Below are 288,358 nucleotides of genomic sequence, written 5' to 3'. Positions count from 1 at the left end.
GGGTTGCCAATGCTGCTGAATGAGAAAGGAATCTTGCAGCCTCAACTTTACCTGTGGTATATGGTGAGCACATTTTAAGGAGTATCAGCACAGCATTTAACTAGAAGATAGGCCCCAGATAGCTGTGAAAGATAGTCAGTCCACTTCTAGGATAAAAGGCATGTTTTACCTAATTTTAAATCAATCTTCCTGTGGAGAGAAAAAAAAAAAGATATATGTGAGTCCTTAAAAATTAACATATAAAACGCCAGGCCAGCAGGCTCTCTCGTGATGCAAGGAAATGGATCTGTTATCATTTCTCGAACCTTTTTAGTTCCAGGGACAGAATACCTTGTCCGGCTTTTCTCTGGCTGCTTTCCCTACAAGTGGTGCTTGCTGTCGTACTCCCGCAGCCCACAGAAACACTAATTGCATTCATTATGGCCTCCACTGAACTCCAAACAAGCACATTTTAAAAATATATATTATTGTTCAAGACAAATCACCGCGCTTGCCCTGTTTGAATTGAACACACACACTAAAACCCACACGGAGAGGAGATCTGAGTCCCCAGGGCTCCGTGCTGAGAGGGCTGGGGGAGGAGCTGTCACAAGAAGGCTCTCAGAGAAAAGAGATGGAATTCAAAGCAGCACCAGTTCCCCTGGGGTCTGTTGTAATCAGGAGACAAATGGTCTATACTGAGTAGCCTGCTGCATTCATTCTGCTGCGAGAGGCTGCCAAGCCGAGCTTTCCTATGCTTTTGTGGAAATCCAGTATGAGTCCTTTTCCCTTTTCAGTTGCTTTTACAACAAGAAGAATAAAAAGTGCACTGCTGACAAACACTGCTTTGGGCATTTGACATTGGTCTTTGATCTAGTTACTCAGACAGTTCAAAATGAACAAATTAGGTGTTTACAACAAAAGACATTTCATTTCAGCCCGTTCAAGTGCCAACCAGGCTGGACAGCCTTCTCAGGCAGAGCTGGGAAATATTCCACTGCCAGACCACAGGGCCGCCATTGGGAGTGCATTGCCCACACCAATTAATAAATTATGATACTGCCTTTTTTAATTAAAGAGAAAGAGAACGAAAGAAAGAAAACACAGGGTTCGGGTCAACAAAGTGAAATCTAAGCCATCTGGAGTTTGGGGAGGGATATTACAGACCATTCAAGCTGGTGACCCACAGGGGTACTCTTCACTCTTGGCGGGACAGCCACACAAAGAGCATCATTTTCATTCCTGCCTAAGGACCATGGCTCCCGTCCAGCCTCCCCACCACATAGAAAAGGGCCGAGTCTTGATTCTATTATGCAAATTCAGCTTTTCGAAATATTCTCCCATTGTTCTCGAAGACAGGAGGAATATCCGGGTATCTCCATGTGACCTCAGTCCATAAAAGAGAATAAATTTGTTCTCTTGACTTTTTTTTTTTTCTACTTTACTCCTTTTAAGAAAAGTGCAGCTTAGGAAAGTGTTTCCTGCCTCCATTTCCCCTTTGTGGAGCAGAGCGGTTGCACCATGAATTGAGCTCGGCACCCGCCATCAAGGGAGGACTGGAAACAGCCGATGCCATTTTCACCCTGTTTCTCTGTTGGGAAAGGCTGACAAAAATCGTTTTAAGAACACTTGCATTGTTTAGAAACACAGACAGCCCCTCAGCAGGTGTCTCCAGTGGCAGTGGGCCGGAATTCTGGTGTGCAATGGGCCAAGTGTGTGCTGAGAAGCGGCCTGTTCGTCTCTCAGTAGTGTGGGAGGGCACAAACGGAGACAAAGTGAACTTAAAAAAAGAAGTCTGCTAAGAGTAGATCCAACTATTCCCTAGAATCGAAATGTCAGCCTTGAAAATACCATGTGAACCCAGCCTGTCTCATCTGTTACCACCCTCCCTTATAATTACCAGGAAGTAGTTATTTATCTGTTGTGTTCAGCTACTCTGTCAGGACTCTTGAGTTTAATTATCAGACTTCACTGGAAATTCCATTTCCTCTGTTCCCTCTTTTTTTTTTTTTTTTTTTTCAGCATTAATCGCATTTATTCAGAATTCCTGTTAACTGTATCGGGACAGCTTCCTGGTAACCCTCTGTTTCTGCCCAGGAAGCATCTCTCCTGGTATCCCCGCCCAGAGGTGGTGTGGGGGCAGCTGTTCCACATTTTCAACCACCACAAGCATGACTCTTTGTTATTATCAAAGTTCACACCCTTATGTCCACCAGTTCAGTGGAAGAGAGATGCTTTGGAAAAGGTGTCCTGTGGCAGTTTCCTCTGAGTTTAAAGCCTTCCATCTTGCAGCAGAGCTTGGTGGCACATGCCTGTAACCCCAGCACTCCAGAGGCAGAGACGGATGCAGACAGATCTTCTTGAGTTGGACACAGCCTGGTCTGCAAAGTGAGCCCAAGGACAGCCAGGATATGTAAGTGCTGAGAGGTCAGACCAGGCAGAGCTGCAGAGTCTGACACAGTGGCCCACCTGGAAAGGACACTCTCCTACCTATTGAGCTGCTGCAGGCTGCAATGTGCTCCAGGTTTCCAGCTTTCGTGAGCTATCACCCATGCTGGGGTGGACTTTACTAATGAACCTATCTTGGAGTCACTTCTGCTGCTGTAGGGTAACCACTTGCCATATTCTTATAAATAGCCCCAGAAAAGCCCATTAGCTCACTAAGTTCTTGGTGTCTATACTTTGGCTTGTGGTCCAGGACAGGGCTTTCAACATCTGCCCAGAAAGCTGCAACTGATGTAGGAAATTCACTCCTCCTCCAATAAGATGCTGGGAACGAAGCAGACAGTAAGTTCCTACCAGCTCTTTACTTCTCACTGTCTCGGCAAGAGACCATTCCAGGAAAGAACCTGATAGTGGGTATAACTCTGCAGTCATAATATTATAAACTTCAAAATATCTATCTATCTATCTACCTGTCTATCCATCCATCCATCTATCTATGTATCTATGTATCTATATCTATCTATCTATTTCTTGTAAATGTATATGTTGTGTGTGTGTGTGTGTGTGTGTGTGTGTGTGTGTGTGTGCGCGCGCGCGCGCACGCGTGCGCTCATGCCTGCTTCCCTGTATGGTAAGGCATGCTTGCAGTACTCCCAGAGCCTAGAAAAGGGCATTAGATCTTCTGGAGCTGGAGTTACCTATGTTGGCAACAGCCTGAGATGAGTACTTGGGACTGAACCCAGGTCCTCTGGGAGAACAGCAAGTGCTCCTAATGGCTGAGCAACCTCTTAAGCTCCAACCAGTACAACTTTCATTGTTGGAGATAAAGATCCTTCTGGGAAAAGACTGATTCTGAGTGTGACTCTTGCACTTGAATCTATAATACTTGATTGGGCAGCTGGCTAAAGCTGGTGTCTGGACACACTTGACTTTATGATAGAAAAGAATATGATGCAGACACTGAGAGCCCTATGCTGTCATCAGTTCTCTGCTAATGACTCTGGCTCCAAGGAGCGAAACATACCCTTAGGACTCAATTTTACTGCTATCTACTAAGACTTGGAGTCATCCTAGAGAAACTGAGTTAAAAGGTGAATTATCACATGGCAGCAGGTTTCGTTGAACTCGGTAGCTGGACTCAACAGTAATTGAAAGTTGCTCCAGCTGACTGCTTGTCCTCTGAAGTTTGCCACCCTCCATCCTACAAGGTCAACAGCCACCAAATGAGTACAGACTTTAAATGCCAGCTCTACCTCTATGGTGGTTATGTTTCTCATTGCTGTAACCAAATACAATGTGCAGCTTAAAGAGAATGTTTATTTTGGCTCACGGTTTGAGAAAGCATGGAAGCATCAGTAGGAAGCAGTGGGTCACATGGCATCAGGAGGCAGGGATGTGACAGGAAGAAGGCTGGAGTCTACAATCTCAAGGCCTGCCCCTAGAGATCCTCTTCCCCCAGCATGCCTTGCTTTCCTAAAGTTTTTGCAGCCTTCCTGAACAGTGTCTCCAACTGAGGACCAAGTGTTCAGACATATATGCCTATAAAGGACATTTAACTTTCAAACCACCACAGCCATGTGCCACTTTTGGAGCAAGCTATCCAATATCTCAAAGCCCTATGTGCCCTGGACATTGGGATTCTTGAAGATTCAGCCTCATGGAGATGCTGGGAAGGTGATGTGTTGTTTTTTTTTTCAACACTTAGAGTATAGGACTCACAGTAAGCCTATGTGTTATTCATGTGTATGCCTGTTTAATGTTCTCTCTCCTCTCTGGTTCATAGTTTCTACTGTATTGATTTGATTTACTCAGAGACTCAGAGTGAGCTTTCAATAATACAAACATATTGACAATGTGTAGTGGGACATTACAACACTTCAAAAGAACTAGCTCATTGATAAATATTTAGACCAGACATCCTAGGCTCAGCTTCTGCTGATGGGAGCACTAATTTGCTTGCAGCAGAACATCTCCACTAGTAAACATCTTAAATGGATGGAGTTTTGTGTATTTTGCAAGATTTTAAATCCTAAGGACATGTTGTCTGTGTTAGTTTTCAGCAGCTGCCATAAAAATAACCATTCTCTTGGCTTCAATAACCAAAATTTATTTTCTCACAGTTCTGGTCATGAGACATCTGAAACCAAAGCCATCCCCTCTGCAGAGGCTTGAGGGAAGAGTCTGTGCTTTGTCTCTTCCAGCTGCTGCTGGCTTGTGGCACCCTGCGGCTTGTGGTGCCTCATGCCACTCTGTTTCCAAGGTCACCTGCTTCCTTCTCAGTTAGAATCTTCTGTCTTATCTATGAGAATTCAGTCTTATAAGCATTGGTCCTTGGATCCAAGGCTCACTTGGATGATCCAGGACAAGCTCTTCCTTCCATCCATCCTCAGTACTTCCTTTGCCAGACAAAGTAATATCTACAAGGATTAGCAGGTAGACACATGTGTTGAGATTTTTTTTTTTTTAAATTTTCTATCCTGCCATCTTTTCTATCACCAACAATATGGTAGAAGAGCTTGTAAACGTTGCCTGACTTGTTGTAACCAAATATAAGTGATTATATGCATAGATTGATGCGTGTTTTTGCTAAACTTTGTTTATAATCACACACACACACACACACACACACACACACACACACACACACACAAACAAGCAAAAAGCCCACATCTTTGTTTACATGCTTGCTTTGTAACAAAATCACATTTCCTGGAGTGAAGAGGCACAAATAATGCAGGATGAAGAGAACTGCAATGTCCTCTTCCGTGTTGGAGGCACCGGCTTTCATTGTTCTTCCAGGAAGAAGATGGCGTGCAATGGAAGACAAGACTGAGTTTTCCTAAGTCCACACAGGAAGAGGAAAGGACCACATGAGACTGTGGAAGCCAAGGAACATGAGTGGAGTAGAGACAGAAGAGACCCCTGTCTTCCTGTGTTATTGTCACCGATTTGCCCTTCCCTGAGTGTCATGGCTTTGGAAAAATCTCAAAGCATCTTTTACCGTGAATTCAAATTATCTCATGATGTTATGAAATACCAGCAAATCAGCAGGAGGCACAAGGGAGGCCAAAGTCAAAGAAACAGCGGCACCCAGTATAAGGATATATGAGATCCCCTCCATGAAGAACCCCTGAGAAACCTGCAGGGGATTATGGGAGTTAACATTTGCATAAATATTTCCTTATCCAAAAAAGTAACTATTATTGACCAAAAAAAGCTGACAAAGGATGGAAGTAACATTGAGAATCCGTTTGTATTGCTTTTCTATTGCCAATGTAAAATATCCTCAGAAACGTAGGGGTACAAAGCAATACCCATTTGTTAGTTTAGCGCTCATATCTCAGCTGAAATTTGAAATAGATATACTAAAAATCTGTGTTCTGTTATTATGATGATGAAGATGCTGGGTAAATCCTCTTCCAGGCTCATCCAGTGTTAGCAGCAAGACTGGGGTCCCCGTTGCCTTGTTGGCTATTGGATTGAGTTTCTCATAGCTGCCCAGGTCCCTGTCTCAGTATCTCTGAACCCCTAGGTCTTCAGCAGTCATTTATCCTTCTCGTGCTTCTATTGAATTTACCTTCTCCTTTTAAAGCAAGGACATTGGGCACAAGTAGGTCATTTAAGATCATTTCCCTGTGTTGATGCATCTAATTAATCAACTTGACTATATCTAGGGAGTCCCTATCACCTCTCTGAGAGGGAAGCAGAAGACTGGATTCTAGCCTAATGTCTCCTGCCAGTTTATTTGCTGATGATCACAAGTGACCAGCACCCAGCTTCTAGCGAGTATACAACAGGAACCCCAAGTAGATGCTATGCTAACTCTCCTCACTTCAAACTTGGGTAACTCTGCTTTTCTGGTAGTAAAAGGCTACAGACTATTATCAAATCCACAGTGCAAAATGTATCTTGTGGGTTTTCTGTGACTAGCCAGTTATTTCTAGCCCCACCACTGGGGTCAGAGCAGTGGGATGTTGTCAACCTACATTTGGGCCGTGCTTTCAAAATAGATGACATTGTGAGGATATGACATGATAAGCATACCAACTAGTTTCCTTCACGAAATCACTGAAGAAGCATGTAATAGAGACATTAAAAATAAAGGATCATGCTATGTGAGTCTAGGCTTTATCAACTAACAATCCTGTTAGACAAATGGTTACATGTGGAGTTTAAATGTCGCCAAGTAGCCAGTGAGCTCTTGGCTTCCAGCATGACTGAAGTACAATGCATTTAAAAAAAAAAAAAAAAAAAACAGTCATGAATTCCTTCTGCACTATTCAACTTCTTGCCCAATTCCTACTGGATTAGTAAAGTGTGTCATTCCTGACAAAGGGAACTGAAAAGGAGGGTATTTTTGGCTTACAGTTCCGTGGGACGCAGTCCACCATAACAGGGTGGTATAGCAACTAGATTAGGGGGCAGCCAGTCACACTGCATTCGTAGTCAGAAAGCAAAGACTTATGAATGTTATTAAGTCCAGGACCATAGCCCATGGAATGGTGTCCCTACATTCTGAGTGGCTTCCTCTCACCTCAATTAACCTACTCTAGAAATTCAGAGATGCCCAGAGGGGTTTTTTTTCTATGTTAATTCCAAACCCAGTCAGATTAACCACTGATATCAGCTCACACAGTTGTCTCAGTGCCTAGGGTCAGGCTACATATTTCTGAATGACTACAAATTAGCAACCTTTGTAAGAGTCCCATATTGAAAACTTTGCCTCCAATCTGTAGGCTTTCATACAAAGCATAAGAAGACTTGGATATCTAATCCTAGCATTTGTGTGAGCCATGTTAACAGGATTTCCTTGGGCCTTGAAATGCAAACTGGTGCAGTATTCTTATTATTAATTGTTGAAAATGATTTTTTAAAAAAAGGACCCTGTCTTAATGTCTGGCTTTGTCTTTCTCAATTACTCTGTGTTCCTGTAGCCAAATCTAACTGGGGTAAGTCACATTCTTCAAAGACTAAGGAAGGGAATATGTCCTGGAGTTTTCCTGAAAGGTAATGGTTTTTGAAGGTGAAATTTCAGGACTCACAACACCAAAAAGGGACATGACATGTTTTAGAACTTATACCACAGAACTTGAAATAAACTGATTTTTATTCATTCGAGTATTTATTGTTACCTACTGAATGCCATCTTTATTTGCTAGGGATAAAATGATGAACAGAGCAGTCCTTGATTTCATAAAGTTAACATTCTAGCATGAGACAGACAATAAACAAATAAATGAAAGGACTGTGACAAATGATTACGCATGCAGGTGAAGGAAGAGAGTGTGACAGGAAGTGTGTTTTTACACAAGGTAAGGCTTCAGATACGTGGGATGGATCATGCAGGGTGGGAAAAGTGAGCCCCGGGCAGACTTTGAGGGCAAGGATCAAACCACTAGAATATGAATGTGTTTGACACACTCAAGAAATGTCAAGGAAACCAGGATATCTCCAAGGGTGTGACATATAAGTGTAATAACAGAATTTGAAGGAACAGCCAAGGTGGGCTCTTAAATAGTTTTGGTAGTGATTTTGAAGGAGTTTATTCTCACTATTAAATGAGCCCAGTGGATTTTTTATGGCTTGTAACTAAAAAATACACAGCTATACAAATTCTTAAAATGCTTTCATTTTCAGATTCAAGTACAGGCCCAGTAGCAACTATTTTATTAAGGTTCAAAATAAAGCAATATTGAGCTCTTAGCAGACATGTGTGAAGGCTTTGGAAATACATATGCAGATATTACAGTCCCAGCCTAGTAGTAAAGAAGGAGAAACCAAGAACGATCTACATTAAAACAAAATGTCAAAGTAAAAGAATGAGAAGGACAGTGTCTAATACTTAAGTAGCAACTATAATTACTCTTTGGGTGAGGGCCTAAGTAAAAGTGATTGAAGATGTGGCATCAGAGTTGGACTGTGAGCAATTAAAATTGTGACAATAAAGAAAAAGAAAGCACTGTTGATGGGGTTGCTTGCTGCCAATGGTAATAGTTTAAGGTTAATGTGGAGCAGGGAACACGGCGGTAAACAAAACAATCTCTGTAGCTGTAGGTCCATCTTAACACTGATGCTGGGGATTGAACCTAAGACCTCACACTCAGCACCAAGCTCTCTGCCAATGAGAGATACTTCTTTCCCTGCACACTCATCTTGAATCCTTCTACCATGTAATGTGTACCGCTGGACAATCTATTGAAAGCAAGCAATGGAACCTTCTGTGAACCTCAGTTTACACTCTTGTGCTACTGCATTACGAAACAGATATGTGTAAAGTGTAGCCAGCTTTATGTTGGTGCCTCCTTCAAGAAGTCATAGTGTGTGGCAAGAGCAGAATAATGTTCGCTGGGTTTCTATCCAGTTATCAGCAGATTAGTATTTTCTCGTTGATGGAGAAGGTAGGTTGTCTTTTCTAGAATGATTTACACTTTTACAAACAGGGTGACCTTTCAACTCTCTTGACATGAAGAACAAAGCCTAAGCTTCCCAAGATAGGTGTTTACTTTGTACAGATTATATTTGTGCCTAGCTATTTCTGATGGAGTCTAAGTGACAGACTTAATGAAGACATGGGTCTTGGAACTTCACCCTGACCTTAGGCACAGATTAAACCCTCAGCTGTGGCTAAGGATCAGGCAAATGGACCACGAAAAAGGCAGACCTCATGGCTGGATTTTGTGCATCCCTCATTAGTTAACCACTAGAAGGATAACTCAAAGGCATATCCTAAAAGCCCTGAAATGGTCGTTGCAAATTGATCTATCTTCTTATTCTTATGCCTATAGTAAAGGACTGAAGTTGAAATTTTAAAAACTTCATTATATTTTGCATGCATGTGCATATGTGTGTGGTGTGTATGTGTGTGTTTATGTGTGGTATGTGTGTGTGTCTGTGTGTATGTGTGTCACAGATCAAAAGGCAACTAAGGAAGTTGGTTCACTCTTTGCACCATTTGGATCTCAGAAATTGAGCTCAGGTTAGCCACACACAACTTTACCCATTATAACATTTCATTCCATCCCGAGTTTAAATTTTTGAAAAGATTTATTTATTTATTATGCATACAGTATTCTCTTCCCATAGGTGTGCCTGCTTGCCAGAAGAGGCACTGTCCCATTAGACAGTTATGAGCCACCATGTGGTTGCTGGGAGTTGAACTCAGGACCACTGGAAGAACAGACAGTGCTCTCAACCTCTGAGCCATCTCTCCAGCCCCCTGAGTTTAAATTCTAAATGCTAGCCTCTAGGAAATATTTTGTCATGTGTCTTGCCTGATAAAAACCTCATATTTGTATGGTAACCTACATGATGATTCACAAAAAAACTTTTCAACTGACCTAATGGTGGATGATAAAATATAGACCTTGAGAAACTTAAACAAAAAGTAATGTGATAAAGGAGCAAGGAAGTGGAAGGCATTGTGGGAAAGGACCAATAGCTTGCTTTGGCTGTGGTAAAGCCCAGCCTGGCACGAGAACACAGGGCAAAGTCAATGTACAGTGATCACTCGTCGCGTTCTCCATCTAGTCCCCCACCCCGCTTTGCCTAGCCACCACTTTAGATGTTCTGGCCAATGCAGAAATGCAGCCAGCTTGCCCTGTGCCAGAAATGTATCTAAATGACAAGGCAACACTTGTCAGAGAAGGCCAGCCCACTGGATGGTAAACTAAATCCGCCTTGCCTCCAGCTGTTTTGCTCTGTTTAGATAGTCCTCTGTGTGTCTTGTTCTGTACACATCTGAGGAAGGCTGGGAACAAACTGGTGGGAGTCTAGCCATTGAGAGAGGTGAAGGGATGACACTTTAAAGGCAAACACTGAGACTTCTCAGTCAGAGAAAGCCACAGCTGCTACAGATGCTGGCATAATGGATGACACAGGGAGCAAGGAGCAGAGGGGAATGTCAGTTCAAGAGGAGAGGTTGCCAACAGGGAAAACAATCCACTCAAGATGAAAACTGAGGTGCCCAGACAGTGAGGGGGTGGGGTGGGGCTGAGTCCTCTCAGCAAGAAGGCTGGCTGAAGGAAAATCTTCGTACCAAGCAAAAAAAGTGTTCTAAGAGAGAAAGTGAGGGATGTAGAACACGTCTGCATCAAGACCAAAGAGACATCACAGCAGTGATGCCTAGAAAAGTGTAACCCACAAGCATCTCTCTCTGAGCAAGCTGTGTTCATCTCCTTTGGAAGCTAAAGGAGCTGGCTTCATGTTAGATGACCTTAAGTGACCTCTGCTTGGGCGCCTTTGATTCAAGAAGTCTTTGCCAACCCCTGTGGTTTTCACATCATTACTAATGACAGGAACAAGTACCAAAACATTTTGACCAGCTGACCAAAGCGTTTGAGAGTTTAAAAATATAGTTTAGTCGACTGCAAATGCCATTTAGGTGTCAGCTATCCTGGAGGACTTTTTGACCTGTATCTAGAAGGCACCATGAAAACAGAAACAGACTCTAAATGTGCCTAACTCAGTATCAGCAAATCCTGTGAAACTGCAAATGAAAACCTAACTCAAAGTCAGCATGAAGTTTTAAGAACAGTGGGCCTTAGATCTGGTGAGATTTCAAAGGGAGCTGGGCAATCACAGCCTTACATGGCCTTTGAAGCCAAAGGAACACTGGGAAATCAGAGGAATCTCTTGCTCAGTGAGCTCAAAGCAAGTCCATTGCTTCCTATTACATAGAGAACTTACAGAAACCCCCAACCTGCCCTGGTTATTCAAACACCATTCACACTATGTACTGTGCCCCATCCTGGGTACCACAGCAGAAGACACAATACCCATGGTCTTTATAAGTACCACTGCAATTTCAAAGGACTGCACTCTGTATCCTAAGATGGGTGGTGGTACTTTAGGCTGTCAATTATGATCTTTTTAATCACTGAGGACTCTAATAAATAGGAACCAGAACATAGTCATGTAGGAAGCCACCTATATATTTGATGAAGGCAAAAATTAGGTTGTAGAATTACTTTAAAGGAAAATATGAGGATTGTGTTGAGGCAGGAATCCTCTTAGATAAAAATGACTCTTCCTCAAATAACAAAATCACCTGTATTGAGTTTGTTTCTCTTTTTCTTCCACCACTACCACCATCACAGATGACATTATAACACAATCTAAACAGAGAGGAAAAAACGAGAGAGGGGGGAAAAGTAACTTGGTTGTTACTTTGGATAAAGTATTTATGGTGCTAGGGAATGTGGGAGGCTTGTAGGGGGCTCTCCAATTTCTTGCTTTTGCTTTTTATTTCCTCCTTCATACTCTCTATAATTTAATTGTTAGGACTATATGAGCCGTAACGTCTACTTAAGTTCAACCCTAGTCTGCTGCTTTCCCCTGACTAGTCCTGACGCCTCACTTCATCCTTTTGCGCCTTTGTTCTAATGCTGAGAAATAGCGATGACAACATAAAACTCACAGTCGCTCTGAGGCCCTGAGCACAAGTGTCATTGAGTGCTGGAGGCTTGGCCTTTACTCCTTACACACCCTAATATGCATTCTTCTTCTACGGCTTAACATTTGTGATCACCATATCCCTCCCTCACCTTCCTATAAATACTTTATAAAATGGATTTATAAAGCTGGGAAAGAAAATAAGTACTTATCATCCATGTGCTCTTGTTAAAGTTCCCAGAACTTTCTAAACTCAAGTCTCCCTACTCAGAGACTACAGATGTCAATAGCTTTCTTCTTACTGGCATGTGCTAAGGAGTGAGAGACAGCTTCCATTTCCCGCCTCCAAATACTCTCTAAGCTTCTAAGTACTACCCTAGATAGCTTCCATTTGTCAATCAGCTCAATGGTGTCTGACCTGGCTCGGAAGATAGAAGACTGCAGCAAGACTTGCAGAGTATGGTCCAAGTATTTGCTTGCTCCTTTCTCTCTGGGGCCTCATGGAAGTGAGTGGCACCAGTTTCCTGAAAGCTATAGCTCTCGTTAGGGAGCTATAGCTCTCCTCTGAACTTTCCTGGTGTCTTCCCTCACAGTGCTCTATGTTTGGCAGTGATGAAGGCACAAACTAGTCCCAACTCCCTGCTCCTCATGACTAGTTTAAATAAAATAACCTTGTTCACACCTTTGTGAATAGTTTCATTATGAAGTTCCCCCGGGCTATGCCCATTTGAGTGTGCCACCTGGTTTTGTTTTGTCTTTGCTGTTTTTCCTAGGATCCTGGTTGCTATAACACGTGAAGTCTGTGACATGCTTGGCTTCTTAAAAGTCATGACTGAATATTTTAGAAATTGTAAGTCTCCCTGGCCAGCACATAATAAACATCGATGTCTCTGTTATGCTTAAAGTCGGTTGACCTTGGATGCTTCTTTTCCTTCTACCAATGTTTCCCATGACTGAGAGCCTTGCTCTTCAAGCGCCTTAGGGAAGCAGAGGAGTGTGTGTTCCTTCATTACAAAACCACAGTGATGGCAGCTCCTCAGGAGGCAGCCGCTTGCCTCGCTGAGACTGTTCAAATATGTCAGCTGCTTCCTATGCCCAGTTTGGCACTGATGCTCAGAGTGAGGTAAGAGCTACGAAGACAGAATATTTCATTTACAGTGGTTTCCCTTCTCTAAAACCCCCTTAACGCCCACACAGCCACATGGCAGTGTGAGGACCTTCAGTCTCTTTCTGCTCTTGGCCCTTGTCTGCATTTCGAACGCTGATTGACCACCGCCTCCCATGGTTGGCTGTGGAACAGCCAGAAGAGATTTGCAACTGTGTGCAGTCAGGGAATCTCTCTAGGGAGCTGGGGCAATTCTTTGCAGAAAAGTCTGACCTGTAAGATTTTGGTCCACCAAGCAGGTAGATGGATTCACTTGGAAGAATCTTATAAACATTGTCTAAAATGCCACCTTACAGTCAAAGGGTAAGGATATTTTATGTTTAAAAAAAAAAAAAAAAACTCAGTACAACACTACCCAATTTATTGGGCTGAGATTTGCTGTATATACTTCAAAACATGCACTCTGTCATTAATAAGAAAAATACTACTGTATACTGATGTAGGTAGGGCCTGATGTTAGGCAAAGGCAGAATCCACACGTCTGCGTCTGAACACTTGTTCATTGGCATTCTCGTCTGGTTTGTTCTGCTGTCACTTCCCACAGCAAAGACTCCTTTACACCCTGTTAAATAGAAAGCACATCATCCTGTATGGGCCTGATGATTGTGCATCTTATTCTCTGTCAAATCAACAAACAGAATTTATTTTATTTTTATTCTTCTGAGAGTTTAATTTAATTACATCCCCCCCCCCCCCCGTTTCCCTTCCCTCCTTTCAAGCTCTCCCACGTACTCCTCCTCACTGCTTTCCTTAAAAGTCATGGCCTTTTTTTTTTTTTTCATTGTGACTTATGCATATATGTATTTGTATATGCATGTATATTCCTAATATATACCTGTTGAGTTTGTATTATGTTACTTGTGTGTATGTTTTCAGGGCTGACTGTTTGGTACTGGGCAACAAATTAGTGTGCACTTCCCCAGGAGGGCCACTCTCCTACTCACAGCTTTACTCCATTGCCCGAAGCATTTTGTATAGGATTGAGGTCTCAAAGGTTTTCCCTGTCCAATTTCAAATGTTCATTGATGTCATCCTTGTTCAGCTCACAGTTGGGCAGTCATAACAAAAATATATCTTAAAAAATAAAAATAAAAAAAAATGGCTGCAGAAGGAGGATACTTTTTTTTTTTTTTTCACAAAATGTCCTGCAAATTCTGTCTGTGCTCTCTCTCTCTCTGTTCACTATGTAGCCTTCCACATCGATATTGGGGTTGAGTGCCATCTTCTTCATCAGAAGGTGGCTAGCAGGGTCATAGGTCATAGGTCAAAGAGCAACGCACCTACAAAGTCAGTTTAGAGACTGGCAAATGGAGTTGCTCAATAAAGAGTTGCTCCAACAAATTTGATTTTGCTGTCTTTCTCTCAATGTGCTGCCGGAGGAGCATTCAAAAGAAGACAGTGGTAAACCGGAACTTGGCCAGTTAGAAATCAACTTTCTCCCTCCTTCACTGTTGTCTCCTATGCTTTCTTAGTCCAGGATAATAGCTCATCCCTTTTTATTTATGATGAGGAAGAACCTAGTATACTCAGCCAATTTAACACCTCCACAGTGAGCCAGTTTTCACCAATGCAGGAGAGACTGCATCATGTTCCACTTCAAGACTCAACCTGTCCTTGCACTGTGTGCTCCCGGAGTGTCTCTGCCTCTTCCCTCAAAAGAATCTGAAAGAGATGGAGTCGGGATCAGCAGGTATAAGTGTGGAAGGAGGGGACTTTATGGTTTTATGGGGGGAGTGAGACTAGAAAACTTTAACGAGTATTTTTCTATTTCATTTTGTAATGTAGATAAATCTACAACCAAAATGAAGAGATGCACATGGGCATACTTTGTCAGGCAACAGGTCTAGTTACCATGCAGCCAGCCTGCTGGTTCCCCCCAAGCTCGCATTTGTTGGATGAGTGTGGGCAGGTGATTAAATTCTTCCTACTTTCTTCATCTGAGATAGGTGTATAAGGAAATAAGTCTGACCTCTTAAGGCTACAGATGAAACTTAATGAGCTAATGTAAGCAAAAGACCTTGGAACATACATTAAAGAACATGTATGTGCTTGCTATAATTTCCCAAACTTCTCCACCAAGCCATTTTCAGAGTTATCTCTCATTTGGATTCTCTGTCAAAATTGAGCTTAACTTCTCTCATGGTAACTATGGGCTAGAACAGAATGTGTCTACATTATACTGACAGGCATTTCCCCCTTATTTGTTTATTCACACCCTGGTCATAGCCCATCTCTCTTCTCTTCCCAGTCCCATCCTTCCTTTATCCTCCCTCCTCCCTCCCCTATCCATCAGAAAAGGAGATCCCCCTACCCACCCTAGTTGTAGCCCCATCCCTCTTCTCTTCCCAGTCCCATCCTTCCTCCATCCTCCCTTCTCTCTCCCCTATTCATCAGAAAAGGGGATCCTCCTACCCACCCATCCCAGCTCATGAAGTCACATCAGAGCTGAGCATGTCTTCTTCCCCAGTGGCCTGGCAAAGGGCAAGTGGTTCACAAGCAGGCAAGAGAGTCCATGTCAGAGAGAGCCCCCCCCTCCCCTTTACTAGAGGACCATGTGAAGCCTGAGCTGCCCGTTGGCTACATCTATGTAGGGGTCCCAAGTGTAGTCCATGAACTGTCCTTGGTTGGTGCTTCAGTGTCCACAAAACCCTCTGGACCCTAGTTAGTAGGCTCTGTTGATCTTCTTATGGAGGCCTTGTCACCACTAGGTCCTTTTATCCTTCCCTACACATTCCCATATGCTTCACCCAATGTTTGGCTGTGAGTCTCAGCATCTGTTTTGAACTGTTGCCAGGTGGAGCCTCTAAGAGGACAAACTCTGCTAGGCTCTTGTCTGCAAGCATAATAGTGTCAGGGGTTGAGTTTCCCCCATGGGGTGGCTGTTCAGTTGGGCCAGGCATTCTTTGGCCAGTCCCTCAACCTCTCTACTATTTTTTTTTTCTATCTTTATCCCTGCACATCTTGTAGACAGGGGAAATTTTGGGTCAAAGTTTCTGTGGCGGGGGGGGGGGGGTTGGTGTTCCCCTCCCTCTACTAGGTAAGAGACTTGCTTAGTTAGGGAGAATCCTCTTCAGTCTCTATAGTCCCTGCTACTTAGAGTCTCAGCTAGAGTCCCCTCATGTCCTTCCAGGAGCCTACCCTGACTTGGGTCTCCAGCTTGTCACAGAGATGTCCCCACCCACAGTTTCAGAATCTTCACCACTGCCATTTCACACAGCCCATCTTGCTTCCATAGGCAGCTTTTGAAGGCTGCATACTGTACTGTTCAACACATGTCCTTAAAAGAACTGTTCCTCCCTCTTCTCTTCCTCTTATTCCTTTTTCACTCCCCTCCTTTTCTTTCCTTTTCCTCTTCTTCATCTGTTTTGGTCATTTTTAAGCTTAAAAACTAACATCAAGAGTCAAGGCTAAGGAAGAGATGCAATCATGTTCATCTTCAGTATTAAAAGCCTTAAATTGTTTGCTTAGATACCTGGTGGTAAGGGGGCTTTCATCTTCTAAACACTATACTACTTTAGAATTAACTTTCTGAGCTGGACATGGTAGTGCAATCCTGTAATACCAGCACTTAAAGTAGAGGCAAAGTGTCAGAGCATCAGTAAAAACCCAATAGGAGAGAACTCCAGCTCAAGAGAAGGGAGTCACAGGCCTGGGTGGAGACCTAGCATTCCAGTAGGGCTGAGTCAATCACCCTACCAAGTGACAATCCCTAGGAATGCAGAGTTACCTGAAGCCGTGCTAGAGATGGGTAGGAAAATTTATTCCTTGTGTTGCAGGAGTGAGGAGGCTTGTCCAAGAGGCTATGGAGACCACTCACATCAAACATTCACCAGTCACTTATGACCATAATTTACTGTTACTAGACACTTCAGAACATCAGTGTATGCTGGCTAAATTTAAATGGAAAAAAACCTGAATGGTGAGAAGCATTTTTCTGTGAAAGGTAACTAACCAGCCATCTGCTATTCCTAAAGCTCCACCAGCTTGTGAGACCCTGGCTGGTCTGCTCAACTCCTGGATGCAGGGCATCCCTGACACTTGACTCCACACAGCCTTCTCTTCCTGGCCAATCACTTCCAATTGTGAGGTCAAGCTACCACCAACGGGCTAATACACCATCGTCTCCCTCCAATAAGATAAAGGCTCAGCGAACTTCCCAGCCCAAGGCACTTGCTCGTCCAGTTTGAGTCTTTGCATACCTTTTTGCAAATGTAAAACATTTTCTTACAGAGTTCCTTTTGCTTTGTCTGTGTGTCTCTTTGTGCAACACCAACACTATTCTTTTCAAATAAAAGGATAAAAGGAGTTCAAGGATGGCCTTAATTACGCACAAGTGTTGGAGGCCAGCCTTAGGTACACAGGAGTCCAAGGCCTGCCTCAGTTACACAGGAATTCAAGGTCAGCCTTAGATACATAGGAGTTGAAGGTCAGCCTCAGTTATATAGGAATTTGAGGCTAACCTACATCATATGAGACTCAGGAAAGAAAAAAAATCACTACTTTTATAATTCCTTGGGTAATAAGTGCTGAGAAAGGTTTCAAACATTTATTTTCCTTAATGACTTTTGCATCATCATAGTTGTCAAAATAATAATCACTGTGCCCATGACCTCTCCAAAGAAATCCAACAGATTAAAGGAAGTGTAACTAATCAATCTTTTTTTTTTTTAATGAAAGTAAAGCAACACTACTGCATGAAGTTTTTCGAACTCTAATAGGCTTCTCAAAATAACCTCTGGTTAATCTTAAGGAGACCGAAATGCCTAAAAACCATAGCCCTTTCAAGGAAGCACAAAGTCCTATACAATTTGCTTTGTATTTACTTAAATAAAGTAAAAGGTAGCCATCCTACGCGCAGACTACTGTTAACCTTGCCTGAAAGAGAGTGATGATTTTTAGAGTTATGATTGTTAATGGCATTTGAATGCAGCCTGTGCAGGCCTTTAACTCCCCAGCGTACAGTAAGGTTCGGCCCTTTCCAGATGGGAAAATGATAAGGACCCTGGGAAGACAGCGGGTCATTCTTGGATGGCTGCCAGGAGCTCCGAGCCAGATGAATCATGAGGGGCTACAGTGCTTTAGCCAGCATTTTTCTGTTTTAATTTATCAAGCCAAAGCTTGTTGACGTGAAAGTGAATGAATTTGTTATACAGTGGGCTCTAAAAAGCTAGCTAAAGGGTTTTTAGTGTGAAAAGCGCTGCCTATAAATAACAAAGGAAATACAGGCGCCTTTCCTTCTGTTAGCACCTGCTCTGGTTGTTTGAGATGCATCTACAACGAAATCAAATCCTAGTATTCCGTCAACTGGAGGGGGTCAATTCTTTGAAATACGACAGCAGCTACAAAGTCTTCTGCAAATGCTTATCAAAGGGTTAATATTCTCTATTGGCTAGATCTGAATAAGGGGTCTAGGTTTACTGTATGCCTTGTCCTTTGTTGGTACAACAGTGTGTGCAGGCCTCCCTGGGTCCAGATCTGCCAGCCTTGATGGTCTCCTTGTGGGGATCCTGGACCCTCTGGATCCTTCTACATCCTCATTCTCCCATATCTCTCTCACTGGAGTCCAATAGCATCTGTCCTGATCCCCTGCTAGGTGAAAACTCTCAGAAGACATTCATGTTGGGCTAATATCCACTTATAAGTGAGTATATACCATGTGTGCCTTTCTGATTCTGAGTTGTCTCATTCAGGATGAACATTTCCAGTTCTATCCATTTGCCTGCACATTTCAAGATTTCCTTGTTTGTAATAGCTGAGTAGTATTCCATAGTGTAAATGTACCACAGCTTCTTTATCCATTCTTCAACTGAGGGACATCTAGGTTGTTTCCAGATTCTGGCTATTATGAATAAGGCTGCTATGAAGATAGTTGAGCAAAAGTCCTTTTTGTATAGTGGAGCATCATTCTTCACAGTTGTGGGGAGAGCAGGGACTGCCTCTGACATGAACTCTGGTGGCCCCTATTTGACCAATTCCCCTTGGTGGGGAGGCCTGGTGGCACTCAGGAGAAGGGGAAGCAGGCTACCAAGATGAGACCTGATAGGCTGTGATCATATGGTGTGGGAAGAGGTCCCCTTCTGTGACAGGTCTAGGAGAAGGGAGTAGGGTGAAAAAGGGAGTAGGGAATGGGAAGACACAAGTGAGGGGATGACAATCAGGATATAATTTGAAAAAAAATATAGGAAAAGAAATAAAACAAAATAAAGAAAAAAAAAGGTTAATCTTCAAACTAGCATTGTCAGTGTTTTGTTCTCAGAGGCCTTGCTTTTCTGTTTAGCAAATGTAATAAAGTAACTGACAGAAATGGCCAGTGTGACTGCTTACTGCTAGGACATGGCTCAGCAGACAGGAAAGGCCAGCACCAGATTTTGAAAAAAAAAAATGGCAAGTTGGACAATAAAACAAAAATTATATAAACGAGAAGCTAATACCCAAAAATGAAATACCTGCATTTGGCTAAAACAAATAGATTGGGCTTTATAGGGAAGACAAGATATCTACAAATTCCATGGTGAGTGAAATGGGAAAAACAAACAAAATCTACCTATTCTGAGAAAGATTTAGCATGTGTGTTCAGAGGTACACAGGGCCAAAGAGCCTCCTTTAATGAAACTCCCACTCAATACTGTGAGAGCTGTGGTCCTGATGTTAGAAGTCACCACATGCACTAGAAACAACTACTGTAGAGTGATGCTGCTTATCTTGTAAGAGTGAATGGCATGCACTGTGCGTACTTTCTGAGCTAAGTTTATCATATTTGGTGAATTTCCTCAGAGCTCCCATAGAGCTTGATTATTTCTTTGTGTCTATATTCAAAGAATATTTATCAAAAGCCTACCATGGGCAATGCATGGTAGAAAGTTCTGTCAGTCTTATAATTCAATAATATAAATGACACCACCAAGCATTCACCAATCTTTTCTATCAAAAAAGATTAGGGAGATAAATGTGTAATGAAGTACTTATGATGTAAATATATGACAGATATTTTTATCACAGGTACAAATCAAACGTAAACCAGGGCCTTTTACTATATCTTTCTTTCCATAATTTATAAAATCACTAAGATCTTTTGGTATTTGGTACATAAACTTAAGTGCCACTTAGTCTATTATTCATTTATTTCCTTTATTTAAAATAATAAAATTGCAAAATAGTATAGCCTTGTCCAATTTAAAGTGCATGTTTGCTATCCCATAATATGCATACTACATAAAAATCACAGCTTATATATATATATATATATATATATATATATATATATATATATATATATATATATGTTCTCATAAATATGGAAAGATATGTCCCAGTAGTCATCCTAAACAGAAAGTCTTCACTAACATGTTTTATAAGGAATGCATACAACACTATAAGGAAAAATTTTTCAGTCAGTTGGAAGATGTAAATAAAAGTCCTCAATGAATTGTGAAAGCCTGTTCTTACAAGTACAGACTTGATGCTGCCTGTGTTTCCCGTAAAAATAAAAGAAAAGCCTTTAAAGTCTACCAAGAAAAACAAAAAACGACATTATTAAATTAGCTTGGAAAAGGCTGATGAGTTGTCTGAGGTAATACAGCATGCCAACACTCTCATCAATTCCACCTTAACACTGGCCCAGGAATACATGGAAAATATCACTGGGAGGACAATTCAGAAATGGATTTAGATACATATGGCCATTACCATAAAGAGAGCACTTCAAGCCAGTGGGGATAAAGACAAAGTTTTCAATAAATCTGTGATAACTATGCAGCCCTTTGGAAAAAGTAATACCACATCTCCAAACACTACTCAGATAAAAATAAACTCCAGATGGATCAAAGACTTAAAGTAAACAATGAAGCCATAAAAGTATTCAGTGAGAATGTGCTTGAATTTATTTATAACCTGGAGATGGAGTTGGTCTTTCCATGCAGATACAATACGGGGAAGCCACAGCTTCGACAGTTTACTCTACTATGAAAAAAATGTCAGCACAGCTGAAAACCTTATGAGCAGAAAGATGTGGAACAACAACAAAAAGTGATCACTCCCTCCTAATTTCTTACTTTGGAAAAAGCTTTATGAATAAAATTTTTAATAGCAAACATACTCATTAAAAATAGACACACACACACACACACACACACACACACACACACACACACACACACATAGTAAGCCAGACATGATATGGCACATGCCTATAATCTTAGTGTTGGGGGGAAGCTGAGCCAGGAATATCAAGAGTTCAAAGTCAGCCTTACATAAATAGCAAGAATGTCTCAATAATAAGGATGATGATGATAATAATAATGAATAAAAGGGCATTTTATAAGAAAAATACATTTCCGGTTCTCATATGAAAAAGCCTTGACTTTCCTAATCTAGAAGCAAATTCTAATTAAAACAACAAAGAAAAGATTATATGTATGTCAGGCTATGTAATAACTGTAACACAAACTTGAAAAATGTAATAATATTGAAATATAATTTATGAGCAATCATTTAAATACCCATTGGTGAAATATTTGTTAAATGAATTATAGTATATCTAAATAATAAAATAATGTTTAGATAACCAAGGAAAGAATCAGAATTGACCCAGATATGCTAGAATATGACTAAAGTCTCAGCACTTGGGAAGCTGAAGGAACAGGCTATCCAAGGCCATATAGTGAACCCCAGGCTCAGAAAGAGAACACTGGGATAGATACAAATATTATGAAAATCTTATCACTTAGTCAATATATAAAAATTTTTCATATAAATAATTATAAAGGATGACATAGAGCACCAGTGTACTGGGTGATTTTGTGTGCCAACTTGACACAAGCTAGAGTCATTAGAGAGGAAAGGGCCTCAGTTGAGAAAATGCCTCCATGAGACCCAGCTGTAAGGCATTTTATCAATTAGTGGTCAGTGGGGAGGGGTCCAGCTTATGGTGCATGGTGCCATCCCTAGGCTGGTGGTCCTGAGTTCCATAAGAAAGGCTGAGCAAGCCATAGGGAGAAAGCCAATAAACAACACCCTTCCATGGCCTAGCTCCTGCCTCTAGGTTCCAGCCTTGCTTGAATTCCTGTCCTAATTTCCTCCAATGATGAACTGTGATCCAAAAGCGTAAGCCAAATAAACCCTTTTCCTCCCCAACCTGCTTTTTAGCCATGGTGTTTCATCACAGCATTATAAACCATAACTAAGACAACCAGGCACAGGGAAAGATGAGTATGGTGAGATTGCTTCTTCCACAAACATTTACAAAATCTGTGCCTTAAGGAATAAATAGATTTTTAACAACCATGATCAGAGGAGAAAATAGGATTGCATTTCTGTCTAAGAAATGGCACATTCAAGATGGAGATTTTGAAACTTTTAGATAGCCACACAAAAGTCATACTGCCCAATCATAGTGTCATTCCATTCATAACTTTTTGAGGGACCTCTGTAGTGTTTATTATAACAGCGATTCTAATTTACATTCCCACCAAAAGTGTACAGAAGTTCCCTGTTCTATACATTACTGCCAATGTTTATTAATTTTTTCTAAATACCATTTTTGAAGATATGTAGTAATATCTTATTGAAGTCTTAATTTTCATTTCACACGTGACTTTTTTTTTCATTACCTGAGAGAATAGAAGGATTGATATTGGATTTCAGAGTCACTGGGGCAAATTTTAAGGGAAAAAAAAAAACACTCTAGGCCTGAGCCAATCAGGGGACAGCAGGAAAGTAACTAAAATTCCCAGATGTTAAGCATTTTGAGGTCAGGCTTGACAAATCCCCTAGCAGCAGCTAATCAGCACAGGATAGGACATCCCAACAGAAACCATAGACCAGATGCTTCCCCCAACAAGGAAGAACAAAGAAAACAAAAACTCTCACAACTAAGCATTTTACAATACAATATCCCCTTTCTATCTTAACCAATAGATGCTTGCCAGGCTGGAATTCCCCTGCTCTGGGCATGCTGGGAGGGAAAGGAACCTACAAATTACCCTCAACCCAGAGCTCAGTGCTCTTCTCCTGTTACCACTGTGTTGGAGATGGTTGGGGGGCCCTGCTTGAGCTGCAAAAAAAGATCCTCTTGTACTTGCATTGGTCTTGTCTCCTGGTGGTCTTTCAGGGGTCTCATGAAATGGGCACAACATACCCACTAGGAATTTCTATCTTCTCTTTTAAGAAATGTCTGTTTGCCACCACACACCTGTAATCTCAGCACTCAGGGAAGCAAAGGCAGGTGGGTCTCTGAGTTTGAGGCCAGCCTGGTCTACAAAACAAGTCCAGGATATCCAAGTCTACAGAGAGGAACTGAGAAACCCTGCTTCAAAAAAACCAAAATATTAAAAATAATAATAATAAAAGAAAAGGAAATGTCTGTTTAGGAATTTGAGGTATGGCTCAGCTGGAAGAATGCCTGCCTGCCATGCAGAAGACCCTAAATTCCATCCCTAGCACTGAGAAAACCAAGCTTGGTGGCTCATGTCTATAACTCCAGTAGTCTGGAAATATAGGCAAGAGGACATAGAGCCCTGGGACATCATCACCTACACAGAAACTTTGAGACCAACCTGAACCACATGAAACCCAAAAGAAAAAGATAAGGAAAAAATTTCCACATAAAAATATGTAAAATATTTTTAAAACAAATGTTTTGCGATTGCTACTATATTCTTTCATTCATTTACTTTTTTGATTTTTGTGTATGCGTATGTGGTGTGTTTCTTTTGGGTTTGCATTTTTGTTTTTAAAAACTATTATTTTAATTTTTTAATGTTTTGGTTATTAGCCTCTTACAGATATATGGTCTCTAATATTCTGTCCCATTTTATTCTTCTTGCTGCTATATTTTGGAGTCATTATTGTTGTTGTTGTTTACTGTTTCAAAGGAGGAAGAAGAAGAGGGAACAGAAGGAATTAAATCTTGTTCTTGCACAGTAGAAAAAAATATCTTAAATTGCCTTATATTATCTACTACAAAGCAGAGTCCCACAGCTTTGGTGATTTAAATACAAAAAAAAAAAAGAAAAGAAAGAAAGAAATTAACCTGATTGAGTTTCAGTGGGTCAGGACTTTGGGAACAATTAGCTTGGTGAATCAATGTTCAGGACCTCTGAGTTATACCAAAATGTCAGCCATCATGGCAGAGGCAAGACTGGGCTACAATATAGGCTTTCGGAGGAGAAGGTTCACTTTCACAGCTGGCGAGCTGTTGCTGGACCCTGAAGGCAGTCCTTAGTCTCCTCAGCTGCCAACTTACTCCTCTCCATAAGGTCTCACGTGTCCTATAACCCAGAGGTAGTGTTGTCTAAGAGAATGGTCCACAGGACCATTCTGCTCTTATGAACAAGCCTTGGGGAATCTCCCCGGTGCCTCTCATGTGTTACATGTTACATGATGCAGCTCTTTCAGTGGGGAATGCCTGTGCCCTGTCAGAGTAGAGAAAAAGCCTGTGGAAACTTTCTCTGAACTCATGTTCAGAGATCACAGTGAATATAGGTAATGCCGTGTGTTACAGCACCAAATACATCAATGTAGAAATATACCCAAGTAGCAATTAGGAGTCTGTCCTTGTTGGGTTCCTATTGGTCTGATAGAACACTATGGCCAAAAGCTACTAGAGGAAAAGGGGCGGGGTGGGTAGTGGCTTATACTTTCACATCATAGTCCATCATTGGAGAGAGTCAGGACAGGAAACTCACGGCAAGAACTGCAGCAGGGGCAACGGAGGGCCACAGCTTACTGCGGTGCTCCTCATAGCTTTCTCATTGTGTTTCCTTATATTTGCCAGAACCATGTGCTCAGGAGTGCCATCGCACACTGTGGACTGTGCCTCCCATCAATGTTTAATCAAGACTATACCCTACAGGCCAATCTGGTGGAAACATTTTTCTCAACTAAGATTCTGTGTTCTCAAATGACTCTAGCTTTCTTTGGGTTGAATGAAAAACCAACCAGGACAGGATGTATACTTCACAACTGAATAATTCTTAAATAAATGGAAAAATAGATATGCTGCTGGAGAGTGTATGTTTGTGTCATCCCTAAACACATATGCTAAGGCCCTAGTCCCCAGTAGGACAGCATTAAGAGATGGGGCTTTGGGAGAAAATAATGTCCTGCAGGCGAGGCATCACAATGGACTTAGAACATCTTCTATAGGAAGAAGAGAGCTGTTCTTTCTGCCCTAGAAGAGAAGTGCTATGCACGTGCAGAAGAGGCCAACTTTGTCATCATCATAGCATCAATTCTGCCTTCAGGAATATTTTCAGAGGGGCTGAGAATTAAGGAATGTTTTGAGCAGCCATCTGTTATCTGATTTCCCCTTCACAAATGTAGTATTAGCTTTCGTGCTTTGCTTAGCATAAACACTCCATAAATGTTCCTTAATTTACCACTTGTAAAGCTTCTTGAATTCCTCAATAAGCTGTCTGCTGAAAAGTTGACTTAGTGGGGAAGACCTGTACAACCATGCTAAGAATATAACCCAGCCAGCTTTACCTTGGGGAAAAAAAGTTTCCCCATTGGACTGGAAAATGAGACCATTTAAAAGTGTTTCTAAAGACTTGGATGATGAAAATGACCAGGAAGAGGATGGTGATGGTAGCCTTCCAAGGCTGAGACTGTTCTTAATGTTTCCAAATGGAACCTTTAAAGATAGTAAAAATGGCAAATGATATGTTTTTAGTTTTTAATCACAATAAAAATGTTGGAAAGAGTGTACAGAAAGCAAAAGCCATATTTGGAGATATCTGGCAAAATGCCTTTTTAAAGATCATAATTTAAAAACATGAGCATACAAATGTGTGTTAGTCTGACATTCTTAATTTCTGACTATAACAAAGAAAATGTGAAAGAAAGTGAGGCAGAGTTTATTTCTCTCCCGCTTTCACCATCTGTTCACATCAGCCACAAAAACAAAAAAACAAAAAAAACCCAACCCTTATAAATCCATTAAATTGTCACATTATAATTCAATGCAGTGATAAGTCTTCAACATAATGTACACCATTGCAAAATGACCGTGGCAATGACATCACTGTAATGTTCATAATTACATGACAATTTGGATATTTGACCATTCAAAACATCAGTAAAATAAGTATTCCTAATTTTTTTTTCTCAGCCTCTGAATGCATCTATTCACTCTGTACTGAAGAATCTGAGGCTGTAAGAGCTGGATCAGGCAACTAGGAGCCAAGGCTCGGGTAGGGGGAGGTGCGCAGGGCTCTGAGGGCCAGCAGAGGGAAAGCTGCACCTCTCACTTTGTCGGTGAGGAGGAAGAGATGAATGCACACCGAGCCAGCCTAATTATGAGAGGGTGGAAGGGCATCAAAATCAATTTGCAGCATGATGTGCAAAGGTCATTATCAGCCTCAGATTCTCTCTGCCCGTTTAAAACACAATAAAAATAAAGCAAGGGCTTTAATAACTATGATTAGTGCAGAAAAAAAGCATATCATTGAGCCATCTGTTTAAATATTTGTGCTACCTTACTTTTACTCAAAACAGCATGAAAGATGAACGGTGAGAATTTTTTTTTCTATTTGTTTGCTTTTAAAATCCTGACATTTTCTCCGCTGGTAGCCGAGATTTATAACATAGATGAAAGCGCCTTCGGAATGACTGCCCTTTGAAATCAATAGCACTGCATTTGTAACGACTTTCTTTTTATTATAGAGCACTTCATTATTATTATTATTATAATTTTATGGGACAGTCTGGAACAGAATTCATCACTCACTTATTTGAAGCCTCTCACTTACTCAATGGCACAGATGGCCTAATCCAGGAGACTTAATTACCCTGTGTTAGGCGGCTTTAAAGCTGAGAAAATGCAAGCCATGGGGAGAAGGGAAGCAAGAGCCACTAAAAGAGGCATTTGAATCAGGAAAGACGTCTAGGAAAATCAGTGCATGGGGAAATTCAATTTTTCAATGCCCTGAATTATAAAAGCAGGTCCCTTCATTTTTTTTTTCTTTCTAAAAGTTAATATACTACAACCTTCCAGGGAAAAAGCTTTTGATATTTTTAACTGTCTATTTTGAAAAAGTTCATTTTATATTGACTTGGTGTGTACACCCAAGTACGGACACACACATACACATACACACACCATAAACACATGTTTAGGGAACTATATACGTACAACAATGATAATAAGTATCTTCAGAAACAGTCTTTGTCATTACTGAATGTATGGTGCTATTTTCCAGTCTCATTTTCTATTTTCAAATGCCAGTTGGAACTCACTAAACTGTTTTTAATAAATAGGTCTGAACCCTCAGTTTGAAAGACAAGTTCAGGAGGTTCTTCTGTGTTTTAAACGAAGCGTGTGTGTACTTACTGTACAATCTGCCACGGGATAAACATTTGATATTTATAACAGTTATTGTGAGAAAGGTCTTACATAGATACTTGTAACTTACTAGTTGAAAAAGAGCTCAGAAAACAGTCTGCCTACCAAATGACTTCTCTATTTTCCCCCATGTCTCTTGTTCTAGCCTGGATAGAGCTGCCTGATGCTGAACCCGGGGAGTTAATGCTTTTAGGGGGAGGGCACTATTGATGGACAGAGGAAGAACATAAATGCAACAGAGACACCCGAGCTCTCCCTCTCATCCTGACTAGCCAGTCCTTGTCCATACCAATCAACGTAGGCAGAGGAGTAGCTGTGTACATTCTGTTCTAAAAACTTACAGAGTTGTTAAACTGGAACTTCAAGGATAGAGAAGGAAGAGACTAATGTGAAGGGTCGCGGCGAGTGGAAGAGTATGTGGCTGTCCCTCATCCTTGATGGGCAAGCAGCCCTTGCCAAGCCTTCACCTTGCTCAAGTCTCAAGGAGACTTTGGGAAGTCTTGGTGTAACGGAAGACTTTCATCTTCAATTTGTTCAGGGGTGTGTGTGTGTGTGTGTGTGTGTGTGTGTGTTCCTAACCATAAAATTGTAAATTTCATGGGTGTTTGATTTATTTCAATTAAATAGAATGTAAAATCTAAGATTTTTAGACGGTTTTACTCCCTTCTCATAAGTGAATCACAAATCAAAATCAAGCAGCACACTAGTCAGCGTACTGCTTCTGACATTTCCCAGGGAGTTTCTTGTAGTTAGGACTCTGAGGCTGTTTCACTCAGCTGCTACTGGGTTCTTTTGGGTCTGCCCACTGCAGAAAGGTGCAATTTTCCTTTGTCTATTTCCTGTCTTGGGTTCTGGTCAGAATCTAAGAATGCTTTCTCTGGTACCTTGGGCTTCCTTGCTCTTTCTCTGAGTGGCCATGTGGCTGACTTCCATGTATGCTTAACTCAAATGACATGGTTTTGTTCCTTCTGTGTCGGCTTCATTCTCCTCCACACCACCAGGCAGCTGCTGAGATTTTGCTTGTCCTGTTTTGGTTTGTTTTAGTTTGGTTTGGTTTTTTGGTTTGTTTGGGTTTTTTGTAAACAAAACAAAACAACAAAATAAAAAACTCTAATAAACTTGTCTTCTTTAAATAAATTTGAATGTTACTTGACTTTCAAAAATGGAGAAAAACTTTGAAAATCCTAAAGGCACGCACTTTGATCAGGGGCCGGCACAGCAATGAATGGGCATCAACCTGAGACCCATGCAACAGTTAGGGAGATCAATAAACCAAACATGAGGACTATGAGGAAACGTAATAATAAAAAGGCAAGAGGAGATAACTTTTCTCTACTCACACTGGGGTCATCCCAGACAATACATTTAATAAACGCTTCTTTATTTTCCTATAGCCATACCCCTGTGTGATGTTTATTTTACATAACTTTCTAATAACAAGAAAGTAATAATAAAGATTATGAATCGGCCTAAGATGATGATGGAGCCTGGCAAAAGCATGCTACAGCTGAAGGTGTGTGAGCTCATTACCTGGCTGTGCAGCACTAACTGGAACAAATGAAATCACATGCGGCTGCACTCTGGACTCCTGTTCTGCCACACGCGGCCACACTGGAGCCCTAAGTCACCATTAGAGAGAGTCACAGGCATGGGAATCTTAGCATAAAGTCGAGTTATCAATGCTCAGCAAGCGTGAGGATAGTTAAACTTACTTATTAAATGCATTTATTTGTTTGGTGCATCCGTGTGCGCATGCCTGTGTGTATGTGAAACCTAGGTATTCCCTTCTGTCCCTCACTGCCTTATTCTCTCTCTTGAGACAGGGTTGCTCACTGAAGCTGCAGTTTGCTAATTTTTCTATCTAGGATGGTTAGTGGTTGACTGATCAGGAAGCCCAGTCCCGGTGATCCTCTAGCTTTCAAACACACACACACACACACACACACACACACACACACACACACACTTACATTTATAACCATGCAGGAGCATGCATGGCTTTTATGTAGGTACTCAGGGTCCAAATTTTCAGTCCTCATGCATGTGAGTGGTCTTACCCAGCCATTCCCCTAACGGACTCATTTCTAATGACGTAGTGCTATGATTGCTAAATGGTCAGGGGAGGAGCCATCTTGAAAAATACCTTAGCCCTTTCTTACCTGGCTGGCTCAAGGTAGGATTTTCCCAGGTTATTCTTCTGTTGGTAGGGACTCTGAGTTGTAAACAGTATAGAAACTAAAGTGAACCCTTGACTGTGCTAGCCATGTGCCATGTTTGGGCATTTGCCGACAAGATGCAGAGCTCACATGCAGCAGCAGCAGCAGAGAAGTTTGGATAAGTACGGGCTATCTTTGAGGTAAGAGCTGGTTTTAGGCACTGGACGTTAAAGATGAACACTTTGGGTTTGAATCATTGTACTTGTTTCTTATGATTGTAGATTATGCCTGAGCCCTGGCTTTTTCCTGTGAAAGCGAGAAATGCAGTATTTCTCAAAGTTTGGGTGAGATCAAATAAGATAGTGGAGAGAAAGTCCTAGAAGCACACCTATGATAATGTAAATGCAAAGTATTCTGTGACTTTTCATACCAATTTGCCTGCTTCTTGATAGAAAGACAAACATAGTTCCAGGTTGTTTAATGGTCATCTGCTTTTTGCATATGGAGAGACCCAGACACACCACACTGCAAATCCTTTAACCTTTCTGCTTTTAAAATTGTACAATCTTGGCCTCTTAAGTAAATGGCACAGTTACACATTCTATAAAAAGAATGCCCGCCCCAAACATTGTGCTTGCTCAGAACGGGGATTTGGGCAATAAAGCTCAGAGGAAGGGAGGAGGCCTCCTTCTGTCACATACCTAGGGGAGGGGAATAGGATGAAAGAGGGGGGAGGGGGAATGGGAAGATACAAGTGAGGTGATAACAATTGAGATGTAATCTCAATAAATTATTTAAATAAAAGAAAAGAAAGAAATGTGAAGATACAAACCTATCAGAGTGGCCCACTAGCACCATCACAGTGGAACTCTGGGTCCCTTTTGGGTTCTTACTCTTACAGACTTAAAATAATAAAATAAAATAAAAAGTGCAATGGGAAAGTCAGAGGCAACTTTATTGGCATTTGAGAAGGAAAAACAGAGCAGAGGTGGCAAGGTAGAAATCTCAGGAGCTGTTGCAATGGGGAGACAGAGAAAACATATTGCTTTCTGAGATGGATGTCCAAAATGTAGACCAGCTCAACGTTCTAAATGCCATGCCTTTACCCAAGTCTGAGACATGACTTGGCAGTCCAACACATATTCTATTCTTTTGACTAAAAATCATAGAGTAGGGTAAACTATAGTAATTAAAGGCAAATTAAAACTGGAGGTATGTATCAGCCATGGTTTACCAGAAGGAGACATCTTTCCTTTAATGGGCCTCAATAAAACCTGCTGCCTCTACCTTCTTTCCTTTGGTACAGTATTTTAAGTTTTAAGGAACTTGTGATGCTTCCTCCCTCCTATAGTTTACAATAGCCCCTCCACAATGACTTGCCAATGCTCAGGCTCAGTGACTCAGGTCTGCTCTCTATGGCACAGCCCCAGATGGCCTTCATCCAAGAATTCAAGTTGTACATCCTCCACGTCCAAAATGGCTGCCAGCCAGTTGGGCATTTTGCTGAGGGTTTTGCCTAGCACATGACACCTCAGCTCTCCTGTAGGCGGCCTCAACCTAGGATGTGGGCTTCTAATGGCACAACACAGGGTCCCAGAGGATGGAAAGCTAAAGCTGAAAATGGGCTTGGAAGCCTTAGAATATCGTTTCTTGTTCTAGAGTCCTCATTCTTTTGGTTAAAACTCCTATTGTTTGTTTATTTTGAGACAGGTTTTTTCTCTTTGTAGCCCAGGCTGTCCTTGAACATTCCCTAAAGTTCAGGCTGACCTCAAACTCAGGGAGCTCCACCTGCCTCTGTCTCCATAGTGCTGAGATTAAAGGCATGCTCCATCACCAACCAGGCAAACTACTGTTTTAAGATCAGATTCAAAGAGTCTTTTACTTGATAGGTGATACTGTATACAGATAAATGGGAGAATTCAGAGAAGACTAGGCAGTAGTTTGTCTCAAGACATTGATTCAGAAAAGGTGGGGTATCTTTGAGATCGATGGATACTCAACAGCCATCAAGGCTGCCCTGAGCCAATGGTTTCCAGGTTTTTGTCTCATGAAGAAAGAAATCCATGGACCAATGAGGTGAGGTTTATAAAGAAGTTCTATTTTAGATTGTTCATAGGTAAGATTTTAAGTAAAAAAAGAAAAGGCAGAACCTTATAGCAGGATTTGGGTTCTAGGAAATGGGGTACTCTGGAGTTGAGGGATACTTTTTATATTAAAAAGTAGCAAACTGGTTTAGAATCATACAGTGCTTTAAACTTCTGATATTTTCCCTAGAAGATAACACAGTCTGAAGTTGTAGAGATGTGTATTTGTATTTACCATAAACGCCATGCATGCTAATTGTTTTTTAAATTCTCAAAGATACCCAAAATATATAAGAAAATCTATGAAAAGGAATAAAGAATTTGAGCAGCTATAAATATAGGATACGATGCAATTATTGGGTGTGTGAACTTAAAACCTCTCTTACATAGGTAATATACAACTAAGAGTCTACAATAAGTCCAAAGAAAATTACAGAATTTTCCAAGGAACTGAAGAAATTTTGAGAAAACATTATTTATTTTTACCTTGTGGTCAAGCTATGTTTTCTAAATTTAATGTAATTCAGATACTAATCACAGCTGTTTGCGTGAGAATGGCCACCATAGGCTTCTATATTTGAGTGTTTGGTCCCCAGTTGGTAGATTTTCAGGAAGGATTAGGAGGTGTAGCCTTGTTGGTGAAGGTGTGGCACTAAGGGTGGGCTTTGAGGTTTTAGAAGTCTCTCTGCCTCCAACTTTGGCTCAAATGTAAGCCATGCCTGCCTCCCTGCCTGCTACCATGCTCCCTGTCTTGATGGTCATAGACTCTCCCTTGAAACAGTAAGCAAGCCACCATGGAAATGCTTTCCTTTTCTAAATTGCCATGGTCATGGTGTCTCTTTACAACAATAGAACAATAACATAGACAATGCTATGTTTTTGTTTTTTTTTTTAATCTATCGTTAACTGGGCATTTAGCTTTGAATTCTCCAAACCACCTCTTGGCGGTGAAGCTTTCCTGAGCTGTCTGCCTATCATCATGTGCTGCCTACTCATGCACCCCCTCCCCCAGGGCCCAGGCATCAATTTGTTCTCTGGGTGTGTCTGTTATCTGAGTGTTACAACTTGAAAGACCCTATTTTTTTCCAATACTGTACTTTTGAAATCAAGCTACATGTGAAGAAGCTGAGAAAGCATATAATTAATATTAAAGACACACACACCAACCCAGCTACTTATCTAGATCTAAGAGTGAGACTATACATGACTATAGCCCCCAAGACACTTGATGACTAATTCAAATGCAAACATAAGGCCAGCCCTGTGATCCTGAGTTGAAAAAAGCTATCTTATTTAGCCTGCCCAACAGTTAAGACAATGCGGCCAAACAAATGGGCAGTATATCTGTCCCAAAGTCTTGGGGCATCTTGTCACATACATCATATTTCTTACACAGGAATAGTTACTAGAAGTGGGTTTTAATGAAAGTTCTGAATCTTGTGTTATTACCATTCTCATCTGAGTGAGCCAGGTCCAGACACAGGGCAAGGACACTGTGAGCCAAATCCAACTGAGACACAGAGGTGTTTTCTCCCAACAAAATGTGGGCTGGCTTAGTGATGTGACTGGATCAATAGAATGTAGCAAACGTGGAACGTTGTAATTTTGAGCTCAAGCACTGGGAAATCTTACAATTTTTCTTTGTGTATTCTTGGAGTTGGCTTGCCATGAAGGATGTCTGAGACCACCTGCTAAGGAGAACACAGAAAAGAGTCTAGACGTTAGTCTGCACAAGAGCTCCAGCCAACTGCCAGACACTTAGGTATGACTATCTGGAACCAACCAACCACTAGCCATCTTGACAAAGACTCAAATGACCGCAGGAGCCTGGTCAACCCACTCCCTTAGTAAAGAGAAGTGATTGAGACTGTACTCTATGGACATTGTTATTTGAATGCAGTTATTGTTTATGAAGCACTAGAAAAACATACAATGATCAAGACTCTGATTGTGCTCTTAGATGCACCAGAGACAGGAATGTGCATTATAAAGGACATATACCAAGCATGCAGTGAAATGAGTGGTCACAGCCATGATTATGTACTCATTACTCATGAGCACATTAAAGTATGCCTTGGACAATGGACCCTAGATGAAGTAAGCAAAACACTAACCTTGTCAGTGAAAAGCTGTGGACTCTCTGGCAGTTGAGGACGTTATATAAAGAAATTGCTGCATTTGTTTCATATTTCTGCATGTATTTCCTTCAGAATGACTACAGATAAAGCAGCCTGATGATGTCTTTTCCATCTTCTATAGACAGTATTTATTTTCCAAAGGAAATTTTAAAAAATACCCCTTTGGATAAAATGAGTAAATACACTTCTGAAAATATGTCAATTGAGGCATATGTTTCTATATAGAGAATGTTAATAATTGTCAATGAATATGTATATATATAGTGTGTGTGTGTGTGTGTGTGTGTGTGTGTGTGTGTGTGTGTGTGTACACATATACTCAGGCACCTGTGCATGCTTATGGCCACATGTATGAGAGGTCAGAGGATAATGCTTGGTGGCTTCCTCTATTGATTTCTACCTTTGAGACATGTTCTCTCACTGAACCTAGAGTTCACCGACTGGACAAGGCTAGTGAGCCAGCAAGCCTCAGAGCTCCTTCTGTCTGTGACTCCTCAGCACTAGGAATACAAACCAGCATCCAGCATGCTCAGCTTTGAATGTGGCACTAGGAATCCCAGCTCAGGCTCTCATCTTTGCACACAAGCACTTTACCAAACACGGCATCTTCCCAGCCCCTATGCTAATCATACTAGTAACAAAATAATAATGACAAATTTGATTGAGGAACTGTACTTTGTACAAAACCAGCTTCTTTATAGCAGTGTTTTATGAAGTTTGTCTAAATAGTAAGCCTGTGGTTTCTTCCTTTCATAGACCTAAGGTGAGGTATCATAAGGTCACAGAAGGAGGAGACGCCAATCATCCAAGACAAACATAATTAAAATTTCAATGTAACATCACACAACTGTCAGTGAAAATCAAAAGTCAAAACTAGGATATTTCGAGTTTCATGCCATCCCAGCCACTGCTTTCTGTTAGCACACATGTGATTCAGGCTGGTCCATACCAGAGACCACTGCATGTGAGCATCTTCACTTCTCTTAACCATTCCTGCCTACACTCTTGCTCCTATTACTGCTCTTTTGGTTTTTCGGTCCATGACTTGAGAGTTTTTCTTTCCAACTTGTAAACTTGAGGGATTGAGTTCACTTGAGGGATATCATGTTTGAAGTCAGCAGATCATTGAGCACAATTAGATGCTTAGTTAGTGTTGGGAAAAGCACTTTCCCATTTGGGTAGACTGACGGGGCCAGTGTCCTCACAACAGGAGATGGTGTACAAACCCTTTTCCCTCCCCACCTGACCTCTCAGAGAAGCTGCCCTCTGTTTCCTATACTTTCTAGTCCTCGGCTGAGATAAGCCAACCCTGTGACACAGTAGCCTACTTCATGGGTGGGGATAGGTTAAGTCCAGTCACAGCCCCTGATTTCTCACTGTTGACTCGTGGATATTTATTTTTGAGATGATAGCTCACATATTGCAGGCTAAACTCAAACTCACTGCATAGCCGTAGAAATGCTCCACCATGGCCGGTTCTGGCTCATGGATTTTAATCGCCTCGAGTTGCAGCAGAAAAGTTCAAAGGCATTAACAGCACCTGTGTGCCTCTTGCCTTCCCTTCCCACCCCCAGGTCCTTTTCTTCTTGCTTTAGTGAAATAGCTTCAGAAGGAATAAAAAACACCTTTCACTAGAAAACCGTGTTTTCAGAACAATAATTTGTACTTTCTGTCATAATATAGTGGTGAGTAGAAATGTACCTTTGAAGCATGTTTTATTAACTTTCCCCCCACAGAGTTGCATCAAAAGACTCTATAAATAAATGATGTGCTCGGCCTAATTCCAACATGCATACCAATTATGCCTATTGGTTTCAAAACACGTAGTCAGTACTTTAAACAACCAGGATAATATCACAGACTAAAATATTCAACATTTCCATCTCAGGGTGCTGTCAGCATGCAGAGAATGGTTAGCATTGGAAATCAGTTTCACTGCTGGCACTTTGAGTGGCATGATGCATGCTTATGTCAAACCCAATTAACATTCTAACAGGATATTTCAAAGACACTGACCTAATCTTGGAGAACAATGCATTTATTTATTTCATGTTAAAATCTCCTACGTTTTGTGCAGGATTCTGGAAGCAGAGATATTTATTGCTACAATAACATTTCGGGTAGAAGCCTCTGAAGAAGTGCAAAGAAATACAATCAATTTAACATTCCAACTCTAAGCAACATATGTCATTACTGTGGACAAAGCGGGAAACCCTTCTAAAGCCATAAATCTGCAGAATTTTAAAATTATGTGAAGATCCTGTCTTCTCAGAAATAACACATGTCAAATCAGCCTGCAGCATGATCTTGTTTGGCATAGCTCTAAAAAGAATACTTGAAATTAAGTTGTGTCAGAGAGGAATTTCCGATTGGGTATGTATGTCTTCACCTACTTGTTTATTTATTTGTCTGTCAGACTGTCATCTACAAATATTAATATATAAATTATTAATGGAATAAAATCCATATCTAAATTTTCAAGATCTACAGTGTTTCGTATAGAGAGGCATATGTGTGTATATTATACTTTCTCCATTAATATACCAATAATGAATAATAAGCTAGTGAACACTGGCAAGTAGTTACCTATCCTGAATTACATCAGGAAATACTCAAGAAGATTACATTCTAGAATGTTTTGGTGTGTATATATGTTCATGTGTGTGCAGAGGCCAGGGGTCAGCCTCAGATGCCATCATTCAGGCATTGTCCATTGTTTGTGTGTTTGTTTATTTTGAGACAGCCTTTCACAGTGGCCTGGAATTTCCCCAATAGGAGAGGACACCTGGCTAGCAAGGGGATCTTCTTATACCCACCCCTCCAGCACCAGGATTACAAGCTACCACTCCCAGGCAAATCAAATCACATCCTTGTGGTTGCAAAGCAATTGCTTTACCGACTAAACTGTAACTCTAATTCCCAATTCAGGATTTTTAGGAAAAACACACTAAATTTAACTAGAATGATGTGAAGTTTGTATCAAATGTCAACTGTTAAAGGCTTTGTCAACAGGATGGTAGAACATCTGGCTGAAAAGAAATGAATGATGCTGTCAAATTTTCCATCTGTTTTCTCTATGCAGTACAAACGACCACATTGTCAGAAATACCGGGCTAGTTGGCATGGTATAGACACAGCATCTGACATTTAGCAGTTAGCATCTAGACTGACGAGCACTTTCCCTTCACATCTATAGCTCGGCAAATTGCACAGATATGGCCCAGACATACAAGATTATCTTTGCTTTCTTTCTAGTCTGTCATGTGTAGTTTGCTTTAGATTACTGTTAAAAACTATCCTCTGAAACTACTCAGTGTGAAGAAACAGATAAGGGAAAAGCCAGACGAAGGACAGTCCCAATCAGTTGCCTGGCAGAGTGCATGTGGATACCGGTCAAGAAGGAAACAGTGAAGCAGAGATGACATTCTGTTTCAACCTTGCTTTCCCAGCTGTGTCGGCATTTTGAAGCTGACTGTGACAGCCAAATTCTGTTTCAAGGAAATCATGTTTTTATGTCTCTTGGATATGTGTAGAAAGATTGTTTTAGAGAAGGCTTAAGTTGGAGTTCTTTGAGTCTTTCTCGATCTTTGTCAAGGTCTTGATGACCTTGAACATTTGCTTGCCTTAGACTCTTTGGAAATTGACCTCATGGGATAGGAGAATGTAATGTGATCACTGACAGCAGTTCACAACAGCAGCAACCAGCATGGCCTGAGACCCATCAAATACAAGCTGTAGTTGCTCTAAAAGAAGTTATTTTTTTAAGGAATCATTGGTAGAGGATAAAAATCTATAAGAAATGTGGGGGTAGAGGGCAGAGGTCAACATTGGGGGTAGAGGGCAGAGGTCAACACTGGGTTTCATCCTCTACTGCAACAGAAGATTCAGAACCTGTGAATCTTGACCTCTTTGGGGGGCATCAAACAACCCTTTCACAAGGGTCACATATCAGATACAACAGTAGCAAAATCGCAGCTATGAAGTAGCAATGAAATCATTTTATGGTTGGGTTCACCACAACATGAGGAACGGCATAGGGAAAGTTGAGAACCACTTCTCCACTGCCCCCCTCTTGGTTTTTTTTTTATGAGACATGATCTTCCACTAAACCTGTCTGTTGCAGCTAGACTGGCCAGTGAGCTCCCCGAAACCTTTCTGTTGTATATGCCACATTGGAGTTACAAACATATACCACCACACCCAGCATTTTACATAGGTGCTGAGAATACCAACTCAGATTACCAAGCTTACACAGCCCTTAGAAAGATTACCTTTAAAACCTAATGCCAAGATTTTTGACAAGTCTTTAAATCCACTTCTCTTGGCTGGGTGGGAATTTTGTTGTTGTTGTTATTATTCAGTTGTGGTATTTCTGATGAAAGCATTTGTTGCAATCAATCTAGTTTTGTTGGCAGCTTGACTATGTAGCATCATGTGGCTAAGTCCGATTGCGTTCTGTTTGGGTATGAGCAGGCCTCTCTCCAGAATAGAACTAAGGTCCAAGTTGGAAACGAGTGCAGGTGTCTTCAACTGTGCATTAAAAACAGAGAGGATCCAAGATACACAGCTCAAAATATTAGCTTGCATCTAACATGAACACAAAGCTGTTTGCCTGGCAAAACAGTAGCACCGAGCTGTGCAGAACCCACTCGAGCAAGAGACTTTATGGACGCAATCGCCTGGGGTACATTGGGCCACTATGTCCATAAAAATAATAATTAAGCTGCAGGATGTATTACATTCCCCAGTTTAGTGCCTGAATGAAGCTCAGAGCATTGATTAATATTTCTCTTTATGTCTTGTTTTTATCATTGAATACGGTACCTACAGGGCATTTATCACTTTTCATTTCTATTTTATTTTTATCACTACCTCCATTAAAAGGGAATCAAGAAAGCAATGGAGTTTCCCTTCAATAAAACAATAGGAAGGCCTATCTCCTAGATGTGTTTTTCAGATGGAAATCATCTAGGTTTAGTTGTGTTTTTATTTGAAGCTGATGACTTATGGTCATGCTGACTGATTTGCCATATAGTATGATGGAAGGAAATGTGAGCAACACAGTCTATGGCTGTATGCCTCGGGTTTGTTTGTTTTGTTTTAAGCAACGCTCACAACTCAGCCTCTATAGATCTCAGGGGGTCCATCCTCCCACCCACATCAGGATTGATAGCAACATCTCACCAATTTCTGGGACTGGAAGCCATCTCTACTGGATGATTCCTGTAGACAGCTGTGATGTCTGGCATTCTCAGCCCCTTTCTGTGTTCACAGTGATAAGAGCACTTTCACGCATCCCTTTAGCAATGGGCAACAACCAGAAGAAAAACCTAGAAAGCCTGGGATATCAAGAATTCTAGATAAAGTACTGAAAAGGGCTGGGGAAGAACTAAGGCCCCCTCTTTTTTTTTATTCCGTGATCATTATTTATAAATTTCCTGCATATCCATGTTGTACAATAAGATATGATTTATGTTAAGCAGTGACCTGCACTGTTTCTTAATTGTTTATTTGCTACTGTTGGCATTTTTATTTGTTCACTTTTTGAGAAAAGAGATCTGTCACACTATAGCCCAGGCTACCCTGGAACTCACTAGGGAATCCATGGCTTCACATTCATAGAAAACTCCTGCCTCGGGCTCCTGCTACAGGGATTACAGGCCTGAGCTAGCACAAATGGTTGGTATTCCTTGGGGATCTCCACGAACAAGAACAAGTCCAAGCCAAGTACAGGGTAAGGCAGCAAGAAGGTTGGGTGCAATTCTGAGAGGGAGAGTCACTGTCAGGACTGGAGCTGGTTTGCCTGCAATGAGGCCACCTGGAGCCTGTTGCGAGCAGGTTAGAACCCGCTGCAGGAGCCCTGAAGAGGAATTAGAAAGACTGGCAGGAGCCAAGTAATTATTTCAGACAAGACCCTGAAACAGAAAGCCTACCATAAGTCAGACGATTAGTGAGTGCAAGCCCACGTAGCACGGCAGCTGGAATCAAGAAATCCTGATTCATGCAGGAAGCCAGTTCCACTTAACAAGTGAACCTTCATTGTAGGAGAGCAATTCAGCCAGCCAAGGGAGGAGTTAAACAGCCAGACAGAGAACTTCTTGGAAAGGTCTTGGGAGAGAGACAAACATCATCAGCAACTCATTAGCAGTTTTCATAAAAAGACAAGAATGAAATTTGCTGGATCCCTAACACCTATTATCTAAGGAGGAAAGGGGAAAAAAGCAAACCAGATGTCCAAGACCCAGGGATGGCTAGCTCTATAATTTAACATTCCAACAACAGTTTCCCCTCCCTCCTGTCTTACCAGTCCCTCCTCTCACCTCTCCTCTTCCCTGCTGCTCCTCCATCTACTCCTTTGCTGTTTCTCTTCAAAAGAAGGACAGGCTTCTCATGGGCATCAGTCAAACATGGCATATCAAGTTGCATCAACACTAGGCACCTCTCCTCATATTGAGGCTGGATGAGGCAACCTAGTAGGGGGAAAGGGTCCCAACGCAGGGAAAAGAGTCAGAGACAGCCCCTGCTCCCACTGTTAGGGGTCTCAGAAGGAGATCAAGCTACGCAATTGTAACATTGTGCCGAGAACCTACGTCAGATCCAGCAGGCTCCCTGGCTGTCAGTTCAGACTCTGCGAGACCCTATAAACCCAAGTTGGTTGATTTTATGGGTTTTATTGTAGTATCCTTGACCCCTCTGGATCCTCCAATTCTTCCTCCCCTCTTCCACAGGATTCTCCAAGCTCTACCTAATTGTTGCCTCTGGGTCTCTACATCTGTTTCCATCAGTTGCTGGATGAAGCCTCTCTCATGACACTTGGGCTAAGCATCAATCTTACGAGCAAAGCCTAAGTCTCTGGGCTGTCGAGCCTCCAGGTCCTGGTCCTCCAGATAGTGTCAGGGGTGGGCTCCCTCTCATGGCATGGGTCTCAAGCTGGACTGAGTGATTGGCCACTCCCACACAATAATGTGCTACCTTTATCTAGTACATCTTGTAGGCAGGACAAATTGTAGGCCAAAGGTTTTGTGGCTGGATTGGTGTCCAAATGCCCTCCCTGAAGGTCTTACCTGGTTACAGGGGATGGCCAGTTCAGTCTCCATATCCCCTGTTGCTAGGAGTCTTGGAGGATAAGACTCCTAGAAGTTTTCAAATACCAACTGTATTTAGATTTCTCAAGGGTTGTGTCAAATACTATGGCAGAACAGCTATCCTATCAAATTCCAGATTATTCAGAAAAATTTGGAGAAGTATTGGTTTTCACTGACCCACTTTCCCAGTGTCTAAAGAACTCCTTTGCAAAATGTTTGCCCAAGAGTAGAGGTGATAGGGAGTGGCCACACCCTAAAATTTGGAAACCTGGAAGTCAACAGGCAGGGAGCGTGTTGGTCCACAAGTGAGTGGCTTTCTTGTTTGTTTAATATACTTGTCTATCCACTTGTATCATAAAGCCAGCACATCTTTTGTTCTTACTAAACCTGACTTTTGAGTTCACTCAGCCTATACAACACACACACCCAGAACATGGGTGTTACACAGATTGGAGAAGGAGGAATGCAGATTTCAAAACCCCAAGTTAATAGTGCTCACCTGCCATGCCTGGGAGACTCTGCAGTGTTATATCCTTATGCCAGGTGTAGATTAGGGTCCCTGAAGGATGATGACCATGTCCCCGGAAGATGCCTTATAGTGTTTGTTGATGATGTAACAAAAAAGCAGGAAAAATACCTCTGTGCTTAATACTTTGTCACTGTTGATGTATACACAGTGAATGAGCCAGAAAGAGAGAGAGAGAGAGAGAGAGAGAGAGAGAGAGAGAGAGAGAGAGAGAGAGAGAGAGAATAAACCCATTCTGTCTCTCTAGAAATCTAAACACTTGCTTTAAGACAGACTTCTCAAGTAGCAAAGTGAGCAGTAAAAAAAACAAAACAAAACAAAACAAAACAAAAAAACAGAATAGAAGTGGAAATGAACACGAAAGGTGCAATTTTCAGAGTGCACATCAGATCGCGTTTTGCATAAGAAATGAACTCCTTTGGCTTGTTTTGTAATTAGCTTAAGCCAGTGCATTCAGGGGCTAACAACACAGACTTACGGGAACTGAATTACCAAAAGGGTTCTGAGCGTGGCCTATAAATCACAGTCGATGCCATGATTAACACCCAGTGAGGCACTGGATCCTTTGGTGTGGAGACACCTTCACCAGAGAGTGGATTGGGAGGGGTGCCCCTCAAGCATTACACTTAGGCAGTCACATCTCTGGGGCCACAAAGCCTTGCTGAACTCGGGGAAGTAAGTTACATCACCCTGCTAAGAATTTAACATCTTGTCAGGCACCTCTGTGTGGACTACCACAAGGTACTCCCAGGTGTTCACCTTGCTGCCAGCTGATAGCCATTCTGGCACCTGCCCAATGCTAAGAAGCATATTATTAGAGAAGCCAAGTGTCATCCTGAAGGCTGAACAAGGAAGGATGTAAACTATGGGATAAAATAGAAGATTTGGCCATGAACTGGCGATTACACAGGTAGGTTTATGTAGGCCCCCTGACCAGGGCTTTAGACCTGTTACTGCTCTGGATTAAATTACGCTTTAAAGTCATATCTGTGGTCAGGATCTTTTGGGGTGCCTCAAGTCAATTTAAGCCATTCTTCTGTGAGGACAAGGAACAGGTAGGGAATGGTTACTATGCTGAGATGGGAAAAGCCATGGTGACATCAGACTGTTCTCTTCATCAGAAAGATGCTTACTGAAGCCTAAGGAGCCAGGTGCTGTACAATTGAGCAATAAGGCAATGTCTTGTGCTGGAGATCCTAAGGGTGCATTTTCCAGGCCTTGCCTCAGCCCTTCCAAGCTCTGTCCTCAGCTCCATGAGGCTTTTCAAGATCATCACTATTCTGAACAGACCCATTGAGCTCTCTGGCAGGACAGCAAGGAGTTAAAAAAACAAAACAAAACAAAACAAAACCCACCAGGACTTTTCTCCCAGCAGCCAGTCTACCTGTCTGTGAAAGATCACTACCTTGTCTTCAGGCCTCTGTTCTCTAGCTTTCTCTGGACCAAGATGGTACCAAGCCTTTGTGTGTATTCTGCAGCACCATTTGCCCTCTTTGGCTTCCTAGCCTTCTGTTTATACCTTGCTAAACTTCCTTTATTCCTAAACATCCTTGAACTACCCTAGTAAAAGTGTGAGACCTGTGATGATCCTGACCCAAATGAGATCCCAGTTGGGCTTTGGGGTAGATAACGTTATTACTGCACAGTTGATACCAGGTTGGCAAGAGCTTAGATCTGCAATGACCAAGGAAAACTGCAGCTTATCCTTGAGAGCTGTCTGAAGTCCCCCTTGGCAGTTAAGCATGCTCAAAGCTGCGGTTAGATTACTCCTGCTGTATCAGAAGCTCAGGCACCAGGGCATGTCCACACACATGTTCACTCATGGTCTCCTTCTTCAGACCACCATGATTTGAGAAGGGAGGAAGGAGCACCCTATCTTATGAAGATGCCATTCAACTCATTAATATTTAATTTGTTCTTTACAAATGCATGATGTAGGACCCACTGGGCTGGTTCCCTCTTTAGGACGGCCTATTCTGATCCCTCTTTGAGTGCATGAGTTGCTTTCCTTGCTTACACCATGGGACTCTACTGCATCATTTACTTCAAAAACACAGGAATCGAGAGAGTCCTGACCCCCATTGCTTATAACAAAATCGAGAACACAGGTGACCTAGAGTTGGGCTCTTTCCATGTGGAAGCCTATGTAACACACAGTTCTTCATACTTCTCATGAAGATGGGGTTGCAAAGTCTACTCTGAACATCTTAATTTCCTCTCAGGGAGATTGCAAAGATAAAAGAAAGTGAAAATAAAATAGCCTGAGAATCTGCATTCCTCTTGAGTGCTAAAGAGATTCTCTCTCTCTCTCTCTCTCTCTCTCTCTCTCTCTCTCTCTCTCTCTCTCTCTCTCTCTCTCTCACACACACACACACACACACACACACACACACACACACAACTGCCATCAGCAATGCCTGATGACACTTCCCCCAGACAGCTGACATGAATGAATACTTGATGTAGCAAGTACCCCGGACACAGATGCCATTTGATATGACCAGGAATGCTCTGGTCCATGGCGACATTCTATTCTCATTCTCCAGCTCAGCTCTAACTTATTCATGATTAAGGTATCTTCCAAGCAGCCTAATTATTTACTTGGCCACTTTGATACACTCACACACTGATCATAAGAATTAAGTAAACTATCTAGTACAAATGCAAGAATATTATGCAAAGTGAAAGCCAGTTGCTCTTCCTTCCAGCCACTTATCTTTTCCCATTTTCCGTACAGGCACATTCTGTATGGAATTGGTTCCACTCATTAAGCAAATGGAATTCAAAAATTGATATAAGCAGGGAAGTGTGGAGTTGCTCCTGGTACTGGCACAGTTAAAGTCCCAGTGTTCTGGTGTAGTAGAGTTGTATCTTTTCTGGAGTGACCCAGCTAAGACAAAATGGCTCAGAAGCCTCTGGAAGCTCCCACAGAGTTGAAAGTTTCAGTTGCTCTGCTCTATTCTGCCATTACTGTTGGTGATGGACCACCTCAGTGGGCTACTCAGAGCCTCCACAGGCAGCGCAATTTCCTTTTTTTGGAACCTCTATTGTCAGACAACATGCCTTCTGGGTATGTTGTTATCACTGTAGTCAAGTGATGTTTCTGGTGTCGTTCTTGACAGGCTTGGTTTTCTGAGACACTGCTCCAGGAGAAAACATGAAAAGCCTGACACTGCTCTACTCACTTTTCTATCCTGTGTGTTATATTTCAGAATAGTACAGATAGGAAAGTTATGCCTGGTTAAAAATGAAAACAGGGCAGGCTGAGAGGGGTGGTCATATCTGGAGCCCTCTGTAATCCAAACATCTGGAAGACAGAAGCAGGAGGGTAGAAGTCCTAGGCCAGCCTTAACTACTCAGTGAGGTTCAGGCCAGCCTAGTCCACATGAGATCCCATGTCAAAAAGCCAAATTAATTAATTAATCAATAAATAAAACATGGTGCCACTAAAGAAAGATCCACTGCCACACCAAATCCAGTCATTGCCAAACTTTCCAGCGAGGAACCGTCTAAAATTGGGTAGAATTTTACAAATTTTAAAAGAAAATGAAGCTTTGTGTCATCTGTTTTTCTCTCAATAGTATGCTTTAGACTTGCCAGATTTAACTCACCAGCAGTCAGATCTGTGAGGAAAACAGAAGTCCTTCATGTTACCTTAAACCATTTGAGATTTCAGTACTTTCTCTCACCCCACTCACCCTTGACTTTGGACAGGAACAAATGTAGAAGGGTCCAATCTTTTCTTGTGTCATCCACCCATCATTTGAACCACCCATGAAAAGTGAAGTCTTTTTTAATACATCTTACCTTAAGGTTGGTTTCATTCACTATTGGTTTCCTGCTTGTGTCACTTCACACACTGGTTGAAAGGTGTATATGAGTTTTTCTAGGTGGCAGAAAGATTAGGGACATCCTATCCTAATCTTCTCCCTATTGCTCACCCTTGTGTTGCTAGTTCCAGAATTTTCCAGACAGATTCCAAGTCCAGATTAATTTAGGATACCAAATATGGTCCAGTTCCACCAACACTCACTAGTGCTTTGTATCCATTTTTGTTTATGCTTTTTCGGCAGAGCTCTCTCTATGACATCTCCATCTTAGTTATGCTGTACCTTGTCCACATGGTCATCCATCTAGACCCTGATACTCTCTACACAACTTAGGAACCAGGTGAAAGCAAAGGTTTCCCTTTGCCTGGAGCTGGTACCATTAGGTTGATTGGAATGATACATAAACACAATGGAACATTCTTCCTTCTACACTCGACTATATTTCCTCATAAAAGTTCTCTAACTTCGAGAGGACAACTTTTTAAAACATTTATTTCTATATTCATTCTTAACTCCTGCTAAGGCCCTCCCCAACATGTATGCACTATATTATCTTTCAAATGCATGTATAAGTCAGGCAGAATAGTGCCAACTGCTTTACTGGCTACCCCAATCCTCATCATCATCTAGCTCACATTGTATCCGTGTGGGCCAGTGGATGTGTTCAAGCTGAGATGCAGGTTCATGAGTCTCAGAATCCTTCCATCTCCTGGATCTAATGTATCTGGGGTTCCCGCTAGATCTTCTGCGTTTATCTTGAGTTGAAGAAAGAAAATGTGTTTGAAGATTTGTACAGCTTTGATAGCCAAGCCTACAGCTGATAGGCTTCTGCTCAGATATTGTTCCATTAACCTCTTAATTGCCAGAAAGTATAAATGATGCCATATTCCCAAATGTCTAAAAGCAGAATGAAAGAGCAATAAACCCTATGAATTTAAGACTTTGCCTAGGCCACCATCTTCTCACAGCTCTATTGACTGAGCTCACTATAACTGATAGTTGTTACAATAATAGTGGGAATTCTAACTACACACGGTCAAGCAGTGAGCTTTCATTTCAGAAACTAAACATCTTCCATTTCACCTTGCTTTCTCATTGCTGTTGTTTTTACTTTTGTGGTAAAAGAGATCCAACCTAGGACCTAAGCAACCTAGTCAAGTACTTCTACAACTGAGCTACACCCCAAGCTCTAGTTGCCTTTTATCTAAAATCTAATCATTTTCCAGGAATATGAGTGTCTACTATGGTATAAGGCAATGATCAAAAAGAAACTATGATGGATACTTGTAATCCAAGTACTCAGGAGGCTGATGCAGGATATCCATGAGTTTAAAATCAGACTGGACAGCATGACAAGACACTATCAAAAAAGAAAGAAAGAAAGAGAGGGGGCAACAGGGAGGGAGGGTCCTAGATTGAAGTTAGGGGATACCTTTTTTTTGAAACTTTAATTACACCATTTCTCTCTTCCCTTTATTCCCTCCAAGGCCTCCCAAGTATCTCCCCATGATCTCTTTCAATTCATGGCCTCTTTTTCATTAATTATTGTTACATGCTTATACATCTGCATATATGTATGTATGTATATATTCTTAAATACAACCTGCTAGGTCTGTAGAATGTTATTTATATGTATGCTTTCGGGGCTGACTATCAGTTAGCCAATCAGTGTGCTTTGACTTGCAGAGGACTATTTGTCTCCCTCCCAGCATTCCCCAGCTGCCTATAGTTCTTTGCATGGGCTTGAGGTCACTTCAGCATGCCTATGGCTTATGTCTTTGTTCAGCTCATGTTTAGGTAGGCATCTTCTGACATCACAGGAAGACAGTGTCCCAGCCAGTAAGCTCCCTGACCCTCTGGCCACAGAACTGCTTCTGTACCTAGGGTAGGCTTTCAGAAGAAAGGGCAAAAGCAGTAGCCTGGATGTTTGGGTGGGTGGGTGGGTCTTTGGGAATAAATATGACCAACAACTCAAAAGAGGCTTCTTGTCCCATGTGTTGGGCTTTTTGTTAGGTGGTCTTTGGCTCTTCAAAGAAGCATTGTCAGCCCAGATGAGAAAACTTTATGTTTAAAAAATTACACACACACACACACACACACACACACACACACACACACACACACACACATTGTTTTTTACATTAATAGTTCATAGTATGATTTCTTATAACATTTTAAATGCCCTTACTGTTATTTTGCCTCACTCTTTCCTTTTTCTGTATTTATCTTCTTCTCCATTCCTAAGTAGAACTCTCCCTCTTTGTCACATTTTTCTGGTCAGGTCACTCGTATCCTGCTATCCTCCAGGCTTTTATCCCAGAAACGGCCTCCTTTCCTTTCCTGGTGTTTTCAGATACTCTAGGATATGAACTCACATCCTGAGGTGTAGAGCTAGGAATCTCCAATGAGAGGGAACATGTGGTGTTTGTTTCTCACAGCCTGGATCACCTCACTCAATATGATCTTTTCTAGTTATATCCATTTACCTGCAAAACTCATGAAAGTCCTAGGTTGAAGTCAGAGAGAACGATTTGAAGATAATTTTAAAATGGCTGCTAGAGAGTTAGGCCCATTAGCAGAGTGCTTTCTGCATATGCATGAGTACTTAAGTTCAGACCCTGCACCCTATAAAAACACAGATGCAACACGTACCATAATCTTACTGAAGCAAGCAGAAGGCTCTCTGAAGGCCTAATGACCAACCATCCCAGTCAGTCATCGATTTCCAGGTTCAGTGAAAGATCCTGTCTCTAAAGGAACAAATAAATACAAAAATAACCTAGAAAATGACTGAGGAACACATTGATCGTTGACTTCTGAACTTCACACATATGTAAACCCCGACCCAACCCCAACTCACTCCGACACTAATGTGCATGTATACACACTAAAAAATTAAAGCAATCGCCTAATTATAATATAATGTTAATGGCTTTAGAAACTCTTACCTTACACAAATATGAATATGAAAATGAGTGTCATTGAGGAAAAGTTAATATCCTGGTCTGGGAACACCACTGAGGCATTTGAAGGGAATACTGGTTTACATATTGACACAGAGTGGGCTTGAATGGCATGTGGCTGTGTAATGGCATGGAGCCATGTGTTCAGAAGGGCCCTCCCTCTTGAAGGCCTTAGTAGTTCTAAACACAGAACTCCACATTTCATTTTGTGCTGAGCTCCACAAACTGTAACCATGTGATCATACCCATAGATGATGGGATAAATCTGCATGATATGTGCCTTTAAAATCTACTGAGAAAAGCCTTTCGGATCCATTGAAGACCCTCTGAGTTCTCTGCAAGATGAAAACAGGGAATTACGTAGGTTCTCTGTTACCCACTTCTTTTCATCAGATGCTAAAATGTTAAAAAGCCACTAGGATACAAAATTCTTCACAACCTTGATACTGCAGTGAAAAGCCAGCTGCAGTGTGATGGCAGGAAGTACTCTGTTATTAACTTCAAGACCGTGAACAAAATGTAACTTCTTGAAACATCAGCTTATTGATCTGTCAGACTGAAATAATCATAAACTTATTTTATTGTATTAAATACTACCTGAAAATCCTCTTTGAAATTCTTTATGTAAATAAAGGGCAGTGTATCAGTTCATAAGTCTATTTTAAACAACTTCCTTTGTTTTAAATATATTTCTTTTAAAATGTAAGTGAACATGAAATTGAGATCATCTATATGGGTGTGAACAAAGAAACCACAGTGCATATTTTATGCCACACTTCTGGGCTATTAGCTGATTGTAGGCCTTACATGACAGGCATTATTAATAACATTGTGTTGTCAATTCAGTAGAAGTATTAAAATTAAATGAGCAAGATACCAGTCAGATGTGACTTTCCAGAATGTTAATTAAGTGGCATTGGGTACATGAAATGGTGAGAAACATCAGTGTTTCCCAGTACTCCAAGTTTAAGAAAGGAAAAGGAATTCTGGAGGAGTGCAGTCCAGGGTACTCAGGTGTCGTTGTAGGGTACACGAGGCCTCTCAGCAACTTTACTCTCAATTAATTTCAGGAACCTGGATCCTTTCTCACCTTTTCAAAGGAGGGTAGATTCCACTGGTCTCTTGCCTTTGCTATTGTTTCTTAAGCCACAATGGCAGAGTAAAGTAGAAGTTCCATTAAGAGAAAATGACCCTTTTTCTAGAGCACAGGACTCCTGGTTCGTCCTTGTGAGTCCTGTTAGTCTGGTCTTTCCTGTGTCACCAAGCTCTTCCTAAACCATGCAGCAGTTTCAAATCCCTTCCTTGTGGCGGGGAAGATGTGGAAAAAGGAATATGAAGAAGTGTGAAGAGAAAGGAAAATCTTCCAGAGAGCTGAATCCTATGTCGACTTTTCAGCAGACCTGTTCTGTGTCTGCGAGACCTGCAGTCTGAGGACCTGAAAGAATGCGGCAGACCACAGTCTAAAGCTGTAGACAGCCTCACTTCCATTTCAGGGTACACTTACACAAGGATGAAACAAAGAAAGCAGTGACCCAAAAGAGGATTGCCTGAGTTCAGAAAAACATTTAAATAAGTCAGGAAGCACTTTCTAAATATTAACAGAGCAGCCCTTTTCCAGAACTTTCTCAAGACAGACTGATTTAAACACGATTGCCTGGCATGCACTCTAGATTATATCTGGGAAAGCATGAAAGCGAGGCAGAATCCATGTCCAGATTCAGAGTACACTGGCCAGATTGGGTTCTATAGCTATGTTCTGACGTCCAACAAGAATAAACGTGTCTTGAAAATTGAATGTAAATATTGTCACAGGAAGCATGAAAATCATGTCCAAGAACAAGCCAGGGAACAAAATGCACCTGAGGTAAAAGGCCCTCTGCCTTTTTTTCCTGGAGCCTCTCTCACTGTTTACCAGGCTGTCACTCTTTTGACAGTGTTCCAACACCAGAAAATCCCATGCTCACAGATGAGCTCAGGACCTCTGTTCTCTCACTGCCCTATGATATGGTGGCTCAGTGTGCATGCATCGGATTTCCCATGCTTGAAGACAGGATGGTCACAAATAAATGCAAAAGCCTTTGGCTCTTTGTAGAAATTGGTGCATGGTCAACTTATTTAAATTTGGGGTTTAATTTTAAAATGTTCCCACTTTTTTTTCCTGTCTTCCTCCTTCATGCAATTGGTAGATCTGAGGTAGCATGTGGCTTATATTTGATTGTTGTTAACTTGGTATTAAAGGACCAGGAAAGGGCTCCTGGAAGGAAAGCTAAAATGGTGGCAATAGTAAAAACAACTAATTTTTTTTGAACTAGCATTGATAAAACCTATTGGGCTGAGTGGTATCACACTGATTATCTTGGGTCTTTTATCAACCTATTGATTTAGGTGCTATCTATTGAGATCATGATGACCCAATTTTTCTTTGAAAAATAGAAATCTTAGAAAGGCTAAGTGCCTTGTCTAAAGCTGTACAGTTTATGCCTGATAAGCGACAGGATCTGGTTACAGGACTCCTCTTTGCCTATCTACATCACTACAAGAAGACATAAAACAATGTTTAAAATCATGAGATTTGGCAATATCCACCTTCAGCTGTATCCAGGGCTATCAGGCAGATAGGCACTTGGACAATGTTCTGGTAACTTAGCCAGTCCTTTATCCCTGGGCTTGGTGCTTGTTTGCTTCCTTTGAAGTCAATGAAAACATCATTCATGGTGGATGGCGGTGCTACTAATTCTTCTTCCTTATACAGAATGGAATTCGGCTGTGGACGCAGCCCTGCAGATCTCTTGCAGGCATCCTTTCTCCCAGCTACTGTTTTACTATAGAATCCATTTGTGCCATCACAAGACAATGTGCAGCCCAAGCATTAAACATAAATTATACTTATTCACACTTTGTTCCCATTCTCAGCGTCTAATGGTCCCCCTTTCATAGAATTAACAAACTGCTACCCTCGTCTTTGTACTTGACTGCAATATGAAAGGACAGCTTTAAGCTGTTAAACTATTAGCATATAATAAACATGGTACAAGACAATACTAGTTAGCAAGCGTCTCTAGCTTTATCGTTGTTGCAAATATAATTCTCCATGATACTGTGATGCTGAAGGCAGGACCAGTGTCACCCTTATCACCTCTGCCACACTGAAGCCTCACATGAGCCCCTATAGGGAGCAGATGCTCACCACATGATGAGGGAAGAGTAAACACAGGACTTCATTCAGCTCCTAATTTCTCTCTCCGTAGACACCTTCCTTCTGAGATTGCATCATAGGCACTGGTAGAAGAAACTGTCGATTGTAATTGGCTTTTGTTTACAAGATCTCCTCACAAGGCCATTTTTTATCAATTGAAAACGTATCCAATCATGTTTCACCATCAGCCAACACCGCTGATCTGTGGGATTCAAGTCCGGTGTTGTGCCAGGGTTATAGGAGGTTCTGACCTGATGAAACATTGCCAGCTCTGCGGGGTTTTGTTCCTTTTGCCCAGACGTGGCTCCTGCCATGGTTCCAGTGACCAGCCAGCTGCCTTCACAGAGTCTGTAGAAAATGCACTGACTCTGTAGAAGGAAACGTGGGACTGATGATGCTAAAGAGAATCATTGGATTTTAATAACCCTGCTACTTATATTCACTCTTTCTCATCTCATGCCTTTTCTGCTTATTTCTTATAAACTTCAAGGTCAATTTAATTTTTCTACTTCATTACTTTGGTGCCAAACTCTAAGGTTCTCGGGAACTCTTTTTTTTCCAGCAGACACTGACAGGTGGCATACGTGCCAGGGAGGAAGAAAGGGTCACAGACCTTGCTTTTCTTTTCTCCTTGGCTTCTCCAGGCCTGTCTTGATTTCCTTACATCTTTAGCCTATTTTCAAGGCTCCTGTAATTCCCATGGCTCATGCGCTTGAACTCCACATTACACATTGTTAATGCCAAATGAATGTTTTTGCCATTCCTGTTGCCATGGATCTCTTACTGGGGCTGCGCACATTAGTAAGTCCAATGGTAGATTCTCATTTCTTTGAATGGCTTCACAATTTCATGCACCTACCATAAAAACAAGCAAATTGACACCCTGCCAGGAGTAGCCAGAGGAGATCTTAGAAGAGAGTTCATAATGACACTGTTGCCATATTGCATGCCTGTAAATAATTCATTAAGTCAACCACCCTTTTGTTTTAAGCAAACACAAGCAGATGCCTTTCTAAATTGGATGCAGACAACAGTCTTCAGGAAAACATTATTGTAATATGACACTTAAAAAGAATAACAGATTTGCTTTATTGATTTTTGCAGCAGTAATATACCATGATTACTTCTGCTACCCATTTTATCTCTCTCGTGGGCTTTGTCCTCTGCTCTTACTGTTTTATACTTACATGAATATGTGTGAAATTTCATTGTTAATATTAATAGTGTGGAAAAGTAATGGCATCAATTCATAACCTATGAAGCAAATCTGGGTGATTTTCCTCCAGGTCTGTGATGTTAGTTAGAGACACAGTCAGAACCACTATGACTTTAAAAAAAAAAAAAAACACTTTATTATTATTATTATTGTGATGTTTATGAACGTGTGTACATTTCTGGCCATAAATTTGTATGGATATCAGGAATATCAAACTTGCAGTAGTGAGTTCTCTTCTTCTATTATGGGTTCAGGAATAGCTGCACACTGACCACTGGAGCACCAGACCCAGATTGATGAAAGTTTATTGAACATTGAATGAAAACTCACCGGGCAGGGACATAATTTGGGCTGGAAGCCAGACTATGTCTCTGGTCTGTTTCTAAGGCAGGCTTTTTATACAAAAAAAATCACAACCAGGTAACCAGGTGTAAGAAGTGAGGAGGGGGGTAGCATTACATCATTTTGACTAGCTAAGCATAATCGATTTCCTTCAAGTGTATTGTTTCTAGATAGAAAGACAAAGCATTTTAAGTTGACTGGCTAAGATATAGGCTTGGGGACTTTTCAGTTCCCTGCTGTTATGGGAGGATGGAACATAGCAGGATGTTGTAGTCTTAACTCTAATAAAACATACATTTATCTTTAACTCAAGCAGAACATTCATTTATCACCTATCATTTTATTCTAGGCAGCAAGTATTGAACAATATATTGAATTGTATCCTGATCTCAGGCACATTTAGCCTGAGAACTTGAAGTTAATTTCACCTTATGATCAAAATGGAGTCTTGGAGGAAAAACGGCTTCTGGTATGCTAAAAGTGACAGCAGGTGTTAACAGAGGAGCTACAGTTATGCTAGGAACTAGAGTGGGTCTCAAAGGAAGGGATATAGAGTTTAAGCAGGTTAAGTCGGCTATAATACTTTCACCATGTACCAGGGACAGAACTCATGTTGTTTCAGGCTGGGCTAAGCCATTGTGCCAACTTCATGATGACTCTTCAATTTACAAGAATCTGTGTCACTGGATTATTTAAGAAACTGCAACAACATTCCAAAGATAAGACTCTCTTGTATTCAAAAGTTCATTAAGTTATTACCTTTGAAATCAAACACTGTATACTGTAAGAGTCAACTAAAATTTGAAGCCAAAATTCTTTCATATTTTCTAAATGCAAAATTTTTCTGTGATAACAGAAAATTCAACCTTGTAATTTACTGTATTTATTTATTAGTATCCCATATTATCCAAGAAATATTGTATTCAATCCACTCTATAAAATCCACTAAAATGTAAAGTCAGTATTCAGACTCAAATTGATGATTATAGTGGTTCACAGTCTTAGCTAGGTGTTAGAGTCACATGTTGGGGATTTAAAAAATTATGTACTCTTATTTTCAGAGTCTCAATGTAATTTCTCAATTGGGATCCAGATAATTTCTTCTGTAAAAACTGCCCATAAAACTTCTTTGTGCAGCACTTTGAGACTACTGAACTTCCCACCGACTAGACACTTTCCCTTTTTTGAGAATATTTATAACTGGAAAACTATAAAATTATGGAAATCTGGAACAGGAAACAAATATATATATATATATATTTCCAAAGAATTCGGATATTTAGTGATAAGTGTACATTCGGTATCCATTATTCCACAGAATTCTGACTTCGTGTCTATCCTATTATCCTAGGATTTACCAAAGTTGGAGTACACACACACACACACACACACACACACACACACACACTCACTCACACATGTGCTGTTGGGTCTAAGTCTAATCAAAATAGGTCAAGAGAGGGAGCGAAATCGGTCAAGTGCTCTAGGCAACAAGAGCCCAAGATTAGATGTGAGAAAAGAGAGAGAAGCAGTCTCAAGGAGGTTGAGAAATGTAAGGTCAGCTATAGGAGTAGAATCTGAACAAGATAGCAGTGGGCAGCTACCATGGTTGGTTTGAATGTCTATGTGCCATGGATTAGAAGCTCCTGAGTAAGGAGCCCCACCTGAAGAAATGTCTTGATTATAGTTGGAAGTCCCACCTTGATTTCAGGTAGCACAATCTGGTAGCATCCCTGATGAAAAGAACATGGCAGAAGGAAAATTACCTCACTTTTGCTGACTGGCCTTCCCTCTTACCCTCTGAAATAATTTGCCCAATGGCTGCCGCTGCTGCCTCTTTCCTAGAGAGAGGAGCCAGAGCTTGTAAGCTTTCATTGTAGATTGAGGCCTTTACAGAAAATAGCTCCTGGGGCCAGGCTGGGACTGCTGAGGCACATAGCCTTGTGTACTAAGCAACTACCCCTACCCTCTGCGAGAGAGAGGCACTGGGATCTACTCTGAGTGCTGAGTTATCCAGCCTTGATGAAAGAATACCTGGTTCTCAGTATTCAGATGTGATTCTAATGTTGCTATTTGAGAGCTGACTTAATACATTTTTTAATATTCATCCTACTGGTTCCATTCCTCTGGACACCTCTGACTAATACAGAATCCAAGGGAGAATTGATGAGGTAGGAAAGGAGCTAAGGAATTGGGAGAGAAAGTGGGTGATTAACAACTCTTGGCAGAGAGGACATCCCGAGGTTTCCAGTTAGCTTAGGTCCCATGGCCCGGTTTAGCTCTCATCCTCACACTGACTGTCCTTCAACCGCAGCCTCCCGGAGACGTTACAGCTGTATGCCTCTATTGATCTTCTGAACTGCACTGTAGAAACAAGTGGCTGTAGCAATGAACAAACCACCAGAAGCTCTAGAAGCTCTAGAAAAGAGCAGCTTAAAACCTCCAGTGCTAAAACATTAACAAGCAATTTTCACGCTGTTTGTCATTGCTTTGTCTTAGTTCAAAGCAAACCCAGAAAGCAGCGTGGGGACCTAAACTAAAAAGATAAAAAAAACAAAAAAAAACAACAACAACAACAATGAAAGAACATCCAGTTTGCTGTCCCTTCTGAGCTCAAAATTAATAAATGCTCATAGGTAAATGCTTTGCTGTAAATTTAGTTAGATATCTTCCTCCCTCAAACACTGATCAAAATTCTGGGCCACACTGATCAGGTTTCCAGTGAACTCAAAGTTAAAACCAACTACAATAGAAAGTAGTTAACTACTAACATTTCTCCCTTAGTTGGCTGGAGACACAGTTTTTAGTACATGGCTCACATCATCCTTCACAGAGCACAATTTTCACACCCACTTCAATTAAAACCCTCAACAATGTTGACTCAACTCACTGTGTTCAGCCAACTGTGAGTGGCCACGGTCCAGACAGATGCAGGTTGGCCAAATGACATGTTCTACCCTGAAAATGGTTACATGAGATTTTACCAGTGACAGAGCAAAGAAAGTCAAACATCGTGGCAATTGCCAAATGCATTGCTGGGAATGGCAGGTCAATGGGATACGGTGAGGCGGGGAATATTTCCCTATGGGTCTCAGATGCTCTGTAATAATTTGGCGTTTGGTTTAATTGTGTTTAGCAGTCTGTTAATGCATTCAAAAGATTTCATTTGGTAGTTAAAAAGGATGTTAGACCAAACACAGGGGTGGGCAGTGAGTGACTATTAATAGGGTTTAAAACAGCCTAAGATTAAGCTTAGATCTGCTACATTTAGATTTTCACAGTGCCCAGAATTTAATCTGTCATTCCATTTTGTAGACTGGACAACATTGGAATATCTTCTCCTCTAAGAACTTAAATTTACAATGGATAAAGACTAATTGTCATTTACAGTTCACTGATCTTTTCTCAGCCACCCTCTTTGCTCTTCCTTACAGGGCTTATACCTTTAAAGGTGCTTTTCAGCCTCTGGTCTCCATTTAGTTCTTTTTGCGTTAGGGAGGGGCAGCCCTAACCTGAGGTCACCTCACTGGAAGTGAGTTCTCCAGTTCTCTGGCAATAGCCTGTACAAAAACAGGTCAGAGGTTAGGTCAAATGACTGAGATTAGGCATGAACATTACAGTGATCACAGTACAAGCTGAGCATCTCTTCCTAGAATTAATGGTATGCTGCCTACATATGAGTGAAGGAGTTTAAAATGTGGATTGTCCTGGGCTATAAGCAGAGACAAGATAGTATACCTGGCTCAAGGCTGACAGTCGTGGGGTAAAGTGAACAAATGCTGATAGTCAAGGCAGATCTAACGGGAAATTGATGCCTAATAAAACCTCTGGGGACACCCCAGCAAAGGGAAATTCTAACCAGATGTTCTGATTATTGCGATTAGAGACGAGATTGGACCATTAGTGCAGGGTTTATTGGTTCCTGCGTGGGGGTTACAATGAGTGCCAGATGGCTCTCCTGACCCAGACAGCTAAGGAAGCATTGGCCTCTCCCTCTTTCCTATTCCAGCCATGAAAATGAAGCAGGTTAAAAAGAGGGATTTGAAAGATTTGTTGCTCCTCTTGTTTCAATGCTTTTGTGATGCTTCTGTTGAGTTAGTGAGGCTTACCCTTCTATAGACTCCGTGTATTTGTGTTCTTGATATCAGCTGAATAAAGTGGCAGAGAAAGATAATGAGATGGACACAGTGTATGTTCTGTGGATATGTACATTATTGCCCAAAGTCTTTCCATATATAAGATAATCTTTCTGTAATACATACAAGGGACTGTGAAGTATTGGTTGGTTCTTAGAGTGCTAAGTTTTCAAGAAAGAAATTTTTGCAAGCTGTATTAGTTACTTGTTTGTTGATGTAGTAAAATACCATGACCAAAGCTACATATGGAAGAAAGTTTATTTTTTGGCTAACAGTTCCAGAGGGCTATAGTCAGTAATGGCATGGATGGCAAGGCACAGGTTACAGAAACAGGAAGCTAGCTGATACATTTTATCCCCACAGAGGAAGTAAAGAGCACAAGCAGGAAGTAGGTGGAGGCTATAAACCCCCAAACTTACCCCCATGTACATACTTTCTTCAGCATGTGTAGAGGGATTTTAATCCAGTAATAAGGCCACTCTGGCTGTAATACAAACCTTTAGCACACACCTTTTAAAAAAAATATTTATTTTTTTCACTTTACAATCCAATTGTAGCCCCCTCCTTCCTCTCCTGCCAATCCTACGCTCCTTCCTTCTTTCCCCCTTCTCCTTCCCTATTCCTCAGAAAAGAGGAGCCCACCCACCCACCCACACCAGCTCATGAAGTCACGTTAGAGCTGAGCATGTCTTCTTTCCCTGTGGCCTGGCAAAGGGAAAGTGATCAAAAAGCAGGCAAGAGAGTCCATGTCAGAGACAGCTTCCTTCTCCCCTAACTAGAGGACCCACATGATGCCTGGCCTGCCCATAGGCTATATCTATATAGGGGGCCTAAATATAGTCCATGAATTGTCCTTGCTTGGTGCTTCAGTGTCCACAAACCCCTCTGGGCCCTGGTTAGTTGGCTCTATTGGTCTTCTTATGGGGCTCCTGTCACATCTAGGTCCTTTTATTCTTTCATACACATTCTCACAAGACTCCCTATGTCTCACCCAGTGTTTGGCTGTGAGTCTCAGCACCTGTTTTGAACTGCTGTTTGGTGGAGCCTCTAAGAGGACAACTCTGCTAGGCTCCTCTCTGCAAGCATAATAGTGTCAAGGGTTGGATTTTTCCCATGGGGTGTGGCTTGAGTTGGGCCAGGCATTAGTTGGCCATTCCCTCAGTCTCTGCACTATTTGTTCTATCTTTATCCCTGCAGGTCTTATAGACAGGGTCAATTTTGGGTTGAAGTTTTTATGGGTGGATTGGTGTTCTCTTCCCTCCACTAGGAATCTTATCTAGTCTTATCTAGTAAAGGATGTCCTCTTCAGTCTTCATTGCCTCTGCTACTAGGAGTCTCAGCTAGGGTCCCCCTCATAACCTTCCAGAAGCCTATCCTGACTTAGGTCTCTAGCTTGTCACTGAGATGCCCTTCTCACAGTTTTTTCTTTGCAGGCCTTCTGTCCTGCCTCCACTCTCCAAAGGTAAAGGCAGGCCAGTCAGAGAATGAGAAGGAACCAGAAGTTTAGATTTCTAGAATTACTTTGAAATCAAGCAGAGTAATTCAGTCAGAATCTGAGAGGAGCCAATTTGAATCAGTCAGCTAAGAAAGGAGTTTGAGTCAGAACAGCTGAGTTAAAGCACCCAGTCAGAGTTCAGAAAGTGCTAGAAAGGGTGAGCTTATTCAGCAGTAAGTCTCAGAGACTACAAACATTCTATATCTAGATTAGATTATGTGGAGGTTAGAAGCTTCCAGAAACAGGCCTAAGTTAGTAGACAGCAAGCTTCCACAACAACCATTACATCAGGAGAATAAAAGTTACTTTTACATGCATGCCTCCACTCCCTGGAGGTTCCATAACCTGTCCAGACAGTACCAACAAGTGGAAGTGCAAAAATACATGAGGGCCTGGAAACATTTCTTCTTCAAATCATATAGTGTCTTAGTTTCATTTCTGTTTCTATAGTAAAATATTTTCAAAAGGTATTTTGAAGCAATATGCTTCAAAAAAGGTTACTTGGCTTAGAGTTCCAGGAGGGCTAAGTCTATCAAGCAAGGGAAGATAGCAGGAAGCAGGAAAGGCATGGTGGCAGAGACAGAAGCTGGGTGATCACATTTTGTCCCCATACAGAAAGCAGAAAACAGGAAGTAGGGTGAGGACATAAAATATCAAGGCCCTAAGGCCAGGAGTTGAGATATACACCTTTAATTCCAGCACTTGGGAAGCAGAGGCGGGTAAGTTTCTATGAGTTCAAGGCCAGCCTGGTCTACAGAGTGAGTTCCAAGACAGTCAGAGCTATATAGTGAGACCCTGTTAAAATGATGAAGATGGTGTTGTTGTTGTTTGATGATGATGATGATGATGATGATGATGATGATACTCAAAGCCTGCCCCCAGTTACTTCCTCTAGCAAAGCTCCACCTCTTAACATTTCTATAACCTTCCCAAACAGTGGCACCAACAGGGGACCAAGTATTGAAACACATGAGCCTCTAGGACACAATTCTCATGTCAACCACTACATGTAGCATTAAATATCGTTATTTCATACCTTGCTAGCTTTAGTGATCAGTTTTCTATTGCTGTAACACAAAGTTGACTGAAAAGGAACTTTTCTGTTTCTTCCTCACCAAGGAACAACTGCCTGCTCTGCAATACAAAACCATACATAATTACTTCTTTCCAGTTATTTTGGAGGAATTCTCATAGTTTTTGCACAGTTTTTCCCCTGCAGAGTTTCATAGAAGTCAATCCTTGAACTATTCATGGGGACATTTGGAATTCCTTATCTATACCAGCAAGTTTTATTTAAACATATTCAGATATTTAGAGAAGTGTTTTTAAAACCCACAATTCATTTTATCCCTGGGTGTTAGTAATAGTCTAATCTCGATAGAGTTTGAAACAGTGTTGCTTATGTGAGACCTATGACACATTTTTGCAGAACAGGAAGAACTGCGTTTACATCTCCTTCTGAATGATTTATAGCAAGGACATCTCCAGGCTATGTTAAGCCAGAGTCAATCTTTATGAGAGAAGTGGAAAGAGCTCAGTAATGCTTTGGGTTTTTTTTTTTTTTCTAGAATTGCAAACTGATATTTTACATATAAGTTAGTTGAAGAAAACTGTTTATTTACACTAACAGAATAGGCCCAAGACCACAACTTCATTTTTAAAAAAAATCTGTTTCTAAACTGTTCAATAGGAACACAAATCATTTTCCATACAATTTATTAAGCCCTCCAAAAGGTTTAGAAATTGAAACTTCCTTAGTAAGTTTCAGAGGTCCATAGACTTTCATATAAACTTGACAGACTCTGGGTTTTTTAAAGGGTAACTTATGTACCTATATATAAAAACAGAGTGCTTGCTGCATCTGGTGACATCTAAGTGCTGAGAAGGAAAATCAGGAGGATCTGGAGTTCAAAGTCATCCTTAGCTACATAGAAAATGCAAGGCCAGCCTTAACTATAGGAGAACCTATCTGAATTAAACAAACAAACGAAACAAGATCATATCAAGATGCAAAGTCTTACATCTACTAAAGATACATTCAAAACAACATTATACACAGCAGTCAAAAAAGTAGAAATAACACAGGTGTCCAAAAATAGGAAGACTAATAAGCAAACTGCAATATAAACATGAGACCACACCAGAGTATTACTGTAACATAAAAAAGAACAAATGACCAATGCACCCAGGAATAAGAACAAAAAATAAGAACTGTTTTTGCTCCTGGAGGACCGAGGACAAGTAGTGTCTGGGGAAATTCTAGAATGGTGGTATCTTTGATACATTGCTAGGTTTGTGAGCTTTCTAGTACTGTACAGATATTTGAGATAACCAACCAGTACAGAGAAAAGATTTATTTTGACTGAGAGTTTCAAAGGTTTCAGTCCACGATGGGTTGGCCCAGTTGGATTTGGGCCTCTGGTAAGGCAGGGGATCATGGTGGAGTAGAATAGAGCCACTCATTTCAAGCCAGAGTGAGAAAGAAAAGGGAAGGGCTGACATGTATAACTAACAGGCTAAAGACCTCTCTCACTTAACCTTAACTTGTCAATTTCCATGACTTCTCAGCCTCCAAGCCTTTATCAGTGGGGCCTTTGGGAAAGACCAAATATCTAAACCCAGCACTATGAGTTCTTATAACCCAGAGGCATGCTTTTTTTAAAATCACTATTAGAATGTGTTTATTAATGGATTTATTAGAGGCATCACAGATTTGTTTTTCTTTTTTTTTAAACCTATATTTTTTAAATATTTTTTTCCTTTTTTATTATTAATTTATTCAAATTACATCTCAGTTGTTAGCCCATCCCTTGTATCTTCCCATTCCTCCCTCCCTCCTGCTTCCCCCCCTATTCCCCTCCCCTATGTCTGTGACTGAGGGGGACCTCTTCCCCCTATATATGCTCATAGGGTATCGAGTCTCTTCTTGATGACCTATTATCCTTCCTCTGAGTGCCACCAGGCATCCCCATCCAAGGGACATGGTCAAATATGGGGCACCAGAGTTTGTGTGAAAGTCAGATCTCCTTCTCCACTTAACGGTGGAGAATGTCCTGTCCATCGGCTAGTCTGGGTAGGGGTTCGAAGTTTACTGCCTATATTTTCCTTGGCTGGTGCCATAGTTTGAGGAGGACCCCAGGGCCCAGACCCGCCTGTAGTTTTCCAGGACCCTCTGGATCCTTCTATTTCCTCATTCTCCCAGGCTTCTCACACCTAAAGTCTCAATAGGATGTCCTCCTCTCTGGCCCACTTTCCTGGTAGGTAAAGTTTTCCATGGGGATGTACCCCTTGGACTAGTGTCTCGATATAAGTGAGTATATACTATTTAACTCTTTTTGCTTCTGGGTGAACTCACTCATTATGATAATTTCTAGTTCAATCCATTTGTCCACAAATTTCGGATATTCCCTGTTTTTAATAGCTGAGTAGTATTCCATAGTGTAAATGTACCACAGTTTCTTTATCCATTCTTCTACTGAGGGACACGTCGGCTGTTTCCATGTTCTGACCATTATGAATAAGGCAGCTATGAACATGGTTGAGCATATGTCCCTGTTGTGTGGTAGTGCATCTTCTGGGTATATTCCAAGGAGTGGAATAGCTGGGTCTTGAGGAAGCCCTATTCCCATTTTTCTGAGAAAGCAAGGCATGCTTTTTAAAACAGAGATGGGCATTGAAGATGTGCGCCTTTCAGGTTGTAGCCATTTTACATTCTAAGGATAATATTGTAAATGAACACTGATCTCCAGCATGCATGATGAAGTACTTAGGAGGAAATGTACTGACATCTGCAATGCAGTTTCAAATGCATCAGAAAAAGAGGATGGCTTGATGGATGTCTAGAGGGATGGTTAGACAGATGGGGAGAGGATAAAACAAGAAGAGTGAAATGTTACCGTAGAAGGGTGATGGGTACACAGATGTTCACTGTAGTAGTCTTTGCGCTTTGATGCATGTTTTAAGTTTTCATAATAAAAAAATGAGGAGAAATAGGAAAGATGAGTTGCTCTCAAGGGAAATATCTGTATAATGTAGAAATGATTTTCTGAGAAACCTTAGCCTCCTGGTGTCTTCTTTCATAATTGAACTACAAATGCAAATTCACAAAATAACATTTAAGTATTACCAGTTGCCTGAGAATAATTGAGCTGAATCCCATATCCTCAGGATGTTTAATGAACTAAAATGACCAGAAAGACTCTCTCAGTGTAATACAAATGCAATCTTAAAATTTATGATTTTTATTATTGCTATTTTAAGTTATAATTATTATTATCTGTGTATACATGTTGTGGGCATGCTTACCATTGCACATGTATGGAGATTAGAGTATAACTTGGGAAAATTGGTGGTTTTCTCCCTCTACCCTGGGAGTCCTGGGGTAAAGGAAGTCAAACATTATTCACTCATTTATTTATTTATTTAAAATTAGAAACCAAAAGGAAATGAAAGAATTTCTGGTCCAGAAACCAACTGGGTGCTCATAATAGACTTGCTGTTTGGATTTTAACCAAAATTGTGTTTGGTCTACAGGGGAAAGGGTCTTTTCTTCACTCTTCCTTTAGGAAATCCATTCAGAAATCTTACAGATGCTCTGTGTCAAGAGAAAAAGATGAGGCTTTTCAGCTATAGTAAAAATACTTTCATTGACTTACCTGAATCCTGATCTGTTTGCTCATGATTCCTTCAAACACTTCATTACTGACTGGCTGTTTAGACCCCTGGAGAATAGATGGCCACCTCGGTAATAGTCGTAGACCTCGGGAAGTGTAGGGCTTTATGTCTGGGGATGATGGCATGTAGAGGAATGTTTTTGCACATCTTGCAATAAGGATAACAGCTTGCAAGATACTGTGACTTGTCAATCAAATTCAGCACATCTTGCCCTTTCTACACATTCCTCTTCGCTTGGGTTTTTATGCTGCTGAATGAGTGTGGTCTTTTTATATCACCTTCCACAAAACAACATTAGTGCCTTGTTGCCTCTCAGCTTTCGCGTGGTCTTTCAGGGTCAAGAGCAGAGCTGGAAGGTTTCAGGAGGACACATGCTCTCTGTTATAGTGTCTTCTTGGTATGGTATTAACCGTCTGCTTGCTTCGCTGTGACTTCTCAGAGACTGCTCCTAACGTTGAGCTACACATCCATGAAGAGATAAGAAACTGGTTGGAAATGTACTGAAAATGTAGCAGGCTCTGCCACTACATCACTTTGTATTCATGACGACACAAGCACTCCGAGCCTCACTAATCTCATACCTCTTTCTTTCCTTCGCTTTCTGCGGTTTATATCGTCTCTTCTCTCATTCCCTTTCCCTTGACTTTTTTTTCCCTCAGAGCTGGGTAAAGCTGCTTGTACCTAGAGAGTCTCAGCAAGCCAGAGTTGTAGCCCACTTGCTGTTTGTGTGAGTGATGGTTTTGGGTTAATGCCTTTGGTGGAGTTCTGAAAGCAGTCAGGCTGCCAAAGATGAACGGTTTCAGCACATGCTCCATCTAGTTGCTTTTATTGTTAAACGTCAGCTTTTCTTCGAATGTCTTTTTCTGGTATGAAGACTGAGCGCTTCCATACAAATTAAGTGAAACAGCATGTCATCGCTCCAAACAACCTGTAATGTATCCAAGAAGAGGGAAAGGTTGTTTGTAACTGTCGCTGTCATTAAAGTCACGAACCTGGAGAATATAAACGAGCCACAGGTGGTACTCTGTCTTGTGCTGTCCTACACACTTAATTATAAATTAAACAGGACTGTCCCCATCTCACCCCGGCCACTCTTTCTTGAGAGGTCCTCATATACCTTAGGCTATGTAACAGGGATGTCCTTGAACATCTGACCTTCCAGCTTCTGGTTCAGGGATGGGTCGTGGCATATGTGATACTAAGGGTCAAATTCAGGGCTCCATGTATGCAACACAAGAACTCTACCAATTGAGCTACACCTGTGCCCAAGGAATTACTATTTATACATATTTGCATGGCTGCTGTGCTTTAGTTCTCTTCAACTCTAAGCCCTTGCATGGCATTTTTTTTGTGTGTGTATATTCAAATATTCATTTCCATTAGCCATCTGGGGTAAAGTGCTTTTCTCTACTGTATTACTTCATATACTGGGGGCTGAATTTTGCCTAATTGTCTTATGATCGGCTTATTTTTTCTGTGTTCATCGTGTGTGTTGCCTTTTTTGCTTGCTTTCACATTCCTATGCTTTCAAAACATAAATGTTGAGAATGAAAGGAGTCATTGAGATTGCTGTATAAAGCTCTTCTTTAGTGACTATGCCTTAGCTCGCTCTCTTAGCTTTGGACCTGAGCTCTCTCTCTGCTTGACTGTGTATAATTTCCTACCATTCCCATTCTTCAACCTGTGGCTTTAGTATGCAAGTAGGACAATTATTACTTCTCTATAGATGTGAGAGTTGAGAGATGAACATCCTAATGTTCAAGAATCTCTCGGGGAGTCTAAAAACATAACCTGGAACGTATGCTTTAAGACATCCTGGTGTTCCCCTCTTCTTCCTCCCTTTCTCTACCCCCTTTCCCTGCTCTGTCTCCATGTCCTCCCACCTCCCTATAAGAAAGCATCTGGCATTTGACCTCAGAGATCAGTGTCATGGGATTTGTCCATTTCAAGTGGTTACTGATTGAGATGCTCTACCAGACTTCCCACTCTGGAATCAGCAGGATTCCTCATTTGCATGAAACTCACCTAAGTATGTCATTTTCTAGTGACAGCAAGTGAATCATCTGCTACCTTTATGGCCGTTGTGATGAATAATAAGGGCTGGGCGTGTGAGACACTACCCTGGCATACAAGGACGCAGCCTTTCCTGCCTACCACACCTCTGTTTTTCAATGAGACCCTGTTAGACAGTCCTAAAGCGCTGTCGCATAGGACTATGGGTCACTGTCGAGTGGCATGCCGCACTGTACCTCCCAGGGTTTCACAGACAAGACACCAGCCATTTTCCAGCAGGTGTTTAAGGAATCCATTTGTGCCAAGGACCATACTAGACACTTGATATGCAAAAATGGATGAGGCGTCGACCTGCTGGGAGAAGGAGTTCATGGCTCCTTAGGAAGACAGAGGAGTCTTGCTAAGTCACATGAGAGTTTGGTAGGGGAGCTTCATCCAGCAAAGGACAGTGGGGATTTTGTAAAGATGACCCCTGACTCCTTCAACCGGAGCTCTTAAGCTTAAAATGGTGGTTAAGCTTCATCTCCGAGGATGAACTGGGGTTAACAGAAAAAGGACGGAAGAGAGATTTAAGTTGACAACATCATTAGCAATATCCCTGCACCCAGCTAGTAAGTTCTCTTTCTGTCCAGGGAACTTTACTGAATACAATTTTGTAACTTGTAAGCATGATTGTTTGACCCTGCAAACAAGATAGGAAGCTGCAATGGTGCCTTCTGCATTGGATGGAGAATCCAGCTAAAGTTCTCCACCTCCTGTTTTTGTACTCAGTGGGATAATGCCAACAGGTGTAACTAGTCATACCATCGATCATAAATTCATTCCCTGTAGTCAGTTTTGTTCACTCACAAAACAGTGTTATCATGGAGTAGGAATTCAAAGTTGAAAACAATGGAAAGAGAACCTACTGTCTCCTCCACACTTCTTTAGGTGCATCAGAGCTCAAAAATAACATTAACACATTGGAACTTATGATGTTCAACCTTTAGTTGCAATATGTTGTTTTACAACATAGTTGTGAATAACGAAAGGGAAATAGAGAAATGCTATGAAGAAAAAGTGGCATTATACATGAGGTGTTTGTTGTCAACACGCAGGATGTATCTACTAGCATTCTATGGACACAAGCTATTTGTTACATACATGCACGGGACAAGAACACCACCCTGTGAAATAACCATGTCTACTTGTACCTCTAGCTAATGAAGGAAGTATGTGCTTTATCCCACACTTATAAACTCCTGCCTCTTCGGTACATAAGACCTGTGCTTTTCCCTTTGAGTTCTTCACACTTGTAATACTTAATGCTTAGTTTCTATGTTATATCTGAGATTGTGTCACTCACCACTGCATTTCCTGTAGTTTATAGATCATCCAGAGATTCTCAGTAAATGCTTTCTGAAAGAATAGAGTGCAAATGTTAAGCCTACATGAAACAACTAGTGATCACTAGCATTATAGACATGTTACTTGTATAAAAAAGTAGTATTTGGTTGAAGATGTCCAATCATCCTATTGTATGGGAACATGTGCATTAGCAAATGTGGAAGGATTCAATGAAAGGAAAGAAAAGTATAGGAAGGACAAATAATGACTTTTAAAGCGTGGAAATCATCGCTAACACTTACCGGCTGCTTACCAAGTACCGGGTACTGCCTTCACCTTACTTTTTAAAAAAAAACATACAATAATTCATTTCAAGCTTATACCAACATTTATAGCATATTTCAATTTTGTGCTCAGTTACAGGAGATTTTAGTTTCATACCATTAAGTGGCTTGTAAACAAATGCAAGTTCAATGCGAACATGTACAGGAAGGCACACAGTCATACGTACAGCACTTACGTTCTTTGATATGACCCTATGTACCTTCCAAGTGAACATCTGGGGACTAGAGCAGATGTGATTGGTCAAAGCAAAGAGTACTCACGCAGGCCTGGGAGGACGTAAGTAAGAGTAGAGGCAGGGATACGGGATAAGACCAGCTCAAGGCAGAAGGTAGGGTTCCTGTTGATGAATAGCAGAAGTCTCATGGAGACAGTCCTGTGAGAGGTCGATGTAAACCTGAATAGTTCACCTGCTAAGTAAAGACTATGATTTTCAGCTGAGCTTCAACATCAATCCCACAGCGTGCAAATGTTCCTAGTTAAACCCATGTGTCTTGGCCTCAAGGGAAATCTTGATTTCCCACCTGCTCTCCCTCCCCCCTCCCCGTGACCCTCCCCCAACCCCCAAGAAAGAAGAGTTGTCCATCTCTGAAAAACTCCACTGTTCACTACCTGCCCATCATTTATTGTCCTTGTAATAGCCTTGACTTCCTTTGGGCCATCCATCAGGATCCGTGACTAAAGCATGTGACCAAGAAGGATAGTCAAATCTGTGATAGCTTCAGCATTTTCCCTGGGGATCTCTAGACAAAGGAAGGGTAAGGAAATGGATGTGAGGCCCAAGGCACTGCTAACCTAAGAATGAACCCAGAAAGAGGAATGGAGAACGGTGCTGAGAGTCATGGGCAGTGCTCAGTCTTGACGATACCACTGGCCTCTGGTTCTCACAATCTGAAGCCTCCCGGATCCTGGCCTTGCCACAGAGGTAACCAATTATGTTCTCATTAGGATTTAATCAATGGTGAGTAGAATTTCTAGTGTCTGTACTCTGATAATCAATCTCACATCGGAAGCATTGAGGAGACTACAGTCGCCGCTGCCTGCGTCTGGGAAGCAATTTTCAGGGAAGATCACCTGAACAGACATAGATGCACCCTGAAGGCATAAGGCACCACTCACAGGCTGCAAGCCAACAGAGTAGAAGTGGAAGAAGGCAATGCCCTTAGGTCAGACATGCTCTCCGCCCCCCTGTCCTCTTGCCCCTCCATCCCTCTCCAGGGTCTTCAGGATGGCCTGCTCTGTATCACCCTTCCTGACACAGTAGGTTGAAACCTTGATGGAAGCAAATGTTTCTCCCCTTAAATCATTTCCTAGGGTATTTTGTCACATTGTCACAAAAGTAAACAACACACTTGTAATTAAATTAAATAACACAATGCCCAATGCTAAGGAGTTCTCCTTAATTATAGGATAAAAAGCGTCATCGGAGCCACAAGTCACAATTCAAATCATGGTCTCATTTTATTCCTGGCTCTCTCTATTCAGGACCTTGTCACCAGGACAAAGACCAATGATTTTTCACAGTCCAGCTCAGAAGCCTCAAATCCCAAACCAGCGTCTTCTTTCCCAGGACTGCAGATGTCTTTGCAATCTGGTGCTTATAAAGGCTCGAGGATGGCAGAGGAATAGCTGTGTATCATCCCCGGGGCTTTCGCATCAAAAGACCCAGTGGAGGCCTCATCCTGCTCAAAATGACAAATTAAAATGAATCCCAGGGCTTTATTCCCTAAGAACATACGACATGTTTGCTTTTAGAACATTTCATTGCACTGTCTTCAGAACCAAACTCTCTAAAGAATGTTATTATACCTTAAGCTTCTTGACACATTTCCTAATAATTTGAAGCTTCTGACATTTATACAATAAAAGATTGCACTCCTGCAAAAAGAGGGGGGGGGGAGGAAATCAATGAATCTTTTTGGCAATCGTCCTGAATCTGCAGAGATTGCGTTCACTTCCCAGACATTGCTATTCCTTATCAAACACGAAGTCACACAGTATAATTAAGATAGTTGCAGAACCATATATTTCAGGCCTTCGCTGTCTGCTTTCAACTACCTTGGGAAGTTCAAAAATAATGGGGAAGCTACATCTTAACCAGAGCAATTATATTCGCTAAGCGGGAAGGGATGAGCAAGAGCTGTAGAAAAGAATAAAAATCTATCCTGAAATCAAGAACCTCTATATTCTTTCTGATAGACAAACCTTGCTGAGAGAGGGGGGTGGGGCTCAATACCAGTTACAACACCCAGGGGAATGGCAGCTATTATCCCCTATTGAGTTGGTACTTACCATACAGAGCCTGAACAATTCATACAGAAAAATAAACCATAACATCCTTGTTTATTATTACTTCAGCTGAGAGGTGGTGACATTAAACAGTTCTGCACTGCTGCTATAAATCAGCAGGCTGGGGATGCTCTCAGCATGAGACAAGGACTCCTTGGAAACCACTCTCATCAAAGCAACCAGCTGTCAGAATTCTTCAAATTAAACTGTTATTACAGTAGTATTCATTAGTCGGTTACTAGCTATTAAGATATTTTTATATCGGTACCATTGACATTGGCTGTTGCTTTTTTAATATGCGAGTTACATATAAACATGATTCAATGGTGCATGTAGGGATGGCAGATTCTATTAGAGCTTGGTGGCCCCTGTCTAAAGGCTGCTATGAAGGCTCTGTCTTAAATTCACACACATGAATTTTTCTGGAAAGCTGGACATGTGTTCTGGTGGATGGCATTGGGAGAGCGGTAGTAATAATAGATGTCAACACTAGTATTTGCCCAGAAAAGTGATAGCCTAACGTTAGAAATTATAACTCTGAGAGCTGTGACCAAGCCCCTGGTGACAGGGGTGTAGCCTTTTCCAATTTGATGGCTTGGATTTCCGCTCTGTCTAAGTTGCTGGCTGTGTGTTTAACTTTTTCATAAATCCAGAGTCAAACAAAGACTGGAAAATGAAAGTACAGGAAGAATGAATATACAAAGTTGGATAGAAAAAGATATGACAAGAATTAGGTTCTTATAAACTTGAACCCATGTGGGTTTGTGTTTTGGTTTGGTTTGGTTTGGGCATTTGAAAAAGACCTTAACCTTCAATTTAGTTTCTGAGTTGGTTTAGCCTAAATTATTTTATTTTAACTAGAAAAGGAAAAGTGTGGTAAAGAGTCATTAGCCTAGAAAGGTTGATACATTAGTAACAATCATACAAAAGCTCACTGGGGCTTAGAAACAACCCAACTCTCTGCATTCTTTTCATCAATCCCCATGTGCTGCCAAGAATGATGGGACCCAGTCTGAATCCTTCCTCTCACAGAAGACAGAAGTGAGTCCATGTGTTCTAGTTAACTGGCATGGCCTTACTTTTCCTTCCTTCTGTGTATTTGTGTATTCGTAAAATATCTCAAGATAGTCATCATTCTTATTGGACATATCAGCATTTCCTGGTCCTCACACTCATGAAGAAGTCATCACAGAGCTATGTACTACCTGTGTTAGGAAGTGTACCATTAGTTATTTTCTCTGAAGCCCCGAGGCTTCTGTGGTGGCCTAGAGTTCAGCATCCTGGAGGTGACTATAGCAGCTCCAAAGAGCCAACTCCTGATATCTCAGAAAATCTACAAACTATACTGACAATATGTGAATTAGTTTGTCACAGATTAGTGATACCACACACACACACTACAAAATAGCAGAAATTAAGGCTTGGGGTTGTTGCTGCTTTTTGGTTTTGTTTGTTTGTTTGTTGCTTTGATGAAACAACACATCTACATCTTTCTCTGGAGGCCCCCCAGACCCAGGAGAATGTATTTCCTTAATACACATTATCACACCCAATCCTATCAAATTCATTTCTACCATTGTGCAGAACATACAAGGCCTAAGATTCAACATACTCTCTGTGAGTAGACCTCCATGGAGACCTTCATCTCTCAAAGTGAGTCACAGAACCATGGGGCAGTGGAGTGAGGTCTGAGTCTCCTTCTACCTAAGGGGCACTTTGTATCATTTTTCCTAAAACGATACCAGGGGTGAATGTTGGACCCTGAGTGCTAAGAGGGAACAATGAACATAATCATTTGAAAAACTGACATCTCCACGATGCAAAATCACAAGGAGATGTGAGGGAGAAAAGAAGGCTGGTAGAAGAGAGCTGCTTTGGGCGAGAAGTTAAGGACTAAGTAAAGAACCACCCTCTCCCCCAAAAAAGCAAAAATCAGAGTTAAGAACAGAGGCACTGAGTGCAGTGTGTAGGGAAGGAAATAGAGAGAAGGATATGGGGTGAGGCAAAGAGTCCAGCAGGGCCTCGCTGTCTGTAGACTGAATCTGGACTTTGTTCTATATGAAGAAAGAAGCTAGTGAAGTATTTTCACACCTACACACATCTATACACACAGACTCCTAAATACAGACATACCTCTACATTCACACACCTACATACACTCATAGTCTTGTACACACACACCACCACACACACATGCAACCTACACACACACACACACACACACACACACACACTGTCAGAACTGCTTTGACTGTGAGATCAGATCTCACACTGGAGTGCCTCTGAAGATGATCATCTGAGAAACTACTTTTTCAACTCAGTGGTTCACTCCGGGGGGCGTGCTGATGTCACCCGAAAGACTTAAATGAAACCAAAAATCCATTCCTGGGTTTCTCAGATTCACTGTTTTGTGGAATCTATCCAGGTAATTCTAGCAGAGGGTTGTGGTTGGAAAGCATGCTTTCAATACATGGACACTTAAAAAAGATGAGAAGAACATTGATAAAGGACTCTACATGGAGACATAGACATAAGGCCTCCTCTCCTTCGAGCCTGTAGTGATGAAACACAGCACTATATTTTTCCCATGAAAGGTACAGGTGGTGACCTCATTGGGCTGAATAGAGAACACAAAGCTAAAGAAAGTATTTCAGGAAGCTAGACCTCAGGTGAGACCACATCTCAGAAAAACAGTCCAAGGCCAGTTCACGTGCCACATTATCGAGTGTTATTAAAAAGGCCTATGTTACTTCCTTGTACTTTAAAACACAAATGTAAGGCGAGAGCCCTTCCCTGCTAATTAAATACTAACTGCCCCTTAAGAGACCCAGAGGACAAGCAGAAGCATGTCTATGAACAGGGGCGAAAGTGGTTTTCCTTTTTGAGCAGCGAGGCTACATCACTATTAATTTTTTCCCGGACACAAAAACAATTAATAAAAAATTTAAATTTAATTTTAAAACTCTACAAAACCCAGAGTAGGAGAAATCAAGAAATGGAGGGGTAGCAATAAGCCTTGCTCTTCTGCTGTTTGAAGACTATCCTAAACGATCTCCCCCGCCACTGAAATAGGCAACACAGGCTGCTCAGAAGTTAGCAGCCACTCATTCCAGTGTAGAGTGCTTTTCTCCTCCAAAGACTTGCAAACACAAAGTGTGTGTGTGTGTGTGTGTGTGTGTGTCTGTGTGTGTGTGTGTGTATGTGAGAGAGAGAGAGAGAGAGAGAGAGAGAGAGAGAGAGAGAGAGAGAGAGAGAGATAGGTTCAAAACTTCATAGCCCATTCTCCCTGATACTTCTTCCCCAGACAGATGGAGAATGAAAGATTAAGATGTTATGGAGAAGCAAATCCCAGTTAAAAAGAAGCAAATTCCAGAAGACATACATTTTCCCCTTCCATTCTAGAGCAGAGATATTCTATCATTAGAGATTCCAGGGAAATTTTTGACAAGGAACTTGGAGAGAAACCAGCCTAATGATGGCTCCATGGAATAAACCAGCAGTGCCTAATGGTGTGCGAAAGAGGGAGGACCACATAAAAGCTAAGAGGAGAGAGCCAACCTAGAAAACTTGCACTGAACACAAATAGCAACAATCTCTCTTGGGAAGTAAATATGGCTTCCCTTCCTCCTTGTCACTTGAGAGACCATCTCAAACTGTCATTTTCAGGACACCCCTCCCCCACCCCCGCCTTCCTGTATCATTATTTTATTCAGAAACATGTTCTTTGTCTTACTATAAGGCAAAAGGACTTTGAAATGTCTTGTTTATTTATTTCTTTTTCAGGGTGAAAAACGATTTTGAGAGTACTGAGAAATACAGAGGTTCTTTTCCCATGAAGAAAACCATCTGTGGAACAGACCCTGGAAAAAGGAGTAATTTCTGCTGGATTGCAACGTTCTCAGATTATTTGTTTTGAGCCACTTAGGCTGCTAGCTAAACAATGATTTCATAGAGGATGCCACTTCCCCTTGTGAAATCTCTGTCCTCCCCCGAGGAGCACAGTGTCCTTCACAGAAGCTGAGAAAATCAAATTCTAATTCTTTACTCCAATAAGAAATTAAGTTCTTGCCAAACTCAGAACGACATATAGTGGCACCCAGAAGACTCTTCTCATGAATGTCTATATATGTCTCCCAAGCTATTTTTTTCTGATTTTTGTGTTTTGATTGAGCCCAAAGTGTGGGGATTTCCATTCATGGTGTCATGTGGACTCTAGTGAAGTTATGGATTTGGATGCATCTCCGGCTTCTGATTAGAGTGTCCAGCCATGAGGCAAGATGGGATATTTACATGGTGGCTGGGTCGTGAAGGCTCCACTATGAACTGGTACCCTGATCTTTGGAGCAGAAAGACTACAGCTTTGTTATGAAAACCAGTAACTCACACTCTATCTTCTCTCTGTCTGATGTCCTCTACCAGATTGTGGAGCAGCAAGGAGGCGTGTGGCAGATGCCAGTCCCTCAGTAGTTGATTTCCCAGGATCTACAGTGATGACAGACTTTGTTGTAAAGTACCCAGCCTTTGGTACTCTGCTATAGCAGTAAAAGACAGACTAAGACACTCTGTCTTCCTGAAATCCAAGTCACTGTGAAGACAGAAAACATTCCAGAATTGCTAGTGGATTCCTAAAGCCTATCTCAGTGAGCACTGGCCTTTTCCACTGCTTTGAGTCTCAAAAAGCTAAATGCAAAGCACTAAGTATGTGCTGAATGATGATATGATCTCAGGGGCAGGCAAGCCAATTATCTATTAAGGTGTCTGTCTGGTTCCTGATGGCTTTTTGTTTTCTCTGACATAAAGGATACTTTGGACTTTTCTGCACTCTTAAAAAAAAATGCCTGGACACTGAAAATGACCCTTGCTTCATTGCCAGGAAGCCCTGGGAAATAAGGTCCCTTCTCAGGGCTGTGAGCGATGTCAATGAAAAAGGGTAGATTGTTAAAAGAGAAACCCGAAACAAACCAGTGGACTCCTTGTGCACTCCTTCCAAATAAGGCTTGCCTCTCAGATCAAACATCAGGGCTGTGTTGGGTCCTCCTAGAATTATGCTTTCTTGCTGGAATTAAAGGAATTGATGTCTTCCAGAAATCCAATCTGTGACATGAAAGTGTGAACGCCATGGAATGGCTGCATTCCCTCTGTTTTCATTTTCTTCCATGAAGCAAGAGAAGTGGGACCCTGTAAAAAGAGCTCCAAGGGAAAGGACAAAACAGTGTGAGGATGATTACGGACACTCTGGTAGCTTTCCACAATGACCCTTGCAGCACATGACTCTTAGCTCTGTTGGTGATCAGTTTACTGTTCCAGACTAAAATGAAAGCAGCTCTTCTCTTTAAATATGCTTAGACCTCTGCTAAAGTTGAAATAATAATCTCAAGATTAGCATGAAAGGCATTTTGAACTTTTGCTCTTCCTGATTGTGGGCAGGTCACATTCACCACATTTCAACTGCTATTTTAATTTCCTAAAGGGTCAAATTCTTTTCCCCGTCACTTTCAGCAGCTCTGACATCTTCAAGGGTCGATACTTCATTATGTAAAAGTTTTGAACCTTCTTGTCCTGTCTTTCCTCTCCTACAATTGTCTTGACCCCACTCTTCTCTATATAGCAAGTGGAGGTCAAGGATACAGAACTTAAGGCAGCCAATGTGGTTCCTCGGAAAGAGATTTTGGCAAAGGATTTGATGGTAAGTGAGGAAAGTACTGGGAATTCCTGGCTTTAGAATTTTCCATGGAATGTTTTTTTTTTCCTTTCTCTGCTTTTGCCAGCCCCAATCCAAACTTCAGACTGAAATATGCCTGTGTTATGAATCAGCATCTGGACACAACACAGCCTGCGTGTTCAGTCTGGTTGTAAAGATGTCTGGAGTCACAGAGCATCTGGCAGAAGACAGCGGTGTGATGCTTGTGTAAATTATGGGTGCCGTCAGTTTTATTCTTCTATCCAGTGCTTGTAAAAGAAGAATAAGAATTAAAAAAAAAGAATAAGAAGAGGAGGAGGAGGAGGAGGAAGAGGGAGAAGAAGAAGAAGAAAAGAAGAAGAAGAAGAAGAAGAAGAAGAAGAAGAAGAAGAAGAAGAAGAAGAAGAAGAAGAAGAAGAAGAAGGTTTTGCACATTGTGGATACTAATTCTGTATTACAATCAACAATCATATGGAGAGCCTTTGCAAGCATGCACCTGCATCCTAGAGTCTTTTAAAACTTTCCAGATGATGCTGACCTTGGCCCTTTATTAAAAGGCAATAAATACCTTTTAAAACATTTTAGAAGATGCTGATGCATGGGATTTTCCACATTTTTTGTTACCTCTTGCCTATCCAATTTTAAAAGAATCTTCCCCAATCCATCAATGCTTTTGACACACATTGAGTGATTCTATGAGCAAAACTTTAAAGGCCCACCCCATGGAATTTCTTTTTAACTTCCTAAGTGGTGCCTTCATTTTTATAGACAAAATTAGTACTCATTCTCATCAAATATACAAATTTCTGGTAGAAGTGTAAAGTTACATACTATGGCATAAGCAAAAGGGTAGCTTATGAGTTGGCAATGTGGGTCCTGAGAATAGCTTCCATATTAAACCAAGGTCTCACAATCTAATTTGGTTAGGTGTAGGGTTGGCTTAGATGACCACAAAAGTCCCTTTTGGGCCTCAGCCTGTGTGTGATGACCTGACAGTGACTAGCAGAACAGCAAGTGGGAAGATCACCTCTACTAATTCCCAGTAGACTGCAGCTGTGGAGCCAGGAACAGCCAGGAGCTAACCATCCCCTCTGGCATCTGCACAGGCAAAGGATGCTTCCATCACACAACCTGTTATGTGGGTACCAGTCCTTGGACTGTCAGCTTCCCATCAACTTCAGTCCTTTAAGATTCATGACCCCTAAAGGTTATTAGTTGCCTGATTGACTGACTGATGATGACTGACACATGAATGCAATTAACTCTTTAGTCTCACTAGCTGGAAAATGAGAGCCATATGTTTCTAATCTACAAATGTGTTGCCTCTTGCTTCTCTCCCTACAGTAAAATCACAGTCAGGCACGTCCGGAGAGATGTAGACCAGGGATCTGTAAGCACTTTTACAGTCAGGCAGAATATCCACTCCACTAACTGATCACCACACTCAGCAAGACTTGCATTTTATATGGATGTTACAGCCATCCATAAGAGATTGAGCACTGAAAAACACACTTTTATTCCTCAAATTATTTTCAAACTGCCATCAACTGAGCACTCATCAGCATTATTTGCTACATTTTTAAAAACTAAACCACTTCTATAAAAATTTATTCTATACCAATTATCATGCCAATTTATTTTAACAGTTAATATTTTGACACATTATACATTCTAATATACAAATGCATGACTCAAAGAAATGGTTGCTGACGCATTTGTGGTAGGGAGTAACTGCCCATTGAGTTGCCACCTTAAGATGGGAATGTTTACAGTTTCTTGCACATGATAGTATGTAAGGCCTGGATATATAGGTTTCAGACTGCGGTGCTTTGAATGGCAACAGCTCCTACAGGCTTGGCTTTTTGAATACTAGGTCCCAGTTAGTGGAACTATTTGAGAAGGATTAGGTGTGGCAGTGTGGGAGGAATGTGTCACTGAGAGGTGGACTTTGGGGCCCAGTTAAACCCAGTTAGCACTCTTTCTTTCTCTGTCTTATGGTTATTGTCTCAAGATGTGAACTCTCTACTACTAAGCCAGTATCACACCAGCCTGCCTCCCGCCATGCTGTCACCATGATGGTCATGGACTCTAGCCCTCTGGAACTGTGAGCCAGCAGTTAAATGCTTCTTTTTATAAGTTGTATTGGTCATAATGTTTTGTCACAGAAAAAGGAAAGTAACTAAGACATAGACCTAATAATCACTTCTCAGTTGAAATAAATGCACTTGTGTTCTTAAATTTATTTAAAGTTGCTTACATTAAAAGGTAATAATCTATTTATTTGTGTATGTGTGTGTGTGTGTGTGTGTGTGTGTGTGTGTCTGTCTGTCTGTCTATCTGTGTCATTGTGTGTGCTATATATGCCTATAAATACTTGAAGGCCAGAAAAGAGTGTTGGGTCCCCCAAAGTTAGTTAAGCATCAGACACAAGCATGATTTTTTTTCTTTACTCTTTGACTTGGAGGCTATCAGCCGAATCTTTCTATCATTTCTATAGTTGTGGATCTGACACACTGTTCTGGCTTCAATGGACACCAGACATGCTGGTCAAAATGCATTCAGTTAGGTAAATATTTATACACATAAATTTTAAAATAAATCTTAAAAATACTTAAACAACGAGTTATTTTTCTTTAATTTATACGATCTGTTGCCTGCCCTGTGTCATATATTTTTCACATGCTTTACTCTTCTCTCTCTCTCTCTCTCTCTCTCTCTCTCTCTCTCTCCCTCCCTCCCTCCCTTCCTTCCTCCCTCATTTTCTCCCATATACCTTACTCTCTCACTTCCATATAAGAATGCTTTATTCTAAACATGGGAGCTCTAGACGGCATGATGTCATCTCTTACTAGTATAATTAGGAGTTCCTGTCCCTTACACTGCTGATAGAGTAGAGGAGCCCACACATACCGGACAAGCATTCTACCACTTACCTACATTCTCAGCCTTTGGGGGTCACTTTGTGAGCTTATTTTCTAGGAAATATGGTAGCTAATTCTTTTCAAGTATGCATTAAACATTATTCATAGTTTTGAAGTTTATCAGAATTTTAATGAAGATGTCAACCAAAGTTCTAAATACTTTTTGGGTACATGGTACATTCAACAAGATAATACTGCATTGGAAATAAGCCTGGGAAAGTGTGAGAATTATAAGGACATTTCAGAAGAAACATGAAAATATTTTGTTCTTATACTAAATAGATTTTCAGATGGACTGTTAATATAAAGACAAACAATGGAGCCACAACTCTAGGCTATGACCCTAGGATTAAAAATACTTTTTTTCAAGTAGAGTACAAAACATAGATGCTATAAAGAATGTTTAACAGCATGAAAATCTAAAATGCGATTTACAAAACAATTACTGTAAGTTGAATGGCAAATAAATAGATAAATAAATACATAAATAAACCTGCTTTAACTTCCCATTAAGTCATATAATACAATAAACAAAAGAAAATGGGTCTGATAAAAAGAAGTACAAGAAATATGAATGGGGCTTTATAGTTTACCCCAAATATTAATTATTAATAAAACAAATTGGAATAGGACCTGCTTGTTCCAAATTTTTCAAAAGAAATGAACCAGTTCCAATAACTAACGCATTGGTGGGGGGTGTTCTTACTGCCATTTTTTCACATAGTCGGCCATCTATTCAAGAACTCTTTGCTTCAAAACCCTTTTATTCTTTGCTGGCTCCCAATCCATCTTCTACTGTGCTTTAAACACCCACATGAATTGGTCTTTTCTAGACTCTACTTCCGCTGGTCAATTTGTCAAGCATTAAACAAATGCCACAATATCTTCCTTACTTACTGCTTTATACTAAGTAATCATATTCAATAAGCTGAGGCCTCTGTGATGGCCCTTCTTCATTAGGGAGCTTCCATAAAATGTCAAGAAATCAGGGGGTTATTCTCCCATTTCACAGAAGGAAGCATGAACTAAAATAAGAGACTATAAATACAATTGTGGAAAATAGACATTATTTTTCAAAAATTGAATATTCTTCTCTATAAATGTGCTATAACAATTTATTCGCAAAGAATTCTGTCTTCAAAAAATGTTTCTTATGTCTTTCATAATTTCCGGCGTCTTTTACAAAAAATATTTTTGTTAGAGGACTCATTTAAATTACTTATTTCTTCCATATGAACAACAAATAAGTAATTCCTTGAGTAAAATTATACAAAAAAAAGATATTAAAGATATGAAAGAACAAAATTCTGGGAAGAAATGACTGCTAATCACATCAAATGACATAATATATTTTCATGTATTTCATCTACTGGCAAGCTGTAAAACTCACTTCCATGAGTTTTTGGTAACCCACTAAATTCAAGTTTACTTGTTTAATCATAAGTAAACACACTTTGAAAGAATAAACTAATAGTATCCACTTACAAGAGATTAAATGTATATTTGCAAGGAAAAAGTAAATCATATAAAAGGTCATATGGCATTCAAAGCCTACACAAGTAATGATACTTCCTCCAAGGAGTGAAACTGCGTTTCTAGCAGAATTTTTTTTCAATTTTAGTCACATGGCAAATTCTGATGATGAGAGGAAATTACTTCCTCCTCAGTAGCGCTCAAAAATTATGAATAACCATCCTAATTCATTCTGTGTGTATTTTCAAATGAAATTATAGTGAAAGAAAAGGATATGATGAGATTCATATGCAAGTGTGTGTGTGTGTGTGTGTGTGTGTGTGTGTGTGTGTGTGTGTGTCTGTGTGTCTGTGTTTAAACATTGGTTAGAAAGGCACTGGAGAGATGGCCATTAAGAACATTTATTCTTGCAGAGGACCTGGGTTTGGTTCATAATATCCACATGACTGCTCGCTCGCGCTCGCGCTCTCTCTCTCTCTCTCTCTCTCTCTCTCTCTCTCTTTCATCTTGTAAAGAATCCTTTCACATTTTCAGTTTATCAGATTAAATAGCACACCCATATTCCACCTCTCAGGACTTAATTTATGCAGAATTTCAATGTTTTGCCTGCTGGGGAAAGAAAGTCAACTGTCTTTATGATGATGACAGACCAGAAATCTCATAAATTTTACTAATTCCCTTTTTTATTCTTTTCTTTCCTTTTCTTAATACAAGGTCTGTAGCTCAGGGGGGCTTGTACTCACTATGTAACTAAGGATGACCTTAAACTCTTTCCTCCTGTCTTGACCTTCCAAGTACTGGGATTTCAGGTCTGCAACATCACACCACACCACACTCAGTTTTAAGTGTGGACCAAGCCCATGACCTCCTGCCTGCTGGGCGAGCACTCTTCCGCTGCTACAGCAACCTAATGTGTGCAAACCTCAGCTGATAAGAGCCCCTGCTCTTGGTTCTTCATTATTTCTCAGTACATCCAGAACATGGAGATAGAAAAGGGATATTATTACACAGGGGACCTTCTAAAACTCAAACGGAGGAATACTATGGAAATAATAGCACAGGTAGTAGCACGCTGACCGTATGAACAAAAGCCACTTGTGCCTACCTCACTATGAAGAGGTCAAGAAGCAAACACAGAGCCCGACGAGCTGAGTGAGGCAGAGACAGCCCAGAAATCGAGCCCTCATTTTACCACCGTGCAGACTCATTATGCGCAGTGAAGTGCACACATATGGCACCTGAAAAATATCACGGAATTAATAATTTAAATCATGATTATGCCTCTAATTTCCAACCATCTTCTACTAAATAGACAATGTAATGAAAAGCATATTTTATTTACAATTATAGTTTATGAACCCAAATGTAAACTGACAGTAATGAGAAGACAGTGTCACTAAATCCATTTTAATGTAAATTGCCACATTTAAAATATTCTGAAGGCAGTAAGGGCAGTTAATGAACCCAGTACTGATATCCCTGTCAGAAATGCCAGCCTCTAAACCCGGCTCTGCTGTTGCAGGCCGGATGCTCATCACCCCCTCATCATTTCAGTGTTTATCGTTCCTTTTCCTGATGTTCTAATTATAACAGTTTTTCTTTCCCGCCCCCCACGCCTAGCTATCAGCAAACCTGGTCTGAATTAAAAAGGAACAGACTCTGGCTGTGAACACAAATCTGTCTCCCAAGCCAGAGAGCCTCGTTTGCGCCTAGAGCAGGGAAGAGCTGTGATTTAACACGGTAATTATAACCTGGGATGGTGGATGTCGCCAAAGAGAAAAAGCCTTTAGCATTTCAGGGCGAATAATGGCGCCCACACCTCTGCTGACAGGAAGTGCCTCCTGGTCCTGCTTATGTTCCCAGGCAGCTTTTTAGTTTAAGTCGGTGGTTCTCAACCTTCCTAACGCCGAGACCCTAGAATACAGTTTTTCATGTGGTGGGGACCCCTGACCATGAAATTATTTTTGTTGCTGCTTCATAACCGTAACGTTGTTACTGCTATGAACCGTAGTGTAATAGCTGATATGTGGCCCCTGTAAAAAGATGATTTGACCGGCCAAAGAGGTCCATATGCACAGGTTGAACCACTGTTCTAAGTTTACAAATTTCAACGGAAGGTCATACTATAAAATGCCCTCCTTGCTACACCAGTGCCACTAGAATGCAGCTCCTTTGCTGCTGTGCTAAAACCAAGCCTAAACGTGGGAGCTGCTCCAGGATTTCAAGCATCGCTGAGGAACCATGAGAGGAGTGCTTTAAACGCGAGAAAGTAATGAAGCAAACTCACCTGGAAGACAAAAGGAGCCAAAGAGAAAAGTAGTTTCCCATTCCTGTCTCTCCTGTTAAGTCCTCACCTGATATGGAAAGAACCCATAGACTTTGTTTAGAAACCAGCAAAGTCCTATAGAAATACGAGGAAGCAAACATGGGCAGACACGTTATTGCTACAAACGAACATAAATGGAGGATCTACCCTCAGTCTCAAGACCCCTGAAATTTGAAATCGCGCCATGTAGTTCTTTCTCCCTGTCGTATGAGCAAAGCTCAGAATCATGCCACACACTCCACACTGCAACAACATGGAGACGCGATCCCAGCTGCTGGTGAGAAGACTCATGGCCATCCTGACCCTGTATAAGATCTATGTCTGCTTTAATGCTGCTGTAAGAAATAGTCATAGCAACACAGTTTGCCTGAAATACACTTTATCATAGAGCAGCATCCAGCCAAGGTCTCACTGGGTAAAAGTCCGTATGTTGCAGAACCGTCTTCCTCTCTGGAGGCACGAGGACAGAGCTCACGGCTCTGGAGTAGGGCCCATTTTCTCACTCACTCAGGTTGCTGGCAGGATTCAAGCTTTTAGTGTTGCTTTGGGGGTGCTTTTGTTATTGCTGTTGTAGTCTTCAGCTGTGGGCCATTCTTAACTCCCACCGGCTGATGTAGTCTTTTTTTATATATTCAATCTTTCAAGTTTAAAAGCAGCAACAGAGAGCCAAGTGTTTCATACAGCAAATTATTCTCCCCTGAGATTCTGCCTTTTTTCCAAGTTCAAGCAGCTTAGCCTGGGTTGCAAAATCCAGGATGACATCTTATCTTAAGATCATAAGTCTTCTTTTCCACTTCAAAATAGGCATATACTTTGTCATATAAAATCAATGAATATTAAAAGAAAACCCTAAGTATTCACCAGTAGGAGGCTGATTAAACCTAGGTGTGTTCCTCTCAATGCACATATTAAAATACTGCAAATAAATTGTTTATTTTCATAGGAATGGTTTCATAAAAAGCATATATATATCACTCTTTTGAGTAAATGAAGCTTATATATATGTATATATATATATAACACTATTTTGAGTAAATGAAGCTAATATAGTATCTTTATTAAAATGCCCACCTCAAAGTGTTGTATAGTCATATAAATTTACAGATTCTTTAATAACATATGACATAGTCTATTACATATACAAATAAAATCTTTATCTCCATTTATAGTTTGTTGTTTATTAACAAAAAGTATAAGATCCTAACAAAAATTAAGATTTTTTTATAGAGCCCCCTAGCAGAAATTCTCAGATGAGGGTAATAATATGACTTATCAATAGACTTGTTTTTACTATACTTTTGATATTTGAGCTCTGTAATTAAACTCTTTATACAAAAATATACCATTGAAGTAAAAATATGTAAACTCCATCTTTCAAGAAAGGCCGGAATTGGAAGAGTGCTATTCAATATCAGAGCTGCTTTATGTTTTTCATTATGCTTACACTTTATCATGGGAAAGTAAATGAGAGAGGAACCCTAGTTGCTATGGGTGCTGGTCTAGTATTCCAGTTAGAAGGAAGGATCAAGCATAAAGCAACAAATGATAGGATTTCTGAGATGTTGGAAACGTGAGCTAAACATCTTACGCACTAACAGTGACTGAGTTTGGGTGCACGTGTTTTGCTAACAATCCCTATGCTTGTGAGCTGCTATGCATGCCACATTAAAAAGAAGATAAATGTCACAATTACAGATGTGACATTTCAATTGCACGAGCTTTAAGTTTCTCCAGAAGGCCAGAAAAGAGGCAAAATGAAAACAAGTAGTTCTACGTACAGAATCAGGCCTGGGGTCAGTCCCCTGAACATCTTCTACTTGGCCAGCATCCGCCCCCAAACTGAGCTCTGGTAAGCTACAGACTGGAAAAGACTAAGTTCAGTGGTGAGTGTGGTGTGAGTGAAGGGCGGGGCACATCCTTCCTTCCCAGCCCACAGGGCCAGGCCATGTAGTAGGGTGGGTTCAGAGACTGGATGTGGACTCAAAGGATGATAAAAGTTGTACACAGAAGTGGTTTCACTGATGCTGAAAACAAGGAAAGAAAGACAAGTGACCAAAATCTACAGAAATTGTGTATGAATCCTTGTATTTCTTTCTGACTTAGCTCTCAGTAATATGATAAAAACTCAAAATACACCAGTCTCACAGATATTTCCTCAGAAAGTTAGGATGATATGACCCTTATTTTTTTAATAAATGTTTGCCTATAGGAATATGCATGGGTAATGCACTTTGGGATCAGAAGAAAGACTATAAGTCAGTCAAACATGCCTTGTAAATATCCTACTAGGGTTTTTTGTTGTTGTTGTTTGTTTGTAGGAAAGCAGTTCGGTTTTGGTTTGTCAAGACAGGATTTCTTCATGTAGCCCTGGCTGTCCTGGGATTCACTCTGTACACCAGGCTGGCCTAGAGCTCAAAGATCTATCTGCCTCTGCTGCTTGGAGTGCTGGGATTAAAGGTGTGAACCAGCATGTCTGGCCCCATTAACTTTTATACCTGTAGCCATAATTTAAAAACCGATTTATCAGGATGCATAGAAAATTTAGAACCTACTTTGAGAAATGCCTGCTACTACAGAGAGAAATTTACCACAAATAACTTCAAAGCAAAAAGAAACTTTTTTGTATGGGGGTTGTTTGTGAAAGGACACGACATTTCTACTCATAAGTCAAAATCTTCTGGAATCCAAATCTGCACTGGTAGGTCACAAAAGCCTGGCTGTTTCCCCAGAGGACTGGTGAATGGATGCCCTTGCTGATGTTCCTGGGGGAGATCTGGGAGCTCCCAGGGTGAGCCTGTACTTTCAGAGGAGAGATTCCTCTAAGGCTTCAAGTCAGACTGCTGTGCGATCTACACACAGTTTACAAGGGGAGAAAGAGTCATATCCCCAGAACATATGCATACTCAAATGCACACGTCTTAGTGTAAGTCAGTGGTGGTCTGGCTTATGAAAATAAATAACCAATTTTCAATTCTGTCATTTTACTTAGGCTTAATTTTATGGAGCTTATTGAGATTCTACTTTTGACATCAGAATGAAGATACTGTTCACAGAGAGCCTTGGCATCCTAATTGGAAAAAATATGGCCGAGATAAGCTCAGTACATAAGATAATTTTGGATCATATTCTAGGAGGGGGAACTAGATATTGAAATGGGGAGAAAATAAGCTGTGCTTGGCACGAACAATCCTTTTTCGTCTGATTCTATTCTTTAGGGAAACAAATAGAAAAACCTCATTAAGTCAATATGAGGCTCACCAGAATGGTTCAGGTTCTGAAAAACTCTGATTCCCTAGGCAGATAGATGCTCTGCTGTTGTTTAATTAAAACATCAGACACCCCAAAGTGGTCCAGACCATGGCAGATCCATGTTTTTCAAATTAGTCAGGTTTCCCTTTTGTCTTGAATGGGATTCAGTCAGCAAAAACACAGCACCAATATTCTATTGCTGTGAAGAGCCACCATGACCACAGCAACTCTTACAAAGGAAAGCATTTGATTGGCACTGGCTTACAGTTTCAGAGGTTTAGTCCATTGGCATCACGGCAGGGAGCATGGCAGCCCACAGACAGTCATGGGGCTGCTGAAATAGCACATCTGGACCTACGGGCAGCAGGGAGAGAATTCTGGCTAAGAATGGGCCTTCTGAAATCTCAAAGCCTATCCCTAGTGACACACTTCCTCCAATAAGCCACATCTCCTAGTCCTTTCAAATAGTGCTGTTCCCTAGGGACCAACTTTTCAAATCGATGAGCAGCCTATGGGGGCTGTTCTCATTCAAACCACCGCAACCAGGTAGCTTGAGTCCCATGAACTCAGAGTGTCCATTACTTTGCACACATGGGAATACACACTTATGCATCTGCACAGACACAAACACACAGTCAGGGATTGTTGATTTGACCACTAATAATTAATCAATAGCTACATGTGGAAACATCAGAGTCAAATAGAACCATGTACATGGGCCTGGCATCTAATGCTACTCTGTGAGCCAAGAGGCCACAGAGAATGAAAGTGTCAAACATTTGTGAAAACGAGAAGGATGAGTTCAGTTCTTTCTAGAAGGCCAAATGTTAGAAGGTGCAACCACAACTGAACTGAATCGACTCTCTGATTACCACTTTGTTGATTGCCTTTGAGAAAAATTTCACACTGCAAACCAAACCAAAACCCACCAAACCACATCACGCTTTCTGATTACCCACATCAAAATTAAAATACAGTTTTCTTTTTACCTCACTGAATCTTCTTGGACCTAAACTTTAATGGACTCAGAAACTTGGTAGGAACTAGGAAGTTTCACAAATGATGGAAGACTCAAGGGCTCATTCCTGGACACCACAGGCACTTCCGTCTTGTTTATAGTTGCTAGATTTTGGCATTGCAGTTCTGTCAACGTTACAAATAGATCTTCGCAACAGAAATTACATTCTACCTGTGTATAATTTGGCCACAGCGTGCCTGTGCCTGTCCACAGTTCCATACTTAGAATACAGCAGACACAGGACGAGGGTGTTCCTCGCTTCCTCCTCCAGGCCTGTATGTGCGCAGAATTGCTTCAGTATAAAGTTAGCGTGGCAACCCATCCGTGCATGTTCTCTTTGCTTTCTTTTGCTCTGCTCTGTTTTAGCAAGGAGAATGTGTCTGCTGGCTGGGGTCATGGTGTGTAGAGTCACAATCCCTGAGATGAGTCTCTTACATTACAACCAGGAACTTCTGTCAGCAGAAGCTGCAAGGCTGAGTCGGAAGGCAAGCCAGGACCGGGAAGGTGCATTCATAGTGAAGAGGACTCAGTGCTGTTCAGGAGGATCAGAGTTAGGATTCCAGCTACATGAGATATGACTCCTTTCTTCTTGCCCCTGATGGCACCCACCCACATGGGGCATACATCCCCACAGACACACACACACATACACACGCACACAGACACACACAGACACACACACACACACACACACACACACACACACGCACACACATACACTAAATAAATAAATGTCAAAAGAAGAAAAATGCATGTTTTTTTTGTACAGCTTTTTAAAAAATCCTAATAGATATAGATGTTAGAGAACAGACTATTTAGCTAAAATTACAATGAAATATTCCTGTATTCAATGCTGACACTCTCCCTGAGGCAAATTTGAAATAAGTCACAGCTACTCATTGAAAAATCACAATTTGTTTACAGTGCAGAGAAAGCATCTATATTTGATAATGAAAGTGGCAACTTTTTACAGATATCAATGAATTGAATTTCTATGTGAATGTTCGCAAATTTGGCTGGAATAAAATGACCAAGTGCCATTTTCCAATCTTTTCATTTAGTGTAAAGCTCCAATTAGGAATGTGGGGTTATTTTCCTTCAATTCTGAGAAATTGTCAAATCGTTGGGACTTATCTTTTTTCCTCGGTCAAAGCCATTATAACATTCCTGCATCGATTGTGTCTAACTACTGAATTATTTTTAATATATTTCATGAGCTATTTGCTGAAGTAGATAATGAAAAACCTGCAATGCTGCAAGAAAACCATATTCATATGTATGAATGCATATGTATTACATGATATATTAAACACCTCTCTGTTGACAAATGCTCTCATCTAGTAGAATCTAAAGGCATGCCTGGGATTTCTAAGTATCATAGTGAACTGTTATTACCATTTCATTTGAAAAGGTGTGTGTGTGTGTGTGTGTGTGTGTGTGTGTGTGTGTGTGTGTGTGTACATGATTGGCAAGCAGAGGACAATTTGCCATTGTTGATTTTCTCCTTCCATTATGTGGGTTCCTGCATCAAACTCAGGTTGCCAGGTGTGGTGACAAGCACATCCAGTGGCTGAGCCATTGCTTCATCCCTGTTGCGGCTGTTTCTCTAAGTAGTCAGGTGTCCAGAATAATGCAAAGTTTGTATATGTTGGTTTATTAGATTTGTCAAACAGCTTTCTTTCTTGTCTGGAGCACCCATGAACTTCAAGAAGACACCCTGCACTGCCAATGTTTGGCTCTTCTTCATGGTATTCTAGAATGGGCTAGATGTCTAAAGTCATAAAATATATTGATCAACTAATGTTTCTTCTTTCTGATATTTAAGGATGATTTTTTAAATCAACTTTCACTCTAGTACTTGCTGACTTAAGTGTAGTCATTGATGTTTACCAGATACTTACTAGCTTGCAGGATGTGGCTGAGTTTAACACACACACACACACACACATTTGCTTTTCTGCTAGAGGTGTTTGTTTCATTTAATGTTCTCAGTTCAGCAATACTGGTCTACTACAAAACTCATTCTACATTTGTAGAGATTATGGAAGTTGGCCACAAAACTGCACAGGACAAGAAACCCAGGATTTACTGGAATCTTAGGCTGGCTGTCTTGAATCTTAAATCCATACTCACCTGATATCTTCTTCAATAAAACATTTCTTTCCTAAGAAAAAAATGGGGGAAGACTAAACTTGATGAGCAGGTTCATTTAAATTCTTGTAAGGTAAAGCAAAATTTAGAAGTAAAAGGGTCTATGTTGTTTTCTCATGCACTTGTCCAATATTCTATTACCTATCATTAAGTTGATAAGTGTTTTTAAGAAAATACATAGGTAGAGTTGAAGGTTTAAGTCATTATCATTATGAAAGGAAATGGATGGTATTCAGGGGACTGAGGACTTTCCTGAAAAACTGTCAATCTCCACCCATATTGAATCTTAGCTTTTGATATATTTTAAGCAAAGTAATGTATTTTTGTTTATATCATATTCAAAGTACATGGTTGCATGCATGTCAACAAATAATGGCTTTACTAGATTTATATAAGCAAGCCCTGCTTAACATCTATACATTAAATAAGTCTATTTTTCATTACTGCCACAAAATATCTGAGGCAAGCTAACTTTATAGAGAAAAGTGGTTTATTTAGCCCATAGTTCATGATGCTGAAGTTCTAGGTTCCAGAAGCTTGCCTGGTTCAGCGGTGAAATGATCATAATGAGTGAGTTAACCCAGAAGCAGAAAGAATCAAATGGTATATACTCACTTATATCTGCATACTAGCCCAAGGGGCATGTCCCACGAAAGCCTTCACTTACCAGGAAACTGGACAGAGGGGAAGGCATCCTATTGGGACTCTAAATGAGAGACGCATGGGAGAACAGCAAATAAAAGGATCCAGAGGGTCCTAGAAATCTACAAGTAGAACAATATGATAGGCAGATTTGGGCCCAGGGGTCCCGCTCAAACTAAGGCACCAGCCAAGGACAATACAGGAGGTAAACTTTAAACCCCTTCCCAGATCTAGCCAATGGTCAGAATATTCTCCACAGTTGAGTGGAGAGTATGATACGACTTTCTCACATACTCTGGTGCCTCACATTTGACCATGTCCCCTGGAGGGGGAGACCTGGTGGCACTCAGAGGAAGGGCAGCAAGTAGCCAAGAAGAGACTTGATACCCTATGAGAATATATAGGGGGACGTAATCCCCCTCAGGAACAGTCATAGGGGAGGGGAATAATGGGAAAATGGGGCGGGGGAGGAATGGGAGGATACAAGGGATGGGATAAACATTGAGATGTAACAAGAATAAATTAATAAAAAAAAAAAAAAAAAAAGAAAATCCAGCAAGACCACAGTATAGGATCACATGAACAGAAGCCGGGATTGGGCTCTCAGCTTGTTCTTGTACAAGCTCAGGAGTCCTTTGGGGTTCTTCAAACCCTTGTGAGTGCAGCACCCACCATGACTTCGATGGTTCACTTTAATATAGAACCACCTAGGAAGACAGTTTCAGTTAGGGAATTCCCCGATCAGACTGGCCTTTGGACATACCTATGAGCGATTTGTTGTTGTTTGGATTTTGGTTTTTGTTGTTGCTGTTGTTTTGTTGTATTGTTTTGGTTTTGTTTCTGTTTGTGTGTGTGTGTGTGTGTGTGTGTGTGTGTGTGTGTGTGTGGTTGGTTGGACAGGGCCTCACTATATAGCCTTGGCTTGCTTATAACTCAGTATGCAGATAAGCCTGGCCTCCAACTGATAGATATGCATCTGCCTCTGCCTTTGAATCCTGAAGTTTCGGTGTTCACCATTATATTGGGCAGAAAGAATTTTTTTTTCCTTATTTAAATTTAAGTAAGAAAGCATTTGGATTTAAGTGGAATCATTTTAGGCACGGCCGAGAACTTTGTAAGAGTGAGAGAAGACAGAAAGAAAAGCACAAGTAAACCTGCATGCGTCCGCTCTCTCTGCTCATGACTGTGGGTGTAACCAGCTGCTTTAGGTTCTTGATTTGGCTTCTCCACAATAACAACCTAGAATTCAAAGCTAAAATAAATCCTTTCTCTACTAAGTTGTTTTTCTGTCAGGGCATTCTATCCCAGCAACAAAAATGACCCAAGGAAAATCCATTAAGCCCCAGCTCTTTCAGGTTCCACTATCTATCACATCACCATATTTGGGAACTAAAATTCCAACACATGAACCTCTGGGGGAAACAATTAAACTACACGACCGTTGTACACGGTTAAGCAGTCTGTGTTTCAATGGCAGTGAGGATATCAGCATCACAGGCAGCAATAAAGTAGATGCACTCACCAACAAGGGGTGAAAGCAGACAGGCAAAATCAGAAGTGCTCTCCTTGAAGATCTTGCTGGAAGGTGCTGCACACTGTACAAAGGGTGTCCCCACCTCTCCATAGCCAGCTCATCCTTCCAAGAAGTGCTCAACACTCCTGCCTAGAGGAATACCTCTTGGTGAATTCCAATCAAATTAACAACCCAAATTAGCTATAGCAGTGGATATTTCTGGAAAATCCAGTCCCCAAAATGACTTGGAAATGTTGTGTTAATGCATCAAATGCATGCCTACTAAAAGTGATCTGTTGCAAAACAAGTTTACAGGGCACTCAAGTGTAGATAGGTGATGAAACTATCCAAAGGTGGGGAAAGTGACAGGAAACCAGGATGATGCCAGGCATTGGGTGTGTAGAGCAGGGGCTAGCCTCTTCTGTCATAATTCACTGACCTTTTGGAAGAAGAATTGGCTTCTAGATTTGTTTATCATTAGATGAGAAAGGACATTTAGTGAGTATCTGGCCTAACACTACTGAGACCATCACACTTCAGTTGTGAGCATTTTTAAATGAAATGATCTCATGAGCACAGCACACACCAGAGTGCTTTCTACAGCGAAGGACAGAAATCATGACCAAACCCTTAAGCAAATCAATGAATTATTAGATTTTGTTGCTAAAACGTTTGGGACAGATCTAGCTACATCTGACTTGACTTGGGGTTTCAAGTAGAACTGTGCAGGACCTGATCTCTGTGTTCTTGGCACCGTTTACATCCCTGTTGACTGCAAGCACTGTGCAGTCCATCAGATGGGGCTTGAGAAAATGAGCCCGCACTCCTTACAACAGTCCATATCATATGTCGCTCATGTACAGGGCTCCGACTAGGTCAAACAACTGTTCCAGGGACAGTCACTGTGGCCAAGGAAAAGCAAAGGTCTGATTAGCCAGGCTGGTCTGGTCTTACCTACTCACCTTAAGTCTCAGTAACATGTCACCCTCATCCAAAGCATTGAGCAAATCCTAAGGGAGGACATGCTCCATCCAGAATGTCAAGGGCACATGCACAGAAAAGCATACAAAGGATGACAAAGGGCCAGATTTTGCTTGACCTTTTTTTCCCCCCAATTTCTACAAGATCTCGTTTCAGAGTCTCCATCTCGTTCATAATTACCTCTCTTTCTCTGATTTCAATGGAGTGGCATGATGTGCTCAAAGTTAAAGAGAGATGCAAATCAGAATTGGGTACCACCACGTGTCACCATCCTTGTCATCATCGCTAAGTGCCTTCTGCACACCTCTATTCAGTGTAACTCAGGACAGCCGTCTCTGGTAACAGGCAGGCATCTTACATGCCTGCAACCTCCCTCCAGCACATCCGAAAGGAATCTTGTTTCTATTAGTATATTTAAAATGTCCCACAGTACATTATGCATTTTACTCAAATTATCTCTTACCAGAGCTTATTTAAAAAAAAATCTCACCTTTAACTTCAGTCTTTTATCATTCTCACAGAGCTCCATGCCTCATCTCATCCCAGAGGACCACCCTTCCTTGGCACCCATTTTAAAATCCGGCATGACACTGTGGCTAAAAAGACCACCTTTTCCTGACCAGGCCCCAAGCAGTGGTGCTTCCTGCTTCACCCTTGCAAAGCACACAGGAAGCATATGCTCATTAGTTACAAGAAGCAATTTCAATGATAATGTTTTCAAATGGCCGGCACCAAATAAACGTAGGGAGTCAACATCACCGCAGTGAGGTAAACAAATGCCGGAGCGCAGCTGAGCATGAAGGTGATTGTCAAGGGACAGAGCTGGGAAGGGCAGGCCAATCTACTCGGGGACAGTGATGAGACTTTCTCATGCAGGGCCCTTCATTACTTCTTGCTGAGATATACTGTCATGCTTTCCAGACAGCAGTTAAAACAATAACAAACAAACAAACAAACAAACAAACAAACAAAAACCTCCTGAACATTCAACCAGAATGTTCAATGTGCATTAAAAGCGAAGAAATAGATATTTCACATTGGAGAAGATAGGCATGAACGCTTTGTGTAAAGTTGCTTAAGCACTTGACACTGGTGTTATTATTCTATTGTGCTTATATGATTCAGAAATAACAGGTTCATTCTTTAAACCTAAATAGCAACGCTTAACCTTCACCCATAGCTGCAATCATTTTCAAAATAACTAAACAAAAAGAAGTTATCCTATAGAAATTACTGTAAGATTAAAAAGGTGGGTGCAGCATTTTGTCTGGTGGTATTATGAACATTTTAAAATGTTCCCTCCCGTGCTGCTCAGAGCATTTGACGGGGGAGGGGGGGGAGCACCAAGAAATGTTTTTAAGCCGTGAATTAAAACAATGAAAAGAAAAAATTTAAGGAGATGAGATATTTGGCTGCAGGTGGAAAAGGGGGGAATTTAACAGACTCACTCTGGGGGGGGGGGTGTTCCCAGATGGAAAGATGAAGAAAATGGAGGAAATGTTAAGACCCATTCTCAAAGTCACTGCTTAAAGAGAAGAGCAAGGCGGAGCAGCAAGGCAAGGCAGAGCAGCAAGGCAAGGCTGGCAGCTAGGCAAGGCAGGGCAGCAAGGCAAGGCAGGGCAGCAAGGCAAGGCGGAGCAGCAGGGCAAGGCGGAGCAGCAAGAAATGACCCTGAAGCAGCAGTCTAGATCTGGCTCTTTAACTTTTAAGTATAGAAAGCAATAAACAAAAAGTAAATTAATATGAATAGCCAGTTGCAACAATTTTCTCAATGGTAATAAAAAACCATATGTAAAACTATAAGACAGTGAAACCTCTCTCTGATAACGTTTTCCCCAGCTGAATTGTTACCAACACTAGGATTTTCCTTATCATGAAAGTTCTGTAGATACTTGAAATTTTCTTGTCTTGGGAGCCCTGTAAGTCTCCCTCAGAACCGAGATGGAACTAGGTAAGAATCACCCAGTATGTTTCAGGACTCCAGGCCTGACACCCGAGTCGCCAAGAACTTTCCTTGTACCAATGACAGAGGTAAAAACTCCAGGCTTTGACTGTCATTCTTCTATTTCCTTCAGTTTCTGTAAAAGTATTTGTGAGTCTTTCCCATATTTTAGCTACTGTGTCATTGACAGACAACGATTTGGAAGATTTGGAACTTGGGGTTACTATCCTGCCTCCAAGTGCTTGATGCTCATCTGTAACCACAGCACTCAGGAGGATGGGCATAGAATGTTAGTGAGTTCAGGGTTAGCCCAGGCTCATACTGAGACTCTGCATCAAAAATAAGAAAGAAAGAAACAAACAAAGAAAAAAGCAAAGAAACAAAGAATGACAACTTTTGATAAAATCTAGATCATACACTTGGAAAGGAAGAAACAAAATTTCAGTATTCTTATCCTTTGCTTTACATTTTGGATCAACATTCTTAAATACTATATTAAAAATATGTGGAAATACCATTTAGTTTTGAGGACTATGGGACAAAATGTATTTAGATAATAGAATATTTTTTCAAGCTTTAGTGATGACACTTCTAAGAACATTAAGAGAAACAAGACTAGAGGCTTCTGGGCCTGGGTTTCCATGGCGGAAAAAAAATGTGACAATATGTATTAAACTGTATGAGCTTGCTGAAGTCAAGGTAACTACCACTTTTACACACAGGGAAAAATTCTTCTGATTAAATCAACTCCTTGCTTGGACTGGCGGGGAAAAGGTAAGGTGAAGAAGAATGTGAGCCTTTATGTCACTCATTAGTCCACGTATTCTCCCTTTCTGATGCCACAGCCATATTGTGACTTCTTTGGGACTGCAATCCGGTGTAACAGGAGTGACAATGAAGCATGGTTTGCATGAGCACACCAGTGTCCCCCACAGAAAGTGTCTGAGAACACCAATATTGATGTTCCCAGCATGATGAGCAGCGCAGCAGGCTCTGGACCCCCCAGAGACTCTTCTATAATCTTACATGGGATTTCATCAACATGTCTGACTCCAAGTCTCAGAGGCAGTAGGGACTTCCTGTTTTATGAGGGGTTTGACATATTCTGTTAGCACTGTGCCTTGTCGCTCCCTACCCCACATGTGAAAGCACATGCACTCAGGAACCCGGTGACAGTACAGTGAGTAACTACATTGTCAGTAGCCAATATCGTCAGCTAACTAACTGCCAGTACAGGAAAAGGACAGTTTGACATTTCAGAGAACAGGTCAATCAGGGACAGAGAAGGATTATCAACGTCCAAGACTCCATCTCCTTTACTAGTACCCTCGTGTTTGCCTTCAGCTTGTCTGGTGTTTATTTCAAAGATTATTCCTCCCCAGGGATGAATACAGACAGCGAATCTTGAATTTCAAAGATTATTTTTATACCTTATTACATCATCAACCTAATCAACTACGGCTTTCATTTTTGCTTTTGTGTGTGTTTTTTCATAATAAACAGCATTCAACAAGTCTTGAATTTACAGCACAAAGTGGGGAACTTAACAACACCTGTCCTGAGATTTCTATTTTAAAAGTTGTTCAGCTGTGAAACACAACCCAGGAATAATAATGTTGATGCATCTTTTCCAGATCTCAACGCTTACTACTCCATCAAAGGACTATTTCACAAACTTTCAAACCCCCTCATTAATTCATCTGAGAGTCCAAAAAGCCCACTTCAGACTGTTTAGTGAAAAATTCTCCTTTTACCTTTGCTTCCCCTAAGTAAAATCCAAACCTGAGATGAGCCTAAACCTCATGGGGGAGATATGCTTGGATATAATTCGCCCTTTACTCTGGTTACAAAAACTAAGCTGGTGTAGCACTTAAGACACTGTAATAGACTCTGTGATATAGCTGCAATTGGGCCTTTCTGAGAAGAAATTATATTAGCTTTCCCCTAACTGTGCCCAGTCACCCTCGACATTCACCCTTCACACAGAAAAATGCCTGTATTACAGAATCAGCCCCCAAGCTTATCAAATAATTAATACCATATTTGTAAGTGACACCCATGATGTCAGGTTTTTTTTGTTTTTTGTTTTTTTTTTTTTAATGAAACAGGGCCTTGATCCCTTCATTTACTGGTCGCAATCCTTTGGCTAACAGATAACATCTGCAAAGGAGCTAAACTTGGTTTCAGGGAAGAACAGCTTTTAGTGATTTTATTTCTCTGACGTTTACTAGGTTGCTAACACTCGAAACCAAATGCTTTTGTTTAACCACCATAGAGCAAGAAATGGCCGTGCAATCTGTTTCACAAGTTTTTAAGCCTTGAGGGAATCATATTTAACAATGAGACGAATCCTATGCCGTGTTTGGCAGGCTGTTACTACAGAAATCACCATGAGCTAACTGCCTTCGTACTTCTGGGTGATGCCAATCCACTGAGTATGAAGCAGAAAGATTGTGCATTGCCAGAGTGAAATAAGAAACACTGAGCCACCATGTTTTCTGGATCTGAAAAGAAACGGTGAAAAGATTCCTCAGCCATGTTCTTACCTATAAGAGATGTCAGATAGGGAAGGGGAAGCCATCCATGGTCAGAGACCTCAGCGTGAGCTGAGACACAACTTGGTACAGACATAGATGGTTACACATGCAAATATTTAGGGACAAGTGAATGCACGTGGACTACATATATTTCTGTGCTTCATCAGCTGAGGAGACATAGAAAGACTAACACTGCAGTGAGCCAGTGCCTTGGCTTTGCGGTCCATTCTCCAGTGAAAACCCCCAGGATCTGCGGGAAAATAGCTAATGCTCAGACTGGGATAGCAAGCGTACAAAATGAGTATCTTGCAATACCACAAAATATGAGTGTTCACACAATATCAACAAAACCCAGTGCTGATTGGGACATACCCCAGAGACACAGAGGCCACCTGGCAGTGCTCCAATGACAATGATGAGTGATATTGGGTTACATAGTCCACCAGTCATGAGCCTGTATTGATATAAAATTTTTAATAGAAGGAAATGGATGAATCTGCCATAAAGCAATTCCAAAGTATCCCTGTGGATATTTTATCCTCTTTGAATCCTTAAGTGTGAGCTTCACGGTGTCTGATGCTATATGAAATGTGGACAGTAACCTAAGGAGCCTCCCCGGAGTCAGGTGGTCCAGGTTAGCATTCAGTGTGGTAGCATAAACACTTGATATGATGTATTAGGGTGACATGTGCACCCATTGTCTCTCAAAAGTCATAAAACCAGAGCAATCATAAGAAAAACATCTGGAAAAAATCCTCAGTCTGGAAAATGTCTCAACATTACTGCCTAATGTCAAAGTCATCCTAAGCAAAGCCTGAGAAACGGTCACAAGCAGGAGAAATCTTAGGAGATATGACACAGCTACATTGCGTATACAGGAGACCTTGGAACAACAAAATAAGGGTGAACAACTAGGGAGATCTGATGGGAATATGTGATTTTAATGCATAATGATGTTTCATATGGCAAAGGGACCCTATGTACCCAAATACTATTAAGTGTGGCAAGTACATAATGCTTAGGGTAACCTCATAGTACCTTCATTTTCATTTCTGTAAAGTATAATTTTATTCTAAGATGTAAAAGTTTGCAGTAGTTTTTGGTTTTGTTTTGTTTTTTTTTTAACATCACCTCTAAATTACTCTTTTCATTACTTATCTAGACTTCACTTGGATTTCAATATTTTTACTGTATCCAAGCAAAATTATTCTTCTTTGGTGCTTTACATATTTGTGAGTCTCTTACGAGCACTTTAATCAAAGCCTAATTTAGCCCCAAGAATTGCCTTCTCAATTGTTAGAGGAATGTATATCTCCAAGGCTGTTCATGTGCTGTCATGTTGGGGTAATATACTGTTTCATTGGAAGACCACCATAGCTTGACTTTCAGTTTTGTTAAAGTCACATGACAGTCATCCATCTGAAAACCACTGTATGTTCTGGGCAGCCTTGCTCAGAGTGATAGTGAGGGTTAGATTTATCATCTCAACCCAATTCTGCCCATTATATCCCTGCCTCTCCATTTATGCTGCTCTAAAAGTGTTATTTGAGCCGGAAGATCATTCTGTAACCTTCAGATTACCGCTGGGTGGCTTCGGCAGGAAAGGAATTACCAATGCATTAAATTTGAATTAGCTCTGAGAAATCATGCAGATGTATGCACGGAACATTCTAGCAATACTGTCTCCCAGGCACAGCAGAATTTGCTTTTATGCACTTTTCAAGAATCACTCCAGCAACCTTTAAATTGTGCACACGATGGAGCTGAGGCAGCATCTTCTGTTAAAAAAAAAAAAAAAAAAAAAAAAGTAAATAAAAAGAATGAAAGAAAAGAAAAACTCCTCAGGCCCAAAATATAGCCATTCTGGGAAACCTGATCACAGGATCACAGGAGGCTGCAGCCGAGTGGCCTGTTTGGTTCTCGGTTCTGAGTCTTAGAGTGCCCTGGCAGAGTGACTGCGGAAGTGTCACTTAGACTAATGATTATGAATTATACAGTGGGTCATATCCTCTTATTTACGAGTCATTTATACAGTTTCCCTCTAGACTGCCAGCCCTGGTTTCAATTTTCTTCCCCCTCCTACTAGGAAATACCTCACTGAATAGATATTCAACGTTGAGTTGGTTGACGTGCTACCTCCGTGCTCTTCTTCTGTGATGCCAAGCTTGCAAAACAGCCAACTGGACCAAAAAAAAAAAAAAAAAGTCTTCTGTTCTCTGTGAAATTGTAGCAGCAATGAGTCTGGGTTTGCTTGTTTCTTTACTTATTTGGAATCAGGGAGCTTCCCGGATTTAAAGATCTGACCCTTCTAAAACATCTGTCTGGGCCCCCTACCTGGAGCTAAACTACAGAGGGTGTGTAAAGATGTGCGCTGCAGGATGGGCTCAAAACCACACATATTTATCAGGAAGATTGTACCAGTGAGTGTCAGAGCATGGAGAAAGAACATCGGGGTAGCTCATTATTAAAATGGAGATCTGTCCGTGTTTCTGAAGCTCACGTATATGATTAAGCATGTGATTTCGCATGAAAGAGACAATCGTGGGCATGTTAACAAAGCACACAAGGGTAGGGGAGCTTTGCCAAGCATGACTGCACGGCTTGTCTGCCATGCTGTGACTCACTGACATCAGTTTCAGGGGAAGAAAATTGAAAAGCAGAGAATCTATATTTTTAAAAAGCGGTGAGGACGACTCAGGCCCATCTTGAGTCAGGATCCATTGCCTGGAGCAGGCAAGCTCTCAACTGACCTCACAGGCTTCCTGATTCTGAGAGCTGAGCAGGACAGACCCTCCTGAGACTCCATAACCAACAGAAAGTCAGCAAGCCCTGTTATGGTTTATATGGCAGCGGTCATTCAGCTTTGAAAATGCCCATCAACACTGACCTCCATTCGGGTATGGCTCTGGCAGTTAGGCCACCGTGAAAAAAGAAGCCTTTTATTTTTATAAATGAAAAGAGAGCCCTCTGAGTTTCCTGGCTCATGTAGGTGATGGAGTGGTTCAGGGACAGCCTCCAGCTGTTGCTCTTGGCTACCCTGAGATCCAAGGTATCCTGGGAGATTGCTCAGGATCTCAGAATATCTCCTCCAATAGCAGAGCAAGAGCAGCGAAGCCTTCACTCTCTACCAGCTGGATCTCAGCTTGCCCCCAAATAAGCCCAGAAAAGCCCCCAAAGGGCAACTTGTGCCAGCATCGTGGAGTTAAATGGCACTTAAAGGCCTTGTGCGGTGGGATGATTTATTGAGACAGCAACCGGAAAGGAGATCTTTCCAGCGCAGAATTCAAGCCCTGCTGCTCTGCACCCACCTAAATAGAGTTCTCCTCTCAAGAAAAGACTCAGAGCAGCAGCTTAACCCTTTCCACTCCTTTGCTCATGGCCTCCTTTCCCATTCAGTCCCAAGGAGCCCTTAGCTTTCTTCACACGGACTGCGCATGCTCCATACCATAGCCTCTGGGACAGTGTTCTTCCCTCATGTCTACCAAAGAGCTTCCTTCTCTCAGTCCGCAAATCCACATTACAAACACTTCTGCGCTGGGAACGCCCTACTTCCGACACCCACCCCGCCTGGACACAACCTAGCAATGCTTCAGATTTCCAGATAACACCCCCTCCCCCAGTGAAAATATGGCATGCTTGACTTTCTAATATATTCAAATATGCGAGGACTGTATTTTGTTTATTGTTGTTTTATCCTTGAAAATTAGACAATTTCTAGCACACCGCGGTGCTCAGCAACATGTTGAATAAAAAGAATGAGTTTTAAGGTCTTCCTCAGTTTAGTGTCTTCCTTTATCACTCTCCCCCCAAACACACGTGCACACGTGCGCACGGACTGCGCACACACACACACCTTCCAAACACACATGCACACACACATTCTGAATAGTACAAAAAAAAAAAAAAAAAAACCAGCCAAAAATTATATATAGATTTAAATAATGTGTGGACAGACATGCCTGACAGAATACTGCACCATTTCTTATGAAGCTTTGGATGAAGAAAGGAAGAAAGAAATTTTAAAATTAACTTTCTTGATTCTTAATGATGCCATGACAGAACACATAAGCAGACTTTTGGAATCTCTCTCTCTCTCTCTCTCTCTCTCTCTCTCTCTCTCTCTCTCTCTCTCTCTCTCTCTCTCTCTCTCACACACACACACACACACACACACACACACACACACACAACCTACAAAACCATGTTCCGTTGCTAATATGAGCACCTCAACTCACAGGAAGGGTCAAAGAGAACATTAAAATGACATTTAAATTCAGACACGAAGCTGATTTGTAAGATGGGTGAAATAAATTCTTTTTAGAAAATTGATTAAAAATGAATGGGCAGTTCTAAATATATCAATCTGTATATTTAAAATAATTTTCCAGCAGTGTATCCCAAGCTTATGAAATGCCTTGCATAGATTTACCAACTGTTGAGAAGTTATTTGGTTACAGACATATTGAGTATGACTCCTTTATGTTCTGTGAGTAAGAAATTCATTTTAGGGGGCTAGATATTTGGATGTTGCTAGACTTCACAAATTGCATGCTTAACTAGCTAGCAGATCTGAGATGTTCTGATTATAACAGTTGGTAGGAAGATGTTACTGACATTTAGTGGGGAGAGGCCAGATATATTATCACACGTCCTACGCCCCGCAGAGAAGCCCCACTACCGTCAAGGCCAGAGTAGCAAGGCTGAGAAAGTGTTGCATCAAGTCAGAGCAGATTTCATTAACTCATAGGACTAGGTTTGGAGTCCCAGAAGTAGCTGACTGATGTCTAACTATCTGACCTTTGTAGTCTGGTAGGAAGTGGCTTTGGCTTCTGTTTACTGAAACTAGCTTCAGTTAGCTGAAAGAAAATAAAGAATGTCAATGTTTTTTGAATACCTAAGAATGGCTACAGATGTATACCTACAGTAAGCAAAGTGCTCATTCAGGACTGCTGATTGCCTTCGTATATCGTCAACCACCCTGGGCTGGGTGCTGTGGACACCAGCAAGAATAGTACAGTGCTCCCAGAGAGTCACGTGCTGGTTGACGGCATGTGGTGAGACTGTGACAAACGGAGTTTGAAAGGCTGATTTCATATCACCAGGTGAGTGAAGACAGGCAAAGAGATAAAAAAAAAATGCAGAAAGAAAAGCTGTAATGTTACAAAAGTTTACTTTAAAGAAGACTAATTCTTGCCAATAACGCTAACCTCATTCATCCTATCTTGAGCATTCCTACTCAAGAAGGAGCTTGAAATAAAATATAAAGACTCTATCCTCTTTAAGATGATAAAAAGACAGACCTTCCTTGGACATGATGGAGTAGTCAGTCTCTAACAGATAGTATCGCTGGGTTCTGGAGGGGATCAACACTTCTTTGCCACCCAGATTCTGAGGGCAGAACTGTTGTGACCTGTATCTTCTAAACTATAACTTCCGAAGAAGAACATTTCCTTCCAGGGTGTATTGTTTACTTGCATTGTTGGGACAAAGTACGGGCAACAGCAGCTAAGAAAGGAGGGTTTATTTTGGTTCACAGTTCAAGGGTGCAGTTCAACATGAAGGGGTGCCGTGACAGGAGGAGCTAGAAGCAGCTTGGCACACTGAACTCACAGTCAGGTAGAAAAGAGAACACAAGAGTCCCAGCCCATGGAATAAATGGTACTGCCCAAATTCAGGGTGGGCTCCAGCTTGTCTCAGACGTGTGCCCAGAGGTTTCTCTCCCCAGTGGCTCTAGATCTGGTCAAGCTGACAATAAGTATATACTATGATGTGGATGGGAGAGCAAGGCTCATACATTTAAGAAAGTAAATGAAACTTACAAGGCACAGGAAGCTCCTGAAACTTAAAAGATTCACACGATCCCTCTCCATGATTATGCAAGCAGTTTATAGTTGGTGGGAAGAGGAGACGCTGGCCATGCATAGTGCCTACAACTTGTACAGAAAACTCTAGGGATGTAGCTTTCCTGGGTCATTAGCCATGTCACCTAAAAAGTGGGCTTTTGGGGAATACAATTGACTTTGAGTCACCCACGCATCAGTAAGTAACCCTTCATCATGTTTCTTCTATAAGTAAACCCAATAAACTCAGTTGTTCACCTAGCTAACCTTGAAAGTTTTGCTGTTATGTCATTGGTGCCCAACCTGGGGTAAATGAACTCTATAGAAAAACATTACACAGCTCCCATGAGAGGCATAGACTTACATAGTAAGATAGACTGGAAAAGGCTTGCCTTTATTTAAGTAAAAGTTAAAGTTGGAACCAAAGTACCACAGGACTTCAATCCAAGAGACTATGCAACTGAATATTTCCTACACCATGCTCCTGAATGCTACACACAGGGCAGATATCTGACAATGGGGAAATGTGAACTGCAGAATCCAGTTTTGATGAGTGTTCAGGCTGTCAAGGCAATAAGACATCATTCCCTGGAGCTGGTTAGGCTTTTGAGCTTAATAAAATCAAGTTCATATGGCAAGCTGAGTTCTGTCACTCCCGCCATGACATCCTCATGAATTCTGTGGGTAGTAATTGGTACAGATGAAATGATCCAGAGTCTTCAGACTCAACATGCACAACTCTAACCTAATGAGAAGGAGGATGACATCAAGGCTGAATTATCGACTTCATCCCCAGTGTAGTATGACACACCTCCAAACTACATAACTTCATTCAAAAAGAATTGAGGCAAGCTCTGCATTCCCCATTACTAGGAGCCTTAGTGAAGGTCATGCTCATAGATTCCTGGGAGTTTCCATTCCATTAGGTTTCTAGCTCATCTAGATGTCCCTTGCCCCACTTTCTTTTTTTTTTTTTTTTTTTTTTTTTTTTTTTTTTTATTAATTTATTCTTGTTACATCTCAATGTTTATCCCATCCCTTGTATCCTCCCATTCCTCCCCCCCCCTATTTTCCCATTATTCCCCTCCCCTATGACTGTTCCTGAGGGGGATTACGTCCCCCTATATATTCTCATAGGGTATCAAGTCTCTTCTTGGCTACTTGCTGTCCTTCCTCTGAGTGCCACCAGGTCTCGGGAGAACAGCAAAATAAAAGGATCCAGAGGGTCCTAGAAATCTACAAGTAGAACAATATGATAGGCAGATTTGGGCCCAGGGGTCCCGCTCAAACTAAGGCACCAGCCAAGGACAATACAGGAGGTAAACTTTAAACCCCTACCCAGATCTAGCCAATGGTCAGAGTATTCTCCACAGTTGAGTGGAGAGTGTGATACGACTTTCTCACATACCTTGCCCCACTTTCACTTGTCTCTCCCAGTGCTCTCTCCCTCCATCTTCCCTGCAACTGATCACTCCTCTTCCATTTCCCACCCACCCACAGTCCACCCTCAATATATATTCTATTTCTGCTTTCCAGGGAGAGCCATTCATAGGGAGACTGCAAGAGTCTGACCTAGGCCCTCTGCATATGTTGTGGTTGTATATCTTGGTCATCTTGTGGGTCTCCTAACAGTGAGAGCAGGGGCTAGCTCTGATTCTTTCTCCTGCTTTTGGGACTCTTTCCTCCTACTGGGTTGCCATATCCAGACTTAATACAAGAGGAGGTGCCTAGTCTTATTTCAACTTGGTATGCCATGTTTGGTTGCTACTCTTGAGAGGTCTGTCCTTTCTGAAGAGAAATGGAAGAGGGGTGGATGGGGTGACAGGGTCAGACTGGGAGGGATGCAGGGGGGGAAATCGCATTCAGGATGTCATGTATGAGAGAGGAACAAATTTGAATAATGACGGAGTCAGAATGGTCTATATCTTCTTCGTCAGAAGAACATAAAACTAAGGGTCCATTCGAAGAGCACCATCTCACCTCAGCAAGAGAGGAAAGAGGAACTGTTTCACTGCAGCACTTAATAACCTGATAAGTTTTAGGGAAACCCAGGCAACATACTGCTAAAGTGAGTATTAGCTGGGTCTGTGTCAAAAGCACACAGTGCTGGCTGGGAATACCTTAGGATTAGACCCAAATCCATGGAGAGAGTAAAGCCCTTCACTCAGCCCAGTAGGTGAGAGGAGGCATGTTGTAGAGACAGAACCCTGAGCTTAGGTATGCTCAAATATTCTTCTTCTATACTTCAGCTAGGATGCCTATTTCATTTTAGATTGCACAGAAATGAAAAGCTAAGACTGGAGAAATAAACTATAGACACTCTCATCAAGATAGGGGCATAGGGATGGTCTTGGGAAGCTGTAGTAGGGCTGATGTGCACTTCCTGAAAAGAGAATCATGTTTCTTTTTCTGACCTTGGGCCTTGAAAAAAACAGTCATTTGTGTCTCTTTCTCAAGAAAGGAACATGTACACCGATTACAGTCTAGAAGGACAATTTAATAGGCTATAAATTGAGTTGGGTTTCTGTGGTTTTTGCCTTCCTGTGCCTCTAGGGCCATGCAAAGTTTCAGACACTCCTTCAGGCATTCTTCGACGCCTCCAGCTATGTGGTGTCCTTACAATATAGCAGGGAAAAGCTTACTGTGCTTAGAGTCCTGGAGACTAACATTGTGCCTCCTTGAATATACCAGACTCATTTCCCCATAAGATCCTCCACTGGGGTCACAACCAAGCACCTATACATGTATATGAAGCACAAGTCAACACTTAATGGCTGAAAATAATTCAGCCACCTCTATAATAAAGCTTTAGCTAAATAGTCACTAGAGTTAGCCTCAGTATAAACAAGAAAGCTAACTGTTAAACAGTGGTTTGGGTTAAAATCCAGAGAGAGGAAATCTCATCAACCACATAGAGGAAGTCAGCTTTTACTTCTGTGCTTTTATTTTTTCATTTATTTTATTATTTTATTTTATTTTTATTTTAGTAATTTGTTCAGTGTACATCTTAATTGTTATCCCCTCACTTATATCTTTCTGTTCCCCCATCCCTCCTTCTTTCACCCTATTACCCTCCCCTAGGTCTGTGACAGAAGGGGACCTCCTCCCTCACCATATGATCACAGCCTATCAGGTCTCATCCTGGTAGCGTGCTTACTCTTCCTTTGAGTGCCACCAGGCCTCCCTACCAAGGGGAAGTGGCCAAATAGTGGACACCAGAGTTCATGTCAGAGTCAATCCCAGCTCTCCACACAACTGTGGAGAATGTGTTCTTTACGGGGATTTTGGCCTGGTCAGAAAACAAGGAGAAAAGAACCTACGTTTGCTTAGGGTTTATATGGGACTGTGGCTTTGATAAGGAATTAAAGGCCAGTGATGCAGTTGAACATTTTCATATAGAATTAAGAGTCAAAACGTGAAGTAATTGTGTATGTGAAAACATGGGACACTTGGGATAGGATGGCAGAGGGCTGAGAAATGCTGAGGGAGATAAAGGGCAGTATAAATAGTGTGTGTGTGGCGATTTTCTTCACACTCACACTATTCATGAATCACAAACACATCTCACTTTGGCATTTCACCCCTGCATTTAAGAAACTGAAAGAACATAAGTGCGCTTTATTCACAGCTGATTATTTTACTAGTCAGTTGACCTAAACAGCAGATCTGGGAATGACCAGTTTGTGACTCCTTTAACACAGACAAGAGTGCACCCTATACATAGCTTAATGAATGCATATTGTCTTGCTATTAAAACAGCTCAGAAAATACAATTATTATAGAGACCACAGAAATATTATCAAGATGCAAAAATAAAAATATGAGAGCCTCTCTTTCTAGCAAAAGTCAACAGAAACAAACAATTCCTAAACCCTGAAATCAGAAGTCTGCTATACTTGACCTGTGCATGTGAACATAGTATATAAACAGAGAACTGCTGCACAAATATTCTGAGAGAAATGTCCCAGCATACAGCCTCTGAGAAGTTCCGACTTCACAACCATGACATTAGACTAAGTGAAGCATTATACTGGAAGATAACACAGGCCAAGGCAGAATTGAACATAGATTCTTTATATTTTTAAACAGACATATTATAATTATATAAATAGGTTATATCAAATGATAAGTATGCATTGTAGGTATATCTTCAATATAACTGTGTTATTTTGTGAAGGGATGGGAAAATAAAGACCTTCATGACGTTTTTTTCATTGTCAGAGTTTTGAGTACACAGACTACATGCTCCCGGATAAGCCGCTCTCTCGCTTAAGTTCTGTCTTATTGTACTATGTCCTGCATTGGCATGTATGCTAATTTGGCTGTCAGGCTCTTAGGTATAAATTCAGAAACCTAAAAAGTTATACTGTAGATCAAGAATGGAAAGCAAGGCTCAGTTGGCATGCCAACAGCAAGACATCTATGAGGCTACATGAAAGGGTGTGGTGAGAAAAGTGGCTATGGCTAGGCTCAGTGGAAGAATGACCAGAAACATGTCTGCCAGGCATAGCAAGGGGGGAGAAAAACATATATGCCTCCTCCCCTGTGGATCCCAGCAGCAATGCCAAGCTTGGACATCTATGAACTATGGGGGGGTGTCTTAATATCACTGCAGTAGAGGCATATATCCAATGTGAAAGAACCTGCTCAAAAATCACCTCTTTTAAATTCATAATATATAATTTATTTTGAAATAAAAAAATAACAAGAAAAGAAGAGGAAGGCTTTAATTCTTGGTCAACAGCAGTAATAGCCCGACAGTTTGTAGTTTCATGTGTAACCTGTAACTTTCTCTTTCCACACTGGCCTCAGTCTAGCCTAGCTCAACAAATGCTAGTTAGAACACACGAGCAAGGCTCTGGCCTGGATGCTCTGGGAAGTTCCTGTGGTGAATGAAGAAGCTGATGGTCGCTGACTTAAATCCATGCTCATGTGTTTCGTTTTTCCCTCTGGCAAAGTTGAACCTCTATAATTCTTAAACAGCCCTCTTTTCCTTCCTCCCTACAGCCTCTGGCCACCATCACTCCACATTCTCTTCTCTGAACTAGACCACTTTCCCAACTTCATGCAGGATTGATTTTTTTTTTTTTTTTTTTTTTTTTTTTTTTTTGGGTCACTGGCTCATTTCCCTTAGCAGAATGTCCTCTAGGACCAGTCATACTATACAACTGACATGGTCAAGGTTGATTAACACTCCACTGTATGTGTTTATCGCATTTTCTCCATCAGTCTATCATAGGATAAATATTTAAGATGTCCCCGCCTTCTGGAATGAGAATATGAGGATGAAAGACATCTCTTCAAAGTTCCTCTTTCCACTTTTTTTTTGTTGTTGTTGTTGTTTTTTTTTTTTTGTTGTTAAGTGCTCAGGAGTGAATTCACTGGGACACAGGGTACTGCTAATTTTAATTTTCTGGGGGATGTTATACTGTTTTCAACAGTGACTCTATCACTTGAGCTGGGTGGTGTTTTGGATAAGAAATATTCCACATAGGCTCAGATATTTGAACAGGTGGTCTCTAGATGGTGGCACTGTTCTGCAAGGTTATGGGATGATAAGTAGGGGTGGTAGAGGAAGTCAGTCATTATGGGAGCCGCTTAGGGGTTTCTAGCCAGAGCCCACCTATACCTCACTGTTTCTGACTCCTTTATGTGGTTGGGATGTGATCCCTCAGCTTCCTACTCTGGTTTCTGAGCCTCCCCTGCCTCTCCATCCCCAGCTTGAAGCAGATAAACTCTTTCCTAAGTTACTTTAAGTCAAGGTGTTTTATTACAGCAAAGGACAGTAACCAGTACAACCTTCCTGTCAACTGTGTGTAAGGTTTCCCCACAGCCTTACCAACACCTGCATTTCAGTGTGTGTGTGTTGGGGGGGGTGGTAAATAGGGACATTCTAGCAGGTATGTAGTGGCATGTTATAGTTTCTTTGATTTGTAGTCCCTTGATTAGTAATACTAATCATCTTTTCACATTTATGTATCTTCTGTAGAGACATGTGTACCCAAATCCTCTACCTAGCTTCATTTTACCTGATAATCCTAAGACTCAGCCCCCTCATGTCAACTCACCTGTGCTTTTCTAGTCTTAAATTGAATTTTTTTTTCTGGGGTTAGAATACCATAGGTTTCCTGATATCTTTAGCCTTTCACTATTCTAATTTATTTATGTATAAAACCATCCATGCATTCCAGTTCAATCCCACTGGGCATGGAGGAACAGGCTTTTTTTTTTTTTTTTTTTTCCTTTCTTTCTTTTCTTTCTTTCTTTCTTTCTTTCTTTTTTTTTTGTGATATCGGATTTGATTTTCTTGTATTTTGTTGAGAATTTTTGCATCAATTCAATTCTAGCATGCATATTAAATTCTGCCTTCATAGACGAGTTTGGAGTTATTCTATTTGAGGATATATTTGAGAAGGATCAGTGGTAATTCTTTAAATGTTCCACAGAGAATTTTACACTGATAGTTGTCTTTGTTGGGAATATATATATATATATTCACCACCCTTGTTGTATTTTATTATTATTATTATTTTGGATTTTTTTTTTCTGGGTTTCCCTCTGTAACCTTGGCTGTCCTGGACTTGCTTGGTAGACCAGGCTGGCCTCAAACTCACATCGATTCACCTGTCTCTGCCTCCCGAGTGCTGGGATTAAAGGTGTGCACCACCACACCTGCTGTCCTTGTTTTATTTCTTTAGATTGCCTTTTTTGTTTCTTCTCCATCTTTCGGAGCTTTGGTTGTTTCTACAAAACTGTCCATTTCTGTAGCCCATCTAATGTATTGGCATATTTTTCTTTTTAGTCTCTACTGATCATCTTTAGTTAAACGGATTTTAACATCTCTTGTATTTTAAAATTGTGTTACCTAAATCTGCGTCCCTCTTTCTTTCTTTCTTTCTTTCTTTCTTTCTTTCTTTCTTTCTCTTTCTTTCTTTCTCTCTCTCTCTTTCTTTCTTCTTTCTTTTTTCATCTCATATAGAACTTTTATTTGTCCCTATTAAAAATCTGAATTTAAAACAGATTCTTGGGCTGGTGGTTCATATCCATCATCTTGTTCAACTTTGGCACATGTCTCGTCACCAGTTGTTTTTCTGGAACTATCACCTTCACCATGGAGCTCCATTTGTTTGCCCAGTTCAAACTTGGGTTTCTTCAGTATTTTACCTTTTCTGAGAAAGATGTCATGAAGAGGATAGATGGACTGGCAAGCTTTTTCTATGTGTTTTCCAATGCTGTGTGCAATCAACTTATTAACTACTTCCTTCAAGTCGTTTGTCTGTACTTCTCAGGTCATGATTTCTGTCTTCTTCCGGATCTGGCAGACCTGCTGGTGTCTTTTATATCTGGTTGTTGTGGGTTTTTATGAACCCAATACAGAAAAGATGGAGCAAATAACCATCATCAATATGAGCTTCAATCAGGGTCTGCCACTTTTTGACGATGGAATACATTTTATCCTGGGTAAGATACATGCCATGGAAGTTAGTCAGGCAGTTTTTGCCCTGAACATCTTATGCTTGAATTTTTTTTTGGAGGGGTGGGTCGGTTTCGAGACAGGGTTTCTCTGTCCTGGACTCATTCTTTAGACCAGGCTGGCCTAGAACTCACAGCAATCCTCCTGCCTCTGCCTTCCAAATGCTGGGATTAAAGGCGTGCACTATCATGCCTGGCGTTTAGCTTGAATTTTCGAAACGCAACTTCATCATTCTGTAGATCGGCAATGCTGACTTCAAATACAAGACGTTTGAGGCCATCAGATGCAATTTTGGTTCCCTAAGTCCTCATGACTAGTGTATCCCCAATGTTTCTAATATTGAACATAGCCAGAGCTTTGACATCATACCAGTCTTTCTTAGAAAATGGATCCTGGTGGCACTCAAAGAAAGAATAAGTAGGCTTCCAAGATGAGAATTGATAGCCTATGACCATATAGTGGGGGAGGAGGTTCCCTTCTGTCATAGACATAGGGGAGGGGAATAGGGTGAAAGCGGGAGGGAGGGAGGAACGGGAGGATACAAGTGATGGGATAACAAATGAGATGTAATCTGAATAAATTAATAAAAAAATTAAAAAAGAAATAAAAATAACAAAAAGAAAAAGGAAAGAAAAAAGAAAATGGATCAAGTACTTTCTTCTTCGCTCTCTTCTCGGTGCCTTTCATCGGGTGCTTGTTCTTGCCAACCACCGTGGTGCTGCTCAGAGAGCTGAAAAGGCCCCTTTTTCCTTCTTAACCTGGCAAAAGTTTGTCAGTTTGGTTAATCTTTAAAAACAAAGACAACGTTTCCTTGATTTTCCTTTTTGTTGTTGTTGCTGTTGTGCTGCTGCTGCTGCTGTTGTTCTTCATTTTATGTGTTACTGCTGTGCTATTATTCTTTCCTTTCTACTGTAAATTTTATATTTAGTGCAGTGATGTTTTCTTAGTTCCTCTGAGGTGAGTTAGGAGGCCAGTTTGAAATCCTCCAACTCTTTCACATCCACATTTGCCACAATAAGCTTCGTCCTTTGTTCCGCTGTTGATTCTCCTTCAGGGTTTAGTGTGTGCATTTTTATTTTCCCTTGTCTCAGGAAATTTTCTATTTTCACCTTGTCATTTCCTCTTTAACCAACAGGATGCTAAAGTGTATGTTATTTGATTTCTAGTTCAAGATCAAAAAAGAAAAAAAGGAAGGAAGGAAGGAAGGAAGGAAGGAATGATTTTGTTAGTACCAGCTGTTAAAAATACATGTGGAAGAAAAAAAAATACAAATAACTTTGGGATCCTGCCATTTCCCCCTCCAAAATGGGGGAAATGCAAACCTCTTTTCTAGGACTATATTTTATTTCCTTGAGATTTTATGCAAGAGTGCTGAGTGTGTATGGTGGGACCTTCCTTTGTTAATGCTCATGGTGGGACTTGGTGATTGCCTAGGATGAGCAAGCCCAATTCCTTTCTTGTCCATCTATCTCTAACATTTTAGCAGAGCTTTGTCTTAGAGGTGGTTGGACAGTCCGCTTCTAATAGATTCCTGGTTGTGGTTACAACATGGTTTCTTAAGTATTGGAGCTGAATCAAGGTTTGTGAGACTTATGGATTTCTCTTTCAACATTTGAAAGATATGAACCAATATAATTGCTTGTGTCTATGACTTATGTGGAGAATAGCTTCCTGGATCCTCAAGTGAGTGTACCAATTCCTAGGCGAGCAGTTTGGGGAGAGCCCACAATGTTCCCCAGGTTACGAAATGTCCCTATCTGCTAGATGGTATAAAAAGGAGAAATTAATACATCTGTGTAAATAATGGCATGACACCATTTTACGGAGCAATCACCTGAAGAACACATCTTAAGAAAACTCTAAGACAGTTTATATTTTATCTGAAATGGATTTCTTTCTGTTTAGGCTGAGGCTGTGAAGTCAGTAAGGACAAGGAAATCTATGTCTGTCACTCTGTAATAGAATTAAGCAAATGGTGCCACAGTGACCTATGAGAATTAATGCACCTTCAATATAAGAGCCATTTCCTTCAGAGAAATCAGATACTTATTAATCTGGACAAGAGATTCATGAGGAAAAGGCAGGCTTCGGGAATGTTATGCCTTTTGGGGGATGGAGCAAGCAGGATGGAGGAAATTGAAGTGGCTGACCTTTGTCTTCGAGGGAGACTGGTGTCAGAGCTAATGGCAGAGACCATTTTGGCTTCTTATTTTAAATTGTCACACATCAGCAATTAGAAATCGCTTATGCTCTCAGAGCTGCGTTAATTTATACTTAGATCCAATGACTCACAGACTGGCTTGGGTAGGTGCAGCCTTGGAGCCCAACCTCTTGATTTTTCACAGGATGAAACTGATACTCAGAGCTGTGAGAAAGTCTGCCCACAGTCAGACTTTCAGGCACACACTAAACGTGAAGGTCAGCTCTGAATACATGACCCTTCCCTTCCCTTCTCTTAGGCAGTACCACATTCCATAAAAAGGAGACTCATCTCAATTGCTTCCTATACTATGTTCTATATTAATATATATAATACATAGTAATTTTAAGTACTATTTTAAGATGTTTACTATTTTATCTCATTCATTATAGCTGTAAGGTTACCTTTTTAAAAATCAATTGTTTTCAGTGGCTATGCAAAATAATGGGTTTCATTTGGACATTTTTACATATATATATCATCACACTTTGCTCATATTTGGCCAACCCTCTCCTCACTTCCTTCTCTGCCTGTTTCCATTAGCTGCCTTCCTTTCTCTAAACAGATCACATTTCTGCTCTTATGATATGTGTCATCACATGTGAGAGAAAACACATCTGCACTCTACACTTTAAAGGCCTATTTAGATAATCATTTGAGTGAATTTTAAGAAGAATATAGCTGAGAATGGACAGCATATCTTAAGAAAACTATGATGGTTAATGCTTTTTCTTGTAATTAACTTTCTTGGTTTTTCCAAACAACTCCATGAACTGGCTGATTAAGGTAAATGAAGTATATGTCTGTCACTTTGGCATAGAACTAGACCAATATTGACCTAAAAGAATTCAGTATTGACACATATTAATTTACTTATACTTTAGCTTTATACTTCCAAGTATACTTTATACTTCCAACATCTCCCACATCAGAGTTCTTTCCTTCAAGGAAGTCATCACTACCCACTCATCCTCCTTCTCCCTCCACAGCTCTATACTCTTTCTTCTCCTAACACACATATTTAAACCTAGATCCCACATACGCGATAACATAATAATTTATCTTTCTAAATTTAACTTTGTTCTCCAATCCACCTATTTTCCTGAAGATGAGATAATTCAATTCTCCTCTGTAGATCATAAACTAAAATTGATCAGAGGTACCAGTTTTTCTTTATTGTTCATTGATAAACACCTAGGCTGGCTATATACTATTCACTATTGTGAATGACACAACAATAAACAGTGATGCTCAGGTATCCATGTTGGTATGCTGACTGAAATAGCACAGCGTATAGACCTAGCAGTAGTATCGCTGTGCCCTGGCCTAGTTCTGCTTGCGATTGCTTATGGAACCTCCCTGCTAATTTCCACATGGTTACTTTTCTTTCCTTCCAGTCTTCCTTAGGGTTTCTATTGCAGTGAAGAGACACCATGACCAAAGCAACTTTTAAAAAAGAAAGCTATTGGGGGTTGGTCTGATGTATTTTGATCCTAATTAATAAAAAGTCATCACACCTGGGCACACAGGTAGGCATGGGCTAAGGTTCCCAGGCTAGGAGAGACAGAGAGAATCTTGAGAAGAAGAGAGACCAGAGGAGAAGAGAGAGAAGAAGGAAAGTCACCATGGGCTAGATGGAAGAGAAGCACATGGCTGCTGTGGGTGGAGGAGTTGGCCCAGATGAAGAACATTAGCAAGTATTTGGGATTATGGATGGGAGGTAGCTTGATAGAAATTATTAGAACCAGATGGCATGGGGTTGGGGCAGCAATCCCATACCTGCCCCACTATGGGAAGTAGTTTAGAGGATTGACATCTGCCCTGCCCCAGGTTAACTAAGGCTATTTTAAAATATAACAGGTGTCTGTGTCTTGATTGATTGCTAGCGAGTTAGAAAACCCTGCAGTAATAATAATTATAGGCCTGATAATAAACATTATTACATCTTACTGGTAATTTAACAACAACAGAAAGCCTTTAATTTGGGACCTTCTGAAAGACTCAGAGGCTTGGTCTATTATCATTCTTGTGGGAAACATGACAGCAGATATGAGGGCATGGGGCTGAGCGCTTACACCCTGAGCCACAGGCAGCTGCCGGGGAGGCAGAGAGACTGCGAGTAGCATGGGCTTTTGAACCTTCAAACCCTACTGCCAGTAACACAACTCCTGCAATGAAGGCCACAGCTCCTAACTCTTTCCAAACACTCCCACTCCCCTGCGACTAAACATTCAAATAGAGGAGTCTCTGGAGGTCATTCTCCTTCAAACCATCATAGGTGCTAACTGGTTTTGCTTCTACTTATTGGCTATTTTATTTCTTCTTTTAATTCCGCCTACTCAATTCATTTGTCCATTTATTGGATTGGATTTGGGAGGGATTTTAGTTTATAAGGTCTGCATTTCTGAATCTTTAACTCTTCTGTCTGGATTCTAGATGTTAATTTCTGTCAGACACATAGTCGGCAAAGTCTTTCCCCTGTTCTGGGGGCTTTCTCTGAACTCTGTTGATGCTTTCCTTCGCTGTGCTATCATACAAGGCTGAGGGCACTATCGACTGCACCTGAACTTTGCAGTTCTCATTTCTCAAAAGGCATGGTTTGCCACAGAGTTTAAGCAGCCAGATGGTGTTGGTCCTTTAGTTATCAGTGTCCACTGAAGTTATCCAGGTCCTTGCCAAAGAGGGCAAGGCCATTAACTTCTGAGCCCTTCTCTGCCTGAGCTTCCTGCCACCTGAGCTTTTAAATGGCCATGCCTCCACCTCCCCTGGTCCCCGACTGCCTCGTACTCCCATGAGGGGCTATTGGTAGACTGATTCTAGGCTTTCTGACTGTGATCAGGCTCCCAGAGTAACTCAGTCTTCTTAATCAGCTCTCTCTGAGAAAAGTACCAGGCCTCAGAGCTATGAGAAATGGGTGTGGCAACACGAATCTCTTCTACACTGCTGAACAAGGCTGGATATGTCACTGTTGCCCCAAAACTCCTAACTGGATTTGTGGCTTAATCTGTGGGCTGGACTGCCAGGCTCTTTTTATCAAAGCCACATGGAGTGGCCTTTTGATGACATCTGCTTTCTCTCTCAATACAAGAAACTACATCATAGAAGCAATGAGCTGCTGGCTCCTTGTAGTGGACATACTTGCACTTTTTTGTACTTCTTAGCTGCTCTTTCTCAGCTAAGAAGTTTTTTATTTCTTTGGTTTTTTTTGTTTGTTTGTTTTGTTTTTTGTTTTTGTTTGGGTTTTTTGTTTTTTTTTTTTTTTTTTTTTTTTTTTTTTTTTTTTTTTTTTTTTTTTTTGCTCTTTCTGTTCTGTTGCTCTTCTGCTTTTTCTTTCTCTAAGTCCCGTCTATTCTTTATCATGCTGGTCCTTCTCCTTTACCGAGTTACGTATATGATGGGAAATCTGCTGTCTCACTACATAACTTTTTGTGGTGTTGAGATGTCATCAAATATATTTAATAATATGCACGACACCTCCAGAGTTAAACAGCCAGCAGTGTCTCCTCCATTCTGCCTCAAATAAAGAAGCCTGGTTTGTCTCAATGAACTTGTCAATCTACGAATCCTAGCACATCCCTAGGCAGTATTTCATTACTCACTCATGGTCCTCAGACTACTTACAAATGAATGAAGATAGCCCTCCCCACTATCTTATACCCCCAACACAAACTCGCTCTCTACTCTCTCCACAATCTCCCACTCTACTCACGGAGCTGAGGTGAGATAAGTAAGTGAATGAGTAAATAAATGAGTCAACGAATACAAGAGCTGCAAAGCCGTAGTTTGTCCAGTAGAGCAGCTAGGTTGGTTGTCCATGGGATCCTAACCTCCTAACAGAAGTAATTTCTATGTTCCAGATTTGAAAGTTGCTCCTTATTCTCTGACTTTAATCATATTTTAATGTTATATAACTTGGTAGACAGAGCTTCCACAATCCAGATTTAAGCTATTCAAACCAAAGTATATATTACCTTATGAGCTTTTCCAAACCACATGATAAGTAGAATGGTATCAAGGTAAAAAATAAAGAACTTTCAAGAACTTGGCCAGCTAGTTGAGAAAGCTGATACATCATCCGAAAGTTCTCTCCTTTTGCTCTCTGCCCCAGAAAAACAAAAGGCTCCAAAGCTATCCAGGTTACAGAGACATTCTCAGAGAACGAACATTCTTGATGACAGCTATACCCACAAATCTTTATGCACCCCATCTTTGCTTCTTCCCTCTAAACCACGGGCTCTACTGACCCAATAAGGCCTTCTGAAATTTCATAATACATCTGGACTACCTTGCAAGCTACTCTGCAGAGTTTTGAGGATCCAATGGTATAGCAAAATCAGTTATCTTGGCCCACAGAAATATCAACAGTAGACCATGCCTCAAAACTATAAAAGAAGAACCTCACTCAAACCTCAACATAGCTACCTGCCTAATCCTCCTTATGCACTTGGTGAAGATTCTCAGAAATCACAATGTTTGAGTAAAATGATACCAAGAATGTATCAAGTAGTAGCATGGTAAAGGTGACAGCAGAAGATGCATACTAAAGAAGCTATGGCTGTTATTTACATCACTATAGCAGGAATACATTCCAGTGGAAGTGTTTGCATAGTTTTCCCAATATCTATCAAGAAACCTGTGTCTAGGGTTAAAGATATCTTGTGGGTGACTAAGCCTTGTAAAATCATAAGTAACTTATTCCTCTTATCAATTTCATGCATCAACTAAGTTTAGGTAAATGTAAGATTTGTTCATTCATCTAAAGAATATGCATGCTATGTCCTTGGCTATAGTGTATAAGGTGTTGTACTTGGAGTTAAATGCTGTAAACAAGATAAACAGTATGGCTGTCCTAATGGAAATATCATAAAATGGGTAGATACATGGCCACAGTGAGCATCATACAGAAAGGCCCAAGCATCAGAGGCTCTCCTTGTGACAATCACCTAGCTTCCTTCAGTGGTGCCTGGTGTCCGGCTATAGTCATGGTTACTGAATAAACTGAAATCTCACTAGGGCTGAGCTACCTCTGAGAACTGAGAAACCCTTAATGATATCAGTAATGCTGACTTTGGCTTTACTTGCCATTTATGGAGAAAGAGTACCACATGCAACCCAAACTCTCCAGATCTTAAAAACTCCATTAGAAAATCCATCCTATAACCCCCACTTCCTGGTGCTGTCCATGCAAGGATACACAGTGAGTGAATCTGGCCTGAGGACCAATGCATAGAATCAGCTTCAGAGTGCCTGCTACTTCTTTCAGTATCCAGCGAGCTCCAAATGAGTTTCATGAAGTGACCTCCTGTTCTGACCCCTTGGCACCTGGACATAGAACCATATGATGCAGAAGAGCTCAACAGTTTGGACTTGAGACATGAATATGAAAATAAATGTTCCGCTTCCCCTTCCAAACTCACAAAACCACTCGGAGAATTTGATGCTTCTGACTTAGCCTGATAATTAAGGAAGGCACGGGAAATATTAGACTCACGTGCCTATGCCATTCTCTAGAGAAGCGGAGCTTTCTGGTGATGGATGAGGATGATGTTTGGAGGACTTGATGGCTCTGCTTCCACCAAACAGGGAGCAAAACAAGCAGCCAGAACAGACAGCAGAGACAGCTTCCATGGTGTCACAGAATAAGCATGATAATACATATGCACAACCATGTATGTTTAAATGTGCTTATGTGTAGCTACCTATTCATGTTTAAGTTTTAAGACAAAGAGCTCAGTGAAAGAGATCAAATGACTGACTGCCGAAAAAGAAATATTAGTGGAAAAAGACTTTATTCAAAACAAATTTCTAATTTTCTAGATGTCATTTAGGAGTATGGCAGTGTTGCCAAGTTGACAGAGTTTAGAATCTCCTTGGCAATGGGCACGGACGTTATCTAGGCTGTCTGTGAGGGATCATCTTGGCTAAGTTTAACTGACATGGGGAGGTTCATTCCCTGGACGAGGGATTCTGAACTATCTAAGCTAGAGAAGGAAAACAGTAGCGTGCATTCCTTGTTGCTCTGTTGCTGGTTATGCATGCAGTGTGACCAGCTCCCTCAGGCTCCTGCCACAGTGACTGTGATTGGCTGTAGCCCCAACTGTGAAGCAAAGTAAACCTTTTCTCTCTCAAGTTGCTTTTGTCACAGTATGTTATCACAGCAACAGAAAAGAAACTAAGACACCAGACAGCATCTAAGTGATAAATAATAATAATAATCAGAAAAGAAAGCATAAATGTTTTCTCACTATGGAGGGTGAAGGAAGGCAGAGAACTAGGTAATGAGCACCATGAAAGGAAAGGAAATGAGAAAGTGATGCAGAAGAGCCTAGCCAGCATCTAAGCAGAGATGGGAAGAAGACAGGAGCCTCTTGGCCAATATCCGGGAAGAGCCTCTAAATCAGTAGTTCTCAACCTGTGGGTTGCAACCCCTTTGGGGGTCAAACAACCCTTTCACAGGGGTCACCTAAGACCATTGGAAAACACAGATGTTTACATTACGATTCCTAACAGTAGCAAAATTACAGTTAAGAAGCAGCAGCAAAAATAATTTCATGGCTTGGGGTCATCACAATATGAGGAACAGTATGAAAGGGTCGCAGCATTAGGAAGGTTGAGAAACACTGCTCTAAACAGAAGTAAGGAAATGGGGCCTGAAGTAGATTATATGCAAAGAGGTCATGGGGAGGATAAAGTGAGTAGAGACAGCATATCTTAATAGGCTATCAGGGAAAACTACCCCAACATGCCTGAGGTCCCTATACAAATAGGATTTTAGATTGCAATGTCGTAAAATATACAAGCAGCATACGATCTTCATTCCTTCACAGAGACCTTCAGTAAAATCTTCACAGCTAGCTTTAGCCAGCAGAATAGATGCCATAATTGTTGTGTCTTGTTTTAGTGCTGTTCTTAGAATGGACCCTTGGGATCTTCAAGGAAGTCCCCAAACACCAAATATTATTAAAGGAATGCTTTGTCAGAGGACAGTTTCCGCCTTGAACACATCTACTTTTAAAAGCAAAGTTTCTCTCAGAGGAACTGAGATCTGGCCACAGATGTCAGGGATTCACAGGGATTTCTCTTTTATCATCTTCACACCTGAGAGAATGCTAAACAGCACTCCATGTTGCAGTCAACTTGTTCTCTGCTACACCGGAGGTCTGTGCAGGTGGCATCTGTCACCATAGACTGGTGCTGACAATCCTTTTCCCCCAATCTCACTATAGCTGATAGGAAGCCAACCTTCAAGAATTCAGCAATGAGTCACAAAGTTCCAGGGTGGCACATGACCTAAGCAAGTCCAGTCAATATGACCACTGGAACTTTTGCTAAAAATCACAGGTATATTCATCGGATAGGTTGTCACAGCAAAGCCTGTCAAAAGGAGTGCCTAGAACACTGGACATTTATGTCCTCACTCTTTGGGAAGCTAGAGCTTCCAGATAAAGATGTTGGCAGGATCTGGCAACAGGATGTGGGCACCATCTTTTGGTTTGCTTTGGTTTGCTTTGGTTTTGTTTGGTTTGCTTTGGTTTGCTTTGGTTTGCTTTGGTTTGCTTTGGTTTTGTTTGGTTATCAATAGCTGATCGTCCCCTGTGTCTTCACTGAATCTTGTTTCTCCACGCTTCTGATGTCATGAAGTCCTGTCCTTGCAAAGACAGCAGCTGTACTGGATTAGACTCCTTCCTCTAAGCTCATCACTTTAACTTAATTTCCTCTCTAAAGAGCCTAGTTCCAATACAGTCATATTCTGGGTAAGATTGCAACACATGAATTATGGGGAACGGACTCAGCCCACAACACACAGTTGATAATTAATTTTTCTGGAAAAATCATAGTTGGAAGAAATAGACTCCAAGTAGCAATAATGTGAGCTATCAGGGGTGGAGCGGGGGTTGGGAGTAGTAATCTTTTGTGGCAATCTTTTGAGCTGCTTTTTTCAACACCTACTGAAGCTCACAGATCTTTATAGCTACTCAGACCAATAAATTTGCTTGCCCTTGCTTTCATTTTGCTCTGACATTCTATCACTTGAAATTAAGTTGTTTCTTATGCATGAAGCTGATGGTGAGATCACTGCTTTGAAAACCTAATGTATGGAGTTTGCATTCAGTTTGCATGGCATTTTCTTTCTGTAAATAAACTCAAATCTCTCACCTTTGGAAGTTTTAGCAAGATCTTCAGATTGCAGTAGGATGCAAAGATATGGTCTAAGCGTAGTAGAAAGTAAAATATATCCCCCCCCTTTTAATAGTATGCAATTAGTGCCCTAGATTAGATTCAGAATGACAAGGTGACAAGTCTCAATTTATGTTTTATTAAAAAGAGCTGTTTGTGCTAAGTACACCAATCTGGTCTCCCTGGCTTTTACATAAATCCAAGCAGCTCACCTTGCTCCCTAGAGAGAAAAAGGCATACCCTGAAGTACAGTCTATGAAGGAACAATCATTTCATCCAAACAACCAAAATGAGAAAGTGACAGCTTTTCCTCTTTTACGGCAGTGGCCCAACGCAGAGAAAGAAGTCATAGTGTTCTTGTTGTCTGTATTTCAGGTTTTATTCACATTTCTATTTTTTTTTTCAGTTTCAAATGCCAATTATTGATGTTATCTAGAAAATTCTACAGAACACGATTTTTTTCTGACCAGTTTCTGTGTTTATTCCTTCTTGGCAATAGCTGGGAATTGATTTTCTTATGAGACACTATACTAGCTAATCTTGGTTATCAACTTGACTACCTACAATTAACTAAAACCCAAATGCATATTATTATTATTATTATTATTATTATTATTATTATTATTATTATTATTATTATATTATTAAAAGTGGGAAGACCTGCTTCTAATCTGGCTCTTTGAGGTTAGAAGATAAAACTTTAATCCAGGTGATTTGAGGTGAGAAGACTCAGCAGTAGTCTCAACCACACCTTCTGCTGGTGACCCATACAAGGGATGTGGAAGAAGAAAGTTCTCCTTGTCTGCTTCTTCCCATTACTAGCAAGTCTATTCTATTGCTAGAAATAGAGCCTATTCTTTCGGAAATCCAGAGAAGATTGAAGACTAGTGAGACACACACATCCAAATCCTTGCCTTGTGCCTAATTTTAGCCTCACACCAAAGCCCTGAGGTCATCTCATCTACGTGTTGCCTTTGTCCAGTGCCATTTAAGAAGAAATGGTCCATTATATGCAGAATCCAGGCACATCAGGAAAGGAGAGTGTCTACACAACATAGAGAAAAGTACACGCATGTGTATAGAGAGGGGGATTTAGTCTATAAGTCCTGTTACTCTAGAGAGCCCTGACTACTATAGACACTAAAGCATTGTTCTCTTTGACTCTTTAGTACAGAAAGTGGGATTGGGGAGGTTTGTGAGGAGTTTCCAGCTATCAAAACAGCTGAGGAGAGGAGTTAAAAGCCACTATGCCAGGCTGTCCAAAATATTTTCTCTCACATTATACATGGAGAAAGCTTTTTTTTTTTTTAAAGACACTGGAAACTGTGGTTTGTAATAGTGCTATCTAGATATATCACACAAGCATCTTCTGTTGTTTGTCAAACACGTGAGCAGCTCAGGAGAGGGTCTTGGTAGAATGCCACTGCTCACATATTGCAGTAAAAACAAGTATTTTTGGCTCCTGAATAGGTCAGCTATTACTCTGTGGTACTATGTGCCAAGGAGGGCATGGCAGTGAGATAGAGTGCCTTGTCCTAACTTGTGAAGAATGAAGTTCTATTTTTGAAGGGCACTTGCTTGTCTTATTTCATATTCTAACAGATCTGATTCTTCTTTCACCCTAGGTCAGGAACCTTTGCCCAATTCTTGCCTTCTACCTAATTTTAGCTTCACACTATGGCCCTGAGGTCGTCTCTTCTACATGTTGCCTTTGTCCAGTGCCTTTTATGAAGAAATGGTCCATTATACCCAGAATCCAGGCACAACAGGAAAGGAGGGAGTCTACATAAACATAGACAGAGGAAAGTACATGTATTCCTCTCCAGGCCTGAGTGTGGACAATGCCCAGTCATCATTCCCAAACAGAACAGTCTGTAGAGAGACATTACAGATCAAATCTGCCTCTTGGTACAATTGGATTGTGCTCTCCAGTTGCAGGGATACAAAACATTGACCACAAATTCAGATCAATGCTGGGCATCTTTTCTTCCTCTGTTGCATGAAATGTCTCCTGCAAAGCCAACTGTGGATGAAGTTCCACTAAAGGCTAATTCATAAAGAAATGTTTTTAATTAGGTGTTTCGTATCCCCTCCCCCCCACACACACACACTATTCTTGAATCTGAAGTATATTTGACAGCCCACTTCAGTATGCACTAGCTCCACACACATGTTCAGTTGGGATGGGCAACTTGAGCCCACCATATTTGACAGCGCCCACATAGAAAGGACAGCCTCTGTGTCTTACGTTCTCTGTATCTTCAAATGTCTCCATTTATGGAAACTTTGGCATGAATATACCTGTAAGGAAAGCACTTGAGGGAGACAGAAACTTTTGTTTCCTTGGTACCAGATATTCTGAACAATCACATTTATATGGTTTTTGTTGTTGTTGTTGTTTAAAAAGCTAGCACAGGCTTGCTAAATAGCAGCTCTACAAATAATAACAATGCACTGTAGTAAGAAGACCAAATTGAATTTACTACCCATTGACACCACTGTTGGAATGACACTTTTCTTTGCTAGTATCTTGGACAGGAGAAGGAAAGCCATAACTTATAGAGAACTGGATTTGCTATTAAAAATGGATATTTAATACAGAGAGTAGGTGAAATTTGCCAATGCATTTTAGGATCGGGGAAGTGGAATTCAGGCAAAGGACTGGAAAAAAATCTTTGAGGAAACCTCTCTGGTGATTTCTTCCACTGAAAGGTTCATAGTTGTGTCCAGGACTTCCAGTGATGAGTCACTGACTTACCTGAACATCAAATTATGCTAGTTAAGACAGAAAATGCCAGATATCAAACATAATCATGTTAACAGAAATAAGCTGCTGGGCAGCAAGAAGAGTCAGCACTTGTGTGTGTGTGTGTGTGTGTGTGTGTGTGTGTGTGTGTGTGTGTGTGTGTGTGTGTGAATTGTAACACAAACATGTCAGACAAGAGGAATTATCTCCTTTCTCAAATGTACTCACACATAAAGGCTTTATCATTGCATGTACACGGACATATAACCAAACACAGAAAGTGAATAAAATATGATTTAAAAAGTAAACATCAAGCAAAAGTACGTTTAAGGAGTCAAGAAATCCACTCCAGCTCCAGTGGATTCAGGTGATGTCTCTAACCACTTGACTTGTCTTCCTGCGCTGTACCTCAGCCCGCAGTGAGCGGCACACACGGAGAGCTCCTGTTCCTTAGAAACGTTCGTTCCAGTCGGATAAGAGAAACGTTGCAGAGGAAAAGAGAAGCGATGAACGTGATCCAAGCAGAGGGCACTAGAAGAGAAAGAGGAGGACTTCTGCTAGCTAAGCACTGACTTGCGGCTTCAGAACTGTGGAGAAGCCAGCTCAGGCAGTGTGAGCACTTCAGCCACATGACACAGGATTCCTGCCGGAAGAGTCCGAAAGCCCATGTCCAGGATATACGGAGGCCGCGACGGCTGGAGTTTGGTAACTAATGAAGGACTGAGCTTAAAGTGAGCGTGAACAGGGATACCAAGCCCTGTAAGCAAGGCCAGCTGCACCCACCAGGGACTAACTGCTGTTGTCACTCTCTGCTGCGGCTATCTTTGAATGCACCGTAGCATAAGGATGCGTGATGTGCATTTTGCAACAACGATGCATCGCAATCCCACAGCTAAACCACACTATGGACTTCAGTGTACCCTTTGCCTGAGATTGGACTATTTTTCCTTTTTCGCATTCAAGAAAGGAAGGAAGTAGGGGGAATTATCCAGCTAAGGCTGTTGTACTTTGTTTCTATCTTGTGTCTCTGCTATACAAGGTTTTCATACGCAAGAACATCTTGACATGTGAAATGATGGCTGAAATTTGACCCATGCAGCCTCCCTTTGGCCATGACAAGAACGCTGCCAGCATCCCTACAGCATCTCAAGATGACACTGAGCCTAACAATGCTTAAGTGTATTGAATTGATCAGATCTAGAAACTAATCATGCATACCCACAAGCTGGCTAAGAAATAGTCAGGTTTTTTTTTTTCCAGGAAAATATGCACCCAACTAAAATCTGGGACTTCTATTTTCCATATAATAAGTAGAAACAAACACATGTGGGATGGTTAAGGTCTTTGGTATTGCCTCATTTCTCCTACTAATATTAAATGACTATTCATTTGTACACTTATTCATTTAGCTTTAATCTACCCCCAAAACTGTGTGTTGGGCGACAATACTAAAAACAAGAGCAGGATATGAATAAGAGTTGGACTTTGGCAGATAATCTAGAGGAAAAAAAGAAAAGGCATCTATAACTAGAAACCATATGATGAGGATTGGAAGAAACTGCCAATCTAGGTAAGATCATGACCCAACGGGAAAACTGCTGAAGACACAGGTAAAGTTGCATGAGAAAACATGGCTCACATCTGCCTTCATGGTAATGGAGGAATGGGCAAAGAACGGGGACTGGAATGTATTATAGAATTACACCTGCTCCGGAAGTATGAGTTTGAACAAATATGTGGGAATCTCTGCAGTTCTCCTTGAGTCACGCTTGTTACATCCAGCACAGCCCCAACTGATTGCTTGACCACACTATTTAGTAATCAGTGTATTTCACATACAATTGGTTTGGCCACTGCCATCATGGTTAATTGGTAAAGGGGTGGTGAAATGAATGGATTGGGAACGCTGTATTTCACCAGTTAGTAGAAACTCAGCGGCAAAGAAAGCACCAGACACAAAGAACCAGGCAGAAGTTTTATGGTGTGCTGTCCCTCTGGTCTCATACCACACACTCTATCTTCTCTCAGTCTCCCTCTAGGGCCAACTGCATTACATCAGAAACCATACAAGACAGCTACTTCCCGAGCTGGTTATGGGAGAATGTCTTGCCCTATGCTACCCCATCCATCTTGGGAGAAATGGTCCCTCTACCAAGTAATGCCTTGCTCATCTTTTCCCCGTGAACTTCAAAACACAGAAAGAGCATGTGGACTTTGAGAACAGCAATGAAGATGAAGGCCAAGCACATAAGCATGAGGATTCCAATAGCAGTTAATCTTAATAGTATTAATAAAACAGCACCTGGAAGTCAATGTTCTAAAGCTACAGCCACACCCCCACTCCCAGGATGGCTGCCACTGTAACCATGCCGAACCTCCTGTGCTGCCGTTTTCTTCTGAAACAAACACAAAGGAACTGCGTGATTAATCACATCTGCAAGATATGTTTCATATGTCAAGCACACAAAGCTTCTAAATCAAATGCTGATACATGACTTATTCCACCAAAAGTAAGCAGAATGCTGTAATTTATAATCATCTCAAAGCGTACTGCGGAGAAAATGAAAGCAAACCATTAAATTTTAATGCTTGTTCGGCTCTCTGAAAAAAAAAATGGTTTGGAGGGGGTTTCTGGCCATATTGAAAGCAAATAAAAGCAAAACCGTTGTGCATACCCCTACTCCTGCAAAGTATTTTGTCTTTGCCAACGTTTGTGGAAACTAACTGAAGAAATGATTTAGCTGTCAAAAGCACCAGTAGCCAGGAAGTACTCATGAGCACAGAGGAAATTCTTCCAGAGTAGGTCCTGTCCAAAGCTCCAACATCCCCCACCTTTAGCTTTTGACAATTGTCTGTTGTTGTGCAAGCCAGGTCCCCACAGCAGGACTGTGAGCAAATATTCATTGGGGTGTCATCTCCACTTAGACTCTCATCCTGCACACCTACTCATCTGTGGTACTTGAACAGCAGCAGCAGCTTAAATTAAGCTGGCTTGAAAACAGCCACTGTTAATAATTTCTGCTGTGATTCAACTTAGCTTTGGCTAACAGGTGAAGATGTTTCATAACGGAGGCAATTACAGCTCGGAGAGTGCTTTCCCGCTGCCCATGTAATCAGAGAAATGGAACACTGGCTCCTCATGTGCACGTGGGGAAAGGCCAGCCCAGCCACCATCCATCCGCTGCATTCGTTATCTGCTAGATTGAACAGGCTGCCTGCCGGGGACAGATGCTTAGCACAGTGATTAGAATATAGAGCAGTTGCAAAGGCTGAAAGGATTGGAGTCAGTCTCCTTTATCTCAACTTACTACAGGCTTTCCTGGTCAGATAACAAGTCTTCCAAACGGCTCTTTGTAGATGAGAAATCATATGTATGTCAGTGCATGAAGACTCATGCATATTCATTAGTCTGTACTCTGAATTTTCATTTAGGTTGAAGGCTATAGAAAAGGATGTGGGGTCCGGAGAAGTCTTCCAGTCTATGCAATTTTAGTGCCTTTTATGACCTAGTTTTTATGACAAGGAATATAGAGAGGATGTGTTAAGCCAGTTCAATAAAAATGCTTGCCAAATTTTCTCTTATTTTCGGAGATTGAATATTTTGATGGTTATACAGATTTCTAAACAGGTTTTATAGCTGAGTTTAAAAGGAAAAAAGAAGTAAAAAACTTTACAATGTACAACCCTTGGCTTTGACTTATTTGTAAAGGAAGAAAAACTGAGATTAGGCATAGATTTCACTGCTTCTTAAATTATACAGACAGTATATGTCTGTCTAGAGGAAATCTATTGTAGCATTTTTTTCACATCAGCTATGTGTACCTTCAAATTACAGGAAAACCCTAACTGCATACTTCTTAATTATACAGGTATTTCAGAGTTTACTTCCAGGCAAACATTTTTCTCTCTCCTGCAAAAAGAAAGTCAACAGCCTAAACTGAATTTGTATACATTACAATGTCCTGAAATGTAGTTGTTAACGGTTTCTGATGTGCCTAAAGCCAAGCATCTTAAACTACCCCTCACCCTCACCCCCATGAAACTCTGCGAACGAAAAAGACAATTTCTTTGGCCTAAGTTTCCATTGTAGCTATTCATCTGCTTCCAGGGTGCTTCCTTTTGGTGTATTCTTCTTGGAAGATCTACAATAAACACCTTGGTTGGTCATGTCTGAAATGCAATTGATGGTATAACAGTGCTTCTCAAAACTCAGCAAGCTTTCTATGAACAACAAAGCTGCCAAGAAGGGTGGAGAAAGAGCGCAAGGCTCAGGAAGCTGGCCACACTCTCACTTCTGTTCGAGACAGTCTTCCAAGGGGCTGGGGATTCTGTTTTTCTAATGTTGAGTTTATAGCCAACGATCTCTTTATTTCCATCTAAGTCGTTTTTAATGGCAGTTATGGTTTTATTGATTTCTAGGCAGCTTTGAAGTGCTTGTTCTCTCTGTGTCTCTCCTTGCCTGTCAGCCTCTGTGTGTAAACATGTATTCAAATGTATGTGCTTAAGAAGCGAGTACAGAAAAACAAACAAAGAAAGAAAAAAAATCCAGGAAAAATAAATAAATAAGAGCTTGCAATTGCTAAAGATGTGGTCCAATCCTATGTTTGAGATACATGCCTAACAAGCTGGCAAATTACATGTCTCTTTTAAAGGATATTCTTCCTCTCGTTCTTCAGCTTCATCCGTCTTGCCTATCTTGGAATATCCTCAGTTAGAATCCATGGCCTCCTCTGTCTTCTGCAGACAATTACTGTTGCTCCTTAACCTTGAAGCTTTGAAAGCCTGTGTAACATTAGGCTATCTAGCCCAGTGAAAATGTCTGTACAGATTAGTGTAATGTTAACACTGCTGGCTCCCTGCTTTTGACCTGAAGTGCAATACATTGTGCTGCCGCAGCAGATGGAATCAGAGTTTCATTGGGCTTCGGAGATTGGCTGGCTGCTTGCCAGGAGTGCCCGAGGGGGGCGGGGGGGGGGGGGGGACGAGAGCCCTGCTTAAAATGCAGGCTTCAATCTATTCTCTGTTCTTGAAGAGAGAAAACAAAAGTGTCACAAAAGTTTGCGTAGAATCAAAATACATTTGTTAAAATCATTCATCTGCAGATGTTTACCCAGCATTTGAAAAGTAATTGAATCTTTTGGTGTAAAATAGAGACATCTTTATTCTATTCTCCTGAAAGACATGAGACAAAAGCCAAAGCCAAAAGAATAAAAAGAAATTATCTGAACTCCATTTAACCTTCCAGTTGAATACTGATCTCACCAGAGGAATACAAATTTGTGCATGTGGGGTGCTTAAAGTCGTCTTTCCTTTTATGAGCGCCAATAGATCTTAGTCTAAAATAATAATCCAAATGCATAGATGAAATAAAAAGATAACTTTATACAGCTAATGTAAAACAATCACCCAGTTAGTCCCACACCAGACTCTAAAACTCAGTACAAGGGGATCTGGATCCCAAGTTCTCCATAAGAGCTCTCCTAATGAGTGTGCTGCAGGGAGAGGCTCCTCATCCATCACGGCTTTGTGTTCACAGAAAGAAGCTTGGCACCATGTTCTTTCAAAATAGATATGCCTGGGAACAGTGTTTTCTTTCATGCAAAGTGCTGGGAGCAGTGGTTAAAAACTTAAATAGCAGCGGATGAAAACTACTGTCTATACGCATAAGATTTAGTGGCATATATATGTGTGTGTGTGTGTGTATATGTGTGTGTGTGTTTGTGTGTATATATATGTATGTAACTAAATATATATATACATTTGTAATGATGCACATGGATGATTCTAATCATTCAGATAGCCAACTCAAGATATTTCCTATAAAAATATCCAAATTATTGCATGAGATATGTAAAATTTGGGATTCACTTATACATATTTTAAAACTATTAATTTTTTTAAAATATCGAAAACTATTTCAAAGAAATCTGATATTTTTCTCCAAAAGCGTTAGAGAAGAAGGATAAATGGAGATCACTTTACCCTCCCCAACAAACTTTTCAGTTCACATTGGTTTTTTTTTTTTTTTTTGTAATTATTCATCAGGTTATCTTTAAGTTTATTTTAATCATATTTTCCTCTCCAGTACTGCCTTTCCAAAACAGTAAAACATATGCTGTTTGCTGCCTAAGTAGATGGGTAATGTAAGCTGTTATGTGGAGAGAATTCTTCTTTTATCCAACCCCTCTGAGAGTGTAGTTACAGAAGCACATATGTATGTGTGTGTGTGTGTGCGCGTGCGCGTGTGCGCGCTTTTATCTGCGATATGAGCTGCCATCTGCTCACTCCAATGTGCACAGCTTACCATCTAAAGTGCTTATACACACTATGAAAACACACAGCTTTTGTGTATGTTGAGGACACATATAGGCAGTGCTCTAATAGGCCAGACTATTAGCTATTTGAGACTGTCACATGGTCTCACAAAATACATTCATGACAGTGGACAAGAGCGATTATCGCTGGCAAATAGCCATGTATGTATTCCTGCCAGGAGCATTTTGGTGACCTTTTAATATTGCGCTATTTGTAACCTCTTCTTACAAGATAATTATTTTAAGGACATGAAATCTTTTCAGGGAGGAGAGGCATCTGCTTCATCCAGGGCGTAGAAGCTTCATGCCTGAGATACCTTAAGAGACGCTGTGCTCACGTGTGAGTAACAAGGGAGACTAAGACAGCATGACAGAACATATAAATTTGAGTTAATTTGACCTTTAATCCAGGAAAGCATGGCAAGAAACGCAGCAGAAAGCTTGGTTTGTAGCTGTCTGGAGACTGATAAGCTACAGTAAAGGTGCACTCGGTTGCAATTCATCTAAAGCTACCATTGCTATCATCTTCCTTTTTCGATTTTTGTTACCTCGAGTACTTATCTAAATCCCTTTCAATGCCAGCTTGAATGCACTTTGTGTTCCCTCCCACTGTGACTGGGGCTGTCTGTGTGCGTCAGTGTACAGCAGCACACACTCTTCCCTTTGTTTGACAAGAGCCAGTGCCAACACCTAATTAAGGATAAGCCGCAGAGCTCTCTGCTTTATCTTTGTCAGCGGCTCCATGCCTAGCTTTCTGCCTAGTTGAGTTTGTAATGGCATGAGCAACAGTTCGGTTCAGTATTGCTCAGTCTGCCTGTCCCTAATCTTAGTAACCAAATATGGCCAGCAGCCATGGCGGCACGGCGATAGTAGCCATTTGCATTCTGGGTTGCCTGAGCAAGACAGAGGAACATGACCACCCCGTGGCTAAGGAGCAGCTTGTCCACTCAGTGTACATACTAGGAGAGAGCAGAGGTGTTGGAGGGGAAATTCAGGAGTCCCTCCCCAAAATTCTCCGAAAATTTCCAGGTACCTAATCTATAAAGAAAAGGCTTGTCCGGTTCAATCTCATATTACATCGTATTAAGCACTCTAACTCAATTCTGTCCATGTAAAGATTAATCCTTCCCTAAAACCCTGGCAAGATCATATTAAGATGCCTGATAGTTTCAGACAGTCAATTAACGGTGTGTTTAAAATATAAAGTATGGCATCTTTTGAAACATAAATATGAGGGAGGCAGAGAGAGTCCTGGTTTGCTCCGCTCTAGAAGTGCAAGCCTTTCCCTGGAGCCTGGCTTCCATTGTGAATTCAGCTCTGTATTCACATTTTTCTTTGTTCTTGGACTTTGAATTTATGTTTAATGTTTTCAATTATCAGGGAAGTGTCGCAGGGCTCAGAGCTATCTCAAGACACTGTTATTTGCAGAAATATCACTGAAACAACAACAAAACTGTCTCACGTGCTGTCATGACTCTGTACATCGGTGCTGATGTGAATTTTGCACATGCAAAGACCAAGATTATACCTCTGATCTTTTATTTTATTGCTGTTTGGTGTCAAGTTTCTTTTTCCTTAAAATTACCTGAGGTCTATTGTTCTGACTTCAGAATTGTTTCTTGAATAAATTTTTCCCCTTCCATTCAAACTTTTGTTTTTACTTCTAATTCTGGCTAACAAGTTAAATAAAAGCATTCCGTCCGCAGACAAAGAGGAGTTGAAGTAGTCTACAACAAAAGAATGCATCATGAATAAGTATGGCTGATCAATAATTCGATCTCCCTGGCTTTGCTGGATAGATCTCTGTGTGCTTGGTACTGTTTGGTATAAAAGGGTAAAAAAATATAACAATAGCAGGCCTGGGGAGAAGACTCAGCAGTTCAGAGCGGGTCAGGACCGGGGTATGGTTCCCAACAAGGACGTGGTGGCTCACAGCTGTCTGTAATTCCAGGTCCAGGGGATCCGGGGCTTTTTTACCTCCATAGGCATCAACTGCACAACTGACACACAGATATAAATTGAGGAAAAACACTCACACGCATAAAATTTTTAAAAATATTTTTTAAAGTACAATGACTCCCCCAAATAATGGAGGTTTGAATGATAGCGAATTCCATTTCCAACACTTCTATGTGGCCTTTTGAAAATGGAAGCAAATCTCTGCAAATATTTGGATGTGCTCTGTTACCTTTCCTGAATTGATCAACGTCTTATCTACAAAAGCGAAATGAGGAACTGAATCTCAAATCCTCCTTGCATTAGCCCAGTGTTTGTTCTTGCCTGGGTTTCCAGAATAGTTTAGATATAATTTTTGCTCAGGTTTGGGCCTTTCTGCTGTCAGTGGAGCCAGGCTCCCTTCCCAGCACTTTCAGAGCACAGCAGCACTAACACAGCCTGTCCTTCCTCTTCCCCTTCAGGACATCATCTCATGCTCGTGATGTCCCTGCTGACTAACATGGTGGCAGACTGGTGATGACGACAGGATGAGAACAACTGTCCTCTTTATAAAGCACTGTGGGAGACCAAGGCATGCTTGGTAAGATGACCATGAAGAGATTGATGCAATCCAACAACCACACAATCCTGCCCTTCTCTTCCCTGAGTTAACTGGGCCACATTGATGTCATACTAACTAGCTTTGCCTCGCACTAATTGGCCCAGTTCCTCAAAGTCAATCTCCTAAAATACAGTATTGTCAGAAGGCAACCAGTGAAGATTTCATGATTGTGTGTTTGACCTAAAGTTTGAATGATTCAGGACGTTCAGGCTATCACTTGTACCATGGTTCTGTTCCTATATCAGTGACTTTGTGGTTAGAGAGATTAAATTGGAAATGCCCCATGCCCAGAAATCCTCAAAGTTGTGACCCAGTGGGGATATATATTTTACCAAGTCTACAATAATAGGAGTTCTGTTCAGAAAGATATATCTTTAAGAGTATATAGAGCCCTAGCATTATTATATTTTGTGAGACAATGAGAAAGTAAAACTGTCTTTCAGAGTCTAACTTGAATCTGTGCTGAACTAAACCATCTTCTGCTTCAGGTAACATGAGTCTAAGGATAAGCTAACTGGAGATTAAAAGTATGAAAAGGCTGAACTTTGCAAGTTAAGTGACATGAGCAGAAGTAACTCGTGATTCTTTCTTATCAAGCTTTCAAAGCTTGGGGCTATAGAGATGGCTTAGTACTTGATGGCTTAGAGGTTAAGAGCACTGTCTGTCCTTCCAGAGGTCCTGAGTTCAATTCCCAGCACTCACATGGTGGCTCATAGCCATCTATAATGAGATCTGGTACCCTCTTCTGGTGTGTAGTCACATGCAGACCGACAACTGTATACGTAATAAATAACTCTTTAAAGGTATTTTCTTCTTTTCCAGTGGACCCAGGTTTGATTCCCAGAACCCATGTCAGGTGACTCAGAACCACACAGAACTCCAGCTCCAGGGCATCTGCACTCATGTGCACATCCTCACATGCAGACCCACATACTGCACATAATTTAAAATCATAAAAGTTTTTACACTTTTTAGGTACTTGCCATTTCAAACAAAACTTAATGGCCCTTTGCACTAACAGAGAGTAGAGAATTGTCCCTGTGCTGATCATAATAAGCTGCATTTAAAGTATCTCAAGGTTATCAATTTTTTGAGTGTCTTAATTACATTTAGCAAACTAAAGGAAATGCATTATGAAGCATACAAAAAGTAAGTATGTGATTGATCAATTCCTTTGAACAAATTAACTGTACATTTTTGTTACTCATATCCAAGTTTGAACAATGTAGTTTTCACCGCTACTAGGTTTCTGTGTAGATAATTTTTCGGTTATAGCTAAACCAAGCTTATCTGCAAATGTGTCAGTAGGTTGTTACAACTGAGATATTTTTCTGTCTGTTTCTGACATGGCATTGAGTAAAACAGAATGCTTGCTTCACATAACCTTTGTTTGCATATAGTGAATCAAGAGATTTAGTAAAAACTACCAATTAGGCTGGTTAGTGTACACAAACAGTTCTGCTTCCAAAGGAAAAACATACCGTCATTGCTATGAGATGAGATGTGAATATATTATACAAAAAATTCAAATTTATATTGAAAGCTTGTTCACTATTGAGTAGGCCATCTTTAATGAAAGAATAATCCAAGAACCTGTAAGTTTTGTCCAGAAGGCATTGCTTCAATAGAAAATGTGAACTATTTTTTTTTTTCTGTGCTCATGAGTTTTTGGTGTTGTTTTGTTTGTTGGGTTGCTTTTGGATCAACAATTAATTTCTCTATTATATAACCATCCTACACCAGTCTCTAAAGTTGCTCAGTTGCAAAAGTATAGCAGCTGCATGCAGAAATAACTGCAGTGGCAGCAGTGCAGCAGTGCATGCTCTTTATCCGTAGATTCGAAGGATCAGTGCAAAGCACTTATAACAGGAATACCAACATGGAGGCACAGGTTAGTTTCACCTCTGGCTGAATCTGATGTCAATGTGGTAATTACGAGGCCCAGTCAATAACACCTCTCCTCAAGTATAATTGCAAATCCAGTACAACCATGACCAGAACTAAATTGCTTCAGGACAATCAATAGGAATTTTCTGATTGGGTTCCCGGGTGTATGCATCAAATATAAAGAGGAAAAGTGTCCGTTCAAGCAAAAGGTCAATTTTATAAATAAAAAATATTGTTTAAAAATCATGTTATGGTTTATGTTCTTTCCAGATAGAAGGAACTACAACACCTACAGGTTAGCTGTCCGTGGGAAAGAACGGCATAGTAGCGAATTTGTCAGCAGATAGCTAACAATACAAGAAAGAAAAGAAAGAAAGAAAAAAAGAAAGGCAAGACTATTCTGAGTGAAACTTACCTGGGGATAAGTTTTCTGTTTTGAAACATGTCTTTGAACTTACAACTAAAACCCTGCTTCTCTTTGGTAAGAGTTGGTTGTTAAAGGAGGCAGTTAATTAACCAGCCCCAATAAGGTGCCATTTCCAAAAGAAAATAAGACCAACACTATTCATCTCATGTCAGAGCTTGTGACAATACAGTGTCCCCTCTGTTTACATTAGCGCCCTTATACCAGGGATCAGAACTTCCATGGAGAGGCTTAGAGCCACAGAGCTAAGCAGAAAGCAAAACCAGATGTTTGGTGATAATGAACTTGGGCTAAATTCTGTTGTCTCACCTTCAGCCAGATAAGGGTAGCTTCAGCCACAAGAAAACTAGAATGGGATTCCTAGCAAGTTGAAGATGATATCGTCAACATCAAAGTGTGGAAAGGGGCAGGGAATGGCCAATGGAAAAGGAAAGAAACAAGTAGAAAAGGACGGAGGAAGCTCTTGTGATTTTGGCATTCACAGGAAAACAAAGGTTTCGAAGGTATATGCTAATTACCACAGGACACACAGAGTTGAAGAAAATGTCCTCCCTCTATAGGCTGCTATACTTGAGTGCTTGGTTCCTAGTTGGTGGAATTATTTGGGAAGATTTAGGAGGTACTGCTTTATTAGAGGAAGTGTGCCACTGAGGGTGGGTTGCCTCCCTCTCTTCCTCTCTCCCTCCCTCCCTCTCTCCCTCCCTCCCTCTCTTCCTCCATTTCTCCCTCCTTCCCCCTCTCCCTCTCAGCTAACACTCTAGCTCCATGCCTGCTTGGGGCTATGTTCCCTGCCATGGCATCCTGATCATGGAGTCACCTTCTGAAACTGTAAGCCAGCCCCTCAATTAAATGCTTTCTTTTATAAGTTGCCTTAGTCATGATGTCTCTTCACAGTCAGCCCTGCTTTCTTATTGCTTAGATAGTCTTTGCTCTTAAAAATAAAAATCAGGAAAAGTGGCTAACCTCATTCATCCAGCTCTTTTCTTCTCTCTTTCTACTTTTACTACCTCTAGGATGGAAAATTTGAATTGTGGATGAGCACATGGTCCATTCACGTTCTTTTTGACTAGGGGAAAGCTTTTAATGACCCAACATCACATTTCAACCACAGCTGTATCTACATGCATCACAGGCACCTGTAAGCCCCAGACACTCCTCACGGTATCCTAGACAAATACACTGTCATCATCCTCACCAGCTTTTGCTATAATTGGGATATTCTTCCTCTACTCCATGCAATGACATCATACTGGTTCCTCTGGTCCCAGGGCAATGTCAGAAGCCTCCCTTGAGTCTTCTCCTTGTCATTGCTCCTGCTTCACTCAGATTGCTGGATTCTTTTTAATGGCTTGGCTGTGTGCTTCCCCCTATACCCTGTTCAGTGCATGCTCCAAGGTAAAAGCAGTTATATCCACGTGTGTATCTCAAGGTACAACACTGTATATATGTTATCCACACATTAACTCTTAACACATTGTGGCTTAATAGATGTTAACTTCTTCATATATTAGACATCATACTCTTCAAGGCTAAAACTCTTCATCACCAATTATAATACTTACTTCACTGCTTCCTATTTTCTGACTGAAGTTTTTACTATGTATTGTGTCTTACTAACTTTTCTATTCCTGTACAAAACACCATGACCAAGGCAACTTAAAAAGGAAGCATTTAACTGGAGGACTCATGATTCCAGATGGTTAGGCTGATGTCCATAATGGTAGGAAGCATGGCACTGGTGCAGTAGTAGGGAGTTTACTTCTTGAGAAAACAACAAGACAGTCAGAGAGAGCAATGGGGAGCGGGGGGGGGGGGGAAGACAGATAGACAGAGACAGAGAACTAAGTGGTATTAGTTGGGCTTCTGAGATTTCAAAACCTGCCCTCAGTGACAAATCTCCTCCATGCAACAAGGCCACACAAATCTTTCAACTAACTGGGAACCAACCATTCAAATATATGAGCCTATGAGCTGCCCTTACCCTTAAATGAGGGTGTTATAAGACTTTATATATATGTGTGTGTTTGTGTGTGTATACGTATATGCAAATTTACACATCTAGTTTTATATATAGTTTTACAAGTACATATAGTTATAAATATAGTTATAGTTTATATAACTATAGAAATGTAGTTATGTATAGTGTTATAATATATGCATATATATGTATATTATGTACATGCATATATTTATATATGTATACAATATATACATATATATACACTATGACTTCTAGTTTTACGTTTTTAAGATGGAAAGCACTGTTTTTTAGCATAAAATTATTATTTTATGTCATCGTTTCAAAGGTTTTTGATATATCATAAGTAATAAAATAGAATAAACAAAACCACCTAAAAATGTTCATTAACATGCACAAAAAAAACTGTTTCTTTTGAAGTATAATATATTAGATTTGAGGTCTTTTCACAGAGTCAAAACTTCCTCTAAGATTGGGGCCAGGGAGGATTAAAGGCTTTAGCTATTCCTGAAAGCCAAAAGCAGCCTAGGTCTTGTAAAGCAAGCCTGTCATAAATCACAATGTAGGACACTTTCTGACCAAATCACTGCCAGCAGACATATAACAGAGGTCTATAGTAGGCATTTTTGCATGAAGGTATACATGAAAATTTTGCAGTCAAAACAACTCAAAGGGCTGTTAAATAGCTGATAATTTCATCAAGCTGAAAATGAATGTGGCTCTGTTAGAAGTATAATGCCATAAACATTTTCAATTACCTTGTTTAACCCTTGTAAAGAAGTGAACAGCAGGTGAAACAAGACATATTCCAGGAACAGAAGCTTCCAGACCCCTCCCCACCCTGCCTGGCAGCCAAGGGAAGAGGGCTGTGTGGAATGCCCCAAACATCAGCTTTAAATCATCGAAGCAATTGTTTCCTGTAGATTAATTTGTAATTCTAAATTTCCAGGCACATGAAATGTGAGCTTGGCCTTCCCTCAGGCCATTTACAGGCCTACACTTTCCTGTAATCTGAGGCCCAGGCTGAGTGCTAACAAGTGAAAATGGAAGGCCAGCTGGGTGAGGTAGGGAAGAGAGCAGCTAGAGACAGGACAGACTCAGGGCAGAGCAGAGTGTTTGGTGATTAGAGGGGCAGTAGGCTCTGCAAAGAAAGGACATAGAGGGCTGTCGTCATGGGTTAGAGGGGACAGGTACTTGCTGCCAAGCCTGGTGACCCGAGTTCAATCCCCAGAACCCACACTGGTGAAAGGAGAGAATTGAGTCTTTTATCCTGTCTTCTGACTTGTTCTTTGACACATGTGCACACAAAAAAATAATATGTTTAAAAGGAAAGCATCCAGAGAGAGCAGATGAGCTAGAGAAGGGATGAGGGAAGCACACAGGGTCTTTCTTTCTTCACTGCTCTGCCTCCTCCAAAACATTTTCTTATCCTTTCACTATCAGCAGGGGTTTTGTTTTGCTTGAGACAGGGTCTCATTACATAACTTAGAATGGCTTTAAACTCACAGAAATCCACCTACTGTTGCAATTATGCCATGATGTACAATCCAAAAAAATTTTTTTTAATGGTATTAGCCTTGTGTCCTTGAAAAATAATAAAAAAAACACATAAATAAATGCACATGATCCCAAACCTTTGCAGTGCTAAGAGATATCAGTTGGGGATACCCAGAGATGGAGTGAGCTGCAGGCACTGGTTTAGTAACAAACCAATTAGTCTTCTCCCTCCCTTCACGCCTTTAGACAGGTCTGCACTTTGCTTTCAGGCCGAATTACCTGTCACATTGTAGAATAGTTTAGGTCCAGGGGAAGACATGTATCCCTCAGCCCTAGAGTGGAAGTAATTACTCTGGAGCCGTGAGGTTTAGTCAGTCAACATGTGTTGAGCAGACATTTCTCATAGAAAACTGTATGAATCTGTGTGCTTCCTTCAGTAAAATATTCCCCACAGAGTCTACAATTTAATGCTGTCGTGTTTTTAACCGTTCTTGAAGTCATGGATCCCCTAGGAAATCTGTTTTTATTTTGTTTTTTGTTTGTTTGTTTGTTTGTTTTAAGATTATATATTTTCTTCCCAGATGAGCCTAACTTGCAAACTGTACATTACTGACTGTACTTCCTCCTGTCAAAACCAAAAAGAAAAAAAAAAGAAAAAAAAAATTTTGCAACTGTGTTTTATGTTGCTTATTTTGATTTTCCAAATAAATATTTATGGCAACATTCTAAATTAAATTTCATGGAGTGTGAAATGTACAAAGCCATCTTAGTTAAAACTCAATGAGAGAGCCACTGACATTGGTTTTTAAGCAGACCTCGCCAATGTGAAGTGTTCTCTGATGGGGTAAGAAGCTCTCGCCACTTTTAAGCCACTGACTTTAGCTCTTTGGTTGCACTGCAAGATGTCTCAAACGCAACTCACAATGAAGAAGTAGCTGTCAGGAGGAGGCAGGGGCAGCGACAGAGTTTCCATAGTACCCTTTGTCAGGCAAAGGGACAGTTCCAGCAAAGAATCCCTCTGTGCTAGATGCAGTACAACTTTTCTCATCCATGTCGTCCATACAGCCTTTTCTCCTGAGCTCTGAGTCACTAGCATGTCTGTGTTGCAGCGTTATTGTTACAGAGAAGGCAAAACAGAAGACTGCGGAGATCAGACATGGTGTCCAAATCGGGTTTGCACAGAACCTCCTGCCACGCTGACACAGAGTGCTGCGTTTTACAATGACCGGAGCTCATCCCTTCACCACACGACTGACAACTACTACATAGACAAACAAGTTGTGGGAGCTATGCTCAGATAGCTAGGTTTTCTTCTAGTTTGCTTGATAGGACATGGATCGCAGCACCTGGTTTTTGTAGACATTAAACTGAGAGTCACCAAACATTCGTTCTCTCCGCCCCCCACCTCTCTCTCTCTCTCCCTCTCTCTCTCTCTTTCTTTTCCTTCTTTCTTTCTTTTTTTTTTTCTTTTTTTTTTTTTTGAGACAGAATTTTTCATTATGTAGCCATGCCTAGGCCTTGAACTTGAAATCCTCCTACCCCCAGCTTCTGAATGTTGGGATTACAGGCATGAACTACCATGTCTAGCCAACACATAGCTATTAATACGTCTTCTCAGTTTAAAATTTAAGTAGTTTATTGGGCATTAAGTTACCAATAAGGTGAAAAGGCATGTCACACTTTGAAAGACAGACTATCAACATTTTGGATATTTGGTGAACGCAATTGTAATTGACTGAGAAGTTAAGATAGGTAGAAGTTGGCAGGGTCATTAAAATGTCTCTCTAGTTCTGAGACTTACTGGTTCTGCGAAGTTTCCATTTAGCCTGGAAAATGAAAATTGATCCCACATGCACATGCATTTACCAGGACCCTTCCTCCCCCATTCATACCTCTCACACATGTCTTTTACAATCATTAAAGCTTTCTCAGCTCAAAACACTGCTTTCATTTCTTTTTGTCATACAGAGAAACTAGACAGAACGGAGTTAACATTATCCAAAACAAATGAACTGTGTTTCCTGCAAGACGTAGGTACTTCCTGGGTCTGACATATATGACCTTGTAATGGACTGCTTATACTTGCCTGTTCTCATCTGGAAGAGCTAAGGCTAGGAATGCCTGATCAGGCCAGAGAATTTTTTAGGAATATTTCAGTTACACCAGGAAAGATCTGCCTAGAATCATGTACATGTATCACAAATTCCTAACTGGGAGTCGAGAATCACACACACACACACACACACACACACACACACACACACACACACACGCAGGAGGTTATTGTCAGACTACTATTTAACTAGATTTATCTTCTTCCATCCAGAAATAGGGATCCATATCTTTTTTTATTAATTTATTCAGATTATATCTCAATTGTTATCCTATCACTTGTATCCTCCAGTTCCCTCCTCCTTCCTGCTTTCACCTTATTCCCCTCCCCTAGGTCTATGATCAAGGGGACCTCCTCCCCCAACTATATGGTCATAGGCTATCAAGTCTCATCTTGGTAGCCTGCTCGTTCTCTCTCTCAATGCCACCAGGCCTCCTCACCAAGGCAAGTGGTCAAATATGGGGCACCAGAGTTCATGTCATAATCAGTCCCTGCTTTCCACATAACTGTGGAGAATGTCCTGTCCATTGGCTAGATCAAAGTAGGGATTCGATGTTTACTGCTTGTATTGCCCTTGGTTGGTGCAGTAATTTGAGCAGAACCCACTAGGCCCAGATGCACCCATTATGATGTTTTTCTTGTAGGTTTCTAGGACCCTCTGGATCCTTATATTTCCCCATTCTCCTATATTTCTCTTACCTAGAATCCCAATAGGATGTCCTCTCCTGGTAAGTGAAGACTTTCATGGGACATACCTTTTGGACTTGTGTCCAACTATAATTGAGTATATACCATGTAAGTCTTTCTGCTTCTGGGTTAACTCACTCAGTATGATCATTTCTAGTTCCATCCATTTGTCCATAAATTTCATGATTTCCTTGTTTTTAATAGGTGAGTAGTATTCCATAGTGTAAATGTATCACAGTTTCTTTATCCACTCTTCAACTGAGGGACATTTAGGCTGTTTCCAGGTTCTGGCTATTATGAATAAGGCTATGAACATGATTTTTAGCTTCTGTGATTATATAAAAGTTTCTAAAATGTAGTAGTCACAATAGGTCTAATATTGAATACTGTTGGAAAGACACAGATGTGTGTTCTCTTAATTGACACAGAGTGGTGTCATAAGCAAGTGCCAGGGTTTATGAGAAGTCTGTTGTGTTAATGCATGAGAGAAAGAGGAAACAGGAAAAGCAATGCAGGAAGCCCCTATGGAACACAGACTCACAAACTTGCAATCAAACTGCGCAGGAGTGACCTGATCCCCTGAGAACCGCTCAACCCAGTCAATGCTCAGCTCACTTGTTAGAGTGAAAACAGCCAATCCGAGACCAGGCACCTCCTCCTCCTGCTGTCGTGTCTCCTGTGTGACTTTTTCCCCATGTAATTAATCTTGCTGCTTCAATTTTTTTATGTGTCTATTATTTTCCAGATTGCTCTGTGTTGATCTTCTCAAGATATAACATGTTGGAAAGCCCCAAAATGATGTGCCTCTTATGGCCAATTATCACTTACCATAAAGAGATCCCTATTTGGGGTGAATATGATCAAAAAAGGCACCTTTTGGAGTGAAAAGTACATTGCATGCATGGAAGAGTATGCCATGATACAATCCACTATTCTGTGCAATTAATATACCCCACTAATTAAGGGAGCCCTATTGCATTAGCAGTGTCCCTGCACAAAGCATGCATGCTGCGATCAATACCCCTAAGGAAAGGTGCTGGTCTCCCATCAAACACAGGGAAACCAAACAGCATTAAGCCAATTAAATTGTGGGTTGAGAGGTACTTGCTGCTCAATTGAACAGGGCTGGCCTTTAGAAGGCTCATCTTACAAGGGTTTCCCAGTATTATAAACAGTATGTTCTTACTTTCATCCAAAATGTTTTTTTAATCCCGTTTAATTAAGAAAGCCTAGCAGATAATTTTCCACATGCCTTCAAATTTTAACAGGGTAAATGCTATTGGGCTTCTTCTGGTAGAATAGGGAGGCATCGTCCCACTCTTCTATTTCCTTTGTAACTCTCTACCTTGTTAGTGATTTGCATACAGCAACCTCCTGGCTCGAGTTAACTGGAACACAGTCCCACTGCAGCTCATAAACTCACTCTAAAAAGTCCCCCAACTTTGCCTGGTCAGAGGGCTCAGCAGGACTACCATATGTGGAACTGGATACAAGGTAAAAATAACATGATTCTGTGCTTTCAAAACCGTGCAACCCTATGTTGTCTCCTTGGAAATGAAGTTTGCTTAATGGCCAGTGATTATCTCCTATCTGGCTTGCTATAGCAGCCGTGTTGTTTTGTTTTGTTTCTAATCACTGGTGTTATCTGTGGTTTGGAGGAAGAGCTACAATTAAACAGACTTTGAACAGAAGAGGGAGAGACAGCAGGGCTCTTTTGGCTTCAGTTCACACAGCCCATCATTCCAAAACATTTCTGGATTTATATTGGTATCATCCACCGGTGTCGGCACAGCTGAGGTGACTGTGCTAATTAACTGTCCTGCTGAACCAGCTGAGAAAGCTTGTATAAACACCATGGGAATATGTGCGGTTAAAAAGAAATTCTACCCAATGGAGTGATGGCTTAAATATAGAATCAACACACAGAATAGTTGTCGTTAGCCATCAGATGACAACATCATCAGTGACAAGGTGTTTGAGGCAGCAGTATCCAAAACTGGACCAGAATGACAAGAAGAAAAATTAACCCTAAGTAAAGAGTTCAAGGGCTTCTACTTAAAAGAAAGCATTTGGGAATAGCCACGGTAACATGTAGTGAGAGAAAACAAAGGACCATTGTCAGGTATGTGTGAAGAAAGGTCTGCATAAGGGATCAATAGCCAGAGGACCACTTTTAGCATATGTGAAATCTCATCTCACAAGTTTGGCAAGCAGTTGTTATTGTGAAAACTGGCCAATGAAGGTCAATGTCCCAACAGGCTGCAGTAGGTGGGAAAGGTTTTGTTTTGATATAGAAGGCAGAGAACCTATGAGGACCTGGAGGTGGTATTCAGGGAAAGAAAGCAAGGTTTTAACAAAATTTCTGTGTACTCCAACCATCACCAGTTTTAAAAATAAATCAAGACAGCTGGGTGGTAATAGTGCATGCCTTTAAGCACAGCACTGGGGAGGCAGAAGTAAGTGGATCTCTATGAGTTTGAGGCCATCCTGGTCTATAGAGGAGTTCCAGGACAACCAGGGCTACAGAAAGTAATGCTGTCTTTAAAATCCAAAAATAATTGAATGAATTTATGAATGAGTGAGTGAATGAATGAATGAATGAATGAAAGAAAGAAATGAAAGAAAGAAAGAAAGAAAACAAAAACTAAGACACTTGTTTGGCTTGTGCTTAAGAAGACACTTTTGACTTAGATAGTCTTAAACTGTCTTGAGCGGTGGGCTGGTAGGTCTTTGTCAAGAGCTGTGAAGTCTGAGATTTTTATGTTGTCTGGAAGCTAAGAGATTAGTCTAGCAGAACACATGAGACTCCTGGGGCAGAGACAACTTAGCAAACAGCGTGAGCCTTTAGTCCACATCTCTATTTGCCTCTCAAGGCCCTTGGGTTAATGCAAAGTTGCTCAGGCAGACAATGAACACAGTTAGCATCCCAGCTAAGCAAACCTACCTACAGCGAAGCCAGCTCTTTTGTGAGGATCCTCCCTAGAGAAGCCATGATCCCTAGTGTCCTGGCCACTCAACAAGCCTGGCCCGACCTCTGCTCACTGTGATTAACTTCCAAGACTGTCTTCTGTGAACATACCCTTGAAAGGTATTCAGTACCTGTTCTCACAAGATGTACCTCACCTTGAGAGCTGTGATGGTTTAAGAGAGATAGTCCCCCATAGGCTCAGCTGTTCAAATACTTGGTCCTCAGTTGGTGACTTTGTTTGGGTAGAGTTAAGAGGTACAGCTTTGCTGGAGGAAGTATGTCACTTGTAGTTTCAAAGCCTTGTACTCTTCCTATTCACCCTCTGCTCCCTGCTTGTGGTTTTTGGTTACATCTCGTCCCAGCTTTATGCTTGTTGCCATGTTTCCCAACCATGCCAGACTCTCGTCCTGCTGGGAACAAGAGCCCAAATAAAGGGTTCCTTCTCCATATTGGCTTGTTCATGGTGTTTCATCACAGTAATAGAAAAGTAGCCAAGACAAGAGGTCACAGAACAATCTCTTTAAAGCTTTACACTTTAACATATACTAGAGAGCTCCAGGAGGCAGTCAGTGGGACTACTGTGGCTATGTTGAGTGTCACTGCATGTCTAAGGGACATCTAGGCACAGGAAAGCATACCAGTTCAAAGCACTTGCAGGAATTAGTAATGATATCCATTTGGGCTAAAGTCATTGAAAGACAGAGTTGGATTGTAACCCAGACACTACAGAAATGTTCTTTATTTTGAGGCAAATAAATTAATATCTCACCAGTATGCCTTTTCCCTTTTCTGTTTTCTTTGTTTCGCTCCCCATTCCTGAGATTTCTCAGTGAGACCGCCCTCGCCCACAAGGTCAGGCCTTTGAGAAGAGAAGGTGTAGGCTCACAAAAAACTCCCTGGTCTACCAGCTCTGCCAATCAAACCTATTGGGATTGCAGCTAAAAAAAACAAAAACAAAAAAAACCAAAAAACATATTAAGGCTTCTTGTTTCTATCCACATGATTTATGAAGTAAAGCTGTGTCCAGAGTCTCTCAGCAAATAGACAGTCCTAAATGACCATTCTACTTGATTCATCTCTCAGAAGCAACCCTATTCCTGCTCCATGAGATTTCCAGTGAGTCAGAGTATAGTCAAAAGACAGGAGACTGAGCTCTAATGTTTTCCCCAGCTGTATGAGGAACAGCACACCAACAGGCCTAGTCCAGGTGTCTGTTTATTCATCTGTAAAATGGGTACAAAAATACTACTATATTGTAGAGTTGTTGTGGGGTTTCAATGAAAAAATATTTATAACTCTTTGAGAAGAGTTTGCCTTTATGAATAACAGCTGCTACTATTGAGTTATCATATCTTAGGGAACCATAAAATATGAAGTAAATGCCTGTCTCTTCTTAATTCGCTGCCTTTCTTGAGACCATTGTTATATTTGCCAGTAAATCAAGAGACAGTTCCTCTTGCCGTCTTAGAAAGTTGTAGAGCTATGTGCTGCTGGATTTAACTTCACTTCTTCGATGGGAAACCCTACCTTTATTCATTTGTATAAAAGACTTTCTCTAGGAGGTAGTTGCATACTCCTTTAATCCCAGGACTCAGAAGGCAGAGGCAGGTGGATTGATGTGAGTTCAAAGCCAGCCTGGTGTACAAAGAGAGTTCCAGGAGATCCAGGGCTACACAGAAAAGCCCTGTCTCAAGCAAAACAAAACAAAACAAAACAAACAAAACAAGACTTCTGAGAAAAATGCTAATGGGCCTTGATAAGTGACCAGAAAAATAGTTCTACAAAATTCATTCACATAGGAATAGCTCATATAGAGTGCAATATAGATGTCTTATTAAAAAGCTAATAGAGTTCCTGTAATTCTCCCTTTCTTACAAGACAGATAATATTATGATGGTGCTTTAAGTCAAAGGTCTCACATGTATCCAAGTTCTGAGATGCTGCAGGTTATATAGACTAGAATCCAAGTGATTAGCACTCAAGCCTGTAATGTCACTATGTCTTTACCTCTAATCTTTTATATCAACAAAGCAGTTAAAACAACAGCACCCTAGAAGATGGAGCAACTGGACTCTGCAAGGCATTAAGTTGTCCGGCTCTCTTCCTATTCAGTTAATTATCTAGCTACCTCCACAGCTGAGTCATTAACTCACCAGGCAGATATTTACTGAGATTCCACCATGAGCAAATTACTATCCTGGCCCTTTGTGAGCCAGAGTGATTAAGGCCCAGTGACCATGCCTATGGCCGGGGATCTTGGTGTGTAAAAGGAGGAAGTGCAGTTTTTGTATTTCCCCAAGCATGGTGTAGGAGACCTTGAATACTGAAAAGTGGGGTCCTTTGTTTTCCTGGAGAAGGCAAATTGACTACTTTAATATTTAGAGAATCAAAGTAAAGAATAACATAGTCAGCCATGACAGCCAGAAAACAGATTCCTTGGGTAGTTCATGGTGTACATCTTAAACAGTATCTGGCATAAAGCAAACACTAGGTTTCATCTATTATTTTCACCTATCAATCTCCTCCCCTAAACTCTCAGAGATATGGCAGACTGTATGTTAAGTAAGCTGATGCATGGTAAATGTTGTCTGAGAAGTGGGAGACAGGTTTTATAGAGAAATTTGTTTCATTTGGTTCTTGAACTTACAAAACAGATTGCCAGGTTGAAAAGCACAAAAGCAAAGCTGAATATAAATTGCTTGATTGATTGATTGTAACGCTGGGCCTTGAACCTATGCTAGGCAAGCTCCTGCCGCTGAGCTACATCTCAACCCACAATAATTTTATTTAAGGCAGAGGGATCAAACATGTTGAAAGAGGAGAAAGTTTGAAGGTCAGAGTGACAACTTAAGTCATTTTTGGTTTATCTGTACAATGGGTACAGCTATTAAGTCACGGCTGTGGGCTGGCATGATTGCTTGGCTAGTAAGGTAACTTGCTGCTACCCTTGATGACCAGAGTCTGATTCCCAGGAATTCCATGGTGAAAGAGAAGAGCTAGTTTGTGCATCTTTTCTTCTGATAGTCACATTTATTCACACACACACACACACATACACAGAGAGAGAGAGAGAGAGAGAGAGAGAGAGAGAGAGAGAGAGAGAGAGAGAGAGAGAGAGATCATAAATATATGTTTTAAAGGAAATAGAAGCAATGTGTTAAATGATATTTATGAATAAAACATCAAGGCTGTATATACTACTCAAAATGGGTTCTCCCACAGTTTTCAGATCCTCTTCATTATTTGAGTAATTCAGAAGCACATTGTCTATTTTAAAGATAGGTAATAAAATATATTAGACAATTGTGGAATGTGGAGCTTTTATCAGAGTGAGAGGGAATTGCTGAGCCTCCAAATGAGCATTTACAGGATACCCCAGTGCATGGACCTCAAGACCTACACCAGGTTAGGAGCTGAGCAAGTTTATCCGCAAACCAGTCTTGGATTGCCTTCTGTTTCCACAGACAGTGTTCACTGGAACACAGCCATCCGACGTTTTCTTTACATGTCTATGCATACATATTCACTGCGATGGCAGACTCAGATAACAGTGTAAGAGACTATGTGGCCCACATGGCTTAAAGTATTTATTGCCAAAGTCTTCTTTTAAGCCAGGGCCAGCCATAAACTCACTGTGGAGCTGAAGTTGCTGACTTTGAGCTTGTGAATTTTTTCCTGCCTCTACCTCCGAAGTATGCTGTCACACCCAGTTTAATGTTAACACCTTTAAGGGAAAGTTTATTGATCCCTGTTCTAGGTTAAAAACAAAACAAAACAAACCTCAACACAGGTGATTTGAAGAAGAAGGTGGGATAGTGAGGAGGGAGATTTAAACAGGGGAAGGGATGTGAAAGGAGAGCAGAGGAGAAAGTTGGGGAAAATGTACTATAACACTAAAGATGTTTGAAATAGTCATATAGAAATGTACTGTTTTATAAAGTACATCTATCTACTATCTATTTATCTACTATTTTTCTATCTATCCATCCATCTATCCATTTCACACACTATACCCATTTTCATACAAAAGAGTTACTCTACACCGTAATTAATGCCCCCCTGAGAAGCCATAGGATGCTAAATAAAACATTCCGTATAAGACGTCTAATACCAACCCTGGAGTTGGTCAGAAGTGTACCAGAGGCCCCAAAACTAATGCAGGCACTTGACATGGCTTACCCACCAGAACTTTATAATAAGACTCTGTTGCTAAAACACCACACACTTTACAGAGCATGCATAAATCAAGTTGGTGCTGACCAGGACACTCTGTCCCTGCTGGCTAACTTTCATAGTACCTGAAGGAGCTATGCAGGCTGTAGAGGGAAAATGTAATCAACAGTTTTCCTCAACTGTGACCTCTATGAGGCACAATAACTGGCTTGCAAGGCAAATGATGCTCATGGATGCAATAGTGGCACAAATGCTGTAGCGATAACCAAGCTTTTTTTTAAATTGTATTTAAGACCTGGTCTTAAAAAAGAAACACATTTCCAGTGCTGTAAATTTTATCAAACATCCATTTTGAGTAAGCTCTAGGCCCCAGGGTTGAACCGCCTGTTATTATTGTATCCAACCGCCTGCTAAATTCTTATCTCTATACCCATAGATCAGTGCTTCCCTCTGTCCTAACTCGAGAGGTTTGTTATACAATGTATAGCAGTTAATTCAGAGTATCACAACTAGCTAAAGGATAAAGTAAGCGCCTATGTAATGCCCAACCATATTTGGGACACCTGCAGCACACCACTTTCCCCTCTAAAATTCAGGGACTCTGGAGGAAGAGGAACTGAAAAACTGTAAAAGCAGACATCATGGAGGGCAAGAGTGTAACAGGAATTCCTGGACAGGCCAGGACCGCCGCACTCATGAGCTCACAATAGCTGTGGTTGCTTGCAAAGCAGCAGCACAAGATCAAGCCAGTCAACATTCCATCATGGAGGTAGGAGGGCGGCTCATGGGTCCCCATCGCTGGCTGAAGAACTATTGTAATGACTTCTCAGGTAGGGAGAATCAATTATCTGCAAGGGTGTGACTCCTGGTAGGTTGATCACCATGTTGGTATTTATAGCACAAATTAGACTAGGTGGGTTATTAAAAACAACAACAAAAAGATAGGAAGGGAAGAAGCGAGCAGGGGTGGACCTGAGAGACATTGTGGAGAGGAATGCAAGGTGAAAATGGTCAAAATACATTGTATACATGTTCAAAGAATTAATAAAAATATTATCAAACAATTGCATTTTCTCAAGTCATTATAATTAATAAAACTTTAAGTGAAGAAAGGACTTTAAATAAAGGAATAACACCAAATCTGTTTGTCATCAGGATAACACCCACAGCACCTGGGAAATAAATAAATGTTAGTTATAATAATTTGGACTGAGTATGCGCTATGCTTTGTACAAATTCCTCAATAATCCTTGTACCATCTTATAAATAGGCATATCTATGGTCATTAGGATTACTTTTCATTACTAAGAAAGTGAAGAAAACCACATAGCTCTAAATTAGCATCTCCACTATTGTAATATGATCTCCAAAAGGGAACCATCTGTCTTGTTCCACATGACATTTCTAGAACTAAGTACATTGTCCAGCATGTGATAAGAAACATAGCGAAGCAGACATTTGCAGAATAAATGAGAAAAGGACCTGATGGCCAAAGGAACAAATGCAAAGGGATAGAACAAGTATCTCCAAGTCATCCTGGGAGGCAGCTAAAGGCATCCTACAGTATCAGCCACCTGAACTCTGCTACCCTGCCAGGGCTTCAGGCTCTCTAACTTACAACATCTGAAGCAAGCGCTGGGATCCAGACATACCAACTTAGAGATACTCTCTTGGCCCAAGGCTGACTGACTCTTCTGTATTCTTTCTGAGGAAATGTATTGCTTTGCTTGTGTGCCAATTAGTTCCTGCTTTTAGCATGACCTGTTTTCTTCCAATTACTTGCACCTGCTTAGTCTGTGCTCTTTAACTCCAACCAAGTACGGAGGAGTGCTACCCATTGCTTCAGGACCTCACTCCCCGCAGCAGGTACCCCCTCCATCGTCCTTCCGATGGGCAGGCTTGATTGCTGTCAAACCTCACTGGCGTACAGATTCTATCTGGTTCGAAAGCTGATCTTTCAGCTGCACCAGCTCTTGAAGGGTGACAGGATGAATTGCTTACTTTCCAGGCTTCAGTGTTTATCTCCCTTTGGATCTCACCATCTGCTGTGATTTGGCAACTCAGGTAAATGTGATTTTTTTTTTCCTCCTACGTCTTTCTTTCAGCCTCCTGAAGGAATTAGCATGTCTCTGTCCTCCCTTTCTTCAGACATCAGCCCCTTGGAAGTGATGTGGTTTACACTGAAGCTGATGGATGGGCCTGGTGCTTTTTTTTTTTTTTTCCACCCATGCTGTCTATCATTCTAGGCGGTACACTGATCCAATCTGTCCACCGAGGCCTGTGAATAGAGACGAAAAGAATCTGTAAAATCACAACCAGCAGTGCCCTTCCTCAAGCCACTTATCATCTATCATTTCACAATGGCATCTCATTAGTGTCTAAGGTGAAAGTGGAGAGCCTGCGGTAGTGGTCAGACCTCTTTGGTTTATTCTGAAAATGATACAGAACTAGAAACCTTGATTAAAGTGTCGGAAACCTGGCCTCTTTCCAAATTTGGGGAAAAAAGCAACACATAGGATCTCATGACTCCCTTTGGCAAAGTTCACTGGAGTAACTTCTCACTGCGGTCTCTCGGGGTTATTTACAGCTTTTGGTTTGTAACTCTTTGGCTCCTTCTGACATGAGATCAGCATGAAACATGTATAGTTATTCTTCAAGCATGGCCTTGAGAACATTCTAGTCTTTCAAACTGTTTGGGTACAACATGTATCTGTTTACTTTCCTGCAAGAGCTTTGCAGGCCATGCATCTTCTTTCTGTGTCATCTATTCTGCCTTGACAGGACAGCAATGGTAGACAGAAGTAAGCTCCAGGAGAATCTGGCAGTGTGTCAATAAACCTTTATTTGCAAAACCAGCAGGGAGGGAGGGAGACATGGCTCATGTGTCACAGTCCCCTCCTCTGTGTCTTAAGCATCCCCTCTGATTTTGGAAGACCTGCAGTGTATCCGTTCATGAATGAGCCATCAAGCCATACTAAATTATCACATCAACTGGTAAAAGCGTCCTCCTTTCTATTAAATGCATTTGTATTTATGGACAGGAAAATTAAGTTGTCATTTTATTAGCTGTAATCAAATCATTCTAAAGGGGTTTCAACATGTTTTCTAAACATGCAACTTGTTTACAACCTTTATGAACTTTAATGGAATACCATGTATCAGTTGGCGGGTCCTTCACACATTGTTTACACAGTGAATAACAGACTCTAATGAGACCAGGGCCTGTGTTATCCTCTGGTTGTAACACGGGTCCTTAGAGGCCTTCATTATCCCTTTCAAGGCATCGTGGAGTCATTTAGCATACTGTAACAGAAGACAACCTCTCTGAGTACCCTCCCAGCAACGGTGTCCCCAGAGAATGGCATGGCACTGGGGACAAGCCTGATATCTGTTTAGTGTTCTTCGTTTACTGTAGGGACCAATAGAGTGAAAACACAGAGAACACACTGTCTCATGTAGACAGACATCTCCGGGTGGACTACTTTGTGTCAGAGAGAACAGATGCATATATTTCTCAGAAAAAAAATCTCATCATTAAGGATCAGGGCGAAGACTCAGTGGGTAAGGGCACGTACTAGCAAGCCTGACATCTGAGTTTGATTCCCAAAACTCGCATGATGGAAGAAGATAAGTAAGCCTAGGAAGCTGTCCTCTAACCACACATACAATATGTTGGCATATAAGCATAGACACATACATATGTTCAGAAATGGGGGGGGGGGGGAGTAAGCAAATAAACAAAGCTTTTCTTTCATTAAAAATATTAGCTTATTTTACAGATCATACTTGAAGAGGCTAAATAGATGGTCCAGGCTATAGAACAGCTGTGCCATCACGTCTAAAACACATGTGTAAAAACGACATAATGGTTCCCTCCTCTTGTTATTTCCTCTCATGTACACATTAAAATAGAGAAATTTTTGCTTGGCACTTGGTGTAACATTGATAATCAGTAGATACTTTAAAAATCTCCTCTATTCAATATTTCTCCCTCTTTCCAGAATTTCTGTCTGTCCCAGCTTCATTTCTGTTGCTGGAATAAAGTATTCTGACAAAAAGAGACTTGGGGGAAGAAAGGCTTTCTTAGGCTCACAAATGTCGAGTTACAGTCTATCATTTCTGGGATGTGAAGGCAGGAACTTATAGCATCACGTGCACAGTGAGTGCAGAGAGAGGATAAACTAGCCTCCTTCCTGATTGCTTGCTGTGGCTTATGGCCTGCTAGCTTTCTTCACCCCCTGGCCTAAGAAATGATGCAGCCTCCAGTGGGCTGATCCTTTCTACATCAATTAACAACCAAACCACTCACTGACAGACAGGCCGACAGGTCAGCCTCATCCAGCTAGTACCCACTAAGACTCGCTTTCCCAGGTTGTGTCAAGTTGATAGTTAAAAGTAACTGGCACTTTGTCTTAGTTAAAAGGTATCACCATCCGCTCAAATATGTAAACTCAAAGGCAGAGAGCCATTTCTCATCCTTTGGCTCCACACCACACTTTCAATGCAATGGTTAATTTTTATATGTTGACTTGAATGGCCCACGGTGTCTGGATTCTTATGAGGGTGCCTTTGGACATTGATACTCAAATTGGTAAATTTGAGTAAAGCAGATGTGCTTTATGACCATCTGTGTCATTCATCAGTTAACAAAGGCAGACTTCCTGAAGGGCAAGAAAGAATTCTGCCACAAGTCAACCATCATATTTAAATGACAACATAGACTGTTGCCTGGGACACGTCTCCAGCCTTCTTCCCTGTCCTGCAGATTTTGATTTTTCCCAGCTCCATAAGTGACTGAAACATTTTCTTAGAATGAAACACACACACACACACACACACACACACACACACACACACACACACACACACACACACACGCATACACACACACGCATGCACACACACATACGCTCACACCTTACTGAGTCTCTTCTTCTGGATAACCTTGACTTATATAGTCATTGGGCTCTATGAGTTTTTTCTCTGAAATGTTCTTTAACATTTTCAATGCCTTAAATTGGCTCAGGTCCCAATCTCACTTGCAGAGGCCATATAATGAGTCTCTCTGCTTTATGTTTCTCTAATTTCCAATCTGGGAAGAGGTCAGTGGCTCCCAAATGCTAATACAATCAAAGTTAAGACTCCTTAACATGACATTCAAGACACTTCATTGTCTGAGACTAGGTTTCCTGCCCAGTCTTCTTTCTCACATTCTCCTTGGTCCATTTCATCACATCAGTCAATATGCTGAGAGCATGGCACCTCAGCCCTAAGTGTTGGGCTTCAGTTCAGAATGACTTATATGATATGGGCAAGATTCCAATTAAGTATAAAATCAAATAGAAGATTTTTACTTCAGCGTTCTAGTTGGCATTTGGCTGATTTCATTGCTGACTTTGGGTCATTATCTAAAACCAGAAAATGCAGTCAGCCCTCCCTAAGAATCATTTTCTGATATCATGGAGTTTTAAGTCCATGTATCCCTTTAGATTGTGTAGACACAATGAAAGACCAAACTGTTGATGGTAAAGCAGCTACCCCAAAGCCCTGTTCTTATAATAACCCTGTCAAGAGAGGAAACACTTTAAAGAGACACCCCTCCCTTCAGCTATCAGATTGTCGAAACATTGGGTCCTCAATAATTAACATTATCCCAGGAGCCCCATTATGGAAGAAGGGAAAATCTGGTTTCATCCAGAGAAGGAACATGTTTCCTTGAAAGAGACTTCATACAGATCTAACAACTTCTCCAACCACTCTGAGGAGCATGACCATCTATATCATATACATATATATGTTACATATATACATACATATATACACATGTATTATATATACATACATACATACACACACTATATATGTCTATATATATAGAGAGAGGGAGACAGACAGACAGAGAGAGAGACAGAGAGAGACAGATAGAGAGAGAAAGAGAGAGAGAGAGAGAGAGAGAGAGAGAGAGAGAGAGAGAGACCTTCCATTTAAACTTAAATCTTATGTAAGAGTCTCATTGACACTTGGGCGCCACACATCCACTGGACATCTTTGTGTCCCTATCCAAGTCTCCCCTTTAGTCACATTGAATAATGTTTTTTCTCCACTTTTTACTACTACTTATCTCATTAATTGACATATTAGGGTGAATGATAAGCTGGAGTTGCTATATCCTCAGCTCAAGTAACACTCTGCCCACATTTTCCTTTCATGACTATAGTGTACTGACTTGTGTGTGTGTCTTTACTATGTATCTGCACCTTCATCTAATAAATAATGTTAGACAGATGTTTATAAAATTTCCAGGGTCATTTGAAAACCTTTTTGTTTTGTGCTGTATTGAGTCTCATCAAGTTCACTTTTGATTGCCTGTCAATGAGTGTTTCTCTTGTTCATTGGAATAGAAGATTGTGTTAAAATTCCCATTGGTAAATTGTTCAGGGCTATAAAATGTTTTTAAAAGGTTATCAAAACACACACTCTAGAAGCTTCCAAAGTTAACAGATATCATGGATAATTCTACATCTGAGAAACAGCCCATCCAAGAATTAGGTATAATACCACCAATTTTTATTCATTAGGCCTAGATAATGACTTCTCTCCACCAAGCTTGAATGCATAAAAGTAAATAATATGCCTGCTATCCCTGAGGAGAGTCTAAGAAAGAAGACAGACAGAGAAGCAGACCAAACTGTAATCAACACTTGCAGTTCTAGAAGAATGTCTATGTTCAACCTTAGGAAAGAAAGGCACTAGCAAAAGGAAAAAGGAAAGTGATGGTAGAGTTTAGTCCAAAGTATCATTTGGAGGAAAGCCTTGCTTGCTTTGAAAAAGTGATTCTCAAAGTGTGGTCCCACCCCTGTATCACCAGCATCACAGGAGAGCTTGACTGAAAACTAGGCCTGACTCTGACTCCCATGTCCCAAAGAAGGCAGTCTGTGCTTCTTCATCCAGTGAGAAACTGACACTGTTCTACACAATAGGTGTATAAGTTGAAAAAGATGAAAATACTGAGGACTGTGGGTCAAGTACAGAATACAAAGAATCCAAGTAACTTGCAGAAAATTTAGACATCTTGACAGGCATCTGTAATCTAGCACTTGGTAGCCTGAGGCTGGACAAATGATCAAAAGTTTAAGGACAGCCTGGTCTACTTAACAAACTTTCTTCAAAAGAGCAAAACAAAATTCTATATGCAACATAATGCAATATTATTTTCTTATTTAAAAGTTTACATTTGTTCATGTGTGTGCGTGTGTCTGTGTGTGTGTGTCTGTGTGTGTGTGTGTGTATGTGTGTGTGTGTTGAGCAACATCATGGACACTGTAGTGCCTGTGTGGAAGTCTGAGGAAGACTTTAAGAAGCCAGTTCTTTCCTGTTACCATATTGGTCTCTGGGATCAAACCAAGGTCATCAGGTTTGGCAGCAAGCATCTTTATCCACTGAGCCATCTTGCAAGCATACTTTACTTTCTGTGATCATGATGAAAAACATTAGCATGATCTCACTGAAGAGCTATGAATATTAGATTTTTGGTTTTGGAAATTCTGTTAGTCTAGGACATAATTTCCAAATACGCAAAGGTAGAAGTAACAGAAGTCTGTTGCAAAAGTCCAAGGCAGGAAAGTTTGGGGCCTGACAGTCATCACATGAGTGGAGAAGAAAGAATAGGTCAGAGGGACATCTAAGACATGGAGTTGCCAATATTACTTTTGGCTGAACAGATATTAGAGGACAGGAAGAGACTCACACCCTTAGTTTACTGGTGCCTTTCTTCACACACTGGTTGTTCTGATCACAGTTTAATAAAGAAGAGAGTAAGCTTTGCACTGTTGTCATAAGATGAGAGAAGGGACACTTGTGTGAGACACAAGGTTACTAGAGTGGCTTAAAAAGTCTGTCATCTATATCTGAAGTCAAATAGAAAACATTAGTGTTACAATAAGTGTTTGAGAAAGCTGCTACATTTAAACTGATATAAATATACAACATACACATATATGAATATACCATGTTAGTCCATTTGTCATATTTTCTGTATCAGTTTAATATAAGTTTGGTTATTTTAAAGAATATATGGATGTCTCTACTGTTTTGTTTAATCTTGATTTCTTCAGTACTTAATTAAAAAGTGATGGTACAGACTTTAACTCACATCCAAAATTCCAGACACACATTTGGTTTTTTATGTTATCCAGCTCAGTCCATGAGTCTGTGAGGGGAAATATTATAATAAATTGCAATTTGCCTCCCAAATTTGCTATCAATTTCACTCACCTGGGAACTGGGCTGCAGGAAGATTACTTGATACTTCTTTAAATCTTTTTTTGAGTTATCTATGATTTTGAGAACCCTTGAAAAGAACTCTAGATAGTTTACAAAATACACAACTACAGTCAAAATAGGAGAATGTTTCTTAGTATCAGTTGAATACAGTTATTGCTGATTCAGGAGAAAATGTTCCTCTATTCATGTTTTCATGCTTTTAACGTGTTCAGTTCAACAAGCCAGATGAAGAAGAGGGAGCTAGTCACTACAGCCACCTTAAATAGGTTCTTTATGGGGCCCTTGTTGGTCAGTTGATCAAAGCACCTTGCCTTATAGGAGAATCTGATTTCCTCTCTTCTCTCTTCACCTTCTGTAGTGACCTGCTGGCTGAAGGGAGCACAATCAAAGTCCCTAAAGGCTGGATATAGGCCCTTGTGGTCTACAGAATTCTAAGGGATCCTAAAAAAGTCTCTGTCCCCTCAGAGAAGCTCTGACCTAAGCACTGCATACATTGTAAATTTGATGACGACTATCCTATGGCCAGGAAGAAAAGGGGGTATGTGCCCTATCTGCTACTGGGCCACTCACTTTATATCTTTAGTTAGAATGAGCATCACCCTCATTAGCTGCTATTTTCATAGCCTTAGGCAAGTTCCTTAGCTTTGGTTCTAATAAGAAACAAATTACTGCATAGCTATGAGTGGAGCCAAAGCATTCACATCGTGCCCTGTGCATTGTGCCCTCCCTGAGCCACTATTCTTAGACTAGTCATTTTTTCTCATCCTTAGTTTTGAGGAGACACTGCATTCTGGTCAGAAATTTGCAACCTGAATTTCAAATGTATTTTAAAAAAGCTTAAAGAGATATAAAGAATTATGTTACCCTTTATATTTCAGCATTGCCCTGGTTTATTACCTCTACCACAGGCATCTTGATTTGCTTAAATAGTGCATTCATTGCCATAGTGTGCATTGTTTATGTTTGCAATGATCCAACTCATTTCAAGAGTATAAAATACAGTGTACAGGAAGATGGGGAAAGTGTAAGCAGATATCCATTGAAAACACTGATGCCTGTCTAGTGTTTGGCACTGATTAAATTTCCTAGTCTCTGGATAGAATTTTTGAATGTTCGCTCATCAAACGTGTAGCTTGACTGTTAACATACTCTGGGAAGAAAGGCATTGGGATTGTTTTCTCTTTACTATGAATAGTGCATTGATTTTGCTGAGGTTGGGATCTGAAGGTCTGTGTTTGTAAACACCAAGGGTCCAAATTATATGAAATTCTGTTCATATTGTGTGAGTTCATTCAAGCCACTGTTATGAGCAGTGGTCTGAGCAACCTAGTGGCCCATGGGACACAGGTCATTGAAGGATGTGTGTGTCTCAGAGTCAAATATGAAGCTTTCGTTCCTGATTGTTTTCTTGCTGTGTTCTAAAATGTGTCTCCCTCAACTTGCTTCCGTTATAATGATGATTGACTTGAGCAGGAGCTGCTGAGCAGCTCAGGATGTCTGAGAGGGAATCAAAGTATCATACCGCTAGAGAGATGACTGTGCAAGCACTTCTCGCCTGTCTCCCTCCCGCTAACCCGGTTCTGGTTGGCAGCTGCAGGCCACCGATTTTCAGCTCTTCCTTCTAGAAGTTGCCTGATTCAACCGAAGGAGAAACCATTTAATATGGCTCAAACGTACAAGCTGTATGGAATAGTAGATTCTAAATTGCCCCCTGCTGTATTTCAAGCATGAATATCACTAAAGCAAAGGCTTGAAAAGCTGTTTAGTAAGCCACTTCCTTCTAGTCGAGGAGAAATTCTCTTTTCTTATTTATTCTCTTAAATTTTAAGCTTCAGATATGATTTTATGAGGAAATTCTTAAATGGATCTTTGTTACTATTTGAAGAAAGACATGTTTTTCTGCTCTAATGCGATCCATTTAAACTCAGCATCAAAGTGAACTATGGGCTCATTTTGAGGAGAAAATACATCCCATACACCATAATTCCCAAGACCTTTATTTATTTGATTTCTGATCCCTGGGATCACGGCCCCATGACATGCAATTCTCAGTTCTGTGTGCCTCCCAGGAAACGGCATTCATAAAAGTCATTTCACAGCCGACTTCAATGCCAACCCAACAATAAAGTATCCCAGCACATTCTCACGAGGAAGACAGCCATGGCCAGCCACTGCTCCATTCTTTTTACACTGAAAAGACAACCTCTCAGTAACGACCATCAAAGCCTCCTCCACAACAGACCACACAGTTCCCTCCTTTCAATAAATGTGTTCTTGGGTACTGGACTCTAAGATAAGCTAATTGGAGCTTAACCAGTTCCAGCTAGTATAAATGCCAGGGCATTATCAACATTCACGTTTTAGCAATTCTTTTTCTAATAATGAAGTAATTTTGAGCAAAAGGAGGGGGAGGAAGTGGAGGAGGATGAGGAGGAGGAGGAGGAGGAGAGGGAATTCATATCAACCAAGTACCAGAGGACCTTCAAAGCACTGTCAAGGCTTCAAACTTAGCCAGGCCACTTTCATCCCACTGTTGTCTCTAGAGGGCCCCACCCTCTTCTCAGTCCCTGCCTGGCCTTTGTGAACATTCTGTGCCTTACACATTCTTCTACCACAAGCCTACTTCCCGTTCCTTGTAGATTGAGTGTGCAATATTTAAATCGCCTACCCAGTGCCATCATGTTGCACATTTATAAAAACAACACAGGAAAGCTGTTCTGATCGGGGAGGCTCCATCACAACATAAGTAGACGCTTGCAGACAGATTTTTCTTTCTTCACAGTCCTGTGCTTTCTGATAAATTACAAACAAATGACCCCCATCCTAAGGAGGGGAGGATCTCTCTGTGTCCTCACAATGTTGAGTGCCTTCTGATGGTGATTTGTTTTATCTTTCAAGACAGGCAAATAGCTGGATATTTAGGAACACGTGCACCTAAATGTTTGCACACATAGGCTGAGTTTACTAGATAACTTTCAGCAAATCAATAGGCTATTCAATTTCTTATATATTGTTTTTATCTACACACACACACACAGAGAGAGAGAGAGAGAGAGAGAGAGAGAGAGAGAGAGAGAAAGAGAGATTCGACACCCCACACCACACAGACAAACATACAAACCAAATGAATATTCTGTCTTTATGTAAGGAATTAGTAGGAAAACTAACCTGAAAGAATCAGATGAACGAGGGTGCTATCAGAATGTGTAACAAGCTACATGAAGTAGTCATGGCATGTGGAAAAGCAGGGTGCGCTGTGTGTGTTGCTATTCCCACGTATATACAAATGTTAGATGACAAGTTTGGACACAGAACAAAGCTATCTAGGCAGTGGTTTTCCTGTTTGGACAATGACCAGATCTGAGTCTCTGTGGTACCTTACAATCCAACATTTGTTTGAAAGAGAAAGACTAATTTATCATCATTTCTATTAGTATTTCTTTTTATTCTTCTAAAAATAATCAGGTTTCCTTTTCTGGCCACTCTCTTAGGACTCAGATCTTAAAGTATTAATATTTCAAAATATAGACTGTATTGCAGAAGTTTGATTTTTATGTGTTCCTGTATGGTATCTGGTAATTGAGTTTTATGATCTTTCATCTTCCTAAGTATATTTGCAAAAGAATAAGTCAATTTAATGTTCTTCCATTCAGCCATTTAATAACACTCATGGGGGGTGCCTAGCAAGGCCCTCAAACCTCACTTCTGTCTCCTCACTCCTTTTTATATGAGGAGAAAACTGACTTCCTCAAGGTGTCAAGTGACTTCTGTGCATTCATGTGCACACATGCATGCACACACACACACACACACACACACACACTTTGATACAAACAAATAAATAAGTACATAAATAAAGACTCCCACAAGGTGTCTTGTGATCTCTACACATATGCCATGACACATGCACAAATAATAAATGTTTACAAAAAAACAAAGAAGAGCACTCATTGGCTCCTACTTTATTTTGCTTCTATTTTTCTCCAAAACTATGTAAGTCTATGATGCTTCTCTTCAGAGTGTCTCAGCATCATCTAAGAAAGACTCTTCCCCATGTACCTGTGACACTTGAAGGTGGCCTCTAATATACAGTCTACATTTGAATTTGCTTTTAGGCCATAAATAAACTTGCAGCTGTTTTGTTTTTCAATAACATACAATCCAGGCTTGCCAACTTTATTTGGTTACTGTGTCATCTTTCTTATATAGAACAGAGGTCTCCAACCGTTGTCCCGGATAACGTCACTAGGAGTTTAGGCAGGGGCTGTTGCCATGAGATAACAGGAAACACTGGTGCTTGCTCACAGGAGAACCTTTCAAGGCAAAGGCTATGGCATAAACAAAGCAATAAGGCAGGGCAATGGCAGGTATCTTCCATTGACAGCTGAAGCCTCAATGTGGTCAGGACCCAATTTCCCGTGTAGAAAGGGAAGATGACAGGAAACATTTGGCCAGACTGTGAGGATAATTCTGCCTCTGGATGCTAAGGAGAGCAGCTGTGCCTCGCTGTAAACAAATGATTCCTGGAAAGGGCTTCAGTGTCTGCAGAGACGGATGGGCTGGCTGGAATGTCAGTACTGTAGGGAGACTGCCATTCTGTAGAGTCAGAGGCTACTTACTTTATCTTGGTTAGTTTTAGCCTTCTGGAACATTCCTTGCCCTACTCTGTATCTGAACTAACATCTTGTGGAAAAAAATAAATGCTATTAACTTAGCAGAATCCTAGCATCCACCAATCTAAGACCTAAGAATGTGATCAGATAACATCTTGGGTCTATTTTGGTGTATCCACCAAAATATTTTAGCTTTCTGAGGTAGAGATAAGGTTTCTATGTGTACCCTTGGCTGCCCCTGGAACTCACTCTGCAGACCAGCCTGACCTTGAACTAACTCATAGAGATTGGCTTGCCTCTGCCTCCCAGGGCATTTAAAGCATGCGCTACAGCTACAACCTAGCTTCCACCAATGCATTTTAAAGTTGCCTTATTCATGACTTTCTTTACCTGTGAACTATAAAATCCCCTGTGAAATAGCTTGCACCCGCATTGGAACATGAAAGTTGGGGTAATGTAAATCTATGTGTCCCATGCCATGGTCATTCATAATGGCTCCAGCATAAACCAAGTTTTATTCCCTTTACGATGACAACTGTGGTTTCTACACTGGCACGGGGGTAGGAAAACAGAGCTTGAGAGCTTAAAAAATGGTTATGAGTTCTCTGAGTTAATAGGGAGTTTCTGAAAAGCAGAGGGATTTGCGGTCTGCCCGCTACTGTTTATCGCCTTGAGTGTGTGATTTTGCAAACAGTCAGTTGCTCTATTCAGAAAATGTGGTATTTTTCACAACAGAGTCGCAACAACAGCAACAACAAAACTCGCAAAGAAAACACCGCTAAAAAATCTCTAAACTTCCTAGGAATACAAATGCACATGGCCACCTCTTGGTGTTCACTGAAAGGATTTAATGACTGCCATGGTGGTGGCCTGGGAACTGTGTGGTTTGATACTCGCCCACAGGCACCGGGAAGCCAACTCAGTGCTTGGGAGTCCAAGAGAACCAGAATCTGCTCTTGAGTGGGCAGCTGAATTCAAACTTCCTCGGGTAAATCTTTCTTATTCTCTGTGGGATAATGGGGAGTGCCTTTCTTCTGCTCCCCACTGGTGTTGCTCTGGGCCTTTCTTCAGTCCTCTACCCTCAGTTGCTCTTCTGTAATGAAGCTGGCCAACTGGACGTCTCTCTAGTGTCCATCTGCAGCTGCTTTCTGCCGCTGTTAGCTCTATCTTCGTTCGCTCATCACTCTGATGTGTTTATGGTCCATTTTACAGCTGGACCATTAAGTTCCCTCACATCTTGCTTCAGTCATTTTAGTGCACATGGTGAACATTCCCCCAAAAAATCCTCTCCATTCTTCAGCCTTTAATAAATGGTCCTGAAATCCCTAAGAATCCCTGAGGGGGGAAAAAGGCAGTCTAGGGAATTCAGAAAATTGTACCATACTAAAGGAGCACTGTTAGCTAAAATTGAGTTTACTACAAGTGTGTGTGTATATGTGTGTGTGAGAGAGAGAGAGAGAAAGAGAGAGAGAGAGAGACAGAGAGAGAGACAGACACACACACACACACACACACACACACACAGAGAGAGAGAGAGAGAGAGAGAGAGAGACAGAGACAGAGACAGAGATCAGACAGGAGACTATAAAATAAAACTGTATTGGAAAACAGCCTGAGAAAAGTCGATAAGTGAAGGATTAGAAAAGACTTCATTTCTGAGCCATTTATGTCTATTAAGCTAAGAATCTAATATTTGGTTTTGAGACTGTTGGACTACAACTTTCAAAACAATTTTCCTGGAAAACATATTTTATTACCCAGAAATTTTCATTGATTTTTAAAATGTTGTAAAAGTATTAAATGTGCCTTTTAAACACTGTTAGCATATTTTAAATAAAATGTCACCTTGCCAAGCCACAAACTCCTTTCAGCCTTCTAACGCAGATCAACACAGCTTGAATTCTGGGAAGCCCCACCAAGATTGTGGTCACAGATTTCCATCACTGCTAACAGCAGGCCAGCTTGGAAATGAAGCAAATATCAATTCACTCTGAGAGAAAACATGGCAGCTGAGACATAAAGAATTTGGCCCACATCCTGGACTTTGGTTACATGCTGAGCTGTGCAGCCTAGCATTTGTGTGCCTGGGGGGGTAGAGGTTACAGGAAGTATGGAATAAACTTTCCGTGATGGGAGAAAACCCTCTCAAATCTAAAGGACACTGATGTTTCTTTTAGACTAATACTTGCCTTCTGTTATATATTGAAGGACTATGATGACCGTACTTGTTTATAAGCATATGTGTGTGGGTTTGCCAGATGATAAATGATACAAAGTAAAGCAAGACCATGTACACAAATGCAAAAATAAGGACTGTTTTACTCTAATAAGTTGCATGTCTACTTAGAGATGTTAAGTTGTTGTTTTGGACAGCATTAAAAAATGAAAGGAAGATCTCCCTGAAAATTATCCTCTTCTATAACCAGATGTCTCCTGACCTGGGGTTCTCACCTTCTTTTAGGAATAGATCTTGTGGGAAAAGGTTTACATAAGATGGATCCTTTAACTTCCATTCATACCAAGAGAAATAATAGTAAGAAGATTCATGAGGAAAGGCTCCCAGAGTAAGGAAGAAGTGATTGAGAGAATGGAAGCTGCCTTAGTTGTTTGCTCTCAAGCTTTCTGTATTCTGGCAAGAGGAAGAAAAAGCAAGCCCAGAAAGAGGTGCATCAAAGGGTCTGGTATAAAAAAGATACAAGGAGAACTATAAAGAATTCTGTAAAGCAAATAAAAGGGCAAGTAAATCTTTCCGAGTACATCTTTCACAAACATTTTCTTTCATAATATCCTGTTTATTTCCTTCATGGTATTTATCAAAAGTGGCAATTAGATTATCCACTCTCTGGTTTACTTCATTGTTTCCTGCTTCTCCATGGAAGCATCATCGATAAGAGTGACTGTCTTTTGCAGGTCCCTTGAGGGCCTCCGTAATGGAATAAATAAGTGTGTGTGCACAACACTGACTTTGGCAAGAGTGAGCTGGAGACACATAGCTGGAGGAGTTTTGTAGCACTTAGGAAGGTATGATAGCTTAAAAGAACTGTCTTTAGCTTGATTGTGTAGGTGAAAGAGTTCTGAGATTCTTCTGAAAGTTGGCTTTGCACTATGCACATCAGAGAGTCATCACACTGTCCCTTCAAAGCCACAGGCAAGTGCCATCACTGGTCGGTCCCATCAGAGAAGAGTCATGCTACTAAACCAGAAACTCAAACAAGACTCAAACAGACAAAGTGAGGTGTATGCTGCAGTCAACACGTCCATTTAGAAATGCCCTTTTCTTCTAGAAGTCCTGCTTGATAGTCATGGTTCCACTGAGGGCTGCTGAGGGAGCAGGACCCACCCTGCTGCAGACAGTCCTCAGTTTACGATGATTTGGCTTATATTCCATGAGGTCATAATTGCGTCTGAAAGCAATCTGCATTCTATAGAAACCATTGTTTGGACTTTGGATTTTAATGTTTCCCTAGGGCTAGTGATGTAGCAGTATAGCACTTATTCTGGTGAGTCAGGGTGGCAGCAGAGAGTCACGACTCCCATGAGCCAGCTAGTCGGGATGGTAAACAACCAAGTTGTACAGTGGGCTATCTTGTCAATCCATGGTAGCTGGGGGATCAACATCTGATGAATCTGCCAGGATATAGCACCATCACAGAGCAGGAAACTCAAGTGCTTCTAATCATGGAAGCAGATCGTGATCCTAGGTCAGTCATTCCTACTTCTTATCCTAATGCCTTAGCATGCTTTCTTCATCCCACCTTCAGGAGACAGCTTCTGCCCCCAAACCAGAAAAGTCAAACTCCTTTCTTGGACTACATCAAAAATTTCCTGGAAAGACAAAGTGTTTGTCTATTATATCAAGAATATGTCTTGGCGCTCATCTGCGGTGCTAGCTCTGGCCACATGGAGACCACTAAGGACAGGAAATGCTCAGTCGACACTGGAACATGCAGAAATGAACGCATCCTAGACCTGGGTTCTTGAGTCGGGATATTACATCCTCCTAAGACATTGCTGTTGAATTCTCTGCTTGAGTCTGTGCTATCCAAGTACATTTACCTCCAATTCCTATGTTTTGTTTCAATTAGTATGTATTAATTTTCTATCACTTATACCTGAGAGAACCCTGAGAAATGTTATTCTGCTTCCTTTAAATTGTAAACTAAAACAAGGAAAAGCACCTTTCTTTCCAAGTCTTGAGTGATAGCTAAGAGTTAATTGTCAACTCAGAGACTGCCCTAAGAATTAAAGTCTTCCTACCCTGCACTTGCTTTTTCTATTTTTATTCTAACACAGCGCAAAGGGCCAAACCCCAACAAAGAGTTAGAGGAGTCAGAAGATAAATGGCTGAAGACACGAGCTCTCCACATCTGTGTTTATTCATTTAGCTAACTGGCTAGCGGCTGCAGCAGAATTATGTTCTACTCGTGGTCACCCTTCACCCGCTTCAGCACCACAGTTTTCTTCTGAAGAAGGAATTCTCCATTGATATGGCAAACACTCGCTGTCTGTTTGTTCCACAGAGGAGATCTTGCAAATGAAATTATTAACAAGTCTGGCTTTGTCATTTGCTTCCCTTGTTTACATTTTTTTCTCTACTTCTATGCGTTTGCTGTTTCCACTTTCACGTGAATACACTAGCGTATTTTATTTTGTCCATTAAACTTGGAAAGAAAATGTTATGGTAAGACATGTTTTTAAATACAAGGAATAATGTATGAACAGGCAGCACTTTGAAACATTTTTGCTGATTTCATAGGTCAAAACACAATAGCAGAAACCTTGTAAATATAATGGAACATGACCTCTGAATTTGCTAAATGTGGCAATAGCCTCCCCCCTCCACCCTCCTGCTCCTTATCCACATTATCCTTGCTTGCTGACAGAGCCCCTTGTTCAAGTTTTGTACATAGAGGACCAGGATGACCATGATTAGCCTAAGTCAGTAGGGAGGAGTTATTCCCTTGGGAAAGGTATCTGGTCTAAGGGTGACTCTGTAGCCCAACTTTATCCTAAATAAGACATAAAGCCAAGATTGCTCAGGTCTTGAAAGAAAGATAAAAATCAAGAGGCATGTGGTGAGAAAGGCGCAAGCTTCTGTCCCCTCTTTTCCTGCTCGGACACATGAGGAGATCAACATCTGGGACTGTGACTCACCAGCCTAAGAAGGCCTTCTGCGTACCATGGGGTATAATACAGATGACCTCCAGCATGGTCCACTGGAAGTTTTAGTAAGAGGTTGTCTGTGGCTCATGCCACTGTTAATTAAATTACTACTTTTATGCAGCTGATTATATCCGAGCTGATAAGACACAAAATATAAATAGTAACTTCCTACCTATTAGTCTTATTGTGACACTGTTACTTAAAGTGATAAGTAATAATTAATGCACATATTAAACATGGAAAACTGAAGCTTTTTCCAATACAGTATCATAACTCTTGGTCCATACGTTCTTCTGTAAGTCAACTCCATACAAACACAGAAGAATAAAACTTGTAGGTAGAATGGAGGAGGAGCTCAGTCCCACAAATGCTGAAGTGTACTTGGTCTAGATTCACTTTATGCACCATTTCTCTCTTCTACAGCTTTAGCATTTACAGATATAATTAAAAACAGATTAACCTAACAGAATGCGTCATGGCCCTCAGCTGAGTATAGAAAATTAAAACAGATTTGAAAATTCCTCTGCAGCTCTCAGGATTTAAACCCACTGAATATGTCAGCAATTTCGGACTCTCACAGCAAGAGATAAAAGAAGCAAAGATAAAGGGATGCAGGGGATGGGAATGTCTCTGGGGATATTAGGGCAATTAAGAGCAATATGGAAGCAATCAAAACTTGGTCGACAGACCAAATAAGACCTTATGAAATTAATATATGAGCCAACATTTGCAAAATGTTGCATGCCTTTAGATTACATGTGTCTACAAAAGGAAATCAAGGGTTTCATTTAATACACAGACATGAAACATTAGCAATGGATGAAATGCAAAAGGCCTCCCTAGGCTGGAGCACAGACAGGCATGGTGAAACTTAAAGCCTTACATAGACAAAAGCCAAGTTTTAGGGTTTGAAGCAGTGCTTTTTTCATCATTTTGTCATGAGAGATGAAATAATGCAGGAGTCAAGGACATACGAAAGTCAAAGTGGAACAGCCATGTTTATTGTGAGCAAACCTGATTCAAAAGTTTGATATCGAGAAAGTAGACTTAAGTTTTAATAAATGGGTCCAATGTCCTACCCTGAAACATATGGAACTGCCAGGATGTAGGCACCACCTATTGATTAATAAGATCAAGTCACCTACCTTAGGGCATACTATGTGGCATGCTATGTTCCTGTGCAGACATTCTGAGAGAGGAATAAGAGCCACAGATATAGAAGAACCATGGGTTGAAGCTTTCACCCAGCACAAATCTCATAGAGATGAGAGTGCAGCCAACAGATGTGATCCAAAGCACACCAGACAGCAGCATCGCAGCGTCCTAGCCAGGCAGACGAGAATCTATCTATTCTGTGTCTGGCTTACATGCGATAGGTTGGAAGCTGACAAGTGGCAGTCTCGATCTCGAGGCTGCAGCTGCCACCTCGCTGATCCACTCATGTACTTCTCTCAGCTCATTCAGCTTGATTTTGTGGTTCTTCAAATGAGACCATATCCTAAAAAGATTAATTTAACCGTGTAAGAAGCATCTGAACTTGTAGTAATAACGCTATAAAGGCGAGGCAGGGCTGGTGTTTCTGTTGCTAATGTGTTTCCCTGCTTCTTCCCTTTGCTGCTCTCTCACATCCAGGAAAAGCTGCGTGTGTTAGTGCAGCAGGCCCAGCCACTAAAAGGCAACCTACGTACTTTACCTCTGCCATCTTCACAGTTGTATCACACGTGCACCTCTTTTCCTCAGCTGAAACTCTGCCAGATGCAGACTGCGATCCTGGCAAGTATAAGTTCCTGCTTCAGGAGGCTTTTCCTGACAGTCTCCACCCGCAACTGTGACAAGCCCATTTGGAACCTGGTTCCACAGCACAAGTGGAACCACCAGATGGAGCAACCACTAAGTAGCCACGTTTAGAATCTGCCGGTGCGTTGTCAGACAAAATACCTGGGACTCTGGTAGCACGTGAACAAATCCCCTTTCCTTTGAATGCTCAGAATGGAAGGAAAAGCCCCTGAGTGATGCAGTGTGTCATGCCCAGGAAATTGTCCACAACCATTAAGTGTCAGGCCGGAAGCACACGAGCCACAAAGGCCATCTTGGCTTTAAAGGATGCTGAAGCATAATTGATGCAGAACAGGAGAAAGTGCCAAACAGCTAAATCTTGTTGGGAGACAAGAGAGACAGGTGTCAGCCATTTTTGTTCTTTTCCAGAGTGTGACTTTGTGGGGGTGAGAAAGCTGCAGTGAATGTAGAAGGCAAGCAAGCTGCAAATAGACGTTCCTCTTATCCATTCATGGCAATGTAAAGAAACGCTAGGTTGAGCATGTGATAAAACGGCACTCAGGCTTAAGGGACATCTCCCGTTCTTGCTGGGATGTTTGATAGCTAGCATCTGGGGGAGATACTGGTACTTCATCTATTACATGAGAGGCCAGCCTAGCTGATCCTTACAGTCTCTGTCAATTATGCAGGCACCCAGTATCCTGAGCGTGAGGTAAATGAATGCTGAGGACCAAAAAACTATCACTGGCCTAATGCTCTCCACTCTGAATGGGATCTCATCTTCCCTTTCCAGATTTAACCCTTGAAATTTAAGGTGCACAAGCTGGGGACAAAAAGTGGGATGGATGCTCATTTATTTTAGAAAACACTTTTGTGAAATGAGCAAAACAGAAATGGAGACCTATAGAGCCATGCAAAGGACTAGAAGTCAGTGTGGGCGTGTTGCTTAAAAAAAACACTGGGAAATACACTATAATGTCTTTAAGGATAGTTAATGTTTTTTTCATTAAAAACAAGTATGATGCATATATCTAATTTATAATATGAATTCCAAGGAACGAGTTGCTGAAGTCATAACATACTGTTCAAAGAGCTGGATAGGACTGAGCTCCTGGCTCAGGCTTAGAGTTAGAGTTTTAGAAAGAGCTGGATAGAGTACAGACAGGCGTGCCTAAAATACAGCCAATACTGAACGAACACACAGCATTTCCTATATATTCATACTGACGTCTGCATGTGACACAGATAACTCATTCAATCCTCTCCATCCGGCTTAATATCATTTTGCCTGTATGGACTCTTGCCCTGGCCACACAGCATATAGTAGTTTATCTAATGTTGTATGACAAAACCAACAATTCATTTCTAAATTTCAGTGTTGCTAAATAATTTGAAGTCATGGTCTCTCATCAGACGTCATGTATCATTTGAAGCTCTGACTTGGGCCTGTGGGGACCACTTAGGGGATAACGCACCTTCCCAGCTGGGACTTGACCGTAGGTGATTGCCAATATGGTTCAGTTCTAAACCTGTGTGATCGTCACAGGGGCTCACACTTGTTCCTCTGCCTTTCTTCCCTCTGGATGCCTGAAAAGAAAAGGTTTCAGAAAGGACAAAAAGTCACAATGCCCTGACACAGGATCAGATGTCACAGTCACTTCTGTCATGTTCAGTTGATCACACAAAGAAATTTGCATTCTCTATGGAGGAGACCACAAAGATGCACAAGTACAGTACCCTCTTAGTCCTGTCCCTAGATGTCCACATGGGACTGATTCCGTGGTCCTCAACCTACTCAAATATCCAAGTTATCAGATACTCAAGTCCCAGGTATAAAAATGACATTATATTTGCATACATCTTACATACCTTCTTTCATATGTCACCCCCAAGATTACTTTATAACTCCTAATTGAATGTAAATGCTATGTATAGAATTTCTCTTTACTGAATTATCAAGGAAAATAACAAGAAAAAAATCTATGCAGACAGTTTTCCCCCTCAAACATTTTCCACCCACAGTTAATTTAATCCAAGGATGGAATATAGAGGGTCAATTGTGATATCCGATGATAATTAATAGTGCCTTTCCAGATTTGCCAAACATTCAGCTAATCAGTGATGGAGACAAAGCTCTGATCCAGGTCCCCGCTTGTCGTTGGCACTCTAAAGAGTCACCTGGAAAACATGTTCAGTCACTGACTATGACAAGGATGAGCCAGACAGAATCAACACTGGGAAGATAGCTCCCTTACATTCCAGCTTGTCCACTGGACTCTTCTAAATGAATATGTTCAGAATTCAGTCTGATTTCTTTGCCTAATGTCACTTAGTGGAGCAACATCATCCAACTGGAAGAATCCAGCTTTGAGTTCTGGGTGGCCAGGAGCTACAAACTGATAGGGATCCTAGATAGAGCTGCACCATGGACTAGGGGCTGGATGGTAGGAAACGTAGGGGCGGGCCCTGGCATGTCAATCTTTTTTTTTTTTTCCACCACTCTCACAAATACCTGAAGAAAACAAGTATTGGGGGGAAAGTTTTGTTTTACTTTGAAGTCTTACTTTTTTATGAATTTTTGTTGCCCTACAACACTTAAATATATATGTTTAACACTTAGTTTATAGCTGTCTTTGCCCCTGAGGCAACTCCTTCTCTGGCTGTTCCCTTTCATCTCCTAATTAATCTTTTTTTCTGCCTTGTGGATAAACTGAAGTTTGTTATTCAATTTAGATTGGAATATTAATGAAAGGATGTTTGATTTTGTCTTTCCTACACCCTCTGCCATCTTTTGTTCCCCATGTCATTTATACACTTTTAGATCACGCTCTATACTGATGCCATGTATATTGTATTTAGTGAATTATATTATCCTGTTGTAGCATACCTAAAACCTGTATATGAGGGAAAAAATTACATTTTTCTTTTTTGGTTCATATCATTTAATGATTTGTATTTCTATCCATTTCCTCAAAATGACATAATTTAATTCTTTATGGCTAAGTAAAACTGCACTGTGTTCATCAACTTCATTTTTCTCATCAATTCTGATAAGTGTTATACTGTTTCCATGTCTTGTTCCTTTTCACTGTATGAACAGGCTCATGGTGTCTACTTTCATGCCACCAAAGTAGCATCACTGGGTGTGGACTTGAGAAGTGCACAGACACACATTGTATCACATGCCTGTCAGGTGACACTGACATATACAACGCCCTATTAGTGCTGACAGTACTATCTAGTACAATGATAGGAAGTGGTGTGTTCTGCAATATACCTTCTGTCTATGTTTGGTATAATTGAACTGTAACTTCTTAAGATTGGTTTCATTTTTTTCAGTTACATGTATGTATAAGTGTCTCTACAAGGTTATAGGGGTGAGTGTGCATGTGAGTGAAGTTGTCCCTGATGGCCAGAAGAAGAAGAAGCTGGACCTCTCAAGCTACAGTTACAGAAGGCTGTGAGCCACCTATGAGCCACCTCTGCTGAAAGCTCAGCAAATGTTCTTAATCACTAAGCCATCATTCCAGCACTAATTTTCTTTTTTAATAATGCTTGTAGATAACTACTACTTGCAAAGTTCCCAAGGGTTTAATGACTGACTCCCACAAGCTGACACTACAACTGTAGCATGGCATGGGATAAAGTTACCTTCGGCTTCAAGGATCCTGCTTTCTTGTGCCAGTCGGCATGCCTGCTCCTCTTGTCTCTGCTCACGAATGGAATAGTGAGTCAGCTTAGGACTGTAAAACCTAATTACACATAAGAGGATGAACTGGAGGAAGAAGATAATCTTCCTCTCAGGAAACATCACATGAAGTGGCTTAAAGGTTTGAGTCCCTAGTACTGTCACAGCATGGGAAACAAAACCATGGGGACCCAAGATGGCATGCATCTGGGGACAGAAGTGTAGAGAAACAGTGAGAAGAGCCCCAAATATCACGGGAATGTGTCTGAGGGTTTCCTTCAGATGTTTTAATTACATGGGAGTCATGACTCCCTTTAGCATGCCATCTTGAGTTGGGTTTTGTTACTGAAAGAGTTCTCAGAGATGAGGATCTTGGTTTCACTAATAAAATTCCCTCACAGGCATCCGAGGACAGCAGATGTGACTCTGTATGAAAATAAATGAGGTTGGTCTTTCAGCAAACTCCAATTTTTGTTCTTCTTGAATGCCCAAGGAGCAATCCCAGTTAAAGGTATTTTTTATTATTATTATTTATTATTATTATTATTATTATTATTATTATTATTATACATATAATAATATGTGAAGTTGCTATTTCACAATCTTTTAACTTTTATATATTACAATAATTACAGACTCAGAGACCATTGCAAGAAATAAAACAGAAATATAACAAAGTGATTGATTTATGTTTTGTTCTTGGAGGTAAGAGTAACTGTGTAGCCCAGGCTGTCCACAACTTCCTGGACCTCTCACCATGGCCACCTGAATACTGTGATTCTGATTGTGTGCCACTATATGTCCCTCTGGCCACTTACTAGTTTCCATGAGTGACAGCATCTAGCAAAATGATAGTGCAAATATACACCTGAAGTGTGACTGTTAGCAAGACAACATAAGTAACAGTTCTGTAGTCACAGGGTCCCAAGTTCCCCACTTACAGTTCAGCCACAGGAGTCATTACTGCCCAGTGCCCTCAGATGACATGCAGCTTATAAGATGGCCCCCTCCCTGCAATGCCCTGCAGTGGGCTGTCCTCCACACTCAATTCTGTATTACCTCACCTAAAACTTGGGGACTCTCAGCTTGAGTCAAATATAAGGATTTTTCCCACTTTTATTCCCTATACTTTTTCCTGGCCAGATTATTCTTTCATCTTCTAGTGAATCTGTAGGAAGCATTTCCTGTTACCCTGGACAGAGTAGATGACCCTGACGTTCACCTGTAGCTCCACACTCCTGCCCTTATGGCTCCAGCCACACTCTCCTTCCATGCTTTAGTTGTCAGTCTTTCTTCCTAAAGGAATATAAAGTTACTAAAGTAAGTATGGGCCCTTTGTTCCTTTCTCAGTGTCAGATTGGCAGCATGTAGGCTAGTCCCTGGCACCCTATGGACAAACAATAGATATTTATTGAATGATGAGTGAATGGGGATATACATATATATTTACACATAATTATATATGATGTTATAAATTATATGATATGTGATAAGTTACATATTACACATGAGGTGAATTCTAAGCACACAAAAAAAGACAATCTGTTGGAGTCTTTCAGTAATCAAAAAGAAATGTAATTAAGGACTGTAAGAAATAATAATAATATTCATATTTGATTCTCCCTCTATAGGGTCTCGTGTGGCTGTAGCTCCCTATAGAGGCTGAGTTACCATGAACAAAGTCAGGGACACTAATTCAAAAGACTCATTCTTACCTCGTTCTTATCTTACTAGAATAGAGATGATGAGAATCTCAGTAATCATAGCTTAGGAATTTTCCCAACCACACCAAGAAACGGAAAGAACACAGCAGAGGTGTTATGTCAGTACAAAGGCAGATACATAGATAAAGGAAGGATTAAGTAGAGAAGTCCTACCACAGAAGCTCACCCTGAGTTGTCCACCAGGCCAATGGAAGAGTGTTTACTCTTTCCCTCTGTCCCCAACAGGAACAAGGAATTGGCTGAGAAGTTTATGGACGTAGGAACCAGGGAAATGATTGGGGCAAGGAAAACCAAAACTGAATTTCATGGACCAATAACTAAAAAGAACAGGTGGCCACAGCGGCTCAGCTTATTGGATCTGAAGGAATAGTTGTGACAGGTATCATTAAGTGAGAGACTCATCATTGATCCAAGTGTCCAGAATAAGTTACAGGAAAGTGCTGGTCCATAAATGGGGCATCTCTATCATCCCTTTCAAGGCTCAGAGAACAAACAGAAAGACAGTAACAGCCAGGAGATGCAGAGATCTTCACACAAAAAGTCTCCTACTTGTGACTGTTATCCCCCAAGAACTCCCTGCAGCTGTGGCTACCTGGAAAAGAATTACTTGAGATTGGGCCTGTGAATATTTCATCTTGAAGTGGAGAGCGCTCAAGAGGTCCCATCCTTAGTTGAGGAGCCACCATCAGTTGATAGTTGCTGAGGAAGAGGGTATCATTTTCTTCAGTGGAGTAGCCATTGGCAAGTTGCTTTTGCTCCAGTAAATAGCTTCCCACCCACGCCCATGTGGGATAGCCTTATTCAAACCCAGTGGGGCACACACAAAAGGAAGACATGGAAGTAGGAAAGGCTTGGGAAGACGCGTTTCAATGGGGGAGGATGAGCGAGGGGATACAGTTGAAAAATGACTATAGTCTATTATATGTGTGCATGAAACTATCAAAGAATAAAAATAAGTTAAAATTTTTAAGGATTAAAAATAGTGTTTTAAAACATTGCTTATATATATTTGTTTAATTTTTCTACTAGAGTTTTTTCTTTTTGTTTTCATTCACAACTAAATGCTCGTTTCTATTTATATCCTGTGATCTTTCTTTCTTTCTTCCTTTCTTTCTTTTAAGAGAAAAGGAATGTGTTTTATGAGTGGAAAGTTCTGGGGTTGGATGTCAATGATGAGAACCATAACACAAAATCTTCCCCAAGGAGACATAAGCATGTGGTAACTGAAAAGAAGGGATGGAGGCAGCGTTGGACAGATTTGTATTTGCCCAAAATAATTACAATTCATTGACTGTGTGTGTGTGTGTGTGTGAGAGAGAGAGTGAATGTTACTCAGGGCTGAACACAGAAATTTGTTCATACTAGGCAAAGGCTTAAGCCCTGAGCTAGATTCCTAACCCTATTTTAATTTTTTATTTTGAAACATCTCATAGTTTACCTTTATTTATCTTACACATTTTGGTGAATTATGAATTTGATTTTGTCATTTGAGGCCAGGGAACAAAAATTCAACTTAAGAGCACTCAAAAATTTTTTTCTGTCACATATTTTCAAGCCTTAGTTATACGGTGTATAAAAGGCGTCTCTACCATGGTAGCCGCACTTTGATGGAGCACTCATGAAATTTATATGCCACTTGCCCATGTAACTAACCTTCACAGCTACACAAAAGTGATGGATGTATACTGTTAGAGAGGAAAACTAGTGCTCTCATTCCCCATCTGAACAGCTAACTTTTCATTTTAAGCAACCATGCCCATTCTTATGTAAATAGAGTTGTCATGTAACAAAACTTTAAAGGATCACTCACATTGTTTTTCTCTCCCCTCAAAGTTATAAATATTAGAGACTTGTGCTACTTTTGGTTACAGCATCACTTAAAGAGCTGTAATTATCAAGTAACTACAGTTGTAGTGATTCATAGTAAGTCAGAGAATATAAGTAGAGTGATATTGGAGTATCATCAAAGCACACGTATGGTCATCATGTTATATACGTGTCATTGTGTTTCTATAGCTGTTAGAGGACATGCATGGCCCTTTGTTGAAGGAATAAAGCACCAGTATGTTTCACGTGGCACATAATCAAGTAGTTCCGAGAACTGAAACTTATGATAGCTTTAGGGATGATCCAGCCCAACAATATCATTACACAAACAAGGGGAGTAAGGCCAACACAAGTTAAATAATTTGGCCAACCACATTGCCCATGAATGTTGTGCTAAAGTGAGACCCCAGTGCCGTAACATTCTGATCATTTCAATTAATTTCAAAGTGAAAATTCTCTTCAAACTGGTGTGTCAGGTAAGACATCTTAAACAGCAAGTACATGGAAACAGAATTGAAAGCACCTTACAGAATATGGGAAATATGTCACAGGATATCCCTATATAAATAGGAAGCATTGAAACATTCTAGGGACAATTAACTTGATGGTTTAATTGTATAATCATTATCTTATATTTCCTCCCATCTTTCTGTTCCCTCATCCCTAGCCTGTCCTGAGGCTAGCTCCCCTTATATTAAGGAGACACAACACCATTCCTAGCAGACACAACCAGCTATCAAAGAAGACTTATTCTCTCCAAATGTCATTTTATGTTAGCAAGAACATTTTGGCTCACAGTTCATCGACTTCTAAAATTGCATCCTATACTCAAGGAATAGAGTCATGTGAGGTACTGAGCTAGCCTGCATCCTCTAGAGCAAGTGACTGTTAGGAATTAAGCATCAGGGAAAGGGGGAATAACCAGAAGACAGTTGACAGTCTGTTATTCCCAAGCATGTTTTGGGTTATGAATCAAAGTTGGTCCAAGGGGGCAGCATGGAAGATTCTCATACTTGATTATAATTCCTTGCTAAGGAAGTGTTTCATGCTAACTCAGAATCAGTCTACTTTATGCCAGCAGTGACCTCACTTCATAAAGACCAATTTTCTGCTTTTGTCATTTTTCCATATTGCTGTTATCAATACCTGGTGAGAAATAACTTAAGACAGGAAGGGTAGGGGAGGACATCCTATTGGGACTCTAGATGAAAGAAGCATGGGAGAATGGCAAAGTAGAAGGATCCAGAGGGTCCTAGAAACCTTCAAGAAGAAGGCAGATTTGGGCCCAGGGGTCCCGCTTGAACTATGGCACCAGCCAAGGACAATACAGGCCGTAAACTTCAAACCCCTACCCAGATCTAGCCAATGGACAGGACATTCTTCACAGTTAAGTGGAGAGTGAGGTATGACTTTCACACGTACTCTGGCACCTCATATTTGACCATGACCCCTGGATGGGGAGGCCTGGTGGCACTCAGAGGAAGGATAGCAGGCTACCAAGAAGAGACTTGATACCCTATGAGCATATACAAGGAGAGGAGGTCCCCCTCAGTCACAGTCATAGGGGAGGGGAGTAAGGGGAAAATGGGAGGGAGGGAGGAATGGGAGGATACAAGGGATGGGATAACCATTGAGATGTAATATGAATAAATTAATAAAAAATTCAAAAAACAAAGACAGGAAAGGTTTATTTGGGCTTACAGTTTGAGGGGATACAGTCCACTGTAGGAAAGAAGACATGGTAGCAGGAAGGTGAGGTTCCTGGTCACATTGCAGCTATAGTGGGGACACAGAAAGGCATGCCATACACTCCCTTTCAACCCTTTATTCAACTACGACTTCAACCAAGGGGATTGATGCTGCCCACATTCAAGGTGAGTCTTCCACCCCAATCAAAACTCTCAGGAACACCTTCATAGACACATCTATAGTATAAACCCAAGTTACTACACATAAGATAGATTAGAAATAGTTCAAATGAAGGTTGTATTTAGGAGTACAAGTAAACACACACGTATGTGTGCATGTATATATGAGCACACACACTTGTGTGCTCACAGACATGTACATGTATATATGTGAGAGGCCTAGTCTGGTGGGGTTGGAATGGAAATGAGGAATAATGTAATTATGTTATAATCTCAAAAAATAGAATAATGTTTAAAACCTCTTAAAATAGCTCAGATGAAAAGGTACTGTGTGTTCAATTATAACCTATGTAAATAAGGGGTGTTATGGTTTGTTTTCTCTAAATAATATTTTGCATAGACACAAACAACCTCACTCCACAGGAGCTGTTGTTGTTAAATTAAGTGCGGTTTTTAGACCAGTATTCACAGTACCTGGAACATTAAAAATGCACAGTTCTCGGCTTTTTCTCAGCTCCATTTGATCAGAATCTCTGGGAATGGGGCCCAGATATCACATATATCAGATGGATGGGGAGAAGGGACCCATTTACCCACACACTGTGCTATGGTTCCTCTGGCATGCACATAGAATGAGACATTCAGTACAGGGATTTGAAAAGTATGGAAGATAGACTCCATAAGTAAACAAGGCCCTCAGTTTCAATTGACAAAATACGTTCTTTGGAAATTTTTATATTCAAATGATCTAGTGCAGAATTAGACGTGGGTAATGAATCCTGAGATGGCTGAGAGTTACTTGAATGGATATTTTTGTAATGACCAGAGGCGCACACAGCACCACATACTTGAAATTGTATTGCTCTGGGTTACAAGGAGCTTATTCTTCCCATAATGGCATCTTGATAGAGTGTGGGTGGGCTGGATAGCTCCCAGGGCATTAGACAGCAATGACATAAAATCATTGTTTTATTTTCTGTAGCTCCTCTGGATAGCTTGAGGGAAATTATGTGCCTATTCTACAATTGATGGTAACTGTGAATTCCTCAGAAATGAGTCCAGGAGCTGCATGACATCATAAAGGAAGAAGGGACAAGGTTTAAGTCCATTTCAAGTAGTTAGGAACCCTCATTCTTTTTCTTTTTTCTATTTTTTTTTTTAACATTTTCCAGATGTCTCGTCTGTGAGCTTCATGGTTGTTTTTGATAGAGGTTTTATGCTCCTTCCGTCTTTTTCATTCTTTTTATTTTCTCACTAGAACTACAAGGGAGAAACCTCTTTTCAATAGTTAATACCACATGGAATAGTGGGACATTAAGAGTTTAGATGTGTGTGTGTGCTAAGAACCATTTAGGCATTAGTTCATCATGTATGTATCTGATTACATAAATACCAATATGATGCCAGTTTGGGGGGATCAACCATATCCTTGTCTTGGCTTTTCCATATTTACTATTAGTGATCCTGAGTCAACTGTACAAAATGTCCTGACCTTATGTGACTCAGGATCCATTGCTAGACAGCAGACTGTGTGTGTGTGTTACTAGTATGGGCTGACAAGTACTTTTCTAAAAACTCTGTGGGTTATAAAATTCTCAGATTACTTCTAACAAAAATGTTACATGTTAGAGCAAAATATGTACATTAATCATAATAACCTTGAGAGCTAGAATACAACTGAAGATTTAAAGTATGTGTGTGTGTGCGTGTGTATGTGCGTGCTTGTGTGTTTGTGTGTGTGTGTGTGTGTGTGTGTGTGTGTGTGTGTGTGTCTGAGTGTTCACATGCCTATCTGTGTACCATGTACTGGTGCCTTTGGAGGCCAGAAAGGAGCATCAAATTCCCTAAAACTGCAGTTATAGACAGTTCTGAGTCATCAGGTGTGCTGGCAATGAAAACCAGGTAATCTGGAAGAGCAGCCAGTGCTCTAACCACTGCACCATCTTGGCAGCTCCGAGAACAAAAGTTAAATAAATATGTTGACCAACTAAATTAGCTTATCTGAAAATATTTGTTTTTGAGAAGACATACTAGATTCATCCTTTTATATGCCTTAATTAAATAAAAAGCAAAATCACAGATGTTCTTTGCAGTTATAAGTATAGATACATTTCTTTATGCCAAATGTTTTCTAAACATGGTGTATTAATTGCTTCTAGAAATCATAGCAGTTGTAACGTATTTCATTTTGTGAAGACCCAAAATGGAAAAGACTACCAGAATAACACTAAATTGAAAGTGTGTTTGTGGGGCTGGAGATGATGGCTCAGTAGTTAAGAGGGTTTATTGCTCTTTCAGAAGACATGAGTTTGGTCCCCAGTAGCCACACCAGGCAGCTTACAACCACTTCTCTCTCTCTCTCTCTCTCTCTCTCTCTCTCTCTCACACACACACACACACACACAAACACACATACACACACACATACACACACACACACACGCGCGCGTGCGCAATTCAAAAATGAAATATATCTTTTCTTTTAAGTGCATCTCCGCCTTTGACACTGGCTGACACTGGCTGGTTTTTGCGCTCAGAGCTACAGGGCTGCTCCCTTAGACTAATCTGAGGTTGCAGGGTCTGTTTAACTTCCCAATCATTTCCCTGCACACCCTGGTAAACTTATCTTGTCTATACCTTGGGAAGGAAGAAGGAAGAGGGGTTTAAATGGTTTCGTGATCACAGCCGAAATGCCAGCTCTAAGAGTTGACCTTTGAACTTTTACGGTCACTCAGGAATCTAAGTTTGTATATTTAGGGGTAGGATATCTTAGTGACAAAATAGGCTGTTTATTTTTCACAGTGGCTAGAGAGTTATTGTAATTGCTTAACAATGGTCACTCTAAGTTCTTAAGAAATATGCTTAGAGGAAAGGTGATATCAGCATCATTGCAAAACAGTGATGGACAGTAATAACTTCTATTCTAAATAGAAAGTATGCCAGCTATGGTGGGCACACACTGGTCCCAGCACTTCAGTAGTGAAAGCAGGGAAACAAGAGTCTAAATCCAGCCTGAGCTGCACATACCAAGTTCCAGGCTAGCCAGAAAAGCAAGATTGCAAGATCTTGTCTCAGACAAAACAAAACAAATAAATCAAAAATACCATAAACTTACCTTGAGACCTGAGCTAGTATTTTTCATAAAGTCCTTACTCTTCAAAAAGTGTTTACATTTTGATCTAATGATCACTGAGCATGGCTTGAGAAATGCATTCTGGTTTCATGTTTAAAAGCACAGGGAGGTATTTGTACCTTTGAGATTCTAGATGATTCCCCATGAAGTTATCTGATTAAAACTCCTCAGAAGTGTTTCTAAATCTAGATAAATCTTACAAAGGTAACTCTTACCTACAGCTGTGCAAAGTGTGTCCCACAGGTAGTGACTGACTTTCCTCCCAAAACTTCCTGCCTTCCATTTTCCCATGCATTTCAAATCTCCTAGCCACACTTTGATGCATTCACTCTTAAGTTTCTGTTGAGACACTTATAATATATGCCCAGTTCCAATGATGTTTAATGTTTGTTTTTGTGTCTGCATGACAGCCATCTTCCTCTTAAGAAGCCATGAGCCAAGCTGAGTGTGGTAGCACACTCCTTTAATCCCAGCACTAGGGAGACAGAGGCAGGTGGATGTCTATGAGTTTGAGGCCAGTCTGGTCTATAAAGTGAGTCCACGACAGCCAAGACTGTTATGCAGGGAAACCCTGTCTTGGGAAAAAAAAAGCCATGAGTTGTTTCATAGACTTTTATAATATTTTTTCAGTTCCAAACATCCTAAGTGATGCTGAAAAAAAAATGTTCAGGGTCCCTTTCTGAATTCCAAAGGCGAAATAACTGCCTGGAGGAGAAGCACAAGGGATCTTCTTAACCTTGCTGCCTTAACTATTTTTCCTATTTCATGGTCTATCATGGTTGGTTGAAATCAATCGGAATGTCTTCCACATATTACGTGCAGAACCAGGGTCACACATTGGGTTTCCCACTTCAAACACTTCCCACATTCACTCTTATTTGATGCACATTCCACATCACATCATTGTATATTGATTATGCTTTGTGTCAGGAATTCAATCTCAGATTCCATCAACCTGTTCTTATTACTATGAATGGGATTTCCTTTCTCTCTGAGGGTTCCTCCTAACAAGACTTACTTGAGTCCTGGTAAGTTAGTTTGTGCTGTCCTTCTCATGCTTAATTCCTCTCCATAGCTGCCTACATGCAGAACTTGACCCACAATAATCACTCGAGACTTATTTATGACTGAGAGAGTCAATGTTCGTATCATGCTATGTCTTGGATGTCTCTCTTTCAAGGTGCCATTTTGGAGGTAGAAAGCACCTCACCAAACATGAAACCTTCCATTACCTTAAACGTCCAGCCTCCAGAACTGAAAGGAAATAGCTTTCTGTTGTTCTTGAACTGCCTAGTCAATGACATTATGCTATAGCAGAACCATCAGACTAAAACACATTGCTTGCTCCCATTTATTTTTATGCAACATCAGTTATTACACAGGAGTGACCGTGATCATTTCAAGAATGTGACAAGTGAGTTCTTGAGTTTATAAAGAAATTGGAGGACTCTTAGTGTAAAAAGTACGTAAAATGAATCAAAAAAGTCACTAGTGGTGAACGTTACTAGGCACGATTATTTTAAACTGAATAACTAAGAAGTATTAAATCCATAAAATGCTTATATTTTGATACTGTATTTGATATTATATTTTATATAATATGAACTTATGGGGCCTTCCTCCAACAATGATTTAGGAGAAGAAGGCAGAGCTAGGTAAAACTAACCCTTCTGTTCTCTGAGAGTTGTATCTTCTAGCATGTGAGTTCCCAAGGAGCATATCTGTCAGACTCATAGCTAGAAACATGTGCCCCCACCTGCCAGGAAATGAATAAGTGAACCCAAGTGCCTGGGTCAATCTTGGGCTTTATTTATACAAAGTGTATGGATGTAGAAGAGCACAGGAATAAAGTTGCAATATGTCTTCCACTCAGAGCCTGAAGCATACTGATAAGAAGTGGTTTTTCAACCTGTGGGTTATGACTCCTTTGGGAGGGAGGAATTGCATATCAGATGTCCTGCATACCAAATATTTACATTATGATCCATAACAGTACCAAAATTACAGTTATGAAGTAGCAGCAAAATAATTTTATGGTTAGGGATCACCACAAGACAAGGAACTATATTAAAGGCTTGAAGCATTAAGAAGGTTGAGAACCACTGTGATTGAGGAACAATATTAAGAAGACAAGCTTGATGGTGCTTAAACTCAGCCACAGGGTGACACTGACTTGTTTCTCTGAATGGATGGTTAACTGAGAAATAAATCTACCACATCAACACAAAAGCCAGACTGTTCTGGATCTTTCTTTATTCGCATCACAATTTTCAACATAGTTATCTTTTGCAGACACGGGACCTAGAGAAAATGTGTAGATATTATTAGCTTATTATTAGGTTAGAGAGATGATGAACTAGGCAGGTCATTACCCTGATCCAGAGAAACAGGCTTGCCAAATGGAACAGCCGTATCAAAAACATTACTCACTACGTCTCAGCCATGTGTGTGAGGGAGGATGGTGTGCAAATTCAAGTTCACAAAGAAGAACTTGCTACAGCTTCACACTCTGAGCAAAGATCAATGGCCTCCCAGAGATCAAAGCCACACTGTCTTCTGTTGCGGTCTCCAGATTCAATGGGTCAGAGCCACACAGAACGGCTGGCAGCATCTCAGAAGTATGGGTGGATCCCATCTCCTCTTTAGTACTGACAGGTAAAACTGTCATCACACCTTCTACAGACCTTCACAAAACAAGCCCATGAGCAATTTTAGATGACTAATTTGAAATCCAAGTCCTTATAAAATTGGAAGAGGGATGGTGTCAAATGAGGCTTCTTAGTGCCAATGGCAATCAACAGTCTCTTTGCTTCATTCCGATGTCTACGTCTGTGTAAATACAGAATTAGAGACCCCATTCTGCATCCTCCATCTGATGAAAACACACCACTGTTTTCTCAAGCGAACACTGAAGTTAACACATCCTACACATCGTTAGAAGCCTACTGGCTGTGCTTAAAGTTAGATAGAGGCTGGTGAGGTGACTAAGCAGGCCAAGGTGTTTGCCTCAAGGCCTGGTGAGCTGAGTTTGATGCCCAGCATCCACATGATAGAAGGAAAGCATTGAGTGTTGGCAGGAGGCTAAAGTGTTCCACAGGGCACAAGCTGGAAATAAAAGCCAACCAAACCCAGGGAGGAGAAGGGAATGACATCAGCATAGAGAAGCCAGTCTCAAACCAGGTTTTAAAAGAGTAGAAAAAAGAATTGCAATTCTGATAGAGCTGGCATGGATCTCTTCAGATATACAGAGTAGAAATGAGAATGTGCCTGTTGTCCCCCAAAACATCTTATATAGGAAAAGAACTCCCCATCTCAGGCCTTTAGCTCTAACAATCCAGGTGGCCATCTGAGAGATTCAATGACAGAACATAAGAAACATAAATGAGTCTAATTGCATATTTCTACATGTAGGCATCCAGTTAGACCAGCACCATTTGTTGAAGATGCTATCCTTTTTCCATTGAATAGATTTGGCTTCTTTGTCAAAAATCAAGTAACTATATGTGTGTGGATTAATTTCTGGGTCTTTGATTCAATTCCATTGATCAACCAGCCTATTGCTGTGCCAGTACCATGCTGTTTTAATTACTATTGCTCTATAGTACATCTTGAGATTGGGTATGAAGATTCTTCCTGGGGATCTTTTATTTTATAGGACCGTTTTAGCTATTCTGGAGGCCTGATGGCACTCAAAGAAAGAATAAGCCGGCTACCAAGATGAGACTTGATAGTCTATAACCATATAGTGGGGGAGATGTCCCCCTTCATCTTAGACCTAGGGGAGGTGAATATGGTGAAAGTGGGAGGGAGGGAAGAACAGGAGGATACAAGTGATGGGATAACAATTGAGTTGTTATCTGAATAAATTGATAAAATTAAAATTAAAAAAAGAAACATAAGAGAAGCTGGCATCCACAGGGGTGGGCACCCACCACTCATGTGCAGGGAAACAACATAATGATAAACCAATGTATGGTGTGCCTGGGGCAGCTGCCTTCTCCCTGGCCTAGGAGGAGACCCAGAAAGTCACCAAGCCCTAAAATGTTCTTTCTATGAGCTTGGCCTGGGTGAGATTACTGGTGTCTAATGACAAAGAATGAAAATTTGGAGATGACTGCAGAGACCTGACGAGAAACCATTCCCCATTCAGATTAAAACCAGGGGTCATGCAGGGGGAGCATGGTCATCTCAGTAGCATGTGCTGGTTCACAGATGTTTCTCGGCTGCCTTCTCAGTAGCTTCTTTCCCACCTGTTAGCGAAACTGTTCCCATTGTGTTAGCTATACTGTTTAACTCATGTCTGAAGTAACTCAATGTTTGCAGCACTGCTTTCAAAATGTGTTGACAACTCTAAGGATCCCACCACTCAAGAAAAGTCCCAGTTGCTCACGTACAGATGGGAGCTCTGTCTGCAAGGTACTTTTCTTCTCAAAGGCCATAGTCAAAACTTGGCAAATCCCAGCACTATACAAATATTGCCATTCTAGGAAGAATCCCCCAAAGCACTCCTTCATGCCATATGCAATGCAAAAAAACTCAAGTGCAGTGAAAAGGTTTGAGACACTTTGTTGACAACAGTCCAACAAAATACACATACCCATGCCTGGGCATGTAGAAAAGTGAAGAACTCATCAAACAAGCCATTCTTGAAGTGATGACTCTTCAAAGTGAACTTTCCCATTAAAAATGTCAAAAGCACACAGCATAGAAATCATAAGACAATAAATTTCTACAACTCCTGACCCAACAAATATTCAAGCCTGTTACATTTATTTCGTTTTTGCTTTTTCTCTTTCCTTTGCTGAAGTTGGTGACATGTTTTTGACACTGAATCCAAAGTCAACATCTGTCAATATTTAGAGTCAGTTCATGTTCCTGTGAATGGTTCTTTTAAGAACCCACTTGGGTATTTTGATTGGTTCACTTACCTGTAATCCTTGGCAGCAAATGTTGAGTGTCTGCCTTGGGAAAGGCCGAGTATACTTTAAATTCTTCTGCCTCCAGCTCTTAAAAGTGTCAAAACAGCTCAGAAAATGTCAGACATTTTTTTCTAGATTTCTTTTATCTTCTCGTAGACATAGCTTGCCTGTGGCAGAGATACAGAAAGCAATCTAGCCAAGTGTGTAGATAATAATATGCCAGCATATTGGTACTTAATTTCTGTTTAACAGTGTTTGCCCTCTACCACTTTCTTCCGAGGCAACATTGTGTCGTTTTAATAACGTTAAATTAGAACAGTAAAAGATATTGCTCATTATTTTTTATTTTGTTTACATATCATTATAACTATGCCCTGTGCTCAAAGAAAAGAGAAAAGCTGGTAAGAAACAGAAACCACAAATGCAACCACAGTGTGAAACAGGATAGTCCTCTGCTCCTTCTAAAATCAGGAGACCTGCAGCAGCGTGCTGTCACTGTCTCCTGTCTCTCCACTTGCTCCACCCTACTTGGGACCTACCCTTATTGCTAAAGATGAGGGCTGTCATCAACTCCAGTCTGGCTTCTTTTTTTCATGGCTTTAGCTCAGATTTCAAATTTTCCCTGAGTCAGAGCTTAACATAGAGCTTTAACCTGGGGAATGTTAGTGTGCCTTTGCACATGTGCCAGGATCAAATGGATTTATGTGGATTTTCCCCCTCTTCATAAGAATAATGTCATTAACACTTAAGTCTTATTTGTGCTAATCATAGAATTTATGGAATTTTCTTCTTTAGGGGAAAACTCATAAGACCAGAAAAGACTTTAGAAAATAAATTACTGGGGAAAAGAGGGAGAGAGAGAGAGACAGACACATACACACACACACACACATACACACACACACACAGAGAGAGAGAGAGAGAGAGAGAGAGAGAGAGAGAGAGAGAGAAGCCAAGACTTTGACAACTTGTAAGTGACTCTTGCTTCATCTATTTCACTGTCTGTTTACCATGAGAGCTCTTTGAAATTTGGTATAACGACATTAAATAACCACAATTGAGACAAACATTCTATAAGGGACTATTATGGGCTGCCTCTAATGTGGTAATAGATGTCATTTTTAAAACACGTCCACACAGTCTGGATGAAAGACGGCGACTGCTGGCGCATTGGTTGCAGACCATTGAATATTACAACTGTTTCTCCTCCTGCTCCCTCCCATCAGTGTGGTGTTGGCATCGGATTCTTGCAGGATCAAAGAAAGCTCCCATTCAGAAAACTTCTGTTTGGGATGAAAGCAGTAATAAATCTACATCACTAAAGATGGACTTGCCTCCAGTGTGGGAAGAAAAAAAAACAACCTTCAAATACACTTGCCTGAAAATTGAATTTAAGCTCCTGGGTACTCACCTTCTACAAGCAGCAGTCTCTTTTGGTACAATGAGGATTTTATTACCTCACAGTTACAAATGGCAAGTGTTTTTATATGAAGAAAGGGATTGAGCCAGTGCATGGCACACTGAAAATGCTTAGTTAATGTCAGTTTGGACTATTAAAGTGTATTAAGCATTAACTTTAGGATTCCATTTCACTATAATAAGTTGTCTTTAATCTATTTGGTGATATTGCCACCCCCTCTCCCCACTTCCTGACACCTAATAGATTGGATTTGTTTGATTGGTTGATTAGCTCTTTGATTGGTTGTTTCTGTGTCTTGGTTTACTTTGGTTTGTGTTGCATGCTTTTGTTTTGTTTTGTTTTCTTGAGACAACGTCTTCCTATGTAGCCCCAGTGGGCCTTGAGCTTGTGATTCTGTAGACTGGACCTCCTGAGGATGGAGGTAACAGGTACATACCACCATGCCTACAAACTGAAGTTTCCATGTGTGCTCCATGTGAGGGGCTGGTGCCATGGAGTACAGAAAAGACAAAGGCAAAGCAGGCTACTATCCACAGTGCTTCCCCTTGGACAGAAAAGGTGAAGAAAACTGGTTTCCATCTGCAATATCAGAGACAATGAGGCATAGAAACTAAGTCTCTTTACGTAAAAATTTTAATCACTGCAATTGCCCTTATCAAAGTTTGATTTTCCACAAAATCTTAAAAGATGTTTATTCTTTGCCTCCTCAATATTAGCTGACGCTTGAAAGCAATCAATCCATTGGCAATGAAGTTTTCCTAACACATACTTTATGTCAGTCACTATTGCAATAGATTATTTGAATCCATTTCTTAGTCACTTCCATGTTTTTGCTTTGGCCGCATTTGAAGACAGGTTTTTCGTATGAAGAGCTGATGTCTATCCACCCATAAATGAAGACTTATAAAGCTGCCTTTAGAGAAGGCAGATTAACAATCCTTGGTGAAATATTCATTGTTACTCACATCCTGATTTATGTTTTCCTACTTACTTCCGCCCTCTCTTCTTCTTCCCCGCTCATAAGCACTCTCTTAAGTCATTATCACATCTGCATCATCACCTCTTCTGTCTCAGGCAATGTTTATTCAGATGCTGCGATAAAAATGCAGGCCAGGCCATGTTGTCACGCATAGCATCAAATAAATGATGACGTCTACAGGACCACTAAGTCCAAGATCCTTTCACCGAGAAGTTCAAGGCACGGTGGGCAAGGAGAGTTGAGATAGCCAAAGTTAAGTTGGAGATTGCCAAGGAGAAAGGACAATGGAAGAAAAGCAGGAACAAATTGCGTGTGGTACAGAAAAATATGCATTCCTTCACTTGATCATTTACCTCCACTCACTACCTCATAAAACTGTAACACATTCACAATGACTTCAATTATTATTTTGTATCCTTAACTAGTTTGGGTGGTTGGGGAGTTAGCACAGGGGCTGGAGAGATGGCTCACTGGTAAGAGCACTGGCAACTTTCCCAGAGGGTCTGAGTTCTATTCCCAGCACCCACACGGCAGCTCACACCATCAATATCTCTAGTTTCAAGGGATCTGATGTCCTCTTCTGGCCTTTCTGAGCACTACATCATGTACACAGATAATACTTGCAGGCGAAACAACACACCCATAAAATAAAACTCTAAAAATAATGTTAACACAGCTATTTCCTAAATACAATTGCTTTAAACCTAAAAAATGAAAAAAGGTGATCTGGTATTCTCACATAATCTGTAACTCTGCTTTGAGAAACCCCAGTGCGCCTTTGGATTCCCATCTACCCAGCTGTTTAGTGTTTCATAGAGAGCATTTAACATTTTCAATATAGAAGCTTTAAATATTTCTTAGCATATTGATTGCTAAAGGGATTATGATTTTTTTTTTATTTCATCAACAGAATTTCTTTTTGCTTAGTACGTTTTCAGGTTGCATGTTAGTGTAGAATAATTTCCTAGATCTTTAAGTAGTACCTCGTATTCATGCACGTAGCTGAGTCTTTTGAATAATGAAGGTATTTCAACTGATTATTTTGACATTTCTAAGTAATAATCTTTCCTTGTGATAGTTGCACTTTCCCTCATGTTTCACGTCTTATTAGTGTAGGTCAGAACGTCTGGAGTACTAACAAGCAAACGCTGACGAAACGAGCAGTCACACTTTACACTAGCTAAAACTGATTCTCTCAAGTGTCTAATTAGTATGTTGACACCAGTTAGAACTGGATTCTGTTGCCAAATGAAAAGTCTACCCCTCTACTGCTAGATTTACCCTCAGAAATAATCATCACATAAAGCAAGGTGTCCCTGAAACGGGCGTGATGGCTCCGCCTATTGGTCTCCTTTAAAAAAAAACAAAAAAAAAAACACAAAAAACAAACAAACAAACAAAAAAAAAACAGCCCTTCCCACCTCCTGAGGAAACACCCTCCCAGCTCCTGAGCAAGGGAAGAGTTTTCAGTCTTCTCAAAGGATCCTGACCTCATCTAAAAGAGTGAGAGAATCTCTGTCGTCCCACGGCCCCCACGGTCCCACGGTCCCACTGTCCCACAGTCCCACGGTCCCACGGTCCCACAGTCCCACGGTCCCACGGTCCTACGGTCCCACGGTCCTACGGCCCCACAGTCCCAAACTCCACCACTTTTGTGCACACAGTGCCCTGTTGAAGCAGAACCCTAACTAGCCTTCTTTTAATTTTTTCTTTCTTTTTACTTTATGTGTACAGTTATTTTGCATGCGTGTATGCACGTCTGTGCGCCAAGTTCATGTAGTACCCTTGGAGGCCAGAAGAGAGCATAGGGTCTCTTGGGACTAGAGTTGCAGACAGAAGTTTCCATGTTGGTGCTGAGAATCAAACTCTGGTCCTCTGGAGGAGCAACCAGTGCTCTTAACCGTTGCGTCGTCTTTCCATCCCGCGATCAGTTCACCTGATGAAGTGTTTCCCACAGGAGTACCGGGACCTGAAAAACAGCTGGTGCATTTCTGGTGATTCCCATCTAGATGTTGCATCTGGCGTGTGTGTCTGAGGAGATGTCCACTTTGCTATGCTATAGAGAACATTTCAGGGAAAGAAAGATTTACTTTTAGTGTGAGAAAATACCACAGATTTTCTTCAAAACCAGGATGCAACCATCTGCTCTGTACTGAGAACTCTGACATGCCCTCCAGCTCCCTGACCCCTGCCAGTCTTCCTGTCCCTTGCTATCCATCACCCCCCTATCACACTAAAAATCTAATTCTCTCCCCGATCTGGAATGTGATTTTTGCCAGAGCAAGTATCTTTTCAGTTTTGTTCATTAACTGTCTAGATGACTGATTGACATTGTCAATCCATAATAGCTTTAAAAAATAATGAGCTGAAAAAAATAAATGTTGATACTTCAGCGAAAACAGAGGAGAAATATAAAAAACGTTTTCTCAGGGAGGCAAAAATGAATAGCAACTTTCAAATGACTTATTTTTGCAACTTTAAATGGTAAATATTCATCTTTCCAGGCACCCATTAGGCTACTTTTTATAATGTATTGAAGGCTTTTGGCCAAGAATACAAAACTAGGAAAGTTATGTTTTAAAAGATTGTAGGTAGGAAGTCAGAGATATTAAAACCACCAAGTATGAGGATGAGACCGTGACAGAGGCATCCCTTACAATCTGAAAATGCTGTAGATGGGCCGAATGCTCCATAAATATTTGCTAATTACATGAGTGAGCAAATGAATAAGAAAACATATACACAAATAAATTGCATTCTAATAACACAGAATTGTCAAATGAGAGAGTGTCCAAGAAAACCCTGGAGAGTTGGCATCTCCCCATGGAAAACACCATCTTAAAGGCAGTTTAGGAGCAGAGGTTGGGGAGAATAGGAATAGAGGACACTGGGCCATTAAGTCCTGTTTGCAAATTCAGTGACCCTGTATATGTGCTAATTGTATACTGAGCCTACATACCCGAGTGTGATACATGACTTAGCAACAGAAAGAGTTCAATTTACTCACAACTTTTGACATTCCCATGTGGCCTCTTTAAATACAGACCTTTTCTCACTCTCAGTGACCTTAACTGGGGAACCTAAGGTAGTGGACAGCCCATCATCACCAAAGCTGCTCTAAGACAATGGCTTTTAAATGAATTATCATGTCCAAGAATATACAGAATATTAAGTATAAGTTTTATCTAGTGACTAATATAAAAATGTGTTTATGAGAAGGAACTCAAATCTCTCCCACCTTTAAAATCTTTGTGAGAAATGTTTTAATTCTTCTCGAATACCTGGTAAAACCAGTGTTTATACAAATCCTGCTACATTCTTGCATTAAAGTAGTTGACATCTTTTCTATTCATTTCTTTTGCACCAATTATTTTATTGTTTAATAGAGAAATACACTCTTAATTAAAGAGAAAGATAAGCATTGGCCTAAAAAGCAGCAGATCGTTGAAAACCATACTTGTGACATGGCTCTAGTTTTTTTTAAGTTGTAATGAAAATGTTACAATTAAAAATAGAAGTCTGCAGTTCTTTCAACATGTATTATATTTAAAAGTCCCCAAAATGTGTCAAGGTTATTCTTTTTCTACAAAATAGCACCAGTAATTAGGGTAAGATGTGTCTTAAAAAATTATGACAGGATTTCTGAAATGCAGCGTGTCTCATCTCCAGTGATGAAAAAAAAAGTGCCCCTTAAAAGACAGTCTAGCATGGGACAAAGGGTTGTTAAATCTCCAATACGTCCAAGTTTTTCATGATAGTTTTCCCTGCCATATATGGGATAACAGGGGAAAAGAGAAACATGTACCTCTAGCCCTGGCCTCAAGGAACTAAGGAGACCTAAAGCCCTGTAGAAGGGGTGTCCACCATTTCCCAAAAGCTCCCAATACTTCACAAGATCACCATGTTGGGATGAGGTCTTTAACACAGTGACTTTGGAAGCCATTTATCCTCCACATTAATTATAGTGATTTTTTTTAAATGAAGCCGTTCTTTAGTGCTGTCAAACACACTGGCCATTTCCCCACCACCGATTTCCTCCCATCTTCCACCTAAACATTGTTGTACTTTGAGAGAGAGAGAGAGAACTGAACAAAAGAAACACATTTTCAGAACTGCTACAATGCCATTGATATATACGAGCCGGGGTTCCTGCAGACAAAGAGCCCCGGCTCCTTTTCTCCTGCGACCATCACTGTCCCATGCATTAGGGAGTCAAATGAAAGTCCCTTTGCAGCAGTGAATCAGAACCCCTGGCATTAACTGCCTGGCTAATTGTAGCTTCCAATTAGTCTCTTCTGATAAGGACATACAGTTTCTTCACTGATGTGGTCTCCGGCAACCCACAAAATTGGTGTCCAGAATCAGATTTCAGCACCGTGCTGCTGCTACATGCAGTGTTTTATTAAACTGAATCTGAAATTTAAAAGGGATTTTTTCCCCTCTCTGGTTTGCTTAGTTTTGCTTCAGCCTCAATTTTGCAACTTACCATGAATCAGCACGTGCCACGCAGGAGGGTGACGCTTCCATGGCGAGCCCTCAGGCTAGCTTTACCGAGACTACCCAGCAAATGGTTTTGATATTTCACAAGACTACACGTTTCATCAGACGTACTGCTTGCATTTCCATTCAACAGGATTTTTACAGCTCTTTTAGCAAGCAATTTCAGGAGCGTTTTGAGAGGATCCCTGTCAAGGGAATGTGAGTCACACAAGATGCTTCACTGGTACCAGAGTCCCTCAGAAATGACCAGAAAGTAAAAACTCATCAGCCAAGGAAGGAAAGAATCAGAGCATCAGTGGATGGGGCCTGCAGTTAGTGCTTAAACAGGTCTTCCAAGAGATCCTTAGGTAAGCTCAAATCCAATGATCAAATAGTCAAGCGGGTCATTTAGGGTGTCGCACCGTTCACTAACAGTTCTGAGATGTGGGTGCATACGAGTCAACTGGAAGGCTTGTGAAAGTGTTGACCATTCAGCATTTTCTCCAAGTTCTGACTCCACAGGTTCCAGGTCACTGCTCAAGAATTTGTGTTTTGAAGTTCTCAAGTGACAGCGGTGATGATGATGATGATAATCATGAAATGACCACATTTTGAGAAACACCGTTGAAGTTTTTCATCATTGGCTTCTCCGCAGTCTGTTGTTACAATACTTTGGAAGGAAGTCCAAACCTACCAGAACCTTGGAATTTAGAGTTCCATGGTCTCAGAAATATAAAAATTATCAAAGTAAATAAAAGCATCATGAGATGTAAAGAGGGGTGAGAGAGAGAATGCTTCTGATGCTGTAACTTAGAAAGAGACCTTACACACACACACACACACACACACACACACACACACATACACACACACATTTATATAAATACAAAGAGAGCATGTCTTCATTTTCTTTCCTCTGTTGCTCTGTTAAAACACCATTACCAAAAGCAACATGGCAAGCAAAGGGTTTATTAGACTTACAGTTCTAATTAAAGTCCATCACCAAGGGAAGCCCAGACAGGAAATCAGGCAAGGCAGAAACCTAGAGGCAGAAACTAAAGCAAAGACTACAACAGAATACTTCTTACTAGCTCGATCCCCAAGGCTTGCTCAGTCTACTTTTTTATTTACCCCAGGAACTGCCCACACTGCACTGGGCCATCTCACATCAATTATTAATCTGGACAATACCCATGGGCTTGCTTACAAGCTGAGCTGGTGGGCGCATTCTCTCAATTGAGACCCCCCCTTCTCAGAGGATACTGTATTAAGTTGATAAAAAAACAAACAAACTAACAAACAGCGAACTATCAGTTTATGTGAGATAGGACATAGATGCTTACTTACTTTGATTATTAACAATATAGTATTTGTATTAAGACTGTGAGAACTTCATACATGCTTACTACACAGTTTGAACATATCTACCTACTCCTTTTCCCCATATTTTCTCATATCTAAATTTTGCCACCTAACTATATTCCAATTTCATATCATATTTTTAAAATATGCCTATCCACATATAGGTGTGGGGCTATCCACTGGAGCATGGTCAACCTACCATGGGCCATACCCTTAAAAAAAAAAACCACCCCTCTCACAGCAACCATTGATTGTCAACAGTGCTTCAGCTAGGTCTGCCTCTTCTAGCCTCAATAGAAGATGCACCTAGTCTTACTGCAACTTGATCTACCAAGGCTGTTTGATACCCATGGAAGGATTCCCCTTTTCTGAAGAGAAAGGGAGGACAAATGGATTGGGGGAAGGGGGAGGACTTGGGGGAGAAAAAGAAGAAGAACCTGCACTTGAGATGTAAAAATTAATTGAATTAATTAACTAGTTAATTAATTAACTTAAAAAGAGTGCTTCAGCTAAGGGTTGGAGCTAGAGAGCCCTTCCATATCCATGCTAGAGTGTTGATTGGCTTGATCTTGTACAGGTCTTATACAGACAACTACAACTGCTACGAGTGTGTGGGTGTGGCTGCCCTGCTATGTCCTAAAGAGACTGTATTTTCCCCAGTACTTCCTTTATCTCTGCCTGTTTTATCTTCCCACCCCCTCTTCTGAGATGTTTCCTGAGCATAAAGAGAGGACCACCTACAATGTTTTGCCCTGTAGTTCATTTCAGAGAAGTATGCTTAGCTCTTAAGAAAAGAGGCACAGCAGTAAAAGGTTTTAGATAACGAAGTAGCAAGGCAGCACTGGCAGAACCACCCCACTGCCATTCTACCAGTAATTTGCCAGGTGAATAAGCAGTTAACTTATTAGGAAGTTACCAAGTTTAGCTGATTTCTAGAACAGTTTACTGTATAAACTTCATTTAACAAATTTTCATTCACTCGCCATGTGCAGAGCACCAAACTTGATGCTGTTGAGGAAACAAAGATGCATTCCTGATCATTCCTAAAGAAAGACACTCATATAAGTCCCTACAGTACAGTAAGAGAGCTATTGATGAGAAAAATATGCTTAACATGAAATGATGGCTCCTGTCACTGCAGTCCAAATGATTCCTGCTTGGCCTGGAACAGGGACTTGATAATACTGAGTCATCCTCTTTTTCTGTCTGTTGCCACTTGCTCCCCAAAGTTCTAGTGATCTTTATTTGAAATATCTCAAAAACATTGATTTGTTTTCTCTTCCATATATCCTACATCCTTCCCAGTCCTTGACTCTTTCCAGTTCCTGTAGTGATCTCTAAGACACATTGAGCTTGTGAGCTATCTAATATGCCTCAAATGTTCTGTGCCAAATCTGCTGCTTATAGGCATAAGGTTATTGTGTAATACAAATGCTGATTTCTGTGCCCTGTCCCATATCTGGTTACAATCCTTGTTCTGAGAATCTCCTGTTTCTGTATTGTGTAAAGACTGCTCCCCAATTATGCCATCATATGCCAATAAAGCAGCTCACGGCCAGTTGGTGAGCAGGGAAGAGAATAAGGCTGGACTTCCTGCCAGCCAGGGGAGGAAGAGTTAGAGGAGGAAGTAAGACATTCATCCAGGCGCAGAGGTCTAGTCTAGAGGGGGAAGACTCAGCTGGAGTATAGAATGCCATAAAATGCAAGAATCTCAGGGATTTATTCTGGAAGGAAGCCAGACTAGTTTCGAGGGCTAAGAATAGAGTTAAAGCCAGGCGTGGCAATAAACACCTTTAATCCCAGCACTCAGGGAGCTAGTGGCAGGCAGATTACTGTGAGTTAGAGGTCAGTCTGGTCTGCAAATTGAGTCCAGAACAGCCAAGGCTACACAGAGAAACCCTGTCTCAAAAAACAAAAACAAAGCAGAATAAGCAAACAAAAAGAGTTAAAACTGTTCAGCATTAAGCCGGGCGTAGTGGCGCACGCCTTTAATCCCAGCACTCGGGAGGCAGAGGCAGGCGGATCGCTGTGAGTTCGAGGCCAGCCTGGTCTACAAAGTGAGTCCAGGATGGCCAAGGCTACACAGAGAGACCCTGTCTCGAAAACCAAAAAAAAAAAAAAAAAAAAAAAAAAAAAAAAAAAAAAAAAAAAAAACTGTTCAGCATTGTGCCATGAAGCTTGTTAAACAAATAATATAATAAAGTCTCAATTATTTGGGTGACATATAGGTTAAGAGAGAAACTAAAACACAAGTGCGATTTTATAAGAATAATGTTAACAACTGCTCTGATTGGTTGTTGTGTACAATACTGCACCTTCCATTCTCCTGGCCATCATAGCCCAACTTTCCTCCCCAAGCGTGACTTGTTGGAGCTCTAACGCACTCTCATGTTTCACTAACAGAGCTTTGGTGGTTTGAATAGCAATGGCTCCCATCGATTCATATATTTGAATGTTTGAACCATGCCGAGTGGCACTATTAGCAGGTGAGCCTTGGTGGAGGAAGTGTGTCACTATTGGGGCAGGCTTTAAGATCCCCTATGGTCAAGCAATGCTGCATGTAGCACATAGTCTCCTTCTGCTGCCTGCAGATGAAGATGTAGAACTCTAAGGTCCTACTCCAGCACCATGTCTATCTGCATGCTGCCATGATGATAAGGAACTAAACCTGAAATGGTAAGCCAGCCCCAATTAAATGTTTTCCTTTATAAAAGTAGTCATGGTGTCTCTTCACAGCAATACAACCCAAACCAAGACATCAATCTACCCATAAAAGCCAAACACCTTCCCATGATTCTACCAGCCCATTAAAAGATTTTGCTTTCTCATTCACTCATTCCCATTTGGTTTATCATTTGAGATTCCCTCAGAAGGCTTTCTCTTCATTCTCTATTCAGTGTTTTCTCTTTGTCTGGGTTTTTACTGAAGGGACCAACAGGTTCATTATGGTTATTTTTATTTTATTGTCTTTAACATAGAGATATCTCATGTTTTATTTTGTACTCTCCCTTCCTATTGTGTCCATGTCCCTTTCTGGTCTCACACTCTAATTCACACACAGTTCAGAGAATGCAACAGAAACTCAAGGAAAGTTTGCTGTGTGAGTAAAGTGAGGTGCCGACATCTGTTGTTTTCCCCTTTGCCAGTCTGGCATGTGTTCCTGCTTCTCAGTGCTCTCTCTCTCTCATTCAGGATGGCACTCCTGGGAAAAGTGCTGCAGTCTGGGTTGACTTGGAAGCCATCTCTCCATGTGAGACATGGCCGTACATCAATGGACATCAATGGCTGCCCTTAATAGAGATCTATAGGCCTCTGACTCCTGAGTCCTGACATTTAACTACACTGGGAAAACAAATAAAACATAAGCTTCCAAGTAGGAATATGAATTAGGATTTTTTCATATAAATCCAGAAGGAAACACGTTTGTAAGAAATGAGCTAGAACTCTACAGAAAGCCACTTGAGATGATAAGGCATGGCTTGATAAAGAAGATTTGAATTTCTACTATGTTTATTGTTGCAATTACTTTTACAACTGAGCTCTGTTTGTAATTTTTAAATGTGATTGCTTCACACATATGGCCATGAAAGATAATTGGACATGTAAGGACTAGGATTTAGGTTTTAATTTCTTAAAATAAGATGAATTTCCCCTCAGGAAAAATAAAGATTTAATAAAACATCTTTAATCCATGTTCAGTGAACTGTCATTCCAGAGTTTCAGTTCTCTACGAAAATGCCTTGCTATCCCAGTAAGTAACACAATGCCTCAAGAAAACTATACCTACCTACAAAAAGTTCATTGTCACATATTCATCTAACTTTTAGGCTCAGAGCAACCTCACTGGCCCTTACTAAAGGAGTAGCCTATCTCCTTTGTAAGTGAACTGTGTTTGATGGGGAAGGACACCAAATCTGGGATAGGTAGTCCCAACTCTACAGGGTGGGAAAGATGATGCTTGCATTTAAACTTGTGAAAAAGCATGAGAAAACAGAAAGAAGTCACATAAAGGGTAAAAAAGGGTGAAGGAGGAAGGAGAGGAAAAAGTGCAGAGTGTCGCTTTGGCTGTGAGAGGAGAGGGAGGAGCTGGGCCTGAAGGGACTTTCTCCCCTATCTCATACTGTACTTTGCTGCCCAGGTCATCTGTATATCTCTGCTTACTGTAGACATTCAAGTGAATGCAAGAGACAGCACAATCCCAAAGGCTCTGAAAGGCTATACTGTTATACAGTTTATGCCCACAAGCCTGAGGCTGGCATAAAATTAAATTTCCTCACTTTAGAAGAGAAAAACAGCCCGATGACTATGATACAGGCTTGTATGAGAAAATCTAAAATAGCACTTGACTGCCAAATGCTTTCAGAAAGCCAGATTTCTTCATTGCCAAGCTGGGAACAGAATCATGGAAATTTTTCTGTGTTATGACTAAGCACCACTTGTGCCATTTAATATTAAAAGAAGCCTAAAAAAAAAAAAAAGCAGTGGCCTGTTTACTGGAGACTGGTTACTGAAGACTCAAAGGCATTCAAGCAAAGGGGTATTAACTCTCAACCACTCAGTAGTGTTGAATAAGAAGGGTTTTAGACACCCTGGCTGAGAGCATGGTGGCATCCAAGGGTGGTTATCATTCTGCCAGATGCCAGAAGGCAGACTAGCCCAGTGCCCTAAAACAGAGAAAATAGAGATGTACTGGGTGTTACCAACCTCTGAGATACATACAGAACTCACAGTATCAGAAAATGCACAGGACTTGGCTAAGCCAATGACTGAGAATTCACTCTCAATGCTTTTCAATCCCAAAGAGTCACAAGGTACGATCTCAAAGGCTATAGTAGCAGTGATAGGTCTGGCTGGAGAGATTTGTTTGAAACGTACTGTGTTTTGCACTTTTCAGAAGCTTTGTGGACTTAGAGGAAGTGCAAAGGCTCGATTTTCCTGGGGTACTTCAAATGCACAGAGAGTTCATAAGCAAGGACTTATTCAAAAGCAAGATTCAAGTGAAGCCATAAAAACTATCCTGAGCACTTGGGATGCAGAGGCAGGGAGATCTCTGTGAGTCTGAGGCCAGCCTGACCTAGAGAGTGAGTTCCAGGGCAAGCAGGACTACAGAAACCCTGTCTTAAAAAACAAAAACCCACAAACAAACAGACAAAACAAGCTAACATTGGGATCCTGTGTCAGTAAGTCATTTTCTGAGACTCTGAGGAGTCTTTCTGACCAGAAGTCTCTGACTTAGGCAAATTATACTTTACAAACCGAAAACTCTCTGGTTCTCAAGGTTGACATCTCAGAAAATAAGGGCAGGACTCCAAACACACACATCCTCCAAAAAAAAAAAAAAATGTGTGGACATCTGAGGATTTCCTAAATCCAGTGTTGACACTATGACTTATCAACCTTTCTTCCTTTCCAAGCAGATGGCTAGAGGGGCACACGGAGTTGGACAGGATGCTGGAAACTGTGGTTTTGTTTTAAATAGGAATACTTACTTATGTCAGGCAGTCAGCCCTTAGTACACTGTGTAGAATATTTGAAATGTACTTCTGTCTTTGTACAGACAGTGTTTCTCTACATAACCACAATCTTCTTACATTAGTTTCAATTGCTCTGAGATTGGAGGTATCAGCCGCTGTGCTCAGCTTACCTCTTACTTAAACATGAAGAGTATATAAGGGGCTATCATTTCTCATCAACTTATCAACCAGTGCTGAAAGATAATATGTAAAGAAAACAACAACATAGCCAGGCGCGGTGGAGCACACCTGTAATCCCAGCATTCAGGAGGCAGAGGCAGGAAGGTCTCTGTGAGTTTGAGGTCAGCCTGGGCTACAAAGAAAACAACAAGAACAACAACAAAGCTACACTGTGTAGCATGGACTCTACCTGTGGTACCCTCCAGATTGTAAGTTCTACGGATAATCATTAACAGTGACAACTAAGGTGTATCCCAGACAGTAGTTTGTCAATTCGAGAAGAAACTGAAACTCTGCTGCCAAACAGCTGTTATTCTGTGAAGCTAGTTTGTTTGGGTTTTTTGTTTGTTTGTTTGTTTGTTTGCTCATTTCATTGTACTTTAGGATTCAATCTACCACATTTAAAATTTAGCCAATAGCTTCATCATGCTACCTCCACTAATTTTTTCTTTCTTTCCTATGTTATTCTTTTGTGTTTTCCCTTATCTTCATCCATTACTAAATAGGCTGGTGAGGTTTAAATGCCTCATTTTTTTTCCTATTCAATTATAATAATTCTAATAACATTTGCTCTTCAAAGTTGTGTGAGTAGAAGTTTACATATGTTTGTGGAGGAGTCTTCGTGTTGAACTGCAACTCTGGGTGTAAGAAGCCTAGCGTAGGCACAAAAGGCTTTATTAGTTGTAAGTAGAAGAGCAACAATAAGAGAACTAAACAAAGTGAGTCAATCAGTCTTCCTTCAGGGGAAAACGGAAACAGCCTTGCTTAGGTTTGTGCTATCTTTGGGGCGATATAGAAAAGCACCAGAACATACTTCAGCATTCTAGACACCAGGGCAGATGGTAGCTCTAGATGTCACTGTCATTAGAGTGAGGGATACCTCACAGGTGATACTTCAGGGTATGTGTGTGAAGATATTTCCAAAGATCATGGAGTCTAATCTAATCAAAGTTTCAGCCCCCTGATGGAGTTATAACTTGAATAGGATGAAGGTAATGTAGTGTATATATTGTTGCATACCATTTCTGCTTCCAGGATGCCATGAGGGGATTAGCTCTGCCCATTGCAACCTTCTGCCGTGATTGGGTGCCTCACCACAGACCCGGGAACAATGGAGACCACTCATTGTGGACTTTAACCTTGAAACTGTGTGCCAATCTATACATCTTACTTTTAAATTACTTCTCTCAAGTAACTTAAAAATTACTCAACATGAAGCTAACTGTTACACCAAGTATTTGGCAAATAATTTATGGCTCCAAACATAGCAGTTTACTTTTTTTCTCATTTTCAGGTGTAATTTTTTTTAATCGGGGAGCATTTTTATGTGTAATATTCCTGTTTTTATTTGCTTTTGCTATCTCTAAAATATACAATAATATTTTGATGTGATCTCAAAGAAAAAGAACATAAGGGCTGGAGAAAAGGTTCATTGATTAAAAGCAACTTATGCTCTCTTAGGAGTACAGTTCCCAACACCCACTTCAGGTAGCCCATATTGCCTGCAACTGCAGCTCCAGAATACTGACAGACTCTTCTGGCCTCTGTAGTCACCCCAACACATGGAAGGAAGCACACATCCATACAGTCACATATACACATTGCTCATTAATACAAAATGAAATCAATCTAAAACAAGAAAGACTAATAATAAACACACAGCTAAACTAATTAAGCACAGGTTTCATTTTCAAAGTCCATAGTAAAAACATATGCATGCATGCAATCACACAGACACACAGAAACACACACACACACACACACACACACACACACAGAGAGAGAGAGAGAGAGAGAGAGAGAGAGAGAGAGAGAGAATTAATAGTTCTCAGGCAGTAGAAATATAATCTCAACGTAAACCATAACTAACAATTTTTTAAATCACTGAATTACATTTATTACATTTTAGAAAGCCTGTTAACTTCAGCTATTTAAATTTCTTGGAGGCTTTATGTTTCTCTTAGCATGTTGGTAGGACATGTGAAATGTGACACAAAAAGTGTGTCTGCAGTATTTCTTTAAAAAAATGTCAGTGGTGTTTTTTTATCATTGAATACTGGAACTACATGACTGAGCTGTACATTTGGAAGAACATGGGATTCGTCCATTCCTAGAATCTTGACCCATGGAAATGTTATTGAGATGCAATAAAGACAAACACCTGTCTAAAAAGAGTTGATGGCTACATCTACATGCAAACTTGAAGGGGCTTCAGGATGCCCATGTATCTGGTTAAACATACTTTCTGGATGTTTCAGAAGGGTAGCAATTGCATTGGCACACTAAGTAAACCAGAAAGTCGTTCCCAGTACAGGCAAGTGAGCATCATTGATTCCATTCAGGATCTGAACAGAGGAAAAAAAAATGAAGAAGGTTGCATTTACTTCCTGCCTGACTACTAAACATGGCACATTCACTGTCTGTTGTCCTTAACACACATGGTTTATAGGTCTTTGGATAGAGACTGGTTGCTACACCATGCAATTCCTGTCCTTCAAGCTGCACTCCCAGCTTCCCTGGCTCTCCAGTTGGCAGACAGGAGTGAGACTTCTCAGCTTCCACAACCATATAAGCCAATTTCTTCCCCTTAAGTAGTTTGCATATATTAAGCTCCAATATCTACATGTAAAATTATAAATGGCCTGAGTATATCTGGCTGATTCTGTTTCTCTAAAGAACCCCCAGTAAAATAAAAGGAACCTGGATCATCTAACTCTGTCATAGACTTCCTAGTTTATCTAGATGACAAAGATTCATTCTTTTTTTTTTAATTTTTTATTATTAATTTATTCTTGTTACATCTCAATGGTTATCCCATCCCTTGTGTCCTCCCATTCTTCCCTCCCTCCCCTTTTCCCCTTATTCCCCTCCCCTATGACTGTTCCTGAGGGGGATTACCTCCCCCTGTATATGCTCATAGGGTATCAAGTCTCTTCTCAGTAACCTGCTGTCCTTCCTCTGAGTGCCACTTTCTCAAAGGTTCATTCTTACATGATGAGAAGCCATTTTGCTTTCTAGTAGCTGGGAAGCATCAACATATACACAATTTGTATATTCAGTAAACCTCTCCTTCAGTTGCCAGGGATTGTAAGAAGAAAGACATAGGGGCTTAACTACAGACAGAGTTCTAAGATGGCTGCCCATACTCTTCTAACTGAAGCTGATAGAAGAAAGGGTTACGTATGGGCTACTTAGCAAAGATGCATTTGATATCAAATAAGTTAAAAACACCATTCTCTGTGCTACATATAAAGTAGCAAGCAAGACAGACTCAGCCCTGGCTTCACAGATTTTTATCTCAATGTGGGAAAGAATCTCATCACTGTGGTTTCATGTTGAAGATGAGTAGAGTGGTAATGGAAGACATAGAAAAATGACATCTTGACCAAGAGGAATTGAGATACTGAACAGTCAAAGGATAAGTTAAAGGAGACATGATGGGAGAAGGAAGAGGTTTGGGAGAGAACATTCTAGTCAAACCAAAGAGCATGAGACCACAAGACAGAGCAATGCTATGACTTGTATGAGAAAATCAAAGTGACTGAGTCAAAGACAGGAGAAGAGAGTCTTAAAAAATGAGAATGAGAGACATGACCACATAAACACAGGCCTTGTACATGAGTGTTTTCTCAATTTTTCAAGAGGCTATTTATGGGATAAGATTTGTATTAAGGACGCCTTTAATCCCAGCATTTGGGAGACTGAGGGAGGCGGATCTCTGTGAGTTTGAGGACTGCCTGGTCTACAAAGAAAGTCCAGGACATCTAGGACTACAAGAGAAGCCCTTTCTCAAAAAAACAAAGCAAAACAAAAAGCACAGTGGTAGAACTCTTACTTGTATGCATGAAGCCCCAGACTTACTCCCCAGATCCAACAACCTAGAAATAAGTTCCAGGCTATGAAGAAAGGGTCAGAAGTCAGGGGTACACACATTTCAGAGATGCCCAGGCACTGATGTTATTATTTGTTGGGAACGGAGAAGGGTAGCTAGATGCAGCCCATACTTAGGAGGAGAAGTGGACTTGAGCAGGCTTGGAAAGGGAGATTGTAGTGTGACCAGTGGCTCTGCAGACCCTGTACAGCAAAACAGTTGTTAGAGTTTGTGGCTGAAATGGATAAATACCGAAGTACCAGGACAGGGCAAAGTGAGTCACAGCAAATCACAGGGAGGGTACCACTAACCAGGACTCCAGATTCTAGTCCAAGAACACTCCATGAATATATATTTATGCCTTTTCAGAAAGGGTGAATTTACAGTCATTGTCAACTATGACAGCCTTGTTTGAAAGTCTTTATGCATTCATTATTATATATAAAAGAGTCAGAACCACCGTAACCTAATCAGTAGCCCGCAATATTGAGTTAAGGTACAATATTCAGCTGCACTTTAACACTGCTGATTCTTATTTGCACATTCTCCCTCTCCTCCCAGGTTGCTTCACTGCCATGGATTCCATCGCTTCATCTCCATCAAAATATGGAAAATGGGGAAAGCGATCTGGCTCCATTGCTTCAGTTCCAGTCACGCCCACTTGCTGATTGTATGATTGTGACAAGTAGACCAAATTCTCTCGTGTGTTTATGTGTACGCTGTGCCGCTCTTCCATTTGGGGGTAGTGACTCAGAAGGTCTAGTTTGTTGTTTTCTTTTGTTGGTTGGTTGGTTTGGGTCTATCAGGCTGGTTAGAGGGAAGTTAAGACCTCTGGCCAGGTGGTGGCGGCACATGCCTGTAATTGCAGCCTTTGGGAGGCAGAGGCAGGCAGATCTCTGTGAATTCAAGGCCAGCCTGGTCTACAGAATGAGTTCTAGGACAGCCAGAGCTACACAGAGAAACCCTGTCTGAGAGCGGGAAGGAGGGGGTGGATTAAGATCTCTTGTTGGTTTTCTAGAGGAGCAAAATTTGCTTGCTCTACCCTCTTTGGATAGTTCGCAACTGCCTATAACTCCAGTTCCAAGGTATATGACAGTGTCTTCTGGCTCCTTTGTGTGAGTATCCAAACATGGGGCATATACAGCTACACAAATAAAACTAAAATTCTAAAAAATATATAATTTTTGTTTTGATTTGTTTTTTATGTTGCCCAAGCTGGCCTCAGTTTTATGATCTTCCTGTCTCAGCCTGGGTGCCGGGATTACATGTGTTCAACACGATTCCTCCAATTTCCAGGGGTGACGCCGCCACTGCTCTCTTGAACACTCAGTAGCCGAGATTACCACAGGAGACCGTCCTAAGAGTGGGCCTATTAATTTTCCATCGTGAGGGCGGGGCACAGAAGGCCTGATCCTCCTTAAAATATATAAGCAGTCAGTAGCAGCTGGGAGAGAGACTGTTCTTCCATGATCTAGCCACGCCCAAGTTGTTCATGTAACTCCCTTTAAGGCCGTTGGCTGATGCTCACGGATAGTGTTGTTCATTTCTGTCGCTGGTGGCCCATCTGCATGGTAGTTTGTTCATGTTTCCCCAGTTAAAAATCTGAACAGCAGCAATCTTGTCATCCTTCCCAAGCGAGGAACTGTCTGGATATATGGCCAATAGCACAGACAGGTGATGCCGGCGCTCCGTGTGCCCGACATTGGAGGTGGGCTTTTGCTGCGCTCTGGTCCCTTTTGAAAGTATAGGGGAACAACAGCAACGTCTCTGCTCCAAAACGCTTTTGAGTGAAGCATTTCAGTAGCTGCTTAAAGCGAACTCAGTGTTGGTTTCAGCTGCCAATTTTAGAATTAAACGGCTTGCATTACTACACAATTTTAGCAGAGCATGTTTTCCAAAATAAATGTCATTAAATCTACACTCCCACCAACTGATTGGAGATGTGAACTCAGAAAATGTGGCAAAAACTGCAGAGCGGCAGAGGAAAGAAAAACACATGTTGGTTTCGTACGGAAAAGTGCTTCCCCCTCCTCCGCCCCTCCCCAAGGGCCATGCCTTCGGGATTAAATAAAGCATATTCTGTGTTTCAGGATCGGAGAGCCAACTGCGGTCTCCACTGTTTTCAGTTCAACTTGTATTAGTCATTACACTGAAATTTCCGAAGCCTAAGTTTACATGTTAAGACGAATGAGAAGCTTCTCTCTGTTTTCTAAACTGGAAAGTTTTGCAAAGACGGGCCATGAGGCGCTATAGGAAGTCCCACGCCCAGAACTGAAAATAGCTGGAAGTCCCGCCCCCCACCCCGTCTGGAGGTTAGGATGCCCCCTCTCTTCACAGGGGTTATCTTCACAGCGCTGGGAGTTAATGGACCAGAGAGTGATCATTTCAGGGTTCTGTCACAGCAGTTGCCAAAGGAGTTTGTCATTGTGATGGCATTCCTTTGAAAGTAATCTCAATTTGTACTTTCAGAAGGCGGAAAGGAACCTTTATTCCTGATTCCTTTTCATCACCTCCATCTGGGATAGAGGTGATGTCTGATCATACATATGGCACATAGACTGTAATTTAATTAAATGAGAACACAGCCTTTTCGTGTACCATATTCAAAATTTGAAATGTAGCCCAGTTTTCCTTCTATTTAAAACGCATGGAGCAACATGTAAAAACAATCACATAGTTAATGACAGATGTGACAGTGACTTGTGTGCCCTCTTCCTGAGTGATGCCGCTCAGTTCCGGTGCTGAAGATGGGCTATTTTGAGGAGACATTCTCTGGGTGGTCCATAGACTTGAGTATTTGTGTGCTAACCAACTTATCATCTTAGTAAAATTGCCAGGGTGGCTTTGTTGTGTGTCCGTCCAATGCTAGCATCTGAATTGGTTTAATTTAAATCATTTGAGCCAGACCACAGGTTAACCAGAGCGGGGTTATTTGAACTTGCATGCTCTCTTAGAAGCTTCTGGGTAAACTAGGAAATGGATGCACGTCTGAATAAAAGATGTGCTTGTAGGCACTGCCTACAGAGAATACTTGAGGCTTGTTTAGCCAACTATTAGCGTTCCTATAGCTAGACAGGAAGTTTTAACTAAGACCAGCCCTGTTTCCATGAAAACAAAAGAATAATTGTGAAATGCTTCCCCATCGAGTTGTCCAACAAGAGTGTGACTCAAACTGCATTACAGGAATCCTAAAAATTGCTGAAATGTTCTCAGTAGAAATAGGCCATAAGATCTTTTAAGCACTACAAAGTAAACCATTGGAAGGGTGTAAAACAGGATATACACAGGTCACACACGGGGTCATATGCCTTCAGATAAGTTGGTTTATTTTTATTAAGTCTTAAAATTTTTAAATGAAGTTGTTCACCATTTACTGGTGTCTTTGCCCAATTGCAAAGTTTCCTTAAGGATCTCTGTGAAGCGATGTCTCACAGCCCAGTGCTCGATTCCTTCACAGTATTTTCACATCCAAGTCTGTTCATGAGTTTCCTTCGGTAATATAATTAGGTCAAAGACTAAAAATACTCTCTGGCTTTCGGAAGGGAAGCTCTGCGCCAGGCGATCTAACAAAGCAGCATGTGCTACATAAACATGGAAGGCTCGCGCTTGCTTTTGATTGCATTGTCTCCAGCATTCTTCAGCTTCCCTTTTCCAGGGATCATAAGAGAAAAAGGACAAAGAAAATTCAAAACAGGTTGTGCTGAGCACTTTTTTCCATTAGTGTTTAAACTCATGAATGTGGTGAGGGAAATAAAACCCTCCTGTTTCTGATTCATTTACACTTAATCTCGCCACAATGTTTCTTTTAAAAAATAAATAAATAAAAGAAGAAGAAAAAAAGAACTGCCTTAGAGTCCTTGGAACCTTTTTTTCCTTTATGTATTTGGTCTTGTGGACTCACAGTCCAAAGGGTCAAGGTTAGTTCCCAACTCTGAACATTCATGTGCTGAGAATAAGCCTGAAACATCACAAAATAAATGTGTCCCGTGACCTTCTCTAAAAACAACTCCAGTTAAGCTCTGGGGTTGGCATCGTGTCATTTTTGCTTCAATTTATAGTTAGAGTTAGCTCAGGAGTTAATGTAACAAAGGAAAAACAAACAAGAAAGCATGAACTTCCTAGGGAAGGGAAGGGAAGGGAAGAGAAGGGAAGGGAAGGGAAGGGAAGGGAAAGGAAGGGAAGGGAAGGGAAGGGAAGGGAAGGGAAGGGAAGGGAAGGGAAGGGAAGGGAAGGGAAGGGAAGGGAAAGGAAAGGAAGTGAAGCCTTGGCTTGGGATGGTGAACACAAGGAAGTCCAGACGGTCTTTCCAGGGCTGTTCCGTCCCGTTCTGCTTCTAGCTCAGGTATAGCTAAGTGAACATGTTACCCATCCACTATGAGCCACAAACCTCACATTTATAAAAACAAAACAATAACAAAGAGCAAGGTCAGAATATGCAGTGTTGGCAGAAAGGATTACTATGTGCACTCCTGTCCCTTACATCTTGCTACGATGTAGCAGTGCTTCTCAGCCTTCCTAATGCTGTGACCCTTTAACACACTCCCTCGGCTTGGGATGACTGCCAACCATAAAGTTATTTTAGTTGCTAGCTTATAACTGCAATTTTGCTACTGTTATAATGTAAATATCTGATACACAGGATATCTGATCTTTGACCCCGAAAGGGATCAAGGGCTTCCAGGCTGAGAACTGTTGCTTTATAGGCTAACTTCTGAACAGGAAATAAAGCAAGCCAGATGACTTTGGGAATCGGTGATCATGTGAGTCATCCCAATGTGACTGACCTCTAGCTTTGTCTCTAGACTTTACCAATAATATTTTCTAACTGCCTAGCTGCTTCCGTTTCCCCCGCTTCACAATCATATGTATTCACTTGTTTTGTGTTCCCATTGGCTTGCTTGCATTCCATGTCCTGTTTGATCCATGGCAGGGCCTCAGGAATCTCCTGGTTATAACTGGCAGCCGGCACGAATGGCATCCTTTCGTCTTAGTGTGTGTTTAGGACCCAGAAAAGCATTCACCGTTTTTTGGTCTCTCAAGCTCCTGCCTGTTTCTAAAACAAAAGGTTGCCTGATTAAACAGCTCTCGAAATCTGAGGGCCTCTAAGCTGGGGATTTATTGTCATCTGGTGTGCAAGCAGACACTAAGCTTGACCATCTTCAGCCAAGTATTCTGGCCCAAAACTTACATATCATGAGAAAGAATAAGATATTTCCTTCCAACACAAAACCACAGGAGATTTCTTTTGTTGTTGTTGTTTTGTTTTTGTTTTTGTTTTTTTTGTTTGTTTGTTTTTTTGATTGGTTGGTTGGGTTTTTTTTGTTTGTTTGTTTTGTTTGCTTCTTGAGACAGTGTTTCTCTGTGTAGCCTTGGCTGTTCTGGACTTACTTTGTAGACCACGCTGGCCTCGAACTCACAGCGATTTGCCTGCTTCTGCCTCCCAAGTGCTGGGATTACAGGCATGCACCACCACCGCCTGGCAAGAGGAAGGATAGCAGGCTACCAAGAAGAGACTTGATACCCTATGAGCATATACAGGGGGAGGAGGTCCCCTCAGTCACAGTCATAGGGGAGCAGAGTAGGGGAAAAGCAGGAGGAAGGGAGGAATGGGAGGATATAAGGGATGGGATAACAATTTAGATATAATATGAATAAATTAATAAAATATTTTTTTAAAAACCATGCTACAAAAAAAAAGATTTCTTATATTTTGTGTTAAGTGGTTTTTGGGTTTTTGTTGTTGTTGTTGTTGTTGTTTCTGTTGTTCTGCTTTCTTAAAAGAAATTGTCACCAAAACCTTGGTAGATCATCATTTGTCCTTTTCCCCTTTTCCTATGGGAAATTGCTTGGTGGCTTTTTGCAGTGTTTGGGGAAGACAGTGAAGGAGAGGGAGAGAGAGGAGGTTGGGGGACTGGTGGGGGGGGGGCTTTTGTGCCAACTCGGAAGTTCCTCCATTTAAGAAAACCATAGTCCATTTGAGTCTCTTTGCTTCTGGGTTAGCTCACTCATTATGATCATTTCTAGTTCAATCCATTTGTCCACAAATTTAGGGAATTCCTTGTTTTTAATAGCTGAGTAGTATTCCATAGTGTAAATGTACCACAGGACACTAGCCCAAGGGGCAGGTCCCATGAAAGTCTGCACCTACCAGGAAAGTGGGATAGAGGTGAGAACATCCTATTGAGACTCTAGGTAAGAAAAATATAGGGGATAGGGAAGTAGGTGGATCCAGAGGGTCCTAGAAACCTACAAGAGGAACATTATGATGGGTGGATTTAAGCCCAGGGGTTCTGCTTGATCAAAGGCACCAACCAAGGACAAAACGTGCAGTTATCATCAAACCTCTACCCAGATCTAGCCAAGGGACAGAACATTCTCCACAGTTAAGTGGAGACTGGGGACTGACTTTCACAGGATCTCTGGTGCCCCATATTTGGCCATGTCCCTTTGTGGGGGAGGCCCAATGGCACTTGGAGGAAGGATAGCGGACTACCAAGAAGAGACTTGATACCCTAGCACCATATTCAGGGGGAGGAGGTTCCCCTCGGTCACAGTCATAGGGAAGGGGGATTGGGGTGAAAGTGGTAGGGAGGGAGGAATGGGAGGATGAATGGGATGGGATAGAAAATGAGATGTAATATGAATTATTTTATTTTTCAATAAAAATGTGTTAAACAAAAAAGAAAAGAAAACCATAGTCTCAGTACTCCAACTAATGTTTTCACTTTGTCAATACTCCACTTGTACTCTTGACGATTTTGATGTCTTGTGGTCATTTCTCGTGTTTATCATTTTCATAATTTGTTAGCATGTGTGTGAAGAACAGTATCCTAAGTTTAAAAAAAACTTGGTATTTCCTTGGCTCTTCACTCAGGACAGGGCTTAAAACAGTCCACAGTTGTTTACCACTCACTAATGATGCAGAAAAGACGTTTGGACATATATTAAAATGCATGCAAGATTTCCGAGACATCAAATGGCTGGAATAACAAGTCAACATTTTGATGAGTTAAGTGTAAATTAACTAAAAACACATGGCCTGGATGTTCCTTGAAGCACAGATGGTTTGAGAAAGCTAGAAAAGCTCGGAAAAAAATATGGCTTTTATTTCCATGAATCCCCAAAGTTTAGAAAGTAGTTGAAGGCTAATTTTCTTCTCTTTCCAAGTGTCGCTTCAGAGTTTTAGTTTGCTTTGTTTTAGTTTGTTTAGTTTTTAACCTTGATCTTCTAACAAACAGGATTTCCTTCCATCTTTAGGTCTTTCTTACTTAAGGGTAAGTGCTTGTGAAAGGCAGGGAGACCACTCCCAAGGGTGCGGGTGCTAGTCTGCTCTCGCTCTGGTCTCTAGGCCTCTGGTGCAGTGCTTCTCATCGTTCCTTGTGCTGCAGCTCTTCAACACGGCCCCTCATACTGTGATGACCGCGCAGAAAATTACTTTTGTTGCTACTTCATAACTGCAATTTTTGCTACTGCTATGAGCTGTAATGTAAATATCTGTGTTTCTGATGGTTTTAGGTGACCTCTGTGGTTGTGACCCTAAGTTGAGACCCACTGCTCTAGTGGATTAAGTAACAGAAAGTCTGAAAGTGCATGGTACTGTAATCACAGCACTCTGGGAGGCAGAGGCAGGCAGATCTCTGTGAGTTTGAGGCCAGCCTGGTCTACAAATAGAGTCCAGGACAGCCAAGGCTATGCAGAGAAACCTTGTCTTGAAAGACCAATAACAAGAAAGAAAGAAAGAAAGAAAGAAAGAAAGAAAGAAAGGAGAATGGGTGGGGTCTTCCACTGCTGTTTAAGCCCAGATAGCAAGTTGTTGTTGTTGTTGCTGTTTTGTTTTGTTTGTTTGGTGTGTGTGTGTGTGTGTGTGTGTGTGTGTGTGTGTGTGTGTGCGCGCGTGCGCGCGCATGTGTGTATGTTTGGAGTTTTTATGGGAATAGAAGAAAAGCTAATTAGTTTGAGGCAAGAGTTTAAATTCAATTCCTGTAGGGAAAAATAAAAGCAACAACATATTACTGAGCAACACCTAACAGCAACCCACAGCTATTGATTCTGATAGTTAGACTATCATTACCAATATTTGAAGTATCTTACAGGGCAATGAGAAGGTATTTTCTGTAATGTCTGTTCTTCCTATCATGTGCTTTTCAATTTCACATGTTCTTTATTCTGCCTTCTAAGTAATAAAAGCAATTCATAATTGTTTGCTTTGTTACATGCATTCTAATGAAAAATATAATGGCATTGCCCAATTATGTCACTGTGAATCATATACTTGCTGACAACAATAATGTCATATGGTTGTGTGTGATTTCAAACCTGTTTTCATATGTGCATATATAGGTGGTTCTTCATTTCTTTCTTTGAAAAATAAGCTTATACTATTCCACATTATTCCCATTTGCTCTTTAAAGGTTTGTCCTGGCAGGTGGATCTCTGTGAGTTTGAAGCCAACTTGGTCTACAAAGTGAGTCCAGGACAGCCAAGGCTACACAAAGAAACCCTATCTCAAAAAAATTTGTTAAAATTCACTGTGAAACCCAGACTAGCCTTAAGCTAGCAATCCTCCTGTCTCAGCTTCCCAAATGCAGGTATTACATGCATGTGTCATCATGTCTGATTCAAATACATATTTAACAAACAGTCTAATCTGTGCCTTAGGTAGTTTTCTGTTGTGATAAGACACTATAACCAAGGCAGCTTACAGAAAAGTTTGTCTGGGTGTACGGTCCCAGATGGTTATAGTCTATGATGGTGAGGACATGGTAGCAGGCCACAGGCATGGCAGCTGAAGCAACAATCTCAGAGACCACAGTATGAAACATAGTGAACTAGAAGTGTCATGAGTCTTTAAACTCTCAAAGCCTGCCCTGAAGTAGCATACCTCCTCCACCGTGGCCACACCTCCTAAACCTCCCTAAAGACCACCAACAATTGGTCTTAGGTGTTCAAATGCACAAGCCTCATTGTAGCCACCACAGCATGCGGTATCATTTTAGTCTGTGGTATGTTCACTGTGTAGCAGATAGACCCTTCTTTCTACACTGAAGAGTTTCTCTGTACAAACCCTTAGCTACATGTCTTTGCATTTATCCCAGAACTTGGATTTCTGCAATATTCATTCTCAGAATTAGAATGGTTCTGATAAATGTTGCATGTAGAAATGCGTGAAGATGTCCATTTCTCTATATTCTTTTTAAACTTTTGAGAAATAATTAACAACTATGAACTTTCTTAAGAAATGTTCCATTCCAATAAATTTAATTTTGAATAACTTTTTAAAAATAAATTTGTTTCTGTAATGTGATAATACATTTTATTAAACAAACAAACATGGTCATCTTAGGTTTTTATTGCTGCCATGAAAGACCATGACCAAAATGCAAGTTGGGGAAGAAATGGTTTATTTGGTTTTCACTTCCAGATCACAATCCATCACTGGAGGAAGGCAGGGCAGAAATTCAAGCAGGGCTCTAACCCAGCAGCAAGAGCTGATGCAGAGGCCATGATGAGTGCTGCTTACTGGCTTGCTTCTCTGGCTTGCTGGGTCCTCTCCCATTGATCACTAATCAAGAAAATGCCCTACAGATGGATCTCAGGGATGTATTTCCTCAACTGAGGCTCCTTCCTCTCTGACTCTAGCTTGTCTCATGTTGACACATAAAACTAGCCAGTACAATGGTTAATGTCCAGTGTCACACAGTCCTGAAAAGACTGAGTCAAGCTTTGTACTGATGCAAGAAGAAACTGACTAAAAAAATGAAGTAATAAAATCAAGGTATACAGTTGACCAAAAGAAAGCCAAAGCTCTTGCCAAGGTCCACTCTGAACAGAGCACTCTGTTCTTTAAAAGTTTATCCTTTATGCACAACGCTTCTCCTGGTCCTGGCTTTGAGAAGGACAGTCAGTTTACTCTAAAGAACATTTGGGCTGTGTGCATTTGCATGAAGATATATCATTGTGTACATTTAAAATACCATAAAACATAAACTAATAAAAACTGATTACAAAATAGCCTGTGGTGTTAATACTGTTTACTCTAGGTCATAAGATCTCCTTGCTGATGTAGCAATCATGTACTGAATTGGACCTTGTCACTTGAACCTGGCTGTTCAGGCTCAGGCTAGTATCCTGCAGACAGGATTAATGTAGGTGCTAACCTATGCCATTAACTTAACTCCAGGATCTATGCCATTAACTTAACTCCAGGATCAATCTAATCTTTAAAAACTACTATTTTAAGTCACATTGCCAGGTAGAAAAATCAACATAAGGTACTTCCATCTTGCTGGAATTATATCTGTTGAATGCATCCCAATTGCAGGGTTGCTGTCCTCTTACATGTCACTTGAGACACTGACATTTGTCACACGGCTCTGATGACTTCTGATGTAAGCCATGCTTAATGTTTAATGACAACATATTTGTACAAGATTAATTTCTATGGGTCCTATAGTATAATTTTATCCTTCAAGTATGTTGCTGTCATTTGTAACTTTTCTTTCAGAAAGAAATATGATTTGCTCAAGTTAATGAGATATTTTAATCACTTCAGTTCAAAATGCAATGCCATGAACAAAAATTCAGCCTTTCATAATTATGTAAATATTTGGAGTTTTATCATATATGCAAGCTGGCCAAAAGAATGAATAAAAATAAGCAGAGATAATGATTCAGAAATAAACATCATAGTAAATAATAATATACTATATAATGTGATATTTATTGAGAAATGATTGTTTATAAATTATAATAGAGACAATCTAATAGGGAATATGATTATATAAATCATGTTATATGGCTAATATCCACTTGTAAGTGAGCATATACCATTGTGTCTTCCTGGGTCTGGTTTACCTCTCTCACGATGTTATTTTCTAGTTCCATCCATTTGCCTGAAATTTTCAGGATTTTCTAGAGGGAATGGCCAAACAATGACTGACCCAACTTAAGACCCACCTATGGGAGAAAGCCAACACCTGACACTATTAATTATACCCTACTATGCTTGCAGATAGGAGCCTAACTTAACTGCCCTCTGAGAGGCTCCACTCTTCAGCAGATTGAAACAGATGCCAAGAGCCACAGCCAAACATTAGCCTGAGCTCAGGGAGTCTTGTGGAGGAGTTGGGGGAAGGATAGAAGAACCTAGAGGGGACAAGAACTCCATGAGAAGACCAAGAGAGTCAACTAGCCTAGACCATGAGGGCTCACAAAGACTGAACCACCAACCAAATAGCAAGCATGGACTGGACTTAGTTCCCCTACACACATGTACCTGATGGGAAGCTTGGTCTTCATGATGGTCCCCTAGCATTTGGGGTAGGAGGGTGGGACCTGGAGGAGAGGAGAGAGGGGCTGCAATCAGGATGTAAAGTGAATAAATAAATTAATGAGGAGAAACAAATCATGTTATTTTCTTATATTTGAACACTATACTTCCATTCTAAAGACAGTGCCAGTTTTATGGGGGCTGATACACTCTGATAAATATATCAATAAAAGGTGAGAGACACAAAACAGTATTGTAAATGCTCCTAAGAAGAAAGTGTCCCTATGCAGCTGCATAAAAAAAATAGAATACCTCTGGGAATAAAGCCGTGAGATTACGAACAGAGGTTATCTCTCTGTAGTAGCTGAGTACTGAGGAGATACAAGCAGGACAAGGACATATCTTTTTCATCTCTGGGAAAATAAATATCCTTATGTACAAGAATGAAACTTAGATCCACATCTCTCACCCTGCACAAAAATTAGCTCAAAATGGGTCAAATGATTGAAACTCTACTATAGCTAGAGGAAAACATAGGCAAAGCACACCAAGACAGAAGCAAGGACTTCATGCAAAGGACTCTAGAAGCACAGAAAATCATCCTAAGAGTTGACAAATTGCTAACATTTCTGGCCAGGAAAGGGAGCAATCATCAAAATAAAGAGACAGCCTGTAAGGGGGTGGGGAGAGCAATCTTTGTTGATTGTGCCTATGATAGGAGATGAACATATAAGCAGCCATATACATTGCGCACCAAAAATCATATGGTCAATAAATTGGCTACTGAGTTGTGTAGACTGATCTCAATGTAAGAAACACAAAGGCTAAAGGCTGGATGTGGTGGTGCATATCTTCAATCCTAGCACAAGAGAGGTAGAAGCAGCTAAATCTCTGTGTATTCAAGGCTGTCTTGGTCCACATAGCAAGTTCCAAGCCAGGAGTTGCTGGCTACATAGTGAAACCCTGTCTCAAAATATAAAATAAAATAAGAAGAAAAAAAAGAAAAATAACTATAAATAGCTAACAAATATTTGAAAATATGTTTAACATCCTGAGCAATCAGGAAAATACAAATTAAAACTACTTTGAAGTGCCCTATCACCCCACTCAGAACAATTGTCAGCAAGAAAAGAAATGACAAGTGCTGTCAGTATTTTGAAAAAGAGGATCTCATATATGTTGGTGGTAGTCATGTAAAGTTGAATAGTTGTTATAGAAATTAGTATGGAAGCTCCTCAAACAACAACTAAAAATAGAACCTTTAAGGTTGCAGATGTGGCTCAGTGGATCAGAACACTTTCTGTGTAATCTCACAGACCAGAGTTCAAATCTCTAGTACCCTCTAGCACCCACATACAAACCTGGAATGGCCACTTGTTCCTTCAATCCCAGCCTTGGGAGGGAGAAATAGGCAGATTTTGAGATCTTAATGGCCAGCCAGTCTAGCTAAAATGGTAAGCATCTGGTTTAGAAAGAGCCCTTGGCTCACAAAAATAAAGCAGACAGCCCTAGGAGAAGACAACTAAGACCTTGAATTGGCCTCTTCATGTGGATGCAAAGCTACCTACCCATGTGCATGCCCAACACACACACACACACACACACACACAGAGAGAGAGAGAGAGAGAGAGAGAGAGAGAGAGAGAGAGCGCTAAGATATGGCCCATCTGAACCAATCCTAGATGTATACAACAAAGACTCTAAGTCAGTGTCCCAGAGAGATACATGCCATGTTCACTATACCACAAAAGTCAGGAAATGAAATAAGCCTGGAGAACTATCGAGATAAATGAGAAGGGGGGTGTCACACAGTGTCACAGTAAAACTCATAAAAATTTTGCCTAACTAATATGAGTTAAACTGCTTTAAAATTTTCTCCTTTCTCTACATCTGTTACATTTTGGAGTGTGTCCTTTCCCCCGGGGATTTAGAAAATACCTGATGGAAATGAGGAAGGATGTATTAAATGAGAAAGGTTTTATTCTGGCACACAGTTTAAGGGGATACAGTCCAATATGGTGGGGAAGCTATGTTGGATGAGGCTCCATCCATGGAAGTGGGAGCTTACAGTTTGCTTATTAAATCAAAGGCAGCCAGAGAAGCCAACTAGCTTATGACCCTCCAGCCCAACCCTTAAGGTCCTATATCTGCTAACCAATATCCCAAAAGTCCAACAAGCTCCCCCAAACAGTGTCACCAATGGGGAGCCAAGTATTCAAACACAGGGACCCATGGAGGATGTTTCCCATTCAAACTGTAAAACATCCAAACTTCCAGGTTATTGACTGATTTGGAGGCATGGTGATAGAAATTTTTGCCAAATTCTAAAAAAAAAAAATTGCTTCTGCATATGAAATTCCTGGCTAGGAAAGTTTGTCAAAATGTTTTTCAAAGACAGTTCTACCTAGACAGGAATTAAGGGTGGGGAGGGAACATTTTCACATTGGATAATCATGGAAAAGGAGAGGATAAGGAAAACAATGAGATATCAAAGGTGATTCACTTCTTTGTTCTAGGGGGGTCAAACCCCAAGAGCATGTATAAAATCCAGAGACAAAATCAAAAACATATTCTCATTTTATTTTCTTTGGTTTGGTTCTTTGGACATAGCCTGAGAAAGTTTGAGACCTGTTAGGAAAATTCTGCCTCTAATTCCTACTCCTTACCTAAGAAGCAGGGTTCTAATGTAACAGGTATTCTTCTTTGTTGTTGTTGTTGTTTTGGAAAATGTTAACATTTAATTAACCTCCCCAGGCAGCTTTAAGCCACCAGGACACAGGCACCTCCAACACCCTTAATCTTCTCTTCAGCTCTTCTGCTAAAGAATTTGGCCTTCACAATGACTGGCTGCTTAGGGAGCTTGCCCTTCCCCAGAACTTTGTAGTAACCCGATCGCACAACATCAATGATGGGAGCAACTCCAGTCTTGTTTTTTGCAGCATTGACCCGTGTCTGCTCACTGACCAGTGTTCACAGCTTATCCAGGTTGACAGTTGGGCAGAAGCTCTGGTTCCTCTTTAAGTGGTAATGCCTCATACCAACTTTCCCAAAGTAACCTGGGTGATATTTGTCGAAGTTGATCCTGTGGTGGTGCATGCCTCCAGCATTCCCACGGCCTCCGGGGTGCTTGCGGTGCTTACCGATGCAGTCGTGCCCATGGCTCATATACAGGGGGAGGTAATCCCCCTCAGGAATAGTCATAGGGGAGGGGAATAATGGGAAAATGGGGGGGAGGGAAGAATGGGAGGATACAAGGGATGGGATAAACATTGAGATGTAACAAGAATAAATTAATAAAGAAAACATTTTTTAAATAAAATTTTTAAAAAAAGATAACATGATGGTATCTTCTTGTTTGTTATTGAATGTGCAAGATCCAGGTCTTCCTATATGTCCTCAAATAAGGACAGAAAAATGAGCGTAAACATAAGAGTGTGAAGACAATGGGGATGTTGCTGAGGAGGCCACAAACTATGACCCAGCAGGACCAAAATCAAGGCTGGGACCACAAAGAAAAGGAGCTCAGGAGAACTGATACAGCAGTCCAGAGTGCTATCACCAGATTTGGCCAGCAACTTTTCCATATAGAACAGTAAGGAGCCAGAAGACAGGATGTCAATGACCTGGCCTTGGTTTGTATTAGAACACATATAAAAACCAACCTTCCAGGCTGTGTCTCATTACTTCGTCTCCGCTCTAAACACATCTCAACATTCACACTGTGCAAAGTGGGACTTGTCTGTGCTTAGCCGCAGTTTTAGTCTACTTCCCCTGACTTGGGCCATTCAACCAAAACTCCAATAAAATCTATTTTTAATTTCCTTGCCACAGAAACATCAACAGGCCATTTATCTAGTTCAAGGAAAAGGTGTGTATATGTGAGTTTGTGTGTGTGTGTGTGTGTGTGAGTGAGTGTGTAAATTACATATGTAACAGCTACCTGTGAAAGTTATCTATGTAACAACCACCGTGTGTGTGTGTGTGTGTGTGTGTGTGTGTGTGTGTGTGTATCGTGTATTCATATGTATTGCCATAGAAGTCTGGGGTTGACTCTGGCTCTGCCCCTTCATCATTCAATCCCTTCGAAGCCCCTAAAGTATTTCCTGCCTTGGGTATTCATCAAAGTGCTGGAAAATTACACAGGAGCAATCAGATAAGGCAGTTAATATGGCTGGCTGCAATGTGACTGCTTTCCTCCTTCCTCTATGATTAATTACAACTAAATTGATGTTACTAGCAATGATTAATTTACAACTTAGGTGCAAAGTAAATGAACTAAGCAAATTGGAATTGATACCAGCAATTTCTTAAGCCTCAGCCAAGCACCCAGATCTTAAGCTACTGTGCACAGAATAATCTCTCCCCCAAATGGATTAAATATGTAAAGACTTTGGTTCATATATATATATGATATATCATATATATGAGCTTTCTTATGCAAAATTAATTATCAAAAATAATCTCACATTTTACATGACTATAATGCACACATATACATATATGTATATCTCAAGGCAAATGTTTCATTTATTCAAAATAAATACTTCCACCTTAATTTTTCATTATTTGCTTTTAAGAATATAGATTAGGCTGGGAGGAAACGTAGACCCATAGGTTGACCGATCATGGTTATTTTGAGCCAAGTTTCTCATACTAAAAAGGGAAAGAAATCATTTCATAGAGTTTTTTTTTTTTTTAAGCAAAACAATAACAACAACGACAACAAAAAATGAGCAGCCTTGGTCCAAGTGGGCTTCCCTTGACCTTAACCTTGACCTACAATGTTTCCAGTGAGCTGTAGAGACCACACAGAGCAGTTGAGGTTTCGTCCTGCCTGTGCAAGGGGATAATTCTGTAAGGAGTGCACTCGAATGACACTGAACCGGGGAGCGCGAAAGTATCATAGCTCTGTAGAGGGAGGATAAAGTTTCAATCTAACAGCTATTTCAGAAGAGAGATAGAGACAGGACTGTTACTGGCTGTTAAACATCCATCTGGTTTGAGCACAGGGTTTTCTTCGGAGGACCCTGGGGGTGAAGCGGGAGCCAGAATGACGGAGCCGAAGCTGAAGCAAAGCTAGACTTTCATTTAAATTTTTTCTATTTTATTTAAAATCAATAATGTATAGTCTCCCTTATAGCGTTTACAAAATTCCTGAGCAAAACTATGTAACTTAGTTGAACACCTTTTTCTTCAAACAGTTCTTCAATCAGGCATGTAACCCAACTGAACTGAATGGGAGAACAAGGCAAGCTCCCAGGAATCCAGGCTGGATTTTTGTCAATTATTTATTTCAAGCACTTAAAATAGTGCTACCTGACATGTGTGAGGAACCTAGATCTTTGTTAAGTAGCTGCATTTTTAATTCTTTAAGATTTAGACTCTTTGGGGCTGGTGAGGTGGTACCAGCCGCCAAGCTGAGTTCTGGAGTCCTATCCTAGAGGAGTCCCCCATGGTGGAAGTAAAAACTCAACTTCTGCATATTGGCCTCTGATTTATCTACTTACACACACACACACACACACGCACACACACACACACACACACACACACACACACACGCATGCACGCACGCACGCACACATACACCAATGATAAAAATTTTTTTAAAATAGTCTTGTTTTAACATTAATTTCTTTTAAAGGTATTACCATATCTGAACTTACTCAGAGGAAATGCGACAAGAGGTTCAAAGGAGAGTCAGCCACAAAATATGCAAATATTTCATACAGCTGTCCCCTGTATAAGGGTATGTCTGTTAACAACCTGCTTCATAGCTTATGTTGGCCCCGTTGAATGTGTGCTATCCCAAGTCAATGGGACCTGTAGAATCCAGGTTTGGAACTTGTGTGCTGGGAGGACAGTGCCTGTACCATCCAGGTTTGAGAGCATACATGCTGAAGATGTGTGTTTCCATGTTTGTGTGTGTCTGTCTGTGTGCATGTGTGTCTGTCTGTGTGCATGTGTGTCTGTGTGTGTGTGTGCATGCATGGGTGCGTGCGTGTGTGTGTGTCTGTGTCTCTGTGTATGTGTGTGTGTGTGTGTGTGTGAGAGAGAGAGAGAGAGAGAGAGAGAGAGAGAGAGAGAGAGAGAATATCACTTATAGATGCTGTTCTCAGAATACATCTTGCCATTAAGCCTACATACATTTTATTTCCCTAGAACAGACACACCTTTGAGCAAGAATGGAATAATATGGAATAATACTAACTCTGGCTTTAACATCTCCCATTGAAGACAGCTATTTTCCTGTCTTCTCTTGTACATTGTCCCGTTCTAACAACTCTTTGTACCACTCAACTGCTTATCCACATTCCATAGGGGCCTGATACACTCTTTTCAGTTTTTTGTGGGGGAGGGTGGGGGCGTGGGGAACTTGTTCTTTTAAGTTCAAAGCAAAAACCAGGAACACTACTTCAAAGGCTGGGCTCTACCTCTATTTCAAATACTTCGCTTTAGCTTAAGAAAAGAAGCTCTCTGAACAAGAAGGGGCCTCTTTCTTTTGACTTGTCCTATGGAGACTGTTCTCATTTAATTGGCCTCGTGATCACATATGTGTGACTCTGTCCTCAATAAATACAAAGACACATGAGTGTGGGCACCTTGAAGACAGTAAAGGAAGTTACAGGAAGAATGGCAGGGAAGTTAATCTACATGTCATTGTGAAGGCGGTACACGTTTCTGGAATGGACCCACAGCCAATGAGTTGTCCGTGTAAATCCAAGCAGTAAACTTAATAACATGGCCTCAGAATTATGAACTCTAATTCCTATCTTGGCATTTATTTCTAATGGTAAGACCTTTTATATTTATCCTTGAAATGCAGCAGCAGCATTTTGTGATTTATGCCACATGATTCTATTTTTAAGGAATTTAGAAAGACTAAAAGAAAAACTACATTTGGCCACTCCAGCATTGACTGAAAGAAGAATGAGTTTGACATTTTGGAACTACTTCATGATATAACATTACAGAATATTATGACATACAATAAAACTGCAGTATGAGCGTAGCTGTATTTATGCAAAACTTTGCTGTTGGGAACCTATTTTTTTCAAGCCCTTCATGTAATTTTTGGAGATAGAAGGAACAGAATGTTAAATCAACTGATGGATGAGTGTTCCCATTCCATGGGAACCACTGTGATAATGTTCTCCATTGATAACACCTATCACCCATTAACTGTTCAGAATCCTTTATAATTCTGCTGATAAATGGCCAGAAACTTGAGTCTTGAGGAGTAAAAGAGTGACATCACTCTTGCCCTTGACTCTATAATAATACCTGCATTTCCAGGGCAGCGCCCAGGATACCAAACACCTTCCCAGGCCTACTTAAGCTTTCTCCAGTCTAAAGCTCCCCAGGCTTATTACTTACTGATAACATTCCATTTCTTTATTCAGTCACTTCTGATTGTCAAATTATTGGGGGCCTCCTTCTTCTTGTTAGGCTCCACACCCTAAAAAATCTAGCCTGTACTGTCACTTTCTTACTGTGTTCAGTGCCAAGTTCGCCAATGACATTTAATCTCAAGTCCTCAAGGTGTAGATCTCCCTCAGGTCACCCAAAAGGCATCCTCTTTGCACAGTAGACTATAGCTTCCCTCTGTCTATAAGTAAGCATGAGAAAGAAAAAAATAATTTGTAAGTTGGGGTGGGGGGCTGTCTACCTTCTTGTGGCATCCATAATGTCTTTTGATGCCTGTGTGCTCCTTGGTTGTGTTACTCCCTGGCAAGGAAATAAGTTGGCCTGCCTTCCAAATAAAATGCAGGTGTAAATTAATGCCCCAAGGCCGTTGATAGTCCCCCACCCACTTCTCACTGCCCTTCGTACTCCCAGTGTTATGGCAATTGCCACTGTCCTGGAAAAGTTGCCTTAACCTGTTCAATAATCAAAGTCACCAACCAGAATCATTATGTTCACAGAAATGATTTATTAAACCTAAGATGTATCATTGAGAGTTAGTCTTGGAGTCAAGCAATACACAGCTAACTCAGTTTGTGTGCCTCCAGGCACAGGAGTACTCACAGGGAAACAAATTATGTCTCATAAAAACAAATGATCCTGTGGCTCGAAAGTGAGAGTTTTATAAAGAGTTTCATTATTAGGTACATGAAAATAATGTGAAAGCAAAAATTGTGAATTCCGCTGGGCGTCGTGCCCCACTCCTTTAAGCCCAGCACTTGGGAGACAGAGGCAGGCAGATGACTGTGAGTTCAAGACCAGCCTGATCTACAAAGCTAGTCCAGGACAGCCAAGGCTACACAGGGAAACCCTGTGTCAAAAATCCAAAACAAAAACAAACAAAAAAAAATTGTGAATTCCAAACTAGAGTATAGCATGTATAGATTCTTCTTCTCTTCTCCTCTTCTTCCTCTTCCTCCTCCTGTTCCTACTCCTCTTCCTCTTCTTCCTTTTTTTCTTCTTTTATACATAAAGATATGCTAGGCTATCAGGAAAAAGAATGGAAATTAATTTGAGAATAAAGCTTTTAGAAAACTTCCTTATATTGAGCTATTAAACACAACTTAAATGGTTTGTAAGTTTGCTCTATTTTCCTTTTTATGTTCTTTTATCTTTCTTTTTGTTTTTTTGTTTTGTTTTGTTTTGTTTTTTTGTTTGTTTTTTTTTTTTTTTTTTTCCTTTTGGTTTTTGGAGACAAGGTTTCTCTGTGTAGCCTTGGCTGTCCTGGACTTGAACTCACAGACATCTGCCTGTCTCTGCCTCCCCAAGGGCTGGGATTACAGGCATGCACCACTATGCCTGGCTTCTTTTTTATATTCTCAACAATCCATAATGAACATTCATTTCATTTTGGTCATTTCATGCTATTTTGCATCACCTTCATTAGGCATTCTAGAGCTCATAATCAAGTAGGAGCTTTCAGAAGAAATTTCTCTAAGTTAGCAAAGATATTTTCTATAATTCAAACAAAAATAATAATCTGTTATTGTTGGCTGTGTTTCATAATTTGCCAGTCATCTGAATGAGTCTAGTTGACTACATATTTGAAATTACATAATGATCATTTTTTAGCATTTTAGGATATATTCCACTTTAACTTGTTGTCTGTATATATGGAATCCAAGGGTTTACTATGGCCATGGAGCTGAGCTAATCCCCCTCTTTATGAAACTGAAGCCTGTTCTTTAGGAGGGAAAACATGTTTCCTCTTTCTTTCTTTCTCTTACAGATCTGCAAAACAGTCTGGATTTAGGACATTGGGACAGTGTTTCCACACAGATATGATACTTACGTTGGTTGTGCTTCCTTTATCCTACCAAGCCTCACACAGAGCAGTAAACTGTACTTCCCACTCTGCCTATATAACAATCCATAAAGGAATTAGACTCATTTCTTTGATGACTCATCATTATGATGTGTATTTCCCTTTGATAATTAAGGAACCACCCTCACTCAACTTTAAAGCTCTGAGTGCCACAGCCTCTAAGTTTTACTGACAGAGTCCTACTGCGTCTTTCGAAGAGTCATGGCAGGGTTCTGGCTACTATACTTCCAAAGCAGAATGACAGGAACAAATTCACTCACTCTCCCATCTTTCGTCTTGGTGCCTTCTCCCAAGTCGCCAGGAGAAGAAATGATAATTTAAAAGCCTCGGTGCAAGATTGATTTGGGAAAACGCCCTCCAAGAAGGAATACTTTGTGAACTGTGGAGTGACATGAATTCGTTTTTTGGAACAGGCAGTCTTTTAAATGGGGAAAGAAAATGCAGCTTCCGAGAGAGGGTGGTGGCTCCGTTTAGCTTGGTTCTTGACAGATGTTATGCTTCTCAACTCTCTTCCCTCGTGAGACTCAACTAGGTTCTTTTCATAGAATTCAGCCAAACACTGCATTGCACGTCTCTCCTCTGAAAACTTGCCCGTGCACTACACACACATTGTCTTCTAAGTCACATTCTTGAGGGACACCACAGTGGCCACAATTATGTACTCGATGCACTCCAAGTGTAGGCATTTCTTCAGTCTTCAGGGTAAAAAAAAAAAACAAAAAAAACAAAACACACACACACACACACACACACACACAAAACTCTGGCCCCTCTCTTATTTCCTGTCTTCACTCTCTGATCAGGGCTCTCTCTCTCTCTCTCTCTCTCTCTCTCTCTCTCTCTCTCTCTCTCTCTCTCTCTCTCTCTCCTCCCTCCCTCCCTCCCTCCCTCCCTCCCACTCTAGCATAAACCCTTGAAGAAGTCAGACTTTCATACACATACACAAAAATTTGGAAGAGGATTGCCCTCAGGCTTTTTCTACTGTACCCCTGCCATTCATCCATGCCATGACCAGGGAAACAACATCTAAATACTCTTTTTCTAGAACTGATAAGGCAGCAACATAACAAAAGCATAAAGTGAATTAACATGGTTAACAAACAGTATCACTTTAATAGTTCAAGTGTAGATGAACTTCTGGCAGATGAAAAACTATGGACGAAGGAAAAAGATTGCTGAAAATAATAAATAGCCGCTTCACTGAGTCATCATCAGAGCCAAGCCTGATGAATAAGGTGGTGTTCGAGATGGGTGATTCAGTTTAGGGTCCAAAATGAGCTGTAACAGTAAAGTAATTAAATTGACATTATTAATGACTTGCAAGCTGGCTCCTAAATCAATTCTAAACCCTGGAAATAATTACCACACCACCAAAAGACTATGCTCAACAGCTTTTGTTTGCATACAGAATTGCTAGTGATATGTGCCTTTACTTCCCAGCAATTTAAATATATAACAACTTATTACCCAATAAGTGTTTATTAAATTCTTATGTGTTCACATTTCTTCTGAGCACTAGAATACTTCAGTGAATAAGATGGGAAAAGAAAAGGAAACAAACAAACAAAAACAAACAGCAGAAATGCTTACCCAAGGCAGGCATGATGCTACACGCCTACATCCCAGTACTCAGCACAGTACACGCCTAGAACAGTGAGGCTGGAAGATTGTGAATTAGAATCCAGGCTAGGCTGCGGTGTAAGACCCTGATTCCGAACAAATAGAGGAAAAAAAAATGCTATACTCATAGAGCTTGCATCCTCCTGCATAGAAACAATGATAAAGAAAATAAATACAGCTTATAGTAATCAGTGGTGATAAGTGCTATGAATATAAAAGTTTAGAAGAAGAAACAAAAGCAAAAGAGAAGGGACAGTTGATAAGAATTCTAGACGGTTGACCAGAGCCTGTGTTCCTAGGGGACAGTTAAAGATGGAGAAGAGGAAAATTACAGACCATGGAGGGAGGGAAACAGATCCGTAGCTGTAAGCAGTGACAAAGTGAAGTCATCAAAAAGGCCTATTGGCTGGCATCGAAAGGGCAAGACAGAGCAGCACTCCTGAAAATTACGATGCCAGCCGAAGGCCAGCATAAGTTGACCCCTCTGAGGATTTGATGGTGTTATTCGGGTGAGATGAGAAGACTTTGCAGAATTGGATGGGATCTGATTGATCTGATTGGCTTGAATAAGATTATGTTGTTGTGTTGAAAATGGACTAACTGGCGTGGACTGCAGGGAGTGTTCCTGGAAGGTGGGCACATTCATCTGACTAGAAGATAAGCATGTGTCGGATGAACAGGGTAGCAAAGGAGGTGATGAAGCCTCGTCAAGCTGAGGGTGAAACTAGATGATAAAGCTCAGTAGAACTTGTTACCAGACTAGATTTGAAACGAAATAGAGAGAAAGGACCCAAAGACGAGCCATGGGAAAGATCAACAGGCCATTCAGAGCCACATAAAATTGTGTGTTGAGAATATTAGGTGAAATAAGCTTGGAGTTCATTTCTGGACAGACTGTTTCCATGCAATTTGACAATAAAGTAGTACTTCCTGATCTAATGCTTAGAGCCTAGGTTAAAACTAAAGAGGCAATGCTGAGGACCATGATCATAAAGAGGGGAGAGATTTTAAGAGATGAGACGTAAGGAGGTTAAGAACACACTTAAAAAATTTTGTCTGGAAAAAAAATAGAATTTTGTCTGGTAGCAAAACAAAAATTTTCCGTCAGTAGAAAACAATTCTGACACTAGTCACATGAAAATCATATAGACTTGATAGGCCAAAGGCACCTCAAGAACAGGCTCACTTCAAACACAAATGTCAAAGTTCTAGAAGCTTCTCAGATTGGACAATTCACCAAGATTCTCTGTGGAGTTAAAACAAAACAAAACACTATATGTATAACTACATTTTTATTATGAAAGATGCAAATTAGGACCAAACAAATGAAAAGAACCTTACAGGTGTGAAACAGGCTCACTGTACACTCCGTGCAAAGTTTCGGGCATCTGATGAAACCGAATACATACATAAAATTCCATAAATCAGGTTTGTTACTATCAGATAGGCAGCAAGAGAAAGTAGCAGCCTAGAGTGGTTGTGCCATGGCTCTCCAAGGCTCAGGAAGTCTGTCCGGAGAAGACAGAAACTTGTCTGCATTCTATATTGTTCTCATATGCTTCACGTTGAGGGACCCTGAAAAATGAGTGACCTTCGGTTTTACACTCCCAAACGACAGGATTCTCTAGGCTAAGGCTTTGAAGAACATTCCGTTCCCGGTTAGGGCTGGGCTAGGCTGAGCAACCCATCTCTGTCTTCAAATCATACACTCTCATCATGGTCTTACAGCTGTTTATGAAAACTCCAAACAAGATGAAGGGACATAAGAACTAGTCAGGCTGGGCTCCTTGGAGACCTGTATTGCAATCGCATGTGCCAAGCTTAAAATGAATCAACAGCCTGGCATTTCAATGTGTGGCCAGGACCAGAAAAGCTCAGCTAACTATTGGTGTTTAAAGTTTTACGGAGATTTTATTACGTAGACCAGAAATCAACTCCCAGCTTCCCACTGCTTTGGCCAGGCTAATATCATGTGGTTTGGCATCTAAATCACACGGCTTATCTTTCCAAAATGGTCCAACCGTTTGAAATTCCTATTGGCTTGACATGAGTCGTTTCATGACTAGAAATCCAAGGGTGATCCCAGGAGTCACCAGACTTATCAAAGACCCTCCTGTTACTCAAAACATTCAGAAGGCATAGAACTGCCTCTCTGGAACAAGAGGCAAACAGCAGGCAAATATTTTACTCTACAATATACTCTTGTACTGAAGTGCCTATAGATATATACGTCTTCAATTCTTCCTCTGAAGTAGTTTTAATACCTCACTGGTCCCCTCATTGATTAATGAGCATAATAAATACTGGCCATGTATTCATTATATAATTGCATGAAAGTAATGATTTAACCTTTTTGGAAGTTAAACTTGAAGAAGGGTATTAAATGGGATGACCAACAGAATAAATCAAGAAGACAGATGCTCCAAGGAATTCCTCAATGTAGTCTGTGTCAAGATTTAAGAGATAAGATACAACCAGCATAAGTGTCGCAGAAATGACTAGTTACCCCTTCAAACAATATCCAAAAAAAAAAAAGAAAAGAAAAAAAAAAGCCAGGAAAGTAAGCTTTCTGAAATTCTAGTAAGGAATTTAACTCCAGGGAGGAAAAATCATCAAATGAAGGGGATTTGCTTCCAAGGAAAGGACAACATCAGGATGGTGGGTAGAAGAGAAATAGGGTCAAGTGAAGATTTTACTCTTTTTTTTATAATGGAAGAAATGAGATCTTGTTTATAGTCTGATTGAAGATTAGGTCTTCCTGCAAGGGGCAAATGGATAAGCGAGGAGGAGAAGAGCTAGAAGGCTATGGCAGCTCTCAGCTTTCTCTGGTTCTCTGATGCCCTCTGATTTATTGTGGGGCCTTAATAACTTTATGAAGTCAACTCTTTCCACATTCACATCACTGAGTTTCCTCAAACTTCCTCTTTTAAAAGTAAATTCAAAGCTATACTGATTTTACAGCAGATTAAATGAAGGGAACACACAAGATGAGAAATGAAGTTAATACCAACTAGATGCAATCAGAGACATCTGGGTGGATTTGCCACCACCGTTTACACACATCTGGGGGGTGTTAAAACTCAGGCTCTGGAAAATTATACATTCCTAAATCTGACATTGCTTTGGAACAGTGACTCCGACTAGTATGCTTAAATTGCAGATTCTTCATTTTGGGCACACAAATCTGACAAATACTGGACAAGTCACAGTAGAAAACAAAACCCAGACATGTCTTGCACATGATGGTGCAATCTCTCATCAAAAATTAGCTGATATGTACATATGAACAATGTGGATTTTTATTGATAGCATCCAAATATTGGATAGCCCACTGTCATACAGATGAAGTGTCCCTGCACCCAAAGCATCTTGATTCTCATCATCCTGCCTCATACCATTCACCTGTCTCTATGGTTATTCTGATTGCCAGGTCCCTCCCACAGTGAGAATCATATTTACCACTCTCCTCCTCCCCAGACCCTCCTCCTACATCCAGTCATCTGTTGACATGTAGACTTCTGCCGTCACACATGGATTCTGACAGCTTCACACCGGGTTGCTTTCCTTTCTGCTGACTCAGTGCTATCCAGAGGCAAGGTTGCTGCAAACCTTCCCTAACTCTTATTCTACTCCTTGAGTCTCTATGCATCCAATTTGGCTAGGTAATCTTCCGAGCCAAGGCAACCTTAGGAAGAGTAAGACAAAATGGCTATGTCTGACCCCAGGGCATTCAGGCACTGGAAGAAGTGAGCATCCAAAAGGAACACTCATTAGCATAGCGCAGCAGCAAGTCACAACCCAGGACAGCTCTCCTGGCAAAGCATGCCTGCTCCTTCTGGATAAGGCAATACAGAATCTCCATTTCTGTGGGGAATTAGGAGTAAGGTAGTTCCTGGTAGAAGGGGAGACAGACAAGGCTAACTTAAACCAATGTTGAGAAACACGGTGAGAGAAATGGCCCTCCAAAGAACCCACCAGAGCAATACCCCTGTCTGTCATCCCATGTGTAGGCCTGAGAGACACAGGCTCAATATTATAAGGTGTGCAGCCAGTCACATGCTAAAAGATGTCCCAAAGATGAAACAACATACCTGTCAATCAGAGTAAAGACCAACCCTATTTCTGGCCTCTGAGGACTAGCTCTCCATTCCTCCCAGACTCATGAATAGAACCCCAAAATAATTCAGAGCTATTGGGACACGTGATTGCCCATCCTGTAGAGTATATTATGTGCCCTCACTCCTACTTCAGGGAATGTACTCAGTTCTGTTCCTGTGTCTTCTCCAATTCCTTGTTCATGATGCAAAAGCCCTAGACATTGAAGGTGTTTTACCATATTGTATTGTTAAAGAAGCTCTGAGGGTTAACTGCAAGAGCATTACTCACTCGCTTGGGGAAGGTCAAAGTTGGAAGCAGGAAGTGGGCCATGAATCCCTCTGCCTAGTCATGTGAATGCAAGTCCCTGGGATCACCAGATAGCCATTATTAGATGCGTCTCTTCTGTAGTAAGACAATTTCACAAAATCTATAAATTTTTCTTTCACTCTCTTCTTGCCTAGAGAGCCAAAAAGACAAAAATTTAAGTGAGATGTCCTTCAAGATATTTTTGTTTTCGGTGTGATCTGACAAATGACAAAGTCTCAATGAGAATGACTAAGCAGGCCAGTGTTACTGCATATCATCATGACAGCAGCACCCTGCAGAATCAGCTGCCACTTGGGATATTTCTTCCATTGTTCAGAATGGTGGTGACAAGATGAATATGGCCATTTAAGCACAGTGACAGGCAGGGTGGGAGAGCTGGCTCAGGGGATAAAAAGCCCATGCTGCCAAATGTGAAGACCTGAATCCAGTTCCTGAGACTCAATGCTGTGGAATGAAAGAACTGACTTGTGCAAGGCATCCGGTGGCATCCACTTATGCATGCACAGACAGAAACAGAGGAGAGGGGGAGAAAGGGAGAGACACAGAGACTGAGAGACAGAGACAGAGAGAGATGGAGTAACAGAGAGACAGACAGACCTGCAGCATCTACAAACAATGTCACGTCATATTTAAAACACAGAGAATTACTGAGAACTAGAGAGGAAGCTGCCCTAACTCCTCAAGCACCTGTCTTCATCAATGTATAGTTTTCCAACAGTTGCTTTTAATAAGGAATTACATTTGGCCTTGATAGTCCAGTAAGATCAATTGGAGCTATAGTTAAAAAGCTCAGAAGTAGAGACAAAGAATAGGTCCAAAGTGCAGAAGGATTTGGGAGATAACAACACTGCAGGCTTCAAAAAGATGCGCTTTGCAGATACAGGTCAGTTCTATGCAGGCAACTCAAGAAAGAGTTTGCTCTTTGTTAATTTGCTTGGTTTTAATTCTTTAAATGAAATCACGGAGCTGTCTGATAAATTCGTTTCTTTAGGATTAGGTTCTTCTGAGACACCATCACACTATCCTTTATTTTATTTTATTATTTTACTTTAAATGTATTTTGGAGGCTGGACAAACTTATTCTATAGAACACGTTTATTTATCCATTCATTCGTGGGTGGACCTGAGAATGATGGAACAGATTGATATCTTGGCTGTTGGAGGTGTTGCTTCAATGATCATGGAATGAAAACATGTATTTGATGTGTTAACATTATTTCTCTTGGATATGCACATAGTCATGGAATTTCTAGATATTTTAGTTCTATTTTTAATGTTTTAAGGAACCACATTCTATTTTCCATTATGGCTATACAAATTAATACTCCACCAACAGTGTATCTGAGTCACCTTTCTCCACATCGTCACCAACACTTGTTTTCTTTAATCTTTCTCAGCACTAGCCATTTTTAACAGATGGAGGGGATTTGATTTGCATTTTCTAGTAATCATTGATGTTGATAATTTTTAGAATAGCCTTGTTGCCCATTGCTGTGTCATCTTTTAAGAAATGTCTATGTTATTACTTTACCTTTAAAAAAAGTTAGATTACACCTTTTATTATCTTGAACTGTCTTTGGAAGTCTTCTCTCTCCTTTATTATTGAAGGTCAATTCACTGGGATTAAACACTCTTTCTTTTTTTTTTTTTGTGGTAGGGTTTCTTTGTGTGGCCTTGGCAGTCCTGGAACTAGCTCTGTAGACCAGGCTAACCTTGAACTCACAGAGATCTGTCTGCTTCTGTTTCCTGAGTGCCGGGACTAAAGGTGTGCACTACCACTGCCTTAGTGGAGTTAAATACTCTTAGTTGGTGTTTGTTTGTTTTTTTCTTTCAACACTTTGAATACATCATCTAACTTTCTTCCAGTCTACAAAGTTCTCATCCTTAAACTGTTTCCTATTACTTCTAAATACATATTTTTACAAGCTTTAAGTTGTTGCTACATGCCACTGGATTTTATGATTTGAGACAATAGACAAGTCACATAACAATGCAAGAAAAAAGTTCCAATTGAAAATCAATTTCAAATTGGGTATCAGAAATGCTCTGTCCCTCCACCCTAGGAAAGCATTCCTTGATGACCCAGGTCAAGTGTCTTTTTTGGATGGGGTAAAGCAGGACAGAGACATGGTAGGATCCCATGCTACTCAAAAGGAATACACCTGGGGCTTCCTCTGCTCTCAAGAAAGTGGGTGTAATCAACACTGTACTGTGTGTTCCCCAATCTTGCTACTCTTGGGAACTTCCATTGAAAATATTAAGTTAAATCTACAAGGGATTCAAAATCGTTTTCTTTCCACCCCCTCATTCAGGGCCCTTCTCTGGATTGTGTCTTTTATAACCAGTACATACATCTCTGTTTGCTCATTCATCTAACAAACCTTGACATTCAAGGGTTCAAGGTATCTCAGCTCCTGTTCCAGGAGCTAGAGACTCATCAGTAAACAAATCATACTCTAATAGGTTTTTGGTGGGGAGAGAAGCAATAAGCATGTGAATAGTATATAGTCTACCATTAAGAAAAACAAGGGTAAAACACTTAAAGAAATGCTCAACGTCTTTAGTCATCAGAGATATGCAAATCAAAATGACTCTGAGGTTCCATCTTACACCAATCAGAATGGCTAAGATAAAAAACTCAAGCGACAGCACATGCTAGAGAGGATGTGGAGAAAGGGGAACACGCCTTCATTGCTGGTGGGAATGCAAAATTGTACAACCACTTTGGAAATCTACCTGGTGCTATCTCAGAAAACTGGGAATAGGGCTTCCTCAAGACCCAGCTATTCCACTCCTTGGAATATACCCAGAAGATGCTGTACCACACAACAAGGACATATGCTCAACCATGTTCATAGCGGCCTTACTCATAATAGCCAGAACCTGGAAACAACCTAAATGTCTCTCAGTTGAAGAATGGATAAAGAAACTGTGGTACATTTACACTATGGAATACTCATCTATAGAAAATAAGAAAATGCTGAAATGGATGGAACTAGAAATGATCATACTGAATGAGTTAACCCAGAAGCAGAAAGACTCACATGGCATATCCTCACTTATAATTGGACACTAGCCCAAAAGGCATGTCCCATGATAGTCTTTACTTACCAGGAGATTGGGATAGTTAGTTGTGAGGACATCCTATTGAGACTCTAGATGAGAGAAGTCTGGGAGAATGGAGAAACAGAAGGATCCAGAGGGTCCTAGAAACCTACAAGAAGAGCATCATGATGGGCAAATCTGGACACAGGGGTTCTGTTCAAACTACTGCACCAACCAAGGACAATACTTGCAGTAAACATCCAACCCCTTCTCAGATCTAGCCAATGGACAAGACATTCTCCACAGTTGAGTGGAGAGCAGGGACTGACTCGGACGTGAACTCTGGTGCCCCATATTTGACCACTTCCCCTTGGTGGGGAGGCCTGGTGACACTCAGAAGAAGAATAAGCAGGCTACCAAAATAAGACTTGATAGCCTATGACCATATAGTGAGGGAGGAGGTCCCCCTTGGTCACAGACATAGGACAGGGGAATAGGATGAAATCAGGAGGGAAGGAGGAACTGGAGGATAGATACAGGGGATGGGATAACAATTGAGATGTAATCTGAATAAATTAATTAAATAAAAAAAAAAGAAAAAAGAAAAAGAAAAAGAAAAACAAAGGTAGCTGGAAGGTGGTGACGCATGCCTTTAATCCCAGCACTTGGGAGGTAGAGGCAGGCAGATCTCCATGAGTTTGGGGCCAGTCTGAACAACCAAGGCTACATAGAAAAACCCTGTCTCAAAAAAACAAAAATAAATAAATAAATAAATAAATTTAATTTAATTTAATTAAAAAAGAAAGCAAAAAGAAAAAGAAAAACAAGGGTGGGGAGATGGATGTGTGTGCAATTGTTGATAGGACTACAAAGAAGAACTACATGAAAAATACGTCACAGAGTAAAGGAATATAAAGCTCCCAAGTAGATGGGTTTTGTCTATTTGTTTTTGGTTGGTTGATTTTTTTTCTTCTTCTTTATTATGTCCACTGTAATCCTCTTGGTTTAACTTAAAAATGTCTTTTCAGGAAGACTCCTGAGTGCTTAATGAGTGAAAAAGAAAAAAAAAAATCTCAAGTTGGTAGCAAGAATTTGATCAAAAAGCTTCCAAGAGAGATGTGACCCAGACCTAGCACCTTGAGAGTTGGCAATATCAAACCAAGTAAGATTTCTGTAGAATGAGGCGGGGGGAGAGGGGAGAGGGCATTAGAATTTGCTGACCACCATTGCTTTTATGAACTCCCCTGTTTCTTCTTGCTGATGCTTTCACTGTATCATCATGACTGGGCCCTTTGCTTTCTTCCTAGTAACATTGATGTCAGTAGTTTTCACAGGAGGGAGGAAATGAGCCAAAGAAATCACCTTCTTCCTTGCAATGTCATATAGAATCAACTATAGAAAAGGCTGGAGGAAGTCAGGTGTGGTGCTGCAGACCTGTAATCCTGGCACTTGCGAGGCAGAGGCAGATGGAGCTCTGTGAGTTCAAGGCCAGCCTGGTCTACATAAAAAGTTAAGGAATGCCAGAGCCAAATAGTGAGACTCTACAGGAAAGGAAAGGAAAGGAAAGGAAAGGAAAGGAAAGGAAAGGAAAGGAAAGGAAAGGAAGGGAAGGGAAGGGAAGGGAAGGGAAGGGAAGGGAAGGGAAGGAAAGGAAAGTAAGGGAAGGGAAGGGAAGGAAAGGGAAGAAAGGAGGAAGGGAAGGGAAAGGAAAGGAAAGAAAGGGGGAAGGAAAAGGAAAGGAAAGGAGGAAGGGAAAGGAAAGGAAAGGGGGAAGGAAGGAAGGGGAAAAAATAAACAAGGATAAGGGAAAGTAATAGAGAATTCTGTCAATGCCAAATGACCATTCTAAGTCTAGAGGAATCCAACTAAACATTACTGATACATATGTTTCTATTCTACACTACAAATTACCTTCAAAACTACTGAATTACCAGTAGTGTCCATCATAGCTGGACTTTGACTTCAAATGGAGGAAGCAATAAGCATAGGAAATCAAGTCTGACTTCACTGCCAGCATTCTGCCCAGGGTGATGAAAGGCTGAGAAAGGCAAGAAGCCACCCGAAGGGGTATGACACCACCCCAAATTTGATTTTATCTATTTTCTTTTTCAAAATTGATTTTAGAGAAGCTAAATCTTTTAAGCATACAAAGACAAAATTATGTGATAAGATAAGCAAAGATAGATTCAACCATGTGAAATGTTGTAACGAGTGACTGAAAGGTGTCTTTTTTTCCCGTGGTGTGGAAGCATGACAGACTTACTGTGCTTACTTGTGTGCCAAATTTTTTGGAAATATGTACCAAATAGACAACTGTAAACATTAAATAGAAAGAAGAGGATGGCCACTGAATTAACTTCCTGCATTTGTTAAAATTTAATTTATAAAAAAAAGTTTGTTTTAAAAAATATTTTATTTTTACCTATGTTTGTATAGACACATGTGTGCATTTGCCTCTGAAGCCAGAAAAGGATTCTGGATGACGCAGAGTTACAAGCAGTTATGAGCTCCCCAATGTGTATGCAAGAATAGCAAGTACTCTTACCTACTGAGCCACCTAGCCAGCCCCAGGAGAGGTCCTTTTTAAGACAAATGATTTGAAGAAGCCATGAAATTTTATCTTCAACACCTGCTTTCCACTAGCAGATTCTCTGAGGTTGAGCATGTTCAGACTGACCTTTTCATTCATGTGCAGCTACTAGAGACACTGGCACTCGATGCTTTTACAGGGATCACATACATGCTTGCCTACTTTCCCAAAAGGTCTTCAAAATCCCCTCCAGGAAGAACCAAATGATGATGCCATACACCACCTACTGACTACTTGGTCCTCAAGGCTGATTATGCACCGTGTCTCCCTTTGGGATCATCACAGGAATAGTAGCGCCCGTCAGCAGTTGTTTATCTGCCCTTCTGAGCAGTTGGCGCTGTTAACTGTAAACTCCATAAGGATGGAAATTTTGGATTATATGTTTATTTTATAGAAAAGTAAACTGAGTGTAAGAGTATTTATGGCATCAGCTTAAGTGTACATGGCTAGAAGGAATAGCATGGTTTAGATCACACCCCAGGCACGTGTAGTCCCAAACCCATGCTCGCATTATGCCATCTCAGTCCCACGGACACATAAGCAAGAAATCATGTTAGGAGCAGGTGGAAGTGAGGCTGTTTGTCTCTACTTAGTGCTTGCAGGTTGAAGAGAACACATGTGAGGCACATTCGCATGCATTCCTGGGATCTCCAGTTCCCCTCACAGCTCACTCTTGCTTTGCAAACACTAACTGTACGAAGCACAGTGGCTGTTGCCTTTTCACCTGGATTCCACTCACGTTCAGAGAGAGGTGAAACCAGCCACATGGGGTTAAGTGGCTTTTTATAATAAGACCCACAATCTCTTTCTATTCGAACACTTGAAAGACTATCTTTTATGGAGGAATTGGCGGGGAGGGGCAAGCCAAAAAAAAAAAAAAAAGGCAAAAAACAAACAAACAAACAAACAGAAGCAAGCAAGCCACACATTAGGACTAGGAGAATATACAAAGGAAATGGGTTTTTTCATTTGGCAGACTTTGGTGCTGCTCGTATTGACGCTTAATAGTACTAGGAGGATGCCCCATAGAACAAGTTAGAACTGGGGACGTTGAGTTTTCAGCAACTCTGGATGGGTCTAGCTACGCTCGCGTCTGTCCTGCAGTGTGGATGTGTAGTTTACTGACTCTGGTGTGTTATCACTCAGCTAGCAGAATGATCTTATGGTTTCTTTGGCATGGGGGGTACAAAGAGCCTGAGTTATGTGTGGTTGTTACATCACACCCTGCCCAGGCATCCTTGCAACGCTATTAGCCCGGTTCACTTTGAGCAGAAACAACTAAAGTCCAGGCTATTATTTACAGCAAATACCAAACAAAATAACCTTAAGTCCCTAGGTTTATTGACACTGATACTGAAGTGGGAGGGAGTGCGGCAACATCAAGTGTGTTCCGTGTGCAGCTGTGCTGATTAAAACCCTACTTAGCAGACACTGTATCGCCTCACTGTAGCTATAGTAAATGTTCCTTGTAATGCATTTTCAACTACAAAAATTGCTTCAGAAAAGAGCATTTAGAAAACTAATTCTCTTGAAACCAACGAAGTGTTGACACATTGCCTGATGCGGATTTGTTTAAAGGGGCTTGTTTTAAGTTATAAAAGTCTAATCCTGGAGGCAAAAATCAGTGACTTTTCGGTCTAGTGACCAGAACTGTGTGGCAGTTTGTGTGGCCTGCAGCCCCTCATTAATCCTCCCCCTTGCTCACCTTCTTCCTGGCCTGACACTATAGAGTTTCAAACCTGCTCCTCGTCCTAAAAACCAGCTCTGAAGCCCTTGGTTATGCAGGCAAGGATGTTTCTGTGTTTGCTGCTGTGTCCTGAGTAAGAGCCCCATGGCACGGTCTGTGCTCCAGAGTGCTCGTTTGCATTATTTGAATTGTGACTGTGTGGTGTAGCTCTCCAGGGGTTCAGACTCTTGCAGCTTTTGGAAAGCATCAGTTCACTATACATTAACTCTGGGGGGAAAAAAGGGGGGGTAGAAAATGTTTATAATGTAAAAGAGCATTAAGTAAAAGCTGATTATTCACCTCAAACTAGGGCATTGGCTCCCACAGACAAACCATTGATGCTTTGCACCACCTGCTGCAATCGAACATAAAAGCAGGCACCTCTTGCATTCTAAATAGGCACACAGGAGGCCAAATCCATCTGTCAGTCAAGGGATGAAAGAATATTCCTGAATGAAGGGAGTGGTTAGCACAGAATACTGGTCACCTCTGAACAAGATAAACCACGTCAAAAGGAAAGCATACAGCAGGCACTGGTGAGGGCGACTCTGTATTGGAGCTGTTTGACCCAGGATGGTAGTTGTGGGGGCATCCCCAAGAAATCATGTGGAAACAAGGCTTCTCATAGAGTCTTGTTCACTTGAGTGTAAAGGTGTGGATTTACTATGGCTGTATTTATCCATAGTCACCTCTGCAAACATGATGGAGTGGTCTATGTCTGCTATACACCGAGGACATTGTAACAGCCTTACTCCATCAGATTTTTCTAAACTGAAGTAAAACATCATAAAGTATTTTAAAGTGAATGCTTCTGAAGCATTTAGCATAGTCAGTGTCGGGGGGCGGGGAGGGAGAGGGAGACAGAGACAGAGAGACAATGAGATTGGCTGGCTCAAACCATCATGGAGCTTGGCAAATCAAAATCTGAAGAGGTAAAAGGAAAGCTGACCCAGGAGAGTGGCTACTCCAGCTCAAAAGCAATCTACTGGGAACATCTACCCTTTCTCAGCAAAGGTTTTCAGTCTATCAAAGCTTCCCCCTGCTTGGAAGTGGCCTATGTCTTACTCCAGGTTCACAGATTATGATTTTTAATCCCATTCAAAAAATAAAAAATAAAGACAAGCAAACAAGCATCCTTAACTTGTATCTGGGCACCACAGCCCAGTCAGACAGACAGGAAAACAGACAGACAAACAGACACATAACATTTACCACCTCTGCTAGGATAGCATTCATGAATTCAAAATCACACATACCCAGATTTCCATCTTATAGATTGTGTGTGTTTTATAACGTGTTCAATCCACATTCCAGACCATTCTTCCTTCATCCAAGCTAGTGATGTTTTTAGTGAACGGTTCCATTTTAAACTCATGAGCCCATCCCATATAGCTAAGCTATACTACAGGAATTCAGAGCGTGCCTGCACGCGTGCGTGTGTGCCTGCGTGTGTGCGTGTATTTCAGCACACGGGCCTGACCAATGATATCTTCTGAAGCAAAAAAGCAAATACTTTGGTTAATTGCCCAGTCAGGTCTCGGTTGAGAGAGACATGTTTTCTCAGCCCATAGTTTAGGATTGCATGCTGATCTGGCTGACATAGTTCAGGTCAGCTTGACCTACCACTGCAGTGCTTGTCCTTTGATCTTGAAGGCTAGGTTGTAATTTGACCCATTCAGATGGTTTTCCTATTCCAGTCAAGCACGACAAAGCCAAATCAACCCATTTATCTTAATGTGCCTTTCTTCCTTTCTTTCTTTCTTTCTTTCTTTCTTTCTTTCTTTCTTTCTTTCTTCTGTCTTCCCTTCTTTCCCTCTCTTTTTCTTTTATTAGTTAGGCTTTTTTAATGTGTATCTGATGGGCTTTGAAATCCCATCTGCTGTTTAATGTTACTGCACTCTGCTCTCACCATGGTGAGCCGAATCATATCTTTAAGGTTCGACAACTATTCAGTCACAGACGCCCTCCACTATACTGTGTCCTTATCAAAGATTTGGAGTTACAAAATGCTCCCTGGAACGAAAGCCCTGTTAGCAGGCCTCCCTCCCCAGGCTGGCTCTGCTGCTTCAGACAGGGCTCCCAGTGAGAAGTCTGAGCCTGACAATTGTCAGTGCTCTTTAGATACTCAACAAAAGTTTTTATCATGAAAAACAAAACTGTTCCAATGATATGATTTTATGTGTCAAACGGAACGCCTCAGCCTCCTTATAAGTCTGGGCATGTGGGGCTTTCTCTTTATAAACACTCACATATTGGCAAGGAATGTGTGAACAGATAAACTTCAGTTCAACCCTTTCATGTGCTTAGGAAGTTGAATCTTGGAAGATAGCTTCCTCCACACCTCTCTCTCTCTCTCTCTCTCTCTCTCTCTCTCCCTCTCTCTCTCTCTCTCTCTCTCTCTCTCTCTCTCTCTCTCTCTCTCTCTCTGTGGATGGTAAATGCGGGCAGAAAGCCCAGCACAAAACCAACACTGTGAACCATTATTTTGTTTCAGAGGTTAGAAGGACATTCCTGAGAGAAGGCTGTTTCTGGAATGCGCTGCTTGGCAGGTAGGAAAAACCTTGAAAAAAAACAAAACCATACCTGTGTTGAGTGTAGGCAGGGTCAGTAAGAAGGCTGTGCCTTCAGAGGCTCAGCAAGCTGCCTGCTCTTTTTAACCAGCGATCAAGATTGCTTCTGTACGGTCGTCAGAAGCAACCACTCCTAAAATGCATTTTTGCTTTTATTCCTCAGTGAACAGTTCTGTCTGAGTAAATAATCCCTCTTTGCATTGTGTACTCGGAAGGGAAGATCAGCTGTGGAGTGCTGTTTTCACAAACTGGAAGTCTGCCAACATTCTCTAGGCAGAGGGTGAGGACCTGGAGGCTAGCACGTGATCTACTTTAGACTGGAGACCGAATTTAATCTTTTTGCCTCCCGCCCCCAACCCCCAACCCCCAGCCCCAGATTCCAGTTCTTTCTTTCCTTGGCATACAGTCTCTTTCACGGACGTAACTTAGGCTATCTGGAACAGCATGAATTAATAAAGGAGAGCTCTTTTTAAGGGGGAGGGGTGGTGTTGGAACATGGAACATTTAGAATTCCTTCTGTGGTGCTTAGTCTAAGAGCGTGGTGATTAATGGGTTTATGTTATCTACCAAAGAGCTTCTCTCATGCTGAGGATGTGACAAGGGATTTATGGTCATGAAAACCCAGCAATCCATCCTGTGTATCTCAAGCCATCAGCCTCACATCCATGCGAAGCACTAAATGACATATCTGTAGCTATCTGAAAGCAAGATCATTTTTAAGAGATTATGGACTGCCAAAAGGGACTATTCTGAAAATATAGGGCAGGAAACTATTTCCTTTCCAACCTACTGCTCCAGACGTGTCCCACTCCTGTTAGCAAGCGTCCCACCACGAATATCAATCTCTTCTTGGAAAGAAAAGAAAAAACAAAATGCTGAGCGGATGACAATCACATGATTTGGCTGGTAGTCTTCAGCGAATTTGCTGTCATTTTCTCAGAACCAGGCTGTACAGCCTGGCCTGAGGATCACACATATTTGCACCCGGCAAAACACTCATAGTAATGGATAGCGTCTTCGCAAAGAGAAAATCCACTCTTACCTTGGGGAAAAGCCAACTGGTTCCATGCACTAGGCAAGAGGACTCCAAATAGGCCCATAAAAAGCTTTGTTTGTTCTCAGCAACTGAACGGATACACTCACCTCGGCCAGGTGGTGACTGCTAACTCCTTAAGCCCTAAAGAGTGCATGTAGCTCTCCCACACTGGGACCACAGGCCCATGCAAGGCCCTCTCTCCACATGACCAGGCACAACGCATCCCGGTGTCACGTGGGTGTACATGTGTATTGCCAGAAGTGGTGTTCAGAATGAACTCTCTCAATTTGTTGACCGCTGTTAATCGGCTTCGAGATGCACTAAAGAAATTTGCGCCCGCAGATGGTAAACACACTCAACTTATCCGTTCCTTTTTTTGAAATAGGAATAATAGTAATAAGAATACTTAGACCCTGAGTATGGCCACAAAAACAACTTCCGGTCCATCCTGAAAGTGAGGGTGGGAAGTGCCCTGGGAAGTGAGAGAAAAAAGGTAGAGAACCTAGGTAAAGCAAAACCTTTTTCATAGCCTAACTGAACAGAATTGTGTGTTTTATAAGAACTTCCCGCAAGGCAGGGGCTAGAGGCTGGGAGTGGGTGGAAAACTACTGGTCTTGCCACCATGAGAACCCGTCTAGATTTACTGTTGTGGGGAGTTATTTGGAAGCCTTTGCTGTAAGTCAAAAAAATTTTTTTTTCGTGCGGGAAACAGGGATGCACTTTGGAAGGTAAGGAGCCCTGTAGAGACGCATTTTACTGCACGCAGCATTTCTGCCGCAGAGTGTGGACACTAGCTTGATGTGTTCCTGAGACAGCACAGGTTTGTTGTTTCTTTGGTATTGCCATTCCTCTTTAAGTACTTCTGCCTTGGAGAGCAGAAAAGGATGGAGAAACCCAGGAATCCCACAGTGCTAACAGGCCAGTGTGTGTATTCTGTCTCGCGGTGTCAGGTTTGAAGGGGGTGGAAGAAGCTTCTTACTGCAACAAAAACTGCCTGCGCAGCAAATGGATTCTCCTCCCCCGCCTCCCACGGTGAACAGTGCAGAAAATGCTATCTATCAAAAGGCTCTTAAAAGCAGTCCCTGATGATACCAGGGGACAGGGGGAAGCTATTATGACAACGGTGGGGTGGGAGGAGCCTCTGTCCACCCAGCTGTCTGTCAGGCCGAGCATCAGAGAGCCTTTAGATTAATAGGGTCATACGAAGACTGAACTAAGAATGAGGCAAGTCCTTCTCTTCCTGCCCTCCTACCCTAAGACTCCTCCAGATGCCCTCAGGCTTGACCTCTGAGGTCAAAGTGACAGAGGGAGAAATGTCATTTCCTACTGATAATACCAGTCTTGTCTTTTTTTCTAGTGTCAGAGTTTCTGGCCTCACTGGTCTTGCTTGTGACCCAAAGTGATAAATCATCTTTCATACTCTCACAGAACCCGAGCTAAGGAAGCAGAATGAGCCACTCCAGGTTGAAGCTACCTTTTTGTGGTTTTCACTAGACTGTATTTCAGTTTCTAAGAAATACTAGAACGTCAATACAACTGTCTCTACCACCTGTTATGCTCTCGGTATTAAAATGCTAGTGTCTGCTTAGTTTAGTTTGCTTGTTTCTTGTGTGTGTGTGTGTGTGTGTGTGAGAGAGAGAGAGAGAGAGACAGAGAGAGAGACAGAGAGAGAGAGACATACTTGTATGTGAGGGTCCTCAGCTATGCACACACATGTGGAGACCAGAGGAAGTTACCAGAAAATGAGTAGATGGTTTCCTCTATTTGTCCCTACCTTAGTTGTTGAGACAGGGTCTCTTGATGAACCTAAAGCTCACTGTTAGGTGCCTGGTCTCCTGCTCTAGGACCACAGGCCCATGCATCCATGCCTGACGTTTGCACGCATTGTGAGGATTCAAACGTAGGTCCTCTTCATGCATGCCAAGTGTTCTTATCCACTGAGCTATCTCCCCTGCTCAGTTTTTTCTATCTTGGCAAGAAAGTCCAGTAATTTTTGCTATCTTTTCATGGAAAATCTTTTTTTGTTCTTATCGCCATGAAGGGTGAAAACAGTTACATTTGCTACATAATCTTCAGAAAAGAAATAGAAACTCTGTAAGAAAATTATCCTTGCCAGGCAGTGGTAGTGCATGCCTTTCAATGCCAGCAATTGGCAGGAGAAGGCAGGCAAATCTCTAGGTTACAAGACAGTCTACACAGAGAAACTTTGTCTCAAAAAAAAAAAAAAAGAAAAAAACTGGAAAAATAGAAGCAGAAAGAAAGGAAGAATGAAAGAAAAAAGAAAGAAAGTTATCTTTAACTGCAAAGATTTTATAAGACAAAGAATGGAAACATTCTTCACAGAATAACTAATAATAAAGGTTTGTTCTTAGGACAGAATACAATGAACAGAATTGGACCAAAGCACGCAAGCCAGAGGAAACAACTTTCGCTGTCCTACTCAGTTGCTGGAGGCTTGTTGCCACACACATCAATTCTTCTCTCAATAAGTGTAGAAGAGTCCCAAGATCATCAGCCATAGAGGTGCCTGAGGAGAAATGACAGACAATTATATTATAATTTTTATATGTTGGGGGGCTGCACGCATGCACACATGCAGTAAAATTGGATTTATCTTTATTTGTAACCCATCTGTGAGCATTTCCTACATTTAACACCCAAGGCAATTGCCTTTCCCACTTCATCTTAGCCCCCTGATTGCGGAGGGAAATGAAAATGGATCCAGGCAAGGACTTTACCAACTGAGCTCTGTCCTCAGCCCTGAATATTAGTTTTAATAGTTGGAACTAGCAACACTGGTTTTCTAAAACACATGCCAAAGTTTATATAAGAGTCCGGAACATGTTTTGAGATAAGGTGTGGGAATTTTTCTTTCCTTCTTACTTATTGCCACTAATACCACACCCGAACGTCCTGTTGAATACAAATTAGTTCCGCTTGATCTTTATGTCAGCCCTTTGGAAAATCAGGATGCTGTCTCAAGTTCAGAGGTAAGATACAGAGCTAGAAATAGAAAAAACCACATTGCTCAATACAGTGCAGGGGTTGGAGTAAGGTTTAAATCAGTGTTTGGGCATAGCATCCCCCAAAAGGAACAGATGGGGTGGATGCCTTGGTCAGCTTTCCATCTCTATAACTAAATGCCTGAGGTATCAGTTGAGAAAGATGAAGGCTTGATTTTTATTTTGGCTGATAGTTATTTCCATCCATGCTTACTTGGCCCCAATACTTTTATACCTGGGTTTAATCAGTTTATCATAGCAGCAACATGGAATGGAGGCCTAGCTATATCATCATAGCCAGCAAAGAAAAGAAGACATGAAATGTCCAATACCCTCTTTGAGGACATGCCTAAGCTGATCTAACTCCCTTCCACTGGAACTTGCCTACTAAAGCTTCTACTACCTCCCAAAATACTACAACAGGCTAGTGACCAAGCATCTTACACTTGGGCCTTTGGGGACCATCTACCCAAACCACAGTAACGTGTGAGGGAAAACATCACATAGCTAGCACTCTTCTCTCCCCAATCCTCTCTCTCTGAGCTCTGCAAGCATGGAGAGCAGCTATGTAGTGAATGCAAGCAGACAGATTGATAGTCAGAAAAGAGACCAGCTGTGACTGAACAAAATGTTAAATGATGCCACAGGACAATACACTGCAAGAGAAGGAAGAGAACATGAATGAATAAGACTCACAGGGAGTATATAAACCCTCTGGAATATAAGAAGGCCAGAAGACTTAGAAATGAGAGAGGTAATATGGCATGGGTAGAAAACACCTCCTCCAGAGACTCCTGGGTCAGAATCCTAGACCTACTGTTGAAGTGACTTACAGCCACATGGTTTCACTGTGCTTTAGTATATATACTATATATATAATATTATATATATATTCCAGTATATATTATATATTATAGCACAATATATTATATTCCTATATATTATATATATGGCCCACTTATATGATTGAGTTAACTCTTATAAAGTATTAGGATTGCTATCACATGGCTAGTGTAAGTACTATCTGATCTTTATTACTAGAGTATCATAGTGCTATACCTTAAAAGGACATAAAAAAATAGGGAAATGAAAAATTAACTAAAGTTTATAACCTCAGAAATACACTTCAGGGAGGATGAGACAGGTCAGTGGGTAAAAGTATTTTGTTGCACAAACTTGGGTTCAAATCCTAAAGCCACAGTGAAAACAATGAACACTTGAAAGCTGGACAAAGTACTCACATACACATGTGTGTGAAAATAATAATAAAAATGAATAAATTTTAAGTTTTAATTAAAAATTGTATTTTATCTGAGCATGGTGGCACACGCCTTTAATCCCAGCACTCAGGAGGCAGAGGCAGATGGACTGCTGTAAATTTGAGGCCATCCTGGTCTATAAAGTGAGTCTAGTATTACCAGGGCTACACAGAGAAACCCTGACTCAAAAAAACTAAAATTTAAAAAATGAATATTTTAAATGCAAAGTTACTTGGATAACCCTGAGCAGTTGATGTTAAATCATGTTAAAAAAAAAAAATCTGGCAAGGTTAAGCTTAATTACAGAGAAATATAGAAAACAATTCAGTGCCTACACTCCTTCATGAATAAACTGCTTTTGATATCTTTTTGTTGCTATTGTTTATTTGGTTATTTTGTTTTGTTTTGGGTTTTTGTGTGTGTGTGTGTGTGTATGTGTGGGGGGGGGGCGGAATTCTCTATATAACAGCTTTGGCTGTCCTGGAATTCTGGAATTTGCTCTGTAAACCAGGCTGGCCTCCCAACTCATGGACATCCACCTGTCTCTGCCTCCCAAGTCCTGAGATTCAAGGCGTGTGCCACCACTGCCAGGCTTGTTTTTGATATCTTGAAAGTGGAACAATCTTTTTTTTAACTATATTTTCAAGACTGCTTATAAAAATTGAAAAATTAAAAAAGAATGTTTATATAGGAAAGGTATTGGAAAATACAATATTCTCCAATGGGGCAGAGGGAGTATTGATCTGTTTTCCATACAGCAAAGATATTTTCCATTATAGAAGACTCTGGGATGTCCACCATAACACAGCCTACTGTGAGTGCAGGTATCAGGTGTTCTTCTGTGTAGTTCTCCCGGAAACTCACTCAGGGTTAGTGGACACTGGAAAGTGTTAATACCGTGGCTATTGTCATTGCTATAAGCAAAAATGTGGCCCTTTGTGTCTCACCTAGAACTTCATGCCTCTATGAAGATGCATGAAATTGTGACCAGGTAGCATGTAAAGAGTAACATTTTTCAGAATTATCATATTCTATTGAGCATACCTTTCATAACCTAACTAAATCAAATGATAAAAGGTTATGCAATATAATTTAATACTTTATAAGTGTCTCTGTGTTTTGATACCAGAATGTTCAGTATGTACAGTTATTTCATTCTTTTCCCATAATACGTTCTTTTAGAAAAATCTCTATGTATAATAAAATAGTAATCAAAGGTTTATGCTAGTGATCATAGATGCCTAAATGTAAGACATTCAGAACACATCCACGGCAGGCTGTGCCAAATAAAAACACTGTAAGATATAAAAAGGACAGATTCCATTTCTCCATCTGCCGCATTCAGATGAGGTCATAGCATCAGAATACATGAACATTCAGACCCAAGGTCAAGATTGTGCCACAAGGAGAATAACAAGAGCAAATGGTGAGTTCAAGACAATTACAGCATTGCTCTCTTGTTAACTCTTACTAGAACATGAATACTGCCTGGGGTCACATTTTTTAAAGATTACTTAAAGACCCAAATATCCAGTCAGCTGATGATCCTTCTAAACTTAAGCCATGAGCTCATAAGGCAAGTATACAGGATATGCTCTCTCACCACTGTAGCCATGGAGGAAGGAAGTCTGTGTACTTCTCCACTCCACCCAAGCTTGGCTTTTCTGGGACAACATGTTTCTTCCATCTGCCCATTTGTGAACGACTTGTAGAAACTGACATCTAAAATAACTTGATGGGAATAATTAAACCTCACCAGTCTTGGATACTCTCTCACATGTCATAATAAAAGGGTGAGATTATATGCTAGGCATGGTTGTTTTCCAAAGTGGGAAACATAAAAATGTAAGGAGATGATTTGTAAATGTTATGCCAGCAATGTGTTTCTGAGTAGACCAGTGAGCATAGGACTGCTGAGAGAGTTCCTGTTGCCCTGCTGGAGGGAGATGTCTTGCTCTGCTTTTTCCCTCCTCTACTTTTCCTCATTCAGTCATTATCAAATACATTCACCTTGTTGAAATAATATGGTACTTATCTTCTATTTGATGTCAAGAATGGACAGCTGCTGGAATTACAAAACAGAAGGACATGAACACAAGTGAAAAGGGCAGGGAGAAAAAAAATTCATGTTTCAGCCTCTTAATTACTGAAATTTATTTTAAGTTCAAAGTGCGACATCTATTTCTGGAGGAAGGAAACCAAACAGTAGATACTTTAACCTGATGGAACTGGAGATCGGATGTATATTTATAGGGTGACCATTTATCCTAGGGCTTTCACATCATCACACCACAACGAGTACCTAGTGCCATCTAAGCAACTCTGCTAAGGTTCCAAAACCAGAAGCCAAGTCAGTCAGGAGGGTCCTGAGCAAAATGGGGGACTCAGAAGGGGCCCTTGGAGAATCACTGACCTTGGCTGTGGAAGAGAAGTGGTTTGCAATTTTTCCCCCAAAAGACGTAAACGTCTGTCTTCACACTTAGAATGATAAAACATTCAAGGAATGCTGTGGACTACAGTGGGTCTACAAGACTGAGCTTTGAGAAGTGAGGAGCTTACAGTGGGCTTCACAGTCAAACAGAAAATCATTCTCAGTATCCAGGAAAAGAACCTGAGTTCTTGCTTTATCTAGATTTTTTTTCCCAAGTAAAGGGAGGACCTGTATTCTGTCTCTCACTAAAGAATACTTCTGACACCCAGGAATTCATGACAAGACACTTCATGTACCTTTTTAGCTTTTAGTGCAAATATGTTTTTTATTGATTTATTCAGATTACATCTCAATTGTTATCCCATCACTTGTATCCTCCCATCCCTCCCTCCCTCCCATTTTCACTCTTTTCCCCTCCCCTAGGTCTATGACCAAGGGGACATCTTCCCCCACTATCTGATCATAGGCTATCAAGTCTCATCTTGGTAGCCTGTTTATTCTTTCTCTCAGTGCCACCAGGCCTCTTAGGCTTGTATTTCACTGACTAGACACCCTAACTGGTAGTGTGCTTTTTTCTTCTTAAAGATTTATTTATTTATTATATATACAGTGCTCTGCTTGAATGTCTACTTGCACACCAGAAGAGGGCATTAGATCACATTATGGTAATTGTGAGCCACCATGTGGTTGCTGGGAATTGAACTCAGGACCTCTGGAAGAACAGACAGTGCTCTTAACCATTGAGCCATCTCTCCAGCTTCCTAACTAGTGTTCTTTAAGTTAGAATTCAAAGTCAATGATGTAGAGTTCATACCAAAAATTATCTTTGTTGTCCAGCATATCTCAATCATAGGGAAGGTAGTAGAATAATGGCTAGAATTGTCAGGAGGAAAACCTGGATTTTCTTGGCTTTCTTTCATTCGTCTTCTACCTAACAACTTCTTCCTTAAAGCTAAAACCATGGCCACCAGTGTGCTGTTTCCAGTTCTGCCACCGGACATCACAATGCTCGGTCACTGTAAATGCAAAACAAAATTTTTAAAACTCAAGAAATTTTTTTTCTTTGTTGACTTAGACCTGAGGCCATTCCCAGAGCTATACAAAGAGGGAACAATGGATAGAAAGTCCAATGACAACACGGCAAGAGAGTCAGGAAGGAATTCCCCCAAACTGTCACCACTTCCTGTCTTAAAGGAGGTACTGGACACAATGTGGCATATGCTACACTTTGGTTTGGGTTAATCTTGGTACAAAAAAAAAAAAAACAAAAAGGAAATACTAGAAATAAAGTGTTCAGAAGTTTTTATAGAGACTGCTATTCTGAGTAGAATAAGAAATCTTGTGCCATTCCACTTTTCACAACCAGAGAGTGAATGTTCCGCAGTCCATCAGGCAAGCTATATAATCTTCCTGTCACCTGCCACCTGGTAGCTGTCTAGGTTATCAGAGGGCTATTGCAATGTCACAACGCTCTGTTCAGATCAACCCAAAATGCAAAGATACTTGTGCTGGCAGTTTTATAAATATTGTTGTGATTGTTACTCTCTCAATGAACCTAATTTATAAATTAAATATTTCCGGAGTATGTGCACATAGAAAAGCAAGGTGTACGCAGGACAGCCTTGAGAAATGCAACTGATGCACACATGAGAATCATTAGAACAACAGAAATACATCCCATGGCTTCCTCCATATGTTGTAGATGACCTGGCACCCTACACACACACACACACACACACACACACACACACACACACACACACACAAAATGTAGGTGGGGAAAGTCTAACAAGGCCAGTAAAGGCCTTTTTAACCTAGTCAAGAGCAGAAGAGGTCCAGAATTTTCCAAGCCAGGTACTTCTTTATGATCAAAATTGAATCGTAATGACACTATAACAGATTTGTCAAACTCTGAAGAGGAGAGGCCACTCCAACCCAGAGCCATCACTATGTCTGTCTCTGTCCTCTGCTTCCCACTTCCCTGAGAGTGGAGCTACTGGCTCCAACAACTACTTGTTCAGATGCTGAGTAAAGGGATTATACATATATCTACAGGTGTAACCCTATAGCCCTGGATGGGCACTAATCTTGCTTTTACCATGGGTATTAACAGAAATCAGTTTATTAGAATGCAACCTTGAATTGAGAAGACATTTTTACACCTTAGTGTGAGTTTATCTCAATTTAGAGACAAAGCATAGTTATGGGTCATGTCACAAGAATTGGGCCAACCACACTGCTCCCATCATATAAATAATAGTAATGCAGTTGGACCTTCCCTGTCACCTGGTGACAACATGGCCACTCTGCTGCTATCGCATAGCCATTGCTCTTGTGTTGACAGGGATGCTCATATGCACCTGTCATACTTCCTGCTGAAAGTTTAGCATGTACAGGTATAACATGTATATGATATCTGATGATGCTGACAAAGGACTAAGCAACAGGATTTTGTGTTCAATTAACTGCACCATATTTTACTTTAGGATATTCTTCCATTTACACACTTACACAAAGGCTTATTGTAAAACAATATGCCATGTAATGCCATCAGCAGCCCCAAACGCCTGCTGTCTACTATGTCTATTACTTCACCTAGAGGTCACACTACCATTGACTTGCTCCGTTTAGGCTGGTGTAAAAATTCTCTATAGTGCACCCTCACAGACATATTGAAGTTGTCACTAGGTACCCTGTTATTAAGACACATGTGAGGCATCAGTTCAGTCCCTTTTGGGTAACAGATGATCAAATTCAGGGCTGAGATACTCCTAGCTTCATCTCTTGTTCTCCCTGTATGAGGGTAAGACTTACCCTGTACTGAGGTAAGACTACAAAATAGCACAGGACTAAAGGAGGCACAGTGTGCTCAGCTAAGTTCTAGAAATAAGAAAGAACATTAGTCATAAAACTGGTGGAATTGTAACCAATTTAGTTAAACACTATATATTTATATTAATTGATTTGCCTTGACAAATGTCCCCTGGTGTTTTAGATATTCATAAGGAAATGAGATGATAGTTATTTGGAATCTTCTCTGTGCTAACTTTACAGATTTTCTGTAGGTCTTAAGTTATTACAAGATAAAATGTTTACATATAATCTAAAGAGAAAGGAGTATGGGCGGAAGTGTGTAAGAGGGACTAGGTTATGCACGGAGGAATCATCGTTAAGATCGGGTCATTAGCACAAGGGTTTACCATACTACTTGACTTCCTTTGGAGTGAGTTGGAAATTGTTCATAATGAGTTGAGTAGGTTAAAACATAGCAATGTTGTTGTTGTTGTTGTTGTTTTGTTTCCCACTCAGGCCTATGGCGCCAAGAAGATAGGTAAGTGTTGTGATCTCCATACTGCCAAGAAGCTTGGCAGCTACTGATGGAACCAGAAGTGGCATGATAAACAATACAAGAAAACTCACTTGAGCACAACCCTGAAGGCCAATTGTTTGCATATAAGCAGCCCTGCTAGCCTGCCCCAGGTTGCTCAGCAACCTCTGATGTCATCACCTGTTGTAACAACCACTGGCCAGGGATAAAGGACCCACCAGCCATTCCACAGTTCTCTTCTCTCACTTCTTCCCTCTTCTCTTACGTTCTTTGTCTGCCCCACTGATTCTCTGTCTGTATCCCTCCCCACTTTGCTCTCCCACACTGTCTGTCTCTTTCTCATGGTTCACTCAGATGATAGCTTCTCTTTCTCTCTCCTGCATCCTTCCTTGCACCACACCTGTTTTGAGGTGTGTAATATTTATGTTACAACACCAATCTCTTTGGAGGTCCTTCTCATGAAAATGGAAATTGTGCTGGGAAAAGGAGGTGTTGAAGGCAAACAGCCAAATTCTGCTTTCAGGAAGTGTGTCAGGACACAGCTCATCAAGAATGGCAAGTCTGTCATAATGTTTGTGCCCAGTGATGACTGCTTGTATGTCACTAAGGAAAACAATGAAATTCTGGATGCTGGGTTTGGTCAAAGAGGTCATGCTGTGGGTGATAGTCCTAGAGTCTGCTTCAAGATTGTTAAAGAAGCCAGTGAGCCTCTTTTGGCCTTGTATGGGGAAAGAGGGAAAGACCAAGATCATAAGAGCATACATTTTGACAATGGAAATACTGTAATAAATTTTCATATTTAAAAAAGTAGTCTTTTATATACTCATATAAGTTACATACACTTTTAGAAGCCAAGAACACAACTCTATTCCATTAGCCTTGTTCTCCTTGTAGATAATGAAGGTAAAGCCAACAGGTAAAGCAGAAAGATGAGGGAAGCCACAGAGGGAAATAGCACCCAGTGACATTTTTTATTAAACTACATGAGATTATTTATTCCTTTATATGTTTAAAAGCATTCTGCACCTGCATTTTCAGCCCTTTGTAGGCCTCTTCCATCTCCACATACTTATCCATTTATCACTTAAAGTGTGGTCACAACTGCAGAGTGACAAAGCACCCAGGCAATAGGAGCTCAAGTAAGATAACATTTTACTTCTCCTACAATTAAAGTAAGTGTGGCTGGCAGCTGGCAGCACTGTCAGCAAGCTCCATTGAGGTTTGGATGACTTCATCTCCTTCCTGTCATCTCCACCTCAATTTCAGGATATCACCCTTCTGCCAGAATCACATGTTGGCTTCTAAAATCTGGACTTCACACCTAAATCCTGTATAATAGAAAAGGAGGTCAAGTCAATTCTTTTTTTAATTTTAACATTTTACATATATATTTATATTATTACACATATATACAATAGATTACCTATAGCAAGAAGAACCATGACACAATCAGGAATTATATAAATGTTACATTATTAGTGTTTTAGCTACTTTTATTTCACAGCCTTGAAGAAAACATCTTTCATATCTTGGTGTGTCTAAAATTCTGAATGTAAATCAGTCTCCATCACATCTTGTCATTATCAACCTAAAACATCTATCTAGACCTAAAAGCATTTTAATGCCTAAACAACTAAGCTTCATTTCAAAACTAAGATACCTAGTCTTCAACTCGATTAGATACTTGAGAAGGAATAAACTTGATTATCTGAGTATGCTGGGAGTGCAGGTTAGTAGCTTTCCAAATGAGAAGATGACAGAGACAGTTTGCTACCTCAATAGTCACCCAAAACTCTCTATAATGTTGGAGCATCTTCTTCAGCCTTCTGGCCCAATATATCTGACAGACATATTTGTGAGGCAGGAAATATTGAGGGCTTGCTTACCCTGTCTTGGCAGAGTTTGGCTGTCAACTCTGCCTGCATCCAAGTTTACACTTTTTAGGCAGAATTCTGTCTGTGATAGAAACGAGGACATTTTGCCCAGTGGCTTGTTTGCCACACTTGAAGCCATCTCCATAAGGAAGTTCTTTGATGCTCATCATTCTCTTTGAGGTAGCCTGGGTGTTGCCAGGAGTTAACCTGTCTCATTGTCAGTGAATCTTTAAAATAATAAAAGCATTTTTTAAATGCCATATTCTGCATGTCTCTGAGGTTTTTAAAGACCTTACCTAACTATCTTACCTTATCTTTCTGTAGAATCATAACTATCTGCCTCACCTAAGATATATATTCTTGTGATAAAAGTAGATTAGCAATTGGCATGACCATGAATGAAATCTTTTTAAAAAGAATCAAGACAGGAAGGAAAGAAGGAAAGAAGGAAGGAAGGAAGGAAGGAAGGAAGGAAGGAAGGAAGGAAGGAAGGAAGGAAGGAAGTCCTAAACATCACTCTTTATTTCTACTAACCTTTCTTTGACCATCATGTACCTACAAAGCAACTCCTAACATAGGACAAGAGTATAGAAAATCATGTTTTAATTGTCCTCTGTCCATCCCCTACAAAACCAAGGTTCTATGACTGGGAAATCACATTGGTAAGGAAGTTAACAATCTCTCTACCACAGTCAGCCAGGGGGGGGAAAAAATCTTAGTTTGTCCTGGCAGAAGAATCCAAGCATGACTTATGCCAAAATTAATTATCCAGCCACTATCATCATCAAAGATCTGCAGGTGCCCGTCACCCCACAGGCTCTGCTGACTGGCTTATATGTGGTTTGACTGAAAGTGGAGACCTGAAAGCTGCAGACTTACCCTTCGCAGTGAGACGTCAGCTATCTGCATCAGAAGCTCCAGTGTGTGATTATGTATAAGCATCAGGTACAGGACCACATACCCCTGCTGCGGCTATAATGCCCTTTAAGCCCAAAATAGAATCATTATGGCTTTCTCCCGGCAGTCTCTTGCCCCTGCGGGATACCTCCTGGCCTCCTGGCCAGTCTCCAGAGAGATTCCTGTCCATCTGTGTGGGAGAAGACACATTCTGGGCTTGCTGCCCGCATTCTCACCTGCTGCTCATACAGCTCAGGGCTGCGTCTATTTGGGTCAGTCCTTCTAAGTGATTGTTCAATTACCTCCAGGTAAGGACACTTGAATGTCCCTCGTGTACTGACAGTAAGTATCCCATGTTTGGGAGGCACTCACCCAATAAACAATGAAGCATGCGGAGAAGAGACGATGAAAGTTGAGAGCTAAACTTGAGTTCTCCTTGGCCCTAGTGGTGACATCTTCAGAAGTCACATGGGTTTTGAGATCTCTACTTTTCCCTCTTATGTTGAATACTGGCATTGCGATCCCCACTACTTGTTTTGCAAGGTTATTATGAAACCCAGCTACACAATGAGATATTACGTGGTGACATGCTGTATTTGACCCAAAGAAATGACTGGTATTGTCATCACAAAATATCAGTCATCTAGCTGTGGTGGTTTAACCATAGCACTTGGGAGACAGAGGCAGATGGATCTCTGAATTGCAGGCTACCCTGGTCTAAAGAGTCACTTCCAGAACAGCCAGGGCTATACGGAGAAACCTCTGTCTCGGAAAAACCAAAAAGAAAGAAAGAAAAGTGGCCCAAGCCAGATCAGGAGGCTATAAAGGATGAGACAAAAGAGATCCTGGAGATTATGGTTTTCCCAGAAATTATAGTCTACCACGTAACTTGTTTTGTGAAACAAATCACGAGGAAAACTTCAGAACTCTTTAGGTTTTGTCAAAAGAAGGAACTAGCTTTATTGTACGCAAGCTGAGGATCAGGTTGCTTCTGTGCACTAACCATTTAAGACAGTCCCTTTGATCTGGACTTAGATCCGCAGCCCCGCCTCTAGGATTTGGCATAACAAATCGCTTCCCATGCGGAAAACAAAAGTTACTCCTCGGCCTCTTAGACTAGCACTGGGATCTGCTCTGATCTAACTTTACACAGTGACACTGTCAAGGGCTGGGAAACAACACAACCCCCAATTAGACAGCAGAAACCTGAGCAGCCAATACACCAATTGGCAGACCATTTGGGAACTTCCTATGTTACCCACACCTGGAGCAAAGGCCCTCTTAACTGGGGGTAACTTTTCCTGATGAGATTAAGCAATTTTTATTCCTTTCCCAAATCCCGAACTTCCCTTGCTTACAAAAGACATGTGCACCCCACACCCCCACACACACACTGCAAGGGGGAATGTACTCCAGATGTGAAGGACGCCTTGTGTGGTGGTGCTTGGTTCAGTTATCACCCGGGAGATTCTGGCAAGTGGTCCAACGGTATTTTGCTCTTCCCAGACTTGGTACCGTCAAACTGCAAAACAGTTCACCTAGTTTCCATCCTATGACTTTTCACTAGCTGAAAGAAGAAAGTAATATGAGAGAATTAGCTGGACGTGCACCATATCACAAGTGAAGAATGTGGGCTTTCTGGGACACAGGGACAGAAAGGCTTGAGGCTCAAAGAGCCGCTCCATGTCACCAGCTGCGCACTCAACACACACACACACACACACACACACACACACACACACATATACACTGGTGTTGTTGCTCGCTGTCCCCAGCATTATTCTAGGCTGCACAGAGGGAAGAAAGGAAGGAGAAACCGCCCCGAGTCCTGAGAACCTCAAATGACTTATGAGCAAAAGAGTTAATGAGAATGAAACTGCCCACACATTTCCATAGTATCTTACATCAAGCACCACTGTATGTAGAACACAGGGCCACTGTGACCTGTCTGTGTGACTGATGACTCCCCACAGGCCCCCGCTTCCCTACATCAAAAGCATGGCGTGCCTGTCATTGAAACACAGAGCCTGCAGCATATTCAATAGTTATTAACCCAAGGAACAGAGTTAACAACAGTAGAGCCAGCTAAAAGAAAGTAAGAGCTGGGAGATTTAAAACGCTGTCAGATGTAAGCCTGTTGGGTTTCTGGAAATTTATCAAGAGTCAATATTTCTTCATTCTGCTAGTAAAGCAGTCCTTCATATTTCTAAGGACCAATTTGTCGGTGTTACCTACTGAAGAACAGTGATAGGCAAGCTAATATACTTCTGGAAACCTGTTGCTTTAAAAGTTGGCATTCTATTACTACACGTGAAGGGGGAAGGGGATTTAGCAGACAACTTTGGAGGGACAAAGGGGATTTCCCTGCTGTTTTGGTGGCAGTTTATCTCTAAGAGGACAGCCAGTGCACTGCTAGGAAGAGCTGGAGCACCAAAGAAACTTCCATAGCATACAGTTAAGATAGAGTATGAGCTTCTTAGATTTTAAACATTTTCAAAGGGAGGGTGCACAGGTGGGCCCCAATTCTCCAACATTTCCACTCACAGTATGCTTTGGGGGAACATTAACAAATGTCATCCTGGCCAGGCATTGGTGGCACACACCTTTAATCCCAGCACATGGGAGGCAGAGGTGGACGGCTCTGTGAGTTTGAGGACAGCCTAGTCTACAGAATTGCTTTTCAGGACAGCCAAGGCTACACAAAGAAACCCTGCCTTGAAAAACAAACAAGAGAGAGATAGACAATAGGAGTTAGATGATAGATAGATAGATAGATAGATAGATAGATAGATAGATAGATAGATAGGAGGGGGAACAGATAGATGGATGCCGTCCTAAGCAGGGTAGTTTCATAGTATACTAAATTTAAAAAACACTAATTATCCTCTCCCCCCTTCCCCTCTCTCTCCCTGCTCTCTCTCTCTCTCTTTCTCTCTTTTTCTCTCTCTCTCTCTCTCTCCTCTCTCTCCTCTTCCCTTCTCTCTCTCTCTCTCTCTCTCTCTCTCTCTCTCTCTCTCTCTCCCTCTCTCTCTCTCTCTCTCAGTATTGGAATCAAGCAGACCCTTGGAGGCCTCACCTCAACTGGACTAAGTTTTCTTCCATCAGAGCATCCTGGGAACACTGGCTACTGACCTAACATGCTTTCAAAAAGGATGGGTAGGATCTGAGGACATGCTATTGCTCGTAAGCAGCCCAGGTGGAAGAACCAAGGCCTAGATACGGGGGTGTGTGTGACACCAGCCTGAAACAAGTAACAGGAAAGGGCACCAGTTGTCATCACAGTCTGAAACTGAAGCACAGAGGAGGCATGAACTTGAGTTTACTGTCTCTCTGGATATTTTTCCTAATTCCCAAGGATGATATTAGGGAATGCAATTAACAAAATCCCAACCTGAGACACCCTAGAAAACAATCTATGGCCTTCAGTGAATTTTATGAGAAAGATAATGAGAAAGGAAGCATTTGTAGTTTAAAAGATGCCGGAAATGTGCCTTAACCTGCCCGTGTTCTGGTTTTATTAGGATCATGATGTGAACACACCAGCTACATCATTGTATTTATGATACTATCAAGTTTTAAGCACTCTCTGGATACGAGATGATAGCAAGCAATTACTGCTAATCATTGGAGGTGTGACAATGGTACTGCGGCTGTAAATGTGTAAGTCATTATAGTTAAGAAACAAGTATGATACCTTTATGTACAAATTATATTTAGTCCAAGACTTATCTAAAAACAAACCTTAGAAGGAATTATCAATGGAAAAATACAATAGAACATGATAAAGTGAAAGGAATCAGGCTTTGGGTTTTCCCCCCCCCCTATTTTCGTATTTTTTTATGTTTTCTTATTAAAGTTTTTAAAAATTAGCCAGGAGAGGGGTAAAAAATCTGATGACAGTGCCACAAACCTAGTGAGTACAGGATTTTAAAAGCTACTGAAAGAACTGTAAGAAGTAAGAAACTTTCATGGACATAACAGAGGAACATGCAAACGCACACATACAAACACACATGTGCACACACATTGTACAGACATGCATGTGCACAGACACACACACAGGCACATCATGGTCACACACATGTACGCACAGGTACAAACATATTATACACACACATATATAGGAATAGTATAAAAGAAGACAGAAGTTTCAGAGGGCCTTTGAAAACAGAAAAATATTGAGGGCTCAGGGCATCGTGCCTGCTGACAGAATGCTGCTGCACACAGCTGTAGCCCATCTTGACAGGAAATAGAACAAAAGGGTTGAACTTTCCCAAGGTTAACAATATTATTCCTCAAGTCTGGTTGCTTTTGCTTTAGTTCACGCGCGGCCTGCCATGTGACTGTGTTGGAGGTACAGCCTTTAAGAACACAGCTTGGTCCAACAGAATTAGTGTCCTTAGAGACAGAGAACACTATCCCCACCCCCCAGCCCCAGTACACACAGAAGAAATGTCACCCAAGGCATAGGAAGTATCTCCAGCCAGGCAATGAACAATCCTATAGAATTGACTTCAGACTTCTAGTCTAAAGAGCTGTCAAAAAAATTAACTCCTTTTTTAAATTTTTATTTTATTAATTTATTCATATTACATCTCAATTGTTATCCCATCACTTGTATCTTCCCATTCCTCTCTCCCCTCCTGCTTTTACTCTATTCCCCTCCCTTAGGTCTATGACCGAGAAGGGCCTCCTCCTCCACTACATGGTCATAGGCTATCAAGTCCCATCTTGGTAGCCTGCTTATTCTTTCTCTGAGTGCCACCAGGCCTCCCCACCAAGGGGAGGTGGTCAAATATGGGGCACCAGAGTTCATATCAGAGTCAGTCCCTGCTCTCCACATAACTGTGGAGAATGTCCTGTCCATTGGCTAGATCAGAGTAGGGGGTTCAATGTTTACTGCTTGTATTGTCCTTGGTTAGTTGCAGTAGTTTGAGCAACTCCTATTGGCTAAGCCACCCAGTCACAGTGTGGAGTTTAGGCAAGTAACACAGATAAAATAGCCACAGTTCCCTTAGATGTTTCTTGGTATTTGTTCAGCGCTTATTAAATGCTCTTCTTATTATGTTGGAATTACACATGGAAAAACAAATGTCACCAGTGTTACTGTTCTCTATTCCTTCACATGATGGTCAGTCAAAGGCGGCACGGTGGCGTCATGATGGAGGTCCTAGGAGACAAAGTTTATTACAGTCTTAGGACCTAGAGAGACAGTGACTGAGTGACAAGAGAAATCACACAACTGGAGCACCAAGAAACTGGATTCAATTCAGCTGGTGAGCATCCCAGGGCCAGGACTAAGGTCAGGGCCAGGGGATGGGCCAGTGGGGGAGGTTTTTGTTTGGGACTGGTGTCAAGCACACCAGGAAAAGCTGGAGACAATTCTACTGGTGTACTGTATATGACTGTGACATGAGAATGAAAGACAGAGACAGGACTGTGAACGGAGTTTCTTATCGCCCTTGCGTACCTGCTACTCGGCGCTTCAGCAGGCTACAGGCGCTGATATGTTTCCAGTGCCTGGTAGCTGCCTTGCATCTTGCTTTCCCATGGCGTTCCCCTTCTGTTTCTTTAAAGGAGGTTGGAAGCACTGAGTCTCTGATTCAGTAGTAACCAGAAAGCTCGCACAGACAATTGCAACCTAATCTTTCTCCCCTTTCCAGAGGTATACAGCCCCACTTACTGAAGCTATCAGGGGAATGTGTTGCATTTACATGAGGGCCACTTCAAGATCTCATTTTCCTGGCTAAATTGATGCTCTCAGTGTTTCTCACTCATATTGTGCCAGAGGTCCCCAGCCACCCCTAATTTGATGTGATTTGAAGGCTTACTAGAATTTGTAGGACACGCATAGTCATGGCTATGGCTTCTTGTAGCAAAGGGACATAAGGTTAAGTCAGAAAAATAAAGCTACGGACAGGAGAAAGCAGGTCAAAAGGTTTATGAAGTCTCAAGGACACTCTCCTCTGCCATTGACGCCCACCACACTGTGAAGGGCTGGCCGCCAGTGAATCTCTTTAGAAACCCTGTGTCTAGTGTTCTTGGGACTGGACACCAGGTCACCCCCTGCCTAGCAAAGGCAAAGAAAAAAAGCAAGCCTTTAATATGAGCCACACTGCCAGTGTTTCTGAATTCACATCTTTGAGACAACACGTATCAGCACAGGGGGACCTTGCAAACAGATATTTGGAAAAACAGTCTCATGTCTCCATACTTTTAAAAACAAAAACAAAAACAAACAAACAAACAAAAAACACTGTTCGTCCCCACTATGAGATCACACCCTCGTTCTAGAAACACCTTTCTTGCCATTGGAATACCGCAAAGTTATTTACTTTGGTTCAGACACCATTTTAAAAGCAGTCCCTCAATTTGGGACTGAGCGAGGAAGCGGGTCTGAACCATAACACACCCCAACAATGGTTCTGAAATAAAGTACAATCAAGCATCTGCCATCTTAGTTTGGTTTCTCTTGCTGTGATAAAGACCAGGGCCAAAAACAACTTTGGGAGAAAAAGGTATATTCGGCCTCCATATCCTAGGTCACAGCCCACTGAGCACCCCTACTCTAGTCTGTTGCTCTGCTGTCCGGTTTTGTGCCAGTATCACACTTATTTTCTTACTATGGCTCTGTAGTAACTTAGAGATAAACATAACAAAACTTCCAACAGTTTTATTTTTGCACAAAATTGCTTTTGTTATTCAAGGTTGTTGATATTTCTATGTGAATTTAAAGCTTTTTTTTTTTCAATTTCTATAAAGAAAGACATCAGAATTTTGGATGGAATTTTGTAGATTTTTGGTAGTGTAGCCATTTCACAATATTAATACTTCTAATCCATGAGTATTCAGATCACTCTATCTTCTATCCATTCTTTAATTTTCCTCTTCAGTGGTTTACAGTTTTTATAGTAGAGGACTCTCAGTCTTGGTGAGATTCATGTCAAGGTTGTGTTGTGGATTTGATTATTGGTTTTGTTTTACTGTGTTTTTTGAGGAAAAGGGGAATGAAATTTACTTTCAATCATTTTTGCTATTAGCATATATTAAAGCTGGTAGGCTTTGTGGATTAATTTTGTACCTTGTCACCTTACTAAGAGAGCATATTAGATCTCAGCATTCTCTGGTAGAGCCTGGAAAGGCTGTTACGTCATATCATCTGAAATAAGTGCTGTTTAGTTCTTACTTTGCAGGTGTAGCCATTTTATTTCCTTTTCTTGTCATATTGCTCTAGCTAAGACCTCAAGTACTGCAGTAAAAAAGGGGCACAGAGAGTAAGCATTCATCCTGCTACTGATCTTCGTGGAAACACCTTGAGCATTTCTCCGTTTACCACAAGGTCAGAACTGTTTCTCATACATAGAGAACTTCATTGTGTTGTTCATTAATATGATTTTCTGCACTGATCTTAATTATTTCTAGCTACTGATTTGTGGTTTGGTTTATTCTTTGTGCTGTAAGGCCCTAACCAGGTATGTTTCCTTAGGTGTTTGTCTAAGTTCTGAGGTTTTAATGTAGGCATTCATCGAGCTATAAGCTTCCCAGTTCACATTGCTCTCAGAGCATCACATGAGTTTTCATGTATTGTGCTTTCATTCTCCTTCACTTCCAGCATAGTTTAATTACTCTTCATTGCTTCAGTTAGTCATTTTTTTCATACAGTATTATTGTTGGTTGGTTTCCCTGAGTTTGTGGATTTTCTATAGCTTCTCTTGCTGCTAATTTCTAGGTTTATTCCATCATAATGAAACAATATTAGAATTTATCCAATTTTCCTATAAATTTTTGCGTAAGAAACTTGTTTTATGACTGAGTTTATGATCTACTTCAGAGAAATTTTAACAGGTTGCTGAAAAGTGTGTGTATTTTGTAGTATGTATTTTGTAGTATGTGGATGGAATATTCCATACATGCCACTTAGGTTCATTTGATCTATGATACCATTTAATTTTGATGTGTATTTTTTTTTTGTAAAAATGTTTATCTATTAGTGAGAGTGGAAAGGTAAATCACAAACTATTGTTGTGCTGGGGTTAAACTGTATAGTATTTGTTTTATTAAATTGTATTCGTCTATACTTAGAGTATACATGTTTAGAATTATAATATGCTTTTATTGAACTAGTCTTTTTATTGTATAAAGTGATCATTTTTATCTCTTCTGATTAATTTTGCTTTGAAGTCTATTTTGTGAAGTATTATAACCATTTTACCTGCTTGTTTTTTATGTTTCTTTGCTTCAAATAGCTTTTACTGTTCTTTCATTCTAACATTGTGTTTGCCTTTGATGGTAAAAAGTGTTTCTTTGGAGGCAATACTAGATGGGTTCTGTGCTGTCCTCTTTTTGTTTTATTTTAATGTAGTATGATATTCTATGTTGTTTAATTAGGGAATTGAGATAATTCATATTTGGAATTATTATTGATGATTGTACATGTTTTTGATTGATTTTGCAGTGTTTAATGTTTTCCTAGTCCACCTTTGCTTAACTATTGTTTAGTCTCTTTTATTCTTTTTGCAGCCTCTGTATCATTCTCTTCAGTCCATAGGATTCCTTCAAGTACTTCCTGTAGACATGTATTAGAGTTCATTAATGTCTTTAGCTTGGTTTTGTCATGGAAAGTTGTTCTCTCTTCAATTTTGACAGGTAGTTTTGCTAGGTATAATAATCTGGGTTGGCAGCTGTTGGCAGCAGTCTCAACTCTTTGCATTCTTTCTTGGGATCCTAGATGCATGTCACATTCCTGGGCAAGCTTTCTGTGATTGGGTCACCAACGTTGGCCCAGTCAATAACAATCTATTATGGATCGAGTCATAGATGCTGGGCATACCAGCAGTTTTTCAGGAGTTCAGTGAGAAAAGTTGGTCTTACCCCTGGGTGACCCTTCCAAACCTCAGTCCTGCCTCTTGGAACTACTGTCCATTTGCCTCTAGACTCTGAACACTGACTAGATTTCTACCTCAGTAAATATCATTCACTTCTTTCAGAATTTGAAATACATTCCTTCAAGGCCTCCAGGTTTTTAGAATTTCTGTTGAGAGACCTGCTAAGATTCTGATGGACTTGCCTTTATATGTAATATCCTGTATTTTTCTCATAGCTTACTATATTTTTTGTTCTATATAGCTTAATTATAATATTACACAGAGAGTTTCTTTTCTTGTTTTCTTTGGTGTTCTAAATGCCTCTTATATCAGGATGGTCATCTGTTTCCTTGAATTTGAGAACATTTATGGTAGAATTCATTGAAAGTGTTTTATATACTTTTAGCATGTAATTTTTCTATGCTCATAATTCATTGATTTAGTCTTTTTGTTGTGCCTCTTATATTTTTAAATGTTCTGTTTGGGCTTTCTTATTAATTTATCTTTGTCACTGTCTGAAAGTTTAAATTCTTCTACTTTATCTAAAGCAACGATTGTCTCCTCATTTTAATTGATTCTATTAGTGAAGCTTTCCATTCAGCTTTTTATTTGACTCATTATTTCATGTTCCATATTTCAATTTGGTTTTTTCACTTATATCTACTTCTTTATTGAATCCAAGTTTCACATTCTATTTTCACTCATTTATTTATTCAACTGTTTGTTTACACTCTTTCAGAATATATTGAAAAGTTCATCTCTGTCCTCTGATTTCTTTATCATACTTAACCTCATTCTTTGAATTCTCTGTCTGGGACTTTATCTAATTCACACTTATTTGATACTCTTACTGTGAGATTAGTGATTTTTAGGGGAATCGTGTTGCCTTGGGTGTTTTTTTGTTTGTTTGTTTTTGTTTTTTTCATGTTTATTGTGTTTTTACATTAACAATTGAATATCTGGGATTAATTCATTGGTTGGAATTTTTAAAAGCTATTCTTTCTGTGGAAATATTCACCATGTTCAAGAGATGAAGTTACAGTGGGGCTGAAGTTTCAAGCTTCCCTGCTAGAGAAGAATTGTGTGCACCAGGCTCAATGCCCAGTATTCCCCTGAGAATGAAATATTCTCTCTTGCTAATTCCATGCTCAACACTAGATTCCTTCTCCGGATCCTAGATGCCTGCCACATGCCTGGGCAGTCTTTATGTGATTGCGTCCCAGATATTGGTCCTGTCAGTAGCAATCTTTCATGGGTTATATCACAGAAGTTTTTCAGGGGTTCAGTGCAAAATGCTAGTCTTACCCATGGGGAGCCCTTCCTGACCTCAGCCCTGCCTCTTGGAAATGCTACCCATCCTCCATTGGATTCTGAATGCTGACCACCTCACTAAAAATAATTCAGTTCAGAATCAACATTTTATCCCATAACCCTTGTTCTGAATTTCCTAAGCGTGTTATTCATAAAGGGTCTGGAAGCCCCATACTATCACCTCAGCAAGATTTTTTTTTTTCAGCAAGGATTTTTTTAAAACCACATTTCTACGGGGCTTAAGTGAATAGAGAGGCTATTTGTGATGGCCTCTCTCCTCCCTCTGTTGCTGTCATTTGAAATTGTGTCTCCTCTTTCTTTTTATCTCTCTCTGTCTCTCTTTTAAAATATCTGTTACTAAAAGCACAGGGCCAATTTTCTGAAGTTTTCTGTCTTAACAACTGCTCTAGTCACCCTCTCACACTGCCAAGATAAGGTATGGAAGGAGGCTCCCAAACCTTCTAACCCATGTTGTACAGATTCTGCCCATTTCCCCCGTTCTGCTTTGTTAATTTCTTATTTTCATTTGTTTATTAGACTAGGAATTTGAGCCATTGACTACTTCTTGATAGCTATGTCCAACTTTGTCCAGTTTATTGCCTGGAGAACCTATCAAACCATTCCTAAACATTGTCCACCATCATCTAAAAGACTCCTTTATTTGATCTGCCCTTCTAACCCTCTCTAGAACCTTTTCCATGTTAATGTTTAGTGGATTGTTTTTGCCTTGTTATTTAAAAGTCAAAAACTGACTTTTTATCCTAACAAGGGCTGCCTCATGCTTCCCCATGAGAACTTCACCCTCCAAGTTAGGTGTATATTTCATCTACTACATCTCAGGTCACAGGTTGCTCCAAGGGCATTTAGTCATTCAAAAATGTGAATCAACCATATGGATATATTTGCTTCGCTTCTCACTGACAACTTGTCTCTTTTCAAGCCCAAAGCTGTTAATAAGAGCATCCCAAACAAAAGCAAATGGAACAGAAGTCTCCTTCATCACCATCTCCTGCTCTCACAGGCTGGTGTGCATACAAATTTGAGGACAGAAGGAAATGAGAATTAATAAGCATCATTGCTTGGCAATAGTTTGGTCTTTTCTTACTTATTGCTTCAGGGGTGATGGCTCACTGGCATTTTGAAACAGATGCCTGCAAATTTGATGTTATACCCTTTCATTTCACCCTTTCACCAGCAGCCTTTTAATTGTCCGGCAATTAATATACTCCTGTTTGAACTCACAAGAAAAAGTGATATGATGAGGAAAGAGGTTAACATAATCATACTTCCCAACCCATATTCCCTTCCTTGTTTGTGCCTTGTGTGAGAACCCCAAATCCTAACTCATTCTGCCTAATAACAGGCGTTAAAACACATTCAGCACCTCCTCAAAATACATATGTGTGCATGCACATATGCATGTGGATGCACGTTGTTATAGGTTGACTCTCTGTTGTTGTGATAAACAGCATGACTAAAAGCAACTTGAGAATGGAAGGGTTTATCGGTTACAATCCATCACTAAAGCAAAGGAAAAACCCGAGGTGAGAACTGAATCAGAGGCCTTGTAGGAACGCTGCTGGTTGGCCTGGTCCTCTGGCTTTTTCAACTATGTGTCTTATACACCCCACTCCCACCTGCTTAGGGATGGTACCTCTCACAGTGAGCTGTGCCCTTCTATATTGATAAAGATTGAAATGCCTCACAAAGTAGCCCATAGGCCAATCTGATCCCGGCAGTTCTTCCCCAGAGGTTTCCTCTTCCCAGGTGTGTTAAATTGACACCATGCTGCCTACTTTTTGTCTCCTTGACCCAAACTAGAGTCACTGGAGAGGAGGGAACCTCAATTGAGAAAATGACTCCATAAAATAGGGTTGTGGGAAAGCGTATGAGATAATTTTAACATTAGTGATTGATGTGGTAGGGCCCAGCCTTCTGTGGATGGGGCCATCTCTGAACAAGTTCTATAAGAAACCCGGCTGTGCAAGCCATGGGAAGCCAGCCAGTAAGCAGCACCCCTCCATGGCCTCTGCATCAGCTCCTGCCTCCAGGAGCCTGATCTGTTTGAGGCCCCTGTCCTGACTTCCTTTGAGGATGAGCTGTGATGTGAAAGAGTAAGGGAAAGAAACCCTTCCCTCTCCGAGTTGCTTTGGCCATGACGTTTCATCACAGCAATAGTAACTCTGACTAAGACACCAACAAAACCAACCAGACGTGTGTGTGTGTGTGTGTGTGTGTGTGTGTGTGTGTCTGTGTGTCTGTGTGTGTGTATGCACTACTGATATCATCTCACTGAGCATATCTTTCATGTCTCACTTTCCTAAAAAACTCAGCTCCAGGACCTCAATTTCCCTGCATGCACCTGGCAAATCCACATCTAATTAGGGGGTGTGAACAGGCAACACAACAAAGGGACAAAGAAAGCAAACATTCAGAAAGAGTTGGGGAAGGCAGGGAGGAGTGAAAATGATTTAACAGATTTTTTTTTCTTTGTCCCTGAAAGTTCCATCATGACCTTGGTCTAATTTTAAAGTCTATGTAGAGCAAGAGTGAATAGCCTACCTGCCTGGGTTTTCTTGGTGTTCTCTCGCTGAAGAGAAGTTTATATTCCACTTTTAGAAACTCCTTGCAAATAGAACTGAGGTCTAGGTGACCAGGGACCTCCTTGACAGCACCTGGCAGTCTCTTCCCTAGAAGGGCTCTATTGCTAGAGCTGAGCCAGCTGGCACAGTGAACCTGGACCCGGGTCATTTAAGACAGGCTTTCTGCTTAGACTCTGCACATAGGAGACAAGCTCTGTGATGTCTTGCCTGCGTCTTATTTCATTCCATCCTGGCCACTACTGAGCTCCTTGCACAGTCCTTTTAAACTCCTCACAAGTTTTCTTTCTCCTTTCATCTCCCTTGACAACGTCCGGTCCTAACGTCACCTTTGAATTGCAGAGAATCAAAACACCAGTCCTACGTTCTTGCGCTTCCTTCATGCTATTGACCACCAGTCTTTGCCTACAAACTTTATGTATTGGTTCAGCAAACTCCCACGGCCAGTTTCTGGTGCAGAGATGTCACCTCATGGCCACGTTATACATGAGGACACAATGGCTCAGTCAAGCTGAAGCACAAGTTCTCCTCATTTCTCTTGTGCCATGCAATTTCCCACTTGAGACTGCACTTGAAGTAGCACGTATGTGCGTGACTAGATTGAAAACAGAAAGGAGGTAGGTGGCTTAGCCAGAGACATTACCCTACTTTGCAACATATCACAAACTAAAAACAAAAGGTTTACACTTTCTTAGAAACTAAGGGGACAACATTTGTCCCATCCAAATTTCTTCTCCTCAAGTGATTAGTGTACACCTAGAACTCTGGCAGCTTGTGACTAAGTGAATACAAGAACTGCTGGGAGTGGTGGCACAAATCTTTCACCACAGCACTGCAGAGGCAGAAGCAACCTGATCACTGTAAGTTCAAGGCCAGCGAGGTCTATACATGGAGTTCTAGTTCAGACAAAACTTAGATATGTAGCAAGACCCTGCCAGAGAGAGAGGTGGGAGGAGGGAGGCAGGGAGGGGGAACAGAGAAAGAGAAGGAGAGGGAGTGGAGGAGAGCAGAGGAGAGGAGGGGAAGAGAGAAGAGAGGAGAAGAGAAAAGAGGATAAGATTACATAGAGGCATGAACAGCAAGGGTGGCCAGTACCCTTCAGCAAGCAGAAACAAGGAGTAGAACTGACTCTTCCCTGGAACTTTTGAAGAGATTGTGGCCCTACTGATTTCAAGCTTCTTTTTTAACCTAGAGAGTGAAGCCTGCTTCTTCTCTTGCTGAAGGTCACACAGTTTGTGGTACTTTGCTATGACCATATTTGAACACTGAGCCAGGTCATATCTGACCCCTTCCAGGGACAGGAGCTACAATAGTTTTCAGGTTTAAACAGGATCAAGCTTATAATTAGTAGCTTAACTTTCTGTAAGTAACATAGCTTATTTATTTATTTTTTTGCCTGTGTATGTGTGAGTGGTACAAGCCTGGGTGTTTGGGTGTTCATATGTGTAGAAGCCAGAAGTTCACACTGAGTATTTTTTCTCAATCGTCCTCCACTTTATTTGCTGAGGTGGGCTCTCTCTGGAATCTTTGTATTCAGATAATCTACCTGGCCATTTGCTCTAGGTTTGCCCTGTGTCTGCCTCCCATGTTATTTATTCATTTTTCTATCTGTCCATCTATCCATCTTTTCTTTGTTTCATTCATTCATTCATTCATTCATTCATTCAGTGGTTCTGGGGATTGAATCCAGGGCCTTGGACATGCTAAGGAAGCATTCTTCCACTGAGTCACATCCCAACTCCAGCCATGTGCTTTTTCTAATTTAAGTGCCGGGTATCCAAACTCCATTTTTCAAGCTTCTGTGGCAAGCAATTTGTCCACTGAGCCACTCTCCCTAACTCCCCATCTTGCCAGCCCTACATTGACTAAAGGAGTGTCATACATCTAATGCTATTTTCCACACATGGCCTCACATCAGTACCTCTGAGGTTTGCTGAGTATTAATACCATCTGGAGAGCTATGAAAGACCTCACTATCCTATCATACCCCAGAGGAGCTCTGTGAGAATCCTTAGTCCTGTGTAGGCAACCCAGGCAGGCATGGTGCTGAAAGTTTTCCACAAGATTCCAGTGATTTCCAATCAGGTTTAATAACCCCAAAATTCTTCATAATTGTCAAAAATATCAGGTAAATCTTTGTTCTATTAAAACTTTTAGCTCACCTGGGGCTTGGCATGCAATCACAGGCTGATTGATAAAGCTTTATTGGAACACAGCCTTGACTGTTAATGTACATGTTGCTTTCAGTTTACTACTACAGAGCTGAGTTTTGTACCAGGGACCACACAACCTACAGAGCTGCAAAATTTTACTATCTGTCCCCACAGAAAAGTTTGCAAAACCCTGTAACTTACCAGATTCATCTTTTCTCCCCATAGGGAAGAGCTTGCAAAAGGTTTTCCACTTAGTAGGGCCTCAGATAAATTCACTTGAAGCCGAATAAACTGAAATGAACTAAATTAAATTGAATCTTCCTCAACATATTATCTGAAAAGGATTCATGCTGTTATGTCTCCCTTGAGCATTTGCATGTTAATAAGTAACTCATAAAAAGGCCCAAAGCTTGTATTTGAAGAAAGAAAGGAATCCATAATTGTTGAAATTGCAAGCACCTGTAATTATAAATGCGCTGTTCCATTCCACTCAATTGAAAACTCTCTCCAGGAGACTCTCAATTTAAACCAGGAGGCTGTGACCCAGCTTACCTGAGAACAAAATCTACTCAACTGAAAACTTGTTTGCTACATGGCTTCGTAGTTCTTACTGAGGGGGAAAAATGGAACTAGAGAAATGGCTCAGTAGTTAAGAGCATTGATGCAGGTTCAAATCCCACCAACCATGCGGCAGCACCAGGCAAGCAAGTGGTATGTGGCTATAAATGCAGAACACCAATGTAAAAATAAATACAAATAAAGAAAAAAACTTCCTCAATTTTTTTTTCTTGCTTTCATTCTTTTTCATTACCTGCCCCCCCAAAACAAAACTTGAGTTTTCATGAATGCTTCACTATGTTCTATTGCTAATTTTCAGATTTTCTTCCCATATGGATATAACCTTTTCCCTCTTGTGGAAAGGAATATCAACCAGCCTAACTAAGCAGGCAGTTTCATTATTTAATTTTACTCTAGTGTGTGAGTGATAGACAATTACTCTGAATTAAATTCCTTCAATGTTAGATCAACTTAACTGGGGAACATTTCATGTAACAGATGCAAAGGCTGCCAAGATCCTCCTCAGAAGCCTTGATGGTCTTACTTTTTACCCAACTCATGATTGCTCATCAAGAACGGGTATGAAGGGGCTGAGAAACAGCTCAGTGGGTGGAGGTGCTTGCCATGAAGCCTCATGACCCGAGTTCAAGCCTCGGTACCCAGTACTCCATAAAAGAAAAGAACCAATGCTCACAAGGTCTCCTATGACCTACATGCATACACATACAGACACACATGCGTGCGCACACACACACACACACACACACACACAGAGAGAGAGAGAGAGAGAGAGAGAGAGAGAGAGAGAGAGAGAGAGAGATTAAAATGAAAGAACAAATATGATTCATCTGTAACTCAGAAGTCACCAGAACTCCTTAGACATCTGGAAAGCCAACCTCAAGAGAAGAAAGAAAAGAACAAATCTCCCTGGGTATTACACACTAGGGTTTAGATGCTGTTTGCCAGTCGCTGTCCTTGAGAGCCTCACTGGGTATTGGTTTCTGTAAGTGTTAACAAGATACATGAGGACCAGCAGCACTATGAGAAACAGCAGCCTATGTAGATCATGTAGCTCAGCAATAGTGGGCTGGTTTAACATAAACAGGCCCTGTGTTCAGTCCTGAGCACTACAGCACAAAACAAGTAAAACAGAAAGGAAACCCTGACATGGCCCAGCACCGAGTAAGTATGCCATGAATGCTCTGTTCCTGCTGGAAGGGTTTACATCTTTAGTCCAGACCTGGAAGCAGTCTGACCTTTGTTTGATTGAAATAAGAACTCATAGGTTAGCCTGCACCTGCTGCAGCATAAGAACACATGTACTTGGTTCATAGACACAACGGTCTTTAAACATCCACCAAGTCAAATAGCGCAGTGTTCCCTATTCTAATACTATAGCTAAATCTCCTCACATTTGCCTCCCTGGATTATCTAGCCCTTTTCATGCCCAGCAGGCTTGAATGGCTCCTGCTTCCTATGCAGCAAATTCTACTTCTTTTTGAGAAGAAAGCTTGAAGCCTTTACTGACTTGTACAAAGAGAGTCTTTCACACTGACTTTGCTCCCCACCCCACATCACGCCCTGCTAACCTTCCCATGCAGTCTCAGTTGTGAGCTTCGGCCCTGCCCTTCCCTCTCCTCTGTCCTCCAGAAACATCCATCCATCCTTCATCTTCACCTTAGGGCACTCCCTCCCACACCCCCATGAACTGCCATGACACCCTTCCGGTCTCTTGAATGTCCCTTCTTGTTCTGTATTTGACTGCACTTGGAGCCAGTGTTGTTCAATTTAACATTCTACCTTCTTTTGCTGTATTGCTTTGTGTGTTCTGGTTGTGGCTTTATAGCATGACTACATGTCTTTTCACACCTATTCCAGGCAGATTCATATCACGGCACATATATGGACACCACAGGACAGTTTGTGGAAGTTGGTCCTCCCCTGCCACCGTACGGTCCTGGGATTGAATTTAGGTGGCCAGACTTGGCCAAAAGCACCTTTCCAATGAACCATCTTGCAGGCCCATAACTATGAAATATTTAGTGCAAGAAACACTTCTAAAGATTTTTCTGCAAGTCAAGTTTAAAGATCATGCCTTCCATGCAGTGTGGGGAGCAAATAACTTCTTGGTAGACATAGTAAGGCCTTTCATCTCCCTGGCAGGTTCCTTTGTATCCTAATCTAGAGTTCCTTCACTTAGAAATGTGTCATTGCTGGGTGCGGTGGTGCACAACTTTAATTCCAGCACTCAGGGAGGCAGAGGCAGATGGATCTCAATGAGTTCGAGGCCAGCCTGGTCCACAAAGCCAATCCAGGACAGCCAGGGCTACACAGAGAAACCCTGTCTCTAAAAAACAAAAAAGAAAAGAAAAGAAAGAAAGGAAGGAGAAAGAGAGAAAGAGGTCATTACTTGGAACACTCAATGGTATAATATATTTAGTGTCTGGGGCTTGGAAGCTCTGCAGTGAGTAATCACAGTTATTTTTATGGGATTGAGTAAATGGCTCCTTTGATAGACAGTGTTCCTTTGTTTCCATGTGGCAAACACACACTAGGTTTTGATTTGGGCATGTTAGGGGAGCTGAGAATGGGTTGTTCTTGCCCTGGCATCTTCTGAGAGGCATGTGCACATGAGGATGGTACAGGCAGATAAAGAAGGGGAAAGATGGAAGCTTTTATCCTTCCCTGGTCAAAGGCTCTGTCCTCAGGGCATTAACACCATGAGTGGCTAGTCTGTGCTTTCACTGGGTATGAAGTAGATCCTCAGTGTGTCAAGCTTGGCTTAACAAAAAAGAATTTCAGATGCCTGCACAGGAAGAAGCTCAATTGGGTTCTGATGGGGAGGCAAGAGGAGTCAGCCATGGAGGCCAGTAGGAAAAAAAAATATGTGGCCAAAGGATTTGTAAGAGAGGGTGGGGTGTGAAGCTAAGAATTGTTATACACTGTGAGACAATGAAACTATCTTACAACTGTGTATTTTGGATATTTGACAAAGATTCTGTATAAATCTCAAGGCCTATTGTTTGGTATATACTCTTCCCTTTGAACATTGATAGGAATGCATATTTTCTTTTCTATAAATAATTACTTTCATTATAATTACAGTAACTATTGAGGATAGATAAGCAAGAAAATAGAGAAAAAATATACTTCAACTAGCTAGATTTTCTCCAACTTTGGAAATTTCTTGTTAATAAAAACTATCTAAAACATGTAATTTCTTTATAGTATTTTATTTCATGCTTAAACCAAAACATGTCTCAACAATCCTTTATCACTGGATATCTTTATTATTTAAGTGTTATAAGTATTATCAGCATTAAAATAAACAGGAAATATTCCTAATGATAATTTCTTGGTTGAAAAATGCTAAATTAGTTTCAACTTCTCTAGTGTATCTGCCCTTAATAAATTCCTCCAGTTTCATTTAAGATTAAAATATTTATGTCCAGACCTGCAAGTTGTATAAGTTAGCCCTGACTTCAGCTGGAATTATGGAGTGTGTGTTGAGACTGACTTTGCATGATTCCAGTCAGACTACCATCACCATCATCCCAATCACCACCATCCCGGTCACCACCAGAAGTACCAACAGCACAAAAACCACCACTGCATCACTATCACTACCACCAACAACAACAATAACAACATCAACAACAATACCATCACTACCAACAACAACACCATCACCACCACCAACACCATCAACAGCACCAACATCACTACCAGAGTTACCAACACAATCATCACTACCATCACCACCATACCACTGTCACCATCATCACTACCAGCATCACCACTACCACACCATCATCATCACCCATCATCCAGCTGTGCTGGGAGAGCTCCATAGCAACACCAGCTTCTCAGAGTCCTGGAAGCTCCCCTTCTTACTCTCATCTCTACTTGAGGATCTACCAACCTTTTCATCTATCACACTCAGTGTTATTAAATGACATTCATCTCAACAGGAATACTCTGGAAACCAACACTGGTGGTAGGAGATGACTTAATCCCAGGCCTGGGAACACTTGCGCTCTGCTGAAAATAATTCCCACATTTGCAGGCCCAAGAAACCCATTTGCCAAACCCGACAGCACTAACCCACAATTTCCTATGTTATATAATCCTTTCATCCCTTGGACTCACACTCACTTGCCCAGCTAGGCTCCTGGTGTGCGTGAAACAATAATGAGCATGTACACTGAGTATTTTCATCTCAAAGTATTTATGAACATTAACTAATTAATTTTCACAGCACTCCTTAGAGATTAGTGGGTGCTACTCCTCCCCTGAAATCAAAACAGTATAAACCAACTGAATCATTTGACATGTCACAAAAAGTCCAGAACCTCATAGTCTGGAAAATGAAAATTACCAATTGCCAGTTCAGCCATGAGACCAAACATAGTAGAGGAACCTAGTGGGTTTGCCCTAATTCCACACAACCACAGAGCAGAGGTTAGTGTACTAGCACTCACTGCTCTACTAGGTCTAAAAGCAATAATGGTGTCAAAACTGCACAACAGCCAAGGACCCCTGACAAGCTCAAGGACATCAACTTGCAACCAAATAATGTGAAGGAATGGAATTTTTTTTAATCCATAAATATGTAAATTAATATTATAAAGGAAGAAAATATATCTCAGAAAACCAGGCACATGGTACATTTAATTCAAAGGTTAGACATTAATAAAAATATTAAAAATACAATTCCAAATGACAAGTGACTATGAATGAATTATCACTGTACTACCCCAGGAGTATTTGCTTTAACATGTCCCTATATTCACTATAACAAAGAATACTGAAAATAGAGCCATAAAATCCCAGAGAGGGGCAAACATACAGATTTCATCACTCTTGGGAGAAAATATAAGTTCACTTGTTTAAACATCCAGAACTAGAGATTATGTTTTGAACCTCTTACCTTGACTAGGTAATGAAATAAAGAATTCTACATTTTGAGAGTTTCTGTCCTTGGCTAATTTTGTATTCTCTGGATTCTATCCTTAAAAGACATACGGTCCTGGTTGACATTCTGGGTTGTCAAGCCAATGTCAGTTATGCTGTCCGCTCACTGTCCTATCTTCTAATGAATATGAAAGGTAAAACTATTGAACACTGTGGCAAAAGTGTGCTAGCCAGCTTCCTGGAGATCAGAGCAATCTCAACAATAACAGAATGATCAATTTTGCATGCAAATACTTTTTAGATGATATTGCCTGTCAGTGCTATGTGCTATATGCACAGTCTAAATAGCAGAACCTCACATGTAAGGTGAAAGAGTACAGACTTGAGGAAAAATGTTGACTGAGTCATAGTCCTGTTGTATGTTAGCTATCATCATTATTTTTTATGGGTGTAATAAGACACTATAGCTGTATGAGACATAAGCAACTTATAAAATAAAGCATTTATCTGGCATTTACAGCTTCAAAGAGTGAGTCCATGAGCATCATGATAGGAATCATGGCAGCTGGACATGGCGCTAGACCAGTAGCTGGGAGCTCACATCTTGGGACTCAACCAAGAGACAGAGAGAACTAATTGGAAATGATGTGAGCCTTTTGAAACCTCAAAGCCCACCTCCAGTGACACACCTACTCCAACTAGGCCATATTCTGAACTCTCCCCAAACAGTTCCACAAACTGAGGGCCAAGTATCCAAATTAATGAGCCTATGAGGGTAATTCTCATTTAAACCACCATATAGCTGTGTTCTTGAGCAGAATGCATCCTATAGGTATAGATACAGGTGCAGATGTAGACATTCTCTGATACTGAGCATCCCTGAATGAAGATAGTGCATTGGTCGAGATTCCTCATTGTAAGAAACCTATACCTGATGACATACATATTCATCTCTAATCACCAACTTTATTCTCTACTACTTTGAATGATTCATCCACAGTCTATCTCTGTGTCTCCCCACCTCTCTCCTTATTTATATATGTATGTTTGTATGTGTGTGTATATATATATATTCCCAACTCAATCCTTTCCCAGTATGCTATCAAAATGTCTTTTTTCAAAATCATTATCATTCTTTTCCCCATCCTTATAGAATCTAGTCCACAGAGCTTAGGGCTTAGCACAGTCTTTCTTCTTGAAACGCATTTCTCTATTGATCCTCTGACTCTCAGTAGTGCCTCAGTTTCCTATAACCTCCATGGTGATTACATTCTATCCCCTCTTCTGACTTCTCTCTTTTCTGTCTGAATTCTAAACATTAGTATCACTAAGGTCTCTGTCCTTGTTGCCATTAATGCCTGACCCCTGGTCAATCTGAGTACATTGTATGGCTTGAAATAGAATACATATGTTCAGCAAGGTCACTTTCCTGTGCCCTATATTAACAAACCTGACAGTCTATTCAGGATCTGCTACTTTGATTTGTTTGTAACATTAATATGCATAACTGTGTGTGTGTTGTCTCTGTGAGGATGTCCACCGAGGCCAGAGGGCAGTACATGATCCTCTAGAAATAGTATTATAGGTGATTGTGAGCTGCTCAGTGAGGGTGCTGGGAACCAAACTGTAATACTCTGGAAGAATACAAGCATAATCAACCTCTGAGTAGCTCTAGAGCACCAGCATCTGTTGCTTTATAGTAAGAAATGTTTGAAACTCAGCCCACCCAAAATAATATCAGTTTCTACCAATTGGTCTTCAATCATGACCTTTGTTTCTCCCCCAACGTCCCAACGTAGTTTCCATCTCTTTCTGAAACAGCACTTTATATTGCCAACAAAGGGCTCAGTTTGGATTCCCCATCCCCACTCTTCATCTCTCCACTCCATGCGGACACTCAATCAGAAGGCTCTCCTGGCTCTACTGAAGCTTCATTAGCTCCTCTATCTTCACCTGAACCATCCACATACCTCTCACTTGGATTAATGAGCCCTTACCTGGGTTTCCCACTGCCCCTGAACTTATATCTTATTGCAATCCATTCTTCAAATAAAGTCAGTATTATTTTCAAATACAACTCATATAACTTTATGCTTATCCTCTAAAGCTACCAATGGTTTCCCAGTGCCCAGTGCCCTGATAATAAAATCTAAATTATTATTAAATATTAATGGTATTGCACACCATCTGTATTGACTATGGTCTTCTTGATGTAGTTGGATACAGAAGCACACTTCAACTTCAGGGACTTTGTACTTACACTTGGAACTGTTGGGAAAATCATTTCCCAGTTTCTACAAAGCACCACCCATTCCCACAGATCTCATCTCAGATGTCCTTAAGAAGACTTAATTTCAATATCTATGTAAGATCATCTCTATACACTCACACTTTTTGTCTCTCTGTCTCTCTGTCTCTGTCTCTGTCTCTCTGTCTCTGTCTCTGTCTCTGTCTCTCTCTGTCTCTGTCTCTCTCTCTCTCTCTCTCTCTCTCTCTCTCTCTCTCTCTCTCTCTCTCTCTCTCTCTCTCTCCCTCTCTCTCTCTCTCTCTCTCTCACACACACACACACACACACATGTGGGGGGGGGGGACTTTCTTCTCCATAAACCTTTCTAATTTGTCAAATCATGTGTTACTACTATCTGAATCCACAAGTCATTTATTCATGTCTTCCTTCCCTGTTGATGTTTCTATAAAGCTCCTCCTCTCCACTCTTTACACAAAGCAGGGTTCCCATTCATTTGACCTGGAGGTGTGCATTGAAAGGTTTTCATATGATTGCTTTATTTTTATAAATGGAAATATGACTCAAATCGGCATAAGGAGTATGTTAACCTAAGCGTTGAGGCATAGGTTTAATTTAAGGCCTATAACTGACATATTAGTGTGTGTTTCTCAGGGTCTACTACAATTTCTCTATTAATACCATTCTTAGGCAAATTTGTCATGAAAAACCCAACCAGTAGACTCTCTTAAGTAACAAGATCTTGATGGTGTTTGGAAGGAAGGAATGCTCCCTAGAAGACAGGCTGTGTGTAAGCCATCTCTCACCTCAACCTAAATCATTTGAGCAGACTAAATAGCCATTAATATTTGTTGAATAAATTTATAAAAGAAACCTTTCTCCTACAATCCACATTCCATCATGTAATGCCAAGAAACCACCTAGCTGACCATCCATGCCAGCAGCCAGTGCCATCAAATTCAGTGAAAAAGAATATTGATGCAACAAAAGATTCTATTACAAATACTGAATTAGTTCAACTGATTTAAGGGTGAAATTAGTTCATATTTGTTATTATTTTCTGAAAATACTACTTTTATTCCAGAGTTTAACATGCTTTAGTTTACACAGAGCACAAAATTGCTTTTCTAGTGTTTTCCAGTTCTTGGGTTTCATCTACCAGGAAAACTTAGGTCTGCTTGAGAAGGCATCTATGGGCACTATGTCTGAAAAGCCAGCCCTGTATAAGAGTCTCATGGACCTGGAAACACAAGCCCTTTAAGTTTTGAGTGTCTGTTAGTCCATTGGCCCAATGTGGGTGCTGAAATTAACTTCCTCTGATAGGCTTATTGGTCAATCTATGTAGCTGTGCTGTGTGCATATTCATGGCAGACATCTGTCTTGATTCGAAGTGGCTATGGTCTGAGCCTTTGTTGTCTCACACATTTTGGGAGAGTGAATGAGAACAGGGGAGAATGGCCATTGCTGCCTTCACTGGGCTTGGTTTTGCTTCACTAAGAAGGTGCTCTGATTGGTGGCTTCAGTTACCCAGCATTCCACACATTTCTCTAATCGACTTATTCTTCCATTTTCCCAAAGTTCAGTTTGCATATCACTCAATTCCAGGAAACCTCAACATCTCCCCATTTCTCAGTCTCAATACCACTCTTACTTTTCAAAGGAAGTAGAGACTGCTGGCAGAAAAACTACCCACGTGTTCTCCCCAGCGAATACCCATGTCTTTTTACACATCATCTACTACATCTGCAGGTGAAACATTCTTGCTACAATCAAGTCATGTCCACCAGCTGTATCCTGGATGTCCCCAAACCTTTCTCATGCTTGTCCCCCTGCATTTATTCTTTTTCTTGTACCTTCAATTTTCCTCTGAGTAGAATACCATTAACTTGCAAATGCACTTGCAAAATCTGTCGTGATTAAATGTGTCTGGCCAGCAATCCCATGCTCTCACTGTTTCCTGTTGAAGCAATATACTTGTGAAACTGCCATCTCTGCTTCCCTCCACCGAAACATTTTTAAGCCCAACCCATAAGTACTCTATCATTTAGATGTGAGGACATCCTACTGAGACTCTAGGTAAGAGAAATATAGGAGATGGGGAAATAGAAGGATCCAGAGGGTCCTAGAAACCTACAAGAAGAACATCATAATGGGTGGATAGGGGCCCAGGGCAGTCTGCTCAAATTATTGTACTAACCAAGGACAATACAAGTAGTAAACATCGAACCCCTACTCTGATCTACCCAATGGACAGGACATTCTCCACAGTTATGTGGAGAGCAGGGACTGACTTTGACATGAACTCTGGTGCTCCATGTTTGACCACCTCTGGCCTGGTGGCCCTCAAAGAAAGAATAAGCAGGCTACCAAGATGAGACTTGATAGCCTATGACCATATAGTGGGGGAGGAGGTCCTCCTCAGTCTTAGACCTAGGGGAGGGGAATAGGGTGAAAGCAGGAGGGAGGGAAGAATGGGAGTATACAAGTGATGGGATAACAATTGGGTTATAATCTGAATAAATTAATAAAATTAAAATAAAAAACTAAAAAATAAAAGGACTCTATCATTTCTTGAAACAGCTCTCACCAAAGTCACCACTGACTACAATATTGCTAGACCCCGACATCCAACCTCTCTTGGCCCCACCCCACCCCGGACTCCATTAGAATCCTCTCATACACATTTCTAAGCATTTTGTGCAGTTTTTTTTTTTTTTCTGGCATATGACTTTCTTTCTTTCTTTCCCTAATTATGTGGATGGAGTGAGGATTATGTGCATGTGAGCTCAGTGTCCACAGACAAGGAGAGAGGCTGTAAATTCTCCCTGGATCTGGAGTTACAAGTCAGTTGTAAACCACTCGATGTGCAGGGACCCGACCTCAGTTCCTCTCCAAGAACAGTATCCGCTTTTAACTGCTGAACCATGCGTCCAGATATGATCTTCTTCTTTTGATTCTCCCTGAGCTGGCCAGGTTCTCCCATCCAGTTCTGCAGTGTTGCTTCTTCATATAATCAGTATCCAAATACCTAAGTGACCCAGGGCACCAGTCTCAGGGGGCCTTTACCTGCCTATCCCCAGTAAATAGTGCTATTACCCAGTGAAATAACTGTGGTACCCAAACCACACCTAAACAAACACCTCCAGTCTGGTTTCTTTTGAATTGCCAATTCATGTAACAAATTTTCTAGTAAATAGTCTGATTTAAAATGTTAGTACAATCCCCAAAAGTACTGTGTTTTGAAACCCTCTCCAACTAAATATTTGACTCTCCACATTCCCAAATATATTCCTTCTCATCTCAATCAATAGCATTTTTCCTTCTAATCAATATGGCAATTGCAGCATTCCAATGTATAGGAGAATGACCAACTCTTTTCAGTTGCTATATCTAGGCCAAAGCTCTGCTTTGCCTGAATTACTTTAATAGCTTCATTCCATGCTTGAGTCTTTCACACAGAATTTAAAAAAAATTTTTTTCCTGAAGAAAAAAAAATAAATGTTAGGTCATGTTGTTCCTGTGTTCAAAATCTAGTGGCTTCTTATCACTTGAAGATTTGAATGCAAGTTTTCCAAGGGGAGTACATAGGACCTCAGGGTCTGGCTGCGGGCTTTGTAGTCTAGATCTTTGTCCCTCTTTCACTCCATCCTAGTCTCATCAGGTTTGTATTCTTCACTAGCTAGCCCAACTTCATTTCCCTTCACATATACTATGTGTTAGCGCGAGTGTACTCTGCCTTACACACTTCATAGTCCCCCTCAAACTGCTGTGTCCACTGGGTCTAAAACTATTCCACCTTTTTCCTGTGTAAGACTCATGCTTCCTTGGCTGACATCACCATTGTGTGGTGTGTATTTTAGTCAGTGAATAAATGTGAGACAGAAACCACACCAGACATTTCATCAGCAAAATTTTGATATGAAGTATCATTAACTGGTGAGGAGTGGTTTACCCAATAAGTGGAAGAGGACTGTAGGGGACCTAAATACAGTGTGTGGTGTGAAAAAAGAAAAAAGGAAAAAAAAAAAAAAAAAACAGTTGTCAGCTCTGTGGTGAAGAGGAACGCAGAATGAGTACATAAGAAGCAAGGCAGCTCATCTCCCTTGATCCCAACACTCAGACCTCTTCAAAGAGGGCGTGGCACAGGCAGTCTGAATGTAGAAAAGAAAACTCTCCAATAGCTATAGGCTTAGCAGCAGCCAGGTTACCCTGAGGGATGGGAGATGATCCTTTAGAACTGGCCCATCCTGGTTGAAGGGTGTGACTAGTCCAGCATGCTATTGGTAGAGGGGATAAGAAAACCAGCAAGAGCTCAAGTGAAGCTGGTGGAAAACACAGTGACTTGAAGCATAAGCCTTCAGCATGCGTACATGGCTGAGCCTCCTCTCTGAATTTTCAAAATGGAAGCCTGGGCCATTGAAAGGAACTCTCTTCCTGCTTCTATTACTTTGCCATGTTTCATACTGTTGCTTAATATTCTGTGAAATGACAGCGGAGAGATAGTCACAGGATCTTGAGGCAGGAGTTAGAGCAGAAGAGAGGAGGGTTTGGAGAAACAATAAATTGATAGCTTACTGCTTTACATAGTTATCTCTTTTTAAAATTTTATTTATTGTATATGTATTGGTGTTTTGCCTCCTTGTGTCTGGCAACACATTCATGAGTGACAAACATTTGTGAGCCACCATGTAGGAGCTGAGAATTGAACCTGAACCTGGGTCTTCTGGAAGAGCAGTTAATACTCTCAACCATTAAGCCATCTCTCCAGCCAATACTTATCTCTTTATATATTGTTTCTACCTCACTAGAATTGAAGTTCTTTGAAAGCAGAGAGTTTATCTTGTTCAGAATACTATGCTAGCATCTAATGCAGTTAGGAAGATACAGGAGATAGTCAACTAATACCAATTAAATAAATATATAAAATATATGGCCTGGATCTTTTCAGAGACCATTTGTCTTTATTATTTGGCATTGTCTCCTTTTTTTGTGTGTGTGTGGCAATCATACCCCAATTTCCATTGACAAGTGTTACCCTTTTGACTCTCAGTCCATGTAGGTACATTAAATAATTCAACTGTAAATCCTGAGTCTTGGGGCAATCACTCATTATGTTTTATCCTTCAGCCAAGGAGATTCAAACCCAGGTTATTGTTGTTTTTTGTTTTAAAAAAAATGTCCATTAAAAAGAGCTGAGGATATTGAGAATGGTAGAAGAAATAAGCATGGCAGTGGTCTGTCATCATGAGACAGGTCAAATGTTAGAGCTGGCATGGGTAGCAGCCCAGGGCAGAGATTTCAAGATGCTAGATTCAGACTGTGATGGCTGTAGACTCTGCAGTAACATTAGTCAATGGTTCACAGTTTACTTGTCCAGTTTGTTTTCTTTCTCTGTCCCTTAAAACTGGACAGGTTCTTTGATACTTCCTAATAAGTCTCCAGTCTCTTTGGGATCAGTGTCCTTACCTTATGGCATACACTGCTTCACCAGGCTCTTCAGCTCTGCATGGAATAGGTTCAGTATGTTTACTAGATAAACTACACCAACATCTGGCATATTTCTGAAAACTGTCATCCCATTTAGCCCCCTAGGTCTTCACTTTGGAATAATCTCTTCTTTATGTCTAATATTATGGATCAGAGAAATTAAGTACCCAAACCTTTTTTATTTTCTTCTTCATTAGATAATAGGAAATGAAGTAACAGCTTTGAAACTGACTGTAAATGTCAACATAGCTAAACGTTCCTGGGCACGTCCATATGTTCCTGTTGCAATCTTACAGTCAAAGCAGAGTGCAGGCTCTAGAGTGGAACCACACTGTGACAAAATCTAAGAAGGACAATAAAATCATTCAGCAACTGATTTCTCCATGGCATTGGAGCAAATGCTGTGCTAGCCCACTCAGAGAGGCAATTCAGGGCTGACAATAACTCCCACAGCTGCTAGGAAGATCCCTTCATGGTAGAGCACAGCTCAGTCTCCCAGTAGACAGTCTCTTGCTGCAGGAAGTGTCTCATTCAAAAGTCCACACTGTTTCTGATGAGGATAAAAGGCCCCCTTGCCTTAATTTGGATGCATCTAAAACGCTACCATAATTCCAAGACCCCATTTAAAACAATAGCTGAAACCACTGCCCTTACTGTTCCCAGGGATTCCTTGGCCACTTCGTTCACAATCTTGTTCCTGAAAGAGCTGTCCAATAAACCTTCTGCACAGGATTCTCCACTTGATGGAGAAAAGATATTAAGCAAAGATGAACAGCATGAGTCTTTCCATATGAAAAGAAAAGGAGGCTGAGGCTACAGTGGAGTTTATCACAGATTACTAAAAAGCCACAATTCAGATGGCCCTGGCAGGACACCAAAACCATTGACTCTTACAGGAGGAGGAAAATAGTATTAAAAGTTTAATGTTTTAAAACTCAGTATTTTAAAACAGGTTCTCTGCCTTCACCACCATGAACCCCAAAACACAGTACAGATGAACTAAAGATTAAAACTACAAGATCTAAGACAGATGCATGGCTAGACGGATGGTAAATATCCATACATGTTCATTCGTAACATCTTCCTTCACAGAGCCGTGATTAATACATCGTTGGATTGATTTGGGCTGAATTGAAGTTCTAAGCATGAGACTTAAAAACCTTGAAAAGTTGATGATTTAATAATGAGTGAGAAACGATTGCAGCTTGTCTTAGTTAAATTTTCTACCACTGTGATGAAACACTATGATCAAAGAAACTTTAGAAGGAAAGGGCTTATTTGGATTACATTCCTCACCACTGCTCATTATACGAAGTCAGGACAGGAACTCAAGCAGGGCAGCAGCCTGGACAAAAACCTGATGAAGAGGCCATAGACGGGTGCTGCTTATTGGCTTACTCCCATGGTTTTGCTCAGTCTGCTTTCTTATAGAAGCCAGGACCACCAGCCCAGGGATGGCTCCACCTGCAATGGGCTGTTCCCTTAACAACCAATCAGCAGTAACAAAAATGCCCTCCAGGTGGATCTGATGGAGGTATTTTTTCAATGTAGGTTTGCCCTTTCAGATAATTTTAGTTTGTCTCAAGTTGACTTAAAACTAGCCAAGACATAGGTAGTGCTAGCATTTGCCTAAATATCCATACATGAGAAAGATGAACATAACTCCTTGGGAAATTTTACTAGGAGTATTAGAAGGAAAGAAACGACAGTTTCATAATAACCTTAGGTTCTCTTCATTTAAAATGATCTTAACTGCTCCTGCCTCCATGTTTGTGTTACAAGCATTAGGTAAAGAGAATAAGAATTTGATTGGAATAAGATGGCATGGAATATATAATTTGGAGGTATTTTTTTTTTTCAAGAAAGTTTAGGTTTGTAGCAAATTTGACAGGTATGGTCTACACATAGACCACCACCACAGTGCATGCACAGACTCCCTATTATCAGCACCTCCCACTAGAGTGGTCCAGTTATGAACAGTGAGGACATATTGGCATGGCTCTGTCTCACGGCTGTAGTAACTGGTGTGTGTGTCCTGTGTTTAGGTGATTGTTCAGTGACAGTAGCTACCATCACAGCATCATACAGAATGATTTTCCTGCCCTAAACTCATCTGAACTCCACTGACTGGGCCCCATTCACTTAGCACTACGTAGTTAATGTCCCCATGTCTTATGGTCTGGCAGCTTCTAAGGACACTGAAATATTTCATTGTCTGGATTGTGTCAGTTTATCAGCTCTCCTACTAAAGGATATCTTGGTTGCCTCCAAATTCCAGCAATTATGAATGTATCTGTTGCAGCTACTCATCCATTTTCAGGGTTTTATGTGAAGATAGGCTTTCAGTTTCTTTGGATAGACACCAAGGAATATGATTGAAGTTCTTATGTATACATGATTTTTGTTGTTGTTGTTGTTGAAAACAAAAACAAAAAACAAAAACAAAAAACAAAAACAAGCACTGCCAATTGTCTTGCAGCGTGACTGTGACATTCTGCATCCCTGGAGCAATGACAGTGTTTCTTCTATTGATTCAGTATTTGGGATCCTTGTTTCCTGTATTTTGGCCACTCACATCCATACATTGTACCTCTTGCTGTTGTTTTATTTTGTGTTCCCTGTTGATCTGTGATACTCAGAATTTCATATGCTTATTTACCATCTGTGTTCTCTTTGGTGGGTCTCTGGGAGTCTTCAGATCACTTTTAGTTGTGGTTGAAGAGTTCTCAGGGTGGAAATGTGGGTTGGTGGAAGAATGAGATGCCTCGGTTCCATCTTAAAAATAAATAAATACATGTACTATGTATATTTGGAAAGATTTTTTCCTAACTTTTTCCCTAGTTGTGACTTACTTGAGTTTTCATTCTCTTGACATTGTCCTTTCCAGAGCAGAAGTTTTCTATTCTACCAGAGTCCATCTGACTGTTTACTTCATGGTTCATGTCTTTGGTGGTATACTTAAAAGCCATTGTCAAGACCAGATTCATTGAGGTTAGCCTCTACTTTATCTTCCAGGATTTTTATAATTTTGTATTTTACAATTAGGTTTACAATCCATCTTAATTTTTATAAAGGGAATAAGGTCTATGTCTAAATTCATTCAAGAATGAAACATTCTTTTGTTTCAATAGAAATTAAAGAACAAAAAACTTCTTTTCTCATTGTATATCAGTGCTCTTCTGTTAAAGATAAGTTGGGGGCTAGAGAGATGACTCGGGGAATAAAAGCATTTACTGTTCTACAAGAGGACGTGGGTTCAGTTCCCAGCACCCATATCAGATAGCTCACAGCAGCCTATAATTACATTTGCAAGGAATCTGATGCCCTCTGGACCTTGAGGACATCTACATAAACATGGTGTACATAAACTCAGGAAAGAAGACATACACATAAATAAAAGTAAAGAAATATCTTTCAAAAAATGAAGATAAATTGGCTATATTTATATAGGTAGATAAATTAGTTCTAAATTTTATTTTCATTTGTTTTAAATTACATAGCACTTTCAAATACATGTATTTCATTCCTGTTTTATGAAAGAAGTCAGGGTTTCAGCTTAAAAGAGAAAAAAGAATTTGCACCTTTACACAAAGTATCACATAATGAAAATACTTCCATCACAATTACTTCTGACACCATTTTCCATAACATCTGTCTATATTGAAAAAAATATATATCACCCTTATTATTAATTATTTTTAGGGAAACAGTAGAAAAGCTGAATTCCCTGAAAGTCAGTTTTCTGAATGCCAATTTACTAAATGACCAATTTGCCAAAGTCATTCATTTGCCAAAGCTTATTTTTCAAAGATTAATTCATTCCCCTAAAAAGTCCATGGGTAATTTTAATTAATTAATTATCTTTACATCCTGCTCACAGACCCCTCCCTTCTCTCCTCCCAGTCCCACCCTCCCTCCCTCTTCCACCATCCCCCATCCCCTATTCCTCAGGGAAAAAAGTGCCCCCCCCCCCCCGCTCTTCAAGTGGCATCAGGACTGAGCATGTCCTCTTCCCCTGCGGCCTAGCAAGGCTGTCCCACCAGAGGGAAGTGATGAAAAAGCAGGCAACAAAGTTCATGTCAGAACTCCATCCTCACTAAAGATCCACATGAAGCCGGAGCTTCCCATCAGCTACATCTATGCAGGGGACCTAGGTCTAGTCCATTCATGGTCCTCCGTTGGTGCTTCAGTCTCCATAATCCTCTCTGAGCCCTGGTTAGTCGGCTCTGTTGGTCTTCTTGTGGACGGACCTCTTGTCCTTTCCAGGTCCTTCTGTCCATCCCCCACTTTTCCACAGGACTCCCTACACTTCAGTCAATGTTTGGCTGCGAGGGTTTCTGCATCTGTTCTGAACTGTTGCTGTGTGGAACCTCTCAGAGAACAACTTTACTAGGTTCCTATTTGCAAGCATTAGTAAAGTATTATTAATAGTGTCAGGGGTTGGCTTTCTCCCATGGGGTGGGTCTTGGGTTGGGCCAGGCATTGGTTGGACATTCTCTCAATCTCTGCTCTATCTGTTCTATCGTTATCTCTGCACATCTTGTAGGGAGGGTAAGTTTTGGATCAAAGTTTTTGTGGGTAGGTTGGTGTGGTCCCCTCCCTCCACTAGGAGTCCTGTCTAGTTAGAGGGTGTCCTCTTCAGGATCCATGGTCTTGTTACTAGGAGTCTCAACTAGACTCACCCCCATATCTTCCCAGAAGCCTACCCTGCTGTATGTCTCCAGCTTGTCACAGAGATCCTCCCACCCACAGTTTCTCTTTTCTCTGCAGGCCTTCTGGCTTCTGGATCCCGTTCTCCCCAGGTCTGCTCTCCAAGCACATTTCAATCTGAGCTCCTTCTCCCACCTTGTTCCCTCTCTTCAACTGCTTCCACTGTCTATACTATTTCCCCTCCTGAGTGAGATTTAAGCATCCTCCCCTGGGTCTTTCTTCTTACTTATCTTTTGGGTCTGTGCATTCTAGTATGTTTATCCTGTATTATATAGCTAAAATCCATTTATAAGTGTCATTCTGGGTCTGGCTTACATCACTCAGGATAATCATTTCTAGTTCCACCCATTTGCCTGTAAATTTCATGATACTTTGTTTTTAATAGCTGAGTAGTATTTCATTGTGTAAATATACCACAGTTTCTTTATCCATTCTTTGGCTGAGGGATAACTAGCTTGTTTCCAGTTTCTGGCTATTACAAATAAAGCTGCTATGAACACAGTTGAGCAAATATCCTATGGTAGAGCTTCTTTTAGGTATATCCCAAGGAGTTACATAGCTGGGTCTTGAGGTACAACTATTCCCATTTTCTGAGAAAGCACCAGATTGATTTCCAAAGTGATTGTACAAGTTTGCACTTCCTCCAGCAATGGAGGAGTGTTCCCCTTTCTCCACATCCTCACCAGCCTGTGCTTTCACTTGAGTTTTTGATCTTAGCCATTCTGACAGGAGTAACATGGAATCTCAGAGTACTTTTGATTTGCATTTCCCTAATGACTAAGGATGTTGAGCATTTTTTTTTTAAGTGATTCTTGGTCATTCAAGATTTCTCTGTTTAGCTCTGTACCCCATTTTTAAATTGGATTAGTTTGTTTGTTGGTGTTTAATTTTTTTCTTTATACAGTTTGGACATTAGCCCTTTGTCAGATATAGGATTGATGAAGACCTTTTCCCAATCTGTAGACTACCATTTAATACTATTGACAGTGTCCTTTGCCTTACAGAAGGTTTTCCATTTCATGAGGTCCATTTATTAATTGTTGCTCTTAGAACCTGAGCTGATGGTGTTGTTAAGGAAGTTGTCTCTTGTGTCAAAGAGTTCAATGTTCAATCCAATACTATTTTGATAAAAGTATATTCATCAAAAAAAATAAGCAAAATTTCACACTTTCTATGGTCTTGACTCCTACAATCTACTAAAAGTATGTTGTAACATTTCTTGGGAAATTTAAAAACCTTAGGCTGCATTTTTAATTATTAGTATTAACTTCATTTTAGATTCAGTAAAATTTTTACTGTAGCCATTTGACTCGCATGTTGGAACAGCAAATTCATTAACCCGTCCATGTTGAAAGTCACCTCTATAGGATACACTTCTCCAATGTGGAACACATCACAAAGGTTTGACTCCTATACAAAATGTTTTTTGAAAGTGAACTAGATGAACATTTCTGTGAATTAAGAGAATTACAAAAGTTAACATACTCTGTGCTGGATGTTTAAATGAAATCTACTGAATTGTTTACAAAAGCTTTGATTAACATCAACACACATACGACACTTGTCATTCAAAACTCAACAAACGTACATTTCCAAAAGTCTGAGATTGATTCCAAGCTTTCATAAACTGTTCATAATGACAATAAAATGTGTGCCCCCAAAATCGTATTAAACCTTACTATAAATTCACAATGTCAGAAGAGAGAATTGTAGACTCTTCAAAAATCAAAACAATCCCTGCCCTTGACAATTGCCTAAATCTTCATGAGAAGACACAAGAAGAAAATGTCTGTCAGTGAATGCGCTGGTTAAATATCATAAACTAGGCATTTGATGGAAGTCACCCAGGCATGCAAGTGAAGCAGAACTCAATTGGAGCCTGGTGTTGATTCTCATTTCACAACTTATGCTGCTGGTGAACTGTGTTTTATCTTCAACACATGTGAGAGAGGTGGAAGGGACTAAGTAGCAGACTGCTACAATCTGTATGGCTTTGGGATTGACCTGGCCAGAGTGACCACAGAATAAACAGCTACAGAACACATCCAGAAAAGCTGTTTGAGTAGGCCATGTGCTCTGATGGAGATGCACCAAGAGCAACCCAGAAACTCACAGTTAATTAGAAACCACATAAACAAGGATGAAGCAGGTCAGCTAATCTCAACCCTTCACAAACAGCCATATGAGGAGAAGGTTTTTGTATACCTCTGAGCTTTCTCCAGAGAAGGCCTTTCTGTTCCCACTAGTCTGAGGCATCAGTGTCCTTGTCATGGTGGCACTCATGTCACCAATGCACATTCACTCAAGATTTCACCAGCTCCCCTGAGGTGACTGTAATAAGAAGAGGTCTACTGGGCGGAAATTGGTGTGTGGAAGAAACAGTTCTTAGATAGTGGTGATCACTTAACAATCACTTAATCAGATTTTCTATGGGCAAGCTTAAAAGAAATAGGAGGTAAAGATTTGATGAGAGAATTAATAACTAAAATCTAACTATTGCTCTACAAAAGAGACTCTAGTGTGTGCTAGGAATAAACATCAATGAAAGTCAAAACTTACACTAAATAATGTATCCTTAAAACCTTAAAACCTTACAACTTCAGCCGGGCAGTGGTGGCACATGCCTTTAATCCCAGCATTTGGAAGGTAGAGGCAGGTGGATCACTGTGAGTTCAAGGACAGCCTGGTCTACAAAGTGAGTCCAGGATAGTCAAGGCTACACAGAGAAATGCTGTCTCAAAAAACAAACAAAACAAAAAGCCAAAAAATAAATAAACAAACAAATAAACAATAAACCCCACAAAACTTTAAAATCTGAAGTGACTAGTTCTGCAAACAATCCCAGAGAAATAAATGTTTATCTCCTATTCTGTGCAGTAGCACCTGGCAAGGGGACAATGACAATGAATTCTTATAGCCACAATGTCTGGAGTCTCCTGAATACTAAAATAAGACAATACAGACTTAATCCAGCTTTGAAAGAGAAAGTTGACTACTACCTAGACTCACAGCTGGTTAGAGTGCAGAGAAGTAAGTAACGGCAGAATGTTTAACACAGACACCCAAGGTTCAGGGAACATGGAGCAAGTGTGACAGAGTATTATAAAAACCAGTGATCAGACAAAACCCACCGTCTTTGTACTCACAAACTCGCAGCAGCTGTGGTGGCCCATACAAGACCTGTACAAGATCTAGCCAGTCAACTGTAGTGGATATAAATATGTTCTTGTTTTGATCCCAAGTGTGGGATGGGGAACGGACTTGTGAGAGAACAGGTGACAATTTATTCATTAGAAGAAGACCTGCCTCTTGTGGGGGCTTGGTTTTTGCCAGCTGAAAAACATCTTAGTACAGTCTTGCTATTGTTTACTGTTGTTTGGCTGCTCGTCACTCCACTTCAAGACGCTTCTAGAGAGAACCACTCCAGAGAATGCTTCAAAGTTCTGGATTCCGGCTGCTGTTCCAGGATCCAGCTACTGCAGATGCAGTCCTCTTTACTGAATTGCTGGTTTGCTGTTTAATGGGTCTGCTGAAATCCTGCTGACTACACCAATGGAATTGCTCCCAAGAACTGAGTCTAAGAAGGTCTATTTCTCCTGTTCTCATTAACCTCTTTTCTCTCCTGTCTATGGTTGGTGGCTTGGAAGGGAGGTGTAAGCATTAAAGAACCCCAAATAAAGTAGGTTTGAAAAAGTTCGTAGCCTACAGTCAACCGTCCAGTGCAGATGAGGGAGGAACTCACAAGCCTTACCCCTGA

The 288,358-nt window shown here is 40.9% G+C and overlaps 2 pseudogenes; one reads left to right on the top strand and one right to left on the bottom strand.

Annotated features, from left to right (window-relative positions):
- Nucleotides 1–108,401: 108,401 nt before the first annotated feature.
- On the bottom strand, nucleotides 108,402–210,220 carry LOC127204262 (40S ribosomal protein S3a-like; annotated as a pseudogene).
- A 5,474-nt stretch (nucleotides 210,221–215,694) lies between these two features.
- Nucleotides 215,695–249,742, top strand: LOC127204261 (40S ribosomal protein S23-like; annotated as a pseudogene).
- Nucleotides 249,743–288,358: the final 38,616 nt, after the last annotated feature.

Source organism: Acomys russatus, chromosome 20 (assembly GCF_903995435.1).
Source record: "Acomys russatus chromosome 20, mAcoRus1.1, whole genome shotgun sequence".
Lineage (NCBI taxonomy): Eukaryota > Metazoa > Chordata > Mammalia > Rodentia > Muridae > Acomys > Acomys russatus.
Note: the sequence above shows the minus strand (reverse complement) of the source record. Positions and strands in the feature narration are given on the sequence as shown.